This window comes from Mirounga angustirostris, unplaced genomic scaffold, assembly GCF_029215605.1.
Source record: "Mirounga angustirostris isolate CCGP_5_RB_7025 unplaced genomic scaffold, mMirAng1.0.hap1 SCAF_12, whole genome shotgun sequence".
Classification (NCBI taxonomy): Eukaryota; Metazoa; Chordata; class Mammalia; order Carnivora; family Phocidae; genus Mirounga; species Mirounga angustirostris.
In genome coordinates this window covers 103432365-103704622 of record NW_026991720.1, presented here as the reverse complement: position 1 = coordinate 103704622, position 272258 = coordinate 103432365, and the positions used below count along the sequence as shown (strand labels likewise).

General features: G+C 53.1%; 4 protein-coding genes, 1 long non-coding RNA gene and 1 pseudogene across 8 annotated transcripts; 1 reads left to right on the top strand and 5 right to left on the bottom strand.

Moving 5' to 3' along the window:
- Positions 1-69434: 69434 nt before the first annotated feature.
- PKD1L1 (polycystin 1 like 1, transient receptor potential channel interacting) lies at positions 69435-207974 on the bottom strand. Its single transcript, XM_064575588.1, has 58 exons — positions 204339-207974; positions 203260-203422; positions 200871-200994; positions 198370-198443; positions 195423-195547; positions 190116-190204; positions 186595-186709; positions 185844-186055; positions 184854-185152; positions 178764-178934; positions 176932-177051; positions 176328-176496; positions 175643-175882; positions 174219-174351; positions 169989-170195; positions 166671-166852; positions 164151-164372; positions 163003-163163; positions 160972-161259; positions 160215-160280; positions 158153-158329; positions 157286-157363; positions 155863-156005; positions 154680-154800; positions 152085-152196; positions 149178-149373; positions 148442-148498; positions 139944-140156; positions 138710-138952; positions 136822-136932; positions 136574-136728; positions 135288-135388; positions 124439-124631; positions 123871-123954; positions 121975-122182; positions 120850-120956; positions 119946-120168; positions 118320-118493; positions 117064-117183; positions 116930-116975; positions 116498-116544; positions 115463-115861; positions 113622-113971; positions 112608-112692; positions 111402-111554; positions 110464-110582; positions 107038-107148; positions 102278-102401; positions 101443-101526; positions 100519-100691; positions 99441-99675; positions 98687-98944; positions 98150-98422; positions 96678-96812; positions 93431-93640; positions 89653-89814; positions 87873-88043; positions 69435-70369 (listed from the first exon to the last, which is right to left on the bottom strand). Exons 2-57 carry the CDS (start codon positions 203405-203407, stop codon positions 87885-87887), a joined length of 9084 nt encoding a protein of 3027 aa, XP_064431658.1. The 5' UTR covers positions 203408-203422; positions 204339-207974; the 3' UTR covers positions 69435-70369; positions 87873-87884.
- Positions 207975-208202: 228 nt separating this feature from the next.
- Positions 208203-219902, bottom strand: HUS1 (HUS1 checkpoint clamp component). Of its 3 annotated transcripts, none has more exons than XM_045864972.3 (8): positions 219752-219902; positions 218640-218767; positions 218377-218553; positions 217197-217304; positions 216210-216284; positions 211866-211965; positions 210403-210522; positions 208203-208419 (listed from the first exon to the last, which is right to left on the bottom strand). In XM_045864972.3, the coding sequence occupies exons 1-8, from the start codon at positions 219801-219803 to the stop codon at positions 208337-208339; spliced, it is 843 nt and encodes a 280-aa protein (XP_045720928.1). In that variant the 5' UTR covers positions 219804-219902; the 3' UTR covers positions 208203-208336. The 3 variants fall into 3 exon arrangements, 2 of the variants coding, with proteins under 2 accessions (XP_045720928.1, XP_064431567.1); XR_010406630.1 differs by having other exon boundaries at positions 208390-208419; positions 210403-210580; XM_064575497.1 differs by lacking the exon at positions 208203-208419 and having other exon boundaries at positions 210480-210617.
- LOC135362134 (uncharacterized) lies at positions 211974-215574 on the bottom strand. The gene is made up of 3 exons (XR_010406631.1): positions 214852-215574; positions 213517-213704; positions 211974-213273 (listed from the first exon to the last, which is right to left on the bottom strand). It is a non-coding gene; the product is annotated as an uncharacterized LOC135362134 (long non-coding RNA).
- A 10763-nt stretch (positions 219903-230665) lies between the features above and the next one.
- Positions 230666-248529, bottom strand: SUN3 (Sad1 and UNC84 domain containing 3). The gene is made up of 10 exons (XM_054505384.1): positions 248408-248529; positions 246123-246184; positions 244085-244188; positions 242582-242622; positions 241286-241451; positions 239754-239838; positions 239052-239167; positions 236502-236669; positions 231642-231734; positions 230666-230785 (listed from the first exon to the last, which is right to left on the bottom strand). Exons 1-10 carry the CDS (start codon positions 248527-248529, stop codon positions 230666-230668), a joined length of 1077 nt encoding a protein of 358 aa, XP_054361359.1.
- Positions 236964-238191, bottom strand: LOC135362210 (uncharacterized; annotated as a pseudogene).
- Positions 248530-253847: 5318 nt separating the features above from the next.
- CUNH7orf57 (chromosome unknown C7orf57 homolog) lies at positions 253848-271865 on the top strand. Of its 2 annotated transcripts, XM_045864970.3 has the most exons (8): positions 253848-253985; positions 255495-255657; positions 259499-259684; positions 261399-261507; positions 264125-264278; positions 266652-266749; positions 268171-268388; positions 271420-271865. In XM_045864970.3, exons 2-8 carry the CDS (start codon positions 255603-255605, stop codon positions 271464-271466), a joined length of 867 nt encoding a protein of 288 aa, XP_045720926.1. In that variant the 5' UTR covers positions 253848-253985; positions 255495-255602; the 3' UTR covers positions 271467-271865. The 2 variants fall into 2 exon arrangements, with proteins under 2 accessions (XP_045720926.1, XP_045720927.1); XM_045864971.3 differs by lacking the exons at positions 253848-253985; positions 255495-255657 and adding an exon at positions 255707-255948.
- The last annotated feature ends 393 nt before the right edge of the window (positions 271866-272258 follow it).

Sequence of the window (272258 nt, the reverse complement as noted above, 5' to 3'; positions counted from 1 at the left end):
AGGGAGGCCCTGACAGTCCCTCTCGCCCCTCTGGGGCAGGCCTCAGGCAGACTAAGGGCAGTGAAGTCCAGGAGGCTCACCGCCCCTGGGACATAAGAGAGAGCTACTTCTGTTTGGCGGGACCTTAGGGCCAGCGTGGCAGGTGAGCAGGAACGGCAGCTGACACAGGGGCCCGGCTGCGTGCTCCCTGCATGCCCCGCAGAGGACCCGGCCCCCCAGCTGGGAGGTGGCTCACCCCTCCATCCAGCCCCGCACCCCACAGGGGAGCCCACGGCTGAGCAGAGCCGCCGGCCCTCTCTGACTCACAGAGTCATGAGCTCCGAGAGGGGGGCTGCCCCAGTGTCCTCAGGTCAGGGGGCCACACATGTCTGCACAACTGGGGGTGCCTCCAGGTCCTGGCAAAGCACACACTTTGCGAGGAAGCACGAGACTTTGCTGAGAATGCAAGAGAGCAGGGCTAGGAGAGAGGGCAGGGCTGAGCCCGGCTGCTGGCCCCCGTGGGACCCAGGGGCTCTAAGGACTGGCAGGAAAATGGGATGACAATGTAGGGAAAACTCGGGGTGGTGTCTGGTCACTGGAGGAGCCTAACGGACCTTCTGCCAACCCCCTCTCTTGCTGCCGCATGTGCCCCTGTTCAGCTGAGTCCTGCGTCCCTGGTGGGTGGCCTGGTCTGGGGGTCCCCCTCTGCCGCACAGCCCTGCGGGTCACCTGCTCACTGGCTCAGTCCAGCCCGGGACAACCCCACCCCCGCTGTAACCTGAGCCTCCTCTGGAATGCAGGACCCTGCGAACAGAATTAATCCTCTTTACTTTGGCAGCTCTGGCTGGAAAAGAAAAGTGTGGGGGTGGGGTGGAGAAAAGCCAAAGACCCCGGCTCTGCTGTCCCTCGGCAGCTTAACAGGAAGCGGTTAGGGGCCTTGGGCTAGGCCCAGACGTTTTCCTGTGGATTCTGCAGGACGGAAAGCGACAGGGCCTTCCAGTAACTCATGTGCGCCGTGCCCGGACCCGTGAAGCTGGGGTGCTGGCTCAGTCGGCAGTCATCACCCCAATGGGGCAAGATGGGGACACGGTTCAGCCCACGTGTGAGACGGGTGTGCCCGTCCCGTCTGGAGCAGGGACCCCAGGCGCCCGCTGAGCCAACGCCGCCTTGGCTCGGCTTGGCCATAGGCCTGTGGAACCAGCCACGGGATCAGAACCACCCACGGTGCCCCGACCTGCCAGCGACACACGGGGGGGGCTGTCCTTCGGGCTGGGGTGGCCAACGGTGGCTGTGAGTCAGGCAGATGTTAAAATAGATCCTCCCTGTACACCAGCTAAGCTCGTGGGATGTAGAGACAGAGCCGATGAGCGTTTTGGGGGTAACAGGGAAGAGCTTGGGATTGGCCCGGGCCCTGCCTCTCCAGAGTCGGCCACAGACGTCTGGGAGCCACAGTTCCGTGGGCCTGGCCCCAGACTTCATACCCGGTGGTGACAAGGCCACCTCCTCGGCAGTGCCCTAAGTGGGTCTTCATCATCCAGAAGAATTTGGAAACGTTGTTAAGATGTCTTCGTTAAAAAACCAATACGGCGATGGAAGGAAGAGACCCTGTCTGAATTGTCCTGTCCTCAGGGTCAAGGGCGAAGCTGCTCTGGCCGGCGCCCCTGGCCAGCGGCACCCTCCCCGGCCTCCCGTGCTGGTCCCAGGAAACATTTCAGGCGAGGGGCGGGCCGGTGCCCCGTTCTGTTTGTCTCCCATGGCCAGTTTATTTTAGTCTTTAAAATCTCGCTCAGTCCACTGAGGCTGTCTAATTAGAGGGTCCCACCGGCCCCGGTCTCACATTCTGGACAATGTGCCAAGGGACAGGAGCTGGTATGTGTCTGGATTATGAAACAGCCCCAAACCAAAAACAAAAACAAAACCCACAAAAAAACAAAGCCCCAACCACTGCAAACAGGAATGAGTCCGGATGTATCCTTTCCCAGGCCAACCCCGGGGAGACCAGAGTTCTGGGAAAGTCTCAGCCGCACAGGAGGGTCGGGCAGGGGATGGGAGGGCGCCTCGGCGCTGAGTGCCTCCGCGCACCCAAGATGGATGTGTGGGTTTGAGGCTTCGCTGAGACTTTCATCAGACCAAACCGCAGGAGATAGATGGGTTTTCACTCTGAGATGCCTCCCTTGTTTTTGTTGTGAGAGTTGTACAGACATTTAAAAAATAGATCGTGCCTACATCTGAAGAGTCCCCTCATTCGTGAATACATTCAGGGCGGTTTGAGGGGATGAGAAAGATGGGTTTTGAGAGAAAGCAATAAATGAGCCACCCCTCCCACCGCCGGGAAAACGGACACGAGATTATCTCAGGAGAGAGACAAGTTTTAAAAATGCTGAGTCAAGGGCCCAATGCTGGACACTGGATGCTGGACGCGGTGCACAGAGGCTCCGCTTTCCCCTGGGGGAGCAGAGGGGGGGAAGGGACCAATTCTACTTGTCTTTGCGATGCTCGGTGTTGGATAAATCGGAAGCATGAGGCCTTCGTCCACCAGCCAAGGAGCCCGCATTCCATATCCGTGGTCACCTCCGCCGACCGAGGGATGTGACCGCTCCAGATTCCCCGGGGAAGCTTGGCTGGTGGGCTTGTTTGCCAACCATGGGGGGACTGGGGTAGTTTCCCCGAGGCTGGAGTCCCTGGTTTCCGATCTGGGGCAGCCGGGATGTCAATGCCCCCACGTGCTACAGTTTTCCGGCCTACAGCCCCCCGCCCTGCACAGTCCGCTGCAGGGACTCTGGTGGAGCCCCTAGAGGCTGCCCAGGTACACGTCGCTCTTTGAGGAGGGACCGCGCCTAAGCCTAGAAAGTGGACGGGGACCAGGGTCATCTCCCCTCTCCGGGGACAGGTGGACAGCACGGTGACATGGGGAACCCAGCGCGCTGGGTGTCGGGCCCCTCTGCCTCCTGTCTGTGGAAGAGGGGGTTGCTCAGCCCAGCTACCTCATGGCCCTCTCGGGGTGCGATAAATGTCCCCAAGCTGTGCCTGGAGCTGAGGCCCCCACAAGCCACAGGCCAGCTCATGACCCGGGACACGGGGCATGTAACAGCCACTCTTAGGCTCTGTGTCCTCAACCTCAAGAGGGGACAAAGGCGCCTTTCTCAGGAGAGCATGGCCGCTGGGAAGCAGATGGAGTGGCGGCATCTGGGGTGGAACCGGGTACTGGGTGGACGTGGTGTCCCTCCCGCACAGCCCGCCTGGCCATCTCCTGCTTCCCACCAAGGTGTCAGGAACTAAGGGCTCCGCTGGGCTTGTCCCTGGCTCCTCCTGCATCCCGTGGCCCCCTGTCCCCCACTCCTGGGCGGGGACCCTTGCCCTGTGATGTGGGTGTCGGTAGATGGCACCACTTACTTGCCTTGCCCAGGGCCTTGGCTGATCCCGGAGAAACACTTCCTGCCCATTGTCCCCACTCCGTGGAGCTCGGGAGAAATTCTAGGGTATCCCCAGTGCCTGCCTGAGAGGACAGAGGCTCCCCTCACCAAATTCTGTCATCATCAGTGACATGGGTTGGTGGGGGGGGGTGGCGAAATCAACCCCATTTAATGGATCAGAAACTGAAGTTCAGAGAGCCCTACGCCCGCGGTCACTCAGCCAGGATGGGCCAGTCCCCACCAGGGTGAAATGACTGACCAGTCGCTTTGCAGCCCCATGGGCACACAGGGCCTAGAGTGACCCCTGTGTGCCCTTCCTTGTCCCCCCAAATATCCCCAAGGACAGCAGGCTCCTGGATGTCACGTCTAGAAGCTTACAACTCTCCTCTGGCACAATATCGTGATTTCTTTTTTTTTTTTTTTTTCATTTTTTTATTCTTATGTTAATCCCCATACATTACAACATTAGTTTTAGATGAAGTGTTCCATGATTCATTGTTTGTGCATAACACCCAGTGCTCCATGCAGAACGTGCCCTCCTTAATACCCACCACCAGGCTAACCCATCCTCCCACCCCCCTCCCCTCTAGAACCCTCAGTTTGTTTTTCAGAGGCCATCGTCTCTCATGGTTCGTCTACCCCTCCTATTTCCCCCGCTTCATTCTTCCCCTCCCGCTACCTTCTTCTTCTTCTTTTTTTTTTTCCTTAACATATATTGCATTATTTGTTTCAGAGGTACAGATCTGAGATTCAACAGTCTTGCACAATTCACAGCACTTAACAGAGCACATACCCTCCCCAGTGTCTATCACCCAGTCCCCCCATCCCTCCCACCCCAACCCCCACTCCAACAACACTCAGTTTGTTTCCTGCGATTAAGAATTCCTCATATCAGTGAGATCATATGATACATGTCTTTCTCTGTTTGACTTATTTCACTCAACATAATACCCTCCAGTTCCATCCACGTCGTTGCAAATGGCAAGATCTCATTCCTTTTGATGGCTGCATAATATTCCATTGTGTATATATACCACATCTTCTTTATCCATTCATCTGTCGATGGACATCTTGGCTCTTTCCACAGTTTGGATATTGTGGACATTGCTGCTATAAACATCGGGGTGCACGTACCCCTTCGGATCCCTACTTTTGTATCTTTGGGGTAAATACCCAGTAGTGCAATTGCTGGATCATATGGTAGCTCTATTTTCAACTTTTTGAGGAACCTCCATACAGTTTTCCAGAGTGGCTGCACCAGTTTGCATTCCCACCAACAGTGTAGGAGGGTTCCCCTTTCTCCGCATCCCCGCCAACATCTGTCGTTTCCTGACTTGTCCATTTTAGCCATTCTGACTGGTGTGAGGTGGTATCTCATGGAGGTTTTGATTTGGATTTCCCTGATGCCGAGCGTGGCACAATATCGTGATTTCAACACAAAACTGCAACATGGTCCCATAACGAATTCCGGACCGAATGCGTGATTCACAGGAATTTCGTAAAACAGATCACGGGCCATCTAAAGCATCTCAGACAAATGTGGTTGTTGGCCGGATCCTATCCCAGGTCGCCCAGGGAATCAGAGGTCCTCTGGGGGCGAAGTCGGACCCTGAACGGGCGAGAGGGGTGAAAGGGCTCTGGCAGGTGCGTGATTCAAGGCGGGGGGCATCCAGGGTCTGGCCCAGGTCTGGCCGTGCGCCTCCGTGGCCCCCAGGAATGCACTGAGACTCGGTTTTCTCAGCTGTAACACGACACCATCAGTAACACGACTTCTCCAAGGACACTCCTGAGATTTCAATTTTTCAAAGTACCCATAAAGCTCAGCTGGAATTCTAGGTCCTTTGGGTTTGCCTGTGTTTGTGGTTTCACCTAAAAACGAATCCAGTTCCAGGCTAAATTAAACAAGAAGAAACAGGCATAGCCAGTGGGAAACTACTCGGCCTCCTCTCTGATGAGCTAATTTCTTGTTTTAAATTTCCAACCTCACGCCCTGTGGGATGCAGCCCTGTAGTGGCTCTAGCATGGTCCACACGCCGAGCCGCAGGCCACCCTCAGCCCCACGGGCTCCAGGAGCCCCTTGTCGTCCAGGCATGTCTCCTCCTCGCCTTCCAGCTCTTTGACTCACTGCAAGGGGACCCAGCGCACCTGGAGCTCGGAGCTGAGGGTCACCAGGTGCGGTCTGCCCCAGCCTGGCTTTGCCCAGAGACCCACGCTCCTGGAGGCGAGCACCCAGCAGGTTCCTGCCCTGTTAGATCTGTGGTGGGTACTTACGCCAAGTCCTCAAGTCCGTGATTTCAAAGGAATAGTGTTTAGATCACCGGGGCTCACAGGATGATTTAGAGAGGCTCCATCTTTTGGAAGGAAATCGCTGGGTTGAATGGATCGTTAAAAAACAAGAATATTACAATATTCAAAGTCTCCAGTGTGCTGGGAGGAGGGGTCAGGCCATTGCCACGAGACGCTGTGCCCACTGGATCTTTCCTAAAATCACTCCTGATGTCCCTTTCACGCTGACTACTGGGGTGATTTCTCACTTCACCCACAGACTGTTAGGAAGTACATTTTTTTTCTTCGGGTGAAAAAAAATGGTGAAAATAAACATGAAGGCACAGGATGGTTATTAATGCTTTTAAAGGTTTTAAAATAAGCCCCAAACAGGCCCTGGACCCAGTCTGCACCCCCCCCCCCCGCCCCCGCCAGTCATTGCAACATCCAGGATTTAAATGGCGACATTGCAAAACATCCGCGTTTCCACTTTCTGAGCACAGGTCCCTCAAAAAGACGCGAGGCCTGAAATTATAGGCCGTCACTGTGACCGTAGGATAGATGAGGTTCCCACAGGCCAAGCCCAGCCTTCCTGGAACGTGTGGGTGTGAGGAGCCCAGTGCACCCTCGCTTTGGGGCAATCAGGGGGTTGCCCGGTCGTGCCCCCCTTGGAGGCTGACACAGGTCATAAGTCACGGCTGTCACCCATGCCCGGGGGCCACCCAGGGAACCTGGGAAAAACCCAAGGCTGGGAGTTTTGTCAAGCCTGCCTTGGGGTGTGCGGTGTGGGGTGCGGGGTGCGGGCTGTGGGGTAGGATGTGAGCTCTTGGCTTCACCCCTCCATTCCCGGGCAGTGGGAAGGCAGGGTGCTGACAAAGTCAACAGAAGAGGGCAGCTCTGGGAGGCGGCTCTTGTGGTCGGGACAGCGGCTATTTGTGGGACCGGACAGGGCAGGCTCTGGGAGGGCCCACGGGGGGTGGTCCGGAATCCTGGATGCGCTGATGGCCTCTCCCAGGCCCGGGAGGGGGTGACATGGGTGTGTCCACTTCATGATAACTCACCAGGAGTTTGTGCACCCCTTTCTGTATATTTGTGATTCACAAAAGTTTGAAAAACATCGCAGGGCCCAGAGGGGGGCTGTGCCCCCAGGATGGCAAGCCTGAATTCCCACCAGCCTGGAGCCAGGAGGGCTCAGGGCAGCATGGAATTTGTGGAAAGCAAGTAAGGAAGCTGGATGTGTCTTGTGCAAGGGAAGGAGTGGTCTGTCCAAGCCTGGGGCCTACAGCTGCCCAGAATGCGGGTGACTCCAAGCTGGGGCAGCCACTCTGGAAAACAGTATGGAGGGTCCTCAGAAAGTTACAAATAGAGCTACCCTACGACCCAGCAATTGCACTCCTGGGTATTTACCCCAAAGACACAGATGTAGTGAAAAAAAGGGCCATATGCACCCCAATGTTCATAGCAGCAACGTCCGCAATAGCCAAACTGTGGAAAGAGCCGAGATGCCCTTCGACAGACGAATGGATAAAGAAGATGTGGTCCATATATACAATGGAGTATTACTCAGCCATCAGAAAGGATGAATACCCAACATTTGCATCGACGAGGATGGCACTGGAGGGTATTATGCTGAGCGAATAAATCAGAGAAAGACAAATATCATATGATCTCACTCATATGTGGATTATAAGAAACAAAACAGAGGATCATAGGGGAAGAGAGGAAAAAATAAAACAAGATGAAATCAGAGAGAGAGACAAACCATAAGAGACTCTTAATCATAGGAAACAAACTGGGGGTTGCTGGAGGGGAGGAGGTGGGGGAATGGGGTAACTAGGGGATGGACATGAAGGAGGGCACGTGATGTAACGAGCACTGGGTGCTATATGCAACTGATGAATCCCTGAACTCTACATCGGAAACTAATAATACACTGTATGTTAAGTAATTGAATTTAAATAAAATTGAATTAAATTAAAAAGAAAAGAAAACAGGTGCCTCCAGGCACTGCAAGAGGCCGAGCTGCCCAAGGGGCTCCCGCCGTCATGTCATGTCTCATGTCATGTTGGTGTCACTGTGTGCTCATGATCCGCTGCCCCAGCCACTCTATTCACCCAAGGACCACCCCGCGGAGGGAGGGCAGAAGTGGTAAATCCAGTAATGCTGAGGATACTGCTATTAATCTCATTGAACATTTACTATGTGGCAAATCAGAAAAAAAAAAAAAAAAACCTAAACTTTAAAAAAAAATGTATAAAGATGGTTTTTCCACTTTTATTGAGATAATTGACCTGTAGCGCTAAGTTTGAGGTGTCCAGCGTGCTGGTTACATAACCTCATATTGTATCATACAGATATAATAAAACAAAAGAGCAAAAGAATTCTCTCCTTGTGATGAGAAGTCTTAGGATCCACCCCCTTAGCAACCTCCCTACACACCACAGCACAGCCCTGGTTACGGGCACCGTGCTGCGCATCACATCGCTGGTCACGATGTATTTACACCTGGACGCTTATATCCTTCGTCCCAGTCCCTGTCCTCCCACCCCGCCTCTAGAACCTCAGATCTACTCTTGCTTTACATGAGATTTGTGCTTTGTTTTGTTTTAGGTTCCACATAGAAGTGAGCTCATACAGTATTTGTCTTTCTCTGTCTGACCTACTTCACTTAGCATAATATCCTCGAGGTCCATCCATGGTGCCCCAAGTGGTAGGATTTCCTTGTTTGTTTGGTGGCTGAGTAATACTCCATGGTATACGTAGACCACAATTTCTTTGTCCTTTCCTCCACCGGGGGACACTCAGGCTGTTCTGTTGTCTTCGATGGTGTAGATACGTCTTCCAGATAGTGATTTCATTTCTTTGGATAAAGACCCAGAAGTGCAGTTGCTGGCTCGAATGGGATTTCTATTTTCAACTCTTGGAGGAACCTCCATACTATTTTCTGTACCAGTTCACATTCCCACCAGCAGTGCACAAGGGGTCCCCTTTCTCCGCATCCTCGCCGACATGTGCTATATTTTGTTGCTTTGACGATAACCATTCTGACCGGTGTGAGGTGACATCTCATTGTGGTTTTGATTTGCATTTCCCTGACGACCAATGACGTTGAACATCTTCTCAAGTGCCTGTTGGCCATCTGGAGGTCTTCTTCGGAGAAATTCCTGGTCAGGTCTTTTGCTTATTTAAAAACTGGATTGTTTGCTGTTTTGCTATTGAGTTGTAAGAGCTCTCTATATTTTGTGGATTGACCCTTATCAGATAGATGGTCTGCAAATATTTCTTTTCCGTTCTGTAGGTTTTCTTGTCACGTTGTTCTTGGTTTCCCTTGCTGTGTAGAGCCTTTTAGTCTGAGATAGTCCCACTTGTTGATTTTTTATTTTGTTGCTTGCGCTTTAGGTGTGATTTCCAAAAAACCCTCACCACCACCCATGTCAAGGAACTTTTTTCCTGTGTTTTCTTCTAGGAATTTTATGGTTTCAGGTCTTCCATGCAAGTCCTTAATCCATTTAGAGTTAGTTTTGTGAGTGGTGTAGGATCGGGGTCCTGTTTCCATTCTTCTGCATGTGTATGTCCAGTTTTCCCAGCACCATTTACTGGAGAGACTGTCTTCTCCCCACTGAGTATTCTTGGTTCCCTTAAACAACTTTTATTGGGATGTTTCAGCTCCTTTTTTTATAAAAAAAAAAAAATCAGGTTAGTTGGTTTGTAAAGAGGTTAACAATTTCTGTTCATCATCGGCTTTATTGACAAAAGTCTCACTACTCATTAGATTCCCTTCTTCTTGGTCATTTTCTTTATAACACATCAGATTTCCTGATGATGGCGTACTATTTTAAAAAATTCATATACCAATTTTTCAACACCTATGAGGAAGGTGTTTTTATGAGCCCCATTTCACAGATGGGGAAAACTGAGGACCCAGGGGACTTGCCCCGGGTTGTGTGGCTGCCTTTTCCCCCCTTCAAAGCTGGTCAGGGACAGAAGAAAGGGAAATCCCTGATAGGCCTGGACAGGCCTGGCCTGTCCCAGGGGCCACTGCCTCCAGACTCTTCTCCCCATTACTGTAGGCTCTGCGGGGCTTGGCCTGGGTGCCCCAATCCCAACTCTGCCCGTGAGCTTCAGGACGGTCCAATGGGCCGACCTGCCTGCCATCTAGCCCCCTTACCCCTGCAAGGCCCTTCCTGTGCCCTCCCTTCCCTCAGCTGACCCCAGCTGACCCAGCCACAGCCAAGGCCTCCCCCCCTGCACCCCACATAGGAGAGTTTGTATAGACATGCGCAGCTTATGCTGGACAAAAGTGCAAAAGCCAGTCCATGGAGGAGAACCTTTCTAACAAGTGGACGCTGGGACAATTCAGGCACCCCTGGAGAAAAACGGAACCTCTTCCAGAGCTGCATTCCCTGTGCAAGAATGAACTCTAAATGGATCATGGACTTACCAGTAAAACTATAGAACTTTCATTTAAAAAAATAGGAAAAAATCTTTGGGATCGAGCATTAGGCAAAGGGTTCTCGGGCTTGGCATTGATGCTTGGCGTTGAGCATCTCGTCATGTCCTAGTGGCCGTTTGTATGTCTTCTTTGGAGAAGTGTCTTGTCAAGTCCTTTGCCCGTTTTTAAATCAGGTTGTATTTGTTGCTTTTGTGGATCGCTCTCTTTATAGTCTGTATATTGATCCCTCATCAGATACGCAAGCACATGCTTGCAAATATTTTCTCACAGTTTGGGGGGGTGCTTTTTCCCCTCTGTTGATATTGTCTTACAATGCACAAAAAATTTTAATTTTGATGAAGTCCAAATTGTCTTTTTCTGTTGTTTCCTGTGGCTTTGGTGTCGCATCTGAGGAGTCTTTGCCAAAGCCAACATCGTGAAGTTTCCCTGTTGTATTTTCTCCTAATCATTCAATCGTGTTAGTCTTAACTTAGATCCATCCTGAGACAGTTTTTGTAATGGTGCTAGGTAAGGTCCCAACTACATTTCTTTGCTTGTGGATATCTGATTATCCCAGCGTCATTTGTTAAAAGACTGTCCTTTTCCTATTGAATGGTTTGGCAATTTGTCAAAAATTATTTGACCATATACGTGGGGATTTATTTTTGGGTTCTCTATTCCATTCCGTTGGTCTGAATATCTTTCCTTATGTCAAAACTACACTGTTTTAATAGCTACAGCTTTGTATTAAGTTTTGAGATGAGAAAGGGTTAACCCTCCAACGTTGTTCTTCTTTTTCAAGGTTGTTTTGGCTATTTGGGGTGCCTTAGGTTTCCATATGAATTATAGGATGGATTATTCTATGTCCTCATGAAATGTCATTGGGATTTTTATAGGGCTTGTTTTGCATCTGTAGACGGCTTTGGGTAGTGTGGACATTTTAACAGTATTAAGCCATGAACATGGGATGTCTTTCCATTTATTTGTATCTTCTTTAATTTCTTTTTTTTTTTTAAACTTTTTATTTATCAGAGAGAGAGAGAGCGCACAAGCAGGAGGAGAAGCAAGCAGAGGGAGAAGCAGGCTCCCTGCTGAGCAAGGAGCCTGAAGTGGGGCCCGATCCCAGGACCCTGGGATCATGACCTGAGCTGAGGGCTGACACTTAACTGACTGAGCCACCCAGGTGCCCCGCAACTGATTTTTATATGTTGATTTTGTATCTTGCAACTTTGCTGGATTTGTTCATTAGTTCTACCAATTTGTGTGTGTGCATGGTGGGGGGTGGGGAATCCTTAGGATTTTCTACACATCACATCAGGTCATCTGCAGACAGAATTTTTCACTTCTTCCTTTTCAAATTTGAATAGCATTTCTTTTTCTTGCCTAATTGCTATGGCTGGCAAATAATATTCTTGACAAAATGCTAGAAATGGAGAGCAGATTTGTGGTTTCTGGGGGTTTGGGAAGTGGTGAAGGGAGCTGGTGGGTGTGACTATAAAAGCCCCAGGAGGCATCCCTGTGCTGATGGAATGTTCCATGTCTTGACTACATGTAATCATGCCAGAATCCCAGATGACATGTTGTACTGGAGTTTGTAACATGTGCTCTTAGGGAATGTGGATAAAGGGCATATAAAATCTCTCTGTATTAGGTCTCACAAATGCACATAAATCTATAATTATCTTGGGGCACCTGGGTGACTCAGTTGGTTGGGTGTCCGACTCTTGATTTCAGCTCAGATCATGATCTCAGGGTCATGGGATCGAGCCCTGCGTTGTGCTCTGTGCACAGTGGGGAGTCTGCTTGAGATTCTCTCTCTCCCTCTCCCTCTGCTCCTCCCCCCGCTTGGGGAGGAGTCTTCTCTCTCTCTCTCTCTCAAATAAATAGATCTTTAAAAAATGTGAATCTCTAATTATCTCAAATAGTAAAAATTTAATATAAAAATCTGAACTTGCATTTCACATATTTTTCTTTTTTTCATTTCATTATTCTGGATCTTTATTTTTGTTCTATTTTATAAGTATTAATTGGTATGTGATGGACTAAAACTTATAATGGGGATTGATCCTCCCCCCACAGGTAGTTTAGAGGCTGTGCTTTAGTATGATGCTCAGCAAGATGGGAAATACATATTGGCACAAGGAGGGAGTCTGGGCCCTGGGAACTGGCTTTGGGACACCTGGCATGATGAGGGAGGCGTGTGCAGGAGGATGAGGAGAAATGCCTTCGAGGGCCACTTGATTTCAGGAGTCCTGCCACCCTCCTGAGCTCCAGTGGGCTCTCGCTCAGGAGTAGGGGTTTTAATCTCTTGAGAGCGGGTGATGTGCTCCTTTCTGAGAGGCAGCCCATGCAAGGCTTTGGAATGGCTCCCACTGGGCTCCAGGTTGCAAGCAGGGCAACCTGACAGGGGGACAACTAACCTCACCACTCAGCTCCAATCCCCCCATTAACATTGTCATCACCACCCCCCGCTGGGTTGGACTGCAGCTGGCATTCAAAGCCAAGTACCTGGATGTGCATTTGGTCAGAACCACTTGCACTGGATGCTCTATTTGTTTGCATGTCTATTGACTGTTGAAACTAGACTGATCTGAAGGGCTGAAATCAAGTATTCCGATATTTCTACTAGTCCCTCTGCTCTGGGCTCGCACCACCACTTGGAAAGCCTGTGGAGTCTGCTCCTTGCACTCCAGTCTTTCCCACCACTTTTCTGTGTGGCTGAGCATGAGCTGCTCTCCCTCTCTGGGCTTCCATGTCTCTGACTCACTGAACGCCTGCGCTCTCAATGCTGCGCAGACATGGAACCGAATGTAGTCATGATTCGTGCCTCTTGGTTAAAGCCCAGTGAGCTCTGTGATAAGTTTAGGGAAAAGGGAATTCTTGGTAAGCAGCTGGCTTTCCTGCAAAACAAACAGAGCTTGGGAGTTAGGAGGTTCGGCTCTGGAACAGCAAATTGAATTTTCAGTTGGGGTCTCTGGTGCAAGAGAGAACCAGCTTCTGGGAAGCACAGATTTCCTAGTGCACGTTTTTGGCTTTTCCTATGGGGAAGCGAGCAGGACTTTGGAAGCTGACATGTCTTCATGTTTCTCTGGACCTGTCCCTCTGTTGACCTTATGCCTTTAAGCTTCTTGCCACTGCCCCTGTGATTCAGCTGTGCCTTCTGTCTGGAATACCTCTCTGTCCACAAAATGCCATTCACCCTCCTACACCCAAGCTGCTGGTGACACGGTGGAGTTCACCCCTCCTCCTCTGGAGGCCTGGGGACTTGCCGATCAAGCAGCAAAGTCGAGTTAGCACAAGTGGCTAAGGACAGGGACGAGGTGCCCCAACTCTGCCGCTCACTGGCTGTCGCCCTTGGAACATCCCCTGTACCTCACTGTCCTTATCTGTGTGATGGAGTTAATAATTATGGGTTCTCTGTAAGGTCAGCATGAGAGTTAAGAAAGCCGACGTATGGGAGGAACTCAATAGCTGGCACAGGCTAAGTGCTAGATAAGAGCCAGGAGTTGTTATTGCATTTATCACTTTGTGTCCTGGCCCCTGGCAGTCCCAGACCGTGGGCTGCCTGCAGGCAGAAGCTGCACTCACTTTCATATCCCTGGTGCCGTATACAACCACACAGCAGGTCCCCGGAACATGGTGGATCGGGAGTTGTGGTTCTGGGCGGCATTGTGCCAGGCCATCTCTCCACTCCCTCCCTGGTCTAATGGAAAGAGGGGTCCTCACCTGGATATCTCAGATATTCGCATTTGGAGATCACAAGAGAGGCTCCCCGGCTCTTTTCTGGGGTAGAGGATGGGGGCAGCGAACAGGCACTAGGCACCGAGCACTTTTTTTTTTAAGATTTTATTTATTTATTTATTTGAAAGACAGAGCGAGGTGGGGGGTGCAGAGGGAGAGAGAGAGAATCTCAAGCAGACTTTGTGCTGAGCACGGAACCTGACGCGGGGGCTCGATCCCATGACCTGAGATCCTGACCTGAGCGGAAACCAAGAATGGGATGCTCAATGGACTGAGCCACCCAGGGGCCCTGACACTATGTTCCTCCATTTAAACTTCTTCCAAACACACTGCGCACTGCTCGCACGTCCTTTTTGTGGGTGAGCAAACAACTTCAGAGAAGTTAAGCCACTTGCCCAGGGCCACACAGCTGTTCAGCAAGAGGTACTATCTGCGTCCAGGGCTGGAGCCAGCACTCTGTCCCTTCACCACCTGCCATACACTTGTTTGTCAATTCTGTAGGCAGGGGGACTCGTCCTGGAAGCAGGTGGTGGGGTGTTTCGGGATTTACGAAAGCCCCTCTTGCCTTCACACACAGCAGATACTGAGGTTCTTGAGAGGATCGTGCACAGCATTTTGTGGATGCCAGGAAGCATTTAGAGCCTGCTGGGGAAGCAGGGAGCACTGTTTCAGTTCAAGGAAACCAGGGAGAATCCGTGGGGGTCACTGTTGAGGAGGCCTGTGGCTTGGAAGGCAGTGGAACGCGCTTCGGTTCAGGCATGCTCAGGGCAAGGCGCTCACAGGACGGAGCACTTTGATCTCCAGTAACAAATAAACACGGGGAGGCCCTGAGCGGGCAGAGAGGAAGGAGGCCCGTGGTGGGACCCTCTTGGTTCCCACGCCCACACGTCCCCACCAGATCCCAGAAGACAGAATGTCCTTTATTAGGACAGAGGTCGTTCACCTCTGTAGCCCCGGGTGTCCTGACGGACTGATCTTCAGAATGGTCCCTGCAGCGACCCAGCTGTCTGTCCCAGGATGAGCGCTCCGACCCCACATGCCTCCCAGGTGCGTGATTGCTAGCCCCTGCTCTGGATGGGGACCGAGCTCAGGCCGAGCTGGGCAGGGACCACAGAGGGCAGCCCTGCCAGGCCTGCGGTTTCTGATCCCAGTGGGGGCTGGCTTCTCTAGCTGCTCAAGGCCCCCCCCTCGGCTCCCCCCGTGCACCTGGCTCAGCCTCCTGCTGGAAGAGGAGGAGCCTGGAGCACCTGACAGGCTTACCTGCCCTCCAAAGCCCGGGAGGCCACAACGCTGGCCCCGGTCATTTGCTTCTGCTCAGGCCCTTAAAACTCCACCAGCCAGAGGGGACCCCAAGCAGGAGCTGTTCCTGTGCATCTGAGTGGTGGCAGGACCCAGGAGGGCAGCCCCTCCCCATGCTGGGTGCCTCCCACAGACACCTGCACCCACCCCACAGGAGCCTCCTGCTCACCCGGGTCCTGGCCATGCTGAGCTCCACTCTCCGGGCCTGGGGAGTTGGAGAGACCCAGCATGGGTCCTGCCCCAACAGGCTGGCATCAGCCCCGGGGACTCCTGGATCCGCGTGCCTCCCCTGTGCACTGCACTGGGAAGCCCCCACCCCGTTCCACTGTCCCCTGAGTACACCCCACCCCATGGCCTGCCTTCTGCTCCCCTCCCGTGATACCTCCCATTACACCCTCCCTGGTCTCTCCCCTGGCCTGTTCCCCCAATTGTGGCCTCCCCTCCCCAGGTGCATCCTGGGCACTGGAGGCCTTGGAGAGGTGGGATGTCCATCCCTTCGCCCAGTCCCTCGGGGCAGTCCTGACTGCACCCTGGATGTCACTTCCAAAGGATTCTACCACGTGGGAGCAATTGCCTCGGCCCCCAAAGCGTACAGGCTGGGGGTGGGGAGAATGCACTCTGGAAAACACTCAGGAGCAGTCGATTTGGGACAGACTTTAAAAAATACGTTTATATTTTTTTCAAACATGCACCCCAAGCAATTCGCTCTTCACGACACAGGCAGACCGTGTCTGCATAAGACCCATCTATGCTGCGTTCTCCCCCGCATTTCATACGAGAACAGCTTCATTACTGCACCGGAAATTCGGGTAACAGACAAGCTCCCTGGGGCCCTGTGTCCCATGGCCGCGCGGGGAGAGGTGGCCGCCACTCTGCAAATGTACTCATCCCCGGCGTGCGGTGCGCACGGGGCCCCGTGTAGTCAAGACGCAATCTTTCCTCAGATCCAATTCCTGGGCCTCGCTTCCTCGTTTCTCCCCCATGTTGCTGACACAGCTCGCTTCCGAGTGTTGGCTGTTAGTGACATCACCGAGAAGGCACTGCGGTGACCCCTGCCCGGGCGGGTGCTCCCTGCAGGACACAGCCACCCAGAGTGGACCCCGGGCGCCGAGGGACACTGACTTTGCTTGTGACGTTTGCATAGCCCCAAGCGAGATTCCCAACTCCACCAAAGATAGATTCATCGATGCCTTGTGGTAAAGGGGACCGTGTGTGCCCAGCCGGGGGCCTCACTCAAGGGGACCCGTGTGCCGGGGACTGTCCCATCAGCGCCGAGGAACGTGCAGGTTTCAACTCCATGTCTGCTCTTCAGTCTTGCTTCCTTGTAGTCAGAAGGACAAAGAAGGTATCTCCCACCATCTTCGGATTTGTAAAAATGCAATTTAGTTGTTCAAGTTATTTCACTTGTGCAGAGAATTAGCCCACCAATGGCACAGAGCTAATGACAAACAATCCTGACATCATTTTAGGGAGGGTGACACCTTTCTAAAGCCCATAGGAAGGGTTTCAGGATTGAGGTGCCTGGGGGGCCCCCTGAGGCCCAGCCCCAGGCCCCTCTCCTCCAGGACTGGGCCCCGCCTTTCCTCTCTCTCTCCCGACATCTTTCTAGGACCCCATGCAATTATTTTTTATGTGGTTCCTTCCCTAGCAGATGTGAGCAGGAACTCATCTAGGTGAGCTCACATCCATACACACAGTCATCCAATGAACAGTGCTCTTTCCAGCTAAAGCCATCATGTGAAGTCTGTCTGCATTAGAACAAGGAACACTTAGTCCAATTGCATGTGGCTGAGCTTTGGGCCGGGAGCTGGGGCTGCAAACGAGGCGTCGGGAGCCTGCAGGGCTGGGGGGCTTCTCCTCCGCGCTCAGCTTCCATCATGCCGAGGAGGGGGAGAGCGTGGCCACCCCTGTGAGCTCTGCCCCGGGGGCGTCTCCAGCACGCCCGGGAGCTGTATCTCCAGCACCGCATGCCTGCACCCCATGTTGCTGAACGAATGAAGAAATGAGCTTAGAAGTGGACGGTAGGCTCTGTACCACGTGCAGGACTCTGCCCACCTGTTGGGGCCTCGGTGTCCCCAGCAGCAAGGACACCCCTTCCTGCCCCATCAGGCTGTGTCCTTTCCTACCACAGAGCACCACTCGCAGAAGACTAGCCCGAAGGCAGGTTTCTGGGGCGGGGGGAAGGGTGCACCCCCACCAAAGCCCTCAGGTCACCCACCTGTCGGCTGCACACGGCTGGGCTACGCCCTTGCAGAACAGGAGTTCTTACTACAGCCCTGGTGATTTTCGGCTGTGACTCACAAACGTTTCACATGTTTGCTGGGTTCACCAGACTCGAGATAAAGGTCTTCCAGGTGCCCGAGGCACCTGCGTGTGCTGGCTTTCAGCCCTCCCCTCCCCCACAGCCAGAGACAACCCCTTGGGGCCACTCCTCCGACCCTCCTGCCTCCGTGTTCTGCACACAAGGACCCTCCTGACTATGGGATAATCCAGGGTTGTCTCCCCATCTCAAAATCCTAATCCCTCTGCCAGAGCCCCTTTGATGCGTGGGGTCACAGTATTCAGGGATTGGGATGGGGACATCTGTGGGACACCACAACTTTGCCTCCCCCAGATCTAGACTTGGCCCAGCCCCTGAGCCCTGCCATCCCTGTCCGCATGCTCCCCTGCTCCCTGGCCTGGGGGGCTGGTGTGTTCTCAGCTGGAATCCTGCATGTTCACCCCCACTCTCCACCTGGAAGCCTGGACCTGAGTTTTGGATTCCACCCTTCTTCCCTTCTCAAGGACCTGCTCCGGGACCCTCCTCCTCGCTCCCCTCCCCGCCCCTTGCTCCCCTCCCCCTCCTCCCCCCTTGACATTGGGGACTTATTTCCTGCAATTTCCATAATGGCCGTGAATCACCTTCACAATCAGAGGGCCCCAGAATGAGGGAGCAGAGGACACCCCCGGAACACATCAGCTGCGGGGCTGGGTTCCCAGGTTCCTTCTGGGCCCCAGGGCAACCTCCAAGGGGAGCTCTGCAGGATCTGCGTCCACAGCGAAGAAACTGAGGTTTGGGTAACAGGTCGGACAGAAAGGTGAAGCCGGACCACAGGCTTCCTCCCCACTGGCTGCTCACCATCCAGAAGGCCACTGAGCGGGTCTGAACTCACCGTGTTACATCTCAGGAGACAGAAGCTCAGTCGGGAGGGATTGCAGTTCTGCTCGGCCTGCCTTTGGCTGCGTGAAGCCCGTGGGTCCATGCAAGGACACGGGACCCAGCGTCTCTGGAATCAAGTTTTCCAAGCAGTAAACGGAAGCTCAGGGGTTTACCAACTCCTGAGACACTCAGATGTTCCCCTCACGTAGGACAGGCCCTCCCCGCCTTCCCAGTCTCTGTGCGGCTGAGCGGGGAGCGGGAGGCTTGCGCTGGACCCAGCCCCCCGGATCCAGGTGAGATTTTAACCCCACATGTGTTGGTCCTAAGGCCCGTCCCCCTTTCGCTGCCTCTCTGGGGAATGCTATAATGGAACAACTTCAACGCTAAAATTCTTTGCACTTTTAAGGCATTCAAAAGCGTTTATTAGCCCGAGTGCATTCATTTCCCCCCTACCTGTGCACGGCACCTCCCAGGCTGTTTAGCAGATGCCAAGGGCGCCCCGATGATTAAGCCGAGGGTCTCAGGTCCAAGGGAAACGGGGGCCGCGACCCCCTCCCAACATAGTCCAGCCACTGTCCACACATCCTACCTCCCACCACACTTGTGAAACCCTCACTCTCTGCCAGACGTGCAAAGGCCCTGGGGATAAAAACGGGAGGGCATGCTCATCACCTGCCAGGAGCCTACCCGGGGCAGGTGTTGGGGCACAGAGGAGGGCATGTGGGCAGCCGGGGTGAATGGGGGCCTCTGTGGTCCTGGACTGGGCACTGGGGAAAGTCTCAGCAGTGCAAGGAGACCCAGGGGACATGACCAGTGTGCAAACCAATTCTCCCTGCCCCACGCCTCTCTCTGCGCATCCCTTTATTCAGGGAAGAAGGAGAGAATCACCCTCTCCTCCTGGCCTCCGCCAGCTCTGAGTGGGGGATGCAGCGGGTGTGGGGTCGGGCTCCCCATTCGGGTCTCTACCTATGCCTCCGGCCCTGCTCTCTGGCCCGGTGCTGAAGAACCGGGAGTTTTCTGGATCCTTCTTCGGTCAATGTGTTCGTTCACGCATGGACGGGACGAGCAGCTGTTAGGGGCCAGACACGGACAACGTGCAGATGGGAAACAAGCGAAGACTGCCTTGGCTCCCGGGAAATGCCACAAGCGTGGTCCCAGCGGACCCAGGGCTGGTGGCGGGGAGGATTAGAGCCACCTCTCCCATCTCCCCTCTCTGGCTCACCTACAGGGACCTGCCCACGAGATGGTAAAGAACACAAGAGAAGCCCAGAAAACTGTCCCACTAACCCGACTTAGGTCACAAACGGGATGAGAATGCTTTCAGGTTGCTGGAAAGTAAGTGGGACAGAAATCCACTGAAATCATTCTCTGAGGTGACTCCTCAGGGGGGCTGTCCCCCCGGCCAGAGGCAGTGGCAGGAACGGGCCCATGCTGAGCTCCTGGGGCCACAGAACCCGTCCCCCGTGACCGGTCGTCCCAGTCTGGGCACATCGGGGGGTCTTCTCTGGAAACAGCTGTGGGGCCCCCAGCCCAGCTGGCCTCTGGCTTCTTCTAGTTTCCAGCTTTCGTTTTCAGTGTTCATTTTATTCTTAGCCCGAGCGTGACACTTTCTGTCTGCAACATGCAAATGTGGGGCTGCCACAGATGTCTGGAAAATTACAACGCGCACGTTGTCGATAGTGAGGGAGGGTTTGCATGGGGGGGGGGGTTCATTTTCTAAAACTTCCGTGACTATGGTTTTTGAGTTTCCCCCAGGCGGGCACTGCCTCGGTAGGAGGACAACCCTTCGCACTGTGAGCAGGAGGAATGCCGGCTTGAGCCCTTGGCTTCCCCATCTGAAAAGTGGGGCCTGACTAGCACTTCCCTCACCAGGCCGGTTAAGAGCCTAGCTTACAAATGTTACTGAGCACGTCTACAGCCCAGAGGCTGGGCCCTCGGGGCCATCAGATGGGGGCCCTGCCCTTGAGGGGCTGGCAGGAAAGAGAGAGGTTTCCAGATGCAAGGAAAATTCAAAATGGCCCACATCGTGGTGGGGTGGGGGGCATGTCCTGGGAGCAGTTGAAGGAGGGGCCCTCTGGGAGGCTAGAGACTTTCAGAGTGGGGCCAGGGGCTTCCGAGTATGCAAGTACAGAAGGATGTGAGAGCCCGTGGCCCTCGGGGCGGACACAGGTCCATGGAGGGTGCTGCCCCCTCATGTGGGGCAGGGGGTGAGGGGTGGCACCTGGCTCTGTAGGACCCCGGGTTTATCGGTAAGGCTGAACCACCTGAGCCCCTCAACAGGTCTGGGTTGAAGAGATCTCTGTTCCAGAACGACAGCCAGAGATGCCCGCCGGTCAGGGTCAGCCTCACGGTGGGTCACTGTCTCCCAGTCCCACAGCAGGGACAGGAGTGGCCTCCCCACCCCCGCCCCCCGTCCTGTCCCCTCCCTGGGCCCATCTGCAATGAGTGACAAGCCCGTCCTAATGAGAAGCAATAAAGGCTAATTATCCCCAGAGTCTGACAGGTGTTTCTCAACACTTCTGCATAAAAAAAGCAGGGCCACCCAGCGGGCCTCCGCAGAGCAGCCTGCAGGAATCCATCCTGTTGTTTAAACAAATGGAAAAGAGTGCACCAATGGGGCCTTTTGAAGGGGGGCGCAGGGGAGGCGGGAGCTGGGGGTGACCTCCTCTGCAGGTAGAAAGGCAGGTGGAAGGGAAGCCACTGGGTGGGTGGGGGCGGGGGGCCCGGTGGATGGCTGCTTCCATCACGCAGGAGCTGGGGTGACAGACACGCGTCGTAAACAGGGACGCGGAGCCACGGAGGGGTCTAAGGAAAACCAGGGAATCAGCTGCGCCAACATTTAGCTTTCTTATCTGGCGCCTTGGAGGCTGGGGATGGACGGCATCCCTAACGCAGTGTGCGCTCCCGTCCTCCTGGTTTGGCTGCCTGATGCTCTCCGGGGGCCTGGGATCCCACCCCTGATGACGCCTGGCCCTGCACGGTGTGCTCTTGTGTTCCCGGGGCCTGGTCCAAGGAGCGGGGCTGGAAGGATGAAGGAGGAAAGTGACTGGGGGCTCAGAGAGACCCCTGAGGGGCAGAGGCATGTGCCCAGACCAGGACCCGCCAGGCCGCGGCCTCACGAGCTGGGGAGACGGCAGTCGGCACAGGGGACATCGGCAGTCAAGAGAGCGCTGGGCTTTAGTGCGGGAAGCAAGCAATGCCAGCGTGCAGACTCAGAGTCTGGGGGCCCATGGAGATTCCTGACGTGTGCACTGTCCAGGACAGGGCAGTCCGGGACTCAGGCACAGAGGAGACATGACGTCCTTATGGTGTCCTGGGCTGGACAAGGGCTGGCATCAGGGGGAGGAGGGCGGAGGGGTCCAGGCACGCCAGCCGGGTCCCCTGGTGAGGTGAGCGGAGGTTCTAGCGGGTGAGTGAGAGGATGGGTCAGATTTTAAAATAAAGCAGCTGGTGCTGTGTAGACGGGGACTGTGAGCCACAGGCATGGGAGGGGACGGACCGGTTAGAGAGCAGAGGGGTAGAGCAGGCAACACATGCTCACACACGCCCATGCACACATGTGCACTCACACGCACTCGGACACTCACACACATGCATTCTCACACCGGCATGCATGCACACAAATGCATCCACACACACACACACACACACGGAGGTGACCACTCGGGGTGGTGGCCATGCACACCGTAAGTGAAGGAGAGACAGCACCGCTGGTGGGGCGTGATGGCCGGATTGCTCAGGTGACGGAATGTCCAGGGAATGTGTCTTCCCCGATGCGCTGGTCTTTCTGCTCAGAAGTGTAAAAAGCACCCAAGCAGGACTGGAAAGAATCGTTCAGAGACGAGACGGTGCACAACCTCTCAATGTTATTCTTAAGTGCACAGAAAATTGTTAGCTGGGTGTGATCTCTCTCCAGGAACATTCACAGTGACGTACTGAACTGACTTATTACTTTATTGCATAGGAGTGAATATAGTGCCCAGAGGAGAAAGCATGCAAACTCTGCGATTGAGGTCATCAGATACTTTAGCTATTGAAGATTTCCTGCCTCGCCGAGTAATTCAAACCCTGGCTCTTGCGTTTAAGGGAAATTTGACTCAGCGATAAACACTGATGTCCTTTACGCCCCTGACAGGTCTAAAGCAGCACAGAGGGGCGATGCCCCCATCTCCCGTGCAGCCTCGGGCCGGAGCCCGGCTCTCGCTGAGGCTCGCTGTCTCTGTGACCTCTGTGGGGACAGTGGTCGCCTCCCATGCTCCTGAGATCTGGAGAGACCCTGAGCAAAGTCTGACTCCAGATGTTGGGAAAACGTCTGCTTTTCCATTTTGTAGCCAGTCCACGAAATCAATGCGCGTTGAGTATCAGTTCTATGCTAGGTATGGTGCTGGGGGCTTCAGGAAGAAAGCAACTGGAGAGACACATGTGGACGCCTGGAATTCACAGCAACGAGACAAGCAGTTTAAAATCCCCGTGCGCCTTCAACCCTTCCCGCCTCTGAATCTTTCTTCGAACTCACCTGTCACCTCTCTCCCTCCCTCCAGGCCACAGAGCAGGCGGTCAGGCTACTGCCTCCCTGCAGACCACTCCCCGCCTCGTCCATGGGGTCCTGAGGACATCCATTCCTACAGCATGATTTCTCCTTAGTTACTGGGTGCTTGCTCACCAGGTGTGAGCTTCAGGAACAGATGCGACCCCCTCCCTGTCTAGGTCTACGTAGACACTTGGAACAGGATTCTGGCGCATCAATCCCCTCGGAGGTCTAGCGACCACCAGTGGCCCTGTATACATCAGTGGTTCTCAGAGTGTGGGCCACACACCCCTGAAGGACCCCGAGAGCTTCTCAGGGGGCCACGGGGACCAAACCACTCCCTGTCACCAGGAACATGTTCTTCGCCTTTTTCGCTGAGTTTACCTGTTCACTGAAGACACAAAAGCCAAGGCAGTGGATAACGCTGGTGCCTCCCCGTGGATACAGGCCACGGACGAGCTCCTCACTGCCTCGTATCCACTGTAAAAATGCGGATCTCTGATGAAGCAGTGGAAATTAATAACTAAACATGTCCCCTCCCCCCACCCCAAACAGGCTTTCTACTACTCTGCATGACAAATGGGAAGGACTCAGAGCGCCCTGAGGATGAGCACCTGCTCTGGGGAATGAATGGGCTGCTCTGTGAGGAGCTCCATCTTTGCATCGGGGGAGGCTTCCCGGGGCCAGGTGACGCTGGTTGCAAGTTGGTGGAGGTTTTCTCAAAAATGAACCCAGTAAGGCTGCCACTTCAGGGAAAACACCCGAAAGTATCTCAAGGCCAAGGATAAAATTCAAGCTTTCACAAGAAAGGTCAGTATTCTGGACATCTTGTAATTGCACTGTGAGCCTAACAGCTTCTACCCCGCGTAGAAACTCTCCAGAAGAGAACTTTGGGGCCCTGAACACTTGATGGGTTTTTTTTTTTTTTTGCTATTATATAATGAAATGAGTCATCATGTGGAAGATCTGCTTCACTCACAGAATCGACACTTTGCAGATGACCGACCAATGCATGATGCGGCAAAGCTGTGCACAGGTGGAGAGATCCACTCAAAGTGCAAGACATCCGTCCAGCCGATGGATTTTATGGAACACACTAGGGCACGTTCATCAGTAGGATTTTGAATCCGCCTAGCAATTCAACCTTTTTTTATTAAGATTTTATTTATTTATTTGACGGAGAGAGACACAGCGAAAGAGGAAACACAAGCAGGGGGGCTGGGAGAGGGAGAAGCAGACTCCCTGCTGAGCAGGGAGCCTGATGCAGGGCTCGATCCCAGGACCCCGGGATCATGACCTGAGCCAAAGGCAGATGCTTAACGACTGAGCCCCCCAGGTGCCCCTGCAATTCAACTTTAAGACATGACTGCGTGGTTCTGGTATCTTATCAAGGAAAAATATCCGTAATAATCCAAAAGCGCTGTTTAAGTATTCTTCCTTTTTCAACTACCTATCTGTGTGAGGCCAGATTTTCTTTATACATCTCACCAAAAGAATATCTCAAGAGATGGAAACCAGAGCCACCTGCAAATCCATATGACTCCCAAGGCAGACATCAGATCTGCGTAAAAGTGAAACCATGCTCTTCTTCTCCTTAAATTGTTTGGTTTTGGAACATACACTACTTTTCTTTAAAAAGCCATCATTTATGTTTACTTGTAATTATCATGTTTTCAATAAATAAGTGGGTTTTTCCATTTTAATTTTTACTATGGAAAATATTAACACATATAACCCACATAAACAGAAGCTCTTTGGGGTTTTAATAAACACTGAGAGTAAAAGGGTCTGAGCTAGAGTTTGCAGACATCTGGTGTTTACTAGGTGGTTCTGGAATGAGTTTGGGAGGAGAGGCTAACCAGGGCGGATTGCTCATTGCATTGAGAAGAATTTGGGGTGTGCAGGTCAATCCAGGAGGAGGTGGGAAGAGGACGGCCTGGGTGCAGGCCTGGGCCAAGGGGCCAGCAGGCATGGATGGCGTGTGTGGGGGCTGCAAGAGGCCCCAGAAGCAGAGAGGCCCCAGCTGTGCATTGGGGTGGGCCATGTGGCCATGTGGGAGTTTGCAGTGAGTCTCTTGGCTGGAAGAAGAGGGTGTGTGTGTGCGTGCATACATGTGTGCACGAGGGTGCATGCACGTGTAAGACTGCACACGTGTGTCTATGTATGTGTGTGCGTGTGAGCGTGCATGCGTCTCTACGTACGTGTGTGCATGTGAGCGTGCGTGCGTCTACATACATGTGTGTGAGCGTGTGTGCGTCTGTCTCCACATACATGTGCGTGTGAGCGTGTGTGCGTGTGTCTCTACGTACGTGTGTGGGCGTGAGCGTGCGTGCGTGTGTCTCTACGTACGTGTGTGCACGTGAGCATGCATGCATGCATGTATATGTATATGTGTGTGCGCGTGAGCATGCGTACGTGTGTCTCTATGTACATGTGTAGACGTGAGCGTGCATGCATGCGTCTATATGTATGTGTGTGTGCGCGTGAGTGTGCGTGCGTGTGTCTCTATGTACGTGTTGTGCGTGAGCATGCATGCGTGTGTCTCTACGTACGTGTGTACGCGTGAGCGTGCATGCATGCGTCTATATGTATATGTGTGTGCGTGTGAGCGTGCGTGTGTGTGTCTCTACGTACATGTGTGCGTGTGAGCGTGCGCGCATGTGTCTATGTACGTGTGTGCGTGTGAGCGTGCGTGCGTGTGTCTCTACGTACGTGTGTGCGCATGAGCGTGCGTGTGTCTATGTACATGTGCACGTGTGAGCGTGCGTGTCTCTACGTACATGTGTGCACGTGAGCGTGCATGCATGCATCTATATGTATATGTGTGTGCACGTGAGCATGCATGCGTGTGTCTCTACGTACGTGTGTGTGCGTGAGTGTGCGTGCGTGTGTCTCTACGTACGTGTGTACGCGTGAGTGTGCATGCATGTGTCTATATATATGTGTGTGCACGTGAGCGTGCATGCATGCGTCTATATGTATATGTGTGTTCACGTGAGCGTGCATGCATGCGTCTATATGTATATGTGTGTGCGCGTGAATGTGCGTGCATGTGTCTATGTACGTGTGTGGGCGTGAGCGTGCATGCATGCGTCTATATGTATGTGTGTGTGAGCGTGCGTGTGTGTCTCTACATACGTGTGTGTATGAGCTTGCATGCGTGTGTCTCTACGTATGTGTGTACACGTGAGCGTGCATGCATGCGTCTATATGTATATGTGTGTGCGTGTGAGCTTGCGTGCGTGTCTCTACGTACGTGTGCGTGTGAGCTTGCGTGAGTGTGTCTCTACGTACATGTGTGCGTGTCAGCGTGCGTGCATGTGTCTACGTACGTGTGTGCGTGTGAGCGTGCGTGCATGTCTCTACATACGTGTGTACACGTGAGCGTGCATGCGTGCATCTCTACGTACATGTGTGCATGTGAGCGTGCATGCATGTGTCTATATGTGTGTGTGCGCGTGAGCGTGCATGCGTGCGTCTATATGTATGTATGTGCGTGTGAGTGTGCGTACACGTGTAAGCATGTGCACATATGGTTGTGTGTCTGTACGTGTGCGGGGGTGGGATGAGCTGTGCCAAGGCAGTGCAAAGCAGAAATAAGCGTCCAGGGGACAAGGCCTCCGCATATGGAAGCTTTAAGGTGACATAGGCTGAGAGCCCGAGGTAACTGCCTGAGCTTCTCCCTGCACCCCCAAGCGCCCCAGGATCCCAGAAACCCATGGAAGTCTTAGGCAGACTTCGGATGTCTCTGGGTGCATATGCAGAACTGGCCCTGGTCTGTTCTGGACTTCTGTGTTTGTGAATCAGCGAGCACAAGCTTGGATGGGTACTTGGGTAAGGGCGCCCTGGCGGGGGGCTCTGCAGGATAGCCCTGTAATTGTGTGTGAGGCAGTGTGGGGTGCACAAGGCAGGGGGACACTGAGAAGCCCAGAGGAGCTTCTAGAGGCTTGCTTTCTTTCCGGCCCTGGGACGGCCACTCCCCAGCCTCTTTGGAGGCTGCCTAGTCGTCCCTGGATCCTGTGCCATCTGAGAACCCGGATCCTGCCTTCCCTTTGGTTCTGCAAACAACCAGGCATCTAAATGCTTTTTCTGCTCTAGTTGACCAAAGTTCATTTGTTTTGCTTGCAACTGAGAACCCTGACTGATGTACTCGGCTGCAAATACAGATCAGCTTCAGTCCCCAGGAAGGAGATCTGGAAGCCAGAGACTCGTGCGCTGGGAAAGCCCCCACCTTTCTGGCTCTGAGATCCAGGAAGTTCCTTTGCACGGCTCTGGCCAAGTCTGCAAAGCTCAGAACCTCGAACCTGCAGGAACAGATGCTTGCAAACTCAGGGACTTCTGTTTCAAATGTGTTCACATCCCTTCGCCTGCCTTCATCCATCATTTCTATTTTGAACCAGAACAGCCAGGGGCGGATGCTTTTTTGTCTCATTCAGGTTCTGGCTTTGTCCTTGCTGTAAGCCCTGGCTGATTCCCAGGGCCACCCCGCAGAGCAAGTTCCATCTTCCTGGGTTACAGGTGGGTAAACTGAGGCCTGCAGAGGCCCTGAATCAGGGGCAGAATCCAGATTCAAACCCCACTCTGCTCTTTCTATGGTGGTTTGGGTAATGGGGAGCAGGTCCCCAAGTTACCGAAACCAGCAGGTGAAATTCGGGACAGATGCCCTAGAGGCAGCGTTTGTCGATTTAAAGCATTCCTAGCAAAGAAATAAGACAAAACTAGGGCGGGGACTGTGTGATTTTTAGGTGAACGTTAAGAGACAGCAATTTCCACTATTGTTTCCATACTTTCTGGGCGCTTCCACACGAGGTCGCTGGACCCCAGTTTACAGAGCAGGAAACTGAGGCCTGCGGTGGTCAGCGAGGTGAGAGATCCCACTTGCTCATCCCCGCGGTGCTGACGTCCCAGCAGGTGAGGAACACGGCCCGCTCCACAAGCCCTACACCTGCCCAGGGGAGTGGGTTCCGCGGTGACCCCGGCCCTGCCCATCCCACCAGGGACAGTGGGGCCTGTTGACTCGGGGGCTCCTGACGTTCGCAGCTCTGAACACTTCTTCTCTGCACATTCTCCAGGGACAGGACTCAATGGTGTCCAAAGGGCAGAGTGGGTTGCCATTTGCTTTAAGGGGGTGGTTCCCAGGACCCAGTGAGAGCTCCCCGTGAGCTCAGGGAGATTTGTGCGCTGGTTTCCTTCACTGGGGCTTGTTGAACAGATCCCCCAGGCCAGTGTGGGACGTTTCTGTGGCTGGACGCATCTCCCCACGATGCTGGCTTGGTTTAGCTGCACGAGGATAGGTCTGAGAGAAGAGGGTAGGATGGAGGGAAAGACGGGGGTCCAAGTGCAGGTATGCGCAGGGGCATGCAGGACAGAGGGCCCAGCCCCGCCCTCAGGAGTCGTGGTCTGTCAGTGGGACTGATCATGCACAGGAAGGTGCTGCTGGGAGAGTGGGTGAGGGGATGTGGATCCCTAAGACATATACGCATAATTACAATAAAGAGCACGTAATAAATCAGATGCAATAAGGTAATTAATTCACTTTATTTTAGAGCAGTTTTAGGTTCACAGAAAAGCTGAGCTGAAAATGGAATTCTCACACGCCTCCCCCGCCCCACGCCTCTTTCAACACCTTGGGTTGCTATACAGGATCTATACAGATGTGTGACATCGTGCATCCATCATGATAGAATCACACAGAGTAGTTTCACTGCCCTGAACGTCCCGTGCTCCCCCTGTTCGTCCTCCTTCCCCCTGGACTCCCGACAGCCACCGATCTCATGACTGTCTCCACAGCTGTGCCTTTTCCAGATTGTTAGAGTTGGAATAGTTCGGTAATAACCTTTGCAGCTTGCCTTCTCTCACTTACTGATGGTTCCTCCATGTCTTTTCATGGAGTGATCGCTCATTCCTTTTTAGCACTGAATAATAGTCCCTTGTCTGGATGGACCACGGTTTGTAATCCGTTCACCCAGTGAAGGACATCATGGTTGCTGGCAAGCTTTGGCAATTATGAATAAAGCCGCTGTAGACATCCACGAGCAGGTCTTGGTGCGGACATAAAGTTTTCAACTCATTTGGGTAAACACCTCGGAGCATGATTACTGGGTTATATGGTAAAAGTAAGCTTCATTTCCTAAGAAACCACCAAGCTGTCCTCCAGAGCGGCTGCACCACTCTGCATACCCGCCCCCCGCCCTCACCACCAAGGAGGAGTGCTCCTGCCGCTCGGCATCCTCGCCAGCTTTGGGTGTCGTCAGTATTTCGGATTTGGGTGGTTCTAATAGGGGTGTAAGTGGTGTCTCATAGTTTTTATTTACAGCTCCCTGATGACATATACTGTGGAGTATCTTTTCACGAGCTTATCTGCCCTCTGCGTGTCTTCTTCGGTGAGTGTCTGTTCAGACCTCTTGCCCATTTTTAATTGGGTTGTTGTTTTCCTGTTGTTGAGCTTTAGGAGTTCTTGGTATATTCTGGCTATCAGTCCTTCATCAGATGTGCGTGTTGCAAATATTTTCTCCCCGTCTGTGGCTCATCTTCTCATTCTCCTGACAGCGCTTTTCCCACAATGAAAGTTTTAAATTTTAATGAAGTCCAGCTCATTTGTTTTTGCTTTCATGGTGCCCTGTCTTTGGTGTTGTATGTAAAGAGTCACGCCAAATCCAAGGTCGTTGAGACTTCCATCCGTGTTATCTTCTATGAGTTTTATAGCTTTCTGTTTTGAATTTAGGTCTGTGGCCCATTTTGAGCTGATTTTTGTGAAGGCTGTAAGGTCTGGGTCTAGATTCACTTGTTTCCAATTGTTCCAGCCCCATTTGCTGAAGGGGTCACTTTTGTTCCATTGTGTTACCTGTGTTCCTTTGTCAAAGATCAGTTGACTTTATCGATGGGGGTCTGCTTCTGGGCTCTCCATCCTGGTCCATTGATGTATTTGTCCATTCTTCCACCGATACCGTGCTGACTGATTACTGTGGTTCTAGAGTAAGTCTTCAAGGTGAGTAATGCCAGTCCTCAGCCTTTGTTTTTCTTCTTCAGTTGTGTTGGCCAATCTGGGTGTTTTGCCTTTCCATATGAACTTCGTCAATATCAACAAATTAATCGCTGGGAGTTTGACTGGAACTGTGTTGAATCTACAGATGAGGTTGGGAAGAGCTGATATCCTGACGACATCAAATTGTCATACATCTGAGTTCCGTCTTCCTATTCCTTTGCTCTTTCTGGAGAGAAAATAAAAATAACCCTGATTAAAGATTCAATTTCTGAAAATACTTAAACACGAATAAAGTAAACAAACTGGCAGAAGAATGCAATGATCGCAGCATTTTATGCATAATTTATAGAAGTTAATGACAGTCTTGAAAAGATACACTGATTTGGGGTTTTTTTTGGCAGTTGACTCACAAGGATGTGAATTTAAGAGACCACTGTTCCACACGTTTCAACTAGTGACTTCCACTCGAGGTCTGTGGCTAATTTCCGACAATTTTATTAAGCTCATTATTGGAATGATTTGAGAAATGATCGCTGGAGAACTCAAGTGCTTCACAATTAAAACCAAACCAAACCCAGACTCCACTAATGGCAGCATCTTGGTCTCTGGCTCTGTGCTTGGCAATAATGTGTGTTTGTGGTGGAGGACGGCTGGGGTCTGGGTGTCCCATATTCTGACCTCCTCACTGGGGATCTCACCTCGGCATCACGGGCCGGCTGGGGAGGCTCCAGGTGTTTGCAGGAGGCAGTCTGTTTCTGATGATGTGACTTCTCGATGGGCTAGGCCACCCCCCTGCCACCCGCCACCCTGCAGCTCTCCCCTTGCAGCCAAGGGCATTGCCAAGGACCATTGCTCTGGGCTGGGGAGTCCAAAGAGCGGCTGAGCTGCATGGGGCTTCCAGTCCCGCCTGCCCACTGCAGCAAGGAGAGGTGAACCTGGGCCCTACGAGGCCAGGGGGTGGAAAACCACTGCAGCCTGAAGGGCTCATTGGACATAAAAAGGAACTGCTGGGCTCGACATAGGTCATTCGCTTCCCTTGGAGCAGAAAAGGTTATTGGGGCTGGAAGGAGGCTGTGTCGAGGTCCAAGCACCGTCCTAAAGGGGTTCCATGGTCAGAGGAAGGAGGAGGTGAGAGGGGACTCCAAGGCTGGGCGGGCCGACAGAAGGCCTCTGGCCTTGGACCTTTGTGCCCATGGGACCCTCACGCTTGTCAAACATAGGAGCAATCTCGGGCTCACCGCACACAGAGGCTAGCCCTGGGCCTGTGGGAGGTCACAGGCAAAGTCATTCATGCCCCCTGGGATGCTGGCTTACCTGCATGTCTCCTCTCCTCCAACGCCCAGCCTGAGCCTCCCAACCAGCCCCTTCCCCCAGCAGGGCTTGCTTGCCTTCATTCTTAGAGACACTTTTCCGTTCACTATAATATTAATTGTTCATTGCAAAAAATTGGGGAACCTAAAAATGGAATATCTATATCCACAAGCAAAAAGTGAATTATGGCGTCTATGACACGTGTCTGTATACATAAATCAGTACACATGTGTATACACAGGGGCTACTGTTTGCCCACCTTTTACTGTGGAATACAACACACTTACAGTGCATGAAGCAGAAGGCACGCCGTGTGGCCGACAATCATCACACGCCTGCCACGCCACGGGAGACCCCAGAGACGGTCCTCCTGGGTCACCCGCTGTGCTGGCCCGTGGCCCCACTCCCGCTTCTGGGCACACCCATCCTTGTTGTTTCTTGTACTTTACTATCTAAAGACGTATCCCTGAACGGGTCGGTCTGGCTTATTTTTGAGCCATATGTGAATAAAACCTCCAATTATATACCTTTGTTTCTGACGGCTTTTGTGCAGTTTCACTTGGAAGATAAACGTTGTTGAATGTAGTTCATGCACGAATATGCCACTTCTTATTTCCCCGTTTTCCTGCTGCCGGACATTCGGGGTCTTTCCAGGGCTGAACCTCTGGAAGCAATGCTTCTCTGCTTGGCGGGCAGCTCTCCTCCAATGGGACTGGAACTCCTGCTCCATCCGTGCGTGTCTCAGGCGGGAAGGGCTGTGTCCTGAGGTAGGCAATGGAGGTGATGCCAAACTGCTTTTCGGATGGTTGCACAGTCTACCTTCTAGTTGTTCCACATCGTTGGCCCCTGGAGCTGTCTGACACCCGGCAGGTTTTTAAGAGCGCCTCATTGTGGTGCGTGCAGACGGCCCGACACGTGGGCGACATGTAGTAAGGTTTGTAGGGTGGCTGTGGGAAAGCAGTTGGCAGAAAGATGATCTTCAAGTTCTCTGCAACCCTATTTACCGGGAGCTCTGCTTGGATGTAGTGATGACTTAAAAATACAATATTAAAACAAAATGCTAGTTTTATTTCAGAAAATGATCTTAACCTCTCTCTCTCGTACTCTACCACTCTCTCTCTTGTTCTACCACTTTTCTTTTTATGTGCGGCAACAAATAACCCATTTAACACGGAGAGGCTGATTTTTAAAATGTGTGAACATTCCAGGATCACAACACCGATCACATTCTTAGGAGCCAGGACGGCAGATCCCCCGGTGTGCGGATTTCCTGAGTGGTCCTGCGGGCCTGTGGGCCAGATGGAAGATGCTAGATGTTGACTTTCATGCACCATCTTAAAATGCTTGAAATCAGCTGGCTTTGCTTGCATCTAATCCTCTTTGATACAGACCTATTAGAACATGAAATATTTTGAAGACAAATGATATAATAATTTACGTCTATCTTTGATAGATTATGTTGAACAGCTAAATATGACCTTTTTGGAATCTTATTAAAAAGACAGACTGGTTTGTATTCTATACAAGTAGAGAATTTGACTTTTTCCAAGAGCAACACATAAATTTTTTGATCATATTTTACTCATATTATACATGTGGTTATTGCATTACTAAAAATATCAAAATAATTTATGATTTTTATGATTTTTATTTATTTTTTATTTTTTTAAAGATTTTATTTATTTATTTGAGCCAGAGAGAATGAGAGAGAGAGCACATGAGAGGGGGGAGGGTCAGAGGGAGAAGCAGACTCCCCGCCGAGCAGGGAGCCCGATGCGGGACTCGATCCCGGGACTCCAGGATCATGACCTGAGCCGAAGGCAGTCGCTTAACCAACTGAGCCACCCAGGCGCCCTAATTTATGATTTTTAGAGAATCCACGGTGCTCGTCCTTATTTAGAAAAACAGCAGGGTGAGGTTGGTGGATGGAGTGATCTTTCATAGTTATTTTTCTTGAGATACTTTTGGCGTGTTTTATTACAGAAGGCTTAGAAGTAGAAAAACCAGACTTGGTCTTTGTGTCTCAGAATAGGATTTCAACTTTCTTCAAATTTGGAAGATTTACACATTGCATCGTGTTCAGTTTCTGATTTCAATCATTGAACAGTGAAGTCATCCATCTTTTTAAGAAGCCATTTCAAAGAGCTGATGGGTTAACATAACTCTGCTTCTCAGCACATTTGTTCTTCCTCCCACAATGGGATTAGCGCTTGGAAAAATGGAAGGATACGGTGCTGGCAGGTTGAGAGAAGTGGTGTTTGGTCACGGGGTGTGGAAGCCGTGGCTGATGAAGGGGCAGCGGCGGTGGAAAGTCAAGAGACCTGGATCTGTCCCAGCAGATAGATCAGGAAGCCTCGGGCCGTCTGTCCTTGGAGAGGACATACCGCCAACGTTCAGTCCTCACGGGACCCATCTGGAATGCATTTCCCCCTTCAGGATACAAATCTGCTTGGTGTCCCAGACCCCAGCCCCACCTGCCTTTCTGGCCACCACTCGGCAGCCCCCAACTCCGCTGTTCCTCTTCTTTGCTCTCAGCCAGGATGATGGCCTCAACTCTCAAGGTCACAGTGGTCACCCACCTGTCACGCAGGTCCCAGCATTTGTGTCCAGCCCAGTCCCAAGGCATCTTGACCGCTCATGGTCACCTGGTTGGACGGACTGTGCACCGTGCCCTGAAGGACGCTCTCTGAGGTGCCGTCAGCGACTCATTCACTGCGTCACCGGTTTTGTTCTGTAGATTTGATTTCCCAGATTCTACCTGAAACCATCCACTCTTCTATGCCAACGCTGGGAATTATGCTCCCCGTCTCTGCCCTCATCCTGAGAAGAGCCGCGTAGCTGGTTTTTCTCCCTCTTACCCCGATTAACCACCAGGGAGCCTCCTCAAACCCAAGTCCCTTCCTGTACCCTCTCTAACGGAAATGCTCCATCTCACTTGAGAGAAGCCCAAACTCACCACGATGATTTAAAAAAAAAAAAAAAAAAAAAAAAAAAGTGCCTGAGCGGACATGGGCCTTTCTCGTCTGGATAGGAGCTGACCTCTGATGCTGGGTCTGGGGGCCCCAGGTGAATGGGCTCTGATCTGAGGCTTATCCCTGAGGGTCAGAATGCACACTGCTGAGTCTGCCACTGAAGAGAGCCCCAGACTCACGTTCACGGGCACCTCCCATGCCCATATGGAGCTTTGTACCGAGAAGTGCAATAATATTTCTTGTAAAACCGTGGTGGAATGCATTGCCTACTCAAGGGGCAATAAATCCCTGCCTGAGTTCCATTCCAGGAAATAGTTAGTCTCCACAATTGGAGGCATCTGTTTCATGTTGTCCAAATTTTAAGTCTGCGTAACCTGGGGTCTCCTTTGGCTTTCTGTGCCAGAAAACTTGGAACCAGATACATTACCCCAGAATCGTAAACTGCATGGCTCCGCTGTCAGAGACCCCAAACCCCGCTGCTTCCGTGAAATGGATTCTTTTCCATAGCCCCTGACAGGCACTCTCAAGCTGTCCGTCTGCTCTCCAGCAACCCTCAGGGTCCACCCGCACTCAGCAGAATGGCTTTTGTCTCTGGTGATCACCTCCTAGTCTGTACCAACATGTGTTTACAAATGTGCAGTTTTCACTTAACATGAGAAAGATCAATATATCCTGTCCCATTGACCATGTCCCGGACCTGTTCTGGTTCCATTATTTCTACCTTGTTCAGACCCCCAAACTTTCTGGGCAGGATGACTGCAATCTTCCTTTTCAGACCCTTTGCCTCCAGACTTTCTTGTGCCAGAATCCAGCTTCCGAATGACCAGAAGAGAGATGGCTTTAAAACTCATGGGGTGGGGCGCCTGGGTGGCTCAGTTGGTTAAGCGACTGCCTTCGGCTCAGGTCATGGTCCCGGAGTCCCGGGATCGAGTCCCGCATCGGGCTCCCTGATTGGTGGGAAGCCTGCTTCTCCCTCTCCCACTCCCCCTGCTTGTGTTCCCTCTCTCTCTGTGTCAAATAAATAAAAGATTTCTTTATTATTTATTTTATTTATTATTTATTCAGTATTTTTTTTTAAAGATTTTATTTATTTATTTGACAGAGAGAGACACAGCGAGAGAGGGAACACAAGCAGGGGGAGTGGGAGAGGGAGAAGCAGGCTTCCCGCGGAGCAGGGAGCCCGATGCGGGGCTCGATCCCAGGACCCTGTGATCCTGACCTGAGCTGAAGGCAGATGCTTAACGACTGAGCCACCCACTTAACGACTGAGCCACCCAGGCGCCCCTATTCAGTATGTTTTTTAAGTAGGCTCCACCATGCCCAGCATGGAGCCCAGTGCAGGGCTTGAACTCAGACTCTGAGATGAAGACCCGAGCTGAGCTCAAGAGTCACACGCTCCACGTATTAATTATCGTTTTCGCTTTGGGCGGTCTCTGACACGGTGTTCGGATGCTCGGCACAGACCTTTCCATGCTCGACGCGGAGAACCTGCCCATTACCAGAAAGGGACTCTGGCCATGGGACTTCAGTGTGACTGCAGGTTAGCACTTAAGGGAAGGTTGGTGGGTTTTGTTTTGCTTTTTGTTTTTTGTTTTTCAATTTTAAGGAAAGAGTGGCATAGATCTCAAAGGCAAAAAAATAAACCCGGGGTACGGTTATATCTCTAGGAATAAGAAGGGCACAGAGTGGAAACAGAGGGAGGAGGAGTACCTGTGAACGAGAAGTGAAGAGGAGGGGGTGTGGACGGAGGGGGAGAAGGAGAACACTCACAGGGAGGCCGACCACGGGGGGCTGTGGGGGGAGGAAAGGGCCTTGGAAAAGCCGCGCACGGGCCAGCGAGAGGCCCCTCCGTGGGAAATGAGGGGGTCCCCGCGCCGAGCCAGCGTCGTCCCCTCGAGGTTAGCAGCAATCTGGCTTAAAGACTTTCAAATAAAACAGCCTCCCAGCTCAAGATTTTCCTCTAAACGATGCTGGCCGACAGCAGGAGGCCGGGCCATGGTTTGAACATTCCTTCCCGGCCCCGTGCACGGTGAGAAACTGCAGGCCGAGCGGGGGTAGAGGATCCGGACCTCCTGGGGCAGGAAACGGGCAGCCGTGACAGTTTTAGACATTTTAGGTCTAATGAAGGAGGCCACAGGACGCGGAGAGAAAGCACCTTCACCCAAGTAGCATTTCATAGGCGCGTCTACATTTTTTTCTGCATAGATTTCGATTTCTTTATGTGTCACGGACATTATTTGGCCCGATGACATGTGGGTGTCATCTTCAGCTTCCTGGAATATTTACCCCCAAATGAACCAGGACAGTAGACAGTCAGAACCTCTGAGAAGCTAGGAGACAGAGCAGAGGCTTGCCGGGGGCCGGGGGGGTACCCCAGGACAGGAACTGGCTGTCCCCTTCCTGGTTCTGCCCCGTCCACCGGGGCCACGTGCACACCCGCCTCTGTTCCTGCCTCGCCCGCTGTTCCCTGGGTCCGGCCCCAGCAGAGTCCCTCCAGGTGACCCCACAGTGACAATATGGCGCATCCACCGCTGTGACCACCGACCACTTCTGCCCCACCCCAGACAACCGACTCCTTTCCCACGGCTGCGGGCAGAACCTGGCCCTGAGACCGAGTAGTTGTCCAGCTGATTGCCGCTCGGCCCGGTCCCCAGGAGCACGGAGAAGGAGAGGAAAGTGGCCCCGAAGGGCCGTTTGAGGAGCAGGGGCTGTGGGAGGCACACGATGCAGGCCTCCGGGGTGACCAGGCAGGAGACACTCAGCTGTGTCCCGTGAACGCCACAGGGGTCAGAGAGGTGGCATGAGGACCCCAGGAGAGCCAGCCTGGTCAAGGGGTGCAGCCACCTCCAGAGGGAGCCGAGAGAAGAGGAGCTGGACACAGGCTGTAGACAGGGGACGGGATTCGGGGCCCGGGGGGTTCTGTTCTAATTCGTGCCAGGCCCACAGAGACGAGAGGCCAGGCCGCAGGTCATCATGGACACTGTGCTTTCCCCACACAGGCGCCCTCCCCGGGACCCCCAGCGGCATATTCTCGCTTTCTGCCCAAGTCCGTGCCCAGCCTGGCGGTCGAGGCTCTGGTTTGGGGCCCCGGTTTGCCTCCCGGCTGGGCCTCGGTGCTGATGGAGGGGGCTGGAGTCTCGACGGTGTCTTGCCCGACTGCCCAGGCCCGGCTGGGGAGGCCTGAGTGCGTGGGGGGACCCCACACCACAGCCGCTAAGCCAGAAACGGGGCAGGCATGCCCTCCATGGCGGTGTTTCAAAGTCTCCCCGGGACACTTTCCGTGCAGCGGGGCGGACACCCACTGCGTGGCCCTCACTGCTGATCAGAAGGCCCCGGCCAGGCCTCTGCGAGCAACCTGCCTGCCGGGGATCAGCCTTCCGCCCCCAGATCCCGCGTCCAAGCCGCTGTGCTTTGTGTCAGGGACAAAACGCTGGGACTCCATCCAAGGCGTGGGGGGGTTGGGGGGGACAAATCAGTCCCTGAAATCAGAGCCAGGTGGCCACTCGAAGGCCAAGGGGGCCTTCAACCACAGCTGTGCCTGGCACGGGGCCGGCTGGGGCCCAAGGCAGGAGAGGTAGGCAGAGGGTGTTCTGGAAAGAGGCGCCGGGACCGGGGAGGGCTGCCGGGGCCGCCCACGAGCGTTTCTGAGTGACGGTGGGGGCCTGCGGGGTGGGGGAAGCTCGGGGCAGCGGAAGGGAGCACCACACACATGGACGCCTGAGCCCAAAGTGTCCCTGAGCGCCCAGAGCAAGGCCACATGCACCCACGGATGGCGTGGGCCCTTCCTGAGGAGGTGATGTCTTTGCCTTCTTCAAACGTAATTCAGAGAAGACTGGACTGCGTGCCTTTCAGGCTCCAAGGAGGCCAGGAGCGGGCGGTGGGGAAGGGAGGGGAAGGGCAGGAGTCAGGGGAAGGACATGGTGCAGGTGGGGGGGACACAGGGCTGTTTCCTGAATCACCGGCCCGGTGGAAGCCCCTGGCAGAGTGAACAGGGCCCCGTGCCTCAGTTTCCCCTTTGCAGCAGGACCCGTCAGGAACAGAGCCTCCCGCCTGGGCTTTGTGAAGAGTCAGCAGGCCCCATCGGGGTTGGCGGTTTGGGGCTTGAGGCAGAGGCCCCGTGGGGGCATCTCGGGCCCCGTGCGCTTGGCCTGCTGACAGGGGCCCTCAGCGGCCGAGGGGGGTCCATCTCCCCATGGGCGCCCGGCAGCGGGGGTTTACTGCACAAGCCCCGAGTTCCAGCCCCTGCTTGCTTTTGTTTCAGGGAAACATGGGCTGTGTAGACAGCCAGACGCCAACTCTGAGTCAAACACCAAGGCTGTCCTTCATTCCCCCCGGATTTGCATCCATATAAAATGTAAGTAATTACGTTTAACAGTAAGCTTGAGACAAAATATACCTTATGAAACGTGAGCAGCCGTGAACGGCCTCCCGATGGCGGGCGAGCCCCACAGGCTGGGACCCCCCGTGGGAGCAGGGCCTCGGCTGCGGCACCACAAGAACAAGGACGGCCAGGAGGGACTGTGACCCCGCAAGTCCCACCCAGCGCCCTGGAAGTGGCCAGGGGGACTCCACGCGGGGGCCTGACTTCAATTATGTTCATAAACTTCAGAGCAGCTAAATCACAACGCTGCCCCATCTTGGCTAAATTAACATCTTCAAAGTCAATCCTTTAAAGTAAACATAAGAAGATCATCCTTAAATAGCACGAGAACTCAAATATTTGCGGTGAAAGCAGCAAGAGGATAACCAGAGTGCACTTTCTCTTAAAAGGGTTTCCACTTCCGTTTCGGTGGGGAATGAGCATGCACCCTGATAATTCTGAAAAATACAAAAAAGAAAAAAAAATGTTTCCCTTCTATAGTTATTGCAGACGGAGTAACTTAAATTTGTTAAGATTTCTCTAATGCTGGTGATCTTTAGTGTGGAACAGTCACCCACGTGGGTAACTGGTCAGGTGCCACGTGCGAGGTGGGACCCAAACCCGGAATGCATCTCGTCCTCCTTGGTCCGTGGGTCCAAATTCCAAGAATTTCTCCGCAGGGAGTATTTCCAGAGAGAGAAGGGTTTAGAAGTCGTAGAATGCTCATTGCCGTTATTTTGTGCTAGAAGAAGAAAAAGTGTCGTTCGCAGCGGAGGTTGTCCAACGAGGTCCCTCTGACTGTTTCAGCAGATAAAATTGTTCTGGAACGTGGCCACTGCTGAGCATTCTGTGCTCACGTGGTCCCGCGGGTGCTCTGTCAAGGCAGAACGGAGTGGCTCCCAAAGCTGGAAAATATTTGCTGTCTGGTCTCTTTTGCAGGGTGGACTTTTAAAGTCCTAGGTTATGATATCATGCTCTTCACTAAATCACTCACCTTCCTTATATCCTTCTGCAAACCTTAAATTTAATCCAGAGTTACCGTATATGTTGCTTCTTCTTATGGATAGAATACTTTTTTTTAAGATTTTATTTTATTTTTTAAAAAAAACTTTTTAAAGATCTACTTATTTATTTTATTTATTTTATTTTTTAAAATTTATTTATTTGACAGAGAGAGACACAGTGAGAGAGGGAACACAAGCAGGGGGAGTGGGAGAGGGAGAAGCAGGCTTCCCGCAGCGCAGGGAGCCCAATGTGGGGCTCGATCCCAGGACCCTGAGATCATGACCTGAGCCGAAGGCAGATGCTTAACGACTGAGCCACCCAGGCGCCCCTTAAGATTTTATTTTTAAGTTGTCTCTACACCCAGTGTGGTGGGGCTTGAACTCACAACCCTGAGATCAAGAGTCACGTGCTCTACTAACTGAGCCAACCGGGCGCCCCATGAATAGACTACTTAAAAAAAAAAAGACGTCCTCTTGCTGATAATGGTTGAAAACTGGAAAAGCTTTTGATTTTCAGTTATTTATATTATAACCGACCCCCCTCGGTATTCTATTTGGTCAATTAACTTTCACCTGCTTCTCTGAAATGTATTGTGTGGACAGTTGCATTATCTGGACGGGAAGCTAATGTTTGGTACCCTCCCTTCAATGTCAAGCTCCCACTGTGCTCGTGATTCGGAGTCGGCTACTTCTAGGACGGTGTGAGGCGTGAGCGGTGCTGGTGAGCATCATCCTGTCGGTTCTGGAATGGGCCATTCTCGTCACTCAGAAGTCAGGAGCCTTAAACTAGCCCCCAAATCCCCCATGACGGGAGTTTATATTTCCTGAAGAGATGTTCCAGACCGGCCCATCTTTGGAGAAGACAGGTGCACGTCGGGGACAGCAGGGAGGGTGACCCTGTGGGCAGGAGTCCTCGTCCAGCTTCTTTCCACTTCCCGGTCGCCGGGTGTGCGCTGAGGCATTTTCACCCTTCTTTCCTTCCAGGCACATAATGACGGGGCTGAAGAGCCCAAGTTTCCCAGGCTAACCAAACAGAAAACCCGCTTCTATTGAAACAGGAGGGAGCCACACAGGATGTGGAAGATGGCGAAACGTGGGGGACAGATGAGGCTTCCGTGCTGTTCCCTGTGAGCTCAGTGATGCGGGGCAGGCTTGTGAGTCTCAGTTTTCCCAGCCGTGGAATGGGCGACAAAGCCGGACTTGCAGAGGTGTGGTGAGGATGAGGAGGAGCTCCCCAGCCCCACGTGGATGGGGTAGCAGATGATCCCCATACAAGGGCAGCAAGAACAGCGGCTCTTTCTCAGCGTTTGGGGCCATGTCCACTGGCTGCTGAAGCATGACTGTTCTGGGCGCACAGGGGTTGGCCCCGGGGGACGCCGCGGGCCCTGACGGAGGCCACTTACCTGGTTTCCTCACAGCCCTGCCAACCCACACCCAGGATGGCGAGAGTAGACGCAGTCCCAGGGTTGCTTCCCGTAAGCCCTGCCCCTTGCTACAGAGACGCCTGTCCTCTGCATTCACTTTAGTGGACTGCCATGGCCTAAGCCCCAGTGGACACACGACAACTGTCCCAGGAACCCCAGGTCACTGAGCGTGACGTCGCCCAAGCCCCACTTCATTTCGATGCACGAAGGGGCTGCGTGGGGCAGGTTCCAGGTCATCGTGCGTGTCCGGAAAGTGTTTTGTTTTTGCTTTTTTAAGATTTTATTTATTTATTTGTCAGAGAAAGAGAGAGGGACAGAGCACAAGCAGGGGGAGCGGCAGAGGGAGAGGGAGAAGCAGACTCCCCGCGGAGCAGGGAGCCCGACATAGGGCTCAACCTCAGGACCCCGGGATCACGACCTGAGCTGAAGGCAGACGCTTCACCGACTGAGCCCCCCGGGCGTCCTGAAAAGTGTTTGAGGGTGCGTTCGTCTAAGAAATCATTGCCATCCCTGATCGTGCCGTTTTCTATACCCTTCCTCTACACGCTGCGAGGACCCACGCCCTGCGTCTCAGTCCCATTGTCATAACCTGGGGCCCAGTGTGTCTGAGGTCACAGGCATTAACATCCCACATGGTCACCCCCGCTGGAGCCAGAGCGCACCGTGTGGGCTTCCCATCTCTGAGACAAGGAGGCAGAGGTTGCCTGGGGGAAATGCAAGCACCGGAGACTTGCAGCAAGGGGGTCTAGCTGGGCACCTGGCTCTCCAAGTGGATCTGGTCCCGTCCTGGGGAAGGAGGAGGAGGAGGAGAATGAGGAGGGGGAGCACGGGCGGGAAGGAGGGGAAGGAGAGGTGAGGAGGAGAGAAGGAGGTGCAGAACCTACAGCAGGCCACCCTTCTGTCAATGGCCCCCCTCAGTCCCCGACTTCATGTTGAGCCTTCTGCCCCTGGAGACCCGCAGACCATCAGGGCCCCCCTCCCCCAGCCCCTGGGCCGCGCTCCGATTTTCACAGCGGCTCACAAGGCCTCGTGGCCAGCCCTTGAACTTGCTGTGAACTTTGCGCGCTCGCCCTGCTCCCACCGGCCCGGCCGCTGTAAATAATCATGATGACGGGAATGAAAAAGGACCGTGCGGACGGCGGCAGGAGGCCAACCAGACTCCCAGACTCGCCGGGGAATGAGGGATGTCACATTCAGGGGACTGCTCTGTGTACTCAGTGTTAATAAATCAAAATAATTGAATACGGGTCCAGGCGATTTGGAGTTCTTTTCTCCCACTCTGTGCAGCGTTTATGGGAAGATGAAGACCACGGCCGCCCACCCCAGCCTCGTTATCCACACCGAGCGCCAGGGCTGACGCGGGGCTTGGCGTGCGGCCCCCTTCCTGTGCGGCCCCCACAAGCTGGCCCCCATCTGGACCGCGAGCTCTCACCGTCTCCTCCTCCCCGCTCGATGGTCACGGTGGCTGGGATGCTGGCCGGCGGGCGCTGCCAGGGGCCACCTCGAGACAGAGCCCAGGCCGGGGCTTTGGGGAGCTAGGGGCTGACCCCCCCATTAGGCAGCATGCTGGCCTCTCCGCCCGACACCTTGCTGGAGGCTCCCAGCCTCCCTCTGGGAGGTAAGGGCCCCGGGGCTCCGAGCCGCACCTGCATTGTGACCCCGTCCTCATCGGCAGGTGTATCTGTCGGGCGAGGCTGCGTTCTGCTACTGTCACTTGATTTCTCTTACATGCAAGACCGCATGGGCCCGCAGCTTCCCGGAGCAGATGTCCCGTGCACGGAGGCATCCCGCGGGTGCTCCTGGGCCTGGCTCGGCCCCCTCCAGGGCTCCCCTGCACCCCCGACTCCAGCGGGGTGTGGGCGAGCCCCCATGAAGTCACCACCTCTGCTCTGCCCAGACCTAGGCCCCGAGAAGTCTTTGCTGTGGGGACCATCCTGTGCGTTGTGGGACGCCCAGCAGCATCTCTGGGCTCTCCCCACGAGACGCCAGGAGCCATGCCCGGTTCCGACAGCCCCAAATGACCCCAAACCTTGCCAGATACCCCATCTGAGAACCACCGGTCCATATCTCTGTGTGTCTGGGGGAAAGTTACTCACTTTTACTAACCTGAAAGTTGAGTTACTACCACCCAGCTCACTGAGATACATGAACACTAGATGTCTGTGACCTGAGTGACCGAGCACAGCACTGGGTGCCACTCATGGCCCGTTCTGCTCCCAAGCCTGACACACGGGGGGCCCTCGGCACTGACTGGGGTGAGGGATGGATGGATGGATGAAGGCGTGGTGAGGCCTGGCCTGGGGTAGGGCCGAGCGAGAGGCAACCCAGCTGGTCCCGGATGATCTGTTTAAGCACAGACAGGGTTTTCTGGCCGCCCCCCACAAAGGCAAGAGGAACCCAGAGAAGGAAAAAGGTGACTCCAGCGATCTCTGCTTCCTGCAGCAGGTGTCTCCCTGCCCAGCCCCTCCGACCACGGCTTCGTTCCTGTTATTCTCCGAGAGTCCTGGGGTAGAGTGGCTGCAGAGAGGGTCTCCTGCAGATCATCATGCTTCGGCTTGGGAGGAACTCTGGGGATGGACGGGCAGAGGGCACGAACTGCGCCAACTCGACCTTGGATCAGACATCCTCTTGCATCACGGCGATTTGGGCAGGATGGTGGAAACCGTCACATTTCCTGGGCACCTGGGACGTTTCCTCAGGGCTCGAGGCTGCGCCTCTCCTGCTTGGCCTGGCCTCACTTCCTGGAGCCCTTAGTCTGGGCGCCCCTGCCCCACCTGCTGCAGGCCCCTGCAGCTCTGAGTGAGCCCATCCCCCGTGCCCTGGTCTGTCCTCACTGCATCCTGTCCCCGGTGCGCCCCCTGCCCACGCCCCCCCTCACCGCTGCTCCTGGCCTCTCTTGTGCACCCTGGGTCTGGGAAGGGAGGGGGCTCTGCACCCACCCGCCTCTCACACTCGGGGCTTCGGGAACATGACCCTCAGTTTCAAAGCGACAAGGACCTTTACCCCAGAATTTGGACACAGGGGCGGACTAAGTGGTTCCATGAAGTTTTGCCTCCAACCCTCACCTCCCCACTGCTGTTCTTTCAAGAAGGGCTCAGCGCCGGAGATTGGGGTCCCCCTTGGCGAAGGCCGAAGACCTGCCGGTGTGTTTGCTCAGTGGCATGGCTGCTTGGGACCGTCCCGAGCGCCGGGCTTCACGTGGGTCGTCTCTGTGGTCACCTTGCGCCCCAGAGACGGGAGAGCATCCTGACTTGAGGCCATTCCGTGACTCCTCATGCGCGCGGACCCCATGCCCTTGGCTCTGGCTGAGGAATTTGGATGAGCCGAGGTGGCCCTGTTTGCACCATCCATGGTTGAGTGGGCGGCAAAGCCGCGGACCTGCCGGACCCTCACAGCGGTGAGACATTCGTCCTTCAGGCCCCTGTGGGTGCTTCTCTGCTGGTCCCATGGCCAGCAACACGGAGGACGCTCGGGCTTCGCAGCGTTGCTCTCAGGGACTCTGCAGTCCAGGGATGAGGTCACATTTGCTCTGACCCCTACAAGAGAAGGTGTGTCCGCCCAGGGCAGTGGGGTTGGAGAAGGCTGTGTCCTGACAGCGCAGCGTGGGGTTGGCTCTTTGAGGTGCGGCCTGGCGCTGCTCAGGGGTCAGGAGAGAGGAAGCATGGGGGGACCCAGAGCAGGTGGAACAGCACAGAGGTAGGCAAAGGCCAGGTGCGTGCGAATGACCCGCCTCCCGTGCAAAGAGCTCCGAGCATCCAAACCGCGCACTGCACCTTGACCCCGGTGCAGCGGGTGAATCCCAGCAAAGCCCAACTGTTTAGAAAGCCTGCAGATCTCCGAGCCCGTGTGGCCCCACCTCGATCCTGTAAAGAATGCTATTCAAAGCATCCAGAGATGAAGTCATCAGGATTCTTTTGAGACAGCTTAGACTGCACGTAATCCGAAACTTTGACACAAGCAAGTCTCTGCCGATGGAGAAAACCCCCCGCCAAACCCTTCCTTTCTACCCTGCCTTTGATGTCGTGACAGATGCAGGAGACACGTTTGCCAACGGAAGCCACGGGACTCAGCTCCCAGGTCTACCCCGCGATGACCTCGAAGTCACAGAAGTGAGGGTGAGCAGTAGTGCTTGGCTGCAAAGTGGAAACACGCACAGGAAGAGATGAGTCGACGTCAGCGGGGAGGACCTGGGGGCCATCTTGGGAGGCTGGGCGATCCCTGAACATGACCCAGGGTCTGACATCATCCAGATGCTTGGGCTCTGGGATTCCCAGCTGGGAAGAAGCAGGGGAGGACGGCCAGCCTGGGGCAGGGAGGGCGATCTGCAGGCGGGTGGGAAGCTCACAGCCTCCATGGAGCTCAGGGGAGCCGGGCTGCTCACCTCAGGAACAGGACAAGCCCTGTGAGGCCCATGCTGCTGGCACGCCTTTCTGCCCACCTCTGGGGAATGTCCACAAACTACCTCAAAGAAGGCACCAAGGATGAGGAGCTTCAAGAACAGGGCTGCCCTTGAAGGACCCCAAAGCCCTGAATCCCTTCAAGCCCGACACTTGATGTCACTGCTGGGACCCATCTGTGTCTGATGGGAGAGGGTGATTGTTAATTTCATGGGCCCTGGTACCCGATATTTTGTTAAACATTATTCTAAAAGCTGTTGTGAAAGTATTTCTTGTGATAATATTAACATTTACATCTGTGGGCTTTTGAGTAAAGCAGATTGCACTCCACCGTGTGGGTGGGCCTCATCCAATCAGCTGAAGGACTTAAGAGAAAAAGACTGACCTCCCCTGAGCACAAGGGAATTCTGCTCCCAGGCGCCTTCCCACCTAAACTGCACCACTGACTCTCCCCTGGCCTCTAGCCTGCTGGGCTTGCTGGGCTGCCCTGCAGATTTTAGACTTCCCAGCCTCTACTTCCACAGTTTTACTCCCCCAAATGAATATCTCCACCCCCACTCTATCTCTACCTCTACCTCTCTATATCTATATCATCTATATCTATATCTATCTATATCTATATCCTATTGGTTCTGTTTTTCTGGAAAAACCCAGAGCCATTTTTGTTTGTTCAGCAAATCATTATCAGGAGCCCTGGTGGGTCAAGGGTTCTCCCTCGGACCTGCTGAGCAGAAGGGAGAAGACTCTCCATTCTGCAGTGAATCCATTTGTATCAACACCTCCTAGATGATGACTCTACTTACGGATCTGCCCTCAATCAGCAAACACACTGTACATGCAGGAAGAGAAGCAGGAACCCCTGCTGTCCGTGCTCATCAAAGGCTCTGCTATGAACACTCACATGGTCGGGTTCATGGAGGATTCTGGGAAAGTGCACCTCTTCTGAACTGTCTCCCTTTCGAAATTGGATTAAGCCAGAGGAGGGAAGGCTGTCCCAATGTGGGTCCTCCGAGAAGAACATTTACCATTACAAAATTACACGCAGACACTATGTCAACAGTCGGCATTGAGAGATGGTCTAGCCAAGAGTCAAATAAGAAGAAAGAGTCAAGACACAGACAGCATCACCCATTGGTGAAAATCTGGTGTCCTGTGGTGTGTGCCTTAACGCGTCTCTGCCTCAGTTTCCCTGCCTGTGAACAGGCAGCCCTTCCCACTTTGCAGATTGGACTGGCCTCATGAGATGAAGAAGGGAAGATGCCATGCCCCATGGAGCCGGTGGCCAAGAGATGTTAGTGGCCCTCAGTGCAGCAGGAGGGACCCGCAAAGGGAGAGGATGGAGGATGAGGGAGAGGAGGCTGGTACCTTCTGGCCAGACTGGCTGGCACCAGAACTGCTTCTCGGTTCTGTTTTTTACCGGAGAACCCCACTGCCCCCCCATGAAGCCAACCCAGAGCCTCTAGCCACGGCTTTTTCCTGCATGATTTACCATCCAGCCAAGCCTTTCTGCATCCCCGAGCCAGCTGCAGGCATTCTGGCCAGATGGCAGACGGATAAGCCGATTATTCCGCACAGTTCTGTCCTGGTTTGCAAAGATGTAATGATCCCCATTAGTGCATGTTAGTCAACAGAGAACAGGATTTGAATTAGGAATTCTTGATTGAAAGCCTGACCATGTTTGAACTCTCCATAACCTGGTAAATTCTTAAATGTCCCTAATAGGAGAAAATTAAAGCTCTGTTGGACTAGTTATAGATTAGCGATAGGAAATCTCATTATGAAAGTGTAAGGAGATTTCACATTTCCTCAATATTCAGAACGAGAAAGCAACATCAACTTGTTTTTGACATTAAGCACAGAAACCAGATTTTTATTGCCTTGGTAATGAACTTGTTTTCCTGTTCTTACTGCAACGAACAGAACTCATTTCTGGATGTGCTTGACTATAACTTACCATAAAGACCTCAACATGGGGCAAACATGCAGGGGTGAAGATGTTCCAAGTCCATGGCTCTCTGGTGTGAAAACCCTTTCTCTGTCTCTCCCCCTCTATTTCTCTTTATGCCCGTTTGCCTTTCCTTTTAAATATAGCCTCAGTTGTAAAGTTTATTGTGAAAAACATTTTTTAAAGGCTATCCAGTTCAGGAGTCCCCATGAGGCCCTGGGTCGTTACTTGGGTGAGATATGCTGGAAATTTGCTCTCGGAGACAGTCGGGGAAGAAGGGGGCTGAGGGGAGGGCAGGAGAGAAGTTGATGCCTCATCTGGATTTGTGTCATCATGCAGGGAACACCGGCCGCAGGGCCCCACGTGGACCTGGCCCAGGTGGGCGGTGCCCAGCAGGTACGGTGATGGTGGGTGCCCAACCCCCCGTCTTTCTCCCCTCCAGCCCTGCTGTTGTGTTTTAGATTCTATCCGTGCATCTCTCTCGCCCTGACAGATGGATGGTTGGAAATTTCGATTTCCTGAGTTATCAGTGCTTTTCCACGAACACTTCTGGTGGGAATAATTATGGGGAAGGTGACTTAGGTCTCGTGATCAGAGTCTGTCTGAATCTGAAAATTCTCATTTCCCTTTTGGAGTGGTAGGTGGAAGCAGGACGCACTGTGCAGAGTGTCACTGTGGGGGTCAACGTCTGGAAGCATCTTCCATTAGGCCTTTGTGGAGGGACACAAGGCAGGCTGGGGGGAGGCAGGGAGCGCACCCGGCCTCACCTCAGCATCTGGCACCACTGCTGACCAACAAGACAAAGACAGCCAGGGACATGCATCTGCATCTCAGGACTCTCTCTTTGTGTCCACTACTATTTAAAAAAAATTGCTTCTGGGGGTGCCTGGGGGGCTCAGTTGTTAAGTGTCTGCCTTCGGCTCAGGTCATGATCCTAGGGTCCTGGGACCGAGTCCCACATCAGGCTCCCTGCTCAGCCAGGAGGCCTGCTTCTCCCTCTCCCACTCTCCCTGCTTGTGTTCCCTCTCTCGTTGTGTCTCTCTCTGTCAAATAAATAAATAAAATCTTTTTAAAAAATTGTTTCTGTTTTTACAATTTCCTTATTATGTAGAGCACCGTTGTTCGAAAGAAATACGGGGCAGGACACATCACGTGCACTTTTTTCTTGAGAACCACGGTGATGCAATTTTTGCTCTAAATGTCACACCGAATTTAGAAAACTCAAGAGGAAAAGGACCGTCTTTTGTATTTACCTATGTTTCTACTCTTCGCATTATTCTTTCCTCCTCCTTGATGATCCAGTATTTGTCCTCTCATTTCCTTTTCTGTTTAGAGAACTTCTTGTGCCCATTTCTTAGGGTAAGTCTTTTGGTGACAAAGCCTCTTCACTTCCCATCACTTTATTTCACTTTGACTCCCGAAAGCCGTTTTCCCTGGATGCACAGCTCAGGGTTGAGATTTCTTTCACCACTTGAAGAATATGCCAATTTCTTCTGGTCTCCATAGTTTGTGATAAGAAATCTGCTGTCATTTGGATGTTTTTTTTTTTTTAACCCCTGTGGGTAAAGGGCTCCTTTCATGATTTTTTTTCTTGGTCTTTAGTTTTGATATGATGAGTCTTGGTGTGGGCTTCTTTGATATATTTTGTTTGGGATTCACCCAGCTTCTTGAAGCTGTAGGTTTTTTGTTTTGGGGGGTTTTTTTTGCATGTGCCAAATTTGGGACATTTTGAGACATTATTCCTCCAAATATTCTTTCAGCCACACCTGTCTCTCCCATGGTCTCTTCTAGATTTCTGATGACACGAAAGTTAGATCTTCGGTTACTGTCCCACTGGCCTGCTTTCTCTATTCTTCAGATTGGGTCATTTCTACAGTTCGGTCTCCAACTTCACTGACTCCTCCTTCTCCATCTTACTCTTGAGCTCATCCATTGCATTTTAAATTTGGTTATTGGGTTTTTTTAGTTCTAACATTTCCATTTGGTTCTTTTTTATAGCTTTCATTTATGTTCCTGTGACGTCTTATTTTCTTTCCATTTGTTTCAGGTGTGTTCCTGATTGTCCGTGGAAGCATTTCTATAATGGCTGCTACAGTCTTTGTGCTTCTGTCTTGCTCATCTGCCTCATTCCAGGCCCCTGGCCTGTAGAGATAAGCCTTTGGTTTTTGTGTCTTGCTGTCCATCTGCACCTCCTGGCACTTGCAGACCATTGGCTGCTCCAGCTCCCAGTCTAAGATCTGCGAAGCAAGAAGGAAACCCAGGGAGCTCACTGCTGGGCCATTCCTCGGGTCCTGAGGTTTGTAGCTGGTTCGCCTCCCTCCACTTCCAGAGCCTTCTTATTTTTTGTTTTATAGAGTGCCTAGGATTTTTAGTTGAAAATGGAGAAAAGTATGTCTATGCCACGTTTCCTGAAGAGGAACTCCCCTATTGTGTGTGTGTTGATATTTTGGTCAATGGATGGAGCTTTGAAGGAAGCATACAGTGGACACGTGGGACACAGATGACCCGGACAGCAGAGGGCAAGCCTGCCAGATGACAGGCTCAGGTGTGAAAGGTGTTAATCTGAAAAAAAGAAAGTGTCGGTTAATTCTGAGCTAAATTTGAGCCGGAAAGATCTCTTACAGGAATGGTGGTCAGAGAAGCAGCCCTTAGACTATCAGGTGGCACAGTGGCCAGTCTTCCAGCCTGCTGGGTAAGTCCGGGATGCCCACCTGTGCCCACCCCTGGAGCACGTAGAGGACTTTAGCACCCAGGACCCAGAAATCCTTGACTCATGCAGGAGGGGGGATGTGCTTACGCATGGAGAGAATTATAGGTGCCCGCCTGACCCCTCAGGGATGCTCTATCCCCTTGCAGGGGAAACATGCTCCCCCCAACCAAAGCTATAGCGGTACTTGAAAATAAACTTATAGAAATAGGGTAGTCAGTATGGTGTGGTTAGCGCTGTGCAGTACCTAGCAGAAATGCATTCTCAACACTTTGGGACCGTGCATAGCTTTCCTGCTCTCCTACAAGTGCCCCAAGCCGTGGTAGGAAGGCGGCTTTGTAAATGGGTGCTGATCCATCATGGAGATCAGTTAGTGGTGGACTGTGAGTTCAATCACACAAGGAGGCCAGCAGACTGGGGTGCTCTGATGCCAAGGTCAAAGTCAGCAGAATGCAGTCTGGGCCTGTCGGTGTTTCGAGGGTGTGAAGTCGAAACACTGAGGACCAGCAGTCATGAGCACGAGCTACGAGCTGGGCTGTCCACATGGCCCCCAACCACGGCCGGCCCTCTTCCTCACCTGCTCCCTGGATGTCTCTCCCGGATCCTGACACCGTGCTCCCGACCACTCCTGGTTTGGCTCTGCCCCGTTAGAATCTGTGCTCAGATAAACTCTTACAACGTTTACTAGGCCTGCGTTCACCTTTTAACAGAACTGCACAGAAAGTGAAGAGCGAGGCCACGGGTTCACATCTGGATTTGAGTATCATAAGTAGACGTTCACGAAGTCAGTTGCCTTTACCCTGGAAAAGAGACCCTTTTGTTTGAGCGGGGTTTACTCGGGGCTTGAGATCTGTTATTCTGTTGAAATGTTGTGCTGTGGCATGGGGGAATGTCAACCTTTTTTGTGGTCTCCATCAGTGAGAAACAAATGTTAATCCCCCCCCCACACACACCAACCAAAACAAACTGTTGGAGTGCTAACCCCCGGGGTTTGTGAATGTGAGTTTGCCTGGAAACGGGGTCCCCCCAGATGGGATCCAGTTAGGACAAGTCCTAATTAGGGTGGTCCTAATCTGGTACAACTGGTGTGCTGATAAGAAAAGGAAACTGAGGCACGGAGACACAGACTCACAGGGAGAAGGGCGTGTGAAGACGCAGGCAGACACTGGGGTGATGCAGCCTCGGCCACAGAAGGCCAGGAGCCACCGGAAACAGGAGGAGACCGGGAAGATCCTTCCCCAGTGCTTCCTTGAGACCAGACTTCCAGCCTCCAGAACCAGGAGAGGACAAAGTTCTGCTGTTTAACCCCCGTCTGTGTGCTTGCTTACGGCGGCCCCAGGAAACAGGACCAGATGCCACGTGTGTCTAGACTCCAGGGTCTCCTGGGCCAGACCTCTGGGCTCAGCCTGCACAAGCCAGCTCGTGGGGGGCCCACAGCCCTGCACACTGCCTCCAGCTCTCCCCTCCCTGCGGGACCTGCAAACATCCCCCCCACCCTCCGGCTGGCCAGGCTCTTCGGGCTTCAGCTGAGATCCTCATGACTGTGGATTGGATGACATGAGATCCAGGTGGGATGAGGGCCGGTCGGAGTGTGTCTACAGCTGGATGCAGTCAGCTTCCTGCAGAACCCGACAAAATCAGCCAGAATCATCTTGTTGCAGGATTGGAGGGTTCTCGTCTCCCAGAGTCGGAGAATGAATCTCTCAGACAATAGGGTGAAGTGAAGTGGAGGTTTACGAAGGGAAGGTGAGAACAGCTCTCTAGGGTGAGAGGGGTCCGCAACAGGTTGCCATTGAGGGCTTTTATAGAAAACTGAGCAGGGGACTTGGTAAACATCTCGTCTATAACATTTAAGACAAACAAGGTGGATTTGTAAATATTATGACAATATCTCATCCATATTTAGAACAAACAAGGCGGATTTGTTACATTCGCTTCTCTCTGGCTAATATCTTGTCTATAACATTCCTCCACATCTGGGATTTCCGTGAGCCTGGTTCCGGAGCCCCCTCCCTGTCTCTCCCCACCTAGCCTCGCCTGTCCCTTCCTCGGTTGAGGAGCTCAGGTGGCAATGTGAGCTACTGGGTTCGGGGGCCTGGGTTTCCCTTGCCACACTGGGCCACGTTGGCCGCACACAGCTGGGCACAGCAGAACTAGGATGGCGTCTGTGCTGCCCTGGTGGACGCAGGTGCAGAGTGCACGTCGGAACGCCACACGGCGAAGGCGATCAGAGCGCGGTTGGCAAGAGTGGCGGAACCAAGGTGTTTCCAGAGCGAGGCGATGGTTTCGCTTCTTAGTCATGGCTAGAAATGAATAGTTCACGTTTAAACTCTGTGAAGAGTCTATGAATTATCGAAACTTTACAGATCAGGCCACGGAGGCTCAGAGACAAGCCAGGAGGCAGTCGGCCAGAGGCTGGGGCTGGGACCCCGGCCCGCCCCTGAAGATGACACACTTGCTGATTTGAGGAGCCTTCTAGTATTCCAGCGGCAGGGAGGTTTCTGGCTGTCACTCAAGGGACTGCACTCTGCCCAGCTTTGTGCCCGCGGGGGTTTTGATAAGCACGACTCTTAATCCACAGAGACAGTCTGCGGAGTTCTTGGTCTGGAGAGTGCAGGACAGGAAGGGGGGCAGACCAGGTGTCATCTGGAGGCACTAGGTACATCCTGCTCTGCATCCTCCAGCCTAACCCCAAACGGGCCAATTCCTCCCCCAGGGGCACCCGTCTTCTCCATGAAATGGATACTTAGCGGGATTTGTGGGGGGGCAAAGGCATATGAAGTGTGTGTTTTATTAAACGAAAAATGCATTGCAAAACCCGTTCTTTTGCGTGTACTTAAAAACAAATTAACGTCGGTTTGTTGCTAAGTGAGCACCGGCATTGTTCAGTGGGAAGACATTGCATTTGAGGTCGGACAAATGTGTCTGAGTCTCGGATCTGTCACTCTGGGCGCTGCTCCCTGGGGAAACTACCTGTTGGTCTGTGAGCCCTGCAGGCAGGAGGACGGGGGACAGCATGGGGACAGTACTCCTTGGGGCTCACACTCGTTCCGAGACCCATGGGGAACTCTGTGAGGACGTCTGTCTGACCCTGCACTGCTCTGGCCTCCTCCCTGGGGTCTGTTGGATGATGAGCCTCTACTATGGAATTGGAGCTTCCTACACAGAATGTTCTGGATGAATGTTACAAGTCCTTAAGGATCCAATTCAAGGCACATAAAGTAGCTCTTGTTACGGATGTGGAAATTTCTGATCGCTCACTGAGGGCACGTGGTCTTCAACGGCAGTGACTTGGAAGCCATCTGGTGCCGCCATGATGATTCCCAACCCCCATCTCCCGGCTCTAGCTTCCTGGCTGGACAGAAGGGCCCAGCTGTATCTGGGCTTCTGTGAGTTTGTGCTCCCGTCCCAGAGGGGCCCCTGGCTGTTCTGAGGCCATCTGCTCATCCACACAGAGCCACCTTCCCAGTATCTTTCAAAGGCTCTAATGGAGGTGAGAGAAATTCTCCTCCTTCTCAAGCCACCAGGCCTTCTGGGTTCCCTGCCCTCCACCTGCCCACTGGCCCCAGCGGATGAGCTTCCTCCACTGAGAAAGAGCCATCATCACGCTCTGCCACGACCCCCAACCACAAACCCACCTACAGACCCTGGAAAATCTCTCCTCCAGTGAGGCCCCTGCAGAATCAAGCAGAAAGGCATTCTTGTACCTGTCCCTGACTCCCCTCCGCTGACCGGGGCTGAGCCTGGGTCACTCCTCCTGGATGCTGCTCTGATATGTGCTCTGTTCTTCCACTGACTTCCCCGTGCACGTGCCAACCGCGTGATCCCAGCCAGGCACCCAGAGACCAGATGCAGCCTGCGTGGGCTCCATGGAACATTCCTCAACGGGGAGCTGCTGGCTGTAGGTGTGACCACATTGATCTTCCCTGGATGTGGCCAAGTGCCATGATTCATAGGTTACTCCACCAGCAGAGCCTGAGATCTCCAGAAGTTTCGAGGGAACCGCGATCACGGGAACTTACTGTGTGTTTGGCTGACACAGAAATACGAACCCCTTCTAAGGGCACGCTCGGACACGGGAGGGAAGGAAGTAGTCCTCTGCACAGCAGTGACACACGTAAGGAACTCATTAGCCACAGGGCACGCGGGGTGACAATATAAATAGGCTCGAAAAGATCTAGATATGTTCATGAATGACAGATGAGCAATGAATGGGTCATTAGGAAGATCTGAGCTCAGCTTCAGTTTTTTCCTACTAAAAATACATTTTTCACTTAAAAAAATTAGAAATGCCAACAAGTTAGAACTAAATATCAAATATGGCCAAGTATCAAAATATGAGCGCCAACGCTGTTTTGTTCTGTCTTCTTCCAGTCCCGACCTAAAGGCTTGTTTGCATAATCGAAGCTGTGCTAGGTAAACACCTTTATAACTTGCTGTATCCTCTGATCTTCTAAGACAAATATCTCTTCAAGGTGTGCAAAACTCTTTGCAACCAGTTCTTAAATGTACCCCGATAGTTCAGGGATATTTAAGTTATTCCCAAGCAGACTATGATAAATAGCTTTGTACATAGAATTTTGGGGGTGTGTTTAGACTTGTTTCTTTTGGTTATATATATATTTTACATTAAATAGTTTGGGATTTGGGGGGCTCATATTTACTGACATAAATTACTGCTTCCATGATATAAATATCAGATGAAAAGGTATTCATACCTTTTACAGGTCTTAATCCGTACCGCCAAATTGCCTTTGAAACCAGTGGTACCAATTTCCACATCCACCAACATTGTAGGAACTTCCTTGATTTTACCAGCATTGGGCCCGACATTATTTCAAGCGTTTTTGTTAATTTCATAAGCAATGGAAGGCACCTCCTTAGGGTCATTGCTATTTTTTTTAATCACCAGGAAGGGGGACCGTTTTCGCCCATGGATGTTCCTGAATTCTTTTTCTTCAGTTGTGAATTATCGGTGTGTCGCTCTCTTGCCTCGAGGGAGCTGGTTTTCATCATTTGTATGAGCTCTTTGTGGAACAAAAATATCTGGACTCTGGCATTTCCCTAGGCTGCGAATATGGTAAATGCTGCCGTGGGCACCACCGGCCAAGCCAAGGAGAAGACATCTTGTTCTTACTTTTTTGCTGTCTTCTCTTTACTGGGCCTTGCTCTCCTTTACGAGCGGGGTCGTGTATATTTTACTTTTCGCTACAATTTATTAGAATAAGTGAGTCTGTGTTTTTCCTAACTGCCCACTTCCTCCGTCTTCTCCCAAGGAAAACACAGATAATTGGCGTATCTGGCCCTGGAAAGAAGCGTGCTTATCGGGGCAGCTGTGCCCCAGAGACCCTCCACAGCCTCGTTAATCAAACCCAAATGAAGTGCGCCAGCACCCAGACTTGGCCTTCTTCTACAGAGAGAATCGGGTTACAGCGACCCAGGGGCAGCCTCCGCGGGGCAAGTCCAGTGGAGGGGCGGCCTGTCCATGTTGTCGGAGGCGCTGGTGGAGGTGTTGAGATGAGGTGTGTGCATGTGGGATGCTGAAGGCCTCCACTTTGCCTTGTTGTCAAGGATAACGCCCTGGTTTCTGCCTTGCCAAATCAGGGTGTTGGTGGGGTCAGTCCCTGGGGGGTAAGACAGGGTGAGGAAGAGGATGGGTGGGCCATGGGGAGCACAGCCTGGAGGCATGCTGGCCAAGATGCCCGGTGGGGCCCTCGGGGCCCGAGCCAGCCTGACCTCCCTCCCAGGCAGCCTGAGAGAAGGAAAGCTCCTGTGGGTGATTAACAGCTTGTGGGTTTGATCTAGCTTGTTAGGAATTTAAATCTTGTGTTTACAGGGGTGTTTTAAGGAACCGATTTTCTTAGGGGGACAATAAAGTCCTTAGAAACAGCCTTCTCTCATAATCTTTTCTTTTTTAATGAATGGGCTGATTTTTCTTCTTCAACCTGTTGATGTGATGGATTGCATTACATGATTTTTGAATGTCGACCCAGTCTTGCACACCTGGGATAAATCCCTCTTGGTCATGGTGTATAATTCTTATCATACATTGTTGGATTAGATTTGCCGATATCCGTTGAGAATTTTCACATCTATGTTTATGAGACGTATTGATCTGTAGTTTCCTTTTCTTGTAATGTCTTTGTCTGGCTTTGCTGTTAGGATGGTGCTGCCTTCATAGAATGTACTAGGATGTGTTATGTTGCTTCTGTTTTCTGGAACAGACTATAGAGAATTGGTATAAATTCTTCTTTAAATGTCTGGTAGAATTCACCAGTCAGTGCATCTGTTTGGGAAGGTTATTAAGTACGGATCAAATTCATGAATCAATATAGGCTTATTTGGATTATCTCTTTCTTATGAGTTTGGTGGCCTCTTTCAAGAAATTGGTCCATCTAAGTTAAATGATCAAGTTTGTTGGCACGGACTGTTCATAATATTCTTCTATTAGCTTTTCAATGGTCATGGTTTATAACCTTTAAAACTTACTCCACTAGTTTTGTTCTCTGTTTGCAGGTGTTCCGACTCATTTGTCTATTTAGACAGTAACTACTTTTGCTCACCTGTTGAGGTCCGGGCTCCGTGCTGAGGCCTGGGAGTCAAGGGGTAACAGCGGGAAAAGGCCCCTGGCAGGTGGACCTATGTTACACTGTGGGAGACCTTTGGGCACATGGGGCATCGCTCCTGGCTCTGTAGGGGAGGTAGACCCCCAGAGAGGTGTTAATCAGAGTCGGTGGTCTGGGAGGTATTCTGGAGATAGGGCTGTCTGTGCCCTGGGTGGGGCAAATCTGGATGAGCATGTTTATTCTTTGGTGTGGGGTCTGCATAACTTCTGGGAGGAGGCAGCTAGAGGGCATCAGGGAGTTGCTGGCCATCACTTCCGTCACTTTGAGACAGTGACAGGATGGTGGGCTTATGTCAACATATACAGAAGGATTTTAGATCACTCACTTAAGAGAACTAAGAATGCTGGGTCATGGGATTGTTGAAAGGGTAAGATACTTTACCCAACATGACTGAGAAATGCATTTCCTCATTGTATCTGTTGTGTTTCTTCACTGTGAACGGTGGCCAAGCCTGGCTGCCTGTAGGGAAATGACAGGAGGCCGTGACCCTGGGCTGGGCTCACAGGCTCCAGGCAGAACATGCATTCCTGGAGCAGAACTCCCATCCTTTTGGGTCTCTTTGCCCTGCTGTTCAAGATTCAGACTCTGAGGACTGAGTATCCATATGGGATGGGCTCCCCTCTAACGGAGTCCAGCTGTTTCTACCCAGTGGCAAAGAAGTCATATGGGATCTCTGAGGACTTCTTTAGGATATGTTTCAACAAGCATAACTACTAAATTGAAAGGAATGTCCTTTAAAAATTTCCCAAGATTATGTGGTGGGTGAGTATCATTTTTGAGTTTCTAGGCAGGTAGTTTCCTCTGTCTCTCTCTTTTATATATAAACACACACACATATATATGGACCACTTAAAGCATTGGCAGATGTAATGGCCCTTCACCAGGAAATGTCTCTCCAAAGATATTCTTCCATAGGGGCCACAAAGCCATTATCATGCCCTGTGAAATTTAATATTGATTCAAATATTTTCCTTTGTCCACAAAATATCTTTTAAAGTTTTTTTTTTTTTTTTTAGAGATTCAGTTATTTATTTTAGAGAGGGTGGGGCAGAGGGAGAGGGAGAGAGAGAATCCCAAGCAGACTCCCCAGTGAGCACAGAGCCCTATGTGGTACTCGATCTCATGACCCTGAGGCCACAACCTGAGCCAAAATCAAAAGTCAGACACTCAATCGACTGAGCCACCCAGGCGCCCCTCTTTTAAAGTTTTCTAAGCAAGACCCAGTCAAGGATTTCACGTTATATTTGATTGTCATGTCTCCCTCATCTCCTTTCATCCAACAGTCTGTTTCATGATTTTTGTTTTTCAATGGTCAAATCTTAAGTCAATCAAGAGGTCAACTCATTTATGGAAAATCAAGAATGTGCCAGGAGCTTTGCAGGTGTCAACATAATCTCAACATTACTTTTACAGGGGTTGCCTCCCTCCCTGGGGGAGACCTGCCAGGCAGGGGTCACATCTGGGTGCTGATACTGAAGACCTGCTCGTTGTCAGAGCGACTGCCCTCGACCCCATGAGGGGTGCATCAGTACCTGATGCTCAGGGCAGTTACAAGACTCGCCTGAATCACCCAGAACTGGCAGAACGGTCATTCAACAAGGACCTCTGATTCCACATCAAAGTCTGCACCACATGGAGGCAGCCCATCCTTCAGAACTTCCATTTACCCACACGGAGATTAAGGAATTACACGATCTTGTCTCAGACATACATTCCAGCTCCTTGTATGCCGAAAGTCCCAGCATCCAGAAGCTCAGCAGGAGCCCACCAAGTGGCTTACAGTGGAAGGAGCATGTTAGGATCTGGGGCTCCAGTCCTGCCTCCACCACCTACCATCCGTGGCCACAGGCAAGGCATGGAGCGTCTCACCCACACCCAGTGGCCTCTCGTAGGAACCGAGGTAACAACATCTGCCTACCGGGTTGAAGAAGGAGAAAATGAGTCAGGGAGGCAGAATGGCGCCTGGCAAAATGCTAGTTTAAACAAGATGGAAATGGAGAACCCATAAAATACAAGATGGAGCAACGGGCAGGCTGGAGTTGAACAAAAGGCACATCTGAATACAGTCATGAAGCTCAAGGGAAGCTATTTGTTACATACTTCCAGAAAATGAAGGCCAAGCTTCCTCTTGTGTACTAAGAACACCAACCAGGTGGGAGGATGTTAGCATTTGTTCCTTCCTAGATGACGGCCAACTTCTCAATGCAGTGTCTGGAGAACACCGACAGCACCATTCTGAGCAAAGGGAATGAAAACCAGCTGTGACCTGGGAGCCTGATGCCATAATTCACCCACACCGTGTTCTGCTGGCGGGCTCCCGTCTCTGCCCCAGGTTGTAGCTCAGAAAATGAATTACACAGGGATCTGTGGCCTCGTTTTGGGATGGCAAGCTGCAAAGTCAAAACAGAATTGAAACTTACTTTAACTCTTGTGAATGAATCAGCATGTGTGTGTCTTCCTAGTTTCGGGCAAAATAAAGTACACTTAAAAACAAGCAAAAGTGTTCCCTGTTGCTAAGGATTTATGTCTGGATCCAAACCATCCTGGTTTCGTACACTTTAGATTACTCTAGATTTCGGGACAACACGCTTCAGTTTGTTGGTGAGCAAGTGGAGATCTCAGACTTGAGCCCAGTGCTCGACTCAATATGCTAGAAAGAATTCCAGCATGCTTCTTCTGGAGAATGGAGGTGAATGGGATCTCTCGGAAGCTGAGGTCTGCACAGTTGTCCCAGGAAGCCAGGCAGGGAAGCCTAACAATCTTTTCATAACCCGACTGGAGAGCTAATGGCTGGAAAACCAGTAGGACGCTGTTATAACAATCCAGGCAGGAAGCCATGTGGCTGAGGCAAGATGGCGGCAAGTGAAAGGACAGGGCTTGGGTTCTGGGAGGCCCCCTCAAGGGGGCCCGCTCACTGGCTGAACAACTAGACGGAGAAGGTGGGCAGCGTGAAGAGGGGAGTCCAGGGTGAATCCAGGTTTCTGGCCTGAGCTGTTGGGTGGTGGTTATGCCCCTCGCTCTAAGGGGAGATTCAGGACTTAGGAACGCTTTGGGGAATATTCCGTAGCCTTTCAAAACCTTAGTTTCTTCTTCCATAAAATGGAGAAAACATCATGGACTCTACAGATGATATGGAAATTGGGAAGTTGTATAAAATATCTAAAAGTGCCTGGGATGGAGAGCGTGTTTTTTATATGCTTTTCACACTGCACGCCTACAGCTCCCGGCCTCACTCCCGGCCTCCCTCCCACCCCTGGCCACAGAGTGAAGCCTTTCCTCTCCCGTCACGCTTCCCCCAGCACCTCATCAACGCATCCTGTCCGCAGAGGATGGCGGAGGCCAGAGCAGGTATCAGGTCGGCTACTGAGATAAATTCCTAAACTCTAGCCCCAGCACAGGTTGCCGTTGGAATGTGGGCTCTTCAGGGCACAAGGGAACACTGTTGTTAAATTTTTTCAGCAAGGGATCAGTTTCTTTTTGCTCCCTGCTGTTCCCGACTCATGCTTAGCCTTTCCCCTCTCCTTCATTCAAGAAAGGCTTCGAGAAAGCAGGGGGTGGTTGGAAAAGGAAGACAACAATCAGGAGCAATAGCGATCAATCCCAAGTCTCACCAGTGCAGATTCTCCAAACAAAGTGCTCAGGGAATTAAGAAGATGTGAGAGAAATGAGCACACACCCATCTGTCTCTTCTTTCCACAACCCACAAGAACGCCTCCCTCCTTCATGACTGTCCCCAAAGTTTGCGTAGTTGTGCACGCATGTACATGCGTGTAAGTGTGCATGTATGCATGTGTGCACGTGCGTGTGCATGCACATGTGAGTGAGGGGTCCGGCGATCTCCCCAGGGAACGGCCCCCAATGCCGCTCTCTGGGCTAAGCTCTGGGACGTGACGAGACCTCAGAAACGTGGGTGTGCACATGACTGACCCCCAGGGGAAGGGCCCCTTCTGGCCCGCGTGGACGCCCAGCACGGCAGCGCACCCAGGGGTGGAGGCAGCCGGGGTCCACGGCTGGGGAGGCAGGAGGACACGTCACTCGGTGCCACGGCACGTGTGGAGCTCTGCCAGGGCTGGAGGGTGGCCCGTTGGCGTGACCAAGGCCCCCATACGAACTCAGACTGCATCTGGAGAGGAATGAGATCCCATCTCAAAGTCGTCAATGGAGCTCACTGGCAATGACCAGCTGTTGGAGGACAGGTTGATTCTAGAAAACGCTGTCCTATAGATAGGCTTCCTTCATTTCTGAGACAGCACACACAGAGCAGGTTGCAACTGAATTAAGGTTGTCTTTTGCTTCCAGAAAACTATCTTTGGGATAGTTTGTATTCTCACATCCTTGGCCCTCAGCCCGCTGGCGCTCAGCGCCGACCGTGACGCATCCTCTCCACCAAGGACCGAGGGGAAGCCCGCCCCGACACCACCCTTTGCTGGCTCGAGAACCTTCCGCCAAACCCACTTCCATCTGTGCCTCTCCATCCCGGGTTCAGTATTCTGATTCAATTTTCCCAGGGAGCTTCATTAGAATGAGAAAAATTAAATTTACCAGGGAAAGAAGGAAACGAGTGAATAAAAAATATGACAAGTAATTTGATTTTCGGTCCATGAACTCCCCTGTGTGATTCAATTCTGCCACATGGAACAAGGAACTGAAGGATGAAACCTCCTCTCTGCACAGAAACCCACTAATTCGTATTAATAGCCTGGTGCTCGTGCTCAGATGGTCCCCCCCCCCCCCCCAGTGACGTGTGACCTGTTTACTGGTCCTTGCCGAGTGGCCCAGACTTTCCCCAGAACTGACACACCACACACCAGAGTGTGATGCCCTGAGAGCCCACTGCATCGTCAGGACCCCGGTGAGGATGCTCACTTGTCTCCATCTTACCTACGACAAAACAAAGGCCTCAAGAGTCTGGAAGAATAACAGAAATTGCCAGAGCTGAGGCTTGAATCCTGTGCTTTGGTTCTAAGTGGTCTGTTACTTCTACCACATGGGTGGTGGCTTCTGGAAGGATGCTCCTCACGTGAAGGTGCCATAGGATCGGGCTGGGACCATTCCATGTGCTCACTGAGCATCTAGCACCTGCTTGTTCTCGGCATCCTTTTCAGTTCCAGCCACTACGAGGGGAGAAATGCTCTCATGTTCCGGGGAAGGCCCCAAACAGCCAATTCACAGACGGCCAGTTTACGGAAGAATGAATTCCCAGTTTTAACAAACCCATCAAGAATCGATTAAGAAAGAAAAGATAGCAGCCAGCGCTGGGGAGACGGTAACGAAAGGTCAGCCGAACATGCTGCGGATGGGGGGAGCGCATTGCCCTAAACTTTCTACGAGGTGATTCGGCAGGGGCAGGAGTTGAGTTGTGTCCCTCTGAAATTCATATATTGAAGTCCTGGCACCTCCGGATGTTCTGTCCCTTATTTGGAAGTAGGGTTTTGCAGATGGAATTCGGTGAAGATGGGACTGCGTGGGAGCGGGGTGGACATAGGCCAGTATGATGGCACTCCAGAAACCAAGGGGGACCTTGCACAGAGCCGGGCACAGGGAGAACACGATGCAGAGAGACACAGGGAGTGGGTGGCCGTCTACACTCCCTCCTTCCTGCCTCAGAGCAATCGCGGGCTTCAGGCCTCCAGGTCTCTGGGGCCTGTGGCCCAGCAACCCGACGCGGGGATGGGTACTGAGACCCTCAAAATGCACAGAACTGTCTTGCCTTTGGCTGTCTCCTCGGATCACGTGGATCCACACTGATTTACACGTGAGAGTGCAGTTCGCTGGTCTCTCCTCCAACACGCTGAGGCCAGAGGCCAATCGGAGAGCCCTCTGGGCCCCAACCCATTTCTGAAAGTTCTCTGGGAGTTTGCGCATTGGGTCTCCCTCCTCATCCAGGTCCTGGGTGAGTCTGCTGCCCAGCTGGCGGGGTGCTGTCCGGTTTGGGGGAGCCTGCCTTGTTCTGCGGGACACCACGGCCACTGCCCAGCCTGGGCTCTGCTTTGTGCATGCCCCCCGTGCCCCCATGCCGAGTGTGCGGGTGGCGGCTGGCCTGGGGGTGGGGGCCAGCAGATGTCACCACGGGCTCAGAACCGTGGAAGACGCGTGTGTGGCTCCCCCATCCTCTTGGGGCAGCTCCCCTGTATTTCTGATCTGAATCACCCAATATCCCCCGCAGCCAGGGGCAGGACGAATGGCCGGACCCCTCCAACGCGGGCTGACTGACCCCTGAGCTTCGGTGAAAGCAATTCTGGATTTAAACAGCATCTCCTTGTGGGGCCCTTTTGCTGGACCACACGGAGCCCCCCAGAGCGGCTCTATTGACCTCTGACCCCTGGCCCGCTCAGTGAGACAAGGTGAGTACTTCTGGGGCGGCTGGGCCCCTGGGAGGACCCGAGAATAAATCTGAACCTATTTACATTCTCTTTCCCTGAAGGTGATAAATGGCTTCCCCCCATTCAGGCCAAGCCCCTGTGGCCCTTTTATATGCTGCCCCGGCTTTAAGAAAGCGAAGAATGTCCTGTGAGTGTTTCCACTGTTTACCAGCAGAAGGGCAGAGATCGGATTACCGGCGCAGAGTGATTCATCTTTTCTCCCAAGGCAAAGCCTGTGTCCACAGAGCCTGTGTCCACATGAGTTCACTTTGCGGATTCGGCGGTCAGGAGCAGGAGGTCCAGGCAAGGGTGCAGGGGGAGAGGGGCTGGGGGCTCCGGCCGGCAGACGGGGAGTCGCGTGGGTCCTCCTTCTGCCTCCTCGTTAGGACTCTAATGGAGCTTCTGGGTTTGGGGTTTTGTTTTTTAACGCAAGTTAAAAAACTTGATTTCCTCCCCGCCCGGCTGATTCGTGATGGTTTTCCCAGGCTGCTGGGCTGGAAGGGGTTTTCAGAAGTATGTATGATACTTGGAAGCATTAATTCAGCAACTGCGAGAACAGAAATTCATATTCGAAGGAAAATGTGAGGCCAGGCTGTGGGTCCGAGCCAGATCATGCCATCACCACTGGCATTTTAAGTTATGGAACATTTGGAATGTACAGAAAAGCATAAGGAAACTTACTTGCCCACTTTTTTTTTTTTAAAGATTTTATTTATTTATTTGACAGAGAGAGACACAGCGAGAGAGGGAACACAAGCAGGGGGAGTGGGAGAGGGAGAAGCAGGCTCCCCGCAGAGCAGGGAGCCCGATGCAGGACTCGATCCCAGGACCGTGGGATCATGACCTGAGCTGAAGGCAGTCGCTTAACCAACTGAGCCACCCAGGCGCCCCTTACTTGCCCACTTTAAAAATTCTACCATTTTGCCATATTTGTGTCTGTTTTCACTAAGAAATAAAACACACAGAGAAGCCCCACTGTGCTCCCCTCCCTGTCCTTAAATTGCTGTTTCTCATCCCCAGGACGTAACTCTGCTCTGTTACAGACGACCACATCCACACACAATACAGAGAAAAGGACTGAATTTGCATGGGAGTGCATCATTCTGTAATAAGCTTGTTTTCACCTGACACGGTGCTCATTGCAATGTAATAATATTGACAGATGAAGCATAAGTCATTTCATTTAACTGGCGTGTAGCGTTTCATTTCACGGGCATTGCACACTTTAATCGTAATAATGGTGGATGTTTGGGTGGCTTGGGTCAAGAACTGGGAAAGGCCTGGGATCTCATCCACTTGCTGGCCAGCAAGCTAGGCTGCCCCAGTTTCGGGCCGCTGGAAGAAGACATAAGGTTCTGGGGTCAGAGACGGAGGACTTTGTTATTCACAGCCAAAGCAGAGCCAGAGGGCCAGGGTGTGGGCACTGGTTCCCTGCACCCAGTGCCCACGGGGTGACCACGGAGGGCCAGGTGACAGCTGCACATGCTGCAGGTCCCATTCGAGAGAGGGCCTCTGACCTTGGGGGGACCCCGGGGGTGTAGAGCTGATGGTATGCGAGCTGCCGCTCTGTTCTGGGGTGACATCACCGCATCCTTCGCGGTTCCTTCCTATAAACACAGCTTTGAAAAACGGCAGGTCAAGAGCAGTCGAGGCTTGCAGGCTTGGCTCGGCCAGCGAGGTGCAGGGGGAACAGGAAGCCCGAGGAGGACACTGTCTCCCAGAGCTTCCCAGCGTTGGCTCTTCAGATATACACAGAGCGCCACCAGTGGTCTCCTCACACAGGCTGCAGAAGACAAGGTTCATTTATTCATTTGGGGGGGCAAGTGGGAGGAGGGGAAGGTGGGGGGAGAGAGAGAGAATCTGAAGCAGATGTCCCGCTGAGCATGGAGCCCAACACGGGACTCAATCCCACGACCTGGAGATCACGACCTGAACCGAAACCAAGAGCCGGATGCTCGATGGAGTGAACCACCCAGGCGCCCCCAGAAGATTTGCTTCCTGGCAAATTGTTTTGAGCAGTGATTGTAGGAATTTGCAGTTCTCCAGCATACAGGGGTTTTCTTCCTTCCTCGCCACCGGGCAAGAGCTCGTGTCATTATGCCCTTTAATTTGTGCCCACCTGAGGGGTACGGAGTGGAAGGGCAGCTTATTTTAACGGCTCCTGGATTCCTGATGAGTTTGAACATCTGTTCTTTCCTTGTACAGTTGCTGCTATTCTGATTGGACTGTCCTGTGTCCTTTCACTTCTGCCTGGTTTTGTGCATTTGCCTTTTTCTCATGGATTTGTTGGTGTTCTTTGTACATGCTGCATACTAATCCATTGTCAGCTATACGTGGTAAGAATATCGCTTCTCACCCCATGGCTGTCTTCTGACTCTGTGTATAGGTTTTAGTTTCAGAGAAAAATGTTAACGTTTCAAATGTGAAAAAAGAAATTACACGAAATACATCCCACTTAATAATAATATCAAAAGGAATAAAACACTAGGGGGAAAAGTTTAGCCAAAGAGGTGAAAAATCTATGCTCTGAAGACTATAAGACTTTGAGGAAAGAAATAGAAGAAGACTGGGGCGCCTGGGTGGCTCAGTCGTTAAGCGTCTGCCTTCGGCTCAGGTCATGATCCCGGGGTCCTGGGATCGAGCCCCGTGTCGGGTTCCCTGCTCGGCGGGAAGCCTGCTTCTCCCTCTCCCACTCCCCCTGCTTGTGTTCCCTCTCTGTCTCTCTCTCTCTGTTAATAAATAAATAAAATCTTTTTAAAAAAGAAAATTGAAGAAGACATAAATACATGGAAAGATATCCTGTGTTCTTGCAGTGGAAGAATTAATATTGTTAATGTATCCATACTACACAAAATGACCTATAGATTTAATGCAATCCCTATCAAAATTCCAATGGCATTTTTCACCGAAATAGAAAAAAATAATCCCCAAATTCACATGGAACCACAGAAGACTCCCAAATAGCAGAAGCGACCTTGAAGAAGAAGGACAAATTGGAGGCATCACATTTCCTGATCTCAAACCATGTTAAACAGCTGGATGGTACCAACATACAAACAGACACGTGGACCCACGAACAGAATAGAGCGCCCAGGAATACATCCACACAGACACGGCCGCCTGATCTTTGACAAGGGTGCCAAGAACACATAATGGGGAAGGGACAGTCTTCAATAAATAATATTGGAAAAACTGGACATCCACATGCCGAAGAAGGAAACCGGACCCCTACCACTCACAAAAAATAACTTGAAATGGATTAAAGACTTCAGTGTAAGACCTGATGCCATAAAACCTCTAGAAAAAAACACAGGGAAGAGGTTGCTTCTTTTTTTTAAAAAGATTTTATTTATTTATTTGTCAGAGAGAGAGAGAGAGCACAAGTAGGGAGAGCAGCAGAGGGAGAGGAAGAAGCAGTCTCCCCAGTGAGCAAAGAGCCCAATACTGGGCTCGATCCCAGGACCCTGGGATCATGACCTGAGCCGAAGGCAGACGCTTAACTGACTGAGCCACCCAGGTGTCCCTGGGGATGAGGCTTCTTAACATTGGTCCGGGCAACGAGTTTTTTGGATTTGACACCAAAAGCAAAAGCAACAAAAGAGAAAAAAATAAACAAGCAGGACTACTTCACACTAAAAAACTTCTGTACAGCAAAGGAACCATCGACAACATAAAAAGGCAATCTACAGAACAGGAGAAAATATTTACAAAGCATATCTGATAAGGGGTTAATACCTGGTATGTATATATAACACACATAACCTCGTAGTAAAAAGCAAACGAGAAAATAACCTGACTATAAAATGGGCAAAGGAACTGATTTTTTTTTTCCAAAGAAGACATAGAAATGGCCAACAGGTACATGAAAAGATGCTCAGCATCACTCGTCATCAAGGAAATGCAAATCCAAACCACAATGAGATACCACCTCACACCTGCCAGAAAATGGCTGTCATCAAAACAAGAGACCTCATATGTTGGGATGTGGAGGATAGGGAACCCTTGCGCAATTTTGGTGGGAATGTAAATCGGTGCAGCCATTTTGGAAATAGCATGGAGGTTCAAGAAGTTAAAATAGGACTTCCGTGATCCAGTAATCCCACTTCTGGGTATTTACCCAAAGGACATAAAGTCCCTATCTCAGAGCGATATCTGTACCCCACATTCACTGCAGTATTATTCACAGTGACCAAGACATGGAAATGACCTAAGTGTCTGTCAGCCGATGAATGGATAAAGAAGATGTGGCATATGTACAATGGAATATTATTTGGCCTCAAAAAGGAAGTTCCGCCATTTGCAACAACATGGATGGACCTAGGGCGCCTAGGTGGCTCAGTTGGTTAAGCGACTGCCTTCAGCTCAGGTCATGATCCTGGAGTCCCGGGATCGAGTCCCGCATCGGGCTCCCTGCTCGGCAGGGGGTCTGCTTCTCCCTCTGACCCTCTTCCCTCTTGTGCTCTCTGTCTCTCATTCTCTCTCTCAAATAAATAAATAAAATCTTAAAAAAAAAAATGGATGGACCTAGAAGACATCATGCTGAGTGAAATTTAAGTCAGGCACAGAAAGACAGATACTGCATGCTCTTACTTACCTGTGGAACTAAACAGTTGGAACTCACTGAAACAGAATGGAATGGTGGCAACCAGGGGTGGAGGGGAGGAGGGGTGGGGAGACATCCATCAGAGGGCACAAACCTTCAGTTATAAGACGAGTAATTTAGAGGGATCCAATGGGCAGCATGGTGACAATAGTTAATGATAATGCATTGTATACTTGGCATTTGCCAAAACAGGTCTTGTGTTCTTACACACACAGACGATAAGTATGTGAGCTAACGGATGTGTGAATTAGCTAATTATTGTGGTCATTTCACAATGCATATGTATACCAAATCGTTACATTTATAATTTTATTTGTAAATTATATCTCAATGAAGCTGGGCAAAAGCTATAAATAATACAATTTATTTTTAATTTTTCTGAGTTTTGCTTGTGTTTTGTTTAAAAAGAAACTTCTTCTGCTATGAATAAGGCCATACTAATTTTTCTTTTAAAAATATTAAAGTTTTACTTCTTACATTTAGGTCTCAAACGCACTGGGAACGTACTCCTTTTTTGTAGTGTGAGGCATGAATCTAATTCATTTTCACACACGTGGACACCAATGGTCTCAACACCATGAATTCCCTCCCCATGGACGTGTCAAGTACCCATTCCGTCCCACATATGTCACTTTGCCAGTCGCTCCAGCTCAAAGCCTCGCTCAGGGCCACCCCGACTCCTCTACCTGAAGCCCACTCCAGTCACAAAGTCTGAGAGCTCTACCCTGAAACAAAGCTCCCCAAACCAGCCGTTTCTCACCCAACACCAAACCACCCCCACCTTCTGCCTGGGTTGCTCCATGGCCTCCCAGCCAGTTCCCCTCCCTCATCTCTTGCTCCCCTACAGCCTCTGGTCCATGCAGCAGCAGAGTTAGTTAGGTCTTTAAAAATTCGTCGATCATCCCATTCCCTGCTCACACTGAGAATCCAGTTCACAATCCTACTGTGTCCGCAAGACTCCCCCGTGCCCTGGTTGCTGGCTATCCCCTTACCTAGTTTCCTGCCTCCCCCGCCCTCTCTGCCCCTTCTCTCTCTGTCTCTGTCTCTCTCTCATTATGCTGCAGGTGGGAGGTGGCAGCACCTCAGGGCCTTTGCACTTGCTATTTCTTCTGCCTGCCTTTTGTCCCCCCACGAGGCAGGGGCACAGCTTGCTTTAACCTCATTCAGTTTTCTTTTTTCTTTTAAGATTTATTTATTTGACAGAGAGAGACACAGCGAAAGAGGGAACACAAGCAGGGGGAGTGGGAGAGGGAGAAGCAGGCTCCCCGCTGAGCAGGGAACCCGATGCGGGACTCGATCCCAGGACCCTGGGACCATGACCTGAGCTGAAGGCAGACGCCCAACGACTGAGCCACCCAGGCGCCCCTCTTTTTTTCTTTTTCAAGATTTATTTATTTATTTGAGAAAGAGAGAGAGAGTGAGTGTGGGGCAGGGAGAGGCGGACGGAGAGGAAGAGAGAGAATCTTCAAAGCAAACTCCCCACCAAGCATGGAGCCTGACCCGGGGCTCGATCCCACAAACCACGAGATCATGACCTGAGCGGAAACCAAGAGTCAGACGCTCAACCGACTGCTTGCTTTCTCCTCCACGACTTTTATTCCCCAGCTGCTTTATTGACTACCATGCAGTATTGACATCCTTGTTTATACACCGGCTCAAGATTTTGTTCATTTATTCATTTTTTTGGAGAGAGGCCAGGTATAAAGAGAATAAAGAGAAACAGAAATACATAGAGTTCATTGTTTGCAATAAAAATACTTCTAAAAAACTTTTTTTGTATCATATGTTTTAATGTTTTTATTGACATCATTGCCACATAACATTACGTTAGTTGCAGGTGTACAATGTAATGATTTGATATTTACATACGCTGCAAGTGGTCACCAAAACATCATCACCTCACATCGTTTTCAAATTTCTTTTCTTTTTTTTGTACCCCAAGAAGCTGCAAAAAGAGCATGGAGATTTTTAAATGGGTTCAAAAGAGCAACCTAGCCAACTTCAAAGGTTCAGTTTGAATAACCATTTTATATTGAATTAGTAAATCAGGAAAAATAAGAGCCATTAATCTGGCAAGATTCAAATGCTAACTTTACAAAAAGAGGACTTTATTTGAAAAACCCTACTTAAAAATCAAAATCCCATCCTGGTCCAATTCTTTTGTCTTTCCTTTCCTTTTCTTTCTTTCTTTCTTTCTTTCTTTCTTTCTTTTGTTCTTTCATTCTTTCTTTTGTTCTTTCATTCTTTCTTTCGTTCTTTCTTTCTTTCGAGGGGGGAGCAGAGGGACAGATGGAGATGGAGAGAGAGAATCCCAACCGAATCCCCCGCCAAGTGGGGAGCCCAATGGGGGGCTTGATCTCACCACCCTGAGATCATGACCTGAGCCAAAATCAAGAGTCAGATGTTTAATCGACTGAGCCACCCAGGCGCCCCCATCCCAGTCCATTTTATTGCATTTATTAGATTTATGTGCTACCTTATAGGAACCAAGACTCAACAGCTAGAACAGAAACCTCACAAAATAAGATAGTCTTTTGATACCGGGACAGATTCAGGAAAACAAATAAGCAAACAAATACAACAATACGAAGCTCCAGGGCAGCTGGGAAAGGAACCATCTGGAAAATGGTAGAGCTGGAATCTTACCCCAATGTGGACTGTTGGGAAGGGGGTTTCGAGTGATGGTCTAGTGACAGAGAAACCTTGATTGTGACTTAGTTTTCCATATACTTGTGTGAACTGGAATCATGGGCGCCTTCCTGGAAACTTGATTCTTGTCCTTGTAAAGTCTGGACGTCGGCTGCAGACGGTGTCGTGTGGGTTCAGATGTTCGAGAGCGCCTTAGCATGGCACCAGGCTTCCGTGAGTCCTCCCTCCCTGGTGGCCAGAAAGAAAAAATGAAAACCATCTTACACGGAAACAAATTCCAAATCCACCTAAAATAAGTAGCAGACAGAAAGATGAATCCATATTATGATCTGTCAGGACGGAGAAGGTTCTGTGGAGTGAACCCCAAGGGCAGAAGCTGAGTCCACCCCAGGGTGACGTTTCTGTGGACTCTGCTCCCCCCAAGAGGCAGGACGTCCCGATGTGTAGATGCTGGTTCCAGAACCCCAGTGCCCGGTTCACGTGCGAGCGTCACCGCCTTCTCGCTCTGGGACCCGCGACACGTTACTTTACCCCTCTGTGCCCCGACACAAGGGCAAATGCTAATAAAACCTATTTCTCAGGGTTATGTGAAGACTCAACTAGTTAATATTTGTAAAAAAAACTTCGAACCGTGGCTGGCTTGTGGCAAGCTACAGAAAAATATGCACACATACATAGACGGTCTGTTGTATTTGTTATCAACTAGAATTTCAAAGGCAAAAAACCAAGTAGGTAGAATAGTTAGAATTCTTAAGGTCATGGGCCAAATTGCGTCCCCTCGGGATTCGCATGTTGACAGTCCTGTCCATGTTCATATGTTGGAATATAACCGTATTTGGAGATAGGGCTTTTAAAAAAGATGTGATTAAGGCCACATGAGGCCGTTTGGATGGGCGCTAATCCTATCTGACTGGTGCCCTTGTAAGAGGAGGAGGTCAGGACACAGGGAGAAGATGGTGTCTCCCCGCCGGGGAGAGAGGCCTCAGGATCAACCAGTCCCGACCCCCCGATCTCAGACTTCCAGCCTCCAGCAGCGGGAGGAAATCCGTTTCCATCTGGGCCACACGATCTGTGCTATGGCGTTCTGACTGCCCCAGCAAATTAACACACTTACTGAATAACGATCTCCTCTAATCAGACACAAAAGTATTTTTCCCAGTTGAAAAATGGGCCAGGGCGCCTGGGTGGCTGAGTCGGTGAAGCGTCTGCCTTCGGCTCAGGTCATGATCCCGGGGTCCTGGGATCGAGCCCCGCGTCGGGCTCCCTGCTCGGCGGGAAGCCTGCTTCTCCCTCTCCCTCTGCCCCTCCTCCCCCCAACCCTGTGCTCATGCTCTCTCTCACTCTCTGTTGCTCCCAAATGAATACATAAAACATCTTAAGAAAAAAAAAAAAGAAAGAAAAGGAAGGTGGGCCAAGTACATGAACAATTGACTGGAGAAAAAAGTGGCCAGCACACATAAAAAAAAAAAAAAAAAAGCCATACTCAGCTTCACCAGTAATCAAAGAAATGTGAGCTTCGATAATGGCCTGCTAGTTGGCACAGCAGACTGACCAAGATGGAAGGAAAGAGGCCCCCCGCAGTGAGGAGCGGGGGCCCTCACTGCTCTGCCCTCGGCCTCGGCCACGGCCTCGGCCACGGCCATGGCCACGGCCACAGCCAAACAGCCCGTCAGCCCCGTGGAGGGCGTGAGCAGAGCCTGGGGCAGCACTACGGTACCTGCTGTCTCCTGGACGTCGTGCAGGTCCTGACTCAGCCCCCCTTGGATGCGGGCGCGTGTCTCTGGGCTGGCCCGGAAGGCCACCAGCACGCTGGCTCGGGAGCTCGACCTCTCAATGATGTCACTGAAGGTTGGTACGGCTGTGTGGCCCCCAAGTGTCTCCTCGTGGCCGTCTATAGCCCCGCCACCTCCCGCCCAGGCCCCCGCAGCCGTGGGTCTGGCTTCTGTCACCACAGCTCGTTTTTCCTGTCCCAGAATCTCGTCTGAATGGAAGCACTCGGCGGGTGCGGACTCTAGCCATCCAGCTGCTTTCGCTCAGCGTAGGCTCGCGGGGACCCGTCCCCATCGTCCCGTGAGTCAACAGTTCATCCCTCTTTTGCTGGGAGACAAGGAACGAGCAAGAAGAGCCCCAGGATGCGCGGCCCGCTGCCTGAGTTTCCAGGGAGGGCACATGGAGGCAGGGCGCGGCGGGCTCCCTAGGCTGGGGGGCAGAGGTGAGGGCCTGGGGGTCCCGGCAGCTGGCGTTCGCAGGGGGCCCACAGAGGAGAGAGGCCCAGAGAGGCCCTCCACAGGTCTGCAAGCCGAGAGCAGCTGAGCGGGTTAGAGCAGTGCCCGGTGCCCACGCGGGACCGGAGCGGACAACCTCATCGTCCGCGCGGCCTCATGCAGGACATTCCAGAAGGGCCTCGTCTCTGCGGTGACAACGATTAGCTGTGTATTAAGGCTGCCCATGGCCTGCCTCACTTGTCTTCAAAGCAAGAGTCAAGAAGTCTTTCCAAGGAACTCAACGGCATCCCAAAACAAAGCCCATGAATTCTCACAGAAATACAAAAATATCCGGCGTCCAACAGGGTAAGATTCACGAGCATGGTACAGCAGGTAGCAGGTACGCAGAGCAGGGGAGAAGTGTCACCCAAATGAGAGAAGTCAAACAGGTAAAGCTGATGCGGAGGGGACGCAGATGCTGGTTAGTGGGTATTAACCAAAGACCTTATTATACCTGGATTTCTAGACAGTCAAGAAATGAAGTAGAGACATGGAAGATATGTTTTAAAAAACCAACTAATCAGGGGCATCTGGGTGGCACAGTGGGTTGGGCGTCCGACTCTTGGTTTCAGCTCAGGTCATGATCTCAGGGTTGTGAGATCGAGCCCCATGTGGGGCTCCTCACTCAGCGCAGGGTCTGCTTGAGATTCTCTCCCTCTGCCCCTCCCCCCACCTCTCTCCGTCTCTCAAATAAATAAATCTTAAAAAAACACAACCAGTCAAACTCCTAGAAATGAAACCTATAAGGCGTGAGATAAGATGTGTGTGTGTGTATATAAATATACATGCTGGGTGGGATTCAGGGAAGATAAGACACTGGGTTAATTACTTAATTTGAAACATTAGCAAACTTGAGGATATAGCTATCTAAAATATTTGAAATGAAACACAAAGAGAAAAAAAGATTGTTTCAAGTGAAAAGGACACCCGTGAGCTGTGGGACGTCAGGGGGCCTGACAGGTGCTTGAGGCCAATGAAGGGTGTGGGGCGGGTGTCAGGAAAATACTTGAAGAAATGTCTCCAAATTCTCCAGTTTTCATGGAAGCTGTACATCCCCAGATCCAAGCGAGGCTGAGCATCGCAGACAGGAAGAAAACCACCCCAAGCACATTGTACTCCAATTGCTCAAAACCAGCGATAGAGAGGAAATCTTAAAAGTGGTCAGAGAGAAAGAACACTTTACATACAGAGGAACGAGGATAAGGACAAAGTAAGAAAAGCTGTCGGCGCTGCAAAGAGAAGCAGATGATCCGTAGCCGCAGGACGTGACTTCAGTCCCCACGTCCTGACCGACACCAGCAGACAGACAATCAGCAGGTGCGCGAGCCTCCGACAAAGCCGTCAGCCAGCCCTGCCTCGGGGACAGCCACAGAGCGCTCTCTCAGTGACAAAGGGGACACGCTCCTTATGATGTCCAACCACGTTCAGGGACATAAAACAAGTCTCAGGGATTGTCAAAGGATTCGAGCCACACGAGGTATGTTCTCTGACCACAACAGAATAATGTTAGAAATCAGTTACGTGAGGACATCCGGAAAATCCCAATACATGCGGACTAAAATGCACGCTTCTACATATGGGGTCACAGAAGAAGCCAAAAGGGAAATTAGAAAGTATTTTGAACTAAATGAAAATGAAAACGCAGCCTGTAACAGCCGGGGGGACGCGCTAAAGCCATCCTTTGAGAGCGAACCATGGCACTAAATGCTTGCAATGGGAAAGAAGAAACATCTCCAACCAGTGAGCTCAGCTTCTATCTGACGAAGGACAAGAAGAACCAATTAAACTAATGGCAGCAGGAGAAAGAAAATACTAAAGATCAGGACAGAAATCAGTGCCTTGAACAGAGAAAGGCAATGAAACCAAAGCTGGTTCTTTGAGACCAGATGACCCCCGCCGGGCTGATGAGAAGGAACACCAGACTCCCATGAGCCACAGCAGGCCAGGACTTATCTTCTCCTGACCGTCCTGTTCCTGGACTCGTGTTTATCATTCTGGACACACAGAAAGTACACACAGGGCCAGAGGAGGATCGCCAGGAGTCAGCAGGCAAGTGAGGGGACTCATATGGGGACTGTGGGGGTGGGGCAACGTCAGGTGGGGACAGTGGGGGTGGGACAACGTCTGATGGGGACAGTGGGGGTGGGGCAATGTCAGGTGGGGACAGTGGGGGTGGGACAACGTCTGATGGGGACAGTGGGGGTGGGACAACGTCTGATGGGGACAGTGGGGGTGGGGCAATGTCAGGTGGGGACAGTGGGGGTGGGACAACGTCTGATGGGGACAGTGGGGGTGGGACAACGTCTGATGGGGACTGTGGGGGTGGGGCAACGTCAGGTGGGGACAGTGGGGGTGGGACAACGTCTGATGGGGACAGTGGGGGTGGGGCAATGTCAGGTGGGGACAGTGGGGGTGGGACAACGTCTGATGGGGACAGTGGGGGTGGGGCAATGTCAGGTGGGGACAGTGGGGGTGGGACAACGTCTGATGGGGACAGTGGGGGTGGGGCAATGTCAGGTGGGGACAGTGGGGGTGGGGCAACGTCAGGTGGGGACAGTGGGGGTGGGACAACGTCTGATGGGGACAGTGGGGGTGGGACGTCTGATGGGGACAGTGGGGGTGGGACAATGTCAGGTGGGGACAGTGGGGGTGGGACAACGTCTGATGGGGACAGTGGGGGTGGGACAACGTCTGATGGGGACAGTGGGGGTGGGACAATGTCAGGTGGGGACAATGGGGGTGGGACAATGTCAGGTGGGGACAGTGGGGGTGGGACAATGTCAGGTGGGGACAATGGGGGTGGGACAATGTCAGGTGGGGACAGTGGGGGTGGGACAATGTCAGGTGGGGACAGTGGGGGTGGGACGTCTGATGGGGACAGTGGGGGTGGGACAACGTCTGATGGGGACAGTGGGGGTGGGGCAACGTCAGGTGGGGACAGTGGGGGTGGGACAATGTCAGGTGGGGACAATGGGGGTGGGACAATGTCAGGTGGGGACAGTGGGGGTGGGACAATGTCAGGTGGGGACAGTGGGGGTGGGACAATGTCAGGTGGGGACAGTGGGGGTGGGACGTCTGATGGGGACAGTGGGGGTGGGACAACGTCTGATGGGGACAGTGGGGGTGGGGCAATGTCAGGTGGGGACAGTGGGGGTGGGACAACGTCAGGTGGGGACAGTGGGGGTGGGACAACGTCTGATGGGGACAGTGGGGGTGGGGCAACGTCAGGTGGGGACAGTGGGGGTGGGACAACGTCTGATGGGGACAGTGGGGGTGGGGCAATGTCAGGTGGGGACAGTGGGGGTGGGGCAATGTCAGGTGGGGACAGTGGGGGTGGGACAACGTCTGATGGGGACAGTGGGGGTGGGACAACGTCTGATGGGGACAGTGGGGGTGGGACAATGTCAGGTGGGGACAGTGGGGGTGGGACAACGTCTGATGGGGACAGTGGGGGTGGGACGTCTGATGGGGACAGTGGGGGTGGGACAATGTCAGGTGGGGACAATGGGGGTGGGACAATGTCAGGTGGGGACAGTGGGGGTGGGACAATGTCAGGTGGGGACAATGGGGGTGGGACAATGTCAGGTGGGGACAGTGGGGGTGGGACAATGTCAGGTGGGGACAATGGGGGTGGGACAATGTCAGGTGGGGACAGTGGGGGTGGGACGTCTGATGGGGACAGTGGGGGTGGGACGTCTGATGGGAACAGGGGAGTGGGGCAACGTCTGATGGGGACAGTGGGGGTGGGGCAATGTCAGGTGGGGACAGTGGGGGTGGGACAATGTCAGGTGGGGACAGTGGGGGTGGGACGTCTGATGGGGACAGTGGGGGTGGGACGTCTGATGGGAACAGGGGAGTGGGGCAACGTCTGATGGGGACAGTGGGGGTGGGGCAATGTCAGGTGGGGACAGTGGGGGTGGGACGTCTGATGGGGACAGTGGGGGTGGGACGTCTGATGGGAACAGGGGAGTGGGGCAACGTCTGATGGGGACAGTGGGGGTGGGGCAATGTCAGGTGGGGACAGTGGGGGTGGGACAATGTCAGGTGGGGACAGTGGGGGTGGGACAATGTCAGGTGGGGACAGTGGGGGTAGGACAACGTCTGATGGGGACAGTGGGGGTGGGACAACGTCTGATGGGGACAGTGGGGGTGGGACAATATCAGGTGGGGACAGTGGGGGTGGGACAATGTCAGGTGGGGACAGTGGGTGTGGGACAATGTCAGGTGGGGACAGTGGGGGTGGGGCAAGTCAGATGGAGATGGGGACATCATCAAAAAATATAGTTCACAGTTGGGTGGAATGAGGAAAGTATTTCTCTTACAAATAATAAACAATAAATAATACAAGTAATAAATACAAATAATAACTAATAAAGCCACTTCTGTAGTTTGATGTGCTGAGGTCTTTGACCCAAGCCACCAATTCCCGGTGCATTTAGATCTGGGGTAGGGACAAGGGTGCTGGAATCACTGGTACATAGGTTAGCGACTCAGAAGTTCCTCTTTCGTGGCGTCTCGCATGGACAGACTTCTCAGTCCCGTGTGTGCTGGCCTCTCCCCCCAACTGCCGTCCCCGACACGGGGGTCCGTGGCGGCCCCTACTGACCTCGGAGGCACCTCGGATCTTGAACCAGACCTACCCGGAGTGCAAGGCAAGACTATTTATCTCGGAAGGAGTTTCGCCCACAGAACAAACTGGTGGCCGTACCTTCTTAAACATGAGCTGAGCTGACAAACTCATGTATCAGTAATTCAATCAGGACATTTGCCCCGTGGAGAATCTCAACGGTCTTTGACAAAATGCTCTCATAGCCTTAACTTATCTGGTCTAAAGCACGACCGAAGTACAGCATCGGCCCTGCCCAGCACCACGAGGATTTCCACTTCTTTCTTAGGCGAGGGCAGCGAACGTGGATCCGGAAGTAGAAGGTATTAGACCGTGCGGACAGTTGGCCTGCCAGTCAGCCCGCCGGCTGCACGTCCCATCAAGTGGGCCGCCCTAAAGCAGAGACCAGGTATTTAGTGGTGCATGTGGACAGCGAACTTGCATGGTCCTGGGCTGACTCGCTGTCCTTCGTCCATTTCGTTCCGGGGCATTGATGCTGTTCGGATCCCGGGGACCCTTTCGTGGTGGAAATGTGTTGCTTGGTAAGGAGCAGGCTGCCCGTTCGCTGAGCTGTCATGTCAGGGAGGTGGTTCCTGCTTTAGGCAGAGCTCCTGTATCTCTCCGGCTTGGCCGATGCCCTGATCTTTCTTCCACGCACACTTCCGCCGGCGTTCTCTCTGCAGATATCTGGTTCCCGACACAAACATGTTACTCTGATCCCAAATAATCCCGAGTTTTGGGGCTTCCAAGCAGGACTCTCCAGGATCCACCGTGGCATGGGATCTCCCCCGTCTGAGTCTTGGTACAACAGGAAGTGGAAACAGATGGTGTGGGGCCCAGCACGGGGCTGGACCCCATGAGGCAGATCAGAGCACTGGGGATGGCCACCCCCTGGAGGATCGCAGATGCCTCCGTGCTCTGGAACTTTCACCCTGGAAAGATAATTGAAGGAAGGGCTAAACCCCGGGCCGGGTTGGAGGAAGGAGGTACCGGGAAGCTGTGCAGGTTGTAAAGCACATTTCTGATTGGGACCGCTCTCTTGTCTGCTAGAGAAAGCATTACATTTTTTATTAATTATAAAGTGTCATTTCCCTCATGCTAGTTTTGCATGTTAGAACAACCTTACTTTTAAACTAATTTTTTTTTTTTTACTTTGAGAGATTGTAGGTACAGGTGCAATTGTAAAACCTCGTACAGAGATCCCATAAACCCTTTTCCTGGCTTTCCTCATGGTAACGTCTCTCGTCTCTCGCAACCACAGGACCATCTCAACTTGGATGTTACATCCGATACGGTTAAGATACAGAACATTCCATCCCCAGGGTCCCTCCTCCTGCCTTATTCTAGCTGCACGTCTCTCCCTCCTGCTCTAGAATCGGCTATCCAACTTTATAATGTTGTCCCTTCAAGCATGTTCTATAAACACGATCACAGAGTATGGAACCTGAGCTTGGCTCTGACAGTCAGCATAACTCCCTGGAGACTCACCCTGGTTGCTAGACACACAGATACCCTGTTCCTCTTCACTACGGCATAGTGTTCCTCAGGCAAAGGCGAGAGAGGGAACACAAGCAGGGGGAGCGGGAGAGGGAGAAGCAGGCTCCTGGCTGAGCAGGGAGCCCGATGCGGGGCTCGATCCCAGGACCCTGAGATCATGATCTGAGCCGAAGGCAGACGCTTAACGACTGAGCCACCCAGGTGCCCCTAGTTGAGCTGTTTAATCAGTGACAGATATCGGGGAGGTTTCCCCGCTTAGGGGTATTACAAGGAAGCTAGGAAAGTGCATGCACAGGGTTTTGTGTGAACACCAGTCTCCATTTCTCTGGGATAAATGTATCCATTCTGGTACCATTTCCGGATCCTAAGTTTTTGTGTTTCATTTTATGAGAAGTTGCCTATTTCACGGAAGGGCTGAACACTCTACATTCCCACCAGCAATGGATGAGAGAGCTGGTCTCTGCATGCACGCCCCGTTAAGTGTCACTACTTTTACTTGAGCCGTGGTCATGGGTGCGGGGTGACGCCTCACTGGTCCCACTCTGCGTCACCCTGGTGGCTGCTGAGGCTCACATCTCGTGAGTTTCTGGACATTCTCTTCAGTGAAATGTCCGTTCCTGTTTTGGTCCGTTTTCTACCTGGATTATTTGTGATTTATTGCTGAGTTCTGAGAGTTCTTTATATATTCTACATACTAGTCCTTTGTCGAATGTGTGGTTTGCAATCTCTAGTTGTCCGTTCACCCTCTTCCCAAGGTAGCTTGTAGAGCGAAGCTTTTAATTTTGATCTTATGGATTGTGCTGATTTGCTTCTTTGGTTCTTCTTTTTTCAAAAATGCTGTGGTTTTACGTTTTTCCTTTGAGTCCCTGATCTGTTTTGAGTTAATTTTTGTCTAAGGTGTGAGGTGCAGATTGAAGTACTATTTTTTTTTCACTTTTTTCTTGCTTCCGGCTGTCCAGTTACGCCAGCACCATTGTTGAAAAGGCTATTCTTCCTTCACTGCGTTGTTTTGCACTTTTGTCAAAAACTGGTTGTGCCTGTTTGCATGGCTCTATTTCTGGATTCTCTGCTCTGTCCCCATGACCTCTGTGTCCGTCGTTCTGCCCCGACCACTGCCATGACCCAGCATGGTCATCCCTCTCCTGTGACTCAGCGTCCAAGAAACCAACCACCTCTGAGGATTATAAACCTTGTCACCCACAGCTTTGGGAACAAATCTGCTCACCATCTGCAGGGCACTGGGCATGCTAAGGTCATCCGAAGGTTCCACTCACATTCCTGAAATTTGATGATCCAGTTTCTTTGCTCCTTGCCTGACAACAGGGCCAGGAAGATGTTGAAAATGAAATGCAGTAAGTTATGAAGGTGCCCCCGGCCAGCACCAATCTCTGGAAAACAACTGAGCTCTGCTCACCGCACAGAAAGCCTTCCTAAGGCCTCTACATTTCTGAGGCCAAAGGCTAGTATTTTTGCACTCTTTAGCCGGTTCCAGACAATCCACAGCAGCGGGAGACATCGGGGAGAAGGTAACCAGCCCTGGAACAGGGATCCCCAGTCCCTGAGACTTCCACAACTGCTTTCTACAGGCACTCTAATTTCACAGATCCGGTCCAGTATATTCCCACGCCAGGGCAGTGGGTGGGGACGTGCTTGGGTCTGGCACACCCACGTGCCTGCTGTAATTAGGACCCCTTCTCTTCCACCCAAGAGAGACTTGGGGATGCCAGAAAGGGAGCATGGGGTCTGGCAGGGAAGGTCTAGCCACTGCTCTGCCTCTCCCCTTAGTCCCACTGCAAATTACATGCCTCACCCCTCGATGTCATGATGCGGGATGAGCTCCTCGGGACACATCCCCAAGTGCGGCACCCACTTTGATCCAATGCACTAGAACCCACCCAGACTAGATGCTTCCTTCCGAGCTGCTGGGGAGTGGGGTCAGTCCTTCACCAAAGGTGTGGTATACAGACACCCATGGTTTCAGGGGGAGGCTCAATTGTGCACCTGTATATTTTTTTAAGATTTATTTATTTATTTGAGAGAGAGAGTCCTGGGGGGTCTGGGGGGGGAACAGAGGGAGAGGGAAGGAGAAGCAGACTCCCTGCTGAGCATGGAGCCCGACGTGGGGCTCGATCTCAGGACCCTGAGATCATGACCTGAGCTGAAATCAAGAGTCAGATGCTCAACCGACTGCGCCACCCAGGAGCCCCATCGTGCTCCTAGTTTAAACTTCCATTTCAAGTGGCAAAAAAGAATTTCTTTTTTGGTTATCACCTGATCTTTTTCAGAGTCCGGGAACTCAGATGATTCATTCCTTCTGTAGTTTTTACGATAATCAACATGTCCTAAGATGCAAACATTTGTCCTATGAAAGCCTCCCCGCAGGAGGATCTATGAGGAGTAAAAAAATAGAAAGTTTGTGAAATTTTTGTTTTACTTTTTTCACCCTAGTGGAATGAAATTCCTCAAAAAGTTGAAATTAATTAAAACAATATAGATAGCCCTTGTCTTCAAATAGCGACAGCTGCTCAAAGGTATTTGTGATGGGTCCCCCACCCAAAGACGCCAAGGTGCTACCCCAGTGCCTGTAGATGCAACCTCACTCTGCGGATGATCACATCAAGATGAGGTCCCACGGGGGAGCCCTAACCCCAGGTGACCATGTCCTCATAAAACACACAGACAAGCGCAGGGGAACACCCCAGGAAAACAGGAGCTGGGGGTCCCCAAGCTGAGGAGCCGGGCAGGGGAGGGGGGAGGCCTGGCACAGACCCATCCCCGGCGCCTTCAGAGGGCGCGAGGCCCAGCGGCACCCCATCTCGGATCCCGGGTCTCCCGAACTGTGACACGTTACGCTCGTGTTTCTGGGCCTTTGTTGTAGCCACCCTGGCAAACAAATGCAGTATTTTGCTTATTATTTTGGGACATAACCATAGGTTGAAAGACTCTCAGCTAAAACAACTTCTTTGGAAGGCAGCCATCTGATAGTGCCATTTAGTCTTTAGGAATCCAGCTTCCTTGGCTCCCACGACGAGATAATTTGGTTCACGTAAATAAATTACGTTTTCCTAGGCACACAGAAGTCCTGGTTTCTATCCATCACGTCTCAAATGTTACCCCAGCACACATTGAGATGAAGAAGGGATTAACAATAATATTTCAATTTAGCCAGAGCTCGGGCTGCCAGGAAGCAATGAATCAAGTCCGACAAAGTCCGACAACAGTTCTCCGTCTTGTGAAGTTATCACGGGCAGACTTAAATATAATCCCGAAAGCAGAGGAAATTTATCTCCGAAGACTTTCTGCTTCAACATTTGTCTGGTCCTTTCCACTTCTGATATATTATGCTTTGTAAATCACAGCGGAATAGTTCTCTTAAATTTAATTAGCTTTCCTTGTGATGTCCACGGAAGGGAAAAATTCCAAGGTACACTTAGACATGGAGAAAAGTTTAGAAAAACAAGAACCATCACAGCTAATCACACCCACAGCTGTGGCTCTAGCATGTTGCCGTCTTGCCGTGCAGTGATTCAACAGAGCCTTCTCGTTTATTTGTTATTTTTTTTAAGTCATCCCTACGGCCAGCGTGGGGCTCAAACCCACAACCCCGAGATCAAGAGTCGCACATCCCACTGACTGAGCTGGCCGGGCGCCCCAAAGCTTTTCATTTGGAAATCATCTTGAATGCACAAGAAAACTTGCAAGAATAGTTCACTTGAGCGCTCCTATACCTCTGTTTGGAATCACATATTAACACTCTGCCCTATTTACTTTATTTTCCTTCTTTCTACCCATATACATATTCCAGTAGCTTCTTTTAGCCGATCACCGATTACTACGTACTTACTGAGCACCGGGCTCTGTAGAAAGCACTGAGAGGAGAGGGTGTGACACAGCAGGGATGCTGGGCCAGTTAAGTCAAATCCAGGACCAATCTCCTGCTGCATATCGAGTGGCTCTTGGGAATTATGGGGGAGTGCATTCTTCCTAGGAAACCTCATTTTATTAATTTATTTTAAAGATTTTATTCTTTATTGGAGAGACAGAGAGAGCACAAGCAGGGAGAGGGGAGAGGCAGAGGGAGAAGCAGACTCCTGGCTGAGCAGGGAGCCCGATGTGGGACTTGAGATCATGACCTGAGCCAAAGGCAGATGCTTAACGACTGAGCCACCCAAGCGCCCTGTCATTTTAATTTTGTATTGTCTTTTTAAAAGATTTTATTTTTAGGTGATCTCTACACCCAGTGTGGGGCTCAAACTCACGACCCCGAGAGCAAGAGCCATGGGTTCCACCGACCGAGCCAGCCGGGCACCCTGAGACCTCATTGTAACCCAGCGTCTGCGTCATGAATGGCCCCTTGCAGCCAGCTTCCCACAAAGAGGCCCTTCATGCTGCAGATCCAAGTGGGCACCGGGGTTGCTGAGAACTTTGCCCCCAATTCTGAGACTTGTATTTTCCAAGTTCCAGGAATACTGTCTTCTCAGGAGACACAGACATCACTGGACCCCTGCCCCCAGCCCCTGGGAGCTGTGCCCGCCACCGTACTTGGTCCTTCACCGGGGTGGACACTGAGGTTCAAGATGTTAAGTCACTACCCTAGGCCCATCCACCAGCCAGCCAGTGCTTAAAACCAAATCCCACTCAGCAGGTGCTCGAGTACTAGTCCCACCTGCCTCTCCCAGGAGCCCATACTTCCTGCGTGCTCAGGCCAAGCAGATATTTCCTTAAACCAACCCTTCATAACCTGTTCTCTTCTCAAGGATTCGAGTTTCGTGTATTCATGAGTCCAGAAAGCTGGGTTTATGGAACCCGATTAGGACCACAAAAAGTCCTGGATTTCAGGGGGGAGCTCAGCAAATTTCCTGGATGGGTTTCTATGACATTCGTAGGCTGTCCACGTTAAGGAAAGGCAAGTCTTCCAAATATCTTTTAAGGTAACCCGCAAACTGGCAAAGGGAAGGGAAGAAGTGGGACAAAAATCCACCCTTCTGATGGCCCCCTGAGTCCTGACGGTTACTGACTCACAGGGCACACACAAACCTCTCCGAAGGTTTCCATGGAGGTGGAAAGTGAGCCGCGGATCCTCCACGGCTACACCAAATGCCCAGCTTCCCTCCTGGCAGGTGGGTGCTAAGGAATGACACGTCCTTGTAAAGAAGGACCAAAACCGCTCAAGCGGACTGTAACCGGAGGTCGGGATGTTCCTGACCTTCTGGATGCTCCTGCCTGACTCAGCCACATTCATAAAAGCGAATTCAGAGGACAATCAGCAGGAAAAACCCCTCTGGCCTCTCGAAGTTGCACTGAAGTCTCAGTGGCCCGGCCGCTCCCACAGAGCAGTGGGTCCCTGGGGCGGTGGGGTTGGGGGGAGGTGATGGGGTCCGGGCATCAGGAAGAATTGGGGGCAAAGTCCTCTGGTGGGCAGCTCTCCCCGGGTGGGATTGACACGGCCGAGCAGAGAGCATGCTGAGGCACCTGCGGCTGCCAAGTGGGCGAGGACGAGAGCACAGAGACGGGCAGCCCCGCGGCATGTCGCTGCACTGAGTCACTCCAGAAAGACAAAGAACAATGTGATTGCAGGCGGTTCGCAGAGCTCCAGGAAACCAACCCTTCCAGTTTATAACAATACGAATCTGAATTATTAAAGGCTAAGATGAAGAACAGCTGCCCTGAAGTTAGGAAATTCAAACGGGTTGTTTGCTCAGGTCACATCATACAAAAGAGGGTCTGTCCGGCGTGGGGCCAGCAGGTCGCGGCACAGGAACTGGGATCCACAGGCAGCCCCGCGCCTCCGTGGGTGTGGAGTGCAATTGTCCTCGAACCTCAGGAAACTGGTCTTGCGCTGTGTGCGGGGAACACGAGCGACCACGCTGTTAGTGTGGCTGTCCGCTATTAGATGTATCAACTCGGGCAGTGTGTCCAGGAAGGAGACCAGTAAATCCCTTAAAAGTTCTCCTGTTGGACTTCCAAACCGACAATCTCCCCTCGTCCTCCGCTCCGTGGGAAGGTCTTGGACATGGCACCATGACACATAGCACTGACTTGGCATTCGGTCTTATTTTTTGAATTATATCAATTAAGATTAAAAATTAGAAATGGATGTTGAATCTCATCAAATACAGTCATGGAGAAAATCAAGGGATAGTCTGCCATTTCTTGGTGAAGGTCACTAATCTGTTTCCTGGTATTAAAACATTTCTTTGACTGGTTTAAAACTCATAAATGATCATGGCATATTGTTCTTTTAATCTGATGCTGGATTCAATTTGCCATTGTTTTTGTTTGTTTTGTTTTGTTTTTTAAAGAAAGAGAAAGCATGAGCAGGGGAGGAGGAGCGCAGAGAGAGAGAGAGAGAGAGAGAGAGAGAGAGAATCCCAAGCAGACTCCATGCTCAGCATGGAGCCTGACATGGAGCTCAATCTCACAACCCTGAAATTATGACCTGAGCGGAAATCGAGAGTCCAGTGTTCAACCAACTGAGCCACCCAGGCGCCCCAGCAAGATTACATTCTTAATAAAGATCATAACCTTCAATCACAACAGTATTCTTCTGAGAAAATGCTAAATTCCCAAAGTCCTGTTTTATGATTTCTAGATACTTGTTTCTAGGGCATCAGGATCAGTATGCCCCAGGCAGCATGTTGGAAGGCAGCCTCACCGCCCTGTTCACTGGGACACGGCCAGCTCCAGAAGGAGGGGCAGGAAGGTCCTCTCTCCACACAGAGCCCGTGGCCCGGTGTGAAGACCACAGAGCTGCAAGCTTCCTGCCCTCCTTCAATGGGGAGAAGGGGTTCCACATTTTGGGGCAATGCATGATTCCCTGGAATCCTCGGTTTCATTGATAGGGTTCATTCATCTTTATAGGGTTTTCTCAATTTAGGTATTCTGGTATCAAAATCAGTAAGACTGGCATGTGGTTGTTTTGTCTTTTTAAATTAGAGATATTCTGCCCAATTTTGATAGCAATACATTACTTAGATTCGTAGAAGTGCATCTGGGAGCTTTCTCTGTCTCTGTGCTCTGCAACAGTCCAAGGACATTTTGAATGTACGCGTCTTCTCGTAGTTTGGTACTATGTCACCTGTGGGACCATCGGAACCAAGGTGCCTTTGGAAGGGTGGTCTTCACGCTGCTTGAGGCTTCTGTCTGACTCGAGTTAGCTGGAGCATAAAGAGTATTGAGGGCTGTTCTCGCGTTCCAAATATTTTATAATTCACTGAATTTCCTTAATTTTTGCTTTCTCATTTTTATTCTGTGCATTTATTGCACTTTCTTCCATCATATTTAGCTACATATTAGCTAATAATTTATTTAATTGTTGTTAAAAGATTGATCTCAGGCTATTTCTTGCTGGTTTAATTAAATTACATTTTCATCTTTACAAATGCTTAGTTTGTGCATGTGTGTGCATGCATATGCATATGCACATCTTCCTGATGATTTCAATTGAAGACTTATTTATTTTCATTTGCTGCACTCCATAACAGAGACCCTACTTTCCTCTGAGCACTAAGTTAGTGGTATACATGGTACTTTGTTTTAAACCTAGAATCTAGAAATAATAGCACTAACCTTATGGTATGAATGAATACACATGCACAGAATCATCTTTCTTCTGAAATTTTGTATTGAACTTTTCCATTATTTTATGTTACAAAGACAGTAAGGGGCACCTGTCCTTTTTTTTTCATAGATTTTCTTCTAAGTTCTCCACACAACTGGACATCGTACTTCCTATTCTGTAACAATTATGTTTTCCTATCATTTGCCAATTTGCTAATGATGTGCACACTTAAATAGCTTTCTTACAATTTAAGTAATTATTAGTAAATAACCTTTAAATAATTTTAATAACTTGGAAGTGACTTGATTTTCAGGGGATAGATAGGGAAGGTATCAGGATATCAGTAAGATTCTCTAGTTCTTTACTCTAGTTACTTTATTAAGATTTGTCCTTGTTTTAATAGAGTTGAATCCATTTCTTCCCTGGGATACAATTACTCTTTAAACATATAGATCTATATCTTTAATTCAGGAAAGTTTTCGTAAATTATATCTTCAAATATTTTTTTTTCCTGTTCTTTCTTTTTTTCTTTTCTTCTTTGTCTGACTTCTATGTGTATGATTTTCCCTAAAATCAGTTTTAGGGTTTTTTTTTTTCATCTCATTTTGTTCTCAAACTTGCCATCTGGATCCTTCACTCTCTTTTCTGTGATGAATCTGTTACTTTTTTCTTTTGCTCAGCCCGTGTTTCTGGCATCTGTTTCTTTTCTTTCCTCAACTCTGTCCATTCTCCTTTGTGCTTTTATTCCACTTTTTAGCTCTGTCATCTGGGCTCTGCTCTCTTATTTCAGAGAGGGAAATTTTCTGTGCATTTAGTCTTGCGTGCGGAGAACACCTTGCCTACAATCTCACCTGTGTGTGGCAATCCTTTGCAGGCCTGCTCTTCATCTCCTTCCCTCATGGCCATCTTTAACGACTGCTTTCTTGGGCAGCATGTTGCATCACCTCGTGGTGATTTGTGTTTGTTATGAGCGTCCACTTCTGCACAAAGGGTCCATCTCACTGTGGCCAGGGAGCATGCCACTGGGCTGTGTGACGGTGGCTGGTCTGGGCTCCAAGGTCTCTCTCTGGATCTCAGGGAGCCCCCCAAGAACACACGTCATGCTGGAGCCCAATGCTCATCTGGCTTTTCACCGTGTACCTGCTGCAGGGTGTGCATCTCAGGGCTCCAGACCTGTGGGCCACCAACAGCCCCTCTCCTGGCTACACATCAACAGATGGTTTCTGCAACAGATGGCTTTCCTTCAGCCCCGTGTCCCCAGCACTCATGTTCCAGGGGATTCCTTTAACTCTGTCATGTTGTATTATCTTTTCATCCAAACCAGGGGCCTTCCTTTGGTTACCACCCCACCCCCCTCGTGTACTGTTGAGATTGGAGAACTCTGTGTGCTCTGGGAAGTGGCAGGATCCTCTCCCCCTTTGGTCTAATTTTCTCTGTAGTGGCCACCATTTTGGGGATTCTTGGTCCTGTTCTGGAGCATAGATATTTCCTGGTGTCTGGGAGGATGGAATTTCCATTTCTGGTTCTCCCTATCTCTGTTGCTCCCAGCTATAATCAGAGGTCAGGGAGCACAGAGATATTTCTGCCACCATCATTAGCTGGAAGTCACAGGACACATTTTCCGTGATTAAGCAGTTCTTCAGTTCTGACCAGCGCACCTTCCCACCAGCTGCCTACCCAGAGGGGATATTTATGCAAATAGACCTCATGATCTGAGTGGCAACCAGTTCATATCTCCCTTAGAACTTAAAAAACATTCTTGCTCTAAAGTAGAGCGATAAAAATAAATTCTCATTTGCTTACCCCAGTGGCTTGTTAGGCAGAAACACCCACCGCGGGACAGCCTTCTGCCCTGGTCTCTCCCGTATCACCAAATTGCAGCTCTGGACGAGGACATTGTAGGCTGTCAGACAAACCATGAATTTTCCACAGAAGTTCATCTAGCAGATCGGAAACTTCATCCATGTAGTAATTCTGAAGCAAAGAAAATTAGATTAGTGAATGCCCTCAAGAAATGAATTTTTTTCTTTGCCCCTCATTTTCTGAAGCATTTCATGGCACTGACTTTAGATGGTATTGTGCTTTGTGAGAAAGCTCACTGGAGTCAGAGACCTGGGTGCTGGGCCTGAGTTCTTGATCTCAGTTCCCTGACTCCCTGGTTCACACACACATGTGCACACTCATCCCTGAAGCCCTGGGTCACGTACACGTGTGCACACTCGTCCCTGACTCCCCGGCTCACACACACGTGCACACTCGTCCCTGAAGCCCTGGGTCACATACACGTGTGCACACTCGTCCCTGACGCCCTAGGACACATACACGTGTGCACACTCGTCCCTGACTCCCCAGCTCACACACACGTGCACACTCGTCCCTGAAGCCCTAGGTCACATACACGTGTGCACACTCGTCCCTGACTCCCCGGCTCACACACACGTGCACACTCGTCCCTGAAGCCCTGGGTCACGTACACGTGCACACTCGTCCCTGACTCCCCGGCTAACACACACGTGCACACTCGTCCCTGATGCCCTGGGTCACGTACACGTGCACACTCGTCCCTGACTCCCCGGCTCACACACACGTGCACACTCGTCCCTGAAGCCCTGGGTCACATACACGTGTGCATACTCGTCCCTGACGCCCTAGGACACATACACGTGTGCACACTCGTCCCTGACTCCCCGGCTCATACACACGTGCACACTCGTCGCTGAAGCCCTGGGTCACATACACGTGTGCACACTCGTCCCTGACTCCCCAGCTCACACACACGTGCACACTCGTCCCTGAAGCCCTGGGTCACGTACATGTGTGCACACTCGTCCCTGACTCCCCGGCTCACACACACGTGCACACTCGTCCCTGAAGCCCTGGGTCACGTACACGTGTGCACACTCGTCCCTGACTCCCCGGCTCACACACACGTGCACACTTGTCCCTGATGCCCCAAGTCACGTACGTGTGTGCATACTCATCCCTGATGTCCCGGGTCATATGCAGGCAAGCGTTAGGGTTCAGAATCCCTATATGAGGACTATCACGTGGGTTTAAAGGCAGTAAGGGATGGTAAAATACATAATAAAGAGTGAAGCCCTATAAAAATGCCCAAGATCACAATTGCACATGATTGGCTTTGCAACTGTACTCAGAGATATGTAAGTATCCGTCGTGAAGGAGAGCTGGGCATTCAGTGTGCAAATGCCTGCTTTGTTTGCTTGCAGTCATGTCAGGGGGACTAGGCTGACCTACGTCCCCATGTTTGGGGAGAAGTCTGGCACTGGAGGGCAGAAACCAAAAGCAAACGGCTGTTCTGTAGGGACATGGTGGGGTGGGTGTGTGTGTTGCGGTGGGGGAGGAATCATAAACTCAGGCTTTCTAACCTCACAGGGTCATCCAAGGATACCATGAGTTAAGGGAAGAGAACCTGCCTGGTAATCTGCTAAGTGCTGGAAATGCCACAGCTCTGCAGTGACGGGGGCACAGAAACCCATCGTGCTTGAATAACCGAAGTGAGGTTACAAGGACAGCATCCTCCGGGCGAGACATCGTGCTCGCTAATCCAACACCCACAGCTTACCCGCCTCCCAGCCATCTCCACCTCCTCCTGCTGAGGCCTCTCCAGCCCCAGCCAGGCCCGGGCCACCCCCCGCACGCAGGCAGTCATATCGGCCAGGCTCACGAGGGACTGGCTTTGAAAAGATTTCCTTTTTCGAGCAAGAGTCGCGAGGGAACCTCTCAGCTGGGGAGAAGAAAGAAAAGACAGATTTCATGTTATCAACCAAAACATGGCTTCGTTAATGTGATAGACTATAAAATGGGGATTCTATCTGATGATGCTATTTTATGACCTTTTAGTAAGACAGCAACTGCTGAGCAAAAAAAATCGGGTGCGTGGAACTAAATTGCAACAAGGTGAATTCAATAATCAAGATGGATATATAAACGGATATATACATAAAGGCTGTTTTCAGTCTCTAACAGTTGAGGACGAAGATTGTCAACACGGTGTGCGTTTCCACATGCAAACTTGGTTTCGGGGTGCTCTGCAGCCCCGTCAGGCTCTGGGGGGGCCCCCACCGCATGAGCCTGAGTCTGTGCCCAGGAGACAGGAAGATGAGCTCACATGCTCTCTGCAGAGCGGCCCCAGCTTGTTTCCTTCTTTACTGCATGCAGGCTGAGACCTGCTTGCTCAGAAAGCCTGTAGGCACCAAACTCAAAGTTGTACGCATTCAACTGTTGTAAAAATAGTCCAAACAAGCAAAGTTTGAGCCATTTCAGAGCCTGCTTTGCATACCCTGTGAATATCACAGACAGCTGTTACCAGTTTCCGGACTTCAGCATGCTGCTGCCCTTGGGATCTCTGACTCAGACTTCCCACTTGCTGTTGGGCGACGTCTACACACAGAAGACCCCTCTCCCACCCCTCCCCACGTCCCCCTGCCCTTCCCCGGTTCTCGATGGTGGCCCTGAGACACAGCCTCTGGACAGTCTCGGGCTGTGACCCCTGTCAGGACGTGGCCACATACACCTTGTGTGTGTTAATGTCTCTCGTGGTCTTATCTGTTTCCTGGATCAGCCCTAAATCCCTTGAACCCCTGGCCACGTGTCAGAACCCTGCAGGGATGCCTAGATGCCTGAGGACAGGACACTGTCCATTCAGACAGCATATGCGGGTCTGAGGCTTCCCTGCTCTACCAGCCACATGAGCCCCAGGAGCCTGCGGTAATGCGTCCCGACTCCTGCTCTCAGGGACCCCCGGGTACCACTGCCTTCCTGTTCCTGATGATAAAGCCCAAGCACCTCATCATCTTAGTGTGACATTCAGGGCCCACCATGCCTGGCTCCAAGCATCGTTCCCAAATCCAGCATGGGCCTCGCCACCATCTTCACTCTTGGGATGCCTGCCTCCCCACCCCAGGTGCTGTTCCCTTTGAGGAGATGCCTCAAATAAATAAATACTTCTAAAGTAAAATAAAATAAAATAAATAAAATAAAATTGCATGCAATTTGCTAAAAACTACAGAACACTGAAGATAGACATGAAAGATCTAAATGAATGGAGACACAGACAGGATTCTTGGGTTGATAAACTTCCTATTATGAAGATGTCAGTTCTCTCCAAATTTGATTTACACATCCACAGCAATCTTGAGCAAAATCCCAGCATGCTGTTTCATAGATGCTGACAAGCTGATTCTGTAATTCATATGGAAAGGCAAAAGAACTAGAGCAGCCCAAACTGCAAAAGAATGAATCTGGAAGAGTCACCTGCGCTATGTGAAGACTTACTATAGAGTTCTAGTAATCACGACAGTGTGGGATTGGCGACAGAATGGATCAGTGGAACAGAACAGATAACCCAGAAACAGACTCACGGAAACCACGAACTGATTTGTGACAAAGATACGCTGACAATAAAACGTGCTTTTTTTTTTAAAAAAAAAAGACTTATTTATTTGAGAGAGAGAGAGATTGAGCATGAGCCAAAGGGGAAGAGAGAGGTAGAGAGAGAATCTCAAGTAGACTCTGTGCTAAGCTCTGAGCCCAACACGAGGCTCAGTCTCAGGATCCTGAGATCACAACCTGAGTCGAACTCAAGAACTGGATGCTCAACCAACTGCACCACCCAGGTGCCCCTCAACGTGCTTTTTAAAGATGGTGCTGGAACAACTGGATATCCCAAACAGGAAAGAACATTCACTCTGAGCTGAAACTTGTCCCTTACACTAACATTAAATCAAAATGGACTACTGACCTAAATCTAAAACATAAAACCATAAAACTTCTAGAGGAAACATAGGAGAAAATGTATGTGACCGTGGGGTTGCCATTCGTTTTCAGATAGGACACCAGTAGAATCTATAAAAGAAGAAATTGATAAATTGCCCTTTATAAATATTAACAACCTCTGCTAAAGAAACTGTTAGAGGAATGACAAGGACAAGCCACGGAATGGGAAAAATATTTGCAAACCACATATCCAATAAAAGAAATGTATCAAAAATACAAAAATTGCTATAACTTTTTGTTTATACACATGTCTTCCTCTATGGACTATGGACCATGTTCTCTTATGTTTGTTTCACCATTGCTTGAATACAATAGGTATTCTTTAAGTAATTGCTGAATGAGTGCATGAATGAACAAATGAGTGGATGGATGTTTGGATGGATGGATGGATGGATGGATGGATGAGTGGATAGAGGGGTAGATAGGTGAATGGATGGATGGATGGATAAGTGGATGGTTGGATGGATAGGTAGATGGATAGATAGGTGGATGGGTGGATGGATGCATGGATGGATGCATGGATGGATGCATAGGTGGATGGATGGGTGGATGGATGGGTGGATGGATGGATATGTGGATGGAAGGATGGATGGGTGGGTGGGTGGGTGAATGGATGGATGGATGGATGGATGGATGGATGGATGGATGGATGGATGGATATGTGGATGGATAGGTGGATATGTGGATGGATGTGTGGGTGGATGGATGAGTGGATGGATGAGTGAATGGATAGGTGGATAGGTGGATGTATAGGTGGCTAGGCAGATGGATGGATGGGTGGGTGAATGGATGGATGGATGAGTGGATGGATGAGTGAATGGATAGGTGGATAGGTGGATGTATAGGTGGCTAGGTGGATGGATGGGTGGGTGGATGGATGGATATGTGGATGGATGGATGGATGGATAGGTGGATGGATGGGTCGGTGGATGGATGGATGGACGGATGGATGGATGGATAGATGGATAGATGGTTAGGTGGAGGGATGGGTGAGTGGATGGGTAGATGGATGGATGGGTGGGAAGATGGAAGACTAGATGGATGGATGAGCAGTGAGCAGGGAGCTAGGAACACTGAAAAAAACAAAGTGCTCAGGTCTGAGTATTGTCAAGGTCTGAGTTTACACTGGGATGTGTGTGTGTGTGAAATGACTATGTTTGCAAGTGGTAGATCAGTAGGAATGTGGTAAACAGGGAGCCCCACTCCTAACTCAGCCCCGAAGCCAGAGAACCTATCCAGTGAAGGCTGGCTGATGGAGTGAAACCTTTATAGGATGAGAAGTTTAAAATAACAAGGCAAGAGTTAGCAGTGACCATGAGAGGAGGTTGGGAAAGAGACGGGGTGTGGCTCAGCACTTGGAGAGCCGGGGGCTCCCTGGAGGAGGTGTTACTCTGGGATGCTCCTCTTGCTGGACCTGTTCAGGTTGCAGCAATGTCCAGCCCTGCCCAATGCAGGGCAGGTGGCCTCAGTCCATGCGGAAAGGTGCACGCGGACCACGGAGAATTTTGCCCCGACAGCAGGTGAATCCCCAGCACACCCTGACTTTCTGGGATGTGTGCACGTACCATTCCCCACCACGCAGTGCTCACTACTGTGGAAAGGGCCCCGCAGCACCAAACCAGGGCCCACAGGTCAGACCCGGAAAGACGGTGGGATGTGTCTGTTCGGCTTCTTCCCGGAAGACGGAACAGCGGGCCTCGGGAGAAGTCTGCGAAGGTGCCTGGCAGGACCGCGCACAGGTGGCAGCGGGCGGCCAGCATCAGGATGCCCACCAGCTGCAGGGAGAAAGACCCGTGACTCTGGGCCCTGGGCCTAGGAGCCCAAGACTGGTGTGCAGGCCGCCAAGCGCCTTAAAATAACAAGCTTGGAGAGGAGGTTTTCGGAGCGTTGATCAGGTCATCCCTAGTGGCCCGGCTCTGTCTCATGCACACCCTCTGGGGCCCTGCTCCCCTCTCCTCCCTCTCCCCCTTCCCTTGTTCCTCCCTCCCTCCTCCTCCCCGCCCCCTCTCCTCCTGCCCCTCCCCTCCCCCTCCTCCCTCCACCCCTCCGCCCTCCCCCTCCCCTCCCCCTCTCCTACTCCCCCTCTCTCCCTCTGCCCTCCCCCTCCTCCCTCCCCTCCCCCCTCCCCCCTCCTCTCCACCCTCCCCCTCCCTCCCTTCCCCTCCTCGCTTCTCCCCTCCTCCCCTCCCCCTCCTCCCTCCCTCCTCCTCCCCACCCCCTCTCCTCCTGCCCCTCCCCTTCCCCTCCTCCATCCTCTCCTCCGCCCTCCCCCTCCGCTCCCCCTCTCCTACTCCCCTTCTCCCCCTCCCTCCCTTCCCCTCCCTCCCTCCTCCTCCCTCCCTCCCCTCCGCCCTCCCCGTTCCCCCCTCTCCTACTTCCCTTCTCCCCCTCCCTCCCTTCCCCTCCTCGCTTCTCCCCTCCTCCCCTCCCCCCTCCTCCCTCCCTCCCCTCCTCCTCCCCTCCCTCCTCCTCCCCTCCCCCCTCCTCCCTCCCTCCTCCTCCCTACCCCCTCTCCTCCTGCCTCTCCCCTCCTCCCTCCTCCCTCCCCTCCCCCTCTCCTGCTTCCCTTCTCCCCCTCCCTCCCTTCCCCTCCTTGCTTCTCCCCTCCCTCTCTTCCCCCCTCCTCCCTCCCCACCCCTCCTCATCCCCTCCCCCTCTCCTCCCTCCCCTCCCCCACCCTCCCTCCTTCTCCCTCCCCCCACTTCCTCCCCTCCTCCTGCCCTTCCCCTCCTCTCTCCTCTTCCCTCCCCTCTGCCCTCCTCCCTCGCCTTCCGTCCTCCCTTCCCCCTCTCCTTCCTCCCTTCTCCCCCTCCCTCCCTTCCCCTCCTCACCTCTCTCACCCAGCTCCTCCTTCCCTTCCCCTCCTCCCTCCCCTCCCCTCCTCCCTCCCCTCCTCTCTCCTCCCTCCCCTCCCCTCCCCTCCTCCCTCCCCCTCCCTCTCCTCCCCTCTTCCTTCTGCCCTCCTCCCCTCCCTCCCCTCCTCCTTCCCTCCCTCCTCTCCCCTTCCCCTCCCTATCGCTCCCCCTTCCCTCCCTGCCCCAACCCTCCCCCCACCCCTGCCCACTCCCCTCCCTCCTCCATCTCAAGTTGCCCCCCCCCCCCCCCCCCCCGTCTCTCCTGCTTCCTCCCTGCCCTCCACCCTAGCTGCTGGCAGCCACACTGTCCCAGGGGCTGGTTCTCTCACCCTCTTCATGTCCCCAGCACCCAGCAAGCGCTCAGTAAAATAAACCACTTAAGAAGCAAAGGCAGTTAAGTTTAGTTCAGGTGAAGTTTTGTGGTCTGGTTGTTGTAACAGGCTGGGCACCTGGCCTAGGAGCCTGGGGTTGTACCCTGGGCCCAGGGTGTATGTGTGTGTATCTAACTCACCTGCACGACAGGTCAGCGGCCTGTTGTCCCAGGCCCCCGCGGGCCCCCATTTCCCTCGCTCCTAGCCCCGGCCCTGCACCTGAGGCCCCCCTACAAATACTCTGGCACACATTTCACCATTATTTACTCCTTAAGTGGAATCACACCCCACCAGCGGTCCACCATCTGGACCAAGCAAGTGTGATCACCCTTCCCTGCACACCCCTAATTTCTGAACGGTTCAGATTCCATTACTTAATTTGGACACAATTTATTCACGATATTCTGTGTTTTCTTAACAAAAAAAAAAGCATTCTTCGCATTGCTACGTGGTATAATAATAACCAGTTTAGTACATAAGTTCCACATACACGTAATGTCTAAGCCCGTGGTACCTCACCAGGCACACACACGTGCCAGGAGCTTCCGGAGCTGGAGCTCGGGTAACAGCCCCACGGTTGGGACAGTGGGTTCGGGAGAGGTGCAGCCGGGCTTGAAGGCAGGTCTCCAACTCCTGGGTCAGCTTTTCCTGCCCTGATTTGCGCAGTCTGTCCCACTGAGCATAAGGCCAGCAGGGTTTGGAGATCTGTGCTTGGTTCGCCGTGAGCTGCCTGAGCCTGGGACTCTGACAGCCAGACCCCCTCATCAGACCAGCTAGTCTGGACCCTCCCCCTACCCTGACGACAGTCCAGCTGCGGGGGCAGGACAGGGGCTGCCGGGCTGGTGCAAGCTCTTCCCCCTGGGGGCCAGGTCAGAATCACCTGCACCCCAGAATCTGGCCAGCATCCCATGTGGGGCTCTGGCCCTCCTGATTCTGGGTGTCAACAGCCCGCCAGACTGGGCCAGCCCTGGACTGAGACCTGACCCCCCCGGGTGGGAGCCAGGCTTCCCGAGAACCCTACGCACGTGCTTTCTTCTGCAGCCCACTGAGGCACAATTCCGCGTGGGGGGTAAACAGCACTCAAGTGGGTTTCAGGTATTCGTAGGGGGGTTTTCAGGTGCAAGGCCAGAGTTGGGAACAAGGGAAGTGGGGTCTGTCACTGGAGTTAGCACCCCGCTCCTCTCTCCGAGGAAGAACCTCCCTCCTCCCCCCACCCCGGCACCTGCCGCGCTTGGTTGTGATCATCAGGGCGGGAATTACTAGAGAGCCAGGCGCCATTCCTGGTGTGCAGAGCCTGCTCCGTGGGTGGTGACAGCTCCTTGCATGAGTCGTAAGGACGAGTGCTCCGGGAAGGGGTGCAGCAGAGCACGTGTGGAGTGCGCCTGGGCTCCCGTGTTCACGGGCACTCCTCACTCTAGAACCACCTTCACCCCTGATCTAAAACCACTCCGGGATGCAGGATGCCGGGGCCTCTAGGCGGCACCTCACTTTGAGAGCTCGTGTCTCCGTGGAGAAAGGGCTCACTGCACAGAACACGGACCGTGCTGGTCTGTCGGGAGATAACTCGACCCGGGGAGCCCTCTTACCCCTGCCGTGCAGATGCCAGCCAGAGAGCGACGCAGCAGGAAGGAGCAGGATGCCCTCGTGCTCGGGATGCCAATGAGGCAGATGAACTTCAGCGTCAGGAGGAACGAGAGGGTCCCCTGGAGCCAGGTCACCCTCTGAGACAGAAGGACAGGGCAGGTCAGTGTGTCCCACCAGCTACGGCAGGCGCACAGACCCAGGCACGCTAGACCGCACTCACTGTCGCCCCACGGCGCCCCCTTGACAGGACCGCCCCTGCCCACACCGCGAGAAGATCACGTAGAGAGTGGGTACCGCCCCTTCCTGAGGCCTGGGCGCAGCCCTCCGTGACCCTGGGACAAGGCGGGCACAGAGACGGGCAGAGCCGGCCACCGGCCCGTGGTTCCCTGAACCAGCTGGGGGGGGCGGTGCCCATGGCCAGCTGGACTCCAGCTGGAGGAGGGCCGAGGAGCGCGGACGCGCCGTGACAGGCAGACCCGGAGCCCGCCGTCTGTCCCAGAGAGCGGCCCCCCGACGGCGGTGAAGCAGAGCGTCCATCTCCCTCCCTCCGGGAGCCTCCAGCCCTTTAACCAAGTCAGTACAACACAGGTCATAGTGGAGGCTGGTAAGCGCCATGAGGATGCAGTGACAGTTAACAGAGACAGGAAGGCCGGGAGGGGGTGCTCTGTGCCAGCAACCTGTACGTGAAGCTCGACCTCGGGGCCCCATCGTGCATGGACCCCCTCCAGCCTGGAGGCCAGTCAGCACCCGGCTCACAGAATAACTCATTCTTTTTTTTTTTTAAGATTTTCTTTATTTGATAAAGAGACAGAGGGAGCATGAGTGGAGAAAGGGAGAAGCAGGCTTCCCACTGAGCAGGGAGCCCAATGCGGGGCTTGATCCCAGGACCCCGGGATCATGACCTGAGCTGAAGGCAGACCCACCGAGCCACCCGGGCGCTCCAGAATAACCCATCCTTCTAGGTGGTTCTAGGAGGGCCCAGCCCGGGGGCATGAGCCCATCTGAGGCCCTGGCAGCCCTCACTGGGTGGAAAAGGGAGCTCCAGGAGTCCCGCGGCGTGGGGGAGGTGAGCTCTGAGGCTGCAGGACAAGGAAGCGGACCATGGGGGCTCCGCCCACCTACATCCACGTCTGCCAGCAGGACCCGCCTGGGCTTGCCCGCCCTGGTGTGCACTGGCTGGCTCTGCTCCTCTCATGGAGCCCCCTCCCCTGCTCTGATGGCCCAACCCCCACGTGAAGCCCCACCCGCCCCGTGGCTCACACCGCTCACCTCTGGACGGCGCAGAAGGAGGAGAGAGGACAGACCTGACGTGCCTAAGTCTGCTGGTGCCTCCCTTCCGCCACCTCAACACCTGCTCCTTCCCCCACTCAGGGTCACAGGGAGTCACTGGAGCAACTCCGTGCTCTGAGTCCCCACACAGACCAGGGCGCCCCAGCCCACAGCATGGATTCCAGCCCTTCCCTGTCCCGCTCACCCTCATCCTCGAGCTCCGAGCATTTCCCTCAATATGGAACAAATGCCTTGTCTGGAACCTTCTAGAACGTGTGTGACCTCTTCCTCTGGACAGCATCACAGGGCATGGACCCACCTGGACGCCCTGCTGTACCTGATTCCACAAGGCTGCCACAGTGAGATCCATAGATCCTCGGAAGCGTCCTCTGTGGAAGTGGTCGGTCACCTCCCCAGCGAGCGTCGCCAGGTGGCTGGAGGCTGCGTGGCAGGCGAGGCCGGCTCCCACTACGGCGAGCTGCAGCGGGGAAGAGAAAGGAGCCTCAGGGGGCGCCGGGGGAGGGGCCCACCGTGGCCCCCGAGCGGCTCAGGGTGCAACGTCGGTGTGAGAGCAGGAAGTGGACGCTGATCTCATGCTATTTGTCGTGAACACGACGGGGGGAGACCTCACGACGGGTGGAATCAGCCAGGACATAAGCAGTCTCCCACCAGAAATAGGTTCATTTCCAGGTAAGGGCTTCACTGTTCCTGCTTTGCCCACAGAAACGACAGGAGCGCCTACCTCCAGCCAGGTCCCTGGTTTGCAACAGTAGCTGCAGAAACCCTCCTCGGCCAGGCTGCAGAGTTGCAAGCAGAGGTGAGTCAGGCTGAGCAGCAGGAGGGCCAGCTGGTAGGGGGAACGCCAACAGAGCAGAGCAAACAGAAAGTCGGACAGGACCGTGCCAGGGGTGAGGGACGCGGGTGAGCTCTCCGCGGGCCCTATACCCGAGCAGACCCCGAGCGTGACCTGGCAGGGTCCTCCCCTCCCGTCCTCACCCAGCTCCAGAGATGAGTTTTCTCATACTTGTGAAATATATATATATATATATATATATATATTATCAGCTCCTTGGCCACATACAGCCTTCGAAGCTCCTGTATCAGGAATTTCTTGAAGCTCTGCTTATGCTTATCTCTGCCTGGATGAGTTGTGCGTTCCTGCTCGCCTGCATTCATTCACTCAGAGCGCCAGCCGCGAGAGGATGCTTAGTAAGGGTCGGAGCTAAACCCGTCCCAGTCCCCAGGCAGGTCAGTCCTGCTGAGCTCCCCTGGACCCTTCCGGTTAACACTTTGGAGCTAATAAAGCCTCTTTCGGGACGCTGCTCTGTCCCTCTGGGGAGCAGTGCTGGGGCGGGCCAACGTTCATGTCAAACCAAAGAAAGACTGATGGTACTGAGTGCCGGGCTCTGTGACCCTGCGGATCTGGGTGGAGGTGGGGAGCAGGCCGCAGGTGGAGCCCCGGGATCCACGTGCAGGGGAGAGGCAGGAGGACCCACCTCGGGAAGTGTGGGGCTGGACCACAGGGCCGAGTCACTGCGGAAGACAGCCAGCGACTCCACCAATGGGGAGAAGGCCAGGCCCCCTGCAGGGAGAAGCTCGGCACGAAGGGACACGCTGGACAGGAGTCGAGTGGGAGGGTTATAGAGAGCGAAGTGCACAGACACGGTTCTGGTGCTGCGGTTGATCCACCTGCTGGCCCGGAGGCTGCTCAGGGCTGCGTGGGCTGCCGGCCTGCAAAGTGGTGCACGTCGGGGCAAAGCCTGCATGGAGCCCTCCGCCCCCAGCCTCGCGCCCCGGGCCCGAGGCCACCCAGGTTCCTGGGGCTGGACAGACACACTTGTGCATGTCCCCGCTCCTTGCCCGGGACCCTGAGGCAGGGACGTTCCAGGGGAGGGAGGCCCTCCATCTCTCACGGGCACAACTCGGAGAGAGGTGACCATCTCTCTCTGCAAGGCCTCTAGAATCTTCTTTTATCTTTTCTGCTGTGGACTTACTCTGGTGTTGGGAAGAAGCTAACTTTGACCTGTCTGTGTTTGGTAACAATGAAAGAATCTCCCTTCTGTGTTGTTGCATCACTCAGAGGCACCCATCATCTGCCACAGGGCCCCCTGTCACCCTCAGACAGTCCTCCCCCATGCAGGTCATGTGCTGCCATGGCTGCCAGAGGGTCGGGCCACCAACCGTGGACCGTGGCTGCAACTCGGAGGCTCATCTGCGCAACGCCGGACCGAGGTGGGGCTGCCTCCTTCGCAGAGCATGTGAGGACCATGAGGCCCCGTGAGCATCCTACTCAGCACAGAGCCAGCGAGGACAAGTGTCCATTAGGCTCCCTGACCTCCAGGCCTCTGGCAAATTCTAGAGGAACGTTCGGCTTGTTCCTTATGCTCAGAGACTGAAGCCCTCCATTGGCATTGATCTTCTGACATGGCCTCCTGCCCTGGGCCTCACTCCTGTCATTCTGCAGTGAGAACACACCTGCCCTTGACTCAGGATGGGCGTGCCGTGGCATCCAGCTGCCGCGAGGAGCCATGGACGGGCAGGCCCGGGCGGAGCCGACCTCTGAATCCCACTGACCTTGTGCTGCCCAGGCTGAGCACCCAGGGCTCCCTGGCCCCACAGCCTCTGGGGCCACTCGGGGCCACTCTTTGGATGGCGGGATCTGCTGCAGAGGGGGTGTCAGGGCCTCCGACTTTGGGGCCATGTGGAGGAGGAGAGTCTTCGGAAAGTGCTGAAGGTGTGCTGGGAAGCTGGAGGAGAAACCACCAGTCGGAGGAGAATCAGACGCTTGCTTCAAAGTTAGCCCTGTGGCCTGGGGTGTCCAAGGCTGGCCACACACGGCCCCTCCTCCCTCAAAGCCCCCTTGTCGTCCCTGGGCTCTAGCCGAGCCCGAAGGATCAGGGCTCCACCACGCGGAGGCTGGCACCTGAGCTGTGCACCCGTCCGGGCTTGGACATCAGAAGGGCTCCGTCTCGGGAGGACACGGGTGAGCTGCATGCCCTCGAGCAGCCCCTCCCAACCAGGAGAAGATGCGAGAATCTTGGTTGGGAGTATTTTCGGTGTTTTAGAGAGATGTCCTGGCTTCCCACAGCATGCCAGGACCAGCAGAGGGCGTGGGAAAGGTTTGGCTGTCCCGGACCGCGGCTACTGACGATTTCAAGTCACAGCCAGGCTCCCAGAGAGGGTTCCTGGTCCGTGGCCTTTCTGCCCGACGTCTCCAAGACTTTTCTAACTCTAACTGTATATTACAGAGAACAAACTGGTGGTCGCCAGAGGGCAGGTGGGCCAGGGGATGGGGGAAACAGGTGAGGGGGATCAGGAGTACACCTGTCATGATGAGCAGCAGGGGACGTATAGAATGGCTGCATCGGTATATCATACACCTGAAACTCCTAAATGGTATATTCGCTCTACTTCAATAAAATAAACACATAAATAAGGAGCGATGCTTGGGAGAAAACGCACACACACAAAGAAATAACCAGGAGGAGAGCGGCTTACCTCACACACGCCGCCAGAAGGATCTCTCAGCTGCTGGATGACCGGAGTGCCCAGCAGGTAGCACTTCCCACCAAGGGCTCCAGGCTGGAGGACGAAGGGAAACGCAAGACCATTGGACAGACCGCGAAGCTGGAACACGCCGCGTGCCATATTCTTAGACGTCAGAGGCACGGAGCAGTGTCCCAAAGAGGCTTTATTCATATTCTATGCAATGCTCTTCACTGGTAATTTTTTTCTCAGAATTTGGGGAAAGGCTTGCCTCTTTCTGGAAGCCTCCTGGATGCTCCCCCCCGTCCCTCGGTGCCCTGTGTCCCCGTGTCACGGCATTTTGCTCACTGATCTAGCCATCCCCATTGGCCCACAAGCTCACGTGGACCCGCCATGCCCTGCGTCCAGTCCGGCCTGGCACCTGCTGGTGTCCGGGGGTGCGTGTGTGGCTAAGGTGGGTGTGCTGACATGGAGGAGCAATGGGATGCACCACCAGCCACTGGCCTTCAACCTAGCGGTCATCCAAGGGTACACACGGGGGGGGGCCTGAGCGGCGCAGTCGGTCGAGCATCCAGCTCTTAGCTTCAGCTCAGGTTGTGATCTCAGGGTGGTGAGATCGAGCCGCGTCGCGCTCTGAGCCCAGCAGGGAGTCTGCTTGGGATCTTCTCTCCCTCCCCCTCTGTCCCTCCCCTGCTTGTGCTCTGTTTCTCTAAAATAAATAAATAAATCTTTAAAAAGAGAGAGAGAGAGTGTGCAGAGTGTTGCAGGTCAAGCATCTTGGCTCCCTCGCCCCACCGTGACGCACTGCCCTGCTATGAGTCCGAGTGGACAGCAGACGGAAGCCCACCTGAGCGCCTGGCGGGCCGGCTGTGGAGGCGCCTCCCCCGTGCAGGCCATCCAGCAGCGTGGTCAGACTCCAGCCCCACCAGTCACCCACACTTCTCAGGCCGCCGGAGATGCTCCCAGCACCCCTGAGCACAAGAGCAGAAACAAAAAGCGATTTTTCTCCAACACGAATTGTTGGTAACTGCAGGAATGGAAGCAAAGTCGTGCGCAGTCGCAGGTACAGCGTGAGTCTGGAGCCCACTTTGCTCCTCGGCGGGAGGCGGGGAGAGGGCCCTGCGATCAAGCACCTGTTGCTTGGTCGCCTGTCCCCCCGACAGCTTTCCTCGTGTGGGACATGGAGAGGCCAGTGCAGAGCGAGCACGGGGTGGGGAGCAGAGGTGGGGGGAGCTGGGGCCCGCGGGGAGAGGCACGGTCCTGTCAACCCCGCTGCCTGCAGGCACGGCATTGCCCGTCCTCTCCCCAGCCAGAAGCCACCCCAGCTGCGAGCCTGCCACCCGAGACAGCTCGAGCCTTCAGCAAACTGGCGCAGACCCAGCGCAGGACTGCTCATAGCTGCAGGTCAACAAACGTTGGTCTGGTTTCATTCCAGTTAATTTGTATTACTCTTATCGGATATCTGCTTCACCTTCCAACAAGGGACTGATTTAAGGGAGCCCTGAAATCATTGCAGACGGACACGACTGATCATTTCCGCTTGCTCAGACGGAGCCAAGCTGCACACCAGAGCGCCAGGAGCTCCAAGCTGCTCAGCGGGACGGAAAAGGGAAAAGGTAAATTTCTTTAGAGAGCAAAATACTTCTCACCTACCCCTAAAACCCTTCCTTCCACGTGGCCTCGTGGGAAGGACCCATGGAAAGGCAAGGATGGTGTGGGGCTAACGTCCCCACGGCAGAGGCCAGTGGGCGTCCGGGGGCTCCTACAGCCGGGTGTCCCTCCACGAGAAGGGGAGACCAGAACGCTTCTCGGGAGAAGTGATATTGTGGGAAAGCGATGAGAAGTTAGGAAAAGATCGAAACTCCAGTCATCCAAGGACACAATTTTCATCATCCTGCCTTGTCCAGCCGCCAAATCTAGACCCCCCAAAGAACATAGCGATGATGAGCTCTTCAAACACCTTTCTGGTTTCATTAAACAGACGTGAGCGCAAGGTCAGGCCATCACGCGGCCGGGGCCCAGCCCTGAGCGGCCAGAATCGGCCGCCACCCGCCGCCCCGGCTCCGCGCCCACGGCTGTAGCGTGGAGCGGACCATGGCGGGAGCGCTGACAGCACGGGGAGAGGCAGGCAGGTGTGACAGGCGGGTGCTGTCGCTCCCCAGAACCCATGTTACACTTACCACTGCACCTGGAGAGGGGTTGGGGCAGATACTATGTTGCTGATTGGGGCAGATTTTAGAGACACCTAGGAAGTGCTTTAAACCCTGACAGTCATGACAGAAACTGGACAATATAAAAGGGAACGAAATCAAAGAGGAGGAAGTGTCCTGTTAGTGACATGTTAGCGATAAGTCACTAGTGCATAGATTAATAGAGAAAAGCAAATGATCTCAATCAACATTCGCATGGGCTATAAGTATGTTCAAACACGTCCGTGGAGCGTGGAAGTAAGTCTGGTGAGCTAACTTATCTTACTGCTTCTATCTCCTTCTCCTTACGGACTCACTCACACATGACTTCCGCCTTTCATTGGTTTGTCCATTTTTAGAGCCTAATCCAAGCAGACCCTTCGTACGGTGTTGGTTATACGCTGCACACTGAGCGAAGCCCTGGTTGAACCACAATTTGGAGGGGATAATATCACTTTCTGACGGTCGCTCCTCAGTGGGATGACGTTAAGGAAACAAAGTCTTCAAGAAAAACCTGGATGTGGGGGCGCCTGGGGGGGCTCAGTCAGTTGAGCGTCTGACTCTTGGTTTCGGCTCAGGCCATGATCTCGGGCTCCTGAGATCGAGCCCCACATAGGGCTCTGCGCTCAGCACAGAGCTTGCTTGTCCCTCTCCCTCTGCTTCTCCCCTACCCCCCGAGCTCTCTCTAAAATAAATAAATAAAATTTTTAAGAAAAAAAAAAAAAAGAAAGACCTGGATGTGACCAGAGATAGCTGTCTCGCGCCCAGATTGTGCACAACTCACGCCTTGTTCTCGACACAGGCAGAGAGCAGGGAGTGAGCCAAACCATCCAAGAATGTTCTCGCTCCATATTAACTAGAACTATTAAATAAAACAGGCCTACAGAGCTTGCGAAACATTGCAAAACTAAAGTCAGTAGTTATATCCCATTTATGGCTCTTGGACAGAGTGACTATTTCATTTATTGGTGCTTTATTCGGTGGTTTGTTTCTGTTTTACTTGGACTTTCATGAAGACTTGATTGAGTCCAGAAAGACTTCAAAGAAAACTTGAATATGACGGAATCCAATATCGTGATCATTTTTTTGGTGAAGACCTAAGAAATCAAGCAGCGCAACTGCCTCACTTTGCAGATGGGGATACTCAGACCAGAGTCGGAGGACTTGCCCGAGTCATCTGCTAACTGAACGAAGTGGAACGAAGCCAGGTCCCTGAATTAGACTGGATCCAACTGTGCTTTCGTTCTTCCTGGAAGCTGGCAAACTCTAAACCCTAAGATGCTGTTGGAGTTTCAGGATCAGGCACCGGGGGACGGTGGGGGAGAGGGTCCAGCTTGAATATCCCAGTACAAACCCGGACACACAGATGCCCCTGCCTGGGGGCCAGAGGTAACGGGATTTTGCATTTTGCATCGTAGTAGGAGATACGGGTCCATGCACACCCAGGGGGCCAGCCTCTGAGCCATGAATCCCAAGCCTATCAATGGCTCTGTGCGGGACACGTCTCACAAATATTTCAGCTGCGATATTTCTGATTTGGGTACCAAGAGGCAAGAATTCGTATGAGAAATATGTCAAGTAGTGCTGACTTACGAAATATGAGATCAAAACTAAACGACGAAAGCCAGAAATAGCTCAGGTTTTCCTTTCCGTTTCGAGAGAGGACGACCCACATGGTCACTTTGCTTTGCGCATGGCGCCTCCTGCTGGCACAAACTGTGCCTACGTGGGGGGTTGGAAAGCTGACGAGTTGGGTCGTTCATGGAAAGAACAGCCGTTTCTGCAAAGGGGGAGGCAGTTTCACGGCTAGAATGCTCACCGGTGAGCAGGTGCATTACTGTGTTTTGCAGAGAGTCCAGACTCATGAACCACTTCACTAGTGGCTTCTGACCCTACATTTGTTCACCCGTCACCTGGGTGGGTATTAATCACCAGCTCTCTCACGGAAGAGAAAAAGAAATACGCCTTTAACTAATAGATAAAATTCAATAGATTTGCCAGCCACCCACCTCTGCCCCCCAAAAGCAACAAAAATAAAGTACATCAAATTGAATTACTTAGTCAAGGACAACATAGTCATAGAAAAAAAAGCAGGAATGTATTTTAAAATATTCTCCAGAGATATGCCTGGGTGGCTCAGTTGGTTAAGCGTCTGCCTTCGGCTCAGGTCATGATCTCGGGGTCCTGGGGTCGAGTCCTGCATCGGGCTCCCTGCTTAGCGGGGAGCCTGTTTCTCCCTCTCCCTCTGCCCCTACCCCCTGCTCATGTTCTCTCTCTCAGAATAATAAATAAAATCCTTAAAATACAAAATAAAATAAAATATTCTCCAGGGAAAGAGAAAGTAAATCTTAGAACACTGTATTTTACTTCTGCCATAGTAAAGAATCAATATGAGTTCATATCATGCACTTCAGAACTCAAAGCTGAACTTCTTTCAAACAACTATCAGACTGAATATTTTTGGCAGGTGAAAACAAAGTCACTTAAAAACAACTGTCAAAAAAAAAAAAAAAGAATGCCACACAAAGAAAGTATCCACCTTGATATAGTTCCTGTTCCGATTTCAGAAATGCTGAAACATGGAGAAAATTCTGGCACGACAAAATGCTGTCCGTGGTTGCCTCTGGGTGGTACCGTTACTGAGATTTTTCTTTCTATTTTTCAGTTCTTCCATGCTTACCTACAATGAACATCTACTACTTTTATTTATTTACAGATTTTATTTATGTATTTGACAGAGAGAGAGAGCACAAGTAGGCAGTGGCAGAGGGAGAAGGAGACTCCCCCGCTGAACAGGGAGCCCGAAGCAGGACTCGACCCAGGACCCCGAGATCATGACCTGAGCCGAAGGCAGACGCTCAACCGACTGAGCCACCCAGGCATCCCAACATCTATTGCTTTTAAAAGTAGGAAGAGACTAATGAGCACTTGAGAAGTGGCAGAGAGCTCAAGGGGAATTACCACCGTTGGAAATCATGTGCCATTTCTTGCAAATTGCCATAGTCTTTGGTCGAGGAACTCAGACAGCCTCCACCAAAAAACCACCCCAATAACCTGTTTTAGTGTCTTGGTGCCCAGACCTTAACGTGCCTCAAAATATCATTTCTCTATTAATCAAAATGAGATGCTCTGATCGTGCCCAAAGTCTGCAAAAAGAGGCCTCCTGTTAACAGTGGGGCAAACAATGTCCGAGTCAATTCGACCACTTTTTCCATGTTTCCTATGTGAGATGGTGGCGACCATCTAGTCCTCTCCATCAGGACATTCTACTTCTGCAAAACGGAGGCCCAGAGAAGGTGCTTCGCCACCGTCCCGAAACCCTGGTCTCTGGGTCCCCCCGTCAGCGTATGCTGGCCACGAGCAGACCACTCCTAGTGTGGTGGTCGGGGGTCTAGAGAAGGTGGACAAAACATCCTACCTTGTAAACTCATTCCGGATGGCTTGATTGAGAGAATATTCATCCTGGGAGCATCTCCCACAAAGTATAAATACATGCAGAAGCAGCATGAGGGTGTACATGCAGATGTCTCTACAAGAAACACATTTTAAAATTAGCATCTACACCAACCCTGGGTGTCTAGACCCAGCAAAACAGTTTTGGGAACTGGGCTTCTAAATCCTTTTTTGTATAAGGTGTGAAGTGTGTGCTGAGGTTCATTTTTCCTGCACACCTGACATCCAGTTTTCCTAGCACCATTTTTAAAATCCATCCTCCAATGAGAAGGGCCTTGCCCTGTCAAAAAATTAACTGAGCACATTTGTGCTGACCTCTCACCAATATTGGGGTCTTGGTCACCGTGGCTTGGCTTTGTAGGGAGACTTAAAGTCGGGTAGAATCAGTTCTCTGGCTTTGTTGTTCTTTTCCCAGAATTGTTTTTGTTATTCTAGCTCCTTTCCATATAAATTTTAGAATCAGCTCGCCAATATCTATAGAAAAGCTTGTGGGACTTCGGCTGGGACTGAATCTATAGATCGAGTTGGAAGGAATGGACACCTTAACACGAGTGTCCCAACAGACATGACGTGTCCCTCCATTTCTTCAGGTTTTCTCTGATTTTGTTCATTAGTGTCTTGTCGTTTTCGGCCTATCAGTTCTGCACGTTTTCTTAGATTTATTTAGAATATTCGAGATTTTCTGCATAGACTATTCATGTTTTCTTGCAAGAGGCTGTTGTATTTCTTCTTTTCAAACTTGTAAACGCTGTGTTTCTTGGTCTTGCCTCCGGCACCAGCTGGGCCTTCCCATGTGAGATTTAACCAGAGTTGGGGGGACGGGAGCTCCTCACCTTGTTTCTGATTTTTAAAAAGCACACGCTGTCTCACCGGCAAGTGTGAGGTTAGGTGTAGGGTTTTCACAGATACCCTTTATTAGTTTAAGGAAGTTCTCTTCTATTCCTAGCTCGCTGAGATTTTTTTTCTTTTCCGTGAATGGACGTCAAATTTTGTCAAATGGTTTCTTCTCCATCTGCTGAGATGATCATATGGGTGTTTTTTTTAAAGATTTTATTTATTTATTTGATAGAGAGAGACACAGCGAGAGAGGGGACACAAGCAGGGGGAGTGGAGAGGGAGAAGCAGGCCTCCCGCTGAGCAGGGAGCCCGATGCGGGGCTCGATCCCAGGACCCTGGGATCATGACCTGAGCCGAAGGCAGACGCTTAACGACCGAGCCACCCAGGCACCCCTCATATGGTTTTTCTTACTAGTCTGGTACTACCGTGGATTCAATTCACTATTTCCTTCTTGTGTCTCTTTTACCCCAGAGGCAGCACCTCCATCCCTAGTTGGTCTCTGTGGCTTATTTATTGAGAAAACTGGTTCTATTGCTACCTCTCTCTCTCTCTGTGTCCTGCTTCCTAGGGACACAGTCTGCTCTTGTCAAAAACACGCTGGCACAAAAATGTGCTCAGGTAACGACCAGGCTATTTGGGGTAGGTTACGTCCTAGGTGATGTGTTTTCCGTCAGGAGACACATAATATCTGGTTCTTCCTCCCTCCCCTTTTTTTTTTTTTTTTAAGATTTTACTTATTTATTTGTCAGAGAGAGAGAGAGCACAAGCTGGGTGAGCAACAAACAGAGGGAGAAGCAGGCTCCCCACTGAGCAGGGAGCCCGACGCGGGGCTCGATCCAGAGACCCTGAGATCATGACCTGAGCCAAAGGTAGACGCTCAAACAACTGAGCCACCCAGGTGCCCCCTTTTATTTTTTTTTTAAGTAGGCTGCACCACATCCAGGGTGGAGCCCAACGCAGGGCTTGAACTCACAACCCTGAGATCAAGATTCGGACGCTCAACCGACTGAGCCCCCCAGGTGCTTCAATGTTTAGGCTGTTTCTATTACAAGGGGTCCCGCATCGCCTGCCTTGCACCTGGGTCTTCTCGGGTTCTGCTGAGGGGCTCCCTGCAGCAGGGATGCTGGGAGGAGGTATGTGCATCTGTGACATGCAAAGGACTTCCCGGTCCCCACGGGTGGGACCAGCCTGCATTCACACCAGCACCACGTGATGTCACGTGTTCACAAGCTCACCAGCCGCTGCACGTGGTCTCACTTCCAGACTTTTGTACTTTAAATTTGTGATCTCTCATCGTAAGTGCAAGTGACATTTGCATTTCTTTTCTCTGTGAAGTGTCGGCTTCCTGAGCCCAGTTTTGTTCTAAAGAGGCAGTTGGTCTTCTTCATTTTTCTGGAACCTCTCTGTATTTTAAGATTAGGCCTTTGTCTGCTACAGATATTTTCCTTCATCCCTCACTGCTTTTTTACATAACTTATGGCATCATTCGTCACACGAGATTTTTATTCTTCAAGTTACATGTCTCCAAATTTGTTTTCTCTTCTAGTTCCTGGATTTTAAGTCACAGGAGGTTTTCCCCGCGCACAGGTCATACATTGACACACACGTTCTTCTGGGACGTGTATGGTTTTGTTTTCACGTTTAAATCTTTATTCGTGTGGAATGAACTTGCGTACCTTGTGACAAAAGCATTTGGTCGTTCGTTTTTTTACACTACCCTCACAACCATTCACTTATTCCTCATTAAAAACTCCATCTTCTCCCCAACGCGCTGAGATAACGCCTCCGTCACAGACTCGTGCGCCGTGGCATTTGCATTCGGGTCTGGTCCTGGATTTCTGATCCCGGCCCACGGGGCCGTCTTCGTCCGTTCACAGAGCCACACTCTTTAGGAGAGGCCTGTGCTCTGCGGAAATGTCCTGCACAGCGAGCCCCCACTCAGTCCGCTGCCTCGGGTCTTCCCGACCGGCTCTCCGCCACTGTTCTTCCAAAGGGACTTCGTAAGTGACCAGATCCGGTAAAGAAGGGGAGCGGAAGGAAGAAAAGAAAGGTCCAGTGGCATTTGATCGGGGCTGTGTTGAAGTCAGACACGATTTTAGACGGAGCTGGAGAACACGTGATGTTCAAGAGACATCTGTGCTTCTCAGGACGCGCACGCTTCTCCTGTGGAAGTTTGGTGCATTTCCTCTCACAGTGACGCCCGCGTGTGTCTGTGGTGTTTTATTCCTTGGCCACGTTAAAGAGCCTTCTGGCAAATCCTCTACTGGCTTTCACTGTGCATATGAAGGACATCGGGCTTTGCATTTTCGTGTTTTAACCTGTTACTTTACTCAATTCTCTTCTGTCTGCTTTTCTCGTTTTCATGTTTGTGGGATTTTCCAGAATTTTAGGCGCAGCATATGCAGAAGGAGCGGCTTCAGCCTCCCTCCAGACCTGCTGTCTCTGGGCCCGCTGTCCCCTTAGTGTCTCCTCCCCTGCGGCTGGGCCCCCACCTGCACACCCCGCTCCCAGGGGCCGCGGGAGCAGAGCAAGGCCCGGCCGGCCGCCACCCACCTCAGGGCCACCCTTGTCCGGGTCTCTCTTCTCGTCCTCTCCCTGATGACGCTGAGCTGGGCTGCAGACGGTGGACGTGCCCAGCGCAGGCGGCGTGCTCGCTGTCGGGCGGCCAACATCTGTGGGGACGGCAGCGCTGTGAGCCGGGGAGCTCTGGCACTCCTGCCAGGCCCCGGGAGCGGTGGCGCTGTCCGTGCCTCCTGGGGCTGGGGACAGGGACACTTCGTACGGGTCACCGACAGCAGGCCGGTGGGTAGTGGGCCATTTACGAAGTCTGCTCCTGTCACTGTCACCGACGGCATCCCGGGGGGGCCGACAGGTCACTTAGAGGAGGGGAGTCATTAGGAGCTCACTGGCCACCTTTGGGAGGATGGGAGTCAGGTGGGAGAAGGTAGGGGTGAGGTCTGAGCGTCGGGACACTGGGCTGCGTCCTCGGTCACGGCCCACCGCTGCTCACTGCACCCGAGGACACAGTGCCCACCACAGGTCACTGCACCGAGGCAGCCATGAGCCTGTGCGTGTCCCCCCGGAGACCTTCCTCTTCCTTCCTGTCGCCCAGCCTGCCCCACACACAACCGGGACCACTGCGCTCAGGAGGAAGGAGGGAGGGAGGAGACGGAGGGAGGAAGCCGGGAAGAAGTGAAATTCTTGTGGGTCCCCGGAAACGTAAATGACTTAGAAGTTTTCTAAAACCGTGGCCAAGAATCTATTTCTCATTTTGCTTCAATTATGCAAAATGAGCTCATGTACTCGATGCTCTGATTTCTCTGGGATGGGGTTAGAGGGAAGGAAACAGATGCTGTGTGTTCGCCCGTCGCGTCCCGCACACAAAGGAGCACAAGAGATGAAATCACACCCTAGACTGCAACCGAATTTGAATCCGCAGAGGAAGTGCGGATCCGGACGGGGCTGGAGCGGGGCACCGAGGGCAGCCTCACCTCCTCCATCTGGCTCGCGTGCTGCCGCGCGCGGGACCTCGCTCGCTCCGCAAGCTCAGAGTCCAGGCCCTCGGTGGCCGCGCGCAGGGACTCGGTGAAGAAGCGCGGGTCGTCTCGCCTTCTCCAGGCAAAGCCCACGGCCACGAGGCCCAGCTGGGAGGAGAGACCCGACGGTGCGTGCACGGTCGCTGCCCCACGTCCCTGCGTCCCGGTCACAATCCCACACAAGCTGGTGTCACCTGCCTGGGACTCCCGGGCCCCCCGCTCCCCAGGCTCCGTGTCCTCGACGGAAAATGGGCTTCGAGAGGTCCCCCCCGTCCCGGGAGCTGTCCGCGGGCAGCACGGCTCCCACGTCCTCCTCACACTCAGTGAGAACATGAAGAAACGCGGTAACGCGTCAGGAACGCGGAGCCCCAGCCCCGCCCCAGCCCCGCCCCAGCCCCGGCCCCGCCCCCCGGCTGACGTAGACTGAAGCCCGCTTATCGCGTCAGGAACGCGGAGCCCGAGCCCGAGCCCCAGCCCCAGCCGCGCCCCCGCCCCCAGCCCCGCCCCAGCCCCGCCCCCGCCGCGCCTCAGCCCCGCCCCCGGCCCGCTTACCGCGTCGGGAACGCGGAGCCCCAGCCCCGCCCCAGCCCCCAACCCCGCCCCAGCCCCGCCTCAGCCCCAGCCCCGCCCCCCGGCTGACGTAGACTGAAGCCCGCTTACCGCTTCAGGAACGCGGAGCCGGAGCCCCAGCCCCAGCCCCGCCCCAGCCCCGCCCCCGGCTGACGCAGACTGACGCCCGCTTACCGCGTCAGGAACGCGGAGCCCCAGCCCCGCCCCAGCCCCGCCCCAGCCCCGGCCCCGCCCCCCGGCTGACGTAGACTGAAGCCCGCTTATCGCGTCAGGAACGCGGAGCCCGAGCCCGAGCCCCAGCCCCAGCCGCGCCCCCGCCCCCAGCCCCGCCCCAGCCCCGCCCCCGCCGCGCCTCAGCCCCGCCCCCGGCCCGCTTACCGCGTCGGGAACGCGGAGCCCCAGCCCCGCCCCAGCCCCCAACCCCGCCCCAGCCCCGCCTCAGCCCCAGCCCCGCCCCCCGGCTGACGTAGACTGAAGCCCGCTTACCGCTTCAGGAACGCGGAGCCGGAGCCCCAGCCCCAGCCCCGCCCCAGCCCCGCCCCCGGCTGACGCAGACTGACGCCCGCACGCGGGCCCCCCCCCCCCACTCACCAGAAGCGGCTGCGAGATGAACGCGCAGCACAGCACGGACAGCGTCAGCAGGTGCAACCAGCGCACACACTGCGTCGGGCTGAACCTGCCCCCCCGAGAGAAGCCGTCAGCGCCCGCCTGCGCGCACAGGGACACCGCACCCAAGGGCCCGCGTCCTCGGGACGGCAGGCGGGGAGGCGGCCGCGGAGCCGGGCGCCCTGTGGCTCTGCCCAGCGGAGGGACTGCGGTCTGTCGCGAGGGGCGTCGGCCCCGTGAAGCCGCTGAGCGCGCGAGAGAAAGGAAAAGCCAGCCCAGCGATGCGGACAGCGCGGGGCGCGGGGGGAGCTGATTATAGTAACGACAACGAAGCTTGCGTCTGCAGAACACTGAGCAGGTGCGGGGCACCGGGCACGGACGATTGCATTAGCTCCTCCTCAAACCCTGTGACTTCTCCCATTTCACAGCTGAGCAAACTGAGTCACGGGGAGTTTGTTTTTTAAGCAACTTGCCCGCCATCAGCCATCATCGTGTGAGTCCATTCGCGCATTTGAAGAAAGGGGGGAGGGGGGAGGGGTGCGTCTTGGTTTTACAGCTGCCCCTCCTGGGCCCACGGGGGCCACGCTGAACCGCCCCGGGGACGCTGGGGGCCCGAGCTGCCCGGGAACGAGACGGAGAGGCCACAGTGTGGACGGACAGAGTCCGAATCGTACCAGCACACCTGACCCCGAGCCCAGCTTCTTGGGAGCTCCGCAACCGGGGCCCCTCCTTCCTGAGCGAGGGTCTCGCGGCCTCTCGTGACACAGGGACTCCATCCAGGCCGAGCTGCTGTCCCAGAGCCGGCCGGGCCCAGCGGCCCTTGGGGTTTGTACACGAATTCCTCACCCCCAGGGCATTGGAGGGAGAAATGAGGACCAAAGTAGCGACAGCCCATCTGGGCCCGCCTGTTGCGTTCCCAGAAATGCAGGGAGTTTTTTTACTAAGTGCCGGACTCTCCCATCCAAAGACCCGGGGACATCTGAAACCGTGAGCGCTCACCTGTATCCTAGAAACGCCGTCCCTAAGCCACAGGCCACAGAGACCATCCCGCAAACGGCCCACGCTGCGCAGCCTGACCAAGGCAACAGTGCCCGTGGCCACCGAAGCTCAGCAAGTCCCCGAAACCCGCTGCTGGGAGCTAAAGGAGAGCAGGAAGGGGTATACGTAACAGGCCTCATCACTTCTGTCCACCCGAATGCGGTCGTTAATTCTACCAGCGGGACTGGGCCGTGGGTGTGCAGACATTTGGGTGACCAGTATTCTGGGCGTGTCCATGAGGGGGTTTCTAGAGAGATGGACATGTAAGTGGCTGGACAGAGTAAAGCTGGTTGCCTGCCCACTGAGTGGGCCTCATCCAATCAGGTGAAGGCTGGTATATAACAAAAAGCCAACCCAACCTTCCAGAGTAAGAGAGAATTCCTCCTGCCTGAGGGCCTTTGAGCCGGACACCTGCCTTTTCCTGTCTTTGGACTTGAACTGAAACACTGGGGCTTCTGGGTCTCCAGCTTTCATCAGACCAGCCGGCCTCTGCGAGCGCACGAGCCAGTTTCTTGTATATATATACACCCCTGCACACACCCTGTGCAAGGTGTTACAGATTTGCCTTTCTGTGCAGAGCAGCTGGGTCTACACGGCAGCTACACGGCTGCGTGCGGGAACCACCACCTTCAGCCTGGATGAAAAGGGGCCTCGCTTTCTCATGTTCTCAGGGCAGAGTGCTTTTTACACTCAGCATTCTCCATCAGAATGATGCCACGTATGAGCCACAGTTTAGAGTTTTTATAGTGCATATAAAGAAGGGGGAGGGAGGAAGGGGGGTGGGGAGGAGTGTGGGGGAAAGAGAAGGGGAGGAGCAGAGAAGGGGAGGAGGACCAGGAGAAGAGCAGAGAGGAGGGGGAGGAGTGGGAAGGAGAGGGAGGAGCAGAGAGGAAAGGGAGGGGAGCCGGGAGAAGAACCAAGGAGGGCAGGAGAGGGAGGGAGGAGAGGGAGGAGCGGGGGTGGGGGGTGGGGGGAGGACTAGGAGAAGAGCAGAGAGGAGGGGGAGGGAGGAGCAAGGGGAGGGGGAGGAGAGCTCGGCCACGCAGAGGAGGAGGACCAGGTGGGTAGCAGCCGCCTCTCGTGGGCTCTGTTGGGTAAGTTCTCTGGAGTCGAGCACATAGTCGGAGGGTCCCCCCCACATTTCATGTCTCCAAGAGGAGGCCATGGAGCTCTGCTTTCTCAGGCAATTGTTCCAATAGGAAGACCCCCCAGGGCCCATCTAGAGGCAGAAGGTGATCAGCTGACGTGGACTCAGGAGCACCTGCCGGGGAGGAGGCACCGGGCAAGGGAAGGACACTTGCTGCGCGTACAAGGGGGACACCTCCCCCGAGTCCCTTTGCACTCCTCCGCTCCCTCCCGGCCGGGTGCGTGTGCTGGGCTGTCGGGTGCGGGTCTCCTTTTCCCGGGTGTGTGCCCTCCGGCACGGCAGGCTGCTGGCCCCAGGCCCCCTCCGCGCACAGAAACCAGGTATTTTATACCCCACGCCCCAGCACGTAGGGTGCTGCGTGCACCAGCCCAGCCAGACCTGGCTGCCTCCCACCACCAGTGCCACCTCGCCAACTGTGGTCCGTGGAGCAGTGTCCACAGCCGGCGCCCGAACCTGGGCGGCCTGGAGCCGGGAAGCACGCTGCTCATGCGCCCCGCAGCCCCGGGCCCCACAGCCACGTGCACCCGCCCGGCCAGGCCCCGACGGCCCCCTTGGGCAACACTGACCGGCTGCTTGGCTGCCCCCCCGGGGGCCCCGTCCCCGCTGGCTGTCCGCTGAGCTACCGCCTCGTCCGAGGCTGTCGCTAGGCACTCTACTCCGCAGCAAGTGAAGGGTCTATTCCTGACTTTTTAAAAGACGTGAGCAAACCCATGTAAGTATAGAGCAGAAATGGCCAGCACTTTGGAACAAAACTCAGGGCTGTCTCGGGTGGGCCTGGTGTCCATGTGACCAGAGCGTCCAGCCTCATCGGACCCAGCTCCCGCTGTGCGGCCCCTGTGTCTCTCAGGGGCCCAGGACACAGGAGGGGGCCCAGCATTGCACCCCCAGCCCCGACGTCACCTTGCACATGGACAGCGCTGCGGGTCCCCTTCTCCCTCGGGGCCTGCTGGCCGGGGTTAGCTCCGTAGGCCTCCTGCTCTGGGCACAGACAGCCCGCGCTCCGGCCACCTGCTGCCCCCCTGCAGGCCCTGGTGCACTGCGAGAGACTGTGACCCTGGAGGAGACAACATGGGGATGGGGTTAACACCTCAGCACCCACAGTTCTCTGTGCCGCATCGTGTCCTCCGCAGCACGGCTTGCAAGCTTTCTCAGGAGCTGGGCCAGCACCTCCACAAGCCTCAGGCTGGGGGGAAGGCTCTGGAGAGGAGGCATGGGCAGCCCTGGGACCAGCTCATTTGCATCCGCAGAGGGTGGTGGGGCGCCCGTGGGAAATGATGGGGTGGCTGCAGCCAACAGCAGTGCCAGCTGCCCTCCGGGAGGCCGAGCAGGGGGCAGGCGGGGCTCACCGCGGAAGGGCAGAGAGGCAGCCCCACGCAGGGGAGCAGAGGGGACTGAGGCCTGGACATGCGCCTGGGGACAGCGCGCCCACGCAGGACGGGAGCTCTCAGGAGGGAGGCGGAGATTCAAAAGCACAAGGAACCATGCGTGCCCCAAACGTCCGCACCGACCAGCAACCACACCCCTTCTCGTGTGGCCTCCACTGGGACTCCGGACAGTGGGCCTCGAACCCCCTGGGGAACAGCCCCCTCTCTCTGCAGGACCTGCCCTGCTCGGGGTCTCCCCCTGGGCCTGACCAGCTGTGTCCGGGCCACGGCCGAGGGAGACACCAGAGAAACATAATTGTATTTACCTCGTGTGTCTTCTGGGCGTCTGCCGTCCTTCCCCGGGAGTGAGGGCCTGATTTAAACGGAGTCCAGGTTATGACGTTAAAGGAGGGATCTAGGGTTCTTTGGGAGAGAGCCTCCTTCAGGAAATAGCCCTCCCTGCGGCCCCACCAGGACGGGCCTCCCTGAGACCCAGGACGTGGCTGCCAGTGTGGCCTGTCCACGTGGCATCTGGGCGTGGGCTGCACGGCCCCTTTCATGCAGATGGAGTGAAGCCCTCTGTCCTGGCAGTGAACAGCAGTGAACACGGGGAGCAGGAGACCCGAGGTCTCCTTCGCAAGCTGGCCTCTTGAAGAGGACCAGCAGGGTCGGACGGGGGAGACCTCATCATCTGCTGTTGCTGTGATTTGTAAACAAACAGAAAACACCTTCCCGGCTGTTCTTAAATGCACACTTACCCTGAGCTGCCTCTGAGGGTGCTCTTCTCAGGGGCCTGCGGGCTTCCTGCAGAAGGAAGGGGGTTGTTCAGGGCGGGAATCCCGCCATGTGGGAGGACCCGGGACAGCAGGGCACACGGGCGGGCTGCCTGTACCTGGCTGAGCCTCAAGATCAGCGACAAGAGCTGAGCCCCGGGAGAAGCCAGCAGGGTGCACAGGAGACCCGTCCGGAAGGACCCGGCGGCGGCATCGGGGGCACCGAGAGCCCACGGGAGCTGTAGGAAGGCAGCGGTCAGGGCAGCCGGAATGCATCCGCTGTAGTCACCAAGGTCTTTAATGTGAATGTGTACCCTGTGTTTAACCAAAGCCCTGTCTCCCTGAACCCTTGGAAACAATGGAAACTCACAAGGAATCCTTTTGTTTTTCCAATATACACATCTTTCCAGATTGGATGAATGTTTTCTGCGTGCCCACTTTCTGCCAGGCACGCCTCGTGGGCCCCCGGCTGAATCCTTGCTACAATCTGATGAGAAGGCGTCCGTAACCCCGACGCGTTGGTGAGCAGAGAAGATCAGACAAAGGTCGACCCCAGAGGGGAGGGCGAGTTCAGGTTCTCGGACCGCGGGCCCGTTCCCGTCCCAGTTGGACCCAGCCTTTCAACTTCTTGCTGCCTGGCGCAATTTATCACCGTCCCTCAAATGCCATGCACCTGTCCCTCGGTTTTAAAGGTTCCGCCAATCTGTTACTATTCTCACACGTGCTCTGAACACTGTGCTCTCTGCTGGACACCATTTCTGGAAAGAGCCCCTCACCACATTCCCAGCCACTGGGGGGACCCTGAGTGGCCACGAGGTTGTCATCAGAAGCAAAATGGACTCTTTCCCCACAGCCCAAAATCATGCTGTGCTTCCATAGGGAGGCAGGGTCCCCACTCCCGCTGCCTGTGCTGATCCATCTCCCTCCTGAGAGCGACCGCGAGGCTGGGGTGGCATCTCTAGGGCAAACGTGGCCCTCAGAACTCTTCCCTGTCTTTTCTGGCCAGAGGAGTTTTAAAATTTGAAATAACTGCCAACCTTAAAAAAAAAAAATCCAGGAGTGTGCTCTGGGACAGTCCGGGCTGCTGACCCCTCCGGAGAAGTCACACTCCGTGGCACAAGGAGGGCGCGAGCTCTGCGTGGCAGGGGTCAGGGAGGCAGGCCTGTGCTGGCTTCACCCCGAGCCCCCCAGCCCGCAGACCCCCGGCTCCATCCAGCCCAGCATCCCCTCTGCAGTGCTCGAGGCCACTGCCTCCCGCCCCCTGTTGGAACCCTTCCGCCAGGACTGCGAGTCCTGCTAATTCCTGGGCTGAGAACGAGTCACACGGCAGGTCTGGGAACTGGAAGCCACTGCCAGGAGAACCCAGCGCCCCCACCTGCTCTCGTCCCGCAGCCGTGAGCAGGGCAGTGAGACAGGCGTACGTGCACAGCAAGGCAAAGACGACGGTGAGGCGCGCCGTGTGCGGGAAGCCGCTGGGGGACGGCCGACTGTACACGGAGGTCCAGACGTGGAAATCCTCCAGGTACTCCGTGAACTTTGAATACAGGAGCTAAAACACACCAGAAGAGAGATGCTGGTCCCGACGGCGAGAACTCCTGGTGGGCAAGCGGTGACGGTCCGGGTGATGGCGCTAGCTCGTCAGCCGGGTGCCGGGTCCCCGCAGACCCTCACCCGCCATGCGCTCAGCGCCCTGGACCTGCGCTGGGGCATCTGCAGCTCGGGGACAAGCTGCCCCTCCACCTCTCCTGCCGCACCCTTGAGGGTCTTCACGCCCTTCTCCTCGCAGCCTCTGTCTACAAGCCCTCCCTGTTCCCAGCACATTCCCTGCAACACAGGTCATTTTCACTAGGCTTTTTGCGCACTGCAGCCCGGGAGCGTGCCGGGCCGCCTGGGTGTCCTCGGTTGCCTGGGCGTCGGCCACGTGGTGGGTGGCACATTACCTACAGAACAGCACTGGGTTCGGAAGGCTCAGTGGAACTCAAGGAACACTCGGTGCTCAAGGCTATTCTAGAAAAACGGTGACGAGCAGCAGAACACAGAAGCACAGCGAGGGAAAACCGTTTTAACGACATGAGAATTATATCTTCATATCAGACCTGCCGTGTGACTCGTTCATATCTGTACCGACTAATACGTACAGATTTCTCCCCACAGGTTCTCAAGCAAAACAGCTGGAGAATAAACAACATGACTGTATTTTGAATAATTGTCTAAGGAAAGCTGGTTGAGCCAGGCATTCAGTTTTGGGGAGCTGAAGAATTTCCATATTGCCGATGCACGCACTGCAAGCACTTTCTTGCTCCATCAGCAGTGCCCGTGACAGGTGGCGACAGGGACACGCTGGAAGGAAGGATCTGGTGACGTGGGAGGACACCAGCCCTCACTGGCCTCTGCCCGTCTGAGACCAGCCTGTGAAACTGGTCACCGGGAACACGAAGCCCCCATCAAAGTGTTTCTACAACTAAACTAAAGAGAATCACAACGTCCAACATGGCCCTTCAGCGATGTCTCTAAAGAAAATTCACGAAGATAATACATTAGGAAGCACAAAATGCGTAAAGTGTCATCACAACTAGATCAAACACATTCCCATATGGGGAGCGATCCGGATGTGCAGAGCGAGTTTCATGGGTGGTTTGTGAGATTTTAGGTGATTTTGTCATTTTTCTTGATCTCTTGCTGTTCTGCCCCCGGATCACACCCATACCGCTGACTGGTCATCTTGGGGTTCAGGATACACAGGGCACTCCCGGCTTTAGTTAGCGGCCCTCTGGACTCCACAGACCGCAGGCAACAGTAAATTCCGTGAATGGTTATTACAGGAAAATCGCCAGGGCAATAACGCCTGGCAAGGGTAACTCATTCTCTCCCGCAGGCTCGCTCGCGGCATCACTTAGGATACGGCCACCTGAGGTTAACTTTAGTGCAGGTTAGTCAAACGGCTGCAGGGGGGAAGCAGAGCTGGTGTTGCAGGTGGCCGGGCGGCTGGCTGGTCACCTACCTTCCAGAAGCCGAGACCCCCACGCAGGCAGCTCAGCTCCCGCTGCACGCGGCCGTCCCGCCTGCTCGCCGCCAACCAGCACTCGGCGGGGAAGAGCGAGCTCTGCCCGTGCCCGGGGGCCAGCACTCTCACCACGACGTGGCTCACGTACCAGGCTGGGGAGGGCCCACGGCTGTCGTGCCAGAGACGGACGCTCCGGAGCGGGCCCAGCAGGGCGGGGGCGCTGAGGACACACAGCAGCCATGGTCAGGCCAGGGTCTGTGCGGTGGGGGCCCCCGCAGGGCGGCCCCAGCCCCGATTCTCACCCTCGGGGGCACCGCGGACGCATCAACGCATGCATGCTACGCAGAGTGACCTACGGAGCCCCTCTGGAGCATGGGGCGCGGACCCCAGACCCAGCTCCCACATGCCTGCCGGCTCCCCGGAACCCCGGGCACTCCAGCTCCATCATGCATGTGTGTCCGGCGTGGACAAGTCTGGAGCTCACCTCTTCTTAGTGAAGATGGGACCCGAACCGATACAGACCGTGAACAAGGTTCACCAGGAGAAAAAGCATTTAGTGCAGTTTCTCCACATTTTCTGAAACCGGCAGGTGCTTGGACTCCCGATCAGTGATCCCTCCCCATCCAAGCGCACGGTCTTTGCATGGCACGTGTCCTTGCTCTTCCCAATTTAGGAGGACCCGAATTAGCTGAGCGGGATCCGTGCCATCTGAGTGTCGGCAGCATGTGAACCAACACCCGTCCTCGCTCCCTCCCGCACGAATCTATGTCAAACAGCACCGTGAACGACTTTATAAGACCGTCCGTGTGCACGCCGACGCTCCTTACTGGACAGTGACATTGTGCATTTTGCTTCCTTGGGCTCATGATAGGGCCACACCGATCGGCTGGGCCTCGCTCACCTCAGGACGAAAGTATGTCTGGAATTCCTTTCAAACAGGGGCCTCTCTGGACAGTAGAGTTCTCTGGGTTCTGAAAACCCATTCTCACCACAGAGAACAATGTAAACCTCAAAACAAAGACACAAGGTGGGGGTTTGAGATCCTGGACACAGGACACTAAGCTGAGCCAGAAAGGGGCGTCCTTGTACCGTCTCCCAGCCCCAGCCTTCCCAGAACCTTCCAGCCCCGAGGGACCAAGGGGACACCCTACCCCATCCCTGGACGGCCCCTCCCACACTTCCCCAGGAGAGACCTGGGAAGGAGCGCCTGTCCTGCCAGGCTGGCCGGATTTCTACATGTTTGATCTAGAAAAGCCAGACGGCAACTCGGATTCACTAGGGCATGTGCTTGTCTCAGGAGGAAGAGGACAGACAGTGGGCACGTCCTCCTTCCTCGGCTCAGAGGGGAGACGGGGGAGGCCTGAGGGCCGTCCAGGGGGCTGTGACCATGACTGGGGTGCATGAGGCACCCTGCAGACCCACATTCTCAGCCGCGTGGGGCTCACCACTCCCCAGTGGGGCGGCTTCAGTGGCCCAGAAACACACGATCAATCGTTCATTTAAGGAAGTGCCTTATTTATTTCCAGTTTTTAAAATCCTTCCCCATCGCAAAGCACATATTTTCTTCGAGAGGTTTCTAAATTTTGTTTTAATCTGTAAGTCTTCAGTCTTGGGGAGCTGCTTTGGGATGTAATGTAAAGTAGAGGTTTAATAGTGCTTTTTTCCACAGCAAAAGCCACGGTCCGAATATCTTGTGGCATGGCCCCTGCTCCTCCCGTGGGGCTGCCCCCGTGATGCCCATCTGCCCCATGTATCCGTCGGTCCTTCTGCCTCACGTGGGGCTGGACGTGCGGGCTGCTCTCCACGGAGAAGGTGGAGAGAGATGAAGGTTCGAGGGGGCGGCCCTGAGGGCGGGGAGGGCTCGCAGGGTTGTGCACGAGGTGGGAGAGGAGCCCCCCACTCTGGATGGAGGAACATGGGGCAGCTGGGAAGGCCAGTCTCCACAAGGGGTGTGTCTGGGGCCGTCACTCCCACCATCCACAGCCTTGCACACCACAAAGTGCGAGTCCCGGGATGACCCGCTCACCTTAGCACTACAGCGGGCAGGAGACCGGAAGCCCGTGTCCACGACAACTGCGTACAGCTGGTGGCCGGGGGGAGCATCTTCTTGCAGAAAAATGCAACCAGCTTTCTTCTTCTCGTGACGATCTACACGTCTGCTTTTAGTAACCAGAAGTGCATAAAGAATCGTAAAAACCACCACCAAAATACTGGGAAGCAGGTTCTCCGGGTGGCTGTAAACGAAAGGAGGGGAATAAATGGTAAATTATGAAAATAAACCGTCAGGCAAAGACTAACCAACGCCCCCCACGCTGGCTCACGCTCACACACTCACACACACAGTCACACACACACAGAGGCCCCTGCTGGCCTTCACTGATATGTTTGTAAATGCCTGTCTGTCTTGTAACTGGGAGGAGAAAGTAGATTCTTACGGGGAAGGAGGCCAAGAAGGGAAGGGTGGAGGGCATAGCGTGGCCTCTTCCGTCCCCATGTTAGGATGGGTCTGAGCCCCTCAGGGGAGGAGCTGCTGCAGGCTGACTCAGGAGCAGGGACTCGGACAGAGATGCCCGGTGACAGACCAGCTTCCACATCTGAAGCCCATGTGGTGCTGCCACTCACGGCCTCTGAGGAGCTTTCCTGATGAAACGTGACAAGAACACCGATCTCACTGCTCAGATGAAGACTCAGGAGTACGATGTCTGTAAAGTGCGTGGACATGTGGGCGTAATGGACGCTCCCTCCCTCCTGGCGACCATGCCTATCTGCCCCATCCCTCCCGCCCTGCGTGCTTGGGCTGCCTGCTCCCCGCCGCACCTGGCCCTCACCTCCTGCTCCCAGGCACCATGGCTGCCTGGGGGTGGAGGGTCACCGAACCCTCCAGACCCGCAGAGTGGGGTCCACTTTGAGTCACTAGTGCCGGGACCCTAACCTGGAGTCTTACGGGACTCTGACGGGGTTTCAAAGGGCAGGCAGGTGCTCTGCAAGGATGCTGTCCTCCCAGAATGCACCTGCCCCTGCCTGACTCGAGGTGTTGCCTTTTATCTGGGCATCCCGAGGGCTGTCCCTCTCCTGATGGCTTGTCCCCCACCCGTCATATCTGAAACCACAGCTGTCCTGAGCCCCACTCACTGGATCCCTGGTGTCAGTAATCCACTTACTGGTCTACAAAGCAATCAACTCTTTGATGATGGATTAAATAATAGGGTACGGGACAGAGTTCCCCATTACATCAACATAAGAGAGACCCAACGCACACCAGGAAATGCAGACTCAGCCACAGATGTTCATTCAGCAAACACACACTCCGTGCCTGCTGGGACCAAGCCCGGTCGGTGCTCCGTGTGGGTGACCTGGCGGAGGGCTCCTGCCCACACAAGCACACCCCTACTAACCCACAGTCCAGAATCCAAATACACCTGTTCCAGGTAAAACGATGGCCACAGAAATAAGCTTGAGTTGAAATCTATTATCTAAAATGGGACAGTTTGGGGGCGCCCGGCTGGCTCAGTTGGAAGAGCGTATGACTCTTGATCTCGGGGTCGTGAGTCCGAGCCCCATGTTGGGTGTAGAGATGACTTAAATAAATAAATAAACTTTAAAAATAATAGTAATATGATAAAATGGGACGCTTTTGAAGAGAAAGAGGGAGCTAATCAGGATGGGCAGACCACTGTGTCCTCACTGACGAGAATGACCGAGTGAGCGCTGACTGACCAGGTTCATGGTGAGCCAAAGCTGAGCTCGACAGAAAGTATGCTGACTTTCTCGTGTTTTTACGTCTCCTGTCTGCGGATGTAGGTACAGACGGAGAAGATTGCAAAATGCAAAACAGTAACAGGTGACATGGGTTTCTGGCATCTGCAGGATGACACATGGGCATCCCGCGTGACCCCACTGTGATCTAGAAAGTGAACCTCACCTCTGCCACTTGGAAACGTCACTCACTGAAAAACTGGCGTTCAGGTTTCTTCTTGCGACAGAGACCGGCGCAAGGCGGTCGTAGCTAGGAGGGAGACGCGGGTTAGGACGCCAAACGTGTGCCGCGAGCCTACAGTGTCACGTACGTGGGTTAACGGAGGGGCAGAAAGGGTGACAGGTTCTAGCAAGTATAACTTCGTGCAGATGGCTCAGTGTCCACACGTGCGTGGTCCGGCTCAGCGCAGAGGCCGGCGGGCGTAAGCCCAGCCCCACTGTGCGCGGATGTGTCCCCACCGACCAGACGCCCACCAGCGCGGTTCAGGAGACATCGGGGGACACCTACTGCAGCTGTCACCTCAGGGGTGAGCCCTGAAAAGCCAGACCCTGCTCTCCTAGAGGCTGCAGCCCAGGGAGGGCCAGGCTGCAGATGGGGAGGGGCGCACACACCAGGTCCTGTTGCCGTTTGCACAGGGACCACGGCCAGGGAGGCTCAGGCACCCGGCCCCGCGCGGAAGAAAATGCAGTCACCTCTCGAAGTCTCGAGTGTGTCTTCAACAGCACGTCTGTACCTGCAGGTCACTTTTTCTGGAGACGCTCCTGGCTGTGCAGAGAAGCTTGCAGATTTCCACTCTCTCGCTTCCCAGAAGAGGCACTGGACCCACTGGAAACGCACCTTGTAGTTCACTGCTGGCGCGAAGTATTTGTTCGGAGGGCTTCTGTCATAGTCAGCGTCTAGTAAGGATAAATATCCCAAGCTGGTGTCTAAAAAGAGAAAAAATAAATACACCTGAAGTTTGCAGAAAGGCATAATGCATTCCCAGGCGGCCAAAGCAGTGGACAGTGGGGCAGGGAGAGGCCGTCTGGAGCCTCCTCTCCCGGGGCATGTAAACTGCGAGCCAAATGGGTCCAGGCAGGCTCCCACTGCCGATTTTCATGGGGGCTGGCAGAGTGTTGGATATGTTTGCCTATATTCCGGGTCCCTCTGGACACCCGGAATGGGCCAGTCCCCCGCCCGGGAGATACAAGACCCGGGAGGCAGCCTCCCCAGCTCCACACACCCCTTCCTGCTTCTCCTTGGCCCGTCAGCCAGTTGCCAGTCCTGGGTCTGCAGCGGTCCCCAGAAGGACAACGCAGTGGCCGTGTGTCGTTAGCCTATCACTTGGGGGTAACTTTTTATGTTTAGAAGTAAAAATATTTAACATTCCATTTATTTAAAATTTCTCCCTAAGACTTTTTTTTTTTGCTTTTTTTTTTTATTATGTTATGTTAGTCACCATACAATACATCATTAGTTTTTGATGTAGTGTTCCATGATTCATTGTGCATAACACCCAGTGCTCATGCAGAACGTGCCCTCCTCAATACCCATCACCAGGCTAACCCATCCTCCCACCCCCCTCCCCTCTAGAACCCTCAGTTTGTTTCTCAGAGTCCATAGTCTCTCATGGTTCGTCTTCCCCTCCAATTTCCCCTCTTTCATTCTTCCCCTCCTGCTATCTTCTGCTTCTTCTTCTTCTTTTTTTAACATATAATGTATTATTTGCTTCAGAGGTACAGATCTGTGACTCAACAGACTAAGACTTTTTTTTAAGATTTATTTATTTATTTGAGAGAGAGGTGGGCGGCGGGGGGGGGGGGGCAGAGGCAGAGGGAGAGAAAATCTCCAGCAGACTCCCCTCTGAGAGCAGAGCCCAAAGCGGGACTCAATCCCACGACCCTGAGATCACGACCTGAGCCAAAATCAAGACTTGGGACACTCAACTGACCGAGCCACCCAGGCATCCCCTTCCCCTAAGACTTTTAATAAGCGATGTTGTGACAATTAGCTACTAACCACTTGTAAAAATAGGAAATCAGATCTGTATCTCACCTACAGGATAAGCACCAGAGATCTAAATGTAAACACACATGGAACCGTGCAGACACAAAAAGAAAACATAAATGTGAATGATTTTCTCTCATAACCTGGGCATAAGGAATGAATTTCTATAAGGACTCACAATCTAAGAGTAATTTTTAAAAAGTTGATAAATACTATTTTTTACAAAAAGCTTTTGCAAAGCAAAACAGCCCAATAAAAACAAAGTCGGAAACTCTAGGAGTCAAGAAAAAATAAACCCAAGAGAGAAATGGATGTGTATGAAGAGTTCACCAAAAAAAAAGTAGGTAATGACCTTTAAATGTATGAAAAAATGCTCAAATCACAACATAAATTGCATATTAAAACTACCATTTCTCAAATATCCATCTGGCAAAATTCAAAATCTTGAAAACAGTCTGTTGGCAAAGCTGTGGGGAAACAGGCCCTATGCTCATAGTGGGGGGGCATGGAGTTTGGCAATATTTACGGAAACTGCACACACGCTTAACCGTTCGACCCTGGAATACTGCATCTAGACACTTCCTATGCCCCTGAGTATCTACATTTTTAATAAGGCTTAGATATTTGAGCAATAGAAATGTCTCACATATTTTTTAAAAATTAGATAAAAACAGGGTGCCTGGGTGGCTCAGTTGTTTAAGCGACTGCCTTCGGCTCAGGTCATGATCCTGGAGTCCCGGGATCGAGTCCCACATCGGGCTCCCTGCTAGGCGGGGAGTCTGCTTCTCCCTTTGACCCTCCCCCCTCTCATGTGTTCTCTCTCATTCTCTCTCTCACAAATAAATAAATAAAATCTTAAAAAAAAAAATTAGATAAAAACAAATGGAGATCAGGGGCGCCCGGCTGGCTCAGTCGGTGGGGCACGTGACTCTGGATCTCCGGGTTGTGAGTTTGAGCTCCATGTTGGGGGGTTAGAGATAACTTAAAAATAAAAAAATCTTAAAAACAAACAAACAAACAGGAAAAGCAAATGGAGAACAATAACCCTTCATGTTAAACATATTTAGAAAAAACAATAAACCCAACAGTCCATAAAACTGTCAACGGAAGTCCATGCCGAAAAGAACTAATTCAAGTAATTTTCGACCATGTACTCTTAGGACTCTTAGGACAATGTATTCTAAGAAAGTAAAGTAAAACCTGACAAAAAGAAAGGGGTGGTTAAGCGTCTGCCTTCGGCTCAGGTCATGATCTCAGGGTCCTGGAATCGAGTCCTGCATTGGGCTCCCTGCTCAGCGGGGACCCAGCTTGAAGATACTCTCTACCTCTGCCTCTCCCCCTGCTCATATTCTCTCTCTCAAATAAGTAAATAAATAAAATCTTAAAAAAAATAAATTGCCATTGGGAATCTGAATTTGATAACAGATTTGTCCATTTTAAAAAGAAACCAAGAGATTGGGGGTGGAGCAAGATGGCGGAGGAGTAGGAGACCTGGATTTCGTCTCCTCTCAGGAATTCAGCTGGATAGGGATCAAACCATTCTGAACACCTACAAACTCAACAGGAGATCGAAGAAAAGAAGAGCAACAACTCTCTCATCAGAAAAGCGACCACTTTCTGGAAGGTAGGACGTGCGGAGAAGGGAATCCGAGGCGATATTCCGGAGGATAGATGGCGGGAGAGGGGCCTCCGTCGGCCGCTTCTGGCAAGTGATAGAACCACGGAGCACAAAATCGGAACTTTTAAAAGTCTGCTCCGCCGAGGGACGTCACTCTGGTGGCTAAGCGGGGGTGGAACCCTCCGGGACAGTGTGGTCTCAGGACCCTCGGGTCACAGAAAGACCGGGGGTGCCTGAGTGCGGCAGAGCTCCCAGGGATCGGAGCAGGGAAGCCGGCTGCAGAGGCGGAGCCCAGGCGCGGGCTCTCAGCTCGGGGCGGCCATAAACCGTGATCCGCGGCACAGTCGGGCCCCTGCTCCTCCAGCAGGGACCCAACAAGCGGCAGATCCGGGGAGACTCCCCTTCCTCCCCCGGGAGGAGCCGCGCGGGAGAGCACCGCAGGGATCTGCTGGGTTTGGAGACTCCACCCGGGGTTGGGTGCCGGGGATAGAAACGCGCGGTCACAGGCCGGGTGAGCACGGAGTGCGGCCGGAGACCAGGGAGACGGGAGTGACTGACGGCTTTTCTCTGGGGGCTCACTGAGGAGCTGCCCGAGTTTTCGGCTCCTCCGGGGCAGAGATTGGGAGGCCGCCATTTTCACTCTCCGCCTCCAAAGCTGTACGGAAAGCTCGCAGGGAACAAAAGCCCCGGAGAGCAAACCCGAGCAGATGACTTAGCCGGGAGGGGGCAAGGGCGGGGCAATTCCGCCTCCGGCAGAGACATTTGGAAACCACGGCAACAGGCCCCTCCCCAGATCAGCGAGAACAGCCAGCCAAGGCCAAGTTTACCAATCAATGAGAACGGCAGAACTCCAGCGCTAGAGGACTACTGCACATAGAATTCACGGCTTTTTTACCATGATTCTTTAGTCTTTTAAAGTTAATTTTTTTTTAACTGTCTTTTTGTCTTATTATTTCTTTTTGAATTTTTCTTTTTCCCTTTTTCAACCAACATCTTATCAATCCCTTTTTAAAAAAAAAAATTTTTTTATTTTTCATTTTTAGAGTCATATTCTATCCCTTCATAGTAGTTACCCATATTTTTGGCTTATATATATAAGTTGTTCTCTCTTTAAAATTTTGAGATAGTTTCTTCTAACAGATTAAAATATACCCTAAATCTCTAGTATATGGTGCTTTCTATTCCCCTGACTGATCACATCCTCTCCCCTTTTTTCTGTCTCTTCTTCTCTTTTCTTTTTTTAAATCCTTTTCTTTCTTTTTTCAAACAACTTCTTATCAATTCCTTTTATAACATTTTTTATAATTTCCATTTTTACAGTCATATTCCATCCCTTCATCATATCAACCCTTATTTTTGTACATATATAAGTTTTTCTTTCTTTAAAATTTTGGGAGGCACTTTCTCCTAAAAGACCAAAATACACCCCAAATCTAGTGTGTGGCACTGATCTATATACCATATAGATCATATTTGATCACATTCTGGTTTTCCTTTTGTTGTTGTTGTTCTGTTTTGTTTGTTTTTGTTTTTATCTTTTTTTTTTTTTCTTTTTCTTTTTTCTCTCTTTCCCTTTCTTATCCCACTGCTTCAGGTCTTTTCTGATTTGTTTAGAGTATATTTTCTGGGGATGTGGTTACTCTGCTAGCATTTTGTTCTCTCATTAATCTATTCTCCTCTGCACAAAATGACGAGACGGAAAAAATCACCTCAACAAAAAGAACAAGAGGTAGTACCAACTGCCAGGGACCTACTCAATACGGACATTAGTACGATGTCAGATCTAGAGTTCAGAATCATCACTTTAAAGATACTAGCTGGGCTTGAAAAAAATATGGAAGTTATTAGAGAAACCCTTTCTGGAGAAGTAAAAGAGCTAAAATCCAACCAAGTAGAAATCAAAAAGGCTATTAATGAGGTGCAATCAAAAATGGGGGCGCTAACTGCTAGAATAAATGAGGCAGAAGAGAGAATCAGTAATATAGAAGATGAAATGATGGAAAATAAAGAAGCTGAGAAAAAGAGAGATAAACAACTACTGGATCATGAGGGCAGAATTCGAGAGATAAGCGATACCATAAGACGAAACAACATTAGAATAATTGGGATCCCAGAAGAAGAAGAAAGAGAGAGAGGGCCAGAAGGTATAATGGAGCAAATTATAGCAGAGAACTTCCCTAATTTGGGGAAAGAAACAGGCATGAAAATCCAGGAAGCACAGAGAACCCCTCTCAAAATCAATAAAAATAGGTCAACTCCCCGACATCTAATAGTAAAACTTACGAGTCTCATAGACAAAGAGAAAATCCTGAAAGCAGCTCGGGAGAAGAGATATGTAACCTACAATGGTAGAAACATTAGATTGGCAACAGACCTATCCACAGATACCTGGCAGGCCAGAAAGGACTAGCAGGATATATTCAGAGCACTAAATGAGAAAAATATGCAGCCAAGAATACTCTATCCAGCTAGGCTGTCATTGAAAATTGAAGGAGAGATAAAAAGCTTCCAGGACAAACAAAAACTAAAGGAATCTGCAAACACAAAACCAGCCCTACAGGAAATCTTGAAAGGGGTCCTTTAAGCAAAGAGAGAGCCTAAAAGCAACATAGACCAGAAAGGAACACAGACAATATACAGTAACAGTCACCTTACAGGCAATACAATGGCACTAAATTCCTATCTTTCAATAGTTACCCTGAATGTAAATGGGCTAAATGCCCCAATCAAAAAACACAGGCTAACAGACTGGATTAAAAAACAAGACCCATCGATATGCTGTCTGCAAGAGACTCATTTTAGAACCAAAGACACCCCCAGATTGAAAGTGAGGGGGTGGAAAACCATTTACCATGCTAATGGACACCAAAAGAAAGCTGGGGTGGCAATCCTTATATCAGACAAAGTAGATTTTAAACCAAAGACTGTAATAAGAGATGAGGAAGGACACTATATCATACTTAAAGGACCTATCCAACAAGAAGATCTAACAATTGTAAATATCTATGCCCCTAACATGGGAGCAGCCAATTATATAAGGCAATTAATAACAAAAGCAAAGAAACACATCGACAACAATACAATAATAGTGGGGGACTTTAACATCCCCCTCACTGAAATGGACAGATCGTCTAAGCAAAAGATCAACAAGGAAATAAAGACTTTAAATGACACACTGGACCAAATGGACTTCACAGACCTATTCAGAACATTCCACCCCAAAGCAACGGAATACACATTCTTCTCTAGTGCCCATGGAACATTCTCCAGAATAGATCACATCCTAGGTCATAAATCAGGTCTCAACCGGTACCAAAAGATTGGGATCATTCCCTGCCTATTTTCAGACCACAATGCTTTGAAACTAGAACTCAATCACAAGAGGAAAGTCGGAAAGAACTCAAATACATGGAGGCTAAGGAGCATCCTACTGAAGAATGAATGGGTCAACCAGGAAATTAAAGAAGAATTAAAAAAATACATGGAAACCAATGAAAATGAAAACACAACTGTTCAAAATCTTTGGGATGCAGCAAAGGCAGTCCTAAGAGGAAAGTATATAGCAATACAAGCCTTTCTCAAGAAACAAGAAAGGTCTCAAGTACACAACCTAACCCTACACCTAAAGGAGCTGGAGAAAGAACAGCAAATAAAGCCTAAACCCAGCAGGAGAAGAGAAATCATAAAGATCAGAGCAGAAATCAATGAAATAGAAACTAAAATAACAGTAGAACAGATCAACGAAACTAGGAGCTGGTTCTTTGAAAGAATTAACAAAATTGATAAACCCCTGGCCAGACTTATCAAAAAGAGAAGAGAAATGACCCAAATCAACAAAATCATGAATGAAAGAGGAGAGATCACAACCAACACCAAAGAAATACAAACAATTATAAGAACATATTATGAGCAACTCTATGCCAGCAAATTAGATAACCTGGAAGAGATGGAGGCATTCCTAGAGATGTATCAACTACCAAAACTGATCCAGGATGAAATAGAAAACCTGAACAGACCTATAACCACTAAGGAAATTGAAGCAGTCATCAAAAATCTCCCAAAAAACAAAAGCCCAGGGCCAGATGGCTTCCCAGGGGAATTCTACCAAACCTTTCAAGAAGAATTAATACCTATTCTTCTGAAACTGTTCCAGAAAATAGAAACGGAAGGAAAACTTCCAAACTCATTTTATGAGGCCAGCATTACCTTGATCCCAAAACCAGACAAAGACCCCAACAAAAAGGAGAATTACAGACCAATATCCCTGATGAACATGGATGCAAAAATTCTCACCAAAATACTAGCCAATAGGATCCAACAGTATATTAAAAGGATTATTCACCATGACCAAGTGGGATTTATCCCTGGGCTGCAAGGTTGGTTCAACATCCGCAAACCAATCAATGTGATACAATACATTAACAAAAGAAAGAACAAGAATCATATGATCCTCTCAATAGATGCAGAAAAAGCTTTTGACAAAGTACAGCATCCTTTCTTGATCAAAACGCTTCAGAGTATAGGGATAGAGGGTACATACCTCAATATCATAAAAACCATCTATGAAAAACCTACAGCAAATATTATTCTCAATGGGGAAAAACTGAGAGCTTTCCCCCTAAGGTCAGGAACGCGGCAGGGATGTCCACTATCACCACTGCTATTCAACACAGTATTGGAAGTCCTAGCCACAGCAATCAGACAACAAAAAGAAATCAAAGGCATACAAATTGGCAAAGAAGAAGTCAAACTCTCACTCTTTGCAGATGATATGATACTTTATGTGGAAAACCCAAAAGACTCCACCCCAAAACTGCTAGAACTCATACAGGAATTCAGTAAAGTGGCAGGATATAAAATCAATGCACAGAAGTCATTGGCTTTCCTATACACCAACAACAAGACAGAAGAAAGAGAAATTAAGGAGTCCATCCCATTTACAATTGCACCCAAAACCATAAGATACCTAGGAATAAATCTAACCAAAGAGACAAAAGATCTATACTCAGAAAACTATAAAATACTCATGAAAGAAATTGAGGAAGACACAAAGAAATGGAAAAACGTTCCATGCTCATGGATTGGAAGAACAAATATCGTGAAGATGTCAATGCTACCTAGAGCAATCTACACATTCAATGCAATCCCCATCAAAATACCATCCACTTTTTTCAAAGAAATGGAACAAATAATCCTAAAATTTGTATGGAACCAGAAAAGACCCCGCATAGCCAGAGGAATATTGAAAAAGAAAAGCAAAGCCGGTGGCATCACAATTCCGGACTTCAAGCTCTATTACAAAGCTGTCATCATCAAGACGGCATGGTACTGGCACAAAAACAGACACATAGATCAGTGGAACAGAATAGAGAGCCCAGAAATGGACCCTCAACTCTATGGTCAACTCATCTTTGACAAAGCAGGAAAGAATGTCCAATGGAACAAAGACAGTCTCTTCAACAAATGGTGTTGGGAAAATTGGATAGCCACATGCAGAAGAATGAAACTGGACCATTTCCTTACACCACACACAAAAATAGACTCCAAATGGTTGAAAGACCTCAATGTGAGACAGGAGTCCATCAAAATCCTAAAGGAGAACACAGGCAGCAACCTCTTTGACCTCAGCCGAAGCAACTTCTTCCTAGAAACATCGCCAAAGGCAAGGGAAGCAAGGGCAAAAATGAACTATTGGGACTTCATCAAGATAAAAAAGCTTTTGCAAAGCGAAGGAAACAGTCAACAAAACCAAAAGACAACCGACAGAATGGGAGAAGATATTTGCAAATGACATATCAGATAAAGGGCTAGTATCCAAAATCTATAAAGAACTCATCAAACTCAACACCCAAAGAACAAAGAATCCAATCAAGAAATGGGCAGAAGACATGAACAGACATTTTTCCAAAAAAGACATCCAAATGTCCAACAGACACATGAAAAAGTGCTCAACATCGCTCAGCATCAGGGAAATCCAAATCAAAACCTCAATGAGATACCACCTCACACCAGTCAGAATGGCTAAAATTAACAAGTCAGGAAACGACAGATGTTGGCGGGGATGCGGAGAAAGGGGAACCCTCCTACACTGTTGGTGGGAATGCAAGCTGGTGCAGCCACTCTGGAAAACAGTATGGAGGTTCCTCAAAAAGTTGAAAATAGAGCTACCCTATGATCCAGCAATTGCACTACTGGGTATTTACCCCAAAGATACAAAAGTAGGGATCCAAAGGGGTACGTGCACCCCGATGTTTATAGCAGCAATGTCCACAATAGCCAAACTGTGGAAAGAGCCAAGATGTCCATCCACAGACGAATGGATAAAGAAGATGTGGTATATATATACAATGGAATATTATGCGGCCATCAAAAGGAATGAGATCTTGCCATTTGCAACGACGTGGATGGAACTGGAGGGTATTATGTTGAGTGAAATAAGTCAAAAAGAGAAAGACATGTATCATATGATCTCACTGATATGAGGAATTCTTAATCGCAGGAATCAAACTGAGGGTTGTTGGAGTGGGAGGTGGGGTGGGAGGGATGGGGTGACTGGGTGATAGACACTGGGGAGGGTATGTGCTCTGGTAAGCGCTGTGAATTGTGCAAGACTGTTGAATCTCAGATCTGTACCTCTGAAACAAATAATGCAATATATGTTGAGAAAAAAAAAAAGAAGAAGAGGAAGGTAGCGGGAGGGGAAGAATGAAGCGGGGGAAATCGGAGGGGGAGACGAACCATGAGAGACGATGGACTCTGAAAAACAAACAGGGTTCTAGAGGGGAGGGGGGTGGGAGGATGGGTTAGCCTGGTGGTGGGTATTTAGGAGGGCACATTCTGCATGGAGCACTGGGTGTTGTGCACAAACAATGAATCATGGAACACTTCATCTAAAACTAATGATGTAATGTATGGGGATTAACATAAGAATAAAAAATTAAAAAAAAAAAAAAAAAGAAACCAAGAGGGCGCCTGGGTGGCTCAGTTGGTTAAGCAACTGCCTTCGGCTCAGGTCGTGATCCTGGAGTCCCGGGATCGAGTCCTGCATCAGGCTCCCTGCTCAGCGGGGAGTCTGCTTCTCCCTCTGACCCTCCCCGCTCTCATGTACTCTCTCTCTCTCTCATTCTCTCAAATAAATAAATAAATAAAATCTTTAAAAAAAAAAAAAAAAAAAAAGAAACCAAGAGCTCAGAGTGACCGGTTCTCAGAGGAAAAGAGTCACATCCCACACAAATGTGGAGACAGGAGACAGGGGCATCAGCCAGAAGCCAATCCCCGAGCGAGGACCACAGCCTGCAGAATCAGCCCGACCTGTGTGTTTATGCCGTGTGGACCCCTGAAGCAAGCTACCCGTTTCTTGCCCTTGGGGGAGAACAGAGACCCCGGTGAGGGCCAGGAGGGGCCCGGGAGCTGCAGGGAGGCCCTCGAGTCAGGCCCCTGACGCTGGGTGGCAGAATGGCAAACAAGAGAGGCAAACATAGATGCCAGAGGAGCAGCCAGCAGGGAGATCTCGGGGCTCGGGGAAGGTCCACCAAATCGGCCAAAATGGAGTGTTGATGCAGAGGTGACTGCGGTCTGGCCGAGATGGGCCACCTGCTCTGACGCGGCTTCCTGTCTCCACCACGAGTGAAGAAAGACACTGCTCTCCGTGCATCCCTTCTAACAGCTCTCGTCATCACATGAACAACTACAAATTATGGGCACCTGGGGGCGCAGTTGGTTAAGCGTCCGACTCTTGGTTTCGACTCGGGTCGTGTTTGGCCCAGGCCGTGGGATCAAGCCCCACGTCCGACTCTTGGTTTCGGCTCAGGTCGTGGGATCGAGCCCCACGTCGGGCTCCGCGCTCGGTGCATTTGCTTCAGATTCTTTCTCTCTCCCTCTGCCCCTCCCGGCTCAAACTCGATCTCTCTCTCTCTCAAATAAATAAATAAAATCTGTAACAAAATAAAAATTAACATATGGAACCTTGTCCACTGACCTCTCGGAGGACCAGCAGGTGCATACACATGCACCGTCTGCTCATCCCAGGCGTAGACCTTCCTCACGAGAAAATCAGAAGGAGTAGGTTTCTCAGAGAACCTAGGATGGAAAAACAATGCAACAGTGTCTGGTTCTGTTTTGCTTTTTCCTCCCAAAGACCTTAGTCATAGGATTTTGAGCAAACACCCTGTTGACAACAAGGACACAGGCCGGGACTCCACGGCGCCACTGGGCTTTCGGTAAGAGCCACACAACACTGTCCCTCCTCACTCATTACAGAAGAAAACCTTCAGCCCGAAACACGAATGGCGCAGCCTGCGGGAATAACACAGTACCGCTCTGCACACTTGGGAAGGTGGGCACTGAGGCAGATGCACCTGCTGGTCCTAGTTACCTCCTTGCAGTAACTGCGAGCAGCCAGAACAGGAGGACGGGGGACGGTGAGCCCCACGCGGTCACTGAGAACCTGGTCAGAACCAACTGACCTTTTATCTGCGTGACCTAAAGAATTAAGGGAAAACCCAAAGGAGAAAAGAGATTTGCTCCCGGTAACAGTTTGGCTCATGTGGCAGGAGAAGGGTGGAGCCAACGATACACAGGGACACCATGGTGCACGCGGTGTAGACATCCCCCTGCAGAAGGCCACGTGGCTGAGGGCCCCACCCGAGCAGGGCAGTGGGACAGGGGGAGGACCCAGCCTGCGGGGAGGAGAGATGGTCTAACAGAACCCGGGCCCATCCAGACGGACAACGAACTCCCACAGCCGGTGGCTTCCATGGACACTGTCAATGCAGGATTCCAAAAAACCTTCCCAGGTGGCCACTTATTTAGTGCTCCCTTGTGATCTGTTCATGAAATGGGCCTACCCAAGCCTCACAAACTCAACATCGTTGAGAAACAGGGTTCATTTATCGAGTCTCCTCTGACACATCATCTGAACACATTTTTTTCTTTAAAAAAAAAAAAATAGAATTCTGACCCAGGTCTATACTGGGAGAGAGCACTGGATTCCGATGAGGCCCCCTGTGTTATCACCGACACTCAGGTGTTTCTTACTCTAACAAGCTCAGCGGGCAAGAATCCAAGCTCAGGGAAACAAAGCAGGAAGCTTACTCCCCAAGCAAGTGTCTATGTCCCATAACTTCGTTAGACCACGAGCCTCAGGACTGCGTGGAAAGTGAATTTCACTCCCTGGTTTTCACGAGATGTTCACGATTATCATGAATCATGTTGTCCTTCTTGTTGCCATCTGGACCCCATGGTGGCGGTCCCCCCACAACACACCTTACCAGCACCATGACCGGGAAAGCTCTCAGAACAGGCCTAGAAAATTCTATCCTTATGTGCAGAGACTCCTGGGGGTTTGCAGAATGCCCGATGAACCGATGAACATTCACTCTATCCCGGAACAGGACAAACGTCATCTCAGTTCTATTTTCCTGTCCCAAAATGGAGAGCAAGGTCAGCAAAGGCAGGAAAAGCCAGCCAGTGTGGTCTGCATGAACTCAAGGCAGCTTGGAAAGACCCCTCACCAGGGCATCCTCCTCCCCGAACTCCACGGTCATGGGCTCCCTCAGCCGCCACCTGCTGATGGGTCTCCTGCTGGAGCAGCTGAACAGGGACGGGGCGACCACCTGGCCAATCTGCGGACAAGAGTGCCTAGGAGCAGTGGGGCCAGCAATCACACCCCTCCCGTGGGCCATGCTGGGCACCTGACGGTAGGGGGCAGCGTGGAAAAACGCGGCTCCTTCAGCTGGTTAGAATGGCAGGACTGGGGGACGCCATGCTGCCCTTGGATGATCACTCTCACTACCTTGACAATTTTTAGTCTCTAAAGCAGTTTTGTTTTGTTTTGTTTTTAACTGGGGGGGAGGGGCAGAAGGAGAGAGAATCCCAAGCAGACTCCCCACTGACTGTGGAGCCTGATGCAGGGCAAGATCTCAGGACCATGAGATCACGACCTGAGCCTAAATCAGGAGTCAGATGCTTAACAAACAGCCACTCCGGTGCCCCGGTAATCTTGCTATTTACTTGGAAAGCTCATACGAAAGAAAGAGCGGCAGATCATAGACAATCAGGAAGCGACAGAAAGGGGTCCAGAACACCTCCGCTCAGAGAACCTGTCTGGGGACGCCACATCTGAAACCATCTCTATGTACCAGCTACGTACACGGCACACAATGCACGTTCTGCGTTTTTTGCATAAAAGCTTCCAAAGTCACTAAAATTCTCCAGCTGACATCATTAACTGGCTATTTATAGATGATCATAAATCATTTAAATCACCAGTGAGCTGGGCCCCCGTTGAACATTCAGGTACAACGCTATTTGGGTTATCATGAACCATGTTGTGTTGAACAAATGAAGCTACCCATCTTGCTTTGAGTAAGTCTGCTCATCTCCTCTGTAGATTCCTGCAAGTACAGCGGCAGGTCCGGCGTCTGAAGCATCTCGGGAGCGCTGCTCGGGAGCATGCACCTCGGATGCCCGCTCGCTGCACCTCCACACAGGTGAGTCTCTTTAAACAACTGCACTGCTGTGCACTAAAAAATCACTTTCATTTCTGTTTCCTTACTGCTCGTTAGTCTGATTTTCATATGCGGGTTAACCATTTCTATTTCTATTTCCCTAAATAATAAAAGGTCAGTGTTTTATAAGATGAGCGTTTGTTAGCAAAAGAAGCTGCCCATCATTAATTGGTGCATTCATCCATCAGACATCATCAGGTACTTGAGCCAGGCTGGGGGGTGTGGAACACACAGAAAATGCCGGGCTCTGCCCTCCCAGCTCCCTGCCATTCCTGGGGCCCTTCAGATGGTTTCTTTTTCTTTCTCTCTCTCTCTTTCTCTCTTTCTCTCTTTCTCTCTTTCTCTCTCTCTTTCTCTCTTTCTCTCTTTCTCTCTTTCTCTCTTTCTTTCTTTCTTTCTTTCTTTCTTTCTTTCTCTCTCTCTCTCTCTCTCTCTCTCTCTTTCTTTCCTTTCTTTTCTTTCTTTCTTTCTTTCTCTCTTTCTCTCTTTCTCTTTCTTTCTCTCTTTCTCTTTCTTTCTTCTTTCTCTTCCTTTCTTTCTTTCCTCTCTTTCTTTCCTTCCTTCCTTCCTTTCTTTCTTTCCTTCTTTCCTTCCTTCCTTCCTTTTTAAAGATTTTATTTATTTATTTGAGAGAGAAAAAGAGAGAGAGGGAGAGCACGTGCAGGAGGAGAAGCAGAGGCAGAGGGAGAAGCAGACTCCCCTGCTGAGCAGAGAGCCTGATGTGGGGCTCGATCCCAGGACCCTGAGGTCATGTCCTGAGCTGAAGGCAGATGCTCAACTGACTGAGCCACCCAAACGCCCCACCACCCTGATCCCTTCTTCCTCATCAAAGCATCATTACTGCACACTGGAGGTGGTCATTGGAAGGGGCTGGTCACCCGCCACATTGTACCTGACCAGGAGCTTGGCCCCCTGGATACGGGTTCTTCTTGAAGAGCACGAGGCGGCTAATGTAGCATGCGCTCTGCGTTTCCACCCCTGTAGGACTCTGTCCAGCCAGGTCTGCAGGGAAACGCACCTGGACGGAGCCCAGGCCCTGCACGCAGCTCTGCAGGTCGCGATGAAGAAGCACGTGGAACTCCATCTGCCCAGTGCTGACGTGGAGCCGATGCTCCTTGCTTGCAGAGAGGCCATCCTGAAACGGAGCCCGGAGAGTCAAACGTTCCCAGTGCAAATGAATAAGTTGTCTGGGATCCGGAACCAGGGGCGAGGCGGCAAATAATGGGAAATGCGGCCCATCTCAGCGTGGTTGGGATTCACGGGCCCCAGCGACTATTTTGATATAAAGCTATAAATGCCCAATAACAATAAGATGTAAACTGCTTTCTTTGGTTTTGACTCATCTTCCTGTGATCTTATTCATTTTGCAACAAGTGTGATACTTCGGTTATATTTCTTGCAGCTTCTTAGCCCATCCAGAAGGAGCCTGAACGTCCCGTGGACTTGGCAGTGGACCTAAGCCCTGCGCCGTGGGGGTCAGTGAGGGCAGATATAAGGATGTGTAGAGCACGCATGCAGAGTTGCTAATCCTGGTTGCTATTACGAGATTCAGCTTGAGCTTTTGTTTATTTTCTGATTTCCCAAATGTAAGGTAAACGAGTAGGTCTGGGCAGGAGGGCAGATAAATGAGTAGGAGAGGAGAGACAGAGCCTGTCTATTAACTTACTGCTTCTTAAAAGTGTTGGCCATTTCTTATGGGGAAAAACCCAGTAAATCCCAATTTCCCATAGTTACTGCAACAGAAATAAACTTGGGTGGATTTTTCTGTAGTTGAATATCAGAGAGTTGCTCTTTACACTAATGCACATTAGAAATCCTTTGCACTACTTCTCTTCACTCCTCAAGAAGCAGAAAGTGTGCTAAGAAATGCTGGTTCTAAGTCCAGCGCTGCCCCAGATATCCCGAAGGAAATCTCCCAAAACACGGAAGGATGGAGCAGAGAAACATTTCAGAGGAACATGAATAGATTCGCATGAAACACTTGAAATTCAACACCCAATTTCCAAGGACCCCGCGACCACCCAGAACAATCACCATAGTACTTCCGAAACCAATTCTATTTTTGGTTTCTAGAAGCAGTTACCAGAGGAGATGGCTGCTACCCATGGAGAGAAAGTCGGGCTTACCAACAAGAGGTCTGAGATGACCTTAATCCCCTCTTCTTGCAGGTAGCTCGCAGTCCTCGGTTTGTCCTGGTCATATGCTTCCAAGACTTCGGACACCAGCAGGATGAGCTCAAGCCTTGACCCCTCATCCACCGTGAGCCTCCCCGACAGTGGGCTCTGAGCCAGGAGTCCCCGGGCGGCTTTGAGGATGAGAGCCGCGCTCGTAAAGCCTAACTGCAGGAAAAGAGAAGGCAAACGGAGACTCTGCCCATACCTGCCTCTTCCTTCGCTGCTGGAAATAAAAAACCAGCACCATGGCTCGAGAGGGCGGGGTTCGAGCCCGGATTTGGAGTCTAGCGGATTCTTGGCCTACACCACTGGTGCCAATTTCTTCTCTGGTCTTCAGTCTCCTGACCCACGAAACCACCACAGAAAATAAAGGTCTCTGATGGCCGTTTATGTTAAGACGCTACTTGCTTTGAACCCAACAACCGCTTCACAAACCCTGAAATGGGCCCCACCGCCTCCTACAGGCGTCTGGAGCGCACAGACCCTCCTACGGTTCCCAAAGAACCAAGGCTTCTCCCTGCAATGCCCTTACTCTGCACCTGCTGGCAAAATCCTACTCCTCTCTTTTCCTTAACCCTTAACAGGGACCATTTTCGGACCCACACGGAAGTAGAGAGAATAATACAGTGCTATGACAGGCCCCCTCCCAGCTGTGACCTTTACTCATCGCAATAGATGTTCTATCCCTCCTTGGACTTCTTTTTTTTTTTTTAAAGATTTATTTATTTATTTATTTGAGAGAGAAAGAGAGAGAGAACAGGAGCAAGAGGGGCAGAGGCAGAGGGAGACTCTTAAGCAGGTTCCATGCCCAGCGTGGAGCCCAACATGGGGCTCGATCTCACAATCCTGAGATCATGACCTGAGCCGAAATCAAGAGTCAGATGCTTTGCTGACGGAGCCCCCAGGTGCCCCTCCCTCCTTGGACTTCTGAAACAATATTTAAACGCAAATCTCAGGTATTATTTCTACCCACCAACATGTCAGTATGTATTGCTGACAGATGAGAACTCTTTCTAAAGACATGCCCATGAGCTCACGTCACCTCGAGCAAGATGAATCATGATTCTTCCCACTTAGCTTTTAAAAACAATTTCAAACGTCTGCCATGCGAAGTGCTCTGCATCAGCACCTTTCTGGAACACTCTGTCATCCTTGTCATTACAGGACCTGGCATGTTTATCGAAGCATATGTGTTCCCACATGCAGCTTCACTCATCGGTGCCCGAAAGACAGGACTAAATGATCTGCTTTGTCCCTTAGCAGGTCCCGGGAATTGCTAATAAATGCACATCCATGAGATGAAATTAAGATCCCACTATCTGGCAGTCATGCTTGTTTAACCAAAACGGTAATGTTTTGGAAATAACTCCCTGCAATGAAACCCTGTTCGCCAGCAGTAAAATTAAGCTACTCTGGAAATTCACTGACGTCGCTATTAAAGGCACCCTACCCGAAGGGACTTATCATGCAAATGGAAAGAAGAATCTCTTACTTGAACTCAAACAAACGCTTTAAGGAATACATCATGGCCGCTTTTCACACCGGACGTTTTTCAACCCAAACGATCGGAAATGTTTTCTGGAAATGACAGGCATGCTCAGGTTTGTGCACCGCTGAGCCAAGGGCCGTGGCAGACCCTGGAGCATGCAGACATGTGAGGAAGACTGAGGCAGGGAGGTCTGGCTTCCAACAGGTGCACCCTCCTGACCCGGAGGGGGGTAATTCCATCCCTGGGAGCCTGGAGCCCAGGAGTGGCCTCGGGACGGGACCTCCCGGGGGACGTGACGGGGTGAGGGGGGGCACCTCCAGGCAACACTGTCGACAAGTGGTGCCCCTTCTCCACGCCCTCCTCCAGCCTGGAAGCCAGAGGGGAGCACAAGCTGAAAGGAGCCTCGTCCCTGCACCGCCCCAGGAAGCCCACCTACTAAACACCTGCGTGTGTGGTGGGGACAGACGTGGGTCTGGTCGGGCCGCCGACACGCCAGGGCTGGTCCGTTATTGACCCAATCCAGTCTGAGGTGGAAGACAGACAAGCAAAAAGGAACCGTGAGTCATGGGTGCTGGAGCGCCCAGACGCAGTCACGCGTGGGTTTGTCCAGAGAAAGGGGACTCTGGCTGCCGGGCTCTGGAGTCCTCAGAGCAGGGGGCATTTGAACCTCGCCTGGAGGAGAAACCAGCGCTAGTGCTAGTGGGAGCTCTTCAGGCTGAGGGAGAACACGCTGTCTCAGGGATACGAGAGACGTTCAGGGACGGGAGCATGGCAGGTGGCCGTGGGGAAGGTGCCAGGTGACGGCAGAGGGGCTGGAGACGGGTCAAGCGCAGGGGTGAGGCGGGGGAGAACTGATGTCCTCGAGCTGCTGGGGAGTCACCAATGCTTTAAAGGCAGCTAGGGTCACTGGCTGATGTGTCTGCTCTGAGGATGGCTCCGGCACTCGTGTGGGGATGTGGCCGGCCTTCCTGCCCAGGTGTGGCCACTGCCATGGAGCAGTTCAAGGTGGTGAGGATGCGAGTCGGGCAGGAGGGAGGGGAACAGGGTGCAGGGCCGCCCACGTCGTCACTCATTCTGTCTGCGGCGCTGGGCTGGCGTCACGGCCACGGTTATGGGGTGCACAGAACAGAAGGGCCCTGAGTGCGTGGGGGAATGTCCTGGCGAGGGGGGGTAAGGAGCACAGTCAGAGGCAGGGAGCACAGACGGGGGGCAGGGAGCACAGTCGGAGAAGCAGGGAGCATAGTCGGGGGGGCAGGGAGCACAGTCGGGAGCAGGGAGCACAGTCGGGAGGCAGGGAGCACAGTGGGAGAAGCAGGGAGCACAGTCGGAGAGACAGGGAGCACAGTCGGGGGAGCAGGGAGCACAGTCGGGGGGCAGGGAGCACAGTCGGAGAAGCAGGGAGCATAGTCGGGGGGGCAGGGAGCACAGTCGGGAGCAGGGAGCACAGTCGGGAGGCAGGGAGCACAGTGGGAGAAGCAGGGAGCACAGTCGGAGAGACAGGGAGCACAGTCGGGGGAGCAGGGAGCACAGTCGGGGGGCAGGGAGCACAGTCGGGGGGCAGGGAGCACAGTCGGGGGCAGGGAGCACAGTCGGAGAAGCAGGGAGCACAGTCGGGGAGGCAGGGAGCACAGTCAGGGGGCAGGGAGCACAGTCGGGGGGCAGGGAGCACAATCGGGGGGCAGGGAGCTCAGTCGGGGAGGCAGGGAGCACAGTCGGGAGGCAGGGAGCACAGTCGGGAGGCAGGGAGCACAGTCGGGAGGCAGGGAGCACAATCGGGGGCAGGGAGCTCAGTCGGGGAGGCAGGGAGCACAGTCAGGGGGCAGGGAGCACAGTCAGGGGGCAGGGAGCACAATCGGGGGGCAGGGAGCTCAGTCGGGGAGGCAGGGAGCACAGTCGGGAGGCAGGGAGCACAGTCGGGGGGCAGGGAGCACAGTCGGGGGGCAGGGAGCACAGTCGGGGGCAGGGAGCACAGTCGGAGAAGCAGGGAGCATAGTCGGGGGGGCAGGGAGCACAGTCGGGAGCAGGGAGCACAGTCAGGGGGCAGGGAGCTCAGTCGGGAGCAGGGAGCACAGTCGGGAGGCAGGGAGCACAGTGGGAGAAGCAGGGAGCACAGTCGGGGAGGCAGGGAGCACAGTCAGGGGGCAGGGAGCACAGTCAGGGGGCAGGGAGCACAATCGGGGGGCAGGGAGCTCAGTCGGGGAGGCAGGGAGCACAGTCGGGAGGCAGGGAGCACAGTCGGGAGGCAGGGAGCACAGTCGGGAGGCAGGGAGCACAATCGGGGGCAGGGAGCTCAGTCGGGGGGCAGGGAGCTCAGTCGGGGAGGCAGGGAGCACAGTCGGAGAAGCAGGGAGCACAGTCGGGGGGCAGGGAGCACAGTCGGGGAGGCAGGGAGCACACTCGCGAGGCAGGGAGCACAGTGGGAGAAGCAGGGAGCACAGTTGGGGGGGCAGGGAGCACAGTCGGGAGCAGGGAGCACAGTCGGGGGGCAGGGAGCACAGTGGGAGAAGCAGGGAGCACAGTTGGGGGGGCAGGGAGCACAGTCGGGAGCAGGGAGCACAGTCGGGAGGCAGGGAGCTCAGTCGGGGAAGCAGGGAGCACAGTCGGGAGGCAGGGAGCACAGTGGGAGAAGCAGGGAGCACAGTTGGGGGGGCAGGGAGCACAGTCGGGAGCAGGGAGCACAGTCGGGAGGCAGGGAGCACAGTCGGGGGGCAGGGAGCTCAGTCAGAGAGGCAGGGAGCACAGTCAGGAGGCAGGGTGAACAGTCGGGGGCAGGGAGCACAGACGGGGGGCAGGGAGCACAGTCGGAGAAGCAGGGAGCACAGTCGGGAGGCAGGGAGCACAGTCGGGGGGCAGGGAGCTCAGTCAGAGAGGCAGGGAGCACAGTCAGGAGGCTGGGAGCACAGTCGGGAGCAGGGAGCACAGACGGGGGCAGGGAGCACAGTCGGGGGGCAGGGAGCACAGTCGGGGAGGCAGGGAGCACACTCGCGAGGCAGGGAGCACAGTCGGGGGCAGGGAGCACAGACGGGGGGCAGGGAGCACAGTCGGGGGGCAGGGAGCACAGTCGGGGAGGCAGGGAGCACACTCGCGAGGCAGGGAGCACAGTCGGGGAGGCAGGGAGCACAGTCGGAGAAGCAGGGAGCACAGTTGGGGGGCAGGGAGCACAGTCGGGGAGGCAGGGAGCACACTCACGAGGCAGGGAGCACAGTGGGAGAAGCAGGGAGCACAGTCGGGAGCAGGGAGCACAGTCGGGAGGCAGGGAGCACAGTCGGAGTAGGGAGCACAGTCGGGGGGCAGGGAGCACAGTCGGGGAGGCAGGGAGCACAGTCGCGAGGCAGGGAGCACAGTGGGAGAAGCAGGGAGCACAGTTGGGGGGGCAGGGAGCACAGTCGGGAGCAGGGAGCACAGTCGGGAGGCAGGGAGCTCAGTCGGGGAGGCAGGGAGCACAGTCGGGAGGCAGGGAGCACAGTGGGAGAAGCAGGGAGCACAGTCGGGGGGCAGGGAGCACAGTCGGGGAGGCAGGGAGCACACTCGCGAGGCAGGGAGCACAGTGGGAGAAGCAGGGAGCACAGTTGGGGGGGCAGGGAGCACAGTCGGGAGCAGGGAGCACAGTCGGGAGGCAGGGAGCTCAGTCGGGGGGCAGGGAGCTCAGTCGGGGGGCAGGGAGCACAGTCGGGGAGGCAGGGAGCACAGTGGGAGAAGCAGGGAGCACAGTTGTGGGGCAGGGAGCACAGTCGGGAGCAGGGAGCACAGTCGGGGAGGCAGGGAGCACAGTCGGAGAAGCAGGGAGCACAGTTGGGGGGCAGGGAGCACAGTCGGGGAGGCAGGGAGCACACTCACGAGGCAGGGAGCACAGTGGGAGAAGCAGGGAGCACAGTCGGGAGCAGGGAGCACAGTCGGGAGGCAGGGAGCACAGTCGGAGTAGGGAGCACAGTCGGGGGGCAGGGAGCACAGTCGGGGAGGCAGGGAGCACAGTCGCGAGGCAGGGAGCACAGTGGGAGAAGCAGGGAGCACAGTTGGGGGGGCAGGGAGCACAGTCGGGAGCAGGGAGCACAGTCGGGAGGCAGGGAGCTCAGTCGGGGAGGCAGGGAGCACAGTCGGGAGGCAGGGAGCACAGTGGGAGAAGCAGGGAGCACAGTCGGGGGGCAGGGAGCACAGTCGGGGAGGCAGGGAGCACACTCGCGAGGCAGGGAGCACAGTGGGAGAAGCAGGGAGCACAGTTGGGGGGGCAGGGAGCACAGTCGGGAGCAGGGAGCACAGTCGGGAGGCAGGGAGCTCAGTCGGGGGGCAGGGAGCTCAGTCGGGGGGCAGGGAGCACAGTCGGGGAGGCAGGGAGCACAGTGGGAGAAGCAGGGAGCACAGTTGTGGGGCAGGGAGCACAGTCGGGAGCAGGGAGCACAGTCGGGGAGGCAGGGAGCACAGTGGGAGAAGCAGGAAGCACAGTCGGGGGGGCAGGGAGCACAGTCGGGGGGCAGGGAGCACAGTCGGGGAGGCAGGGAGCACACTCGCGAGGCAGGGAGCACAGTGGGAGAAGCAGGGAGCACAGTTGGGGGGCAGGGAGCACAGTCGGGAGCAGGGAGCACAGTCGGGAGGCAGGGAGCACAGTCGGGGGGCAGGGAGCTCAGTCAGAGAGGCAGGGAGCACAGTCAGGAGGCAGGGTGAACAGTCGGGGGCAGGGAGCACATCTGGGGGTCAGGGAGCACAGTCGGGGGGTCAGGGAGCACGGTCAGACATAGCCAGATGGTGTGGAATGAGAAGGGTCATCTGCGTGCATTGGGGAGTACAGCCGCAGCGGGGACAGAGGTAGGAAGCTTCCAGGTATGTTTCTGAGGAAGAACTGACCAGACTTTACTCACAGGGACAGATGAGGAAGAGAGGGCTTCTTTGGTGGCCCCTGGGCTTGGCGGACTTGGGGGGTGGGAGGTGCTGTGCCCCTGAGCAGGAAAAGCAGGGGATGACAGACAGGAAGGGGATGGGGGAGGGGAGGAGGGTGGGGGAGCACAGACACCAGACACCACCGCGGGGGACCCGTGGGAGGTTGTACTGAGGAGTCTGCAACTCCAGGTACAGGGTCGGGGTAGAGACCACAGTGCAGTGTCACCGTCACTTGGATTTAATGGAAAAGGCTGTGAGACCCCCTCCCAGGGAGCAAGTGCAGAGAGAGTGTAGGGCCAGGGACACAGCCCTCGGGCACCCACCAAGCAAGGGGAAGGGAGGAGCCCACAGTGGTCACAGGCAGAGGCTGTCCCCGGGGTGGTCCTGGTAGGGCAGACTGGGCAGCAGGGGAGTTTGCAGGCTCTGGGACAGGAGCAGGCTCCGTGTGGAGGTGGGGACGGCAGTCAGATCCTGACCGCTTAACCATGTGTGTGCCACATCAGGCAAAGAGCCCACCTTCTGCAGGTTCTGCCCTGTGGAGGGGCACAGAAATGGGGTGGTATCCAAAGGGATTGTAAATAAGTGACATTCTGACCAAGCTGGGAACTGTCCTGCAGAGGAGACACGGAAAAGGCAGCAAAGAGCTCAAGACCGGGAGCCGGGGATTTGACAAGAAAGAAGGGTTGGGGGCACCTGGGTGGCTCAGCCAGTTAAGCTAGGACTCTTTGTTTTGGCTCAGGTCATGATCTCAGGGTCATGAGATCGAGCCCCATGTCGGGCTCCACATTCAGTGGGGAGTCTGCTTCAGATTCTCTTCCTCTGCCCCTCCCCCCATCTCCGTTCTTGCTCTCCGTCTCTCAAAACAACAACAACAAGAACAAAAAACAGATAGAAGACATGAACAGACATTTCTCCAAAGAAGACATCCAGACGGCCAACAGACACATGAAAAGATGCTCCACATCACTGATCATCAGGGAAATGCAAATCAAAACCACAATGAGATACCACCTCACCCCAGTCAGAATGGCTAAAATCAACAACACAAGAAACAACAGGTGATGGCGAGGATGTGGAGAAAGGGGACCCCCATGCCCTGTTGGTGGGAATGCAAACTGGTGCACCACTTTGGCAAACAGTATGGAGGGTCCTCAAAAAGTTATAAATAGAACTACAATATGATCTAGTAATTCTACTACTGGGCATTTACCCAAAGGACACAAACATACAGATTCGAAGGGGTACATGCACCCCAATGTTTATAGCAGCATTATCAACAACAGCCAAACTATGGAAACAGCCCAGTGTCCACTGACTGAAGAACGGATAACAAAGACGTGCTATATATATATATACAATGGAGTATTATTCCACCACCAAAAAAGAATGAAATCTTGCCATTTGCAATGACGTGGATGGAAGTAGAGAGTATTATGCTAAGCGAAATGAGTAGGTCAGAGAAAGACAATTACCATATGATTTCACTCATATGTGGAATTAAGAAACAAAGGAGCAAAGGAAAAAAAGAGAGAGAAACCAAGAAACAGACAGTTACCTCTAGAGAACACGCTGCTGGTCACCAGAGGGGAGGTGGGTGGGGGATGGGGAAACGGGTGATGGGGAGGAAGGAGCGCACCTGTCGTGATGAGCACGGGGTGATGTAGGGAAGTGTTGACTCACAATATTGTACAGCTGAGACTAAGATTACACTGCATGTTAACTGACTGGAATTTAAATAAAAACTTGAAAACAAAGAAAGCAGCAGGGAGCTGGAAAACCCAGTACCTCGATTAAGAACAGAGAGCGGTCCCCTTACCGGAAGTATCTTTAGCACGGATGGGACTGTCAGGATCCATTTCTACGTTGGGGTTTCTAATTTCTGTATTAGGGAAGAAGTCCCTCCCCCGTGATTTGGGACGGGAGATGCTGTTCATGTGAATTCTCAGGGCAAGTCTCGGTTCTAATTTAAGTGTCAAAACGTAACCCTGCACTGTAGGTTCTTTGAGAACTGATCGAGTCCTCCCAATTAGGCCAAAAAAAAAAAAAAAAAAGAGGCAGGAAAATAGACTTGGAAAGAAACAGCACTCACCTTATGAGGGAAGCGTAGGAGGTCCCTTAACATGAGAACAGAATCGCTCATTGCTTCCTGACCGGGAGAAACAAGCAAACACACAGGAGGGACAAGTTAGTCATGGGTTTCTGAGCTAAGAGACGGGGGAGGGACCATCCCCTTGACCTGCCTCCTGGGGCCCCGTGTCCCCTGGGTGTCCGCTGGACACCAGCCTCCCGTAGCCCAGCAGGAGTGTGACCGGAGGGGAGGGAGGAGGAAGACAGAGCTCAGGGAAATTCTGGAAAAGGGTGGGAGGTGTCCTGGAGGGAGAAACAGCATGAGTTGGGTATCAAGGTGGCAGAGACAGGAGGCCTGCGCTGAGATGCGAGCGCCCTTTAGTGGCGATGGGGGGGCAGGAGGCGCAGGCGCCAGTGACCCAGGACGGCGGCATTTGAATGCCACATGATCATTTCCTTCGAAGCCGCACGTCATCGTACGTTGAACTCCGTCATCTCGCTGCTGGCAAGGTAAAGGCAGGTGGGATTCGCATCACTTTACTTAGAGAAACGTGAGCACAATGATCTGCATGCTATTGCTGCACACGGTGTCTGTTTTACGAACCAACAGCATTTGTTTGTGCAAGTATGAGCTGACGAGAGAGGCCTCGCCGGCTGGCCCTGAGCACCCCATTTCTTCACTGTGTATAGTAAGCAAGGCGAGCCAGCCATCCACGCAGATGCCGACCTCCAGGCACCGGGCCCTCCCCAGCCCGCACCTGATCTGCGAAAGGCAGTCTGCACACAGAAGAAATCAGCGCATCCTGTATTCGTGACCACTGGCCACACGAGGGACTTCTGTCCTCTGCAGCCCAACGAGTCAGGACCCTGGTCATCACGGTGATGTAGTTCCTGACCTCTGTGTAACTGCCCATCAGCTGAAGGGTGGAGAGGTGCTTCAGGCTGGAGTTATAGCTGAAGGAAATCGAAGAGTCACCAGGATTGCTCCAACCCACGGCGAAACTTTCCAGCCTGCCTACCAGCAGAGGAGGGGTACTTGCTAGGGAGAGCTCCGTGGGTGGGTCAGGACAGACAGGGGACGGTCTGTGCAAGAGTAACTCGGAAAAGACGCAGTGAAGCAGAACATCAGAATTCCATAAAACCCTTGATCAGAACTGAGACGGGCAGAGCCGCCAAGCAGGATGACAGAGACACTTCATGGCAAGCAAGGGAGGACAGGGCTGATCTAGACAAAGACACCACTGTGGCCACAGCGGGCTGGAGGTTCGCAAGGATCCGAACTCACAACCACAGCACGGGGCACGCTCAGACCGTACTTGAACACTATGTCATGATCACAGACCACGCACCATGGCCAAGTGGGGCTTCTGCCAGGAATGCAAGAGGAACTCCAGTATGAAAATCAGTCAAGGTAATTACCATAGTAATGGACAAAACCCACGTAATCATCTCAATAGATCCAGCAAAGCACTGACAAAATCCAATACCCTTTCATGATAGAAATAGCCCAAATCTAGGAATACAAGCGAACCTCTTCAACCTCAAGAAATACATCCACGGAGAACCTACAGCTAACATTACCCTCCGTGGTGAAAGACAGAATGCTTCCTGGCCTAGACTGGAAGCAAAACCAGGATATGCACGCTTCCACCTCTACTCACCAGTGAACTGGAAGAGTCTCACCAGGGCAATTAAGTCAGAAAAAAAAAAGTTATCCAGGTTGGAAAGGAAGGAGTAAAACTCTTTTGTAGATGGCATGCTCTTCCACATTGAAAAACCCCATAGAATGCACTAAGAAGCTAATAGAACAAATAAATGAGGTTAGCAAGGCTGCAGGTTACAAGACCAATCGTATAAACATCAATTGTATATGTACACACTAGCAATAAGAATCCACAAACAGAATTTAAGCAAACAGCTCGATTTACAATAGCATTAAGAAGAATAAAATGCTTATAGTTAGACTTAACTGAAGAATTCAATACCTGTACCCTGGAAACTAGAAAACACTGCTGAAAGAAATTAAAATCTAAATAAAGGGAAAACTTTGTTCATAGATCAGTAGACTTCATATTCTCAAGATGACGATATTCTCAAAGTGATCGACAGACTCAGTGCAATCCCTACCACAATCCCAGGGGGCTTTTTGGCGAAATTGACAGAATAATAACCAGGAGATCCAGAATAACAAAATAGTCTTGAAAAAAAAGAACAAAGTTAGTGGGTTCATGGTTCCCAATTTCAAATTTTACTACAAAGCTACAGTAATTAAGACAGTGTGGCAGAGACAGGAGGTGGAATTGAGACTCCACAGCATTTATGGTCAACTGACTTTTGACAAAGGGACTAGGATAATTTATTGGGGAAAGACTGACCTTTTCAACACACAGTGCTGGAAGAACTGGACAGCTCCCTATGGAAAAATGACCGTGGAGCCTTTCCTCACCACACACACACACACGTTAGCCCAAAGCGGATCACAGAGCTCAGTGGGAGAGCAAAAACTAGAACTCTCCTAGAAGAAAACACAGCAGTAAATCCTATGGCTATACCACGCAATAAAAGAGAAACCAGCATGTGGGACTTCATCAAAATCGCACACTTCCATGCTTCAAAGGACACCACGTGGAAGAGAAAATACAAGCCACGGGCTGGAGAGAAGTATTTGCAAATCAGGTCTCTGACAAGGGACGTGCTTCCAGAATACGTGAAGAGCTCCCACATCTTCATCAGAAAAAGACAACCCAATTTTTAAACAAACTACATGAGCAGACATTTCTCCAAGCGAGATGGGCAAGCCCATGAAAAGGTGCTCTCCACCACTAGTCATGAGGGAAATGCACGTTTCTGAGGCCCAGCGCACACACCATTTCAGCGGCACTGGGATGGCTAGAGTGGGAAAGAGAGGTGTCAGCAGTGTGGTGTAGACGGAGCCTCGTGGGAATGGTGCAGCCACTCCGGAAAGCAGGCTGGCTGCTTCCCCCACATGATACGCACGGGGTGACCCTATGAGCCAGCAGCACCCTTAGGTATCTACCCAAGAACAACGAAAACACAGGTCCACAGCTCTGTTCCTAACAGTCCAAAGTGGAAACACATCATCCGTCCGCCCGCTGAGGAAGGGACAAACAGCTCGTAGCGGATCCACAACAGAACATCACAGGAGGGAACGGGGTTGTGATGGTGCCACGACACGGAAGGACCTCAAAGACGCCCCAGCTATTGAGAGGGGCCGGCACAAAGGAGCACGCAGGCTGTGACCCTGTTTGCAGAGATGTCCAGCACCGGCCAATCTGTGGACGGGAGGTGGGCTAGCGGCCGTCTGGGGCTGTGGGGGAAGGAAAGTGACCGCTAACGAGTCACGGGTTTAGGGGGACAATGGAAATGCTCCAACACTAGGGCTCAGCATGCGGGTCTGTAAGCACCCTGAAGCCAAGGGACCAATGGCACGCAGATGGCAGCCCAGCTCGGCCTGTGCTTCGCAGGCCCTGACGCACCTGCGCGCACTCCGCGCAGATCGGAGTTAGGACTGCAGAACCCTAGCTGTTTCTTTTGTTCACCCCGAGAAGATGGGTCCCCCCACCTGTGGCTGGCCTGGCGGAGACCCCGCTCCCGAGGAGACGCAGGCATGCATGCGTGAGGGTGTCTCCGTGCGGCTCACTCACGTGTCCTCGTCCAGGCAGAGATTCCCGTGGAATCGGGGCCGCACGGTCACCGTCACGGCGCACGGTGGCACCCGGGAGCCCGCGCCGTCTGTGATCTCAGTGGACACCGTGACTGGAAGGGAACATGGCGGAGGAGGGTCACGGTGGAGATCAAGCCCTCAGGAACCAGAATCTCTGCGGGCGGACCTAAGGGCCCACGGTGGTGACGTCGCAACACAGCTAGGCATGGGCTCTGAGCGCGAGGCCGCCCCATCCTTGTGGCGAGGCCAGCGTTCCAGCATCAAGTGCCACATAGCAGTGCTGGGCACTGAGCGCCGGAGAGCCGGGGACACGGGAGCGGTCGCGCGGATGCAGCAGAAGGGGCCGCCACGGGCCACGGGGGCCAGGAAGTGCTCCGCTCACTCGCTCGCTCGTCCCACCTGCAGGCCCCGGGAGCCAGTGGCGGCAGGACCCCACCAGTGAACGGGAAACCGGGGCAGTGGGAAACCCCGAGAATGAAACCCACGCTCAGCAACGGAGGCTCAAGGGTTGGAGTAACATTTTAAGCAGCTCTTCAGTGATGTCCAGAAACAGGGCAGGTACCAGGAGCGTGGCAGTAAACAGCTTTGCTGGGGCCTCAGGATGCAGGCCCGGGGTTTGTGGGGCAGAGACGTGCAGATGATGCTGCCCAGGGAGGCCGCAGGGCCGGCCGCAAGAACATGCAGAAGGCAGACCTGAAGCGTGCCGGGGGCGTGAAAGCATTCTCAACCCGAAACACAGAGCCAAGGACTTGGGACGTAATTTTGAAGGTCGGTGCTTCTCCCGAAGTGGCCCCTGGACACCGGGCCACCCAATCACCACTACAAACAAATGCCAGGCTCCACCTGCTCCTTCCAGGGTTCTGAGCCAGTAGGTGAGGGTGGGCCCCCTTTCCAGCTGTGAGACAGCTACAGTTGAGCAAGTACGGCGGGGATTCCACCGCAGGTAACACGGGTCCTCCGGCTGGACGCAAAGAGTGCAGAACGCCAGCAGAGTTCAGGCCAGACTCCAACCTGACACCGAGTCCGTGGGGAACCTTCTCGCACGAGACAGGACAGGATAGGATCTGGTATCTGCCGCACTGATTTATTCTGCTTGTGTTCATCCTCGTATGAATCTGGAAGTCAGATACTCGTAGGCGTCGATCATCACGGCGTTGACCATTGCAACACCTCGTGCACACCCTGGGAATGGCCTGGGTGACATCACTCAGCCTGACACCGCTCGGTGCCCGTGGCCTGAAATTTGGGTCTACAGATTCACCTTAAGGAACCCTCTCGTCCAACACGGAGCTGAGGCCCTGCCCCCAACGTCCTATGTGGGCGTCTGGCCAGCCCTGCGGTCTGCAGGCCCCTGCGGACAGGGTCCCACACTACCCTGCAGGCGGGCGTCTGGGGAGGGGCCCTGCCGGGCTTCATACCCAACACCAGCAAGTGGGGGGCTTGGCGGGGTGGGGGTGAGCATCCATTTGGAGGAAAATTTCCAGGAGACAGAGGGCATGCGCGGTTTCGCTGTGGAGGAATTTATGACGCAGGCCCATGAAAACCACCTCCGTCCGTCCGTCTGTCCAACCAACGCGCACCGTGCTCAGTGACACACGGGGGACGTGCCCATCCTCACCGATGACAGTGTGCGGCTCGGACGCCCTTGCCCCTTGTCTCTGAGCTGCACCCAGGAGCAGGTGCACGTGCGTCTCACTGGGGGTCAGCCAAGGTTTCATGAAAAAGGAACCTTTCTTGCTGGGCTTCGAGGAGAGGAGAGGTTTAAGGAAACCGAGTGGATGAGTGAGTTCAGACCTCAGGCGGAAATAAGCTCACCTGGCCAGTTCAAAGAAAGTTCTAGATCGGCAACTCCAAGTTGCCTGTCCCTCGGAACCACCCAGCCCCTGAGCCTTATTCAACGGGAGTGGGTTCCACAGATGAGGCCACTTTCCTGAACGGCTGTGTCTCTAACAGCTCAGGGCGGGCAGGCTCCCGGGGTCCGGGAAGTGTCAGGACGGCAGAGCTGAGTTTGTTCTGAGAACAACACATACTAACCCTGCACCCCTTTACCCTGGCCTTTTCTTCATGGTGGGAGCCCCCTGATTTGGTGCTGTTGACAACCAATGCAGGATTCACCAGATACCACAAACTTCATTAGTGAATAAGGGACAGGTCGCTCTCAAACATTTAATTCATAAATACAGGATGTGCTTTGGCATTTTGGCATTTACATTATGTTTCAGTTGTAATTTAAGATCTTGGCCGTTAAGCATCTGCCTTCGGCTCAGCTCCTGGGATCGAGCCCCGCACTGAGCTCCCTGCTCAGCAGGAAGCCTGCTTCTCCTTCTCCCTCTACGCCTACCCCCTGCTCATGTGCTCTCTCTCTCAAATAAATATAAATCTTTTAAAAATTTTTTTTAGAAGTAGGTAAGCCACCTAATCTAAAAAGCATGAGACTTTTTAAGATAAAGAAATACGAATTTTATTTTCTAGATACACAGTTTTAACATTTTCTTGTTTTTGGAAGCCAGGGGGAAAGGTTTAGAACCGTAAGTGAGCACAGCCAGCCACCCAAAAAAGTCACGGCTTGACTTACTTTTATAATCGTCCAAGGGCTCGCCGGCTGGCAGCACGGAATAATACTGGCTGTCTCTCCCGTGGTACAGAGGGCGTTTGGAGGCATTTCCTATCTGATAACTAAATTCGTAATGGAAGTCCTAGGATCCGTTCCATGTGGAGGAAAGAACAGTGTATAGATGAATAAACTGGGAATTACATCCCCAATAAATCCACATCCCTGCATCCTTCACTCCATCCGAGAGCGTCGTATACAGACAGGCAGGGGCGGGTACTGACATCCCGTCCCCGAATGCGCATGCATGTGGCGTGACCTCTCCCCTCCAGGGCCCCTCTCCTACAGCCACGAGGACCCCGCACCGTGGCTGCATCTGTCAGTCGGGGTTGAGTGCTCTCCCAGCCACAGAGACACAGATCCCTGGGCCTCCTTGGGGTGAAGGGGATACAACAGACTGGGGATTGAGGAGGAGGCGCTCATGTGAATCGCTCTTGGTGTCAGAATAGGGCATTGGAAGAGAGAGAAAGCAAAAAACAGACTCTTCACTACAAGGAACACAGTGAGGGTCACCAGAGGGGAGGGGTGTGGAGATGGGGGAAACAGGTGATGGGGATGGAGTGCACCTGTCGTGATGAGCACGGGGTGATGTAGGGAAGTGCTGAATCTCTGTACTGTGCACCTGAGACTAATACTGCACTGTATGTGAACTACACTGGAATTAAAATTAAAACTTAATAACAGGGATGCCTGGGTGGCTCAGTCGGTGAAGTGTCTGCCTTTGGCTCAGGTCATGATCCCGGGATCCTGGATCGAGCCCCGTGTCGGGGGTCCCTGCTCAGCGGAGAGTCTGCTTCTGCCTCTCCCACTCCCCCTGCTTGTGCTCTCTCTCTCAAATGAATAAATAAAACCTTAAAAAATAAATAAAATGTAATAATAAAAAAAAGAGCAGGGCATGTGGGGCCTGAAGGAGGCCAGGATCTGACCCTCCAGGGACGCACGTGGGTTTCAGAGAGAAGGAGCAAGATCAGGACAGGAGTGCGGCGGTGTGTCCCTGAAAGGGTGGGGAGCAATGTCACGGCACTCTTGCCGCCAAACCCCGGGATGAAGCTTCGTGTCCCACGGCATCTCCCCAGACTGCTGGCCACCCCTTGAGGGCGGCCTCTGACCCCAGCCTCTGGGACAGACTCGGGGTGGCCAAGCGTACCGGTCTCCCCGACATGCAGAAGACGCTGAAGACGGTGTGAGCCTCGAGGCCACGATGTGGCTGCACCTGGCAGGCCACGTCCCGCGGAGCCGGATTGAGCGTCACGTACAGCTGAGCTCTCCCCAGTAAGCGGTGCGGGGAAGCTACAGACAGGAGCACAAGGATTAAAACCCACGCTAGAGAACGACAGCAGCATGATTACGTCTCCACAGCACACCCCGGGCGGTTGCCAGGGTGTGGAGCCGGTCATCCATGCGACTCGCCCTCCGCGGGATTCTGGAGGGTGCAGGACGTGGGCACGCGGCCAAGGAGCCCATCACAAGGTCAAGTCAAAGAGAAGGGGGTGGCTGCTCCATGGCCCGGCCCAGTGTGTGCAGGAACCCCGGGGGGCGAGTGCTGCTGCTGGGGGCAGGCGGCACGGGGAGATGAGTGGGGACATGCAGGGACACGCGGGGACACCCCGGGCCTCCCGCGCAGAGGCTGAGTCTCCCCCACCTGGAAGGAGCGTGACCTGCCTGAGAAAATGGCCCCAGTCTCGTCACTTGGACGAATAGCGGCAACGGCAGGGAGGGCCAAAGGTTTGCTTTGCCGTGTTTGTGAAAGCAAAAGCAGGGCTGTCTCTCTCACGCCCAACACGGGGGCCCGGGGCTCCGTCTCTGAGCGCACCGCGGACGGGCGGACGGACGTTCGCAGAGCCGTCAGCAGACACAGGGGAAAGGAGAACAAGACAACAGAGCTCGGGGACCCCACGGGCCCTACTGAGGGGTTTCCCACGGACATCGGCCTCGTGCTTCTCGTGAGAGGAAGGTGACGTGGGAGACAAGCCTAGAAATGCACCAGGGGTTTCAAGTAGCCCAAACATGTGGACTCTGACCCCAACCCTCTGCGCTTATGAACTGTCGGATTGTCTGCGCTTGTCATATGGAACTAAAAACCGCCAGAAATGGGGCAGAAGGTCCAAGACTGCCCCAAAAGAAGATGTGATTAAGTCATGGAAAGGCCAGAAGTGGGGCGGAGCAGGGTGCCAGGTCAACGTGCAGCTGATGTACACGGACCCCACAAACACCTCCACCTCCCTGGGTTTCACATATGCGTCGGGATTATCAACCAACTCAGGGAAAGAATCAACATACACGGCTGTCTTGCAGAAATCAAATAAACACACACCCCGTTCCGGGTTTTTTTAAAGGCCAACATCTCAGCCTTTACCGTGACCTGAACACCCACCTGATCCCATAAGGATCAGAAACACAGGAGTAGGTAAGAATGAGCAGTGCGGGACGGTGGGGACGGAGGGAGGGTCAGGACGCTCTGGAACAAGAGCCCGGGAGGTCAGAAGCGGCTGCAATTTCCAGAAAAAATCTGCATATAATGAAAACTCTCATCCTCCCACGCCCCAGGTCCAGCTGAGCGTGTAACGTACCCACAGAGGCTTGCAGGACGTATGTGTCCCCAGGGCTCAGTGAGAATGGCTTTATCGTCACCGTGTGTCCCGTGATACCTGAGGAGAAGGGGCCACAGGGAGAGGGCCATCAGCGGGCTCTGCAGGGCAGGGGGCAGACAGACCCCTCCCGTGCTGGCTTCCCCCCTACTCCCATGGAGCAGGCTTGTCCCTACCTGCAAATGCCCCCAGATGTTTGCCACCCACCCTCTATACGGAGCTGGAGGCTCCCCTCCAGCCTCCCCTGCCTGAGGGCAGCGACCCTGAGTCCTGGGTCACACTTGGCTCCCAACAAGAGAACGCTGGTGGGAGCTCACGCTGTACCCTTCGTGGGGGCTTCCGTGTCCAACCTGGCTCGCTGACACATTGACCTTGTCCATGAGGCATGATTAAGGCATTTCAAAGCGAGTTTTTCGTCTTGAAGACTGTGAACCATTTCTTAAATCTGGGTGTGACTGTTGCCCACTGGTGACCGGGTCCCCTCCTTAGCGGGCAGAGGCTGGCCCCGAAATGCAGGCTGGTGGTCTCAATAGGGAAACTGTCATTTCCCGAAATGGGGGCCGGGGGTGGGGGAAGGGGGAGGAGGCAGCCTTCTGACGACAGGGGAGGCCCAGAGCCTCCACCAGGTGTGTCTGCGGATGTGGCCCCTGGCGGGCTTCAGAGGCACATTCTGCCTTTGATAAGGAGCCTCTGCCTGCGTCCCCGGAGGGAAACGCACAAGCAGAAAAGGCACGATGACCCCAAGGACTTCTCTACTGAAAGGAAATGTTGCAGAAGAAACAGAGGGGCTGGTCCCCAAACCCTTGTGAACCGGCTGCAAACCCCCGGATCTGAAGAGAGGGCTCCTACCAGAGGAGGTGTAGCCGTGGAAGCGAGCGCGGCCGACCGGGGACTTGGGCCAGTCCACCGCGAGGGTGGGCCTGGCAGCGGCCAGGGGGGCCGAGGGGCCCAGCAGGTTGTCCCCGTCCCCGCGGCCCCCGTCAGCACTCGAACTCGGGCCTGCTCCCGGGAGGCTGGCATCGTCCCCTGGGAAGACAAGGCAAGCCAACACAGGGTCAGGGAGTAAGTGCCAATGATCTTCTGAAATATTAAGTCATAACTGCGCCAGTGGCTGGACGTGTCATATCAAAATATTGTCTTCAGCAACCACCCCCGCTCCAGAGCTGTCCTTTGTCACCGCGCGGTGGGTGGTGCGATGGCCTCTCCCCTCCTGCCCATCCTCAATTGCTCAGCAAATACCCTGCTCGCTGAGCCCGGGAGCTGGTCCAGGGCAGATCCGCTCAGCAGCGTGACAGGGGCCCGGCTGCCAGGGCCCAGCAGAGCAAGTCAGCCCAGCAAACCAGACGACGCTGGCAGCCTCCAGACTAGGGAGCCAGCTGACCGTGAGCGAAGACAGTCACAGCAGGGCATGAGGAGGGGTGGAGGGCAGGGGCTGGCTTAGAGCCAGTGGGCCGTGGGCCATGGGCGGGGGGGTCCCCTGGGGGGCGAGGTGCAGACAGAGGCCAGAACGGGCTCTGGAGTGAACACTGGAGAGCGGTTGGAGATGTGGCTGGAGGGGGTGGGAAAGAGGGAAACCAGACGGGAGAAAGTGCCAAAAATCCGCCCAGGACGGGCCTGGAGGCAGGGGGGTCTGGGAGTGCCCTGAAAGCAGCCGGGGCTGTCTGTCTAGGCAGCAGGAAGGGAGCAGAGACAGAGGAAGGGCTCCTGCGTGGTCCAGCACGCAGCACGTCGGGACACCGCAGAGGGCAAATTGACTCCACACTCAGAGTCACGGATAGAAGATGCAGGGAGAACGTGACCCCCCCCATTCTGAGTCAGTCACCACCAGGCAATTTTATTTATATAGTGTTTTCTCTTCATTCGGTGTTATTTACTAGGTGCCCGCCGTGAGCGTGGAGCCAACCCCTTACACGTGAGTGTGGTCACAGGAGGGAGCACAGACAGGCTGAAGAAACCACAGAGGCCGGAGAGGAGGATGCCGGCGAAAACAGAGCAGATCCCATGGTCAAATCCTCCATGACCGTCCAGCCCCTCTGTCCACGGATACATCGTCCACGGACCGTCCAGCTCCTCTATCCATGGATACATTGTCCATAGACCGTCCAGCCCCTCTGTCAATGGATACGTCGTCCACGGACCGTCCAGCTCCTCTGTCCACAGATACGTCATCCACAGACCATCCAGCCCCTCTGTCCACGGATACGTCCTCCACAGACCGTCCAGCCCCTCTGTCCGCAGATACGTCGTCCACGGACCGTCCAGCCCCCCCCGTCCACAGATACGTCATCCACGGACCGTCCAGCACCTCTGTCCATGGATACATTGTCCATGGACCGTCCAGCACCTCTGTCCACAGATACATCATCCACCAACCACGCATCTGTCCATTCGAGGACACGCTCGCTGTGCGCCAGGGTTCCAGGCACCATGATCGTCTGGGATGGGGGTCCACATTTGCCCTGGACGTGTCCTTGGAGAGCTAGAGCCAGACAGCCGGGGAAAGAGCCACGAGCACCACGTGCACCTGCTTCAAGTAGGACAAGTACGCTGGGCTATCGTAGGATCGGAGGGGGTACAAGGCAGGAAGAAGGGGACAGAGGGAGAAACAGAAGCCGACCGGACAGGAGGCAGCGCTCCACGGCAACATCCCGGAAAGGGCGCTAAGGGGGTGTTTTCTGCATCACTCACTCACGGACCAGCAGTGCCTGCCTGCGGGCCTGGGGCTACCTGGGTTTCTGAAGCACAGGGGACCTGGAGTGCAGCAGTGGGTGAGCTAGAAGATGCGGGTCAGATGGTGCCCTGCGTCTCTGGGAGCTCGTGATGCGGGGGAGCACAGGGGCAATTCCCGATTTCAGAGGCTTCGGAGATGGGACTGGCGCGGGGACGTGGGGAGCCCCCATCACAGACTCACAGTCGGCGGGCTGTCTCCCTCTGGACGGCATGGCTTCCTGGATATCGCTGTAATAGGCTTCAAAATCTACACAGGAGGAGAAAACCATGACATGTCATTTAAAGCCACAGACTCCCCTGAAGTCCATACGACGCTCCTGACAGCGCATGCGGGCTGCCCGGGTCCGAGTGTTGAGCCCCAGCCGGCTCTGCACATGTCACCCCGTCACCGTGACAGTGGAGGAGGCCGTGTCTGGGTGTGCGGCTTCCGCGGGATAAGCCAGCCGCTGGGCGCAGGGCCCCGCGCTCTCCAAGCTCCCACTGCCCCATCAGAGAGCCTCGCGCTCCTTCCTCTCAGGACGGAAGTGGACACAAGCGTGTCCTGCTGCAGACGTCACAGCCCCGTCCCCGCAGCCGGCCGCTCCGGCGGCTGCCCTGAGCCCCGGGGCCCCGGCGCGGGGTGGCATCTGCCAGGCCGCAGCCCAGGGAAAGCATAGCCTCGATGGCGTCACTGGGGAGGGACAATAAGGGATGGGCGGATTCTGGGCCAGAACTTTGCTCCCTGACAACGAGCTCCTCCCTCGACTTCTGAGGCACAGAAACAGTGTCTGGGCAGCCTGAAAACCGGGGGTAAAGTGAAGGGACTGGTGGCTGGGAAGGAGGCCGTGTGCACGGACGGCTGTCAGAGCCTGGACAGGGTTTGCAGTTAGGGAGGAAGGCCCTGAGACCCTAGGAGCATCCCACAAGCCGAGCGGACGTGACAGGACAGCGGCACTTACCAGAGGGGGAGGGGCACGGGCTCCCAGGGGGGCTGGGCCCCGGGGACCCCTGGTCACCCGCAGCAGGGACCCGGTGCCGGCCGACCGCGGGCCCCGAGGACGGTTTCCCCGTGGCCAAGAGGACCAGCTGGCCCTGGGTCTGTGGTGACGGCTCCCGTGAAGATGGTGTGCCCACTGCGTGCAGCCCCAGCCAGCTCGGCTCCGTGGGCGGTGCGCTGGACTCTGGCAGCTTCGAAACGGCCCCCAGTCCGGCGGCGCCCAGCAGCCCCACTGTTCTACAAAAGGGAACTTGAACAAACATGGGACAGGGTGAGATGTTCGGACCAGAAAAACTAGGTGTTTTATTTTATTTATTTATTTTTAAAGATTTTATTTATTTATTTGAGAGAGAGTGAGAGAGAGCACAAGAGGAGAGAGGGTCAGAGGGAGAAGCAGACCCCCCGCCGAGCAGGGAGCCTGACGCGGGACTCGATCCCAGGACTCCAGGATCATGACCTGAGCCGAAGGCAGTCGCCCAACCAACTGAGCCACCCGGGCGCCCAAAAACCATGTGGTTTAAAAAGGTTTATGGGGGGGCGCCTGGGTGGCTCAGTTGGCTAAGCGTCTGACTGCTGGTTTCAGCTCAGGTCATGATCCTGGGGTCCTGGGATTGAGTAACACGTCGGGCTCCACACTCAGTGGAAAGCCAGCTTCTCCCCCTCCCTCTGCTGCTCCCCCTGCTTGTGCTCTCCATTTCTCTCTCTCTCAAATAAATAAAATCTTTTAAAAATAATAATAAATAAACAAAAAGGTCTACGATTACATCAGCATCCGTTTTAACAAACGTGATCCACATCTGAGAAGGACATGTCCGAGAAAATGCCCGGGGCGGGGCACAGTTCTCCCCCAGAGGCAGGCAGACCACCCCCCGGGAAGCTGGAGGGTGGATGTTGTAGCTCCCCTGGGGTCTGCTCACCTCGGGCTCCCCCTGCACATGCACGCCTGGCACGGTGATTCATGCCTATTCTAGACACACTCTGGGCACGTGGGGCTCCTAACCCCCACTCACCTGTCCACGTCTCGTGCAACAACTCTAAAGAGCGCTGGTATAATTTACGAGAAAGGATGAACGACAAAGAGAAAATTTTTACGGATGTAACACAAGGACATCTTGCTAGAGTGAGCTTGTCCTCACTGCCATCACAGAGCCAGATTCTGTGACATTAAGGGGAGACACATGGTCTTTGGATAGTCACTGGCTTGGCTGCAAGTTTAACCACCGGGTGTTCATGCCGGTTCCTCCCATGCATTCCCCACCAGCTTTGCTTCTGGAAAACCCCATTATGTCAGGAATGTGGGAATGGCTCCCCTGCAAAGAAGGGCACAAAAAAAATGGCCACATGTGTTCCTGTCCCCCTCGCTGTGAGGTCAGCTGCACTCAGAGCCCTTGTATGGAAGCTCTGTGCGGCCCCGTGGAACGGATTCAGAATAAGTAAGTCTGGGTCTCTGAGGGCTGGGCACACACTTCTGTCCCAGGAACCAGCTGGACCCAGCTTGGAAACCAAAGCTCCTCTGTCTGCCATTCACAATCATCTCTCTTATCACAGATGCCACCAATGAGAACCGCTTTCCCTCCTGGTTCGCACCCAGGCCACGTCCCACCCCAGAGCTGGCACGTTCTCACACGTGATCTCATGTCACGTGGCCACCGCCCTGCCTTTCTTGGGTGGGACCCCCATCCACCCAAGAAAACCACGTCTCGGAGAAGTGCCTGAAGTCTCGGGTTGCAGAGCCGGGGCGAGGAGTGGCCCCAAGGACAGCAGGAGCCGTGAGGGACAGAGGCGAGTCCTGGGTCCGGGCTCGTGTGCAGGAGGCTGAGCTGCAGCATCCAGGCATCTCCATCCCCGTGAGCATAAATGAGAGGGGTTGGGGGTGTGATGGGCACGACTAGGGACACTGGTCCAGATGAGTCAGAGTCTGCACATTTTCAGCAATCTCCGAATACCCGAGTCCTCCCCTGGGTTAACAAAATGAAGGCGGCTATGACCTTACCTTCCATTTGGGTCCTTTCTGTCCCGTTGACCAGGAAGAGGTCCCAGGAGTAGGACAGATGGGGCCCTTCACCACACTCGTCACACTTGGCTTGAAAAGAAAGCTCCTCGTTCCAGTTAACAAACACGTCCTTAAAGCTGACCCAGGAGATGTGGACGAATCTGCACCATGAAACCAGGTTGGAGATTTTAGGGAGAGCACCAGACTTTCCATTTTCAATTTTTTTTTTTTTACAGTAGGTTCCACACCCAATGTGGGGCTTGACCTCATGACCCCGAGATCAAGAGTCATGTGCTATGTCGACTGAGCCCCCTGGAACCTTGATTCCCCCACTTTTCATACATATCAGGAGCCTTAAAACGTGCAGGTGGCCTGGGTGTGTCTGGACCTTGGAGAGGCGCCCAATCCTGTCTGCTGAGACGGATTTTTCATGGTCTCGAACCTGAACCCCTGGGAGGTGGTCTCCACCAGTCATCGGTCTGACCTCGGTGTCACAGCCTACGTCCTCTCCTTTGTGTTGGTCCTGGCCAGGCACAGCCTTCCAGAACCCACCCCGGTCTCCCCACTTTTAACCCCAAGCCGTTTATACACAACAAGGCGATGGTAACTGCCCAGACCCCTTGCAGGGTCCACGTACGGGAGCAGCCCTGCTCGCCCGGGGCCTTCCAGGCGTCCCGCTCGCCCCCTGGGGGCGGACAGAGCAGCTGTGGCACATTCCAGTCTGCGTCCAGTGTCTGCGCTCAGCAAGGCCCTCACTCGGGTGCTAGCCCGGCCTCCACGTCGCAGGTCCAGTTTGCGGTCAGACCACATCCCCGCTCCCCGCGCCCGGTGTTGCCCCCGCGTCACAACTGGCCCGGCCCCGTGATGCCTTAGCCTCCGTCCAGCCCCGGCCCCCAGCCCCAGAGCAGACCCCTGTCCTGGGGCAGCTGCCGTGACGGAGGGGCGCCTCCTCCCTGGAGCCCCCACGTGTCAGCACTTGCCTGGCGGGCTCTGCCCCGGGGCCAGCGGAGAGCGGGGTCCCCCCACCTCGCTGGTCAGCCCCCCTTCTCCTCAGCAGGCCCCTCAGGTGGCTCCCACGCCTGCCGGGCAGGGCATGGAAGGGCACACCCCTCGGACCCGGCCTGCAGGAAGCGAGGGGCAGGCGGTACCTGAGAGCCGAGTCGGGGCGAGGGGACAGGAACACCTGCGCCGCTGAAGAGTTCCGGCCGGCGCTGGACACGGTCAGTGTCACGAGAAACTGGTCATAGCTGTCGCTGAGAGAGTCCGCAGGGAAGGCCAGGGAGGGAGCCCCAGCGCCCAGGCCGCGTGCAGAGGAGGCAGCGAAGCATGCGTGCCTGGGGCTGCTGGCCGCCGTGCACGTCCAGTGATAGCTGTGGGAGAAGCCAGCGGGGCTGAAGGCACCAGCTTCGGCAGCCTAGTGGCCACCCCCGGCCACTCGTGGGGCTTTCCTGGGGCCCCAGGGGAGCAGCGGGCCGGGGGACACGATGCTTCCCTTACTCTCTGACGGCGGTGGGGTGGGAGCTCCCAACACTGGGGCAGGCCGCCAAGGTTGGGGACCGGGCCCTGCCCCGCCCAGCTCACTGGCTCAGGGCCCTGCTCTGGTCACTTAATCTTCGGGCCCCGCGCATGCCGCCTCCCACCTCCACTGGCATCTCTGCAGCCCCCAAGGAGCATGCTGCCTCTGACTGCAGGAAGGCCGAGTCCTCGGGAGCCGCCCGTCCCGGAGCGCAGGTGGACGGGCCAGGAGATGGGCGCCAGGCACATCCCCTATGCACGGCCTTCTGCCCTGTGACCGTCACCACTGCGCTCAACAGCCAGGAAGCCACCCCAACCCCTGCCTGGAGCGGGTCCTACTCTGGGCGGACACGCCGAGGCCAGCAGCCCCACCAGGAGGCGTGGGGAGGAAGGAGGTGTGGGCTGAGCAGGGGCAGGGACCCCACACGGCACCCCCAGAGTCTACACTGCTGCTCCTGCCTCCAAGTTCATTTCCCTATTTGGACTATAAGCAACCTGAACCCGGGCGCCAGTTCTAAACCTCCCTGTTTCCAGAGCCTGTAGGAGCTTGGTCGGCAAGGGGCCAGTTCAGGCCCTTGCGGGGCGGGGGCAGCCCTCCTCCAGGGCTGGGTGGGAACAGTCCCCGCGCCCAGGGAGCAGACACACACTGAACTCTTGCTCGCGGGCGCCACGCGGGGCTCTCAGGGGAGGGTGCAGAGTGAACAAGACCCCACTGTGTCTCCCGCGGCTGGGGCACGGGAGGTGCGCAGCCAGCCGTGTGCGTTGTCCAGATCACGTGCGTGTGACCAGCGAGTCCAACGGGCCGCCTCCCGCCTCCACCAAAGCCCGCACTCAGGACGCAGCAAATGTCCATGCTCATGGGGTGAAGAGAACAAAGTAGCACCTCTAACTTTTCTGGAATACTGCTTGAGGACCCACTGTGTGCCAGGCACAGCGATATGCCAAGTCACAGCCCTGCGGTCCTGAGCAAACATTCCAGTGGGGACAGAGCACTGATGGTGACCGCAGTACATGAGCAAATATGGGATGTCATGGGGAGAAGGGGCCACGGGAAAAGACACCGCAGAGCCAGGATGGGACTGTCATCGCCGTCAATGGGGTCATCGGAAGCCTCCCTGGGCATGTGATGTCTGAGCGCAGATGGAAGGAGATGGGGTGGTGACAGTAAGGGCTTTAAGAGATTCCGTCCACCGCTCTGTGAAGAACGGCCTGACGGCGGTCGGGACCAGCACGGGGACCAGGGAGGAGATCTCACGGAAGGAAGCCCAAGATGCCACTCCGCCCAGACGGGGCCAATGTGTTTTCCCAACAGACTGGCCGAGAAGTGGGAGAGGAAAAGAGAACTGCTCAAGGTTTTGGCCCGAACGATGGGAAGGATCCTTCTGTCAGCAGAGATGGGAAGGCTGCAGAGATGGTGGGACACCCAGCCTGGAGGCCAAGAAGGATCTGGACGCAGGATGCATGCTCGAGATGACCGGCGCAGGGACGGCGTCCACAGAGGATGTGTGCTCCCAGGCCATGGGCTCTGGATGGCGTCCATGGAGGATCCATGCTTGAGGTGACTATCACATGGATCACGCCCACATCAGGAAACCGGGTGAGGCCACCAGGGAGGGCATGTGGATGGATAAGGGGGCCAAGGCTTGAGCCAGGGACCTCCAACAGTAAGGGATGTGGGACACTTGGGAGATCAAGCCCCCATACACCAAAGCAAGAATTTTAATCACAGCGTAACATGTTTGCCAAGAATTGAATGTGTCCCTCTAAAATGTGGAAACCTAACGCCCAGTGTGACAGTGTGGGGAGGGGGGTCTTGGGAGGGGATTAGGTCGCAAGGGTGGAACCTCAGGGAAGGGACAGACGGGGCTCCTACAGCAGAGCCCCCGAGAGCCCGAGGACACCATGAGAAGAACCAGCTAGGAACCAGGAAGCAGGTCCTCACCAGACACCGATCGGCCAGCCCCTCGATCTGGCCTTCCGGCCTCGAGTCCACAGAAAGCAATGTCCACTGTGGATAAGCTACGCAGGCTGTGGGACTGGACAAGACTTAAACTTCATTGTCCAGAATACTCACACTTGAGTGACACCCATTCCCTAAACTCCCTCATGGTAGGATCCCGAGGGAGACACGAGCTCAGCTCCCCGGTGCTCACCTGAGGGCGGCCTCCGGGCGGTCTGGGTCGTAGGACTGGGAGCCCGTGAGGACGACGGTGAACGAGGGGGCTCTGGAGAGGAGCAGGTGCGTGCCCTCAGAGATGACGCTGACGGGGGCCCGGGCTCGCACCTCCACCGCCACGCTGTAGTTGCTGTGCACCACGCTGCCTTCCACCTGAACCTGGACCGCGGCGACAAGGGGACGTCACCCAGGGCACTGGGCAGGAGGCGCGCTGGAGCCGGACGCCCCTCTACCACTGCAAGGAAACGGGGGCACCCGCTGGCTCCAGCAGCGGAGCGTGCGAGTCCTGATCTCAGGGTCGTGAGTTCGAGCCCCACCTTGGGTGTAGCAATGACTTGAAAAAAAAAAAAAATTAAAAACAAGTAGGATAACATTGGAAGGATGAGTGTAAACGTGCCCCCAGCATTGTACCGAGGGGCTCCGCTATCGTGAACCCCAACCGGTCACCTGTGTCAGAGAAGGAGCCTCCCGTGTGCCCGGTGGAAGCAAGGCGGCTGGAGTGGAGGAGGATAGGGACACGTGCTCACGTCTGGGGGTGCACACAGAGCCGGGACGGCCCAGGTACTCCCACAGTGACACACGGGTGCCCCGCTCCGCCAACAGGAACCCTGTCCATGGTCTTGGTCTTGGATGGCACTAGCTGGCTCTCTGTAAACTACATTTCTGGGGGCGCCTGGCTGGCTCAGGCCGTTGAGTGTCCAGCTCTTGATCTGGGCTCGGGTCATGATCTCAGGGTGGTGAGATCGAGCCCCGTGTTGGGCTCTGTGCTCAGCAGGGAGTCTCCTTCAGACTCTCCCTCTGCCCCTCCCCCTGCTCTTTCTCTCTCTCTCTCAAATAAATAAGTAAAATCTTAAAAAAACAAACTACATTTCTAGCCCCCATGCGATGGTCTTGAGGCAATGTAAATGAACTTTAAAACAAATATTTTGAAACTCAGGAATACTGGAACATTTTGTAAGCAGGCCATTCAAAAGGGCTCTTTGAGAAGTTTGATGCAATTTAAAAAAAAAAAAAAAAGGCAGAGCGTCACACTTGTTCTTTTCACTGGTCTGGGCCCCGGTCCTTGGTGGTCTCCTTCAGAAAGGCACCCGAGGTTCCCTGCTGGTGGCTCTCCGAGTGGGGACCTGACAACCATCTACCGACTACTGTCTGATCACACTCCACACTCCCACCTACACCTCCCATCTCTGCTTGCCCAACTCCTCCTGCTGGAGGAACCATCAGGAACGTCCAAAGACTGGGAAGTGGGTGGGCAGTGACAATGGGAGGTCTGGACATCGGAGGGTATGACCCCTGGAGGCAACGTGATGACAAGCTCATTCATCAGCAAAAGCACCTCATCAAGTCAGGTCCCCACGACCTGGAGGAAGACACGTCCGGAGCCCACTCTCGGGCAAGGACATGCTCATGAGTAAGTGTGCCAAGCAATGAAGCCAACCTTCATCTTCTCCTTTCCCACATGGGCAGGAGAGGGTGCTGTGACCCCACTGTCCAGGGCCTGGGGAAGAGGGACTCTCAGCACCGGACACAGGCTACCCACGCATGGTCTCACCGATCATGTCAATGCCCATCTTCGCGCACCTTATCCAACTGCGCACCCTTGCTCAGAGCCAGGGGATGTAGGGGGATCCCCAGGGGCACACTGTCCTGTCCCTTCCTCTTTTTGCCAGGTCATGTGGCACTCACTTGTGACCTTACACAGTATGAACCAGGCCCTGCGAGAATGACCATTTCTAACTAAACCAGCCACAGTATTTGTGGTCTGCAAAGTTTCAGGCCAGACCACAGGCAGTTGGCCTCTCGGAGAGGCTGGCCAGACGGCCTGCTTCGGGAACACTCCACCACCCCGTTCATGCCCCAGTTGGGACACCAGGAAGTTAGGCTGGTAGCGTGGTCCACACCATGACCTGGGTCACAGGGTCTGCGATGGGCCCCGTCAGTCCAGCTGAAATCTACTCTTCTAGGAGTCACTTCCCATGTTCCTTGGTGACAAGGAGAGCCCACGATCCGTCACAGAAACGGGATACCTACTCGCCCCTGCCGATGTGACAGTGGACACTGAAGAGTTTAAGCTGTGTTCAACCAAGAAACAATACAGACCATTACAGGAACAAGTGATTTTTTTAAAAGACTCTAACAAAACATTACTATTTTAAAATTTAAATAAAACTGGTGACACAGATCCTTAAGGTGCTTAATAAGGACAGACCAAACCTTCCCCCCTTTTCTGGCTCCTTCCCCTGTCCCATCCCCAAAACACAAGGGCTGCCTGCCTGGGCTCCTCCCTCACTGCTCCTGTCCTCCTACTCAGAGACCCCAGCAGCACCCCCACTCCCAAGGATCCCCCCTCCACTCCTGGGACACTCCACCTGACCTCCCTCCTCCTTCATTGCTCCTGTCCTCCTGCTCAGAGACTCCAGCACCCCCCCACACCCCAGGATCCCCCCTCCACTCCCCGGACACTCCACCTGACCTCCCTCCTCCCTCACTGCTCCTATCCTCCTGCTCAGAGACCCCTGCATCCCCCCTACTCCCCAAGATCCCTCCTCCACTCCCGGGACACTCCACCTGACCTCCCTCCTCCCTCACTGCTCCTATCCTCCTGCTCAGAGACCCCAGCACAATCCCTTACCTCCCCCCACATCCATCTGACCACCCTCCAACATTTCCAACATGGCCCGCTGAGCATTGAAGCCCAACCCTCCATTTCTGCCTTCCCCTGGTCTTCAAAAGAACCTCCCACTCATGTGTTCAGCCTCGTGTCCCACCGCCCAGCCCCTCAAACCCCACGTGCTTCCACGGGACCATCCATGGCCTCTGCCATTCTGCAATCCTCTCCTGACCTGGAACACTGCAGGACCAGAGGCGGGGCTCACAGCCACCCCTCCCCCAGGAGGTGACAAGCTCCCCGGGGAACTTTCAGACAGCAGGAAAACACAGGGCCAGTCTCTGCCTGCAAACAGACTCTGCTCCATGAAGCCGCCTCTTCTAGAAGGGACCGCGACATATTTTCACCCTTTTTCCAGACACAGACACTCCCCTGACATCTGGGGACTACCTCAGCAACACAGTCAAAGCAGATGCTCAGGAGGCTTTTGCTAAAAGAGTAAGGAGATTTTCACGATGACTTTGCCTGCGTTTGGACATGCAGTTTGCTCTCTCCGAGGAAGACCATTTCTGGAGAGCCCAGCCACACTTGTGACAACCCTCGTTTTCTGGGATAGAGCAGGTTGGAGGGACTGGGGCTGAGCTCCTGCTCCGAGGCGGGCGGGACATACGTCAGCCAACCACTCACCCTGGCAAGAGCGGTGTAGTTCCCGGGCTCCAGGAAGTAGCTGGGGACGGTGACGGTCTGCCTGTGGGTGCTGACAGCGGGGGGCAGGGGCACCGGCCACCCCTGGGAGTTCCAGAAGGTCCAGGTGTAGGAGAGGCCTCGGGATATGTCACAGAGGATCTCAGACTCGAATGTTACGCCCAGGGTCACAGGCTGAGACCTCCACACCTGCGGGTCAGAGAGAAAGCGGTCTCGAAGCATCCATTATGCCTAATGCCACAGAGGAGCATCTGGTGGCTCCATGGGTTAAGTGACCGACTCTTGATTTCAGCTTGGGTCATGATCTCAGGGTTGTGAGATCGAGCCCAGCATCAGGCTCTGCACTCAGCAGGGTATCTGCTTGGGATTTCTCTCTCTCTCCCTCTGCCCCTCCCCTGCTCTTATTCTTTCCCTCTCTCTCTCTCTCTAAAACAAATAAATCTTGCTAAAAAATCATTTTAAAAAGCAACCAACGGAGAAAAAAGAACAGCATTTGCAAAATACATGACAGTTAATATTGTTTAAAATCACTAAGACATTTTTAATGTCTCCAATGGAAAAATGGGCAAAGACATACATGGGCAAACCACAAAATTTTCACTGACACTTTATTATATGGTTTTGACTATGAACTCACATTAATGTTGTATATATTCAAAAATCAAATCAAAAAGCAAAAACAAAACCAAAGGAAACCAAAAGTTCTCTGATAATTGAGAGCCAAAACAAAGGAATGTAACCATATTTCAAGGAAGCAACAGAGAAGAGAGATATATTTCAAGTTACTTTAATGTGCAGTATTGTGAGGATATATTCTAAAGGCCAAAGAACCACGATAAATCTGAAAGCTCACAAAGTAATTTCATTTCTGGTGGAAGTACTGGTATTTTTACTTTGAAAACATTTCACATATTTATTAGGAAAAGTGCAAATAAATAATGATGTTGATGTTCCAGACACTGAGATTTTAATTCAGGAGAATTCAAGCATAAAATGTTTCAAAAGGGGCGCCTGGGTGGCTCAGTTGGTTAAGCGACTGCCTTCGGCTCAGGTCATGATCCTGGAGTCCCGGGATCGAGTCCCGCATCGGGCTCCCTGCTCAGCGGGGAGTCTGCTTCTCCCTCTGACCCTCCTCCCTCTCATGCTCTCTGTCTCTCATTCTCTCTCTCGCAAATAAATAAAAATCTTTAAAAATAAGATAAAATAAAATAAAATGTTTCAAAAGCATGTAAATTCTGCATACGTAACGTTTCTAGGAGGGAAACAGCAGGTGAAATCACGACTTATTTTATGTCAAACGAGCTATCTCCTACCAGCATACACTAAAGAACTTGCACACGATGATGCCCCGGGAACGGTGAGCACCCCCGGCTGCCCATTCGAAGGCCCGGGGCTCCGTGGCGAGACGCCGCTTCCGGCGAGAAGGCAGCTATCAGCGGGCCGGGTAGAAGCGCCCCAAGACCAGCGGCGTGTGGCAGAAGGCACCAGACCCAGCCCGGAGCGAACCCGGCAGGCCCCACACGGGCCACTCGGAGCCTCTACAGATCGTGTCTGCAACGGACCGGACAGCTAACAAAACAGCAATCACACGAAGACAGACAGAGGCTTCCTCTGTCCCCGTCTCCCACAAAGCACACACAACTCAGCCGTCACCAGCACAAGGGCTGGTGCCCAACTTCTTACTCTGAAAGCTGAGAATTAAGGGAAAGATTCAAGCACTGTTTTCTTGCTTTTTTGAACAAACTGTATTTCAGGAAAACTTACAGGTCTAGCTGGTGAGGAAAAGCTTTTTTTTTTTTTTTCCTGTTCTCTCTCCTTTGTGAAACAAAAAAATTTTGTGCATCCCATATCAAACAAACAATTGCATTAAGGAATTTTGGAGACAGGGCACCTGGGTGGCTCAGTCGTTAAGCGTCTGCCTTCGACTCAGGTCATGATCCCAGGGTCCTGGGATCGAGTCCCACATCGGGCTCCCTGCTCTGCGGGGAGCCTGCTTCTCCTTCTCCCACTCCCCCTGCTTGTGTTCCTGCTCTCGCTGTGTCTCCCTCTGTCAAATAAATAAATAAAATCTTTAAAAAAAAAGAAATTCTGGAGACAGAGCAATGGGACTATGAGCTAGGTTTAGATTATAGTAAGAGATCATTGCTAATTGTTTTGAGAACAGCATTCCATGTAGGTAAGAAAGCACCCTTAGTTTTTAGAGCTACACACTGAAGTACCTGGGGCTTAAATGTGCTGCGATCTGGGAAGGATTTTAGAATATTTCGGCAAAGAAAAGAACAGAGGAAACCAGTATGGTGACATTTTAGTGATCGCTCAACATGGCTGATGGTTCACCATACTCCTCTTTCTCCTTTTATTTACGTTTGAGAGTTTTTTTATGATAAGAATTGTAAAACGTAGTTCATAAATACGTGAACATAATGTAGCACATAAATACATGAAAAAGCACACTTGCTAACATCAATAAGCCAAAAGACAATGGTGCGGGGGCATGTTAGTACCTACCAGTCACAACCCCACCCCTCCTAGCCAGTCTACCTCTCCCAGCCCCCTGTGGCCCCTGCACGGCCCCTAGAACGTGCCCACCTGGCCCACCGCCCGGCCTGACAGGATTCCCCAGGAACAAGATGGAGGGTGGTGGAGGGAGGATGGAGGAAGGATGAGGGTGGAGGATGGAGGGTGAAGGAGGGCTGAGGGACAAGGGATGAGGGTGGAGGGTGGAGGAGGGCTGAGGGATGAGGGTGGAGGAGGGCTGAGGGATGAGGGCTGAGGGCTGAGGCAGGAAGGGGAGGAGCGATGAGGGATAAGGGATGAGGGTGGAGGGGAAGGAGGGATGAGGATTGAGAAGGCCTGAGGGACAAGGGATGAGGGATGGGGGAAGAGGACTGAGGGTGGAGGATGGAAGAGGGCTGAGGGGGGAGGGGGAGGAGGGCTGAGGGACAAGGGATGAGGGTGGAAGGTGGAGGAGGGACAAAGGATGAGGGATGGGGGAAGGAGGAAGAGGGATGAGGGACAAGGGTGGAGAAGGGTGGAGGGATGCGGGACGAGGGTGGAGGGTGGAGGAGGACTGAGGGCTAAGGGTGGAGGATGGAGGAGGGCTATTTCTTCTAGAACAGAACTCCCGGGTCACACAGCCAGTAATACTTCGGACCACATGCCATGGACGATCCCCTGGGTCATGCTTAACCAGGGACAAGCCCCGTCTGGTGCCTCAACCTAAGAGCAGAGTCAGGATTTAAACACAGACCCCTCTCCCCTGGGTCCAGGCCGCTCCCAGTCTGCATGCCGGGGTGCCCCTTGATGTTTTGTCCGTCTCCCCAACCCGGAGAGCCCCCTGCCTGTGCAGCTGTGTGCTGGCATAGTGGGGGCCTGGGTCTTGCCTATAAGGGGCCGTCACTGTCCACAGGACCCACAGGGCCAGAGACCACCTGGGCCTTGCCCTGGGGGCTCTTCCGTGTGCCCCTGATCCCCACCGCCTCATCTGGGGCAGGAGGTGCCCGACCCCAGACCCTGGTCAGAGGCCCAGCACCTGCGTCTCGTGCTGGAAAGCACAGAACAAAGTCTCGAATTGCAGCTGAGTCCCGGCTTTGATCCCCATGTGTCATGGACACTTCTTCCCCAGAAAGGGAAACCTGCTCTACCCAGAGGCCTCAAAGGAACAAAAGAAGCAAAATGCCACTCTCCGTTTCCTAACCCATAGTAGGCACTTGGGAGGGGACCAATCACGTCTTTGGGAGTTGACACCACATGAATCCAAACACTCCTTTCTCCTGAAAATGCTTGAGTGCTTTGCACAAGCCATTTTTTAAAAAATTTATTTATTTGAGAGAGAGAGAAAGCACGAGCAGGGGGAGAGGCAGAAGGAGAGGGAGAAGCAGGCTCCCCGCAGAGCAGGGAGCCCAATGTGGGGCTCGATCCCAGGACCCTGGGACCATGATCTGAGTTGAGGCATACACTGAACCGACTGAGCCCCCAGGCCAGTCTCCACAAGCAATTTCTAAACATTTCCTCAAAGCAAGCCAAACAGAACACCAGAGTGACTGAAGCCATAAGGCCCCTTGGAGGCCAGGACGAGGCCCGCCCTCCACCTCGGCGCCAGGGCCCTCAGAAGCCCCAAGAGGCACCCCCCTCGCGTCCAGTGCAGCAGGACCTCGGTCCCTGGAGCCCCGCCGTTCCCAGCACGGAGACAACCCCCAGGCCCAGCCCTACCTGCACCTTCCCCGGCCCCATGTTCTTCACAGGGGGCGGCTGGCAGGGCTCCCGTACGATGAACAGTTGCTTTCTCAGGGAGGTGGTGCTGACGTCATTGAAGGCAAGGACCTGGACGGTGAACTGTCCTTCCCTGCAAAGGGCCACAGCGCACAGGAATGAAGACACCCAGCCTGCCAGGCATCTGCCTCTCCTCCTCCACCTGCGTCATTAGAGGACGCGCTGGCCAGAGAGCCCATCCGTGACAACAGAGGACACACGGGTCGTGAGGTTGGTGTCCGCAGGGGCCATCTGCTGCCCAGTTAATACACCGGCTGCCCACCCAGCGCGGGGCGAGCCGGATGCCCAGCTCCCAGGCCGGTGTCACCTGCTGATGGAGAAACAATGGCCTCCCGGCGGCCATGGCCTAGCCCCTCTGTGCACCATGGGGTGATGCACCCCGGCCCCTCAACTGGGAAGTCTGGGCATGACCTTCCTGCTCTGCTCCCTGAGCCTCAGGAACAGAGCACCACCTGCTGTCGTGGTGCGTCCATGAGGAAGGCAGGTCCTGCTGACTCCAGCGCAGGCTGCGGTGTGTGTCCGTCCCCGAGCCACAGAGCCCATTCCCAGGTCCTGGGCCCAGGTGCCCACCTGAGGGAGCCCACCCGGGTGCCATCGCTCCACTCCTTCCTCACGTGAACCCCCACCTCCCACGGAGAAGGCGCACAGTGAGAGCCAGTGACGGGGTCATGAGGGCACGTCCTCGCACGTGGCGAGGCCACAGGGGCTCCCGAGGAAGTCCTGCGCCGAGGCACATCTGCCGTCTCCTGCTGCTGCCGGCCACAGGGGCCTCGCTTCTGGGCCCTTCTGTACACGTTACCTGTCCGTGCCAGCAGCACGGATGGCACCACGCCAGCCTGAGGCTCAGCTCCGTCCAGAGGTGTCCACAGCCTCGGCCACGGGCGCCCAGGGCGAGGGCTCACCTCCAGCCAGGGAGGAGGCTCAGGCTCAGACCTGGCTGGCCTGCCCTCCGTCACCCTCCTGACCTTGACAGTGGCAATCCTGACATTTGCCCTGGTGGCTTCCCGTGGGCGCGCCCACCTCCCCCAGGCAGGCCCAGCTGTGCTTGGATCTCCATAATGCTTCGTTCCAAGTAAACAGCAGGTGCTCAGTAAATGCCGGATGAAAGGACACGGCCCAAGCTCTTCAGGGGGACAGTGAGCCTTTGGCAGTCCTTCCGAGCACCTTCTACCTCTGTCTGCCCTGCACCCTGGTCCCACGGCCCTGTCCGTGTGTCCGGGCGCTCAAAGTGTCCGTTTCTCTGTCTCTCTTCGGCATCTGCCAACTGCACGCCCTGCTAGGTCGGCTGAGGAGAACCGGGGCTCACACCTCGCGAAGGCCGTTCCGGCCGCCCCCACAGAGCCGTGCTGGCCCGAGCCGCTCACCTGCTGTAGGTGTGACTAGCGGAGCTGTCCCCGGGGCCCACGGTGCCATCCCCAAAGTCCCACAGGAAAGTGACTTCGGTGCCAAAGCTGAGTCTGCACTCAAAGGTCACGCTGGCGTTCAGCAGAGCCGAGGAGGGGGACACGAGCCGGTTGGCGACGATCCTCCTCTGCGTCCTGATGCGGTGGGGCTCCGAGGCCACGCTGCCCCGCCCATTGGCAGCCTGCACCGTCACGCTGTACCTGAGGTGGGACCGCCGAGGGGGCGGGAAGCACGGGTGGGGGACAAGAGCGGGTCAGGTAGAGAGCAGCCCCAAGAAAGGCGGGGGAGGGTCGAGACAGCTTCACCCGCAGGGACTCCCCAGCCCTCACGGGTCCCCGCTTATGGGGAGGGGTGGCGGAGACGCCGGACTGCCCCTTGTCATTACGTAGTCACCTGCAGAGTGGCAGGGTCACGCTGTGACCCTTGCCTGCACGGGGACTGACTCAGGTGGAGGAGGTGGGATCTGAACGCAGGATCGCCAGTTCCAAAGCCCCACGCCCGCCCCTAGTTCGAGTGGGAGGGACTTCCTCGTCCTCTAGCCTTCCGTGTGCATCCCTCCTGTTCACAGAAGCACTCCGAAATCATTCGAGTGGCATCTGGGGAATCTGCAGACGAGCTAAGGCCAAATGACGCCCATTTACTCACCACTGGGGGACGCCAAGTCTTTTCTTAATGCTCCTGGACATTGTCTTCACGGGAGGACCTTCTCCGAACAACCACACAAACTCCAGGGGGGTCATTTCCTCGGTAACAGCCAGAAAAGTGATGTGGACATCGGTGGCAAACACGGTTCCGTTTGTGTAGACAGAGACGGCTGTGAGAGCGGGGGAGAGGCAGAAGCATTGGCGCGGAGGGCGGGGGCCTCCCACACGGTACGGCCAGGAGGGAGGGTCCCCAGCCCACACGTAGGGCTGCGGTGGGAACCTGCTGGGCAATTCTGGCCCCAGATCAAAGGCCACACCGTAGCTCACAAAATGAGAGCGGCCATCCCTGTGAGTTCTCCTCAAAGGAGCACCGGACGGGGCCGGGGCGTGCAGAGGATTCTGCACTGTGACCCACCCCACACCCTGAGGTCGAAGCCTCGACGCATGTGGCTTCTAGAAAGCACGAGAATGAACTGCGGGTCAACACCAAGCTGGTTCAAGGGCAAATGCAAATCTCAGGGGAGCTAATCACAGCGTCTGGTGCTCCCGGGGCCCCTGTGGCCTCGACGGATCCGAACGAGCCTGGAATCAGAGTGCAGACGTACGCTGCATGCGATACCCGACCGTGACGCGGTGCTGGCCCTGGCCGCCCCCCGCTCGGCTCTGAGAAGTGAAGGCCACGTCCTCCGAGGGACAGGCTGGAAGTCGAAGCGAGACGGCGGTGCCTGAATGGACAACGAAACAAAACGAAACAGACATAAGGGCCTTAAAGTCTGGCCCTCCGTCTCATGCCGGGGGTGGTCAGTGTTTTCGTCTCTTCCTTTCCCTCTCTGAATTCCAGTGAGTTCCAAGTTCTGGCGCACGAGACTTGGAGTCAAACAGGCCTGCGGAACGCGGGCCTTGTCTGGAATGTCTCTGACATTTTAAGCGCTTTCTGCTCCCGAGACCTGCCCTGCGTGGAGTGAGCGTGTTCATCCCTTTGCCGGACGGCCTTGCCTTGGAAGGATCTCCCTGACGGGCACGCGAAGGGCTGCTTACTGCATGAGGTTCCCAACGGGGCCCCGGGGCGAGCCTTGGGCTGGTAACCCCCCGGACACACAGTGCAAGGTGCCGCACATATGGGACATGTGTGTGTGTGTGCGTGTGTGCACCAGGAGGGCGCCTACCAAACCACCTGTCGGGTCCCAGAGGAGGACTGGCATGTCTGGGAAGACTCAGAACAACCCATGTGTCTGCATGAGGAAAGGAGGTGGGTCTTTTCTTCAAAGACTGTTGTCCTGTGTAGTTTTTCCCTTTAGAGGGAGAAAATGCTCATTTGTAACAATGACCACGCGGAGTGGGTGTTTCATTCATCTGCGCGTTAGAATTTCTGAAGAATAAATACCCCATGACTGAGAGTGACACCATCCCACGAGCAATACCTGAAGCTTCATTCTGGTGGGAATGCGGTATCAGGCCGCGGAAAGAAGCACACATAGGGATTTGCACGGGAACACCTCGTTCGCACGCATCCGTGCCAGACCCTCTGATTCTAACTCCTGACACAGAACGACCGGGGACAGGCTAACCCCCCGCCCCCACATGTGTGTTCTAATTTCTTGGGTAGAGAGGCTCTCACAAGGCTAACTGCATGGAAACTGTACGGTCAGTGTGAAGAACAAGTTACAAAGACCTCCAGGTGAGTGAGCGCATCTGGACACACGCCCACTGGCTTCCCCTTTACCCGCTTCTGGGAAACGTAACACATTGCTCCATCCACTCAGGCCGAGCACTCTGGGACCGTCTTTGACGGGTGCCCACGACCCTTCCTTCCACATGTTGCTGACACTTGGCTGGGATTCTCCGTTCCTACCCCGCCGGCCCCCAAGCCCGGTGCCTCCCCTACAATGTTGAGCAGATGGGGAGCCCCTCGCCAGTGGCTGTGGGCCTGATGGGAGCGAAGTGCAAGCAGAGCACCTGGCCCCCCTGTGAGCACTCATCCATCCCCAGTGCCCGTGGGGCCTCATCTCTGTGCTTGGAGTTCCTGCCCAGCTGCCAGCCCCACATGGTCTCCCCACACCCGCTGGACCCCTCCCCAAGGCCCAGGATGGATCCAACTCTTGCCCTAGAACTTGCTTATCCCGCAGTGATACACCTTCCCTCCTGACACCTCCCAGGCCCTGGCCACGCCCTTCGAGAGGCAGCACCACGTCCGAGGTCCTGTGTTTCCAACACAGACCTCGATGTCTTTCCTAGACTGTAAATCCTGAGACCAGGACTTGGTAGGACTTCATCTTCACGTGCCCCTCAGAGCACAGTACTGTGCAATCAGTGTGTCCTGAACGAGGCGGGGTAAAGGATGAGATGAATGCGTGTCTGAGCTGAGAATCAGTTCGACCTGGATGTACCACCTGGCAGAGGCGGGTCTGGGCGTTCAGAATCCGCATGTGTCTCTTACCTTTCTGAACTGTGCTGCAGTCAGCAAAGACAAGAAGCTCGTCCTTGTGGATGCTGCTGGAATTCATGAACACGGACATGGTCGCAGGGCCGATCTCCACATAATAAGGACCAAGCTCCTTTTCAGTTCCACAAAACTCGTAGATACGTGCCTTGAGCACATAGGCTCCTTCTGGAAAGAGACGCAAGAGCGGTCACGTGATGAGTTATGAAGAGCACGTGCAGCACTGAACATCTGTGCAAAGGCAATGAGGGGTGAGTACTCTGGGAACGGACCCAGCACAGGTGGCTTTCTCTTGCAGGAGGGGCCACTTCATGGGCAGGGGACCCGTGCAGGGCATATGACATGCAACAGGGCTCGGCGTGTGCCTTCATGCTCCGCAGTCATGAACGTCTTAATAATTTGTGTTAACCAAGGGTGCCGCGTTCTCACATTGCCCTGGGCCCTGAGAACAACGCAGTAGAACATATTCACGAGGATGCAAACAGACACCGGCCACCCCACAGCGAGGCAAAAGAATGCAGCGGTTGTGACGATCACAAACACACACGCACACACACATGCACACAATGGCCTTCTATGAAGTGAGGGGTGGGCCACGAGGCGTGGGGCGGAGCCGGCTGGCGGGAGGGAAACAGAAACCAGAGAGCACGACAGGAGGGATCTGGAGGGAAAGCGAGAACGGTAAGCAAGATGAAATGAGCAGAAAGGATTCGAGAAGCAAAGGGACCTAGCACGTGCATGGCCAGTCTTCCATAAAGAAAGCTGAAATGCCAGCACAGAAACAGATTTAAAGACATAATTTAAAAAAAAGTCTTTCCTGGGGATGCCTGGGTGGCTCAGTTGGTTAAACGTCTGCCTTTGGCTCAGGTCATGATCCCAGGATCCCAGAACCCTGCTTCTCCTTTTCCCTCTGCCCCTCCCCCCACTCATGCACTTGCTCTCTCTCTCTCTCTCTCTCTCTAATAAAATCTTAAACAAAAATCTTTCCTGAAACGAAGGAAAACAAAGCATACTTACATATTGGAAAGGCACGCCATGCACCAGAGAGAGTTGACCTGGAACGGCCAGGCGTGTTTCCACAAAGTTACGGGACCGCAAATATAACAATGACTTTGAGCCAAACACCAAGTCATCCCTATGGAGGAAACAGGAAGCTGACCGTAGATGCCCCACAGCGTGGCAAGTGTGAGGGTCACGCAGATGGCTCCCCAAAGCACAGAGGACTAAGATCCAGCCCCTGCATTTCTGAGTCTGTATGTCTGCGGCCAGAGAATCTGTACTTTATCCTGACATCAGATCCGGATGATGTCGGTCCAAGAACCCCACCTGGCCAGACTGGAGCAGAGAAACACCTCCATTCCTCGAGAAAAGAATGTGTGACCACGGATGGAAGAGCCAGCAAGTGGTCATTCACATATAACAACTTCGAATACGGAAGAAGTGGGAATCTTATTCCATGAGTCTTCCTAACACATCTGTTCCAAAACATGCATCTGATAAAGGCTGCTATCCAAAACATATGAAGGACTCTCAACACTCAACAAATAAGCAAACAGACGGCCTTATTAAAAAGTGGACGGAGGAGCTCTGGAAGGAGACGCGTCACCCAAGGAGACAGTGAGACGGAGTAGCACATGACAAGATGCTCCGCGTCCCGCGTCAAAGCCGTGCATGCGGGAACCACACCCCTCAAGGACGGCCAGGATCAGTCCCAATGACACCCACTGCTGGCCAGCATGTGGGGTCCCAGGAGCGCTCGCTCACTGCTGGTGGGGATGCAGAACGGCCCAGCTGTGGGGCGCCCAGCCGGCTCAGTCAGAGGAGCATGTGACTCTGGATCTCGGGGTCATGAGTCTACCCCCACGTTGGGGGCAGAGATGACTTAAACAAATAAATGCATAAACTTAAAAAAAAAATGGTGCAGCTGCTTTGGGGGACAATTGCGTGGTTTCTTTAAAACTAAATATACCCTCACTCTAGGATCCAGCAATCACGGAGGTGTGGGCCAGACAGGTGCTGGGCTATCTGCTGAGACAGGTGCTGCCGAGGGGGAGGACACCCCGAATCCTGCCTCAGGCCAGGCCCCCTTCCTCCTCTTCACACGCTCTCACACTCACACGCACACACACACACGCGTTCCCAGCAGGGGTGTGATCACAAGGACCAGACGGAGGGTGAGCGCGGGTGCTGGGGACATGAAGATGCCGGGAGCCAGCATGCCTGCTCTATCGAGGGGCATGGGGCTACGGCAGCCCCGCAACCCACCAGCTGTCATCGTTTCATTCCTAACACTGACCACATTTTAAGTCACAAAGATAACCTCAGCATTTTTTTTTTAAGCAAAATGGGAGAAAATATCCACTCATCATGATGGGCTGGAACTATGAATTAATAATGAAGCCAGAACACAAGAAAGGCCATACGACAGGTGGCGATTTTAAAACTTGAATAATAAATAATAATGTAAGCATCCAACTCAAAATGGAAATCTAGAACAAAAGCATTGTATAAGAGCAGGAAGAAGGCAGTAAAGATAAAAGCAGAAATTAATAAACTTAGGGGAGGAATGCAGTCAATGAAATTCAAAGACTGGTTCCTTTTTTTTTTAAGATTTATTTATTTGAGAGAGAGAGAGACAGTGAGCACGAGCGGGGAGGGGCACAGGGAGAGGGAGGAGCAGACTCCCCACTGAGCAGGGAGCCCGACTTGGGGCTCGATCCCAGGACCCTGGGATCATGACCTGAGTCGAAGGAAGACACTCAACCGACTGAGCCACCCAGGCGCCCCTGAGTATACAACTCTGAATTTTGGCTCAGGTCGTGGTCTCAGGGCCCTGGGATCAAGCCCCACACTGGGCTCCACACGGAGTCTGATTCAGATTCTCCCTCTCCCTCTGCCCTCCCCCTGCTCATCTGCTCCCTCTCTCTCTGTGTCTAAAGTAAGTAAAATCTTTTAAAAATTAAAAATTAAAAAATTAAAAAAATTAAAAAGTCCTTGATAGGAACCCTCCTACGCTGTCGGTGGGAATGCAATCTGGTGCAGCCACTCTGGACAACAGTATGGAGTTTCCTCAAAAAGTTAAAAATAAAACTACACGATCCAGCAATTGCACTACTGGGTATTTACCCCAAAGATACAAATGTAGGGATCCGAAGGGGTACGTGCACCCCGATGTTTATAGCAGCATTATCAGCAATAGCCAAACTATGGAAAAAGCTCAAATGGCCATCGACTGATGCATGGATAAAGAAGATGTGGTTACACAGACACAATGGCATATTAGCCACCAAAAAGAATGAAATCTTGCCATTTGCAATGATGTGGATAGAGCTAGAAAGTATAGTGCTAAATGAAATAAGTCAGTCAGAGAAAGACAAATACCAGATGATTTCACTCATATGTGGAATTTAAGAAACAAAACAAGTAAGGGGGAAAAAAAAAAAGAGAGAGAAAGAGACAAACCGGGAAACAGACTCTGACCTCTAGAGAACACACTGCTGGTCACCAGAGGGGAGGTGGGTGGGGGATGGGGAAACAGGTGATGGGGAGGAAGGAGGGCACCTGTCGTGATGAGCACGGGGTGATACAGGAAAGTGTTGAATTGCTAGACTGTACACCTGAAGTAATATTACACTGTATGCTAACTGGAATTTAAAATAAAAAAATAAAAAATGAAAAAAGTCCTGATAAAGGAGGAAAGATGAGAAGCTCCTCAACATTCGAGAAGCTCTATCGGCCCCAAATCTGTTACCAAGCTTAATGGGCAACACCGAAAGCATCTTGAGACAAAGATGCCACTGTCATCTGTCCTCGGCCACCTTGTTCTGGAAGTAGCAGCCACGCTGAGTGAGACAAGGATAGGACAGGTGTCAGCTTGGAGGTACAGAGATGGTGTGTACCCATGTGTACATAATGTTCACGTAACTGACAAACACTAAGGAGTAAGCTTCATGGTAACTACACACAATGTGACAATTCAGAGTGATAGAGGGGTACAAAATTAAGTCAATACCAGCAACTCTTCCACATCCCATTGACAACCCACTTGAAGAGAAAATGAAAGAAAAGATCTCATATACCCCAGCACGAAAAGTGAAACCTCCTCTGAGAAACGTGCACTTTCCATATGAAGACATTTTTAAATGCTTCTAGAGACACAAAGAAGACTTGGACAGAGAAAGGTATTTTCATGAGAGGGGAGATTCTTGAGCATAAATAGTCTGCAGAAATCAATTCGTGAATTTAACATTATTTGAATAAAAATGCCAATAAGATGTCTTTACGCGAGCCAGTGGGAGTCTAAAGTCCACGTGGAAAAATGGACAAGTGAAAATAACCAGAATAATTTTAGAAAAGATGAGTAATGAAGGGGAGCCCAGCTGCATGGACAGCAGAACCCACCCCACAAGCAGGGGTGGGGAGGGAGGGCTGGGGGTGGACGGCAGGGGCTGGGGGTGGCCGGCAGAGGCTGGCGCTCTCCAGACCCCTGGGGGCAGGGCCAGCAGCGCCCAGGGGTGGTCATTCAGAGAAAAATAAAATGCAATCTGCCCCCTCAGACTCGTCACCAGAATGCACACTCCAACGTACTAAATATTCAACTGTGCGGAACAGAATCATACAAATACTGCAAGATACCACGATAGAATTATTTTGCAAACTTGGATTAAGGAAGGGATTTCTCTCTATGACAAAACCCAGAAACCATATAAGAAAAGAGAAAGTATACTTAAAAATTAAAATTGCTGCATGAAAGGAAAAAAAGCTGTAAGCAAAGCCCAAACACAAATGACAAATGAGAAAAACATTCATTGCAGCTTATACCTGATGAAAAGGACTAATTTTCATGATTACTAAAAGTGCTCATACAAACAGCATATCAGGTTGAACCACGAAAGTACTCCTCTTCTTGGTAAAATATGGCAAACGTTGGCACTTTGGCGGGATTGAACCTAATAAGAGGCAAATTAAACCGCAGAAAGATACGTTTTCACCTTTTACACTGATGTCTACACTGCTCTGGGGACTATAAACCAGCCAACCCTTCCCGGGAGCAATTGAGCAACAACCAGCAAATTACAAATGAACCTAGCATTTGAGGCAGTAATTCCTCTTTTCTATGGAATAGCACATACATGCACGTTGTGTGCAATATTGAAAGATTAGGAAACAATCTCAAGGTCTACCCGTAAAAGAACGGTGAGACAGATTTGGGGCACTGCGCTGCCGGACCCCTCTGCACCCACAGGCACGTGTGGGAAGAGCTCTGGAGGCGGACGAGCACATGAGCGAGCACGTGAGCGACAGGGAGCAGGGCTCCGCCTGGTGCACGTGTGTGTGTCCCAGACAGAAATACCATAGGGGTGCTGCTCACGCAGGAGACATCTCAGAGATAGAGAGCAGTGCTGCCTGAGAGGGGGCGCCCATGACCACACGCCTCCCTGTAAGGTGGGGGTTGGAACTTCGAGAATGCACCATATTCAAAAAATAATTTTAAAAAATGAACAGCGAGCAAACAGTGACATGGTGCTGGTGAGCAGGACAAGGTTGGAACTGACCCGCTCCCACCCCCCAGCATCAGCGCTGGGGGCTTCTCCATGAAGACGGGTTCCAGCACCAAGACGTCTGGAGAAAAACGGTTTTTGTGACTTTGTCTAAATGCAAAGTGTTTGACAGTTTAGTGCAGAAGATTAAGCGTGCAATGTTGTGTGTATGTGTGTACCCACAGGACAGCGTCAGCGACTCACACCAAAGCTCAGAGCTTTCCCGTGGAGGGGGTCACTGGCTCACTAGGTGTGTGACCTCAGGACAAAGCCCTGCCCCTCTGGCCCTCCCGTGCTCCTCCAAATGGAGAACAGGGCCGATGGCGGGATTCAGTGAGGAACAGTAGACGGGAGCAGGCCCAGTGCAGGCTCCTGGGCCTTCATCATCAGAACACGCACGCATGGGGGGCCGGGGGGGGCAGGGGGGCAGGGGGCGCCAGGAACGAGTGGGGTCTCCTTTCGGCCCCAGTGTGGCCAGCGCCATCTCTGGGATCTCGCCACACTGCACTCACTGCCTGGGTTCAGATCCTGACACCGAGCACCCTACCTTTCCCGAACTGGTGGTAGGCGGTGACCGCCGCTCCTCCAGTCACATTGCGGATCGCCACTGGAACCCCAGAGCTGTCCCCAAAATCCATCACCAGACACAGAGCTGCTTGGGAAGCCACCTGGCCCCGGAAGCCCAGACTCGGAGGCACCTGGGCGTCTGCGTCTGGGAAGCCACAGATGGCGGGATCCACTGTGTCAGCAGGAACTTGCACGGAGATGGTCCCAGGGTGACACTGAGCAAGGGGACAGAGCTGCTTGGGACGAGGCCAGGATGCTGAGCCACTGTGGCCGAGGGAGCTGTGGGGAGAGAGGAAGGACAGCTTCAGAAAACACAATGGTCCGACCGGGAGGGATGCAGACTGGAGGGGAGCAAGCTCTGTGGAGCCTGATGGCAGGGCTTACTCTCCCCAGCTCCCAAAGTGGGGTCCCGGGCCCAGTGGCGCCAGCATCAGCGGGCCCTGGTGAGAAATGCAAGGTACGCGGAGTCAGAAGCCCCGCATGGGCCCGCAAGCCCGAGGGGACACTGAGGGCACCTACAATCTGAGAGCCCCCGCTCCGGCTGCATTAATCCCAGCCGCGATGCAAATGCTCTCCCTCATCGCTGAAGGAAGGGCCCTATAAGGTATGCTCCCCGAAAGTCACTCGCTCTGATAGTTCTGTGAAAACGCCCAACATGGGCTGGGCACCAGCCTTTCCACCGGCGGCCCTTCCTGCTGTGAGCGCCCTGTCTACTAGGAACATGCAATCATTCACAGCTCCAGTCTGGATGGGCGTGTGCCCAACCCGAAATACAAAGCCCACCCAGTAACGTGGGCTCTGGTGGGGAAAACAGTGGCCAGCTGTGTGGTCCAGGGCGCTGGGACTGAACTGGTCACAAATGCAACCACCACTAGGTGAACAGGGAGACAGGAAGTCGCCAGCCCACGGGGCGTGCCTCCAGAATCGGGGTCTAGGGCGGACACAGGCCTCCCCGCCACCCTCACCCTACCTTCCCGGTAAGGTGGGAAAAGGTGCGGTCGGAGTGTGGGTCTGAACGGACGCAGCCACCCAGATGGGGGCCCCCATCGTAACGGTGGCCGCCGTGACCTCGGTCCCTGGAAGCCGCTCCGGGGCCACGTCCTCTGCAGAGCGCTGCCGTCCCAGGAGACAGGCGGGGATCTGCGTGCTCACGCTGCGGGAGCCCACTGCGGGACGGGTGCACTGGAATTTAAGAGGTGAACGAGTAAGGGGTCATGACGGGGTCTAGGCTGCCATCGGTCAGCGCCGGTCTCTGCACGGTCGGGAAGCTGGAGAATAAAGGGTCCCCGTGAGGCTGTGGGCTCCCTCATCCAGGTGGGTTAGCGCAGGGTGGCCCATGCATTGCAGACGGGGTGCGGGAGAGGGTTCACACCAGCCAGCACAGCGGCCAAGGGCACACCGGCGGCAACCACCGGGAGCCTGGGGAGACATCGCTGTCCCGAGTTCACGCTACTCCCGGCGAAGTGACCACGAATGAGCTCCTTTATAGGGTCAGCTACAAATCAAAGGGGACGGCTGAGCGGGGATGCTCTTGCAGACATCAAAAATGCGGTGCACATTTTCCATTAGTGAGGATCCAATTCATATTACGCTTTCAAACCGGCTGAGCAGCGTCCGAAGGACTAGCAGCTGGAAATACGGCTCGCCCCCAAGCCCCAGGGCTGCCTGACCCACCAGCAGCTTTCCGGAGATGTTCCCCCACGTCAGGCAGACACACCCACCTGGAGAAGACCACAGAGGTCACCGCTGGCTTTCCCAGCCGCACACATCCGTCGGCCACAGGGGCCACTGCTGCCCCAGAAGCTCGCCATTGTCACGGAAGGTCCCCGGGAGTCTCTGGATACGAAGGGGAAAAGGCAGAGACAGAAAGGCTGGCTGTGCTTCGCTCACTCATGTGGCCGTGAGACCACGGGAGGCCTCTCTGTGACCCGCCCCTGCTCATCGGCGGCCCGGGTGACACCGGGGTGTCTGCAGGTAGAAGCTGAACCCGCAAAGGCTGCGCCAGCGTTCTGGGAAGGAGTGTCACCGAGGAGGAGCATATTTAAGGCCATTTACTAACATCTGTCCCCAGCTGGGACCCCGCCTCAGATGGCTCACCCAAAGGGTGGTCACTGTCCTAACGTGCTCTGCCATCCAGGGGCGGCTGCCTGGGCTCGGGTCACAGGGAGCTGTCCCCTGAGGCAGAGCCAGGCCTCTGCAGGAGTCACCTGTGACTCGAGGCTGCTCCCGTGCATGGCAGCAGCTCACCGAGTCTGGTGCCCTCCAAGGTCCTGTGAGTGAGATGCGAGGGGCATGACCACAGCCAGCAAGGACGAGGACCTCTTAGAGGGTCCCCTTCATGTCCCATGTCACAGGACCCCGTTTACCTCGACCCGTGGGCCCTACAGGAGGGATGTGCCGAGGCCGGTCAGGGCCAGGGCACTCAGACACGGACGCCGTCCCCCTCCTCTGCTACAGGGCTGAGTCCTTGTCCTGGGGCCGGGGAAGCTGAACATCTCTGGCCCAGGCTGTCCTAACGCTGGGCAGGAAGTATGTGGGCTCTGGGCGCCCAGCTTCCAGCTGTGGTAATGGCACAAGGGGCCCAGACTTCAGATCACAGCACAAATACCACAGGGCCCGTGAGCCCAGGCCCTCCCTGTCCGCACAGGGTCACCCGTTCTCTCCATCCAGGGGCTCTCCCGCCAGTCAAGCCAGCCGTCCTCCCGCGACACAGTTCCTAGTCCGCTTGTCCTGGCTGCTGGCTTCCTACCCGTTCCCATATCCCTTCAGCTGTTAACGCAGTGATGTTCCTTAAAACCCCCCAGGTCTCCACTGAGCTCGCACAGCCTCCAGAGGACGGACAGGGAGCGCCTCCCCAGAGTGCTGCTCTGCTCAAACCTGTTTCCAGAGTTTTCCGGGAGGAAGGCCCTCTCCCCTGACGCGTGCGCAGCTGAGACTGGCTGCCCAGCACCCCTGCTTGGTGCAGCGGAGGACCAAGGATGCCCGCGGTCCGCTGAGGGCCTGGTGGCGCACAAGAGCACGAATTCCAACCGGGGGTTTCTCTCTAGCAGAACACGTTTCTTACACACCGGCCAAGTTCCAAAATCGCTCCGCAGCAATCAACCCCGAAGTTCCTCACTGGAGGAAGACGGAGTCTTCAGCTGGGGCCCCAGAGGATGCATCAGTCCGCCCAGTGACCTGTACCAGCCGGATGGGCCAGAGCTACCACACCTGCAAGGCAGACGCCTGGACGGTCCCCCCCAGGGGCGGAAGGCTACGGTCGGCACAGAGGACTCCAGACACCACAGCCCTCGGGCACGCGCCCAGGCACACGGCTCACAGGCCACCTGGCAGGTCCCACTCGCCCCAGGACTGCAGCCAGCAGTGAGGAGGGGCTGGCGGAGCCGGGACGAGGACAGGTGTGCGGAGCAGGGGCCCTCTTTGGCTTTGTTTTTCTGGGTTTTCCTAGAGTGGCTGACCTGCCGGGTCCCCATAGTCACCGGTCGGACCAGGCCTGGGTCCCCTGCCGTGTGTGTGTGCTCTGTGAGGGTGGGCCTCCACCCGCCCCCCCAGTCTGCTCTCTGCAGTGTTAGGGCAGCGGCTGAGGCCCAGCGGGGCGACGCGGGGACACAGAAGGCCACGTGCACCCGCTCCGTGCGCGTGACAAGTCAGAGTCACACATAAACCTGACCTCCCTGCGGAAGCCTGCAGGCCCACAGCCGCAGAGCCGAAATCTCCGGCACGCCCACTCCTCCTCCCCTGCCGGCCCTCCCTGGCCTCCCCCGCTCCGGTAGTGGTGGGGTGGACTGCCTTGCGTCCCCGCCCTGCCGGGGACTTGTACTCGCACCAAGGGACACCAACCACTCCTGAGAGAGACTTCAAGGGCCGTCAGGAGGTGCTACTGTTGATCTGCATCCAGCCTGCCTTCAGCCAGATCCCAGAAGGAAGAGGCCGCGGGTGCAGGGCCTCGTCTAGGCACAGGGGACACAGAAAAGGGCCTCTGTCCCCAGGGGTAAGCCCCACCTGGACAGAGCGGCTTGTCCCAGCAGCGCTGCCGGCAGGGGTGGGTACCTGTCCCTACAATCCACCCGCTTCCCCCAAATGGGCCACGTTCCCCCCTTTGCTGGGATGACTCCTTCCCTGGCTCCACCTAACGGACCTCCAGCTCACTCCCCGAGCTCAGTCCCCAGTCCCAGGCCTTCCCGACTCCGTGGACACCCCCCTGTAGAGTCAGAAGGGCCCCACATTGCCCTATTTGCTGTTTGGGTTACGCTTCCCTCCTGCACGGGATTGAGGGTCCCCCAGCGGAGGACAGGATCTTATTAGTCTCTGTAACCCAAATCCTGCCCTGTAGAGTAGGGGCTTCAATAATGGTGGGGTTTTGTGGGGAAGGAGGAATCGCGCAAATAAATGGAGAGCAGGTGCACTGAGGTCCCTGGGGAGACCTGGGGAACACGGCTGTTCCAGCAGCCTGGCGGGTGGGCCACACGGGGCATGGGGCAGGGGGCGCTCGCATCAGTGAACATGGTGGAAATGCGCTAATCACCAGGAAGGACAAAGAAACGTCTGTATCCGGGCACCCGGTGTTTCCTTGTTTTCTGTATGCGTCAATGTTTAAGTTTCATTAGGGTGAGTAAAACCATAGATTTCAGGACTACCATGAGGTCCAAGAGCACGCCACGTGTCTTTAGAAGCACGCTCACTTCCAATTTTTGACGGCCCAATGCTACTTTCTTATTGTGGCAAAAAAAATAATAATAATAACATAAAATCGACTGTCTTTCTCATTCTGAAATGTACACTTCATCAGTGCTTGGTACCTTCCGGGTGTTGTGAAACATACCCCAAGGATTTTTCATCCTAAACATCCTGCGGACCCTAAACCCTGCACCCACTGAACACCAGGTCCTCGGTCCCCAGCCTCCACCCCGGCACCCACTATCCATCCTCTGTCTCTAGGAACTCGGCTGCTCTAGGGGCCTCATGCACATGGAATCCTGCAATATCCACCCTTCCATGACTGGCTTGTTCCACTTAGTGCCCCGGGCTCAGGCTCCCTCTGATGCCACAGTTTTCAAGTTTACCCATGTCACACCCGCGAGAAGACCAGTCACCCATTCTTCCTTCCACCAAGATCGGTGTTCTGTGTACTCTGCAACCTCCCGCACCCCAGACGGTGCTCCAGAGCTCACCCCAGCCTGGGCAGGTCCTCGCTCGCATGCCCGTGTGCAGAGCAGAGCTCCACTGGGGCTCGCAGACATACCTCTTGGCACGGTCACCCCGATCCGCAGCAGCCCACGTCCTCTTGCTGACAACACTTAACACTGCTCTGCTGGTTGTTCTCAAAATGTTCTGGGAGGGGGACAAACAGTAGTAACTTGAGAGCTGCTTATAAGAACTCAGTGACTTTGGGAAAGTAACACTATTTCACTCACAGGACAGCAGCCGGCCCTGCTGGGCTGTAGAGAACGGGCAGAGAACAAAGCAGGCTAGCCCTCTGTCCCCCCGGAGCCCATGGTCTCGGGGTCATGGGGAGCCAGCTGGAGAGCAGGAGAGCTGTGGACACCAGGAGGGTAGGGGGTCCCGGGGGAGGCAGGGAGGTCCGATGGGGTCTTCAAACCTGGGACTCTGCATGTCCTTCTGAATGAGACAGACGTGTGGGCACCCGAGTGGCATAATCTGACCCATGGCCTGGCCGCCATATTGAAAAAGGATGTGAGAGGCAAGAATCCCAAGGGAGATATTCTGAATTGGCTCTCAATTCAGACATTGCATCAGCCCTAGAGACACGAGTGGCTCTGTTTCCAGGGCTGAAATGGGTAAGGCAGCACCCCCTGGGTACCCCTGATGGAATCCTTCCAAGAGGCAGGGCGCCGTAGGACATCTGTGTCAAACTAACCAGCACAGACCTCCTTGATTTACGGTGGGGCTGCATCCAGATGAACCCATCCTAAGTTAAAAATACTGTTAAGCGGAAAATGCATTTGACACACCCAACCTCCCAAACATCAGAGCTTAGCCTGGCCCGCCTTCAATGTGCTCAGAACACTTGAGCCTATGTTGGGCAAAATCCTTGAACACAAGGCCTATTTTATAGTAAAATTTTGACTCTCTCCTGTAACTGACTGAATGCTATACTGAAGGTGAGGAACAGAGCGGCTGTGTGGGAACAGAGGGTTGTCAGGGCATCAGCTGTTGACCCTTGGAACCGTGCACCTGCTGGGGAGCCACCCAGCATCCCAGAGAGGATGTACCATGTGTCACCAGCCCGGGAAGAGATCCCATTCAAAATTCCAAGTATGGTTTCTACTGTTTTCATAACATCATAAGGTCGAAAAATCCTAAGATGAGCCATCATTAAGTCGGGGACCGTCTGTATAACGAGAGTGGCTGGCTACTCCTAACTGCTGGACAAAGCAGGGAGAGAAAGAATGAGCTCAGGGATTCGAACTCCCAGCTCAAGCTGCATATGGATCTATGTTGGCCCCCAAGAAATCCCTGCCTCCTGTAGCCACTGGGCTCAGACTCCCGAAAATCAACCCAGAGCCTCATCCCTGGGGCTCATTCACCAGAGAGAATGCCAGCCGCACCAGAAGTTGGAAAAGGCACAACCCTCCCCACCCAGCCTCCCTGGGGGCATGACCCTGCCAACACCCTGACGTCGGCCCCAGAAAACTGAGGAGACAGAACACATTTCTGTTGCATGAAGCCACCCAGTTTGCGGAGATTTGTCATGGTGGCCCTGGGAAGCCCGTGCAGAAGACTGGCTCCGATGAAGGTGGCCACACCAGGGTGGTGGTCTAGCAGGCAGGGAGGCGGGCCCGGTCTGGGACACCGTAGAAGCAGAAGTGAGGACGGGCGGGACGGGCTGCTGGGGTGGAAGCACGATGGAGCAGGAGAAAGAACAAAAGGACAAGGCCAAGGGCTTGGCAAATTCAGGGCTTGGGTGGGCGCAGGCGGGGCGCCTGGAGGGGACCAGGCCGTGATGCTGTCACTGGCCTCCCCATGCCCCACAGGAGCAGCTTCCTGAGACAAAAATCCACAATTCCTGGGCCAAACAGCAGGGAGGAGCTGGGGGGTGGGGTGGGGAGGGGCCGTTAGAACTTTCAGGGCTTGCCACCTCATGTCCCACACTCACAGAGCCCCCAGCCCCCCAAACAGTGCCCCACCATCCCTGGACTGAGGGTCCAAGCTTCAACTAGTGCTTGACATAATTTTTAGCACAAGTGGTTTTAGCCAATTAATAACCGGGGACCCATCCCACGGAACTGTCCACCCGCGCTCTCTACCTTCTCTGAGTGCGGGCCAGATGCTCTGCTCCCCAGAGGGAAAAAACCTCCAGGTGTTGAGAAGGTGGAATTGGTGGGGGGAGGGAGCGTGCAGTGCATATGCTGAGACTCAGGCTTTCTACTGGGGAAAACCACCACAGGACAGCTCTCCAGGGAAGGGCCTAGGTTGTTCAAGAGTTCCCAAGGAGGGGGCGCCTGGGTGGCTCAGTTGGTTAAGCGACTGCCTTCAGCTCAGGTCATGATCCTGGGGTCCCGGGATCGAGTCCCGCATCGGGCTCCCTGCTCGGCGGGGAGTCTGCTTCTCCCTCTCACCCTCCTCCCTCTCATGCTCTCTGTCTCTCATTGTCTCTCTCGCAAATTAAAAAAAAAAAAAAAAAAGAGTTCCCAAGGAGGACCTCAGAAAACCATATCTAGGGAGATACAAAGGTGTAAAAGAATCCTTACGAGGTTCGATGCTGCATTTATACCCATTTTCTATTTACAGCACCCAACAAATTATGCACAAAATAAATCAGCAAGTGCAACTTTAAACACCGTTTGCCTTTGAAAGGCTTGAGATGTCTAGGAACCTTCTGGTGGTCCACAGGGTGGCGTCCCACCCCAGTTCACACGAGAAGGCCCAGTTGTGCACCTCTCTCCAGAGTGTACGGCCTCCGCAGGAACTTACATGCTGTGCTCTCCCCGGGACAGGAAGGCTGCTCTAAGCAGGAACAGAGCTGTGTTGAAACAGTCGGGCTAATGGTAAACTTGACAAATCGAAGGAACAACAGATAACCAGGTGGGGATGCCTCCGGGCTGGTAGGGCTGGCGAGCAAGATGGAACCACACTGGGAAGGCCGGTGGGCCACCCTCCTCCCACGACCCCGAGGACCCCCCCACACCTGAGTCACGGGCCCCCTGAGGCTGTGGGAGGCAGGACTGACTACCATACAAACTTACTAAAAGGCCCAAATATTTTATTCGGCATTAATGAAAACATAATTCCAATCAGGGGGCCCCAAGCTTTAATGGGAAGCAGTTTTTAGGAGAATAAGACATCCTGAGAACAGAAAGTGCTAAGCTAGCCCTTACTGTTCTGTCCTGAAGACAAGGAGACAGGGTGTATGCCTTCCCCTCCTGAAAAACCCAGGATTTGCCAGAAGTCAGGATGGGGTGAGGACCCAGCTCATCCACCCAGTGCATCCGGTCTTGTCATTCTAAACTGAAGATGTATTTACCAAAAATCATGCCCAATCTGCCACGTTAACTACAGAAGTGGGTTTTATAACTTTAACTGCCCATAACATTCACTTGGGGTAAGAAACTGTATTGACTCATTTGTGTTTGTTCTAGAAAACCAAATTTGCTCATCAACTTTTTATGTAACATTTAACCTACGAACTATGATCTTTTACGGCTCCCAGACCCAATTCCAGAGTGGGGGGTAGGGTCCCCCCACAACACCAAGCTATTTGCAGATACCAGCAAGAATTCAACTCACTTCTGGCACCGTCTACCCGAGACAGCGCCAGACCCCACAGGTGATGGGCTCGGTCCCCAACGCTGCCCCACACACATTCAGGCGCCAGCCAGGAGCCCCAGGCTGTCACCTTTGCTTTATCTGCTTACAGATGGCAGGTTCCAACACCTTCCTCCTTAGGTTCTTTTCATTCGCTAGAGCGGCTCACAGAACTCAGGGAAACTGTTAGTCATGTTTACCAGTAAAGGATACAATAAAGGATGTGAATCTACAGCTAGATGGAAAAGGAAGGGGGCGTGGGGCTACCATGCCCCCGGAGGGCCTCCTGTCCCCAATCTCCATGTACTCACCAACCTGGAAGCTCTGTGATCCCGTCCTCAGGGGTTTTTAGGGAGCTAGAGGTGGGAGCTAGGGGTGGGACTGGGAGTTTCAACCCAAGAATCACAGGACTGGTTCCCCTGGCAACCAGCCCTCCCAGCCCTGGGGAGGGGTCTAAAGTCTCCATTAACATAACACAAAACACCCTCTGGCCCTTTGCTACCCAGGAGTCCAAGGGTCTGGGGAGCAGGGAGCCTGAAGCCATGAACAAAGACCACATCCAAATGAGAAATATAGTTTGGTCATCTGAATGACCAATCTGTGTATCTTCTAAATCCCGATATGGCATGTGACTGTTACCTAATTGAGGTGTGATCAACCCCACCAAGAGGAGACACCTGACATAACCTCCTGAAGTTAGAAAGACCTATCTGTTCTTCCCGGCGAGCAGAAGCATTTTACAAGCTGATACAGTCTCAAGTTTGCATGAGGCGATGCTACATAAACGCCCCATCATCAAACCCGCCCAGGGCCCTGGTGGGCAGCTCCCTGTGGCCATCACTTGAGGCTGGGGCTCCAGGGAGCAGGTCCCTGAGGGCTCGTGCGGGGTGTGGGTGAGCTCAGGCTCAATGAGAACCACGCTCAACGAGAACCACGGAAACCCCAAAGGCACAGGCAGGTGAAAACCCCCTTTGAACTTTCCCAAAGTAGCAGGTGAGCCTGGGAGAGTTCCCAACAGGAACGGGGTGGACTGAGATGCAGTTACTGTTCAGACACAAATGCCCTTAGAGGTATGTGTGCATGACTGCAGGCCCCATGACCAGTACTGGGGACCCTGTGAGCAATACTGAGGACATCCATGGTGAGTACTGAGGACCCCTATGAGGAGTACTGGGGACCCCCCAATGGGAAATACTGGGGATCCTCATGACAAGCACTGGGAACCCCCACCAGGAGCACTGAGGACCCCATGTGAGGAGCACTGGGGGCCCCCACCAGGAGCACTGAGGACCCCATGTGAGGAGCACCGGGGGCCCCCACCAGGAGCACTGAGGACCCCATGTGAGGAGCACCGGGGGCCCCCACTAGGAGCACTGGAAGCTGAGCTGCAGGATAATCTCTGCCAGGGGGTGCGGAGGTTCCGAGAGCAACTGCAGGACTGGCTCCTTCACGTCAGGACAAGAAACGCACGATCTGGGCGGACTGCGCCATCCGCTCAGTCAGAGCTTATCCTTAGCAGAAGAGGGTCACGCACGGGCAGCTCTGTTCTGGGCCACGGCGCACTGTTCACCCAGCGCAGCGGGCTCAGACACTGCCTCACACCCTGGAGACCACCTGTCCCGCCCTCCACCGCCCCACCTCTGGCAGCCGTTCCGACGGCCACGCACAGATACATTTGCTCCTACGTCCAGCCAGTCCAGCCTTAGTAAGGGGACACACATGCGGTTTCTGGAAGCAAAGCCCGAGCTCCCCATGTACGGAGGTGGCTGGCTCTCAGGAATACCTTGTCCCAGGACACCAGCGGGGGTGGATGCTCCAGTCCTGCGTCTTCTTTCCCACGTGTCAGCGCACCCGGAGGACGGCTCACCTTCTCAGTGCTCCTAAAAGGCTCGGGATTAGCGCAGACCTCTAGAGAAAAAGGAAAAACCAGGTCTGAAGACTGCAATGTGCAGCCAGGAGACGGCACATCCTGCATGCCGTGAGCAAAAGTCACACTCGGGTTAATGCCACCTGCCTCCTGTGGGGTCATGGAGTCGGGTGCCTGTGGGATCTGCCTCTGAGTGGGGGCCGTGCCCACGTTTGGTACCTCTTCTGTTTCTAACTCACTAATACAGTGTCTCGGAGGTAAGCCAACGCCAGGCAACGTCAGGGAGCTCCCAGGCCAGAGCCCACGCTCACAACCGCACCCAGAGGGCCATCCCTCTCTCCTCCAGGGCTCAAGGCTTCCAAATCAGGGAATTGGGCACAAAACGGAGGGAACCACAGTCCCAAAGACCAGGCAGGGATCTGCTGGGCCAACGTGAAAACCAGTAAGACGCCCCAAAGTTTAAGAGCCAGGATGCTCCCACAGGAGGCCTCTGGACGTGTCCTGCTCAGCTCCCGGGGCCAGCCAGGCCAGCATCCACCTGCCTCGCCTGCTGGGAGCAGATGGAGCAAGCGTTAGAAAGAAGGCCACAGGCCACAGATGGAATCACTCAGGCCAAGTCAGCAAACCAGGGCTTCATACGTAACCTAACTACGCCTCCAGCCTCCCCCAAAAGCTGTCTTAACAGTCAGTCAGGAATTTCCGGGTCAGCATCAGTGATGTAATCTGTCACGAGGCCCCCTCAGCCCCCGCCAAAGGAAGATGAGGTGACCCACCTAATGAGACCCCCTGCCCTTCCCCTAAGGGAAGGTGACCTTGCCTGGAACAATCCTCGCTTGTCCTTTGCTAATAATTTCCTCGTCCCACCATCCTTCCTATAAAAATCTCCCATTTTGCACTATGCCTGAGAGCATATCTCCTCTTGCTGGATGGGATGTTGCCAGAGTCATGAATTGCTTAACAAAGCCAATTAGATCTTCACACTTACTCGGTGGAACTTCTTTTTTAAGCCATCTCTGCACCCAACGCAGGGCTCGAACTCGCGACCCCGAGATCAAGAGTCACACGCTCCACCGACTGAGCCAACCAGGCGCCCTGGAGTTTTGATTTTCAACCCAAGAATTGCACACGGTTTAAAACCATTGAAGCGGGCGCCCGGGTGGCTCAGTTGGTTGAGCGACTGCCTTCGGCTCAGGTCATGATCCTGGAGTCCCTGGATCGAGCCCCGCATCGGGCTCCCTGCTCGGCAGGGAGTCTGCTTCTCCCTCTCCCACTCCCCGTTTGTGTTCCCTCTCTCGCCGTGTCTTTCTCTGTCAAATAAATAAATAAAATCTTTAAAAAAAATAAAAAATAGAAAATAAAAATAAAACCATTGAAGCGGATGCCAGGTTCAAGGGTGTCTGCGATGCCACTTTCTCTAGTCCTGCAGATGCTTGGAAACGTCCACAATCAAAAGCTAAAGGAAGTATTTCTACGGAGCCCTGGCCCATCACAGAGCCTGGGACCCTTTACCTTTACCTGGAGACACGCAGCCCCCAGAGCAGGTCCCCAGAGCAGGACTGGGATGTCGGGTGGAAGAGAGGGTGTGCTCTGAGTTGGTTTCCCTCTGGGCCCCTCCAACACCCAGCCCCTGGCTTCCATCAGCCGCATCACCACTGGACGCAGGAAGCCAAGCTGTGGGTGCTGACGCCTAGCCAGCAGAGCCCGCCGTCCCCAGCGCCGTCCCCAGCGCCCCCCAGGCAGTAACACTGACCTTCAACCTCCCCAACCTCCCAGGACGACATCCAGTCCGATTTAAATATTTTGAGTCAACACCACTATTTACTATCAAGACTCCAGTGGATTTGTACCTCATGCTAGTAAAAGGCGACCCAAATTAACCTACAAGCCATGTTCCTGAGGCTTCTTTAAAAATACGCTGAGTGAGGGGCGCCTGGGTGGCTCGGTCGTTAAGCGTCTGCCTTCGGCTCAGGTCATGATCCCAGGGTTCTGGGATTGAGCCCTGCATCGGGCTCTCTGCTCAGCGGGAAGCCTGCTTCTCCCTCTCCCACTCCCCCTGCTTGTGTTCCCTCTCGCGCGGTCTCTCTCTGTCAAATAAATAAATAAATTCCATTCCCCACAATGTTCACATAAGAATCACGAGGGTTAGTTTTGTGTTGGATTCAGTATGGATGTCAGAGCCCTGCTCCTGCCAACACACACACCAGGTACATCCACCTTGCTAGTATTTAAAGCTCCTCATGTCTGCCAAGGGCATGGCCCGAGTGGAGAACTCAAATATTCCTTCGACCTGAAGTAACACTGGAAATTAAGTTTCAAGCAACCATTTAAGATTTTTATTTTAAAATATTAATAATGGAAGTATCGTCCTGTGTTAGCACGGGGGAAACCCCAGCACTGTGGCCATGAAGCATCCCCTCGCCGCTAACCTGGGCACCCCCATCACGTGGCTCCACAGGATCCCCCCGCAGACACCGTGGTTCTCAAGGTACAGCCCCTGGAACGGCAGCAGCCCCCTCCCAGACCCCCGGAGGCAGAATGTCCGGGGCAGGCCCCATAATCTGGTTTCAATGAGCCCCCCAGTGAGTCTGATGCCCTCGAGTTTGGAGATCCCAGGAGAGGTGGGTAAGGAAGGGTCTGGGTCCAGACAGGAGTTCCGAAGCCCGAAGTGTCCCTGACTGGCAAGCTCGGGGCAAGCGGCCCAGTGTCTTTTATTCCATACTTCCTCACCAGAAACGGGGCTAGGGCGGCCCTTCCCTGGAGGTGTGGGCTCGGGTGGACTCAGGGCTGTGGCCTTTGCTGGGATCTCCGCACAAGGAGCCCCAGTCAGCGGCTCTGGTCCCAGCTCCCCTTCCCGGGCCCTTACCGAATGGCACTCCATCGGAGGCTCTCGGGAGTGCGGCGCCACAGAAGGACCAGAAGCAGGCGGCCCAGACGCACCTAATGGGGTGGGAACGAACAAAGGGGTGAATAAAACGAACAGTTTTATTCACAGACAGCCTGTGCCCTCTCTTCCGTCCATATCTGTACTTTGTGCCCAAACGAACGAAGGACGCAGTTGGCCGCACACTGATGGAAAGTTCCTTCTATGGTTTTTTGACTGTGTTTTCCAAGTGTGGGGCCTGGTCTCAAACCGTGACTTGAAACAGATTGCTCATCTTACTATTAAAACAGCCTCCCAGGTGCCTGGGGGGGTCAGTTAAGTGTCTGACTTCAGCTCAGGTCATGATCTCAGGGTCCTGGGATCGAGTCCCACATCGGGCTCCCTGCTCAGGGGGGAGCCTGCTTCTCCCTCTGCCCCTTCCCCCCACTCATGCTCTCTCTCTCTCTCGCAAAAATAAGTAAAATCTTAAAAAATAAAAATTAAATAAAAAATATAGTAAAACAGCCTCCCTCCCTTCCCCTACCTGCTGTGGCCTCTCAGGGCCAGGGGCACCCACATCTGCGTCCACAGGGCCGCTGGCCTTCCAGAAAGATCCATGTGCAGTGAATCAAATAGCCCTGAACCGAGGTGCAGGGACTGGGGTCTTGACCAGACACGGCGTGCCATTCGGGGATGCTACCCAGGCCCACCGCCCCCTCCAGGGTCCCATGCATCTGCACTGCAGGTGTTAATCCTGTTCCCGAGGCTGGGGCTCGCCTCCCCGTGAGAACACGTGCAGACTTTGCAGCAAGCGGTTTCTTACCTCTCTGTGCGCCTGCGAAGCGGGGAGGGTATACACTTTAATTTAAGCAAGGACTTCTGCAAAGGGAAGACTATTTTTACGAAACCAGCTTCTTGATGCAATGACCAGGTAGCTGCCAGCAGAGGGCAGACGAGGACCCCTTATGGAGACGGGCGGGGGTGGGGGGGACCGGGGAGTTCTGACAAATGGGGACGGTCCCGGGCTGAGGGCCTCTGTTCAGCTGCTGAGTGAGTCACCCGAAGGGTCTCCTTCCCACCCCTGACCACACCTATCTCCCACAGGCCAGGGAACTGAGAAAAGGAAAAAGCAGAAACGAGACTGCTTGGAACGGTGCACATCCTACAGCAAAACTAGAGGGACTTCTGCGAGGATGGGGGGGGGCGCGGGGGGCGGTGCAGATCAGACCGGGAAGGCCCCAGGGGACCTCTACCCACTGCAGGCGCCTGCCCCCCACGCAGATGGAATCAGTTAGTGGCCATCGAAGCTCCTCACGAGGAGCCACCAAGACTCCACAAGCACCAAGAACGAGAGCTTCCGCTCCAGAGCTGGGCCGGCAGCCGAGCCCAGGACCCCACGGGGGCTCTGACTCTGACTGCACCACCCCCACCTGCCTGGCCTTTCTCCGCGGGCGGGGGCGAGGGCCGGAGAGGCACAGGGACTCACAGAAGGTGGTATGGGGGACATTTCTGCTGATCAGCTCTATCAAGGAAAACCTACACATGCCCAAAGCTGTAAGACCCCCAATGTGAACAGACACAGCAGCGGGGAGAGCAGGAACCCCCCATGTGAACAGATGCACCGGGGGGGCGGGGAGATCGGGGACCGCCCCCTGTGAACAGAGGCACCAAGGCAGAGAGCAGGACCCCCCATGTGAACAGACACACCAGGGGGAAGAGCAGGACCCCCCATGTGAACAGACATACCAGGCGGGAGATGAGAGACCCCCTGCCATGTGAACAAATGCACCAGAGGGGAGATCAGGGACCCCCCCATGTGAACAGATGCACCGGGGGGAGAGCAGAGACCCCCCGGCCAACATGTGAACAGACGCACCTGGCGGAAGAACAGAGGAATCTGCATCTGGCCAGGCCCTGGGGGGAAATTGCCAGAAGCGCTATCTATCCGCTTTGCCTTTTTTGCCTTTAGTTCTTTCCCCGTGTTTGTTCCTTCGGTGGCTGGGCTAGGAGTCTGTGCCCCGGGAACGCCCCCTGCTAAGGTCCTTCAACAGGATCAACCCCCCACCACCTCCTGGGCAAGAGCCGCCCGTCACAGAATCCTCAGAGGCCGTGGATGCCCCGTGCCTCCGGGTGGTTTCCAAGGGAGGGACCCTGCCTGTGAGCCCTGTGGCTACAAGGGGACCACGGGTCCTATGAGGAAGAACTCGGGACTGCGAGGGGTCAGAGATCACGCGCACATGGCACAGTTTCACACATTCACAGACACGAGCACACACACACACAAGCACACGTGTGTAATCACACCCGTGTGCACACTCACAAACAGGCCAGCGCACGCCCATGATGGATACACAGAAGCACACACACACACAGGCAAACACACATGGGCAAATACACAAACACGTTAAGCCTAACTCCGTGGAATACTCCTTTTGAAAGAAAAAGTCCCGAGTGCACCCTTGAAAATACAGCTTATCAAAGTCCCTGAGACCAGCACCGCTCACCTCTCCGGATCATCAGAAACGCCTTTCAGGGATCCCTGGGCCCTCGGGACCGAGGTCCTTCCCGGTGTCACTGGGTCCGGGCTCTGGCCGCAGCAGTCAGCCCGCTGGCTTCCCCCTGCGTCCCCTGGAAGACAGTGGTCGGGGGGGAGCTTATGCTCATACCCGGACATCCGTCCCACATGGGGGAGCGGAAACCCTGCCAATAATATGCTCCCCACCGAAAAGTTTGCTTCCCTAATACTTCCACAGAAAGCTTCTCTTATTAAGTGCAGGGCTCTCTGTGAGTCGGTCTGAACCGGGCCGGCACTCCAGGGGAAGAGGGCGTCTGGCGGCGGAGAGTCAGAGAAACCCCAGCACCCACGACGGACACCATGTCAGGGAGGAGGACTGACGGGGGACCGTGGCCCCTCGGCGCCGCCCTGTCCCTGCTCCCACCTGCGCCCCACCGCTGCTCACCATTCCCGGGGCTAGCCTCGGGATAAAAGTCTCTCTTCTTCATCTATTTGTCAATTTCCTTAATTCTTTATGTTGACGTTCTAATTGAATAGGGATTTTACAAAAGTGAGTTTTATTTCGTGTTTTCCCTAGAAAACTAGACCACTTTTCTGTCTGCTCCAGGAGTGTTTATGGGTGCGCAAGGCCCTGGAGAAGAGGGGGTGCCACGTGGGGGCACGTTTGGTGGCAGAAGCTGGTTCCCAGGTGGGGAGGGTGGGAGGGTCCTGGGAGGAAGACTAAGGAGGGTGCCAGTTCCCGGAGCAGATTTCTCACAGTCCTGTGATTTCTAGAGTGTTGCTGGGGCCCTATGATCGGGCAGGTGAGTACATAGGGCCTGGAGCCCCTGCTGGGTTCAGGGCCTGCACGCCCGCCCCCTGGCCTCCCCAGCGCCTCCAAGCCCCCTTCGGCTCTTCTCTGCGGGGAAACTGTACTTTCCAGCTTTACCACTAAAGGCTTTCAAATGAACTGTGCACACAGGAAGGATCCACTGCAATCAAATACCCACCGAGCTGGCAAACAAAGCCCTTCTCCAAAGCTCTGCAGCTGTCACCTTCCTGGGGGGATATGAAGGCTCACCTCCACCACCCTGAGCTGGCATTAGGCAATACGCTCCTGGGTGTTCCCTCCTGGGTGGGCCCCAGGATCCGGGGTTGAAGCTCCCAATATGCTGGGACACAATAAGGAGCCAAGCAGTGACCCACGGAGAAGAAATGTCCCTGCGCCGTCCTACACGCCGTAGCCGCCTGGGGCTGAGTTTCATTAAAATAAGATTCCATGTCTCCATCACGTTAGCCACGTTTCAAGGGTCAGTGTGGGACACAGAACATTCTGGGTGCCAGGAGACCCTGCAACCAGTGGGGGGCTGTGGGCCAGGCCGCCCTGGGAACAGGAAGCGTGAGGACGCAGGGACGCCACGGAGGTGAGGGTGGCCCGCTCTGCAGCAGATGGGACAATGTCATAGGAGCTTTTAGGACAGATGCTCCGGATGGAATCAGTTAGTGGCTTTAAGAAACGGACATCGAAGCTCCTCACGAGGAGCCACTACGACTCCGTCGGGAGTCACCTACCTTCCTGGAGGCTTCTCCCCACAACTTCCCTGCACCAGGACTGAACCCCTGGGAGAACCTTCCAGAAGGCAAAGTACCCAATACAGCCTTCCAATCTTCTGTGGCTTTTGCTAAATTTCAATGAATAAAGGCCACCTATTTAGAATTTTTTTTAACTACAAATTCGTATTTGGGATTTAATGCCCAGTGCACAAGGGCAGCATGGTCTACACACCGTCCACCTCAGTGCAGACCTGGGTTCTGCTGTGACAGCATGACTCCCTACCCCCTCCCTGCCCCTGGATGGAGTTTAAGCTGGGCTCACACCTGGCACATTACTCCTACCCTCATGTGCCTTCTGCGCCCAGAGGCCCCACACACTCACTGTCCTCTTTAGATGCCCCAAGCCTCCCCCACCAGCACACACAGCATCAGAGCGGGGGTGAATTCGGTAATTGTGTTGCAGGAAAGGTGAGGGGAGCTGCTAAGATGTTGGTGGTGGAGACTTACCTTCCCTTGAGCTGACCCCAGGAAAGGGCTGCAACAAGAAGAGCAGGGGCAGGACTCGCAGGAGCACCCTCCAGCCCGGACCCCCACAGACCGCTCCCATGGGCCTCCTGCTCGCACCCCAAACCGTGGCAGGCACCCACAACGGGCCTGTCTCACCCGACAGCTCTCCCCTGTCCCAGCAGCAGAGGGCCTGGCCCTTAGCACCTTGCCCATCGGCCAATAGGGAGCTTGCTAGGTGGGGGAACTAGGGTGTCACCCACCCATTCCCCGCCCCCCCCACCGCTGCCCTCCCCCCATCGAGGCCTAGGGGCATCCGCCCCTCAGAGGAGCCGTCCTACCTGGTGTGAACGTGCAGCGGAGAGTGTAGGTCCAGCCAGGGAGGCACCGTATGAAGTGGGTGAGGGTGACAGCGAGGGGGCGCCCTGCATTCCCAGCAGAGGCCAGGACAGGACGCTGGCAAAGCCCTTTTCCAGGTATGAGAAACATCTGCTACTCCTGCCCCTAGAAGAGCGACCGTCCTACACACTCAAACACTCGCTGAGTCAGTACGCAGCACCTGTCCCTCTAGAATCTCCTCTTCTCCCCACGGGCTTCAAAAGAAAATTAAATATCCATAAACCGGTATTTAAACACCCTCATAAGTGATCAAGCCCAAATGCCTGGGGCGCTCTGGTTGGGGGGGGGGGTAGGGCTGCCAACCTGATGGCCGGATCTGGTTCCTAATTGTTCTCCCTCCTTCTCCCTCTCCTACCCCCTCCCTCCTCCCTCTTCTTCCCACTCCCTCCTCCTACCTCTTCTCTCCCCCCTCTTCGCTCTACGACCTCCTCCCTCCCTTCTTCTCTTCCACCTTCCTCCCTTCTCCTCTCCCCCTCTACCTCTTCTTCCCCTCCTCTTCCTTCTCATCCCCCCTCCCTCCCTCCCTCCCCCTCCTCCCTCTTCTACCCCCTCCCTTTCCCCTCTCTATCTCTTCTCTCCCCCCTCCCTACTCCCCCCTCCCTCCCCCCCTTATCCCCCACCCCTTTCCCTCTCCTTCTCTGCAAAGTCACAGGGACACTGACAGGACACAGATCATCACAGAAGTCATTATTCAGCACTGAAGACTTCAGTGATCACTTTGATTTTTCTCTTGCAAAATACATTATGAGCAGGAAAATAACACAAGCACTTTTGCATTCACCTTGTTCCAAGGCAGTCATTAAGAAAAGCACAACACACAGATTGGGGGGATTTCATAGGGTCCACAGTACACACTGAGCAGGGGAGGACTGCTGGTGGCACCCCCGTCCTGCGTGGGCCCTGCCCGCTGGTCTCTTTTCTCCTTCGACCTTCTATCTGGAGTAGCTTCTCCCTGAAATCTACACCCATCAAAGCTATTGTTCCAGATAACCGATATATTATAAAATAGAAATAAGATCACCTTTGGAAGCCTTTGCTATGTCCGACCACTCAGGCCACATGATGTAGGTCAAACACTGCGTGTGCTCCTTCAAGAGGCTTCAGGACACGCCCCTGTCCCGGGCCCTCTGGGCAGGGGCCCCTCTAAGCTTCTGGAAGCTCCTGCACAGCCGAGAGCCACCACTGACTCTCCGGGTCACTTCAGACGTGTCCCCTATGAAGGGAGGTCCCCTGCGTCCCCAGGAGCAGTTGAGCCACCAAACACCCCCCAAAGCACCCTGAGCGTGAGGTGACAAGCCGGCACACTCCAGACATTGGTGGAGCCCATGCTGCAGGATCTGGGCCAGGGCGTGAAGGTGAGCAGGGGGCACGGCCCCCACCTCCTTGCAGGCTTGCCCCCAGTGAGAGGAGCAAGACCAAGGGACAAAAGCAGGAGGGGATGCCCTCGCCCCAGTCCCACTGTCACCCTCCCCGCTCCTCCTGCTGGCTGAGGGTGGGGAAGCCCCCACCCAGCAAACCAGACCTGGGGTTTCCCTCCCTAAGGAGGACGGAGGGGTTCCGGCCACCCTCTGCTAGGAGTGCAGCGCTGTGGTCAGGGTGTGCTGGGAAGCGTTGACCAGACCCTCCTGGGCGCCACTGGGCAGGCCCACGAGGACCAGTCTGGGTTCTGGTTTCTAACCCTCCTCCACCACTCAGAAAATGCCTGAGGGCTGCACTTCCCTTCAACCCCACAGAGGCGGCCTCTCTGAGATGCTAAGGCCCGGACCGGACAGGGTTGCAGAGCCGGCGTCTCCCCATGTCTCCCTGCGTCTCCCTGGGTCTCTGATGGAACCAGGGCTCGCTCAGCAGGGCTCGGGGAGGGGGCCCCATCCCCGTGCTCCCAGGGGTCTTCCCTCTGGGCATCACAGATGTGCGAAGCGCCCCCCCCAGCCCAGTAGCCTGGGCCCCAGCGGCTGTCATGCTCTCCTCACCACGCACTCGGGCTAGCCCGGGGTTGGCTCCTTCGCAGGCCGGGACGCAATCATTCTGCAGCGCACTGTTACCTCGTTGACGCACGACTCAGCGACTCAGTGCTGTGACCCTCCTGTGATTTCAACACGACTCGTGAGAGTTTACTTTTCTGCTCAGGAAAGGACACGCGTGAAGATGAAGAGTCTCAAGGCCAATGGTGAGGAAACTGCCTTTGCCAGCGATTACGGACTGCATTCAGATAATAAATACTATGACTCAGTCCCTAAAAATAATTTATTTTTTTGTAACAAAACCGATTGTAAGAGTTTCAGAAGATACTTACGTTTACAAAGACTGAAATGAAACGTTCACAAATAATCAGGTTTAAGCGCTGGTGTATATTTTTCCAACCTTTTTCTATCACCACACACGTGATCATTCTCAGAACCGGAATCCGACGGTAACACACCCGAACCACCCATCATAAACACTGCGCCACATACATCAGTACGCTGTTTCTGTAACGTTACTTTCAGAGCAGGAAATACCGGCAGGTGACAGACTATTTAACAAATCCCCTAGGGATTCATACTTAGACTACTTCAGGACTTTTTAGTACAAGAATACCAGAACCCCCTTGATTATAATCTCTGTGGAAATTCCTATAATCAGAAGTATTGGGTTGAAGGGCACACCGGACTTTTTACGGCTTTCCACACCCAGTCAATACCCAACCAGACCCCAGGGTGTCTGTGGGGTTAATGTAGCCTCTCATCCCATCTGGACAGACTTCCTGCCTCCTGGCTCAAGGACACTGAGAAGCTGAAAAACCCACAGGGGCTCGGGCTTTCTTTCAGACCCCCCACTGGAATCCACATTCAAGGACACGATTGTGTCTTTTCACAATGCAGCCGCGCCCATTGGGCGACATCCACCAAGAACAGGAATGCCACTCAGCGCCTTCACCACCTGGACAGAACCACGCTTCCAGCCCAGGAAAACACGGAGGCCAAGTGCCATGGTCGCTGGAGTAGGTCTTTGCCGGGCCCGGGAGACCCAGGAGGAGGGTGACGCACCGGGTTAGGGATTCTTAAACACGTCTGAGCCTGAGCACCGGGGACAGCCCCATACAGTCACAGCGAGCAGAGCGTGTCTCTAAAGTGCAGGACGCGGGCGAGAGACCTCGGCACTGGGAGGTGTTAGTCTTGAAAATACGTTACCTGTTCAAATGATACTCATGTGTCTAAGCTGAGCTAACAGACCTTCACCGTGGTGCACTGCTCAGTACAGCAGCACGGTGGCTTCCCTAAGCCCGTGGCGGGGGGCCATCCTCGGTCAAGGCTCCAAGAGGCAGAGGCCCAGGCCAGCATGAAGCAGGGAGTGCTGCCGAGAAGCAGAAACAGACCCCCCCACACACCCTGACCCGCAAGGACGGCCTGCGTGGCCATGTGCACACGGAGACCCGGGCTATCCCTAAAACCATCACAATCAGGTATTGTTTAAACAAACAATACATAAATCAGAGGAAAATTACATGTGGTTTTAGGACATTTTAGAAATTGCAAGCGAAGCTGCTTTACTATAGCAGAGTTATAACGAAGATCCTCTTCCCAGACTCATGAAATGATTGGTGGACACTGAGTCTGAAACGCAGGACTCATTATTCCGGCCACGCAGCGGAGCCTGGAGGAGAGGGTTACTGATCAAGTCAGATGCCTGGATCCTAGTCCCATCCCTGCCACGGGCCGTGTGGCCCCGGGCAGGCCACGAAATCCACTCTGCCAAATAAAGAATCCATGTTGCAGAATCTCAAGTATCTGTGCAACTCTGGCTGGACAGACCTGGCCCACAACACCGGACGCCCAAGGACAGGATGCCAAAAATACGCAAGCTACGCGCTGGGGCAGAGAACCGAGACACACCGCGCCAGACAGGCGAAGAGGTGGGCCATTTTACCACTAACTTATACTAAAACCAGTGTTTTATTTCATTATACATTAAACATCATTTAAATAATCAGAAGGAACCAATTTCCCAGATTGGTAACAGACTACTACATTTTCTTCAACCAAAAAAAAAAAAAATTTATAAACTATTTTCAGACCTTGCTTCATTGAACATCATGACTTCTAAGTTTTACCGCTGCAGTCAAAGAGAGGAGAGAGGCTTGACAATTAAAACGGTATGCTGGCTTTCAAGAGTTACCTGAACAAATATTATATCTTATGTGAACTCCCGTTGATAAGCATCCGAAGATGGGCTCAAATGCTGGTTCTGGTTTGACCACGTACTCAGAAAAGGCCACAAAAGAATCTTCCACTTGTGCAGATTTCCCCCTTCTTCCTCTTACCCTAGGCCACAGCCTCACTGCTCGGCTCTGTCACGGGAGTTAAGACACTGTTCACAGTGTCCATCCACAGGGCAGAGGAGACTCCCCCACCATGGGATGTGATGGGACAGGCCATGGGGGATGAGAAAGCAGACCCAGCAGAGCACAGGCCGGCTCGCAAACAGACACACAGACGTGGTCTCAGCCCTGAACACAGGCTCACGGAGCTCTTCTCTGCCTAAATGCACGGGTGTGCTTTCCAGAATGACCGAGCGCTGCACGTGGAAGACAGGGGTGGTAAAGACCGTAACTGGGGGCCCACACAGGTTTCAGGAACCCTGGCAGGTCCGGCAGCTGAGCCCAGGGGCTCTGGCCTTCACGTGGCGCAGTCGGACACCCCTGGACAGCCCCCCTGCTGCTCTGGGTGACCTCTGCGTGCCCAAGGCAGCAGGAGGGCAGCCCTGGCCAGTTATCAGGCTCCGAGGAGCAGAGCCAGAGTTGGGCAGTGTCTGGGAGCCTCAACCTACCTGAAGTCTGGATAAATACATGCTTTTGTCCCCATTTTCCATTTCTTGACAATAAAACAGACACGAGAACAAAGAAGTCACATAAAGTAGTATGTTTATCCAACTATCTTTCGTGAACTCAATTTTTAGCTAAAATACCATGGAGGGAAGAGAAGGAAAATGTACAGACGTGCGTGGCCGTGAGGACACATCGCTCCCGGGCCACGAGTTGGTCTAGGAGAAAGCCGGGATGAAGTACTGCAGGGAAACATCTTCATGGAGCAAATCAAAATGGACAATCTTGTTACTGACAATGTCTGCGGAGAGAAGAAAACCTGTCACCACGAAGACCCCTCTCACTGAGCCCCTACGTCATCTCCTGGAGCCCGGCCTCCTCGTGCTCTGCTCCCCGCCGCGGGACCGGCCCACAGGCAGGGGGGACAAGGCCCAGGACTTGGGTGAAAAGGCCCCATTTACTGAAATCAGGATCCTTCCAGGAAAATGCAGTTTCCCACCCAAGAGCAACCTAAGTGTGCAGAGAAGGCCCAGCACTAGGGCCCACCTCCCCTGGGGGACAGATGTGGTGTGTGCCAAGGTGTAGGAGGGGTGCACATCGCGCCAAGGCCCAGGTCGGGCACCGTGCAGGGTGAAGGGCAAACTTCCCGGGGGGCCGCTTGGTTCAACAGCAGTGAGAGGTGGGGGCGGGAGTGGCGCAGGGAGCCAAGGGCAGGCTGCTCTCCAGGCCTCCGAGGCCAGCAGCTGGGACCACATGGAGCCCATTAGGGTGGGCCAGGCCAAGTGCCAGGCTGAGGAGGGACTGGTCCCAGGGGATGGGGGGGTGGGGAAGGGGCACAGCACCAGCAGAAACACCCCCCAGGAGAGGCAGCAGGTGGAGATGGAGGGCGTGGGGCAGTGACCCCGGAGGGGGTGGGGGCAGTGGATCGGACACCTGGAAGGTGCCACCCCAGGGGCAGAAACTACAGGCGGGAAAGGATAGGAGAAATCCAAATCCAAATTTTGCTGTCACAATCTCCTGGTCCATCTCTGCCACTTTTGGGGGCCCCTAAGTCCCCTTTCTGAGGGCACCAGGAGCTCAGCTGGCCACCTGGCCCAGAACCAACAAGGCCCTCTGTCCTCAGTGGTCCACGAGGGCGTGCTCAAGGGCAATGCCACCCCACCACTGGGCTTTCGCTCTGCACAGGGCACGGCTGGGTTACACTGGGGCCACTCGAAGGGCTCGCCAGGACCACAGCCAGCAGCCTGTCTGGAGCTCGTCAGCAGATGGGGGGACCGTCTTCAGCCTGCGCAGACCCCACGCTGAGGTGCAGCTCCTACCCTCAGCCCCAGGAACAGGCAACAGGCCAGGCCAAGGGTTCTCAGGATGCAGCACACGGGGACACCGGTACCTGCCCCAGGACCCAGCCATTCCAGCGTCTCCATCCCTAACCTGGGCCCTCTGTCCGCACACCACCTCCTGTGCCCCATCAGCCCATCTAGTGCCTTCTGGACGCGCTAACTGCCCTCCCGTGATCTGCTTCGCTGTGTGTCTCTCCTTCTGGAGGGCTGTCGTTCCTTGGCACGGGGCCCTAGAATTCTCTATTCCTTGTCTTGAGTGCTGGCAATCTGCCAACGGTCGGGTGCACACCTGGGCTGTCCTCAGCTCCACTCCCCGGCTGAGTGCTCAGCCTGACAGTTCTTCCATGAAAGGTGGAGCTCCCTCTTGGTTGCCAAGGAGACAGAAAAAGCCTTAAAAAGTTCGGGGGCGAGTAAGCCCTTCCTCATGTGTCAATAAGTGACGAGAGCCAAGAGGCAGGTGCACAGCCAAGTTAGATAGGGCCAACCCCGATCAAGGGACCACTGTGAAAAATCAGGAGGCGAGAGAAAGCCAGACGCCCAGATATGGGACAACTGCAGGAACCACTCAGGTTTAGACCCAGAAAGGCAACAAAGGCAGAGCAGGGGACCTTCAGTCCAAGCCCAATTTATGGGGTCAGGGGCTCCTTGTGTCAGGTCAGACCAACAGGGCAGGACTGGACGATCAGCACCCGTTCTCCAGAAGCTTCTCCCCAGGTACAGACGCCCACACGACGGCCAGGTGAGGCAGCCACAGCCCCGTGCCAAGCCAGCGCGGCGGAGGGCCACCAGGCGCTGCTGAATCCAGGAAAACCCAGACCCCCACCGGCCCTAGAGCACTGGGTCCCTGCGGCTGAGCTGTGTCTGCACTATGAGACCGCATACCGCCGCGAGTCTGCCTCTGATTACGGAATCGGAAACGTGAACAACGATCCCCGCGTACTCACTGCACACGGCCTTCGTGGGATTCACTTGCTGCCCAGCGAGGAACTGCAGGAGCTTCCGGATGTCTATGTGCACCTCAGCCATCTGCTCTGGGTCTCTATCCCGAGAGGCGTCTTCAGAGGCTACAAAGACATGAACAGCTCGGGACGAGACAGGGAAGCTCGGGCAGCGTGATGACAGCTGAAATGAATGATTTGTTTCCGCTGGCTGGCGCAGCCTGGAGACCCACCAAGGTGTGAACACCGTCATGGCCAAGCAAGCAGGTAGCAAGTCCTTCTAAAACACTAGGCAAATTCCCAGCGAATCTTCCTTTACAGTGTCCTGCAATATGACCCACTCTCCCCATTTTCGTCCAAGACACCGGTCCCTATTAGTACCCTGGAACGTACTGAGGAGCAGGACCACACAGAGCTGACCCAAGACCACTCCTTTGAAAGGAGAATGAAAAGAAAGAAAAGATCCTTTTGACCCTGGGCAAGCATCAAAGACAAAACCCTTACCGTAATTTATTAAAATAAAACAAGTAACACCGAAGGCGGTCATTTCACCCAAGAGTTAGCAAAGCCTTAATCGTGTGGACTTCACTTGGCATACACGCCTCACTGTGAAGTAAAACCCTTTGCTGTGCCACTCTGATGGGCCTTTGATAACCCTTCTTGCACTTACACATTTTAACTGTGAAAGTGGTGGGTCTATCGTGTGGTTAAGAATATGCATGGGGGGAGGGGCACCTGGGGGGCTCAGCTGGTGAAGCGTCTGCCTTCAGCTCCGGTCATGATCTCAGGGTCCTGGGATGGAGACCCACACTGCTAGGCTCTACGCTCAGCGGGGGGGTCTGCTTCTCCCTCTCCCTCTGCCCCTCCCCCACTCACTTTCTCTCTAAAATAAATAAAATCTTAAGGGAAAAAAAAAGAACATGCATGGGACTAATCCAGTTTGCACGTCATCAGCGGACTTCCCGGGGCCCCGCCTGCCAACTGCTCTAGCACCCACTAAGTGCGCCGTCCCTGGCCACGAGCTCTGTGGACACCACTTGGGTCCCCCGTTCCCCCAGTCTGGTCAGTTACCCTGTCATTCGCTGCTACTAAATTGGTCCCATGGTCTTTGTTACTGTGTAGGGGAAGAAAACTGTGGTCAGGCGAGGAAAGCTGCCACCTGCTAATCTAATTTCATAAATACTAGGGGCTAAAAGTGGGAGGAAGCAAACCTTGTCTACCTTATGCCATTCCAGGTGAAAAATGGGCAGAACAGGCTACCAGGGTTCCCCAGGGACCACTGGGGCAGGTGCCATTCCTCAGGCCGGGGAGCCTGACCTTCCCCGCACGGGCCGTGCGGGCCTCAGCTGCCTGTTCCCTCCCTAGGCATGAAACTGAGATTTCTTCCGTTTTCCAGGCAGAGAGCTCAGCAAGCTGTGCCACCTGAAACAATGTATTACCCGCAGAACACGAACCTCCAGAAAACTTACCTGATGGAGGGTTCCCCAGGTCTTTAAAGTGAGTTGTAACACACACTAGTTCTGTTTCTATTTTCAAGTTCAATTCTCCACTTAGGTTTGCTTCGATAATCTGCAAATTGAGTTATTTTATAGTCGTAAAAAAGAAAAGGAAAGCAAGGGGGGGGGGACATCAGCTTCTGCCAAACCAGGTGACATGGCAGCCCCATAGCCCTAGACCACTCCCAAGGGCAGCGAGACCCACCGGGCATCCGCAGACACAGAGGATTCCAAAACCCCCGCCGGAAGCGGTGGGACTGGGAGGGGGCATGGGAGGCCTGACCCCAGGTCCCTGGGAAGAGCCAGCGGTGACAGGAAGCCTCGGGAGCAAAAGCGCAAGGTGAGCAGAACGGGGACGTGACGTTTACAGGAGGGAAGGACAGAGAGAGAGAGGTGACGTCGAAGGGGCCGCTACGGGGGAGGCAGCGTGCTGTGGTCACGAGGGACAGAGAACCCTAAGTTCTCGAGCTCCAACCGTCCTGGTCCCACTCCCACCCCGAAAATGAAAACCCGCCCTCTAAGAGGACTCCTAGAAGGACTGTGGTCAAGCCCCACACCAAGACCTTCGGGAAAGACAGAAACAGCGGCTGAAGAGCGCGCTCGGAGACGCAGAGTGACCCGCGGGGGGAACCGCCAATGACGGAAGGGAGAACGCAGAGCCTGAGGCCGAGTCAGGGGAGCTCAGAAGTGCCTGGCCAGGCCTCACGCAGGCACAGGCGGACTCGGAAAGGGAAGGAAACACTTCACCAGCGGAGACCAGACTGGAAGGACAGGAGCAGGGGGGCCCCGGAGTGTTACAAGACAGTGAGGACGACACACAGGACACACAAACTGCCCAGCAGCAACAGAGACCAAAAGACCTGAAGGGGACCCAGCGAAACGAAAGGAGGACTAGCAGTCCACAAGGAGCCCTGGAAACGGCAGAGGGGCAAAGCGCATGAAGGGACGCACCTACGGGGGACACTGCCCGCGCTCCGGGACTGGGGGGACTGGGGGGACTGGGGGGACAGGGGGGAGAGAGGGTTGCTGCCCGCGCGCTGAGGAAAACCGGCCGGAGCGGCCCACAGCGGCTCCAGAGAAGGTCCCTCGCCGCGCCTGTCCCACCACGAAAGCCACACTACTCTCAGTGACACAGAGAGGGCACGCGGCACAAGCCAGGGTGGCCCATCTTGCCAGGCTGACCTCGCCCAGACGGGGACACGAAGCAACGCGGCTCCCGCAAGTCCCTCCCAAGTGGCCGGCTAGACGACAGCTCGACGAGCCCACGGGCCGTTCGCTGTCCCTGTGCGGTGCAAACGGCACCCCACACTTACACGGGGCTGCGGGGGCAGAGTCCCGGGGAACCGCTTTACGCTCTGACAACGGAGACGTGGTGCACCTGCTACAAGTGGGAGGGGAACGTGCAAGTTAGAAGCTCGCCCACGGCCTTATTCTTTAAACGGCCAAACCTGTGTCCTAACTACCACCACAAAACCTCGAGAATTTCCTGGGAACATAACCCCTTACTTAAAAACCAAGCTCACGGGTTGGGCTGGGTGACTTGGGCTCGGTGACAGGCGCCGGCCACCCCCCGGTACCCGCCCTCCCTCCCATCCCTGCCCGTGACATTTCCAAGGTCACTCACAGCACTCCTTTCAAGCTCCAGCCTCCCCCACCAACCAGCAGGCTTTTGTAAGGGGACAAGATCCACCAGTGAAGTTCAGAGAGATCCGCCCGCAGCATGCTGTACTTCTCTCCGGGACGTCGGCACCTGCCCCTTCCTAAAGGCCGCAGGTCTTCGGGAATCCACATAGCCGTTTGCAAGGCGGAGTTCTGTTCACCCACCAACACAGGACACCCATGGGAAGACATGGGGCAGCAGAGGTCTGAGACCCGGGGGCAGCAGAGGGCGCCCTGCCCACACGGCTCTGGGCTCTGGGGCCACCACGTCTCTATACATAGTGAGCACGGTCTAGTATTCCTCATTCCTGTTCCCTAACAGTGGTGAACTCTTGAGGATTTCTCGTTCTAGAAACAAACCTGAAAACCTGTCTGAACTTGAGTGAGCACTTATCTCTGAGGGTTTTTTTTTTTTTTTTTAAAGATTTTATTTATTCATTTGATACAGAGATACAGAGAGAGAACATGAGCAGGGAGAGAGGCAGAGGGAGAGGGAGAAGCAGGCTCCCCGCTGAGCCAGGAGCCCTATGTGGGGCTCGATCCCAGGACCCCAGGATCATGACCTGAGCCGAAGGCAGACGCTTAACCATCTGAGCCACCCAGGCGCCCCTCTGAGGGGTTTTTTTAAGATTTTATTTTTAAGTCATCTCTACCCCCAATGTGGGGCTTGAACTCATGACTATGAGACTGTGAGCAGGAGGCCCACCAGAAGCCGGGCACGGACTCACATGCTCCACGGACTGAGCTGGCCAGGTGCCCCGGAGGCTTTGGAAATTAAATAGAAAACAGCCCTCCAACTACCTGTTGCATCATCTCAGAAACGTGCCCTCAAATGTTAAGTGCTTGCTGTCAACTTTACAAGCGAACCTAGAAATATACTGTCGTATTTCTATGCCCACCCTCCTGAAATCCAGAAACAATGCCTGACTGAAATAATATAAAACAGCCTGTAGGTTCTAATTGCTTTTGAAAAACAGTGATTTATATAAAGATTTAATTCAGGAAAGCAGCTTGCCATGGTTTGAGACTCACTTCAGCCTTCCAGGCTGTTCTCGGCTTTCTTCCAAGTCCTAACACCCAAGTGATCACACATTAAACCCCCTCCCTGAGCACCCCCAGTGTCACCCCACCAAAACGCAGTGAGGGAAGGAATGAAGGGCTAGTTCTCTGAGCGCTGGTCACTGTCATCGGGAACACCCCCCGCTCCAGCGCTACTCCCTCTCTTACGGGTCTGGATAACACCCTACTTCTTCCCGCGATTTCTTGAGCGATAATCACCTACCACTTCTGGAAGACTGACCCAGTGTGCTGGGCACCCAACAGGAAGTGCCTCTCCGCGCCCAGAGAGCAGCAAGGCCCCCGTGAAGCCGCGCTATCCTGCCCGCTTCTGGTGACACCTGGCACGGCTCCCACGGGTCCCACAGGCTGCGCGATGCAGCTGGGAAGGGCCCCGCATCTGTGTGGCCCTGAGGACTCCCCCTTGGTCACCATGTCACGACGCCGTCACTCCTGCTTTAACCACGAAGCTGACATGTGGCTCTGCGAAGGTGCTTCTGAGCTAGGAGGCGAGGCAGAGCAGGACAGAGCTCCCACCACGGCCACCGACACGGCGCCTGGACGTGCATGGGGACTGGGCCCCAGACCCCAGGCACACCTCCTGAACCAGAACCTCAGCTGGCCTCACGAGACCCCCGAAGCTGGAGCGGGAGGGGGACCACCGGAAGCCTGGCGTGGTCTCCTGCCGGCCCGTGCAGGTCTCCCCTGCTCCTGCACAATTGCCCCACGCACCGCCCTGTGGGCCGCACCCCTCCCTGCAGGAGGTGGGGGAAGGGCAGGTGTCTCAGCGAGGGCGTCTGACCACCTCTGGGCTGAGCCCCCTCCTTCCCACTCTTTCTCTCCCTACGACCTTCAGATGCGGAATTCTGGTCACCAAGTCACGCTCGCTGTGTGTTTGGCCACTCTGGAACACTTGCTCCCGAGTATTCTAGACTGTAGCAGCCACGCCATGAAATCTCGGTTTTTACACATTCTGGAGGCACAAAAAACACCTCTGATAACTCTGTCTGGGCCACTCTGCTGAGTCATTTCCACTGGACCGAAAGAACAAACAACCAGAGCCTTGGATTAATTGCCCTGCCTTTTCCCTCCTGGGCCACGCTGAGCCTCTTGGAGGTGCCCAGAGCCGGCCCAGAGGAAGCTCCCAGCGTGACAACCAGATCAACAGAAGCCACAGGAGAACATGGACATTCTGGGGCTAAGTGGACAGGACATTCCACTCCCGGCCAACACCAGTGATTCATTCAGGAGATACACGTTAGCAGATGAAATATGGAATGTGCTGGCTAAGACGTAAGGAACCAAGGCCCAAACTGTTGAACATATTCTTAATGTGCCATGGAGTAAATAGGAGGGATGAAGGCAAACACGAAACTCTCCCCAGTGAAGGGAGCGGAGAAGCGCTCGGACAGGGATCCACAGGCGGCTGTGGATCGGCGGGCTCTCCGCATGGGCCGGGTCCCTGGAGCCCCCGGGACACCACCAGGTGAGCGTAAAGGCATCCACGCCTCCGCCAGGCCAGGCCTCCTCCCAGGCACACAGCCTGAATCGAACACTTCTGAAAGACATTGACTACGCTTTTCTAAAGAAGGCATCACTTACAAGGTGATTGCTGATGTTTTTCATTTTTTCCACGATGCTCTTCATCGTCTTCAAGACTGGTAAATAAATACTAACCTACAAAACCAACGAGACACATCAGAAGGGTTAAAAAAACATGAACACAGTCAAGTACAGACAGGTGCTCGCTAACTGCGTTTGGAATGTGTGTCTGCTTAAACGCTCTGAAATCCTGTTGTAAAGCTGTCTGAATAAAGCTTCTTTCAAAACACGGAAAGAAAAAAACTTTTCAACTTTGCTCCCTCCTGCTGGCCTCTGGTTACCTGGGCGACCGCGTCCCTGTGGGCATTCTCCCAGGGCCAGGATGTAGCCCTTCAGCTGAGATGCCGCTGCACGCGCCCAGGGGATGACACTCAGCGCCCGCGGGGGCCCGTCCTCTGAGGGGCCGGAGCCACGCACTGGGCCTCCTCCCACCCTGACGGACACCGCGAGCAAGCCTGGCCCTGGCGGGGGCGCCGGCTTCCGAACGATACCCGAGGTGGCGCGGTCGGCGCAGGGGCCTTCCAGCAAGAGTCAATAGTCTAAACCAACCCCTTTTCAGCATTTCTTCCAGAAACTGTGAGCAAGAGGCAGAGGGCCCTTTGGTATCATCGCTCCTCTGAGGGGCTCTGGGATTCCTGCCAGCAGGACTGCAGGAGCCCCCTCTTGGCCCCTGCTGAACCGACTGTCCCCGCAAGTGCTACTTTAGGTTAGTTTTACTCAAGCACAACGATCCAAGCACTTCGCTCTCCGGTGTGTAGAGTGTGGCGTTTCTACTATATGCAACACTGTCTTAAGATGTTTTACGTAAACAGTGAAAGGCAAATACTGCAAGATTTTCCTGGAGTGTTCTTTAAAAATGACTAGTGTTTCCCCTCAGGTACTATACAATTTTTAAATAAAATATACTGCGAGCCCAGAACTAACATCAGGGAATTCTAATCACACCACAGAACACATCATGAGCGGAAGACGATGGGCATCACTCACATCGGAAACTGGGACTGTAGGTTCTTGCAAATCCTTCCACAATTTTCTAGGAATAACCTTAACAGGGATGTCATGTGTCACAATGCGGCTACTGCTCGACACAGATAACTGCCAAGAGAAAAATTAAAACATATTTCCATAGTGTCAACATTAAATAAGCAAACAGAGTAACCGAAAGATAAACAGACATTGATACCAAATCTAAGTGGAATGTTCTTAATTCCTTCATCAAAGTCCATTCACCAAATATTTATGGCGGACCTGTTCTGCTCGGAGTCCCGTAAGGAGTTGGACACGTGGTGAATAAGACAGGTCCCCATGTTCCAGGGGCCCACATGGGTCAATAAGCAAGAAACCAACACACACAGGGGTGTCTGCCTTCGGCTCAGGTTATGATCCCAGGGTAGTGGGATCGAGTCCTGTGTCAGGCTGCCTGTTTCTCCCTCTCCCTCTGCTGCCCCCCCTGCATGCTCTCTCTCTCTCTCTCTCAAATAAGTAAATAATCTTTTTTAAAAAAGCTGCAGCGTGAGGGAAGGTGGGGAGGAGCAGCACCAGGCTGCAGGTTTCAGGGAGCCAGAAGGGGAGACATTCCAAGCAGGAGCCCCAGGGTCCCCAAAGTCTGGGAGCTGGGCAAGAAGGGGACACTCCGGGGAACCATTTGGACGGTGGTAGTTGGCGATTTGGCTCCAAGACAGGTGGGGCCAGGCGTGCAGGGCTCTGGACATCACTGTAAGACATGTGAACGCTGTCCTGTGAGCCAGGAGGGCCTGTGGGGTGTGTGTCCCGAGGAGAGCCAGGTGACAGAGGCTTCTGGAAACAGCACTGAAAACGTGTGCATTCTGGGAGAACGAGAGGTCACCCAAAGGTGTCACAGAGGAGGTGGGGAAAACCCCTCCACGGTGGAACTGGATGGAAAGCATGATTCTGTGCGGGGATATGCAGACGGGAGAAGGTGCAGGAATGCTCTGGTTCGGGAAAAGACAGGGTCCTAGCTGAATGCAATATGATCACAACACTATTAAAATACGAGGAGGCCTGACTCCAACAGAAAGCAAGTATGCGTGCACACATCTTTCCTTTTAATAAAACCAACTAGCTTTCTCCATATCGCTGAAACACCTAGATTTACAGGCACTTGTATCCCTTCTGGGAAGTGTCCGAAATGCTCCCTCCTGCTCACCAGCTCTATAGAGACCGTGAGGCAGGGAAAGTGTTTATTCGTCAGCTTGATCTTCAAGGCTCTGGCATTCTGGGCCGTTTTCAATGCTCGAGATAAATTTTCCGACATCAGCTCTAAATAGATGGCGTTGTTTTCCGCAGACACCCCCTCCATTTGGAATTCACGGAAGAAGTTCTCCTAAGGGAAGGAAAAGCAGGGCCCTGTGTGGCCTCTCCGGTGGCCCCGGGGGTGGAGTCCCCAGGCCTCCAGCACCGCCTGCTCACCTGTTCCAGCTCACACCACATGCTCACCCCTCCGCTGGCCATTTTGTCCGAGAGGATGAAGTTCAGCTTCTGCGGGCTGATGCGGAGCGTGCAGGTTTTGGCAAGCTTGGCTATCATGGCGCTGACCCCTGCGGCGGGGTAAAGCCAGGAATCAGCGGGAAGCACCGCGAGTGTTCCAGGGCGGAACAGCTGGGACCACTGCAGTGGCCGGGTGCCACCGCCCGGTCAGAGACCACCCTGTCTGCTGGTCCCCCGCAGAAAGCCCTCTGATACCGAGGTCATGCCGGCCTGCCCGCAGCCCTGCCAGATGAGGAAAGCCAGCTGGGGGGTTAACTGGCCCCCAGCTGAGGGGTTCACTCACTCAACCGGCACTGAGGCCCACAGGGGGCTGCAGCCTGGAGGCCAGCGCCAGGCTGGGCACCCACAGGACGGAGGACCCCTGGGGCCCCACCACCAGGGCATGTCTGCACTGGGAGAAGCTACCTGACCCAGATCAACCTGGGGAATAAGCCTCGGCGGCCTGGCGCCTGCTCTCCTGCCCGCCAGGTCCCAACCCCGACCACCCGGGTCATCCACCCCAGGGAAGCCTCATCCACCTGCAGGGCTCCCTCCTGAGGGGCATTCTCGCCCCTCTGGCCCCACAGCCCGCGCTCCCGCGCCCCCGACCTTCCCGCGGGCCCCGTCCCCGTCCCCCAGCCCCCCGCCCCTCCCGCCGCCCCCGTCCCCCAGTCCCGCGCCCCCGACCCTCCCGCGGCCCCCATCCCCGTCCCCCAGTCCCGCGCCCCCGACCCTCCCGCGGCCCCCGTCGCCGTCCCCCACCCCCGCGCCCCCGACCCTCCCGCGGCCCCCGTCGCCGTCCCCCACCCCCGCGCCCCCGACCCTCCCGCGGCCCCCGTCCCCTTCCCCCAGCCGCGCGCCCCCGACCCTCCCGCGGCCCCCGTCCCCTTCCCCCAGCCGCGCGCCCCGACCCTCCCGCGGCCCCCTCCTCCCTCACCGCCCCTCCCCATACCCCCTCCTCCCGGGGCCCCAGCCGCGCGCGCGGCCTGCTTCCGGTCCGCCCGCCCCTCTCCGCCCCTCTCCGCCCCCCGCGGCGGCCGCGGCCCCCCGCTCACGCGTGAAGTGGTTCAGACAGGCCGCGTCCACGATCTTGGCCCGAAACTTCATGACGGGACGCGGGCCCGCACCGCGCGTCGGTTGGCGGCGACCCGGGTCTCCTCCTGAGCGTCCCGCCGGAAACGCCGCCGCGCGCGTATTGGTTCCGCCGCCCGGCCCGCCCCCGGGGAGGCGGGGACCCCAGGGTCACGCCCCCTGGGAGGCGGGGACCCCAGGGTCACGCCCCCTGGAAGGCGGGGATCCCAGGGTCACGCCCCCGGGGAGGCGGAGACCCCCAGGGTCACGCCCCCTGGGAGGCGGGGATCCCAGGGTCACGCCCCCGGGGAGGCGGAGACCCCAGGGTCACGCCCCCTGGGAGGCGGGGTTTGGGGGTCAGGTCTGCGGGAGAGGCGGGTCCCGCGTCTCACTCCGGGTCACACCTCCTTGAAGGCGGGGATCCAGGGTCACGCCCCGGGGGAGGCGGGGTCCAGGGTCGGGTCTCCAGGAGAGGCGGGTCCCGGGTCACACACTCCGGGTCACATCCCTGGGAGGGCGAGGTCCGGGATCACGTCCTCGGGTGAGGTCGGGTTTCGGGTCACATCCACAGAGGTCGGGGTCCAGGGCCATGACCGCGGGGGAGGGGGCGTGCCGGGGTCACGTTCCCGTCACCTCCGGGGTGAAGGGGGTCTGTGGTCCGTCCCCGGCGGGCTGGTCTCGGGTCATGCCCCGGCTAGTGACTCCGCAATCCTCAACCCCCCAGGAATGAGAAGTGTTCTGAGGATTCACATTTTGGAAGAACTTTCTGACACCTCTTCCCGATTGTTATAAGACATTAAAAATGAAATCAATCGTTTATTTATAAAGGATTAAATAAAATTATCACTTAAATATATACCTCCCTGACCTAGGGCAGCCTTAGAATCCCCTACTGGCTCTGATGACAGCACCTTGGTGAATTACGGTTTTACATTTAAATTTTTAAATTGTGATCGTTAACCCTTAAAAATAAAAGTCCGCTTTTTTTACCAACAAAAAACAAGGGTTTATTCACTGGAATAGCAGAAAGGAGAGGAATGCTATTTTATGGAGAAGAAAGAGGAAATTGGGAGGAGTTGTTGTGAATGACCGTCTATCAGAGGAAAGCAGGATAAGCAAATAAGAGGAAAGCAAATAAGAACCTACAAACTTGTTTTAACTTGACATGTAGAATCAAGATGTGAAAAATAATACAAAGTATTTGAAATGTGTAAAATACAAAAATTACAAACAATTCTGCCTATTTTAAGACTATAACATGAAGCTAAATTCCAGTCTACATTGTAATATAGAAGTGTTTACCAAACCAAATGTGATATAATGTCACTTTTAATTTTTTTGTGAACAAAACATGCTTTTTTTTATTATGGCATAAATTAATTTTAAAATAGATAAGTTATTACATGAGGTGGTTGCTGTGGAGATGACAGAAATATAAAGAATGTATCTAAATAAGCTTTGTAAACAATGTTTCATAGAATACTGATTTTCATTTTTATTTTTTTAAAGGTTTTATTTTTAAGCTATCTTTACATCCAACGTGGCTCGAACTCACGACCCTAAGATCAAGAGTCACACGCTCCACCGACTGAGCCAGGCAGGAGCCCCTGATCTTTACTTTAAATGACTTAATTTTACGCCATAAAAAATAAAACAATTTTTTAAACTTGCTAAGAAGACTTCCATGATAATGCATTCTGCGTAGACAAAGACCCAAATAATCTAGGGAATTGTGACCCAATGGTTATAAAATTAAGCTGTAATGATCTTTTCCAGAAAGAAAAAAGGGATCTTACATAAGAAGTCTTCCAGTTTCCTTAAACTAAATAGGTTTAGCAAACTAATAATTTCAGTTCTGATAATCAAATATATGGACACTACTTCCCTCCATTTTTTCCGAATGATTGTGAAGTAAGGAACAAGACCACCAGAGATCTCTAGAAACCCGTGTGGGCTACTGAGTTTTCTCATTCATGTTACTATCAGTCCGGCTGGTAAACAGCTTCCCGATGTAAAAAAAGCCGCACCTCAGGGGTTAGTAAATCAGACAGAGGATGATCTGGGGAACAGTGTTGATGTTGTTCATTATGTTTGTGTCCTGTGCGGGGAAATGCCCTAATTTTGTCCTCAAATGGTAATACAACCAGAGGGTAGCTGTTGCCCAAAGCTCTGTGTGCCCAGTGTGGGTCAGGTGCTTGCTGTCTTCTCCAGTCCCTGCGGGGAGGACTGTTTGCAGTCCCAGTGTTACCAGTTAGTGTCGGAAATCTTACCCCAGGGGAAAGAGACTGGCACGGCTCAGAGCTTCTGCATCGGATGTGACAGGCAATATTTATCTTTTCTTTTTCTTTTACATGAAAACACATAAAATGAAGGAAAGCATACTGTAGACGTGGCTTGAGGGCATGTCTTTTGAGAATTGTGCCGGGTTAAGGGATGGTTTTGCTTAAATGGCTTTTCAAAGTCTGCTCATCTTTTAGATGCTGAAGGAAAAATACTTCCATAAATTTCATAAACATTTTTAGAATTAACGTTTATGGAGCCCGTGACAACTGTTATGCACAGTGCTCGGGGTTGGGGTGCTTTCTTTTGTAAGATTTTATTTATTTGTCAGAGAGAGAGCACAAGCAGGGGGGAGCGGGAGAGGAGAAGCAGGCCTCCCGCTGAGCAGGGAGCCCGATGTGGGGCTTGATCCCAGGACTCTGAGATCATGACCTGAGCTGAAGGCAGACGTTTCACTGACTGAGCCCCCCAGGTTCCCCAGGGTTTGGGTTCTGAGGAAGGGGACAGCCACTACTCAGGACAAGGGAGACCAGCATTTGTTGGCTGTCTCCTGTCTTTCATATACAAGGTACTGTCGAAATACAGTCCATACGGGAGGAGTTAGAGAACCATCACTTTGATGACAAACCCCAGAAGGCAGTTGCTATTACCCCCAGTTGAAAGATGGGGGACTGCGGAGAATGAGCAATGTGCGCCATGGCATCAGGGTAGATGGGTAGGTGGGGTGGCTTCCTGGCCGGTTTCCCGGGCTGGTTGCTGCAGGTTGAGGGTCAGACTTCTGCCCCACGTGTGAGTTCTGGCCACCGTCTGTGTGTGCATCCAGCCTCTCGTGATGTTGCCAGCATTAACTAACAGAGGGGGCTCTGCCGTCTTGGAGTCTTCTTTCAGGACCTGGGACCGGGATCCTGAGAAACTCTGTCAGAAAATGGGCAGTGTCTCAGTCACACGGATGTGTAAGAAACTCCCCCCAAACTGGTGGCTGTGGTGTCTTCATGAGTCTGGCCTCTTCTGCTTGCACCTGGGCATCCCTGTGAGGCTGCATTCAGCTGGGGACTGGCTTCGGGGGACCTCCCACACACACCTGATGGTTGGTGCTGGGTGTGGCCCGGGGCACCTCCTTCTGCTCCCTGTGGCCCCCCATCCTCCTGGCAGGGTGATTCTGGACTGTGGTCCAAGGAGACGGCAGAAGCAGCAGGGTCTCCAGAATTCCTACAACATCACTTCTGTCTCGTTCCATCGGTCAATGCAAGTCACAGGCCAGCCTAGATACAAGGAGGCAGAGGACCAGACCGCACCTCTGGATGGGAAGAGTGGCCAAGTGGAACAGCCAAGGGGCGTGCATATGGGATGCAGAGGGAGGACTCTGTGCCCCTAGAACAGCCTCCTGCCAGGCTACGGTCATGTGTGAGGCTTGAGAGAGAGGAGCTTACATGCCGTTTCCTGTCCTCGTGTTCCAAGATCTCCAGGTAACTTCATAAGACCTCCCATCACTTGTACTGGGCTTGTCACAGGGCATTTCTCTTACAACCCAAACTGCCTGTCCTAGAACACTGCCCAAGGTTGTAGTGCTTGTTAGCTTTGAAACTGATCATGACCCTGCATCTCCCGATGTCAAGCCTGCACTCCAAATTCATGCCACCCCAGAGAGTCATGCTCACCAGCTGAAACAGAATTCTATCATTGGTTCCCCAACCTGGGGAGGGCCTCAGGGGCACCAAGGGATGCTGTGGATGCCAACGTCATTCCCACCAAGTGCTGGTACGTGCCCAGACTTACTAGCTCACCTGCCCTACAATGCTCTTGCAAAACGACCTCCACGCTGGTGGCTTGGAAGTGATTGTATCATTCACTCCCTAAGAGCAGTGGCCACTTGGGGATCCCCCATCCTAAGGGACCAACTTAGCCCTTCCTCCACAGCTTCGATTCCCCTGTCTCCCCCTCCATCCCACCACCTCCCTCCATCACCCCATCCCCACCCCACGACCCTGATCCCCACCTGGACAATTGCACAACTCCCTGTCCAGTCTGTGTGTGTCCACTCTTGGGCCATCTGCTCAGTTCTCCAGCGGAAGCCAAATGGACACGTCTAAACTCACAGTTGATCCCCAGTGTCCCCAAAAGCATCATTCCTCAAGTAGAGCCTAAAATCTTTACTCTCTTGTCCAGCCTCATGGCATGTCACTTTTGCAAAGCTCTTCAACTTCCTTTCATGCCTCGAAACACCACAAGTGTGTCTCCTTATAGAAACATGACTACCCCACACGTGTCCCCCTCGCCCCGAGTCCCCGCGTGGCGGCTCCCGTGTGGCTTCATGGTTTCGCCGAAGAGTCAGCTTCTCCACGGAAGTGCCATGTATCAGGTGGACTACCTGTTGGCTGATGGGAAGCACGCATCCACAGGGCATTGTCCCCTAGAGCAGATCGGAGCATCCCATGGTCCTGAGGCTCGCTAAGTGGACCTTGTGCTCAAGGGAGGCTCAGAAAGGACTGAGGGCCTGAATCCTGTGCTGGACCGTTCCCCTCTGGTGACAAAGTGAAAGGCATACCCTACCATGGTGCCATGCCTACGTCCTCACGCTCAGGAATGTGCAGGCCAGCGTCCTGGCGTCTGGCTTCTCTACTTCCATCCTGGGGGCGCCCTGGCTTCCAGAAGGGCCAGGGACTTCCCTTGTGTGCCCAGGGCAGTGAGGAGACCGGTCAAGCTGGGGACTCCTGGCCCGGATCTCTCGCTTGCCAGAAGCTGCCCCACTTCGTATTTGCATTTCCTTCTTGTTCGAATTTTCTTCCTTCCATTTCTGTTGCTTATTCTCCCTTCACATGACATGTTTCACCATTGACTGATTTAGGATCTCCCTTTCCCCCTTGGCCACGGTGAAATAAGACAGTACACATGTCCAGCTCCTGGCACACAGCTCTGAAGACCCCGTCACTTCCTAAGAGACAAGAACACTAGCAGCATCTTACGCCCTAATACCTGGTCTTGGGCCCCATGCCTGACACAGAGCTCCTCAGCCTCTTTTGAATCTCCTGGGTGAGAGGAGCACCTTTGATTTAATGAGGTGAGTCTTGGTGCGCCCCTGGATGGGGGCTGATCACCAGAGAAAGCCCAAGCCCTGATCAGAAGCCTGGAACTTGCTGTCCGACCCTCTATTCTCCAGAGGGGAAAGAGGGGCTGGACATGGAGTTAGTGATTGATCAAGCCTCCTTAAAAATCCCAACAGTGTGGGGTTTAGAGAGCTTCTGCATTGGTGGACACGTCCATGTGCCGGGAGGGTGACGCACCCCAACACCACAGGAACAGAAGCCTGTGTGCCTGGGACCCTTCCAGACCTCACCCTATGTATCTCCTTGGCTGTTATTCTGTGTTCTTTATTACATAATAAACTGGTAGGTATCCGTTATCTCCCCCAGGTCTGCGTTCTGGCAAATAATTGATTCCAAGGGAGGCAGGTGGTCACTGGAACCTCCAAATGGTAGCCAAGTTAGACAGAAATTGTGGTTAACCTGAGAACCCGCTACTTGGCCTCTGAGGGGAGGGCAGTCTCGTGGGACTGAGCCCTTTACCTGTCGGGTCTGCGCGGAGACTCTGCTTAGTGTCAGAATGGAGTTGAATCGTAGGCACCCAGCTGGTGTCATCGAATTGCTTGGAGTTGGGGGAAACATAGCCCACATCTGGTGTCACAAGTCTTCTGAGTGTGGTCGTCATGTGAGAGTAAAGGAGAAACACACAGAAATGAGTTTTTCCTTTACAAACATCATGGCGGGGGGTGCCTGGGTGGCTCAATCTGGGAAGCGTCCGACTCTTGATTTCAGCTCAGGTCATGATCTCAGAATGGTGAGATCGAGCCCTGTGTCAGGCTCCGTGCTGAGAGTGGACTCTGTTTGGGATGCTCTCTCTCCCTCCACCTCTGCCCCTCCCCCTGCTTGTGTGCTCTCTCTTATTCTTAAAAAAAAAAAAAAAAACAACAACCATCATGTAACAAAGCAAGAGACTATGTCATAAAGATTTGATGTCTGAATAGGTAATATTTTCCCATGGTTTGAAAACAAAATATTGGGGGCACCTGGGGGGCTCAGTCGTTAAGCGTCTGCCTTCGGCTCGGGTCATGATCCTGGGGTCCTGGGGTCAAGCCCTGCATCGGGCTCCCTGCCCAGCGGGAGGCCTGCTTCTCCCTCTCCCACTCCCCCTGCTTGTGTTCTCTCTGTCACTGTGTCTCTCTCTGTCAAATAAATAAATAAAATCTTAAAAAAAAAAAAGAAAACAAAATATTTTATAGTAGATGGGGAGCAGCAAGGTCCCCATCTATGTGGGAATCCTCCTGGTAAACACTACTGATGAGGGCGCCTGGGTGGCTCAGTTGGTTGAGCGACTGCCTTCGGCTCGGGTCGTGATCCTGGAGTCCCGGGTTTGAGTCCCGCATCGGGCTCCCCACTCAGTGGGGAGTCTGCTTCTCCCTCTGACCCTCTCCCCTCTCATGCTCTCTCTCACTCTCTCTCTCTCAAATAAAGAAATAAAATCTTAAAAAAAAAAAACACTGCAGGGCGCCTGGGTGGCTCAGTTGGTTGAGCGACTGCCTTCGGTTCAGGTCATGATCCTGGAGTCCCGGGATCGAGTTCCGCATCGGGCTCCTTGCTCAGCGAGGAGTCTGCTTCTCCCTCTGACCCTCCCCCCGTCATGCTCTCTCTCTCATTCTCTCTCTCTCAAATAAATAAATAAAATCTTTAAAAATAAACATTGCTGATGAATACCTTTATATGTACATATATATGTATATTTTTTGTACATGACAATGTGTTGAGTCAGAGGGTATATTCATCTCTCATGTTGATAGATATTTTCAAGTTCTGTCCGGAATGGCTGTGCCTGTTCACATTTTCACCAGCAACGTGTGGGAGCCTGTTTTTCTAAGCCTTTCCCATAAAATATTACCAAACTTTTGAATTTTTCTAATTTCACTGCTGAGACATGGTATCCCTGGGTCACTTTTGCCATTTCTTTTCAAACAAACAAGTTCGAATACCTTTTCATGTGTTTCTGTGAGCCCTCGGTTCACACTTTTGGGCCATTTTCCTGTGGTTCTTGATATTATTATTGCCTTGTTGAGACTCTTGACATATTGGAAAGTTACTCTTTATGATGTCAATGGCAAACCTTTATTTTTCTATTTTAAGCTTTTGTCAGCCACGCTGTCTTTTTGTTCTGATGTACTAGGATATATATCTTCTCTTTTGTGGCTTCTGCAGCTTGAATCATATTTAGAAAGTCTTCCTCTATCCAATGCCACACAGGAATTACCGCAAGTTTTCTTGTTATATCTTTATGGTTTAATTACACCCGTAAATCTTTTACCACGTTGGGAGTTCATCACGTTGTGAAGTGAGGAATACGGATGCAACTCTGTTTTCCTAATGAGCAGATAATTACCCCCATCCCCTTTAGATGGCCCCTTATTGTATACACTACGTTCCCCATAGATAGAGATCTATTTCTGACACAGCAGAAAGACTTTTGTGTCCGTTCCATTGGTCTGTCAATGTTCTAAGACCCCACAGTTAATTAGTGTTTATACCTCTTTCCTTGATGACTCTGGGATACCAGTCCCAGTCCGTGGGGTTTTCCTCTTCCACACAAGAAATTGTCCAACACCAGCTGGGTGTCCTATAATGCAACTCAAGTTGGACACGGTCTCCCTGGAGATGGCATCAGGCCCCACATGCTAAGGGCTCGGTCCCACAAGACAGCCTCTCCTTCTCTTTCACAATTCCAGGATGTCCCCTGTGTTCCTGGCCTACTGGCTATAAACTGGGGTTCCCACGATCCCCTCCTTAGGTTTAATGAACTTGCTGGAATGGTTCAGAGAACTAAGAGACAGTTTACTTAGTGGATCGCCAGTCTATTATAAAAGGGTAGGGGCACCTGAGTGGCTCAGTCAGTTAAGCATCCGACTCTTGATTTCAGCTCAGGTCTGGATCTCAGGGTTGTGAGATTGAGCACCGTCTTGGGCACCGAGGTCAACTGAAGACTTTCTCTCTCCCTCTCCCTTTGCCCCTCCCCTGCTAATGCTTGCGCGCTCGCTCGCTCTCTCAAATAAATAAATTAATCTTTTAAAAAGTAATAAATAAATCTTTAAAAATAAATAAATAAAAAATAAAAAAAATAAAAAGTAATAAATAAAAAGATATAACTCAGAAACAGCCAGAAAGAAGAGCTGCACAGGGTGAGGTCTAGGGAAAGGGCGTGGTGCTTCCACGCCTCCCCAGGGCACCACTAACCCCCGAGTCTCTGCACTCACCAACCTGGCAGCTCTTTGAACCCCATCCTTTTGGATTTTTACACAAGCTTCACCATGTAAGCATGACTGATGTAATCATTGGCCGTAGGTGAGTGAACTCAATCTCCAGCCCCTTTCCCTGGAAGGTCAGGGGTAGAGCTGAAAGTTCCAAACCTTGAATCCTGGTTGGTACCCATGGCAACCAGGGTGCTTCCGGTCCTTTGGAGCTTTCCCAAGGTCATCTCATCACCATAGTAAGAGACCCCCTTCTGCTCCTGTCACTTAGTGAATTGCGAGGGTTTTAGGAGCTCAGAGCCAGAAAGGGGACAAAGGCCAAATATATCTTTCTTATTATAAATCACAATGTCATAGAGCTATTTCTCTCTGTTGATTCTCTTCCTTACAAAGGTTTCCTGGCTTCCTACCAAGTTTCTATTTTCATATGAACTTTAGAATCAGTTGGTTCAAAACACAGCTCTTTTGGTTTCTGAGGTATATATGTGTTTTAATCTTTTCAAAACTTACTAAAATTGAAAATATCAAATACGGATACTAAATGTAGGCAAAATAGTATAAGTGAACCCTCGGGGATCAGCACCCAACTTCAATGACAATTTCACGGCCAATCTTTTTCATCAATACCTCAACGCATGTGATCCTCTTATATAATTTTGAAACATATCCCAAATATATCATCTCATCTGTAAATACGTAAATACATAAATCTAAATATAAAATATACAAACATATATTTTAAAAATACATACATCTAAATATATAAATCTAAGTGATAAGAATTCACATAGTCACCAAAACATTGTTTTTAACAATAATTCCAAATAATAGCCCATAATCGTTTCATCAATACCATCAATACCATAATCGTTTCATCGTTTCATCAATACCAAATTTTTTCCGGCTTTTAATTGAGATCAGATTGACTGTGTAGGTTACCTTAGGGAGAATTGACATCTTGGTAGTGGAGTTTTCATATCCACAGAGCAAGTATGTCTTTCCGTTTACTGGAGTTTTGGCTTAGTGATCCACCAGTGTTTGGGGGTGGTTCTTCATGGTGGGTTCCCCTCATCCGTGGTTTCAGGTCAACTGTGGTCCCGAAGCAGGTGATCCCCCTTCTGATGTACTGTCACGAGGTCAGTACAATCTAACGCTAGGTCACAAGCCTGCATCACTCACCCCCTTTATTCCCTCACCTGGATTTCTCCTTCTTTCAATCATCCCATGAAGGATGAGTGCAGGACACAGTAAGATGGTGTGAAAGAGAGCAGATTACATTCACGTATACTATTATAATTGTTCTATTTTATTATTAGTTGTTACTGTTAATCTCTTACTGTCCTAATTGATAAATTAAACTTTGTCATATGTGTGTGCATGTAGGGAAAAACATAGGATATACGGGGTTCGGTACTGTCCACGGATTCGGGCAAACATGTATCCCCCAAGGAAAAGGAGGGTTACTGTACAGATAGCTTAATTCTTTTCTTTTCTTTAAATATTTATTTACTTGAGGGGGAGGGGCAGAGAGAGGGAGACTCTCAAGCAGATTCCCCACTGAGCCCAGAGCCTGACGTGGGGCTCCACCCCACGACCCTGGTCATGACCTGAGCTGAGACCAAGAGTCAGATACTTAACTGACTGAGCCACCCAGGCGCCCCGTATTGTTTTTTAATCGTTGTTGTAACTTTTGTAAATTGTATCCCCTCACTGGTTGTTGTTTGTATTTATGAATGAAATCGATTTCTATGTAATAATTTTGTATCCGCTTACCTCCCTGCAGTTTCTCCTTGTTTGTAACGTATCCCTTCTTTGACTTCACTGCAGTTCAAGGGATTCACCAAGCCATCTGCAGGTAGTCATGGTCAGATTTCCCCTCTAATTTTTACCTCCAATTTCTCTGGCTTACCTGGTTGCATTGACCGACGCCAGCAATCACTTCTACATCACTGTTACGTACACGTATATGTCAGAGCGGTAACAGGGGCATCCGTGCCCGGTGTGGTTATGGTCGCATGAGTAAAGAAGGCAAAGAGGCAAAGATACTAGTATGAGAGACTGTAGAATAGTATCAGCTTCATTCCAAATACATACATTCTTTTCGGTGCTTCCACAGGATTCATCCTCAAGAGCAAAACTACCAACAGACCATTGCATTTATTTTCATATCTTTTACTAGTAAAACTCATTCACATTTTATTGGCAGGTATGAACCACTTTGAGTTTTCCCTCCCACTCCCTTTTGGATTCCTCTAAGTGCAGTGGATCTAAAGGAATAAGAATGGTCCCATATTCTGGACCTGTGGTCATGGCCGTCTGCACGGGTTCCTCTCTAGGGGTACTCTCCTGGGGTACCGTGGACCCGGAATCTATATAAACACGTGTACTTCGGGTGTCCCCAGTTGCTGAGGATCTTCAGTTTCACACATAATAAGGATTCAGAAACGTCATGCTGAAAATAAAGAAAAGATACAAATGAATGTCTTATACAGAAATCCATCTCCAAGAATCCCAAGGGGTGCTGATATAATGGGAAATTAGAACTCTTTCCTTCCTAACCAGTATTTTATTAGACACCCAGTCTCATGGATGGGAAAATAAGTCCGGGTAAGTGCAGGGCTCCTAAGAAGATGGTGCACCCCGGGTGGGAGCGGGAGAGAGACACGGATAAACGATCACATATGAGAAACTTCACAGGTTCATTCATTTCTAACACATATCGTTTTCAGCTCAGATTATCTCGGCATTGGCCAAGAAGTGTCATGTATTTCTAAATCTTCCTGTGCCTAATGACAGATAATGAAAATGTATTTCATATACCTTAATGGCTTTCAGGGGTTTTTATTTTAACAGTTGGTATTTTTTCCCCATTTCCTCTTCCTAACACTCCTCAATGTCAGGAAGACAGATTTGACTCACATTGTCTGATATTTATTTTCTCTTCCTGAGCTCCTATCTGCCTGCAGCCATCTCCATGGGAGATGACCTAGTGACCACCAAACTTAATAGTATCGAGAAAACCCATTAGATAAGGCAAGGACTGAGAAAATGAATAGAGTAAAAATAATTTTTAAAAAATAGTAGCAAGTGAGGAAGAATCAGGATTAGAACGCGCTCTGGTATTTGCCTGGTTTTTGGCATTAAAATCCATGTAGGACTTGGAGCTAAAAATGGAAGCTAAGCCAAGCCTTCCTTAGCTCATACTTCTGTCATAATTATCCTCACACAACGCTGTGCATCAACAACACCCACAGACCCGCCCGGGGATGGAGTTCCTCACACCCCACGTTTTCCGGGGTGCTCGTTACCTGGAGCTCGAATGTTTGAATGGTGCTTCCCGTTTTATTATATACGAACTGACCTAGGAAAATTTCTTCTCCCTCACATTGTTTCGAGATGCCCTATGAAGGAAAGCAACAGACAAGGGGGTTCTCATGAGTGGATGCTCAGCTAAAGAAACGGAGGCAGTTGTCTGTCCGGGTAGCAACAACTCACGAGACATCTTTGGCGGTCCACCAGGAGCACGGTGCTGTGGCAGGACCCGGTGCTGACCTATACACCCAAGAGGTGTTTAACTCGGGGGCTTGTGAGGCAGGAGGAGACTGACCACAGGTCTGATTGGATAGATACACGATAGGTAGATAGATTGATCAATCGATCGATAGATGATAGATAGATAGAAAGATAGATAGATAGATAGAGACAGGGAACTAGAACAAATCCCAGCATTGACCCTGGCTCAGTAACTGAATTTGCAGGTGGCATGCTTTGAATAAAATAAGCACAAAGTGAGGGGCGCCTGGGTGGCTCAGTCTTAAGCATCCCACTCTTGATTTGGGCTCAGGTCATGATCTCAGGGTCATGCTCTGCACTCAGCGCAGAGTCTGCTTGTCCCTCTTCCTCCACTGCTCCCCACTCCACTCTCTCTCTCAATAAATAAATAAATAAAATCTTTAAAATACACCCACACAAAATGAGTCCCCATGCTGACCCAAAGTTTTCCGAAACGAGATAAATTTAATCCAATTACCAGACTTCGAGAATGCAAATAACTCCGTCCAAAAAGTAAGCTTTTGTTGACTGAAAGACCTTAGCGATATTTGTACGCTCTTTCCCTTGAGCTTTTCCCTTCATCCTCTACCTTCAAAATGGAAGATTTTTAAGAGGAGACAGACTGGTGAAAATGAATTTATTTTGTGAATCTAAACTTTATCATTAGAGTCCTTAAATAATGGCAACACAATAAGCAAAGAGTTCATTGGTTCAATTGTTTGATAATGAAAATATTAATATGTAAACTTTATCAGAAGTTATTTTTAAGTAAGCTCTACGTCCAGCCTGGGGCTTGAACTCATAACCGCGAGATCAGGAGTCACACACTCCACCGACTGAGCCCGCCAGGCGCCCCATCTCGATTTATTAAAAGAATTGTCGGGGCGCCTGGGTGGCTCAGTCGTTAAGCGTCTGCCTTCGGCTCAGGTCATGATCCCCGGGTCCTGGGATCGAGCCCCGCATCGGGCTCCTTGCTCAGCGGGAAGCCTGCTTCTCCCTCTCCCACTCCCCCTGCTTGTGTTCCCTCTCTCGCTGTGTCTCTCTCTGTCAAATAAATAAATAAATAAAATCTTTAAAAAAAAAAAAAGAATTGTCTCCAGCATGATTACATAATGCAGCCACAATTGTATATACCTACAACTCAAAGCTCATACACAGCTGACCCTTGAACAACACAGGTTCAACTGTGTGGGTGTGCAGAGATGTGGATTTTTTGGATAAATACAGCACAGAGCTGTAAGTGTCTTCCTTATGATTTTCTGAGTAGCCTTTTCTCTTCTCCAGCTTCCTTTATTGTAAGGATACAGCGTCTAATATATATAAGATACAAAGTACGTGTTCATCGACTGTTATCGGTAAGACTTGGGGTCCACAGTAAGCTGTTGTAGTTAAGTCTTGGGGGGTCAAATGTACGGGGGGTCTCAACTGTGTGGTAGGGGGTGCCCTCTGTAGTTCCTCTAGCTTTAATCTCACTGGTTCATAAATTGGCTAATATAAGAGAAAAATGATGAGAAGGTTTCTATTGCCTGAGGGGTTACCCATAACTCCCCTGTAATGAGCAACCGAGGGGTCTCTCTGAGATGCGGTTCGAGCGGCTCAACTCCAACCTCTGTCAGTGGCAGGTATCAGCAAGCACCTACCGTGGGCGGCGGCAGGCTCGCCTCAAAGGACAGTGGTTTCCTTTCTGCCTTGTGGCCCAGAATCATGCCATTTACAGGCATTCAAAGGGTGCACAAAGCAGGTTGAGCACCCGTGTTTTAACTGCAAGCCCCCGCTCCAGGGAGGGCCACCAAGGAGTTGAAGAAAGGCATAGAGCAACAGGGAACACCTGGGAACAGACAGCAAGACGGAAAGTCTGGAGAAAGCCGATCGGCGACTGGTGTGATGTCCTGCAGCAAGAATGGACTATCCTGGCAGCACGGGGACCAGCAGCATTGCTGCTGTTGCCATTGCAAATTCCCAAGAAGGACAGACACAGGGCCACGGGCTGGGGGAGGGCAGGGGCTTGCAGAGGGAGCCCATGTACCTATTGTCCCTGTGGGTGGTTGACCAAGCTGAAACCTGGGCGCAAGGTTGCAGGATTCCTCCAGGGTCAACCTGCCCCGTAGCATACTCTGGGGGTTCCGGAAGAATCGGCCCAAGCAGAGCACCCACTCGGCAGCCACCACCTTGCATGCACAGCTTTTGCCTGGCTTTTTACCCTTTGGCTCTTAAATGCAACAGACAAGCCTCACCAGACATGAGAGAAAAGCACTTTTCCACAAATAGGAAAAGTGGTATTTGGGAATAAGGACACAGGAAGGAGCAGGAGAAAATGCAACACAACTATAATTAATGTCTATTAATATCTTCCGGAGCTTAAGAGAAGATATTGCATCCATGAAGGAAGAAATTTAGACTCTAAAGAAAGGGAGTTATTTGCAGGGGGAAAAAAGTCTTAGAATAATCATGACAGCAGAAATGAATATTCCACATATGGGTTGGGATATAAGTTGATAAAATCTTTCAGAGGGTGGAACAAAAAATGGAGGAAAATTAGACAGAAAAGATTTTTTAAATAATAGATTAGATGATTAAGTCGAATCCCCAGGATGCAGACATGAAGTTCTGGTCACATCGGAGCAGAAGAGCAGACTGGGCCAGAGGGACATTTTTAAAAAATAAAATAAAGAAGAAACTTGGAAATGATCTGACATGAAGGAACATAATGGCGGGATTTTTACCCTTTGGAAAAAAGAGGTGGGGAATGGTTTTGTGATAGGAATGTAGAAAAGTCAGCAAATTCAGTTGAAATAAGGCATTTGTTTTAATGAATAGGAACATCAAACATTTTAATGAACAGGAACATCAAAGTCTTACACAAAGAAAATACTATTCCAGTATACTGTAGGGCTCAGTGAGAACAACATTCACACAGTCACAGTGAAAACATTGCATATTGATTGAAAGGAAAATATGCCGTCCAGCAGTGTCTCCAACATGACACGCAGATGTACCACGTGACCTCGCAATTCTACCTCCAGGTATTGACCCAAGAGAAATGAACACCGATGTCCACACAAAGACTTGGACACGTTATGTTCCTGGCAGCGCTCTTCATAATAGTCAAGAAAGAGGAAACAGCTCAAATGCCCATCAGCTGATGAGTGGATATATAAAACACAGTCTATCCACACAATGAAATATGTATTATTCAGCAATTTATTTATTTATATATATATATATTTTTAAAGATTTTATTTATTTATTTGAGACAGAGAGAATGAGAGAGACAGAGAGCACATGAGAGGGGGGAGGGTCAGAGGGAGAAGCAGGCTCCCTGCCGAGCAGGGAGCCCGATGCGGGACTTGATTCAGGGACTCCAGGATCGTGACCTGAGCCGAAGGCAGTCGCTTAACCAACTGAGCCACCCAGGCGCCCTATTTTTATATTTTTTAATTGAAAATTTTTTTTATTTATTCGAGAGAATGAGAGAGAGAGGGAAAGAGAGGCAGAGAGAGTCTTAAGCAGACTCCATGCTGAACGCAGAGCCCAGCGCAGGGCTCGATCCCAGGACCCTGAGATCATGACCTGAGCCGAAACCAAGAGCGGACGCTCAACCCACTGAGCCACCCAGGCGCCCCTATTATTCAACAGTTGAAAAAATGAAGTGCAGTCACACATTATAGAGCACAGAGGAACCTCAAAAACATGATGCTAGGTGGAAGGACCCTTTCACTGAAGACCACATATTATATGATTCCACTTACATGAAATGTCCGGAGTAGGCAAATCTGCAGAGACAAAGTAGGTCATGGTGCCGGGGGTGGGGGAACGGGCTCAGCGATGAGAGCTGACAGCTAAGGAGAGCAAATTTTCTTTTGGGAGCAACAGAAATGTCCTAAAGTTGATCATGGTGAGGGATACACAACTCTGTGAATATATATACTAAGAGCCACCAACGTGAACACTTTAAGTAAGCAAATTGCTGGTATGTGAATGGCCTCTCAATAAACTTGTTTATTAAAGAAAAGTAAGACCTAAAAACTGGGGGAGGATGGGAGAGCCGTGGACGAGGACTAATCTTCATTTTTGGTCAGAGGAAGTCTGTAGATTATAAGCAAAACTGAAAAATCAAAAAGTAAAAGTAGGGGCACTCAATTGGCTTAGTTGGTAGAGCACAGGACTCTCGATTTTGGGGTGGTGAGTTCGAGCCCCACATTAGGCATGGAGAGTACTTAAAAAAGAAGAAGTAACGGTAAAAGCAAATATGAAGGCAAGTGTACTGAACCGAGCAGCTAAAACTGTGGCCAAGTGGAAGCTTCCAGAGAGTAGAAACCTGGGACAAGAAGCCCTGGCACAAGAAAAAAGTGTTTAGTTATAAGTATACGAGAATGTTGATTTTTTAACTGTGCACATATAGCCTTGATAAAAGTGAAAAAAAAAAGTAATAGAAATCATCTGGTTCAACCCTCTCTCTTTGTAGATGGCAAAGCAGAGGTATCGGAAAGAAGTAACTTTCTCACAGTGATGAAAATGGTTAGCTGCACAGTTCACGTGCCATCCCAGCGCCTGATTCCTTGCCAACCCCCTCCTAGCATAACCCACTCTGAACACGGATTCCGACTGCCTCTCACATAGACGGAAAATTCCTTGGGTGCGCTGGAGATGTTTCCTGAGGGAGACACCTTCTGCGAGATGTGCTCCATGGTAATGGCAGTTGGTGTGATCTTCCTGGCAAGCTTGATCAGGGCGTGACCCTGGGAACCCGGAAAGGCCCAGCACTTCCCTGGGTGGACATCCGGCTGGAAAGAAAACACCGAGTTAATCTCTTATCAGGTTGTATAGATCCACCACTGCAATATTGGTCAGCAAATCACTATTGACCACAGATCTCACTTATGCCTGTAATACGAAGGCATTGTGTGGGGTACATACCACACAGGAAAACTGCCAAGGTACCCAGGGGTTTGGTTGTTCTTCCAGAGCACATTAGGCTTCGATCACTCAAAGCCTTTCATTATAGGATTATCTCTATATGATTATATAATTTATTTATTATGCATTTTCTTTTATTGCTCTAATTAGACTGTATGTTGCTAGAAGGCAGCCAGTTGGCATGAGTGGTGATGGCATGCTGGTGGCAAAGACAGTGATGGAAGTGATGGTGGAGGTGATGATGGTGACGATGATGGTGGTGATGATGGTGGTGGTGGTGATGGTGGTGGTGATGGTGGTGATGATGATGGTGGTAGAGGTGATGGTGGTGGTGGAGGTGATGGTGGTGATGATGATGGTGGTGATGGTGGTGATGATGATGGTGGTAGAGGTGATGGTGGTGGTGGAGGTGATGATGATGGTGGTAGAGGTGATGATGGTGGTGGAGGTGATGGTGGTGATGATGATGGTGGTGACGATGATGGTGGTGACAATGGTGGTGGTGGTGATGGTGGTGATGATGGTGGTGGTGATGGTGGTGGTGGAGGTGATGATGGTGATGATGATGGTGGTGACAATGATGGTGAAGATGATGGTGGTAGAGGTGATGTGGTGATGATGATGGTGGTGATGATGATGGTGGTGGTGATGGTGGTGATGATGATGGTGGAGGTGATGTTGGTGAAGATGATGGTGGTAGAGGTGATGTGGTGATGGTGATGGTGGTGATGATGATGGTGGTGGTGATGGTGGTGATGATGATGGTGGAGGTGATGTTGGTGAAGATGATGGTGGTAGAGGTGATGTGGTGATGGTGATGGTGGTGATGGTGGTGGTGATGGTGACGGTGGTGATGATGATGGTGGAGGTGATGTTGGTGAAGATGATGGTGGTAGAGGTGATGTGGTGATGATGATGGTGGTGATGGTGGTGGTGATGGTGATGGTGGTGGTGATGGTGGAGGTGATGTTGGTGAAGATGATGGTGGTGGAGGTGATGGTGGTGACGATGATGGTGGTGATGATGGTGGTGGTGATGGTGGTGGAGGTGATGGTGGTGGAGGTGATGTTGGTGAAGATGATGGTGGTGGAGGTGATGGTGGTGATGATGATGGTGGTGGTGATGGTGGTGATGATGATGGTGGAGGTGATGTTGGTGAAGATGATGGTGGTAGAGGTGATGTGGTGATGATGATGGTGGTGGAGGTGATGGTGGTGATGATGATGGTGGTGGTGATGGTGGTGATGATGATGGTGGTGATGGTGATGATGATGGTGGTGGTGATGGTGGTGATGATGATGGTGGTGGAGGTGATGGTGATGATGGTGGAGGTGATGTTGGTGAAGATGATGGTGGTGGTGATGGTGGTGGTGGTGATGGTGGTGGTGGTCAAAGCAGTGGTGGTGGTAAGGAAGAAAATGTACCATTTTCTAGATCTAGAGTCTGCAATGAGATCCGTATTATTGCTCCTGAAGGTATTCCTACCTTGGAAATGGACTTCACGTTTGTAGGTTGTAGTTAAGATCAGTGCTACCATCTGTTGATGTCCACCTAGAGTCTTCTGAATTGAACTCACATGTCGGTGGAGGGCGTATTTGGCAATGTCTCCCGTTACACTTGGACTCTGTAGGAATGTGTCGGTCTGGAGAGGGGGTAGCTGTGCTGGCACTTAGGGGCGAGCACCTGGAGCTAACGGGTGTGGAAAGACTGAAGTTTTCAACTAAAGAGGGGGGCTGCAGGATCAATTTAAGGAAAAGATATGGAATGCAAATGTCCTATTTAAGAAGTAAATAATCTAGCTTACAGATTTTAAAATGATAAAAACAATTAATAATTAATCATTTAATTAATTTTTAATAATTTATGAGTTTACGGCCTATAAAATAAGAAATAATTTATATAGTTTGATAACTATTAAAATGCAAGTAGAGGGGCACCTGAGTGGCTCAGTCAGTTAAGCATCCTACTCTTGATATCGGCTCAGGTCATGATCTCAGGGTCGTAAGATCAAGCCCCGCATCAGGCTCTGTGCTCAGCGTGGAGTCTGCTTGAGATGCTCTCTCTCCCTCTGTCCCTCCCCCTCGTCCCCCCAAAAATAATAAAATAAAGTAAAATAAAATGCAAGGTGACAGTTTCAGGTTCTGTGACAAATTCAGAGTGGCCTCCGTTTGGGGTGTTAATATTTTCATGATACATAATAGGAACAAAATCCTCAAATAGAAATAGATTCCTCTTAGTCTAGCTTTTACCTGGAGAATAATATCTGGAGGCATTTCGTAAGTTAAGAACCCAATCCCATGCCAGTAAAGTTTTGCTTTATTATTTTTGTAACTGTCCGAGGTCCCGGCTTCAATGACAGAAGCCCCTGCAAAGAGAAAATAATATTTTAAATAAAGAATTACACATCTCAAGACACATCATTTATATTTTCACCATGTTGTTAGAATAGCGTTCCCAGGCAAATTGCAAGTAAGGTGACGTTCACACTCGGGAATCAGTAGGGGGAATACGGCTTCCCGCTCTCATTGCTGCTGAGACTTGGTCACTTTGAGAAAACATGCTTGCTCCGTGTGGTTTCATAGCATTTCTGAAACTGGTACTGAATGAATTCCAGAACAATTGATTCAGAGGGGGAAATGTGATGTGGACTGTGTTTATTACCTCAACAGACGTATGGACGCCCATATTTTAACAGTTCATGTACTGAGACTTTTAAGTCAGCCCAAACTACTTAAAAGCAAAAAAGGCATAAAAACCAACAACGTCAGGGGCTCAGTCAGTAGAACATGCAACTCTTGATCTCCAGGTTGTGAGTTCGAGCCCCACACTGGGTGTAGAGATGACTTACAAATAAAGAAATTTAAAAAATCTTTAAAAAATAAAAAAAATAGAAAATCAAATATAAAGAGTAGGGACAGCTTGGGAGCATTAACTTTTCAGTTTTTACTCACCTGCTGATTTAAGGGCATAGTCGGCCATTTGGACTTGGTCCTCTCTCAACTTTTTAAGGACATAATTTACCAAGTTTGACATTTCCTGTAAAAATAGTAAAAAGAGTTCTCTGTTAACAATCTCAGCTACCTGCTTGCATTTTGACAATTCACTTTGTTGACTTGCACCTAAGGGCCAAATACGAACAGTGAACATTGAGGAGATACACAGAGCCAGGGGCTGCACACGGATTTCTAATGCCCTCCACAGCCCTGAGGGATCGTCATTCTCCAGGCCGCTGAGACACGTCCAGATGCCCCCCAGTCCCAGCGAGGTCAGAGCCAAGGCCCCTTCGGAAGCCCTAACGACCCCCCATCATGCTCTGTAGGGAGGTGGTCACACGAGGTTGTGCATGCCACCTGCCAGGTCCCCCCCCCTTCGTTCGTGTCTCTGTTTAGTAATAAAGACTTGACCATTCTGTAGGTATTTGGGCATCAGGCCATTTACATGGAGTTCATGACTGCTTCTTAGAAAGTATCCATCCTTAGGGTGCCTGGGTGGCTCAGTCGGTTAAGCATCTGCCTTCGACTCAGGTCATGATCCCAGGGTCCTGGAAATAAGCAGGGGGTCTGCTTCTCCTCCCGCTCCCCCAGCTGACTCTCTTTCTCTCTCAAATAAATAAATAAAATCTTAAAAAAAAGGGGGGGTGCCTGGGCAGCTCAGTCGTTAAACGTCCGCCTTCGGCTCAGGTCATGATCCCAGGGTCCTGGGATCGAGCCCCACTTTCGGCTCCCTGCTCCACGGGAAGTCTGCTTCTCCCTCTCCCGCTCCCACTCCCCCTGGGAAACCCTGGAACCCTGGAACCCGCTCCCCCTGGAAACCATTGGCTTGTGTTCCCACTCTTGCTATCTCTCTGTCAAATAAATAAATAAAATCCTTAAAAAAAAAAAAGAAAGCATCCATCCTTTGAGTTAATACTGGCTTCTTAAGGACATTCTGATTCTGAGAAAGCAACTGTCCTAGAGGACCCACTGTTCCAGTTTTAACTGACTCGGACCCTTGTCCCGGGGCCATGACAATACAGGGCCAGGAAGGCAGGAGGTGTCAGGGTGAGGTTTCTGCGTGCTTCAGAAAACAGGCATCAAGGGAAGAAGAGAAGAAGCTAGTGTGGGAGACGGGGAAAAGCAGCCAAGCTCATTGGCCTCCAGCATCGTGTGCCCTAATCGGGTGCTGATGAGGTCAAGGGCACTAGCTTCGGCTCCGTGAATAAAAATATTCTGCTCTGTAAGTGTTCACAGGCTGCATTTCTGAATGATCTTCTGTGTGTCTAACGGGAAAATAAAACGGCATCGGGTATTGACTTGGGCAGGAAGTCCGTCGGATGGCAAGTCTTCTCTGTGACACAGGGATCACAGACAAGCGGGTTTCCAGGGCAAGCTTTCTTGAGGTAAGCTCCTGTCAGGGAGAACCTTCAGGAGGAGGACAAAGCATCCAGTGCTTGAGTTTTCTGCTCCCAGAAGCCATGCAGTGCGACCCTCCCAAGCGCCCTTACCTCGTCCGTGGCCTCCAAGGGCTCCTGGTCCTCATCTCTGTCCACGTTCCAGCTGTAATTGCGCAGACCGTCCTGCATATCTCTAAGCAATGCCTTCAGAACATCTATTTGTTCAATTAAAAATAGAATTTCACGGAAGTTGTTCTCCAGAGTCTGGCTTTCCTTCCTGTAAAGGGAGACCCCCGATGTGAAGGGAGGGAGACTGGGCTTCCTGCCATGGGTTGGGCTTCAGGAGCCGCAGAGGAAGAGGATGTTGGAGGAGAGACCAAGTCTTGAGAGAGGGAGTCGGCGATGCCCCTTGGTCAAAAGCGCCGCCTCTCACTCCCTATGAACAGCAAGGACATTCAGGGCAAGAAGCTTCCAGAAGGTGTCCCAATGCTTGGGGCGCGCTCTATGCAGGCAAGTAGGGCTCCTCCAACCTTATGTGTCCCTGGTCCCTCCCTGGGGGCTCTGCTATCCTGACCGGAGGCTGCATGACTTCACAGCATGGAGCCTAAATCCCCATGGGCCACCTTGTTCCCTTGTTCAAATGGGGAACACCCTGTATTTCCAGGGGGATATGGAGCAGGGGTTTCATCCTGAGCCCTGAGGTCCTATGGATGAGGCTCAGGCAAGGAGGGTGGCTGGAGATAACAGCTGGGGACAAGCCACCTGTCCCTGCTGACAGCAGGAGGGTGCAAGACGTTGTTTTCACAGAATGGCTTCCACCACTTGGACAGTTTGAAAATTACTGGTGGACACAATGAGTATGTGTCAAGCCAGCAGGTGTTTCTTTAGGTTGAAAAATGTAAGCACTACTCACCTACGACTTTCTTCCCCCCCCAGTTTGTAAAACAATACAGGTTCAAGGTTTGGCAAACACAAAACTCTTCAAGAGATAAACACTGCTGCATGTCCGTGTGTTTGTAACAGTTTTTATTCCATGAGAAAAACGAGTAACAAAATACAGATCCTGATTGTGATCTTGTGTCCTGCTGTACTTTCCAGGTCCTAGATATGTTATTATGTATTATAATCATTAAATATTTACATTATCATTATTAGTTATTTCGAAGGCTTCATAATTCCCCATTACACGGATACTCTCAAATGTATTTAACCATTGGCCTGTTTTTCTTCTCCAAGCGGTTTTCATTTTTTTAAATCATAACTAATCTTGAAAGCACGGCTCGGTGTATATTTCCTTAAAGAATGAGCCCCAGAAGTGGGAGTGATTTTAGTTTCATGGTTTTAGAAAAACATTCCACTGCTGGAGTCACACCAGCAAAGTCCCCCGAATCAGAAAACCTCACTCACTTTAAAAGCTCCAGTTGTTCTTTTGGCATCCGAAGTCTGGCCTGGAAGAAACCAAAGGACCCCAATCATTCGGCATCTTGCCTAGTCAAGCAGAGTTAGTGTTCTTATTCGTAAAGGGGAAAGAAATCACATTTGCACTCGGATAGACATGCATGACAGGGGGGACCCCGAGGGTCCTCTAAGACACCTGCATGTCTGTCTGCCTTCCTGTAAATGGTTACATTTTGTGGGGATGAAGCAACACCCAAATCTGAAAGTGACAACTGGAGCCTAAGAGGGGCTGTTTCTCAAAGTAGTGAAAGTGCTGGGGCGCCTGGGTGGCTCAGTCGTTAAGCACCTGTCTTCGGCTCAGGTCATGATCCCAGGGTCCTAGGATCGAGCCCTGCATCGGGCTCCCTGCTCAGCAGGGAGCCTGCTTCTCCCTCCACCTGCCAATCCCTCTCTCTCTCCCTCTGTGTGAGCTCTCTCTCTCTCTGCCTCAAATAAATAAATAAAATCTTTAAAAAGATATCTAAAGAGAAGGGAATGTTGTTTAAAATCAATTGTTAATTGAATAAAAACAGCTTCTATTGCCCATAGCTATTGTAGCTCAAGTCTGAAGGCTGCTTGGAGGCAGAATTTTTTCGTCTTTGGGGGTCTTTTTCTCTTAAGACCTTCAACTGAGGGGGCGCCTGGGTGGCTCAGTTGGTTAAGCGACTACCCTTGGCTCAGGTCATGATCCTGGAGTCCCGGGATCGAGTCCTGCATTGGGCTCCCTTCTGAGCAGGGAGTCTACTTCTCCCTCTGACCTTCCCCCCTCTCATGCTCTATCTCATTATCTCTCTCAAATAAATAAATAAAACCTTAAAAAAAAAAAAAAAGACCTTCAACTGATTGGGTGAGGCCCACCCATATTACGGAGGCTAATTTGCTTTTTGCAATAGATAGATAGAGCCTATCAATTTAATGTTAATCACATCAAAAAATGCCTTCACAGCAACATCTAGAACTAGTGTTTGACCAAACATCTGGGCACCTAGCCTAGTGAAGGTGACCCATAGAATTAGCCATCGTAATAGGGGTAAGCCTCCAAAGTCCTAGCTCATTCCAGCATCAACTGAAAACTCTAAAGTCCATAGCCTCATCTAAGTAGCACCTAAGTCCGATATGGGTTAAGATCCCAGATAAAATTCATCCTGAAGCTAATTCCCCTCCAGCTGTGAGGCTATGAAACCAAACACGTGATGAGACAGGTGGAGGATAGACATCCTCATTGCAAAAGGAAGAAACAGAGAAGACAAAAGGTTCACAAACATTCAGTCTATGGTAGGAGCCTGCAGGATCAGAGGCTGGGGAGGATTTGTAGGTCAAATTGTAGCTTAGTCATAAAACCACTTAATAGGACTCTGGTCCCTACACTAATTCTATTAGATATTCACATGCAAAACAAAGGTAACACACTGCAAGTTGGAGCATGTTAAATTTTAAACGAGTGACATACAAAATGATTTAACAAAACATCACCTGGTAATTATAAAGCCTCGAACCGAATTCTGCAATTAGAGCATAAAATTGTCTGGATTTCTGAGGAAACTCCGTTTCTTTAAGCCACATGTGATTGCCAAGTCCTGTTAAAGAAAAGACCAACTCTGATGGAAGAGTCTGTCTGCAAGCATTTATGATCGTCTACATGTACATTTTCTAAAGATTTTTAAGTCATCTCTTCACCCAACGTGGGGCTCGAACTCATGACACCGAGATCAAGAGTTGCGAGCTCCTCCGACGGAGCCAGCTGGGTGCCCTGATATGTTACATGCATTGATAAGAATTTCTCTTAAATAGAATATCAGATCCTTGGGTGACACTATGGAGAATGGCAATATTGGGTGCTTAACAAAATCAGGTCTCCGTTGGAATGTTCATATGCGGGCAAAGACGAACAGGATCTACTTTTGTTGGACTCTGAAATCTAATCCCAAACTTACAGCCACCAGAGGACTGAAGAAAAGCAGATTATTGTTAAGAATATGGGATTCCTGCTCCCCTGCCTGCCATCCCTCGGTCCCCAGCATGGTGGCAGGAACTGGGAGCACGGGGGGATGGGAGTGCACATTGCTCGTGCAGCTTGCTGGTTCCAGGGGGCTAATGCAGACTTGTTCTTAATCTACAGTGACTGGGAGTTTTGACGTCCCAGTGTTCCCACTCCCTGCCTGTGGTTTTCTGGGAGGCTGTGATATCTGTTGAAAGATGGGAGCCTGGGTGGCTCAGTGATGGAGCGTCTTCCTTCGGCTCAGGTCATGATCTCTGGGTCCTGGAATCGAGCCCAAAGTTGGGCTCCCTGTCAGTGGGGAGTCTGCTTCTCCCTCTGCCTCTGCCCCTCCCCCCCCCCCCGGCTCATGCTCTCTCTCTCTCTTGCTCTCAAATAAATAAATTATATCTTTGAAAAAAAACCTTAAGGACATAAATTGGCCTTCCCCACCTGAGCAAGGAATAGGGAATGGGGCAAGGGGCAGACAGACCCAAAACATGGGAGGGAGAAGTCAGAGGAGGAAGTCTCTCGTGGGAATAGGGCTTGGAAGGGAAAAAAGAATGTAACATGCATGTCCGGAAGTGGATGCATGTTCAGAAGAGATCATAGAGAGGATCCCGGGCTTGCGTGTCAGGTGGCTGTGTGAGCCAGAGGTGGAGGTTAAAGCAGAGTCGTGGGTGGCCCAGCTTAGCGTCACAGGATCAAGACTCGGAGAGTCCTCATTCTCTCTCTCTCTCTCTCTCTCTCGATGACTCCAGGAAGTCTCTGTCAGGTCACTAGCTGACCACTGAGATAGCAAACAGTGACCATCAGTAAAAAATGACTACAGCCCTCAAGGAGGACTAACAGCAATCTCTGGGAGAGGGGGAAAAATCTGACTTCCAGAATTACCATATTAAAATATTGAAATGCCCCGTTTCCAACACAAAATTACAAGGCACACAAAGAAACAAGCGAGTATGGCCCATTTAAGGAAAAAAAAAAAAGTGGACCAAAACCATCCCTGGGGAAGTCCAAACACTGGACATAGTAGGTAAAAACTTTATTTAAAAAAAAACGTTTTATTTATTTATTGAGAGAGAGAGAGAACTCGTGCGCACATGCAGGCGGGGGGAGAGGAAGGCAGAGGGAGAGGGAGAATCTCAAGCCGACTCCCCTCTGAGCATAGAGCCCATTGCAGGGCTCAATCCCACAACCCTGAGATCATGACCGGGGCCAAAACCGAGAGTCAGATGCTTAATGGACTGAGCCACCCAGATTGGAACCTTGATTTTACTGGGCACTCTGTGCTTCGAGTCATCTATATATTAAAGAGCAATTTTCCATGTGCTAGGGGGCGCGATGCGGGATATTGGCAGCAGAAACCTGCAAACGGCACGTTCAGCCATTTCTTCAGCCCCCTGGGGATGAGTGAGAGTCTTTTGTGCCATCTATCTACAACATTTATTTCTTTCCAGAGCTTTCTCTGGCATTTCCACAGAGATCCCCCTCCCTACACAGAAACATCCTGAGACATGGCTTTAAGGACCTTACCTATAAGAAGAAGAGTCGATATAGACACCGTGCTTATGACAATCTTCCACGACTGGGTTAAGCTAAAGAGAAGAAAAACAAAAAGAACATAAGGGTCCAGCACCAGTAACCTGTACTTTGAACATGAAACTAACCACTACAACCAAGTCCACAAACGTGCTCTTTCTAGGCTGAGTCTGAGAATTAATTCACTTCCTAACCGAACTTTGGAATCGAGAGAGAACAGTTTCTGGCGTGGTGTATTTACACACTCAACCAGACGTCCCACCCCTCAGGTCACACGTGTTACGGTTACGCTGGGGTTTACGCCCCGTGTACGCCCCAGCGTTTTCGTGTGTGTAATAGATACTTACAAAGGATGTACCAGAAAGGGTTATCCTTGTGGTCTGAAGGCAGAAGGAGAAGAGCTTAGAGTCTGATTTCATGGAAATTAGGTATTGGGTGGCTCAGTCGGTTAAGTGTCCAACTCGTGGTTTTGGCTCAGGTCTTTTTTTTTTTTTTTAAAGATTTTATTTATTTGACAGAGAGAGAGAGGGAGAGAGCACGAGCAGGAGGAGAACAGAGGGAGGAGGAGAAGCAGACTCCCCGCTGAGCAGGGAGCCTGACTCGGGACTCGATCCCAGGACCCTGGGATCATGACCTGAGCTGAGGGCAGACGCTTAATGGACTGAGCCCTGGGAGCCCCATCGGCTTAGGTCTTGATATCAGGGTCGTGAGAACGAGCCCCATGTTGGGCTCCACCCTAGGTGAGGAGCCTACTTTAAAAAAAAAAAAGGGGGGCGCCTGGGTGGCTCAGTTGGTTAAGCGACTGCCTTCGGCTCAGGTCATGATCCTGGAGTCCCTGGATCGAGTCCCGCATCGGGCTCCCTGCTCGGCAGGGAGCCTGCTTCTCCCTCTGACCCTCCCCCCCTCATGTGCTCTCTGTCTCTCTCATTCTCTCTGTCTCAAATAAATAAATAAAATCTTTAAAAAAAATAAAAAAATAAAAATAAAAAACAAAAAAAGAAAGTAAGTAATTGGTATTCAGTGAAAGAACTAGGATGATTAACTGTCTGATGAAGTTCTTTAAATAATCGTAACACTTCCCCTCACTTTTCCTTGCAGTCTACCCGCTACACAGAAAAAGACACAAATCTTCGTGGACTTTTACAGGATGAACACACCCATGTCACCTCAGCAAGAACGAGCAAAAGCCCCCCCAACCCCATCACACCCTGCGCTTTCCATCCCAAAGGTCACCTCTGTCCTGACCCAGAAGTTTTTCTCGGTTCTTTGCCCTCAGAGGGAGGTGTATCTTGAAAACACATCCTCTGTAAATATTATTTCTTGTTCATGTGGGGGGGCCCACTGCCTAAAGAGCGTTATTCAAAGGTGCATTTTCTGCCCGGGTAAGCCCTCCCAATGGGCTGCATGAAATAAAAAGGACCAGGTGCAAATGTTCGGCAAGGTTACTTCTGCTTTTTGATAAAACCCTGGCTGTCAGCCTCTGCATTTTAAAGCCCCTTGGATGCCTTTGCATGACGGGAGCCTGTCTTCTGCGGGGAGCATGCTTTGCTCCTTTAGATTGGGACTGTCCAATACCTCTTCTTATATCATGACAAATGATGACAAAACTCCCTCCCTCGTGTGTATGGGCGGGTTTGTTTCCGTGCAAGCGCTCTGTTGGTACCACTCGTTTGGCTATCCTGTGACTTTTCACTTTTGTTTTCCCAGCAGGCAGCGCAGAGAGGATAGGGGAGGGGGGCTCGGTCTTTGCCCTCCTTCCCCCCCCCCCCGCTCCCCCCGCCCCGGGTGGGCAGGGAGTCTCTGCGGCCTCCTTCTGGCCAATCCACCCTGCTCGGACAGCAGGACGCAGTTATTGGTCCAAATCCGTGCCCACTAACCGTGCAGTCATTTGTCCCCCAAGGATGCGCTCAACGCACTCTGTGCCTGGGGTCCTCAACCGCGGGGCTAAGCACCATAAATCACAGAGAACGGACAAGCTAGGTAAAGACAGGAATAATCCGTAAATCCGTAAAGTAAAATAGTAATCTTGCTGCTGCTGAGGTTCATTCTTCTTTAAAGGTGGCTTCTGGTTCACAATCCTTGTGCCCCGTGGGCTGGAATGAGTCAAAGTTCCCCCGGCGTGGTGATCAAGAGACACCTGCCAGGAAAGTGTTCGGAAATGACTTTCTCTCAAAAGGAGAAAGGCTTTTATTGGGCTATTTTCCAAGTAAACAGGGCACATCTGGCCTGCGGCACATATATATCCGATCCGATAGCAATCGTTCTTCAGAGCTACGTACCCGCTGTCGTCGGGGTTCCCGCGCTCCGAGGGCAGGATATTAAGACTGTCGCTGTCGCTGGCTTCCTCCGAATGACTTCTACAAAACCTGGCGGCCCTTCTCGGCTTCGGCCTTCCACTCATTTCCCCCCACAAGGTAGCAAAGAGCTGGGAGAAGGAAGAAGAGCATCCGTGGGCTCTTTGCTATTTTAGGGAAAGCATTACGCCCTACAGAGAGGATCTGGGGTTGCTTTCTTGCCTTACTTCCCGGGTGTTTCTCCTTCCAGGGGGAAACTGTGAGCGAGCGAATCTGGAACCACTGCGGACCCCTCTGTTGCATCACCTTCTGTGATGCATCACAATGGAAACCCCACCCCGTGTCAGGTGGGGCACCTGCAGCCGCCTCTGGGCCCGCACCTTGTCCTGAACACGCGTGTTCACGCTTCGCTGTAACGCCTTCTGAACGGCCCGCGGGTCCTGCCAAGGTCCCCCTGTACCCAGCTCTCTGCTGTCACAAACCAGGGGTTTGCTGCATCCCCTTCACAAGTGAAATACCACGGAGACCATGGGAAGCCCCAAGATATCGCTCCCCAATGTCACTCCTGTCCCTTCCTTCCCACAGGGAACTATGATCTGGAAACTGATATATGGAATTCCCACGTATTTTTAAATATTTTAGCGTCGGTATATGTGTCCATACAGAACACAATATTGGGTGTGTGTTTTCTTTTTTTTTTTTTTTTTTAAAGATGTTATTTATTTATTTGACAGAGAGAGCGAGAGCAGGAACACAAGCAGGGGGAGCGGGAGAGGGAGAAGCAGGCTTCCCGCGGAGCAGGGAGCCCGATGCGGGGCTCGATCCCAGGACCCTGGGATCATGACCTGAGCCGAAGGCAGATGCTTAATGACTAAGCCCCCCAGGCGCCCTGGGTGTGTGTTTTCGACTGAAACGCCCTTCCTCCGCTTTCTCCCGTCGTCTTGGGATGTTTTCACTCCGGCTCGCTCGCTCTCACTGCTGCTCAGCATTTGATGAAACATGTTATCACATACACGTCCCGTCATTTACCTGCTCTTGCACGGACGCACGCTGAGGCTGCTTTTAGTTTCTCAGCAACACAAAGAATGGCCAACGCCCGTCCTCGCGTTTCGGGCACACCCTTCGCCAGGGCCACACCGAGGAGGGCGTTTACTGGCTACACGGTCCGTGGGTGACATGCATGACTCATGGTTGCAGCATGACTCACGGGAGTGGAAGCAGGTGGCTGCTGACGGGGCTGACGGGGATTCTGCCTCGTGCGTTCCTGTGTGTGTGCCCGCACGTGTCCGTGCGCATGTATATGCGTGTCTTTGTGTGTGTGCCTCTGTGCGCGTGTGTATGTGCCAGTTTGGTCTTTTTCCTCTTACGATTTTGAGTATTTTCTCTCTCCCTCTTCGGTGTTCCTCCGTTTCAGCTCGATTCACCGAAGTGTGATATTAGTTCTCATTGTTCCGATAGACTCGGCCGCTTTTTTTTTTTTTTAATTTTATTTATTTATTTGTGAGAGAGAGAATGAGAGACAGAGAGCATGAGAGGGAGGAGGGTCAGAGGGAGAAGCAGACTCCCCGCTGAGCAGGGAGCCCGATGCGGGACTCGATCCCGGGACTCCAGGATCATGACCTGAGCCGAAGGCAGTCGCTTAACCAACTGAGCCACCCAGGCGCCCGACTCGGCCGCTTTAAAGGTCCATTTGGGGGCTCGTGCATTTCCTCAGTTCTGGAATATTCCCCCCCCCCCCCCCCCCCCCGGCCATCAGTTCTTCAAGTGCTGCTTCGCTGCCGGTGTCTCTGGTTTCTCGTGATGCCCACCTAGCGACACTGGGAGTTCTTTGGATCTACTTTCCCCATAGCTCACTGCCGCGTTATAGTTGGTGTTTTTGTGAGTTTCTCCCCTTTTTTTATCTATGCTGGTTTCAGGGTGAATTCATAAGTGCTACTTTACAGTTCGCGGATCTGCTCTTTGACCCTGTGAGGTCCAGATCTATCCCAAGAAATCCCAGCACGTCTCCTTTACTGCCTCATCGTCCCAGACTCAACGGGGACAGCATGGAGCAGAGGAACGCACTGCCTCAGGGCCACACTCTGACCCCCGCTGCAGGCGGTTCTCCCTCCCACTTTCTCGTTTCCTTTCAAGGCTACGGAATGTGCATACAATGACATATTTATGTAAAATGTGGTTATGAACAAGTACGTATCTGTGTCTGTGTGTATCTACAAATATACTCATCTCTTCACATTGTAGACTCGGTGGCTCACCATACACCATGTTCTGCAACTTGCTTTTTTCCCTTAAAACATCTATCTTGGAAGTCCTCCCGACTCACTTGGAGGTGACCTTCTCCGGTCTTTCATGGCTGCATGCTGTTTTCCAAAGCCCGAAATCTGTCCAACCTGCCCCATACTGATGAGCTGTTTTTAAATTTTTTATTATTTTTAAAAAGATTTTATTTATTTATTTGTCATAGAGAGAGAGCACAAGTAGGGTGAGCAGCAGGGGGAGAGGGAGAAGCAGGCTCCCCAATGAGCAGGGAGCCCGATGCAGGACTCGATCCCAGGACCCCGAGATCATGACCTGAGCCAAAGGCAGATGCTTAACCAACTGAGCCACCCAGGCACCCCAATGAGCATTTTTTAAAAAAGATTTTATTTATTTATTTATTTATTTATTTATTTATTTATTTATTTATTTATACAGAGTGATTGGGGGAGGAGCAGAGGGAGAGAGAATCTCAAGCAGACTCCACACCAAGAGCAGAGCTGGATGCTGGGCTTGATCTCACAACCCTGAGATCATGACTTGAGCTGAAATCAAGAGTCGGATACTTAACTGACTGAGCCACCCCAACACCCCTGATGAGCATTTTGACATAGAAAACAACATGCAATAAACAACTGTGAGCTTAGGTTATTCTGCAGCTGCCAATAAAATAGATTTTTAAGAAGATATACCCTTTCTTCTCCTGGCTAAGACCCTTGTTCTCCTGGGATCTGCTTTTTTGGTCTACCAGGTTTTGTTTCGTTTCTTTCTTCTTTTGTTTGAAAATTTCTTTTTTTTAAAAGTCAATATCAGTCCTTCATTTATTTCTCTAAGGGTTGTGTACTTATTTTTATTTTTTAATCCTCTTTTTAAATATTTTATTTATTTCAGAGAGAGAGAGAGCAGGAGCACATTTGGGGTGGCGTGGCAGAGGGACAAGCAGACTCCCTGCTGAGCACAGAGCCTGATGTGGGGCTCGATCTCAGGACCCTGAGATCATGACCTGAACTGAAACCAAGAGTCAGACACTTAACCAACTACACGACCCAGGCACCCTTCATTTTAGATTATTATTATTAAATTAAAAAAAAAAACACTCAGTTTAGAAATCCCTCCTGTTGGTGAGGCTCTGGTGTAAAGAGTATGCCCCTGATGGAGAGGGGGCAGATGGAGTCCTGGGGGAGCATGTCTAGGGAAGGGAATTGTCCAGACCTTTTAGCTGCTCCCCGTTGGATATGTAACAAGGATGGGCAAAAGGAAATGAACATGTGTCCTGGGAGTTGAAATAAATCAGCTCAGTCAGTAACAGGGGTAAACCAAGAGAGAGGAGCCGGTCGGGGAGAGGTTCAAGGGCTTTGAGAAATCAGAATTTGTACTCACATGCATTTTTTTCCTTTTCTCAAAATACTCCTGAGCAGGAGCTATCTATATAAGATATATCTATAAAAAGATGTCTATATACATGATACATAATATATAAACTCATATATGATATAATAAGATATATGTAATAAATAAGGATATCTATATATAGATAGGCATATAAGATATATGTAGGAAGGGAGCCTGGGTGGCTCAGTCGGTTAAGCTCTGCCTTCAGCTCAGGTCACGATCCCAGGGTCCTGGGATGGAGCCCCACGTCGGGCTCCCTACTCACTGGGGACATTTGGATCCTTCTAAACACTCGGAACTGTTTTGGCACAGAAAGCCCACCGTGATAGAGGGTAGGAAATGAGATCTGCTCGTTCTCAGCTGATTACCCTGCCTCACCTTTTCATCTGCACCGCACCCTACCTAGATTCTTACTTGATCTGACCTCTGCAAACACTGCTTTCAAGCACACTCCGGAAGCAAGAGCTACGGTCTCTCCACCCAGTCCCAGCCCCGATACCTGTGCAGATCCCCAAGCTAGCCAGACCGGAAGTCCACACTCAAGTCAGGTGCTTGGCAGAAATCTGAATGCACTTCCCCAGGAACATGGCCAAACTGTCTCTCCATTTACAAACACAGAAATACTCCTGAAAACATAGGGTATGAGGACGTTTACATGACCATTTCACTATTGATACACAGTTGGCAGAAATGGCTCTTGGCTGTTTTTTTTTTTTAATTATGTTATGTTAATCACCATACATTACATCATTAGTTTTAGATGAAGTGTTCCATGATTCATTGTTTGTGCATAACACCCAGTGCTCCATGCAGAACGCGCCCTCTTTAATACCCATCACCAGGTTCACCCATCCTCCCACCGCCCTCCCCTCTAGAACCCTCAGTTTGTTTTTCAGAGTCCATAGTCTCTCATGGCTTGTCTCCCCCTCTGATTCCCCCCCTTCATTTTTCCCTTCCTGTTATCTTCTTCCTTTTTTTTTTTTAACATATAATGTATTATTTGTTTCAGAGGTACAGATTTGCGATTCAACATTAGTTCTAGATGAAGTGTTCCATGATTCATTGTTTGTGCATAACACCCAGTGCTCCATGCAGAACGTGCCCTCCTCAATACCCACCACCAGGCCAACCCATCCCCCCAATCCCCTCCCCTCTAGAACCCTCAGCTTGTTTCTCAGAGTCCCTCGTCTCTCATGGTTCGTCTCCCCCTCCGATTTCCGCCCCCCTTCATTTTTCCCTTCCTTCTCCTAGGCTCTTGGCTGTTTTACTTGCTGTTTTTTAGTTTTAAAGTCGATTTAATTTTAAAGTGTTTTTTTTTTCCGCAATCTAGACACCCCATGTGGGGCTCAAACTCGCCACCCCACATCAAGAAGAGTCTCGTGCTCTTCCAACTCAGTCAGGTGCCCCTATTCGTCCTCTTTTTTAAAAAAAATGCATGAAACAAACGGGAGATTGACAAGCAAATCTGTCTAGTTTGTTTTCCCTTGTGGAAACTTCCCGGGTGGAGCTCCTCGGGGACCAGGAGGCCGACCCCGCCCCGCCAGCAGCGCGGCCCCGCCCCCGACCGCGGCGCCCCGCCCCCGCTCCCTCCTGGCCCCGGCTCCGCCCCCGCCTGGCCCCGCCCCCCGCTCCGTCCTGGCCCCGGCTCCGCCCCCGCCCCCGCCCGGGCGGTTGACTGGCGCCCGCGCTCCGCCCCTGGCTTTGATTGGCCGGCCGCGTCCCCGCAGGCTTTCCCGATTGGCTACGGGCGCTCCCGCCGCGCCCGCCGGTTGGCCACCGAGCCGTTTCCCGGAGGACGCAGGTTGTTGCGGTTCCGCATCCGCTGGGAGTGCGAGGTGGGCTCGGCCCCCAGCGGCGGCGGGTGGAGTCGGCTCGGGCGGTGCGGGCCGCACTCACGGAGACCCTCGGCAGACCGGTGAGCGGGCGGGGGGCGGGGGGGCGGGGGCCGTCTGTCACCCCGGGCCTGGAGAGCAGCCGCCCCCCGCGCGAGGCCCGCCGCCACGCGATGACCTGCTGCCCCGCGGTGAACCCGCACGGACGTGCCCCTGCTGCACACCGGGCGTGGCTGTGCGCCTGCTGTACACCCGTGTGCATGCGCCCCTGCTGTCTACCCACGGTCATCCGCTGTCCCCTGCTGTGTATCCGCGTGAGCGTGCCCCTTCTTTATGCTCGCGTGCGGGTGCCCCTGCTGCACACCGGGCGTGGCTGTGCGCCTGCTGTACACCCGTGTGCATGCGCCCCTGCTGTCTACCCACGGTCATCCGCTGTCCCCTGCTGTGTATCCGCGTGAGCGTGCCCCTTCTTTATGCTCGCGTGCGGGTGCCCCTGCTGCACACCGGGCGTGGCTGTGCGCCTGCTGTACACCCGTGTGCATGCGCCCCTGCTGTCTACCCACGGTCATCCGCTGTCCCCTGCTGTGTATCCGCGTGAGCGTGCCCCTTCTTTATGCTCGCGTGCGGGTGCCCCTGCTGCACACCGGGCGTGGCTGTGCGCCTGCTGTACACCCGTGTGCATGCGCCCCTGCTGTCTACCCACGGTCATCCGCTGTCCCCTGCTGTGTATCCGCGTGAGCGTGCCCCTTCTTTATGCTCGCGTGCGGGTGCCCCTGCTGCACACCGGGCGTGGCTGTGCGCCTGCTGTACACCCGTGTGCATGCGCCCCTGCTGTCTACCCACGGTCATCCGCTGTCCCCTGCTGTGTATCCGCGTGAGCGTGCCCCTTCTTTATGCTCGCGTGCGGGTGCCCCTGCTGCACACCGGGCATGGCTGTGCGCCTGCTGTACACCCGTGTGCATGCGCCCCTGCTGTCTACCCACGGTCATCCGCTGTCCCCTGCTGTGTATCCGCGTGAGCGTGCCCCTTCTTTATGCTCGCGTGCGTGTGCCCCTGCTGCACACCGGGCGTGGCTGTGCGCCTGCTGTACACCCGTGTGCATGCGCCCCTGCTGTCTACCCACGGTCATCCGCTGTCCCCTGCTGTGTATCCGCGTGAGCGTGCCCCTTCTTTATGCTCGCGTGCGGGTGCCCCTGCTGCACACCGGGCGTGGCTGTGCGCCTGCTGTACACCCGTGTGCATGCGCCCCTGCTGTCTACCCACGGTCATCCGCTGTCCCCTGCTGTGTATCCGCGTGAGCGTGCCCCTTCTTTATGCTCGCGTGCGGGTGCCCCTGCTGCACACCGGGCATGGCTGTGCGCCTGCTGTATACCCGTGTGCATGCGCCCCTGCTGTCTACCCACGGTCATCCGCTGTCCCCTGCTGTGTATCCGCGTGAGCGTGCCCCTTCTTTATGCTCGCGTGCGGGTGCCCCTGCTGCACACCGGGCATGGCTGTGCGCCTGCTGTATACCAGCATGCATATGCCCCTGCTGCATGCCCGCGTGGTCGTGCGCGCCTCCCTGAATGATGGGACGCCTGCATACCTGGCAGGTGGAGGTGGACGGAGAGAGGAGGCCGTCCGAAGTGGCCTTGGCAGCTCAGCCCCGGCGGCGTTCCCTACTCCCCCGAGAACAGCCGGTCCCGCGTGGCACCCCCGGCATGAGGAACACAAGCAAGGAGCTGCACGGCGCGGCGAGCCGCTATGCTCCCTGCGGTGAGTGACCCGCGAATGGAGCCAGCGTTTGCCCTGAGCCCAGCATCCTGATTCTGCGCCCGGGACAGGGGTGAAACTAACGTGCCCTCAGACAAAGCGGCTGCTGGGCCCCAGGGTCGAAGCAGCTTAAAGGGAAATGGGAAAAGAAAAGGAAACACAAAGACAAGCAAACAACAAAACCCAGCTAGTCTTCTTTATGTTCAACAAAAAGAAAACCAGGCTTCCTATTGTTGCCTCCACTGTTGGAGGATATAGGATCTCTGAAATTGTCCTGTAATAGTTTGACCCTAGGTAAGCCTCAGCTGTTTTCCTGAATGTAAGCACTTGCTTTCTCAGCTGCATCCCAGAGCATGTCACGATCTATCTTCTGCCGGTAATTTATGCCCCCACCAAGTTAACCATGTCTGGGGCTTTAAGGGGCTGGACGCGGAGAAGAAGAATTGGGTGGAGGGTCCTGTGGGGCAGCTGGGCAGAAGGGAGGGAAGGAGAGCTGGATGCTCTGGTCTGTGTGTGCCTCTTGTCTTGATTCCTCTCCTTGTGAATGTGGAAAGAAAGGCTGGAGAAGGAGGGGCTCGGGTGCTCCCCTGGGAGCCACGGGGTGGAAGCTGGTGGGCACCTGCAGTGCTCACATCCTCTCAGAAGGGTAACGGAGCCTGGCCTTCTCATTCCTAAATGAGCTTGTCCAGAGCTCCCCACTGCCATTGGCGAAACCGTGGCTGTGCTGGGAACTGGGTGTGGGGGGGCGGGGGGGCTGACTGGGTCCCCTTCTTGGCCGTGGGCTCTCAGCCTGTATGTGACTTCTCCCAGCCTTAGTGGCCTCCCCTCCGTACAGGACACCGGTGGACCCTGACAAGGGCCAGGCACTTTTGTACACTAACATTTAACCTCAAAACAACCTGACGTGGTATCACTCACCCCAGTTTATAGACGTGGAAGCTAAAGCACAGAGAGTTTTAGGAAGCTGCCCGAGGTCACACGTCTCACGGGGCTCCTCTGCTCAGGCTCTGCAAGGCTGCGGCATCCCAAAGGCAGGAGCGTGGCCATCAGCCTTCGGGAGCCCCGGGCTAAGTGGGCATAAAACACCGCCTTGTGACTAGAGATCCGAGAGCCCCAGAGTCCCTCTCAGCCTGTCTCCTTATTGATAACGTAAGGATACCGGTATCCTGCAGGTGAGGAGGCGGGGAAGCGACATCAAGAAATCTGCGTGGGGTGGGGGGGGGGCGCCTGGGTGGTTCATTCGGTTAAGCCTCCAGCTGCTGGTTTCTGCTCGGGTCGTGATCTCAGGGTCCTGGCATCGAGTCCAACACCTGCTTCTGTGCTCACGGGGAGTCTGCTTGACATTCTCTCTCTCCCTCTGCCCCTCTCCCCCACCGCCCAATGGGCTCGCTCTCTCTCTGTCAAATAATAAATGAACCTTAAAAAAAATCTACGTGATACCCAGTGCTGCTGGTAAAAATGAAACAAACAAAAAGAAATCTGCATGGTAGTAATTGATCACAGTAGTACTGATAGTAATTACTGGACAAGTACCAATAATTTCTGAGCAATAGGAGCTACAAGTCAGTTCTCATTCCTTCCACCCGGTATGTGTGTGCGCACGTGTGCCTGTGTGTGAGCTTCTCTGCACACAGTTACAGATGCCTGGAGTAGGGTTCAGTGCCTGCCCGAAGCTTCCGGTAATGAGAGCTGAAAGGTACACTGTTCTCTGTGGATTAATTAGTAATCAAAACACAGAGGAAGATAAAGCAAGAAGTGCATGCCTTCCCTCTATAAGGGAAAATATTTGAAATGACTGTGTTGAGAGTAGGAAGCTGCTTAGCTGTTCCTCCTAATGCTTAAATTACCTGTGAGCTTCTGTCCCCATTCTTAATGCTTTTTTTTTCATTCTCAAAAGTATAATGTTGATTCGGCTAATTGCTGTGATTTAGATATTCAGATATTTTGTTAGTTAAATATCATTCGTTTTCATGCAGTGAACTCAGCTTTAGTTGGAAGTAGAAATTGGATGTGTAAGCTTTTACCTTTAGAAGACAGTTGTTCATGAGATCCTTGTGTGTTACATAAATTAATCCTTTTAAAGATTTTATTTATTTATTTGAGAGAGAGAGTGAGCAAGGGGAGAGGCAGAGAGAGAATCTCAAGCAGGCTCTGAGCTGAATGCAGAGCCCGACATAGGGCTCAATCCCAGGACCCTGAGATCAGGACCTGAGCTGAAACCAAGAGTTGGACGATTAACCAACTGAGACACCCAGGCGCCCTCTACATAAATTAATTTATTCAGCACAGTTTTTCTATACTCCTACCATATCAGAGTTCTCCAGAGCAACAGAACCAACAGTGCATCTCTCTATCATCCATCATCTATCAATCTATCTATCTAGTCTATCTAGCGAAGGTTTATTCTAAGGAATTGGCTCACACGTGTGGCTGGAGACCCAGAGAAGAGCTGATGCTGCATCTTGAGTCCGAAAGGCCATCTGGAGGCAGACCCCCCCCATCCCCCAGAGACCTCAGTCTTTTTCTCTGAAGGCCTTCAACTAATTAGATGAAGCCCACCCACGTGATGGAGGGTGACCTGCTTTAATCAGAGTCTACTGATGTAAATGTTAGTCTCACCTAAAAATGACTTCAGAGAAGTCCGAGTGTCCCCGATCTGTTCCTTCTGTGGATTCATAGTGGACACCAATAACTGCAGGTCTGGGGTTCGGCGTCCACCTCTCCCTCCCAGCAGGGGCAGGCGGTCCCAGAGTGGCCTGCAGGGCTGTCCTGGATGCCCTCAGCTCCTGTGCCCACTTAGGGGCCCCATGGCTCTGCCGATGCCAACATTCACTGCATTGCCTGTGACCCCTCTGTCCGTGGGGTGCAGAGCAAGGAGGGGGAGGAAGGGCAGACGGCAGGCTGCCTTACTCTCCCCTCCTTCATCCTTGCGGTGTTGCCCCTCCTGCTCATGGGCCCAGCCCACAGGAGTGGCCTGCCCTCCGTCTGCACTCATCATCCCGCCCGCCCAGGGAGCCAGACTCAGCGACGTGCCACACCTGTGGCCCGCGGTGGTTTCCCATCACACCTGGCTGCCCTGCCGAGATCCTGGCCTCCTCCCATCTCCTTGCACTTGGGACCTCTCACTCGGTCCCACTGTGGCTTTAAGCACAGGCCGTGGGTGCAGAGGGGTGGGCCGATGGAGCTGTGGGGGCTTCTCGCAGGGAGGTCCCCGGATGAGGCTTGCCCTGCCTCTTTCTGCCCCTGCCAGATGGCTGTTGGTGCTGCTTCTGTGGTGGACCGTGTGTCTCAGCGTCGTTCAAGTGCTGAGGTCAGCAGATCTGGGCCAGCCTCGGTCACATGCCCCCCACACTAGCCCGCAATGCTGTGAGCGATTTGGGATTTTTCCGGAATGTGTATTGCCCGATATATCCAGAAATGCAGGTTACTCCCAGTTCCCTGGAGGAGAGAGAGCACAGGACACACAGACACAAGGGGATTGGGACACCTTGGAGGAGGCCCTGGTGCCACCGCTTTGGAGCAGAGGTGCAGCCTAGGGCAGAGGAACAGCAGGGCCTCATAGAAGAAACTCTTCCTTCTGGCAGGACCAGCAGACGGCATGCTGGTGGGCTTAGGAGACTGATGTCTACAAGCTCATTGCAGGTGTTCCAAAGGGGGTGGAGGTTTCTCCCGTGCTGATGTCCTGGGGTGACGTCTCCCATGCAGATGCCTTGTATGAGGTTCCCTTGTGCGGATGTCCTGTGGAGGCTGAGATGCTCTCTCTGCTATGGCTATGTGGTAGGCAGTGCAGCAAGCCAACCTGAACTCTGTGTAATAAGTTGGCCCTTGGCCTCCTCTTCTCTAGACTGGTATTACGACCTTCCCATGAAGCGGTCCGACAAGCCCGTGGACGTCCCACCGGCCTCCCAGCTCCCGGGCCTCAGTGATCCGAGGGAGCCTCCCAACAGGCACATGCCTGGGCTGCAGAGGTATTGGATAAAAGACACAGACTCGGAGTACGTGAAGCTCGCGAAGCAAGGCGGCCAGCCCGGTAAGCACCCCATGCACGCCCCAGTGTCTCTGCTGCATGGGTCAGGGGTGGTTTTGGTTCTCGTGGCTTCCATGTGAACATACCTGTAACATCTGTGAGTTCTGCCCAAGGCCAGTGGACATCGAGGGTCACAACACAGCCTGGGATGTGTGTGGCCCGCAGGATGTCTACTTTTTACCGAAAAGACAGAAATTGCAGAATTGGCTTGTGAGCGACACCATTGCAGGGTCCCCGCCCCCATCCTGTGGTCCGGGTGCAGAGGGTCTCTGGAAGCTGTCCACCTCCCCAGAGAGTCCCTGCCTGCAACCAGGTTGCGAGCTGGTGGAGCGCGGGGTCCTGCGGTGTATGCTCATGGCCCTCGTCCCGCGTGTGCGTGTGTTTTCAACACTGAGGCCACAGATGAGTTTCGGCGGCGACGCCGATGAGCATGCACCTTGGTCCACGGTTTAACCAAGAACGTGCTGCCTGGTTGTGCTCATACAGATGGCTGATGAGGGGCAGGGCTCAGCCCCTGTGGTGAGGGCTGCTGAGAGCCACCGCCTTTCCTGTCCTGTTTCCTGGCCACCCTACTTCCCCAGGAGGTTGTCACGGGCGGTGGGAAACAGCACGGCAACACCTGGGCTTGGATGTTCAAGAGCCCAGAGCGCACCGTCCTGTTCACTGCAAGTCAGGCCCAGGACAGGACCCGCAATGCTCCTCCACTCTCCTGCCCGCTCCCCAGCCTCGGGTTAAGAGAAAGCTCCTGGGCTAGCGGGCAGATTCTAGATGGGACCTGCAATTAGCTAAGAGGATGACATCGGCACTGACTTCCCGGTGTGGAGCCGGGCACTGTCATTGTGTAACACCCGCCTTCTGGAACCTTCCACCCAAGTCCAGGGGGGCAAAGGGGCCTCAGGTCTGCGAGAGGCTCCCAAACTGCTCCCCAAACAGCAGTAACAGTGATGTACTAATGAAGTGGGGAGGGAGGAAGAAATGAAGCAGGTGTGAGCCTCTGGGGAGGCTGGGGAGAGGGAACAGGGGGTTCCCTGCTATTCTTGCAACTTTGCTGTTAGTCTGAAATATTGCAAAATCTAAAGCGAAATACAATGTTAAACATTTCCTACGGATGGTAAGAACCCAGTGCCTGCTAGCTCATGAGCAGGCAGGGCCGGACGGTCCCGCCTCCCCGCCTGCCGGCCCCCGACTATGACCAAGCCCGTGGAGGGGCACCGGAAGCCTCAGAGCGGGCAGGTGGCCCGGGAGCCAGGTGGGTCTCAGAGGAGAAGGAGCCTCGTGTTCTGTTCCTCTCGGGGAGCTCCAAAGGGGGAGCCCTGATTACCATCTTCCCTCACCCACGTCCCCTGGAACCTGGAGGAGCAGCCTGTCCCCAGAACGCTGTGGGAGGTGAGGGACAGCTGCATGGTGGCAGACATGTGGGGGTCGTTGAGGGGGCCACCAGCAAGCAGCCTCCCCCGGGACCTGAGGGGTTTTGTCCCCACAGATGTCCCCCTGGAATGGAATCTCGGGAGCAGGGCAAGATCTGGGCTCAGAGGGGCACGAAGGATGCCCCTCCTGAACACCAAGCAGGACCTGCACATCCCCACCTGTGCACCGGGGGGGCGGGGAGCCCAGAGGCCACCCTAGGAGAAGTCCCAGTCCCCGCTTCCCAGTAAGCTGCCTTAAGCTGCTTGCTACTCGCACCGCGTGCTCACCTCGGCGTCTTTTTGGCTTTGAGATCTGCTGAAGCACGTCGTCCCAGGGACCAGGAAAGGCTCCCCCGTGGCCTACTGCTTGCCCGATTGGTACATCCACCACGGCAAGCCGCCCACGGCCGAGCAGAGACCGTGAGTATCTCGAGGCCTGGCTCGTCTTTACAGGGAGAAAGTAGCTCACTCTGCATTTACATTTTTCTTTAAGTGTATCTTTAAAAATCTTTAAAGATTTTACGTATTTATTTGAGAGAGAGAGAGCACAGAGGGAGAGGGAGAAGCAGACTCTCCGCTGAGCAGGGAGCCCTACGCCGCCGGGCTGGATCCCAGGACCCTGAGATCATGACCGGAGCCAGAGCCCGGCGCTTCACCGACTGAGCCCCCCAGGCGCCCCTCACTCTGCATTTTAAGTCAACAGATCTTGAATGGGGACGCTGAGAGTGGTACAGCAGCCAGTGGTGGGTCGGGTGCAGGAAGAAGGATCACAGCACAGGGGTCCCAGGGCTGGGCCTCTGGGGCTGCTCAGGGGACACGGCTCCAAGCTTTGTCCTGTGTTTCCAGGGCCGGTGGCCGCATAGACCTCCTAGAACCAGCGGCTGGCAAAGCGTTCTTCGCCCCAAAGGACGCAGGTGCCCTGCGAAGCCAGAAGTGCAGGGAACCCCAAGTCCCTGTGGTGATTACAGAGCTGTGGGGAGCCACCGTCCCCCAGAATGTAAATTACGGGGGTTCCTGGCTCCCCCCGCTGTAATTTAAAGCTCCCACTCGGCCAACACAGCTGACCTCTGATTTGAGCAGAGCAGAGAGGAGAGAGAAGAGGGCAGGAGAGGGCTTGCATGCCCCAGGGGGAGCTTCCAGAGACCCAGTGCCACGGAGGGGGGGTGGTTGGGGAGGGGGCTGGTGGGGCCGGGTTTCTGCGCTCCCTATCCATCCCGTGGCCTGTCCCTTAGCTGGACACAAGGCCACGGGGTGCCCCGCCGTCCTGTGGCTGTGTGGACACTGAGAAGGACACCATGTGGCCTTCTGCAGAGCCCAGGAGGTGGCTGCTCCAGCCGTGGCCCGAGCCCGTGGACTGGGCGTTCTGGGAGGGCCGGTAGGCATGCCCCCCTGCCTTCCTCCTGGCCCCGTGGACTGCCCCTCCCACCATGTCCGTGGCTGTCCCTGGTGAGGAAGCAGGGAGCACGGCTGTCCCTCCCATCCTGTGTGTCCTTGTCAATCTTCCAGGCCCCCTGGTGGCACTCCAAGTGCGCGGGGATGGGGGATATAGAGAGAAAGGTGGGGAGCCCAAGAGCCACAGTGGAAATTGTCCCTTCTGCGGTGAGTTCCGCCCTCCCTTCCGGGCTCTGGGGCTTCTCCCTGCCCGCAGAGAGCCCTAAACATAGGAGGGCTGGCTCCACTGTCCCTGTGGTGAAGCAGATGGACCCACACCTGCAGGCTTCTCTTCCCGGGCACTGGGGTCACGTCCCGAGCCTGCGTTCCCAGCCTCTGACTTCTGCTCCCTGGCTTCTCCACCGGCTTCCTCAGGGGCCTCCAGCTCCCTTCCTCCCTAGGTGTCAGGGTCAGTGGGAGCCCCCTTTTCTCTCTGTGCTTCCTAGTGCTCTGCTGATTCCATCTGCATCCCTCCATTCCCCTGCTCAAGCAGCCCAGGCATCCAGGAGGGCTGGCCCTCCTTCCCCTCCCCCCAGCTGCTGGCTGGCACCTTCCCCTATCCCTGCCCCCTCACTGCCCCTCACTGCTGCCAGGATAAAGTCCCAGCCTTTAGCCCTTAGCCCCTGGGCAGTGTTGGGGCGGGGGGTGGTGACATAGGAGAATGCAGGCAGGTGCACATGTCCCACCCCCACCCCTGCTCCTGGCCTGAGTGCTTTCCAGTGGAGACAGGAAACCAGGCCGGAAGTTTAAGTACTACATTAAAAATGACCATTAGGGACACCTGGGTGGCTCAGTCGCTCAAGCATTCGACTCAGGTCATGATCTCAGGGTCGTGGGATCGAGCCCCATGTTGGACTCTGCACTCAGTGCGGAATCTGCTTGGGATTCTCTCCCTCCCTCTCCCTCTGCCCCTCCCCCTGCTTGCGTGCTCCCCCCACCCCTATCTCTCTCTCTCTAAATATAAATAAATAAAGTCTTTAAGAAAATGACCATCAAACAGAAAACAGGAAAAGGGTATTATTGTTTTGAAATGACAGTGTGAAATGGTAAATGTTGAGGGGGGTCTAGGTATTTTAAGAGGACAAAGTAGTAGATGATATAACAAATAATTTGTTTATAACTTACCTGCTTCAATAATTCGTAATTTAATATACTCTCATTTTACTGAGAATGGCAACCTGTGATTTCTGACTTGGCCTCCCAGTTCTGGGAAGCAGGCCCCGGGAAGCGTTAGCTGTTCATTCAGTGGAATGAGGACGGATGGTCTGCAAGAGCTGGTGTGGGAGGAGGGAAGAGATGGTGTTTACTGTGTGAAAGCAGGGAGAAGGAGGAGGGAGAAGGGAAGGAGGGAGGAGGGAGAGGGGAAAGAAGGAGGGGGAGGGAAGAGGGAGAGGAGTAGGAAGGATGGAGGAGGGAGGGGAGAAGGGAGAGGAGTGGGGAGGAGGGAAAAGAGTAGGAAGGATGGAGGAGGGAGGGGAGGATGGGGGGAGGAGGGAGAGGAATAGGAAGGATGGAGGAGGGAGGGGAGGGAGGATGAAAGAGGGAGGGGAGGACAGAGAGGGGAGGAAGGGGTATCCGGTTGGAGCTCTTCCACCTGTCCCTGCAGGATGCCCGCCGTCTCCATGCCGGATTACATGGTTTATGAAGAGTTTAACCCCGATCACACCAACGGTAACTACGAGTCCAGAAGAGGGCCTTTTGACCATGATGTGAAAACGGTTTGGCAAAGGGAGGCGGAGGAACGTGAAAAGAAGAAAAAGGTGAGGGGCGGGCGCCCGCCGGGCTGTGGGCTGCGTCACCATGCTTGCCACTCCCCGAATAAGCTGACTCTGGGTGTCTTTAGAGAGAGAGCGCTTGTGTGGGAGGGAGGGGCAGAGAGGGTCTCAGGCAGACTCCCACTGTGCAGGGAGCCCTACAGCTCCATCCCACGACCCTGAGATCAGGACCTGGGCCCAAACCACGAGTCGGCCACTCAACCCACAGAGCCACCCAGGCGCCCTGGCTCTGTATGTTAAATTTGAATTGACTAAAAGGCAAGAGGCCATGATAATACTACTTTTTTTTCTTTTTAAGAGTATTGATTCTACAAGATTACCTTGTACTAAGTCAGTTTTAACTAGTTAATGCTTATCTAGGGTAGCCGTGGTCTGGCCCTTCTCATTCAGCATGTATAGGAAGGACATTTTTTACTTACTCATTATCCAGTCTCTAAATGTGTCTTTAAGTGAAGATTTCCCTGGAATACTCTTTTTTTTTTTATTAACAGTTCTTTTTTATTTTTTAAAGTTTTTATTTATTTATACTTTTTTTTTTAAGATTTTATATAGAGAGACAGCGAGAGAGGGAACACAAGCAGGGGGAGGGGGAGAGGGAGAAGCAGGCTTCCCACTGAGCAGGGAGCCCGATGCGGGGCTCAATCCCAGGACCCCGGGACCATGACCTGAGCCGAAGGCAGACGCCTAACGACTGAGCCACCCAGGTGCCCCTATTTATACTTTAAAAGAGCAACTATGAACTGGAGGGCCATCTCTAGTTGGTGGCCTTGTGATTGGGATGTCTCGATTCCAAGGCCTTCCGATCCCCAGGCTGGAGCCCCACTGTCCAGGGCTGAGCATTGCCCACCGAGGCTCCAGCACTGAGGTCTTAGCTCTTGGGACACAGGGAGAGAAACAGTGGGTCTCCTGGCCTGAACCGTCTGTGCCTGACTCCCAAGCTTGGCTTCTCAGTGTCCTGCTTTGAGGAGAAACGCTGATTTTGGGGACTCCAGCAGTTGAACACCACATAGAATGTCAGGTGTCCTGCCATGGCTGCGTGGTCTTCCTCAGAACACCCCCAACCTCCAGCCGTGGTCCCGCCTTCGGTTCCTCTGCACGATCAATGAAACGGGCTGTTTTTAGGACCAGGTCTGTGTCTTGGTGATACGTAAGCACCTACACCGTCGATTGATAAGGGGGCTCTTTGGGAGTAACCACGGCCACAGTGCTCATCTGGGGAACCTTTGAAATGCTAAGTGCTGAACCAGCCCCAAATCCCGTGGGCTTTCCGAGCCATGGACCAAAGCTCTGCGGGGCTGAACCCAGGGCAGGAAGCAAGCCTGTGTGGGCTGCCATGCTTAAGGAGGCAGGGTGCCAATGGGCTGTGGTTAAAGACACCAACATGGAGGGCGATTGAGTTACAGGAATGAGGCGTGGGGTGCCAGCCGGGGACGTGGGCACCCCTTTAGGGGGGTTCGGATAGCCCGGACTTACCTTCACCTGCTTCTGCACACAGCTCATGGGAAGCGCAAATTGCACAGAACTTGGGGGGAGTTCTTGTGTTATTTTCTCCCTATGTCCCACGGGACCTTTGGCACAACTACAGTGTGAACTTGAACGTGGATGGAAGCGTGCACAGTATTAAGCTAGGATTTGATGGGCATCCGGCCCCAGCTCTCCTGAGTGCTTGGCTGTCCCACCCCATGTCCCCCAGGCCCCCACATGACTGGACCTCAGGGAGCGGAGCGGGGACACGGAGCTTCCCCAGCTCTGGCCCCTCACTTGGCACGTGGCAGACACGAGACCATATTTAGGGCAGTGTTCCCCGTGGATGACCAGCATTGTGGGGTCTCACTCACCTCCAGAGTGATTGGGCTGGAGCGGGTCTCCGCTTTCTGAAAGGCCACCTTCTCCCCCCCGGTAAATGCCGGCGGTACCTCGTGGGCTCTGTGTGCTTGCTTGGTTTTTTGCTCTTTGTTGTTTTTCTTCTGTTTTTCTGTAGCATTTTCCCCGATTCTGTGATGCTGTAACTTAGACGCAGGAAATCCGCATTCTTACTGAGCACTGTTCTGCGGGTTTCGACAAACGCGTAGCCACCACAAGCCATGAAGGCCCAGAGCTATTCCGTCGCCCCCAAAGGTCCGATCCCCTTTGCAGCCAGGCCGAGCTGCCGCCGTGGAATCGCGGGTCATGTCTGGGGCGTGACTGTCGCCAGGGGAGGCTTGCTGAGTTGTGTTTTCCCGTGGTTTTGGCCCAAAGAGTCATGACCCCGCCGCAGGGTCCTCCTGTTCCGTGTGTCCTGTCCCCTCTCTGGGACTGTCCTCCTTCAGCTTCTGAGTATCTGTCCCTCCACCACGGTTCTGTGTGCTTGTCACACAGGTGAGGCTCCCAGCCATTAACTCCAGGTACCCGAGCAAAGTGGGGACCCCGCTCGGCTCCAGAGACCCTGCAGGAGGCAGACTCTCCTTCCCTCCCATGTAAGTGCACGGCAGTGCCCACACGTCGGGGGCGGGCTTGGGCTTGGGCTTTTTGGTCCTCCGTCCGGGGGACAAAGGGACAATAAGGACAGCAAGGCGCTGGGCTGATGGCGGCCAAATGATGCCCGCTTCCCGGGAACGCGTTTCAGTGATGTGACTTTGATGTCACACCCCCGTGGCCTGGCCTCGTCCCCTGGTGTCATCGTGTCCCCATGGGGTACAGCTGTCCCCCTTCCACGTCTGTGCCATGTGGCGCCGAACTTCTCCAACCAGCTGCCCTGTCCCATGAGCCTGTGTCCTGCCCAAGACACCCCCCCCGGGGGGACCCCCTCCTCACCAAGGCTCGCCTTTTATGTATTTGTTTATTATTTTTATTTATTTAAGATTTTATTTATTTATTAGAGAGAAAGAGAGAGAGAGCACAAGCAGGGGGAGCGGCAGAGGGAGAAGCAGACTCCCCGTTGATCTGGGAGCCTCATGCGGTTCACAGTCCCAGGACCCCGGGACCATGACCTGAGCCGAAGGCAGACGCTTAACCGACTGACCCACCCAGGCACCCCAGATAATCTTTTTTTTTTAATGTATTTATTGAGGTCATCTCTACACCCAGCCTGGGGTTGAACTCATGACCCCACGATCAAGAGTCATGTGCTCCACCAACTGAGCCAGCCGGGCGCCCCCACAGCAGATAATCTTTAATGTCAAGGAAGAGCTAATCAAGAAAGTGACAATTTGGTAAAGAAATGGTAGAGCCCAAGCAACCGATTGCCACTTGGGGAAGGGTGCTGTTTTGTGAAGAGGGCGTCCCTCAGTAATGCAGCATTATCCTCTAATTGGCTGTCATGAACAAAGGTCTTAGAAACAACTAAGCAGGCTCCCACCCGGTGCAAAGGGATGACTGGAAGTGTGTTTCCTTATGCTCAGAAAGAGGGACAAAGGGTGGTGCTCGGCTGCTCCATCGGAAGAGCATGCGACTCTTGATCTCAGGCTTGTGAGTTCAAGCCCCAGGTTGAGTGTAGAGATGACTTCGATAAATAAATAAATAAAATAAACTTTTAAAAATGGAGAGAGGGGCACCTGGGTGGCTCAGTCGGTTAAGTATCTGCCTTCGGCTCAGGTCATGATCCCAGGGTCCTGGGATCGAGCCCCGCTGCTTCTCCCTCTCCTTCTGTGCTCACCCTGCTTATGCTCTCTCGCTCTCAAATAAGTAAATAAAATCTTTAAAAAAGTTTTTTTAAATAAAAAACTTTTTTAAATGGAGAGAGGGACATCGAGATCGAGAGAGAGAGAGAGAAATAGTTCCATTATGGTTTAAGGGACAATAACTCCTCTCAGTTATTATCAGCACGCCCACTAAGACCTGGTCTGGACTATCATTAACCTTTCTACTGAGGTTTGACATTCATTTCTCTCTTTTTGAGGCCTGGTCAAAAAGCCAGTTCACCCACAAACTTTTCCAAACTCATCAGCAATGGGTACAGGGATGAGTGGCTACAGCAGCGAGCTGACTCAGAGAAGAGGACCCTGCAGACCTCCGGGGCAGGCCCCCCATCTCCATCCATGCAAGAGCCCGAAGGGAGCCAGGACGCGGGGTCAGACCCAGACCTGGAGGCGCCTGCGGGCGCCAAGGACGGTCACGGTGAGTGCACCCTGCAGTCCCAGTTTGCTGAGGCTTCTGTTCCTTGACATTTCTTGTCTCATTTTGGATCTCACACTGAGTAATCTAAAAACCATGGAAAATCCTATGGAAGTATGATGCTTACAGCGACACAGGAGGATCATATATGTTTCGCTCTCCTCTTTATTCCCATGAATAGCAGAAGTCATGATCTCCGTGGCTTTCCATTTTCTTCTTCTTCTTTTTTTAAAGCTTTTATTTATTTATTTGAGAGAGAGACAATGTGAGAGAGAGACAGAGAGCATGAGAGGGGGGAGGGTCAGAGGGAGAAGCAGACTCCCCACTGAGCAGGGAGCCTGATGCGGGACTCGATCCCGGGACTCCAGATCATGACCTGAGCCGAAGGCGGTCGCCTAACCAACTAAGCCACCCAGGCGCCCCTTCATTTTCTTCCAACTCTCAAAACCTTTGATACTTCATTGGACCTACAGGATCCTGGCCCCTACGATATATGAACTTCTGCGTAGGTGGCCAGTCCCCTCTGGGGCAGCTTCATAAAAAGCCCTCAGTTCTGTAAACAGAACTTGCACTTCAAACTTGAAATTATTCCATTACCCACGTTCCTTACATTTTGTTCTTAAACTCTGAGTAGTTTGGAAATAAGTGTGCCTGTCATTAGATGTTACAGATCCTATATTCGTTCTGATTTTTCCCAGTCCCAGTGACAGGCGGACTTAGTCTTATTTTTGGCCACGTCTGTCGTAAAGGCCGTCGACTACGGTGCTGACTTTCTGTGGCTCAGTGATTATTGACCGTTTGTCCGTAGGCAGCTTGTTTTTTCTCTTGAGGCTTCATTTCTTTGGTTAAGAGGGAAGGAGGAGGTTACGTCTCTGCAAGCGTCCGAAATGCTGCATGTTGTCGTTTGTCAGCAAGGTCTCTGCCCGCCCTCCGTGTCCAGCCCCCAAACGACCCCAGCGAGGGGGATGGTGTCCGTGCACCTGCTCAGTGCTGGCCCCACACTGGCCCGGCCGCTCTGTCAATGACATGTCTGTGTCCCGTCTCCATTGTCATGACGGATGTGTGACAAGGTCGCGCTCAATGTCGCTAAGAAGTGCACTTGTGAACATTTCCATGTTAATTGTGTTCTGTGGCTTCTTGTTTTAAGTGATACAGTTTTTTAGTCATTTTAAGTAATTATTAAAAGTACTAATTCTTTTTTTTTTTTTAAGATTTTATTTATTTATTTGAGAGAGAGAATGAGAGACAGAGAGCATGAGAGGGAGAGGGCAGAGGGGGAAGCAGACCCCCCGCTGAGCAGGGAGCCCGATGCGGGACTCGATCCCGGGACTCCAGGATCATGACCTGAGCTGAAGGCAGTCGCTCAACCAACTGAGCCACCCAGGCGCCCAAAAGTACTAATTCTTTTAGTACCAACTCTGTTTTATTAAATTGAACAACTCATGTATTTGTTCTTTATTATAGATGCTCCTCCTCCAAGTGAGTATTTATAGAGAAACTGCATCCAAATGTGAAAAGTGTCTCACACACACAAATATCGATGGACATAGTCAAATAGGAAGCTGAAGCTGCTGGGCAGCCCGAGACGTCCTTCCCCAAACTGCATGTATTCTAACTGCAAGCCGGACCTAATTTTTTAAAAATTAGAGTCTTGGGGCGCCTGGGTGGCTCAGTCGGTTAAGCATCTGACTTTTGGTCTTGGCTTAGGTCACGATCCCAGGGTCCTGAGATCGAGCTCCATGTTGGCCCCAGCTCAGCAGGGAGTCTCCTTCTCCCTCTCCCTCTGCTGCTCCCCCTGCTCGTGCTCTCTCTCACTATCTCTCAAATAAACAAAACCTTTTAAAACAGATGAGAGTCTTAGAAGCACAGTTTGGAGGTAGCAAGAGAAGGACCATGCATACTTCAGTATAAGGTTATTTTATTCTCTTATGATAAGACATACCTTGCTTTAATTCAGAGATGGGCATCTTATTATGCACTGTGACCAATGCGGGTTTCAGTGATCGAGCAGGACTGACTACACCATGGGGGGACTCCAGCCCAGCATCTCACACACCGCGGGCACAGAGACTCCCCATCCACAATATTGCAGGATGAGCTTAGCATGCTTTTTCTGCACTGCCTTAAGCAGGGAGAATTTACTTTACCACCAACGAAACATATGATCTAATCAAGGAGTTATCATTTGGCATTGGTATAAGTTTATAAACTTTCTATCAGGAAAAGAATCGTTGCATACGTTATGTAACTCATGTGTTTAAATTAGTGAAACTTGGGGTGCCTGGGTAGCTCTGTCGGCTGAGCGTCCGATTCTTGGTTTCGGCTCAGGTCGTGATCTCAGGGTCCTGAGATCAAGCCCTGCATTGAGCTCCATGCTCGGTGCGGAGTCTGCTTGAGATTCTCTCTCTCTCCCTCTGCCCCTCCCCACCCCAAAATAAAGAAATCTTTGAAAATAAATAAATGAGTGAAACTGGCATGAGACACAGATTTGCTTTTGTTTGTTTGTTTATTTTTGTTTTTTCCCTTATTGCAATTTTTGCTGCTGGGCTCCGTGTTTTTGGCATGCCGGAAAGCTAGCCTATAGCCACCGGCCCAGATTTCTAGTTTGCAAGAGCCAACATTGATGCCCAGGCAGGAGCCATGCGGTGCCCTCTGGGGCTGGGGAAGCACAGGGACCCTGGAGACCCCGTTGCCTCCCTCCTGCCCGCCCCCTCCCCGTCAGCTCCACTCAGCACACCGATGTCTGGGTCTGCCGGGCCTTTCCAGCACATGCAGGCTCAGCCCAGAATTTGGTCGGGGCCCCTGCCTTGTCTAGCTGTGCACAAGGTGGAGATGGAGATTTCCCAGGTATGAATTGGGCAGGTAGGTAGGGCTGTGCATTTCATTGTCATGTAGACTTCAGCAGCAGTCCTGAAAAATAAGGACAGAAATATGCGCTTTCCGTCCCTTAAAATTAATAGGTTAAAATTCTTAATTCGTAAAAAATGTCGTCTTTATGTTTCTTTCCCCATCAACCCATCTCTTTGCTTTACAGGAGGAACCCCATCTTCATCGGCATCTACGCCAGGAGAGCTCAACTAAGCCCCCGCCTACTGCGCACCTAGGGTCACTTTCTGATGGCTGAATAGGATCTGACTACACAACTATATTTTTAGGGCTCCTGCTTTATTTTATGAACATAGATTCTTACGAGATAGTGTATCTTAGAGCCGATTTGACATCACAGTGGCATAGATGGTACACATGTTGGGCGTTGCTTCCTGCATCTCCCTGGGATGTGAAGCACTGCGTCTCCCTGGCCTGGGACGTCCCAGTGTCTTGGAACCATTTCCTCCCCAGCCCACCATCACCTGACCTCACCTGCTCCTCTGTGAGTCTCCGTCGGTGACATTTCGATTGAAATCAACTATTTAGACTCTACCTAGCAGAAATTCAAAGTCTTCCTTTATTTGGTCCTGTAATCTTTGTAGAAATAATTCTTCCTGTTTCAAAAAAATTTAACTCCAGATTATTGTGACATACTTTATATTAAGAAAAAGATGGATTTATTATGCCTTAAGGTTCTAAGCATTTAATCTAAAAGCATGGTAGCATTTGCCGGTTTAAAATGTTTGCTAATATTTTTTGCATAAACTGAAATTTATAATATTACACACTATTTAGTATCGTTTAGGTAAAACTATGTTTAATTTTAACATTTAATTTAGTAGTCAACAAAAATTCTTAAATAATCAGATTGAATTTTCTTATTTTATAAATTTTGCTACTGTTTATACATAAGTAATTAGCATGACAATGCAGCTTTATATTTTGTACATTTAATTCATGAATAAAATAATTTTTGCTGGAAGGTTTTCAGAAAGCCAAATAAGG

Bases quoted from the DNA above. Each gene is read 5' to 3' on its own strand.
- PKD1L1 (XM_064575588.1), bottom strand. From the start codon at position 203,407: ATGTTTCTCATACCTGGAAAAGGGCTTTGCCAGCGTCCTGTCCTGGCC. The intron at 160,281-160,971 runs GTAAGTGCCGCT...CCTCCTGTGTAG, and splicing joins CCCGTGCCCCTCCCCCTCTG to ATTTTGAAGCCTATTACAGC. The intron at 152,197-154,679 runs GTAAGTCAAGCC...GTTCCCTTCCAG, and splicing joins GCCCTTGGACGATTATAAAA to TCACGGTGTCCACTGAGATC.
- HUS1 (XM_045864972.3), bottom strand. From the start codon at position 219,803: ATGAAGTTTCGGGCCAAGATCGTGGACGCGGCCTGTCTGAACCACTTC. The intron at 218,768-219,751 runs GTGAGCGGGGGG...ACCCCGCCGCAG, and splicing joins CTGTCTGAACCACTTCACGC to GGGTCAGCGCCATGATAGCC. The intron at 218,554-218,639 runs GTGAGCAGGCGG...TCCTTCCCTTAG, and splicing joins TGTGGTGTGAGCTGGAACAG to GAGAACTTCTTCCGTGAATT.
- SUN3 (XM_054505384.1), bottom strand. From the start codon at position 248,529: ATGAGTGGAAGGCCGAAGCCGAGAAGGGCCGCCAGGTTTTGTAGAAGT. The intron at 239,839-241,285 runs GTAAGGGCGCTT...CTATTTTTACAG, and splicing joins CCTTGGAGGCCACGGACGAG to GAAATGTCAAACTTGGTAAA. The intron at 239,168-239,753 runs GTGAGTAAAAAC...TTCTCTTTGCAG, and splicing joins CTATGCCCTTAAATCAGCAG to GGGCTTCTGTCATTGAAGCC.
- CUNH7orf57 (XM_045864970.3), top strand. From the start codon at position 255,603: ATGAGGAACACAAGCAAGGAGCTGCACGGCGCGGCGAGCCGCTATGCT. The intron at 255,658-259,498 runs GTGAGTGACCCG...CCTCTTCTCTAG, and splicing joins GAGCCGCTATGCTCCCTGCG to ACTGGTATTACGACCTTCCC. The intron at 259,685-261,398 runs GTAAGCACCCCA...TTTGGCTTTGAG, and splicing joins GAAGCAAGGCGGCCAGCCCG to ATCTGCTGAAGCACGTCGTC.